The 288358-nt window shown below is 44.2% G+C and overlaps 2 protein-coding genes across 6 annotated transcripts; one reads left to right on the forward strand and one right to left on the reverse strand.

The window, feature by feature from the left end:
* Positions 1-116725: 116725 nt before the first annotated feature.
* sybu (syntabulin (syntaxin-interacting)) lies at positions 116726-220387 on the forward strand. 5 transcript variants are annotated; one of them, XM_078540211.1, is made up of 8 exons: positions 116726-116812; positions 125183-125230; positions 125886-126078; positions 138802-138999; positions 172591-172693; positions 178237-178434; positions 199070-199222; positions 218193-220387. In XM_078540211.1, exons 2-8 carry the CDS (start codon positions 125204-125206, stop codon positions 219409-219411), a joined length of 2091 nt encoding a protein of 696 aa, XP_078396337.1. In that variant the 5' UTR covers positions 116726-116812; positions 125183-125203; the 3' UTR covers positions 219412-220387. The 5 variants fall into 5 exon arrangements, with proteins under 5 accessions (XP_078396337.1, XP_078396338.1, XP_078396341.1 ...); XM_078540212.1 differs by having other exon boundaries at positions 199070-199219; XM_078540215.1 differs by lacking the exon at positions 199070-199222.
* A 12927-nt stretch (positions 220388-233314) lies between these two features.
* Positions 233315-257681, reverse strand: ebag9 (estrogen receptor binding site associated antigen 9). The gene is made up of 6 exons (XM_078540217.1): positions 257401-257681; positions 249167-249245; positions 239182-239343; positions 238775-238882; positions 237703-237794; positions 233315-235407 (listed from the first exon to the last, which is right to left on the reverse strand). Exons 1-6 carry the CDS (start codon positions 257481-257483, stop codon positions 235287-235289), a joined length of 645 nt encoding a protein of 214 aa, XP_078396343.1. The 5' UTR covers positions 257484-257681; the 3' UTR covers positions 233315-235286.
* Between the last annotated feature and the right edge of the window lie 30677 nt (positions 257682-288358).

Raw genomic sequence — 288358 nt, forward strand, 5'->3', positions numbered from 1 at the left:
CGGTATTCGTACAAAATTTCAGAAGTGGACCTTGTTGTGCTCCCGGAAACATTGTCTTAGAGACTGGCCCATTATCTTGCCAAGTACAGCTGGAAGATAGAATCATTCATAAGCACGTAGATCATATTCATGCTAGACAGACATTCCAACAACCAACTATTCAGCTCATGATTAATGACGAACGATTAATTCCTGAGGTGACCGACTAACCTAGAATAGACATACCTGATGTCTCTGTAGAGTTGCCAAACTCTGAACTGCCACTTTCTGATGATGTGTCTCATGCTACAGTTCCAGATCCTATCAATCCTCTTGAGGAACCTCAAGTGGTAGAGCTACACTACTCTAGCCGAATAAGGAGAGCACCTCACGGACTTGATCTTTAATCACCTGAAGTTGTATATATGTATATGTTGTTGGATATTCAAATGTTTCCCTGTAAATAGAAATTGTAAAAAACTAAAGGGTGAGGAAATGCAGTAACTGAGGGTATAGCCCCTCCTGCTGTCGATAAGTGGTCACATGTTCTGGAGTCTCCAACCATTGAGCCCCCTAAGCATGGGCAACCGGGGAACCAGGGCAGGGGAGGGGGGTTGGGGGGTGTGGAGCTTCCTGACGAGAGTCCTCAATGAGCGTGTAGAACCTGAAAAGCTCTCTGTAATAAAGTTTAGTGGTTTCTTACTGAAACATATCCGCTCTGTCAAGTCATTACAAAAATCTATCCCATTTAGCACGGTGGTAGTGCCACACAACATGATGGAGGGTATCCTCAATGTGAAGACAGGGCTTTGCCTTCACAAGGACTGTGCAGCAGTCACACCTAACAATACTGTCATGGACAAATGCACCTGTGGCAGGCAGGTTGATGAGGATGAAGTCAGGTATATTTATCCCTCTTGTTGTTTTCCTCACCACCTGCCCTAGACTGGTTCTAGTTATATGTCCTTTAGCACCTGGCCAGCTTAGTTGGTAGTGGTGCTACTGTGGTAATCTGAGGTGCAATATATCTTTCACAGAATGTGAGCAGATTGACCACGTGACTGTTATTACCCAATTGCTGTGAAGCACAGGCTCCAATGTTAATCAGTAGTTTAGAATAGGGTCTGGTTGGAGAAGCACACATTGTGTTAATGTTCTGCTACTTGTGTAAATAAACAGCATGAGCTTCATCTTTTATTGGTCTTTATGTCTGCAGTATATTGTTTGTTAACTCACCCACCGGTAGATAGGCATGTGACCGTGTTCACAAGAAAGCAACAAAAGGAACATAACAACGTGAGCCACTTTTGGTGATGGACATTGAAGTACCCCAACCCAGAGTACATTTTGCACCCTTGCCACCCTCAGTGATTCCTCCAAGTAGTATTCAACATGGAGGAGTATCGATGCATCAACAGAGGAGAGCAGGGGTGTTGTGGGCAGTTTGTGGTAATCAGCAGGAGGTTGCCTTGCCCATGTTTAACCTGATGCCGGATTGAACTCAATGTTGTGGACTCCCCAGGCAACTTCCTCCCCACTGTATACCACTGTGCTGCCACCTCTGCTGGGTCTGTTCTGCCGATGGGACAGGACATACACAGGGATGGTGATGGTGGTGTCTGGGGCATTATTTGTAAGGTATGCTGTTGTTTGACTAGTCTGTGAGACAGCTCTTCCTTTTTTGGCATTATCCCCCAGATGTTAGTAAAAAGGACTTTGCATGGTCGACAGGGCTGAGTTTGCAATTGCCATTTCCAGTGCCTAGGTCGATGCCGGGTGGTCCATCTGGTTTCATTCCTTATTGACCTTTTAGCAGTTTGATACAACTGAGTGGCTTGCTAGGCCACTGCAGAGGGCATTTAAGAGTCAACTGCATTGCTGTGGATCTGGAGTCACATGCATGCCAGACCAGGTAAAGATTTCCTTCCCCAAAGGACATTAGTGACCCAGTTGGATCCTTGTTATAAGCAATAGCAGTTTCATGGTCATCATTAGATGATTTTTATTGATTGAATTTAAATTCCACCATCTGCTGTGATGGGATTTGAACCGTGGTCCCCAGAGCATTACCCTGGGTCTCAGGATTACTAGTCCAGTGCAATACCACTACACCACTTCCTCCCATATATTTGATAGTATTGCATTAAAAATAGATTTTTATCTTATTCGACACATTATGGAAATCACCTGGCTATTAAGACAGATAGAAAAGAATGCTAACTTTATGTTCCAGGCCTCCTAAATTTAAGATGTATTTATCAAAATTTTATAGGTAGCTCAATTTTGATTAAGGCCAGATATATGTTTATTTATTTGTAATTGGCCCTATTAAATTGCATGCAGTGTCATATACATTGTAAAGGTCTATGTCTTTCTTTAGACTAATTGTGAGGGTGGAGAAGTAAGTTGGTAGGTTGTCCTTTCACCTAAGTTCTCAGCTTCAAACTATTCCAGGCCGTTGGGTGGAAGTCTCTTTCTGCTGATGGCATAAAATAGATTGGAGCAATCAAATATTTAGAGCACAGAATCCCCAGTTAGTTTACACAGTTTGGCTCTAAAGTGATCATCTCGTTCACCTCGGCCATAAGGATAGTTGGTGTAATAAATGAACAAGTGCTGTAAAAGATGTTCTTTTAAATCACGCAGGGTTAAAAATCCACTGCACCAGACTGGGAGCACTGGGAATGGACACTGCAAGATTGCACAAGCTGCAATTTTGAATTCTAATAAAAGCCTAGAAATTGTTGTTGATGCATTGCTCAGGGATTAACAGTTGGTTATTAATTGTTTCAGGAAGTATTAAAGCTGGATTCAGCAGCAAAAGGAAACTGTTTGCTACAGTTGCCCATGCAGTGAGCAAACCAGTGGAACAGCAACAATAATAGTAAGGCTCAGCAATTATTAATGGCCCTGAATTTGCTGAAAACTTGCACTATAGTAATGTTATATGTCTTTGTATTGGTGCAGTAAATCCAGTTATGAAGGAAGTGATTTATGACATTGTATATGCCATGCCATATTGAGACTTTTCTGTTACCTCACCTTCAGCCCCTGTTGAAAAAATTGAACAGCAAATTATCATAGCTTCAAACCAACAATTAAAATCAACAGCAAGATTGAGTTTGCTGAACTAATGCCACTGTAAAGGTTACAACCATTTAGACCATTGTAGAATGGTGCTGGAGTGTTCACAATTGATCAACTATTTAATTGCTCGGGTGGTTATCTGGGGGTAACACCCTTACTGGTTTGTTTTAGGAACTTCATTAAAAACCTAAACCTGAATTGTGATAAGTTTTTTGACAGCCAGGTAAGTTCCTACTTTCTCTGACTGATATTTTTGTAGTAATATTTATTGAGCTTGTGCACTAAGCAAGGATTGCAATTGGTAATACATATAGCTCAGGGTCGGATGCATTTTGGGAGACAAGAACATCCAGGTCTGTTCTTAATTGTGATTTATATATTTATACAGTTTCAGTACGACCTCATCAGTCAAATTAAGCACAACCTAGACATTCTATCCCGACATACTGATTCAATGCCACATTACCAAAATTGGAACCATTGCTCCCAAATGTAACCCTGTTAAATAACCTATTGTTCCATTCTGTGTTAGGCTCCGTTACCATGGATATGTATAAGACATAGACCACACCATTCTTGATCCACTGTTGTGCTCGCTATGGAATATTCTAGTTTTCCAGCAAATTGAATTTGACACTGGAGCATTGCGGAACACTATGATCTAATTTTTGGCATTCATCATCAATGCAGCAAACTCCAGGCCATTAACTTATGAAAGAGGCTTTTAAACCCTGGATTAGCAGAGCAGAGCAAGGTAAATGTTTATCAACCATTAAATGGGAACATGCATTCAGTTTAGTCTGTCATGTCATGTGTTAGTTTTAGCTACTGATGATGTGTTTTTGCAATAGTACAGAGAAAGGGAAATTGCAGGTTTAAATTTTCTGCACGACAAAGGCATTCAGGTCATAGAAAAGTAAATTTAATGATGAGTGCTGGAAGGACTTATCTCCAAAGTTAGGAATAGAAAAGAATTATTATTATGAGCAGTTGGAAACCCCCCTCAAAATAGGAGCTGCTACACCATGCTTGAAAATAAGTAGCAGAGAGGATAAATAGTGCCAATATCCCAATGGACCTGTAAAGTTGGGAGGAGGAAGATAGCTGATCTCAAGGAAAATTAAGGTGAAAGTACTGCTACAAGTAACTACGCTACAAAGTTCTTCCTCCACCACTTGCAACCACTAGCTCAGGTACTAGCACTGTGCTTTAAAGATGAGTACGGTCGGGATCTTCCTGTGGTGAGTCACAAGACATTAATTGGCTCGGGTCATGACAGGAGGGTTGGTCAGTTTGAGTGTAAATTTCCTGGAGGGGAGGTCACACAACAGTTCTGCTGCAGGGTTTTTCAGATGAGGACCTCGTTGAGGTGGGCTATTGGAGACCAGTGATGAACATGCTCACTGAGATGCTGTGTGCATTTTGGCTAGTATGCCAGACAGCCTCCAGTCACTGACTAGGAGCATGGAGGAGTCTAGCTTCACCATGGCATAGGGCAGAGCTTGGAACCCATCCTTTTCATCGTGGAAGTGGTGGGTATCTCCATGGTAGGACTGCCAGACTGACCCATGGAGGAGCACCAGATAGCTACTGTCTCAGATTCTACCTAGCATAGGCAGTGTCTCAGTGCTGCAGTGGAAGACAGAAGTCATAAGATTCCTGGCTGCTGGCATGGAGGCTGAAACTGCTACTAAACAGTCTGTGACTGCGGCCATTCAGACACAAAAGCTGCTATCGTGGATATAGATATCAGTGTTCAACAGGGCATGCAAACTCTCACAGCAGTTCAAAATGCTGTGCACAGATTATGAGGATTGCTCAGGTGAGTAGCCCATGTGAGTAGCAGTGAACTGTGGAACATGAATCTGCTGCCCCTTCTAAGGATGACAGCATTTATCCTCCAACCATTGCAACCCTTGCTGTTGCCTTTCAGTTAGCCAGCCCAGCTACTACCACCCATGCCAAGTTAGTGCAATCCAAAGCCAGGCCCACAAGACCCAGAGCTGCCCGAGGGTGTCCTGCAAGGCCATCTGCAATTTCCCCACAGTGAAAGTCAGCAGCCTTCTATCAGCCATCCTGCAGCCATTGGAGTAATACTGCGTAGAACCAGGCAAGAACAACCACATAACAGGCACTAGTTAGTTCCTTTTTTGTATTATTTATGTGTTGCTGGATAAAATTGTCAAGTAAAGGTTTATGCTGATGGCCTTTATTGAATGATGTTACCCAAGAGGACTCTGGTGGAGAATCTGAAATAGGGAATGGTAGTTCCATGTGAGGGTGAGAAGTTCATTTCAACAGAAGCAAAGCCTCACAATGGAATCCTTCTCATTCTATCCTGTTGCACGTACTGGATATGACCTCCTCCCTTCATCTTTCTACGCCTTCTCCTTTTCTTCCTCTTCTTTCTCCTTCCAAACTGGTCTCTGAATCCCAGAAGGTAGTGGCTGCGCCCTCAGAATTGGAAAGTTGTGGAGAATGTAGAACATTACCACAAGAATGGAGATCCTCTTCAGCATGTACTGCAGAGACCCACCGTACAATTTGAGCAGTGAAATCTTCGCTTTAGGAGGTCATGGCTCTTGCTTCATGGTGTTGTGGGAAGCTCCCTGTCTTTTATTGAAGACCGTCTGACTTTGCATGGATGGAATGGCGGAAGGTAATCATAAGCCATGTGTGAAAAGTGTAGTAACAACCATCCTGTATTGTATCACAGAGGCCCGAAGATGGACAGTATTGGGGACTGTTGCAGGATTAATGCATTGTGGATACTGCCAGGACAGAGGATATTGAACAAGATGAGCCTTCTGTTGTGGTCTAATACCAGCTGCACATTGAGAGAGTGGTAGCCCTTGCATTTGCAATATCTCTCCCCATTGACATAGGGGACCTACAGATCCATGTGCATGCAGTCAATGGTTCCCCGTACCATTGGAAAGCTTGTTACCCTGGCGACTCCATGTGCCCTTTCATTCTCGTCTTCTCTCCTCAGGGAGAAGAAGATAAAGTTCCCTTTCTTTTTGTACAGTGTCTCTTTCACCTGCTTCAACCTAGAAGGATCCGATCATGTAGAATGTAAGGGTGGCAAGATCTTCCCAGCCACTGGAAGGGCTGCCCTCCCTCTGGTTTGAGACTCCAATTCATTGTGAAGTAGATGGCAAAACTTTGTCACTGTCTCAAAGAACAAAGAACAAAGAACAAAGAAAAGTACAGCACGGGAACAGGCCCTTCGGCCCTCCAAGCCTGTGCCGATCATATTGCCCGTCAACTAAAACATTTTGCACTTCCGGGGTTCGTATCGCTCTATTCCCATCCTATTCACGTATTTGTCAAGCTGCCTCTTAAACACCACTATCGTACCTGCTTCCACCACCTCCTCTGGCAGCGAATTCCAGACACTCACTACCCTCTGCGTAAAAAACTTGCTATAGTTTTCTCCTCTCACCTTAAATCTACGTCCCCTAGTAATTGACTCTTCCACCCTGGGAAAAAGCTTCTGACTATCTACTCTGTCTATGCCACTCATAATTTTGTAAACTTCTATCAAGTCGCCCCTCAATCTCTGTCGCTCTAGGGAGAACAATCCGAGTTTCTCCAACCTCTCCTCATAGTTAATAACCTCCAGACCAGGCAGCATCCTGGTAAACCTCCTCTGCACCCTCTCCAACGCCTCCATATCCTTCTGGTAATGTGGTGACCAGAATTGCACGCAATATTCCAAGTGTGGCCTAACCAAGGTTCTATACAGCTGCAGCATGGCTTCCCAGCTTTTATACTCAATACCTCTGCCAATGAAGGCAAGCATGCCATATGCCTTCCTGACTACCTTATCCACCTGCATTGCCACTTTCAGTGATCTGTGGACCTGTACACCCAGATCCCTTTGCCCGTCAATGCACTTAAGTGTTTTGCCATTTACTGTATAATTCCTGCCTGTATTAGACCTTCCAAAATGCATTACCTCGCATTTGTCCGGATTAAACTCCATCTGCCATTTCTCCACCCAAGTCTCCAACCAATCTATGTCCCGTTGTATCCTTTGACAATCCTCTTCACTATCTGCAACTCCTCCAACCTTAGTGTCATCTGCAAACTTACTAATTAGCCCAGTTACATTTTCCTCCAAATCATTTATGTATACTACAAACAGCAAAGGTCCCAGCACTGATCCCTGCGGAACACCACTAGTCACAGCTCTCCATTCAGAAAAGCACCCTTCTATTGCTACCCTCTGTCTTCTATGACCAAGCCAATTCTGTATCCATCTTGCCAGCTCACCTCTGATCCCGTGCGACTTTACTTTCTGTACCAGTCTGCCTTTGTGAATTATAGCTCCTGGCTCATTGTCATGCATGAGTGGTTCTCTTGGACCCTTTCTGGTTAGAGCCTTCTGAGAAGAGTCACCCCTCTCGTCCCCCCTCACAGAGGTTGCCCTCTCTGCCTCCTCCTCCTCTGCCTGTCCTTCTCATGGCCTGTCCTACATTATAACGTTGATCATGCTTCAAAAGTAAGTAGTTGTCTTCAAAGTGCTACGAGACATCTGGTGGTTGTGAAAAGTGTTATATAAATGCAAGTCTTTCTTTCTTTCATGTTGCAGGGCAAGTTGTACCGCAACTGCCAGCCCCTTTTCTATATGAGGCAATGTTATTTTCTGCCTTCCTGTGGTCAGCAAAATCTTCCAAATTGCTCCAGCATCTGATCACAGTGCTTCCAGGAACATTACCTCAGCACAAGTTGGTCAAAAGCACTTCAGCTGCAACTTATTGATTGGCCATTTATGTAGCCCCTGACAGGATCCAGCTTGCTTCCTAACACTCCCTTCAAGAATGAATAAGGAAAACGTTGCCTACACAATCGTTGACCAATTTTGGTATCCGTTTGCGTCAATGACATCATGATCTCACTCCATAACCTCTTTGGCACACGCAGTGGATGGCGCTCCAGTTCACTCACGTGGCACAGGCCATGCGGAAAGTGACCAGCAGCACTTCACATGCAAGAATACATTCGGTAAATCTTCGTAGCATCACTAGAAACAGCACTATACAAATAAGTTTTGTGGACCTTGTATTTTACAATGTCAGGACATGTCAATCAAGCTCTTAAAAAGGCACATGTGATCCTTTGCTTTGTAATCAAAGGCATAAAGTATAAAATGAAGTTATGCCACTTCATTATACATCACTAGGTAGGCCACAACTGGAGTATTTTGTCCAGGTCTGGACACCACACTTTTCGAAGTTGCAGGGGAGATTTACTAGAATTATACCAGTGATGATGAACTTCAGCTACATGGAGAGATGAGAGAAGCTGGGTACTTAGAGCAAAGGAGGTCAAGCGAGATTGAATAGAGACATTAAAAATCGTGAAGTGTTTTGATGTCGTAAATAAGGAGAAATTGTTTCCTCTTGCAGAAGGTAACCAAAAGACTGATTTAAGGTAATTGTCTAAACAGCCAGAGATAGATTGAGACAAAATCTTTTTACGCAGTGAGATACCAGTGCACTGCCTGAAATGTTAATGGAAGCCAATTCAACGGTAACTTTCAAACAGGAATTTGATAAATTCTTGAAGAGGGCTGAATTGTAGCGCCATGGGGAAAGAGGAGGCCTAATTGGATAACTCTTCTAAAGACCCAGCATAGAATTCTAAATTCTATGATCTTGGGTCAATACAGCAAATATCTACTGAGCCAGCTATCAGCTGTTAAAGGCACAAACATTGCAACCTTCAGTGACCTAGGCAAAAAGTCAGGAAAACTTAAGATTTTCAATCCTTCCTCTCCCAGCTAGAGCCTGAAGAATGGTGAATTGGTATCCTGAGCACTGCTGCAGCCATTTCAGGAGAAACAGTCCTGTGTGCATGGTTCACAAATGCACAGTACCCTGTGTATCATGACTTACTGCTACACTACATTGTCAGGACCCTGCTGCAAGGTCTTTGCTATAAGCAACTTACTGGTTCCTTATCAGTTATGAAGATAATGGTGACAGGGGGCTGACAAAATTTGCCTGGAAATTCATGAGTCCTGAAGGAGTAATTCAAATTGCTGAAAGGTAGGAGAGAGAGAATTACAAACTGGAGGTAAGGAATGTTCAGGTCAGCCTGTGACATGCTCCTGGGTGGTGAGTCTAATAATGACCATTGTTATTTAAGTGAAGACACCACAGCAACTTCAGGCCAAGGCAGATATGTAATTAAAAGCAGAAATGATAAAGTTGCTGTCCAAGTTGTGTCACTCCACCGTTAGCCTACCAAAACCAGCATCTCGCTGACTGACACCCCATTCAAATGCATTGAGCGGTGTCAAGTTCCTGTACTTGCACAACAGATGGGATCTAAACTCATCACAGAAAGTTAGGGCTTGTCCATTTCAGCCTAAGTATCCTTTAATAGGAAATGCTGGAAATGCTCAGTTGGCCAGGCAGCATTTGTAAAGAGAGAGAAACAGGGTTAACAGCATTTCAAGTCAGTGGCCTGAATTTCACGCTTGGTGTACGCGTCAAGTTAGCGGGACCGGAAGCGGCGTGAAATGCGCTTCCATCCACGATCGGCCCCCGAACGCAATTTCATGCTGGCTGGCCAATTAACAGCCGGCCAGCGTGAAACACGCGCTGAGAAAGCCTCAGTGCTGCCAAGGGGGGCTGGAAGAGGGCAGGTGCCGACAAAAGTGAGGGTGCGGGTGCATGCTTCTAGCTAGCTCCCTAAAGGCAGACACCTGCAGCGGAGCTGCCTCAGGGAGCCGCAGACCTAGACAGGTTAAATGGCAAGAACAAAATGCACCAAACTGTGTCCATGCAGCACACTCAAGCACCTGATAGCAGAACTCAAAAAACATCAGTCACCAGATATTTATTTTATTATATTTCACCCCAGACATTTCATCCCGCCCTTGGATGAGGTTTCATTAAAAAAGGGCTGACCGCTTGCTTGTTTTGCCCATGCACGAGCACGAAATTGCACAGGCAAGGTAAAACCATGGACAATAGGGTTTTTAATGGTCTTATTTGGCCCTTTAATTGTCAGCTCCAAGTCCCGCGTGCACTCGCCGACCTCAATATTGCTTGTGTGGGTGCATGCCCGACGTTATTTTGCGCATTTTCACATGCATTCGGGTCGGGCACACACCCACCCGATCAACGTAAAATTCTGGCCAGTGGCCTATCATCAGAACTGGGGAAAGTTAGAAATGTATCAAGATTTTAGCAAGTGAAAGAGGAATGGATGGAAAAAAGAATGAAAGGGAAGGTCTGTGATAGGGTGAAAGACAGGAGAGATTGAATGACAAAAACGTTGTAGGAGCAGGGCCAAAGGGAGTGGTAATGGGACAAGTAAAGAAACACAAGATATATCTCGCGGTGTGAACGGCAGAATGATGAGCCGCTGCCAAAAGCAAAAACAAGAGAAAAGCAAAAGTAAACAAAAGCCCACAAAGAAAAGGGAAACAAAATGGGGGCAGAGATTATGGTTTGAAATTTTTGAACTCAGTGTTGAGCCTGGAAGGCTGATGGGCAACTGCTGAGACCAAAGGAAGAGGAGAAATCAATAGAGGGAACACCGTCACATCACTCCCCCATGCCTTCCACCAATGCAAACACTCTCATGTCAGTGGGTTTGCATTCGCGATTAAATTCAAGGTCACAAGATGGTGAGCACATCACAGACACACCCAAGCATCTGAGGGAAGCTGTGATGGCCAAAGCCATTGACAGTCAGAGGACTGTGGGAGGCCAGGCTCATGCTGAGCCCTAGGCTGATGATGGGCCTCCGGTGTCAGCAAAATGGAACCTTGCAGTGAGAGGTAAGGGAGCATCTGACAGCGCTGCCGGAGACCATGCGCACCCGTGTACGGTCAATGGAGGGAACAATCCAGACCATGGGTCCTGGTGTGTCCATACGTGGCTTCCTCCATGGAGAGATTGGCAATTCTCACGGAAATCGAGATGCACAGACCAGTCAGTGGATGCTGGAGATGCACATAGACCTGCACACCATCGCCTTGTCCACAGGCTCAATGCAGCACTGGCAATGTTGAGAAGGGGATGAGGGCCTGGAGTCTTCACCATTTCCTCATCCAAATCAGGTCATCAGGGACATGCAAGTGTCCCTTGCAAGGCAGGAGGGGCAGATGCCTTCCACATCTGTGGCTTCTCTCAGGGCACTCTGAGTGTGCACAGCGGCTCCTCAGCCCCTCTGCCAGTAATCCCAGTGCCTCCAGTAGCCACAGCAACAGTTAGGGGGGCACAGTGGGGGCAGGTGTCGTGTACATGAATAGAATGTCTTTAGCCTGCCAGGGCTCTCCAGACCTCAGGCAGCCAGAGGACAGCCACCAAGTCACCGCAGACTATGGGACAGACCAATCAGCAGCCCATCACCACTCTGCCTGCAAGTGCAGAGGTTGCACCTCATTGAAGCACTCAAAAGTACATCTAGAAGAGCACATGCGCACATTAGGGGCTCACCAGTGTTCAAAGTAGGTACATATTAAGATCTGATAGGGTTGTTCCAATAAACGTATTTCACAGTTTCTGATGCTTACTGCTCATGCATTTATTTTTGCCTTGTCAGGTGTTACCCACACCCTTGTTCCCTCACAGGGTTCCCAGTGTAGGGACAGGCTGAGTTTGGCCAGCTCCTCAGCTGTGTCAATGTGCGTGGAGACAATGGAATATGGGATGTGAAGGAGGTGATATTTGGTGAATGTGAGGATGAGCCTTTATGTCACAGACATTGAAAGGGCATCATGGTTGCAGGATGCACATGTGAATAAGATTGTCTGAGCCACCCTTGTGTGTCACTCAATGCCCCTTGCCTCTTGCACAAGGAGCTCATCCTCCTGTCCCTCCTGCTCTGCCCCCTCATCCACATCCCCCTCGTCGGATGAGAAGTGGTGATCATCAAAGCCCTTATTATGCCAGGCCTCCCTCCGTTGCAGTGCTAGATTGTGCAGAGCACACCAGACCAGAAAGATACAAGACCCTCACTAGGATATACTGCAGGGCTTTACCAGGTTGGTCCAGATTGGAATCTAATCTTCAGCAGGCCAATGGTCTGCTTGATGGTCACTCAGATTGAAGAGTGGCAGGTGCTGCACCTCTCCTCTGCTGTGCTTCCTCACAGGCATGAGCAGCCATGTCTTCAATGGCTAACCCTTGTCCTGCGGATCCATCCCTGAAAGTATGAGGGGTGCCAGAACAGCTGTGGCACCTGGTACTTGCTTAGTATGTAGGCATTGTGACTGTTTCCTGCGAAGCAAACATTCACCTTCAGGATGCGCTCTCCTTGGTTGCAGATTAGTTGAACAATGATGGAACAGAAGCCATTGTTTATGAAGCTCACTGGCTAGTCTGTAGGAGGCTTGATGGCCACATGCATGCATTGATGATACCTGCATCTGGGGGAATCCAGTAATGGCCCGAAGCCAATTGACCTCTCTGTCTGCCCATTAGGATAGGTTTGGCAGTGCTGCCCAAAGCAAGGTAGGTAAACAAGAAAAAATGCTGGTGCAATTTATGTTATTTAATTGAATTTCCCAAGCCCAATTTCAAAGTATGTCAAGTTTTCAACCTGCATGTAACAAGCCCAACGAGAGGGGGCATAATTCTAGATTTAGGGCAGAATTTTCCATGCCCATTGGCTCAGGTGTCATGGTAGGCGTGAGTGGACAATATGGCGGGAAGGCCAAAAATCTGTTTCACGACATTGTGAAACTAGTTTGCAATAGTCCGCTCCGCTCAATGGGCCTGATTGCACCCCAACATGTTTCAGAACTCAACAGAAGAAACGTACACCTGGTGAGCTACACTTCACTCAGGACTTCAAGGCTTGCTTGCCTACCTTGCTTCAGGCAGCACTCACGATCATCAGCGCCAGGCTTCGCAGGCAGCACCACTTCACTTTTAGGGGGGTTCACAGGCAGGACTCTACCTACCAGACCAACCGTAAGGCAGGGGTGGCTTTTCATTGGCTGCAGGGCTATGGCTTGCTTGGAGAAGGGGAGAACTGGCCTCAGGCAAGGGAAGAGGCTGCAGGGCTAGGGCATTACTGGGATGGAGGGGTATCCCATGGTGTGTGTGGGGGCACATATTGATCTGTGCAAGAGGGTGAGGGCTGAGGAGGCAGTCTCCAAGCGAGATGATGCTAGATGGAGGTGTGAGGGTGCGTGTGAGTGAGCTGACAGTGAGTGAGATGCTAGTGAATGTGTGATGGGCTTGTGAGTGTGTAAGTTTAGAGTGATAAGATGGTTGCCTTACCCTAGTGACATGGATGAGATCACTCATCCCCTTTCTGCACTGGATAGCCAACCTCTTCTGCGCAGCGTTGGCATTGACCACCACTGCCACCACTTTCCAAGCCGGCGTGCTAACACTGATGGGCCTCCTGCGGTCAGAGCGGGGGCAGAGGACATTGTGGCGGGCTCCAGCGGTGTTCAAAAGATGCCCCAAAGATCCATTACTGGGTCCATCAGGGGGCTGCAGTCTTCTGTGCAGCAGTCTTGGGCTGGAAGCACTGAGAGGCGTGCATGTGGCTACGCTTTAAATATGGCGCCCAGCATGAGGACATGGCGAGGTGCCAGTGTGGCGGGCGAATTGGAGGCTGCCTGACAGCGAAGCAGTGTGTTTCCCGGGAATGCATGATTAATGAAGTGAGATTGGGCGATATGGCAGGAAAACACATCATTGCAGCCGGTGGGAAAAAGTCCTTGTCCCGCCTGCTACCTCACTTAGTGCAAATCTGGGATGATTATGCCCTTAGTCTGAGGAAATGAAGCTGGGCAAATGGATGAAGTAGCAGTGGGGGACCATTTTGGAGACAGTGACCATAATACAGTTAATTTTGCATCATGATGGAAAAGGACAAAATTAGAACAGGAGTAAAAGTTCTAAGTTGGGGAAATTTTACAAATTTTACAAAGCGGAAAGGTGAACTGGCGAGAGTGGATTGGATACATCTTCTAGGAGGGAAAACAGTGTCAAATCAGTGGGAGGTATTCAAAAGTGAGATTCTACGGGCACAGTGTAGATGTGTCCCCACAAAAAAAAGGGTGATATTGCCGAATCTGAGCCCCCTCGTTATCCAGAAACATACGAGGTAAGATAAAGCTGAAAAAGAAGCTTATGACAGTCACCAAAAGCTTAATACTGTAGAAAACCTAGAGAAGTATAGAAAATACAGGGGTGAAATAAAAAAGGAAATTAGGAAAGCAAAGAGAGGTTACGAAAAAATATTGACAGGTAAAATTAAAGAAAACTCAAAGATATTTTACCAGTACATTAAGAACTAGAGGATAACTAAGGAAAGGGTTGGGACTATGAAAGATGCACATGGTAACTTGTGCGTTGATGCCGAAGATGTGGGCAGTGTTCTCAATTAGTATTTTCTCTCTGTCTTCACTAAAAAGAGGAATGATGCAGACATTCTAGTTAAAGAAGAGGAGTATGAAATATTAGATGCAATAAGCATAATGAGAGAGGAAATATTGGAGGGACTGGCATCTTTGAGGATGGATAGATCACCAGCGCCAGATGCATTGTATACCAGGCTGTTAAAGGAAACCAGAGAGGAAATAGTGAATGCTCTGAGAATCATTTTCCAATCCTCACTAGCTACAGGCAAGGTACCAGAGGATTGGAGGTCTGCGAACGTTGTACCAATATTTAAAAAAGGTGTGAGGGATAGGCCAGGAAATTATAGGCTAGTCAGCCTACTTCAGTGGTGGGCAAATTATTGGAATCAATTCTGAGAGACAGGATAAACACTTAGAAAGGCGCAGATTGTTCAGGGATAATCAGCATGGTTTTCTTAGGGGAAGATGGCGTCTTACTAACTTAATTGAATTTTTTGGGGAAGTAACAAGGAGGATTGATGAGGGTAGTGCAGTGGATGTTGTTTACATGGATATTAGTAAGGCATTTGACAAGGTCCCACATGGCAGACTGGTTAGGAAAGTGAGAACTAAGGGATACAGGGGAAGGTGGCAAGTTGGATCCAAAATTGGTTCAGTGACAGGAAACAAAGGGTAATGGTTGGTGGATGTTTTTGCAAGTGGAAACTAGTTTCCAGTGGTATTCCACAGGGCTCAGTGTTGGGGTCCTTGCTGTTTGTTGTATATATTAATGATTTGGACTTAAATGTGGGAGGCATTATTGGGAAATTTGCAGATGGCACAAAAATTGGCTACATAGTTGATAGTGAAGAGGATAGCTGTTGTCTCCAGAATTATATCAATGGCTTGGTTAAGTGGACAGAAAAGTTGCAAATGGAATTCAATCCAGAGGAGTGAGAGGTAGTGCTTTGGGGTGGGCAACCAAAGCAAGGGAATACTTAATAAATGGAAGGATATTGAGAGGGGCTGGGAAAGTGAGAGACCTTGGAGTGCATGTCCACAGGTCCCTGAAGGTGGCAAGACAGGTGGATAAGGTGGGAAAGAAAGCTTATGGAATGTTTTCCTTTATTGGATGAGGTATTGAATACAAAAGCAGAGATGTAATGTTGGGACTGTATAAAATGCTAGTTAGGCCACAGCTGGAATTTTGTGTACAGTTCTGGTCACCGCATTACAGGAAGGACATAATTGCTCTGGAGAGATTATAGAGGAGATTTACAAGAATGTTGCCAGGGCTTGAAAATTGCAGCTATGAAGAAAGATTGGATAGGCTAGGTTGATTTCCTTCAAACAGAGGAGGCTGAGAAGTGACCTAATTGAGGTATACAAAATTACGAGGGGCCTAGATAGGGTAGACAGGAAAGACTTGTTTCCCCTAGCTGAGGAGTCAACTACCAGGGGGCATAAGTTTAAGGTGATTTGTAGAAGGATTAGAGGGGACATGAGGAGAAACTTTTTCACCCAGAGGGTGGTGGGCATCTGGAATTCACTGCCTAAGTTGGTTGTTGAGGCTGAAATGCTCAACTCATTTAAAAGGTACCTGGATATGCACTTGAAGCGCTGTAGCCTGCAAGGCTACGGACCAGGTACTGGAAAGCGGGATTAAAAATGAGCAGCTAGCTTCTATTTTCTCTTTTTATGGCCAGCACAGCTACGATGGGTTGAATGGCCTCTTTTTGCATCATGACTTTTCTATGGTTCTATGGTTTTACATGTTTGATATTCAACATTATTTCATTTATAATTATATTTGTTTAATCTCCAAACAATTTATTTTTATGTTGTGTGAAATACTTGACTGACCTCAATGTATGTTCAGTGGTTTCAATGAGAACTTAAGAAATAGGAACAGGAGTAGACCATTCGGCCTCTCGAGCCTGCTCCGCCATTCAATAAGATCATGGCTGATCTGCTCAAGTTTCAATTTCCAAATTCCCATCTAACCCCAATAACCTTTAATTCCCTTGCCTAGCAAGAATCTATCTACCTCTGTCTTAAAAATATTCAATGACCCCACCTCCACCGCCTTCTGAGGCCGAGAGTTCCAAAGTCGCACAACCCTCTGAGAGAAAAAAATTTCTCCTCATCTCTGTCGTAAAAGGGCGACCCCTAATTTAAAACAGTGCCCCCTAGTTCTGGACTCACCCACAAGAGGCAACATCCTTTCAACGTCCACCTTGTCAAGGCCGTTCAGGATCTTGTATACTTCAGTCAAATCAAATCTAAACTCCAGTGGAAACAAACCCAGTCTGTCCAACCTTTCCTCGTAAAACAACTCATTTCAGTTATCAATCTTGTAAACCTCCTTTGAACAGCCTCCAATGCAAGATTACAATACATAATTATACAAGTAATTAAGCTTAATTAGGGTGATATATAACGGGTCGGAATATGCTGTAAAAATACCAGCAAGGCTAATGCTGCTAAAGGTGTTGTGTATGCTGGACTTTACAAGACAGTTACTTTTTAAATGCCGCCTCTAATGCAAGGTGAAAGTGACAGACAAAATCCCACTGCCAGGGCACCCCATTTTAAGACTCCCCCAACCTGCCAGCCCACTCACATGGGGCTGTAAAATTCAACTCCTTGTCATGACAACCTTTTATTGTTGTGAGAAATGTTAATGACTGCCTGCTCTCTCTGTAAATTAAATGTTACAAGTGTAGATCTCCTTCCTTCAGATTGTAAATTTTTTGAAGAGAGTTAACAAATTTTAAAATTAATTTTATTTGCCCCTCTTCCTTCCTGCTTCTTTTTCATTGCAGATGTACACCTTTCTGTTGTTAATTATCCTTTTCCAGTCAATTCAATAGAACACACTATAGCTGACCAACTAAAACTCAGAACAAATATACATAGCTTTAAAATCAAATCAAAATTACTTAGGGTTTTAGTCTATTTAACGAAAAAATTCTGGTTTTGTAGAATGAAATACTAAAACTCCCACATACAGTGATGTTAGATTTGTATGTCCCGAGAGGGACACTAGAGAGCGCTGCTGTATTATTAAGATGACACGCAACTTTTGCAATCCTCTACTGCCCGCTACAGATCTGACAAGGTAAATAACAAATTGTGAGCATTTAATTTCATTTGAAACTTAAAACCATTAGGACCCAAGTGAAGGTTGAAAAGGTAAGACCTGAAGTTGATCAAAATCGAAACCTACTTTTTATTTTGCTGCTCTTTAATAAATACTCAAATCTGCCATTTTAATTTTTGGATGCATTTGCACAAAAGGAGTATTTGCATATTTCTGAGAGCGAAGTGCCCTCGCTAGCGGAAGCCCAATGCAATCAACAGACCGATTCCAGTTCATTCTGTTGATTTATTCAGATGGGCCAGGGGGAGTGGCGGGAGTGGGCGCGGGTCGGCGCAGACTCGATCGCCACCCGCGATCGGGTCCACTCCGCCATTTTACGCGGGCAGGCCAATTAAGTCCCTACCAGCGTATTTGCTGACTCCCGTGGATAGCGGGAGTGAGCAGGCGGCGGCGGGCGTGCACAGACCGCCAGGCCCAATGGCGACTCGGCAGTCTGTTTAAAAGAAGGCCTGGCAGCCTCCTGTAGGCTGCTCACAATGGCCAGTTCCAGACCGCACCAGAGGGGTTCAGGTGTGCAGGCCAGGCTGGAGGGAAGGCCAGAGGAGCAGGTCAGGCTGCAGGGTAGGCCAGAGGAGCGGGGTAGGCTGCAGGGTAGGCCAGAGGAGCGGGGCAGGCTGCAGGGTAGGCCAGAGGAGCGGGGCAGGCCGCAGGGTAGGCCAGAGGAGCGGGGCAGGCCGCAGGGTAGGCCAGAGGAGCGGGGCAGGCCGCAGGGTAGGCCAGAGGAGCGGGGCAGGCTGCAAGGTAGGCCAGAGGAGCGGGGCAGGCTGCAGGGTAGGCCAGAGGAGCGAGGCAGGCCGCAAGGTAGGCCAGAGGAGCGGGGGCAGGCCGCAAGGTAGGCCAGAGGAGCAGGGCAGGCTGCAGGGTAGGCCAGAGGAGCGGGGCAGGCCGCAGGGTAGGCCAGAGGAGCGGGGCAGGCCGCAAGGTAGGCCAGAGGAGCGGGGCAGGCTGCAGGGTAGGCCAGAGGAGCGAGGCAGGCCGCAAGGTAGGCCAGAGGAGCGGGGCAGGCCGCAAGGTAGGCCAGAGGAGCAGGGCAGGCTGCAGGGTAGGCCAGAGGAGCGGGGCAGGCCGCAGAGTAGGCCAGAGGAGCAGATCAGGCTGTAGGGTTGGGCAGCGGGGGGCCAAAGCACCCGTTTTTCTGATGAGTGCCTTTGCTGCCCTCCTCAAGGAGGTGGCAGCACGGCGGGAGGTGTTGATCCCCCAGGATGGGGTGAGGAGGCCCCCCCACATGACCAAACATGCATGGGAGGAAGTGGCAAGTTCCCGCGACTTGGTGTGGTACACCTGGATCTAGTGCCGCAAGCGCTTCAATGATTTGTTGTGCTCTGGAAGGGTGAGTACCATGTTGGCGTTGGGCATTTAACCCAGCTGGTAGCCTTACCCCCTGAGGCACCCCACCCCACCCCCCAAGTCTTACTGTCATGACTGCATTGAATCATTCAGGACATTATTCCTTTGCTGGGTGGCCAAGCAGATAGTGCCCATGCTGAGGTCAACCTGAGTGGGTCATGAAGAGATGAGATCTCCCCCACACCATGTGTTGTTCTTAGTCGCACATGACTAGTTTGGGGGCAACTGGAGGAGCTGCAGCTAGGTGCAGACTCAGAACTCCAGGACATGTCCTAGTCAGGGTGATGAGATGGTGGAAGGGGACCCTCAAGGTGTCGCGGCAAAGAACCATCTGCTGCCCTCTTACCTGCACGTGCTTGTGCCTCCTTGCTATGGGAGGAAATACCGTGTGGTTCCTAATGTGACGTAGGCAGCATGTTGGGGGGTTGGGGGAGCAGGCCTAGCATCTTGGTCTGAGTGATCAGCAGCAGCGGGGAGAGGAGGCACTGGAGGCCTGATATGCTCCACTCTGGTTGGGGTGGGCCGTGTGCGAGCAGAGTCCATGTGCAATTTGCCCTAATCAATGCTCTTCTCTCTTTTTCAGGAGAAGAATAACACGGCCAAGCTTGTGAGGATTGGAGGCCGCCAGGCACAGTTCTCCATATTAAGCTGCTTCGAGCAGGAGGCCCTTGAGCTGGAGAGGCGCCATGCACCCAGGTCTGCTGGTGTCGGTGAGGCTGGGGTGGCACGGTCAGGTATTTATGCCCGACAGTGAGGTCTGGATTGTCCTCCCAACAGCCATAGCACTGAAGATTGTTACATTAGTTATTGTTGCAACATTGCTGGGCCATTGGTTATGGAAGGTTGAGCACATAATGAGCCAGGGGGACAGGGATGAAGTTTGTCAGTGTCTGCACGCTAACTGATCCACTGTCCTTGTTCTTCCTTTCAGCATCAGCGGAGCAGGGCCGGGAGGAGGAGCAGCAGAGGCCCGGTCTCGCACCTGAGGGCCCTGAAGTCTCACCAGCGTCACACCATCTCTGCCAGGCAGGCACCAGCGCAGATACTAGCACCTCGGTGGGGATTTGAACATCGGCTAGTGTCCCAGGGCACAGCGGTGAGGGCACTTCACAGTCGCTGGAGGAGCTGGCAGAGACAGAGAGTGCCCATGGCACACACAGTCAGAGGACAGCAGGGGACCAGGCACATGCTCAGTCGGTGCCTGATGATGTGCCTCTGGAGTTCTCTGCGACACAGCAGGAGCATGAAATGCAGCCGGGTGTGTGGGACCATCTGGCGGAGACTCATGAGGCTATGCTTTGCTTGGTCTCCATGGTGGAGGAGTCCACGCGGATGATCGCTGAAGCAATGAGCCACATGTCCAAGCGCCAAGCGTCCTTCATGGAGAGTGGTGACTCTCATGGAGAGGCTCCTCTGGGAGATGCACCAGAGGATGCTCTCTGACCAGCAAGCCCTCACATCGGCATTGGCCTCAGCTGGTAATTGCCAGTGTGGGAGATGGTGTGGGCATCAAGTTTCCCAGCTTGGTGCCCATCCATCCACAGTGAGAAGGGATGTCCGAGGCAACCTCATGTTGGCGCAGCAGCTGCCTGTCGTCTCTGCGGGCACCTCTCAGGGCGCTCCAGATGAGGGCACCAGCTCCTCCGCCCCTCTCCCAGTGACCATAGCATCCAGTGAGGCTGCGGTGACTGGGGAGATGCCAGCTCTGGAACTGGCAGCTCCCTCCCAGGCGGGGCCAGCACAGGCTCCATGGGCCAGAGCACGACTGCCAAGGTCATCACGGCCAACAGGACAGCAGAGTCAGCAGGCTGTCTCAGATTCCACTCCCAGCGATGGGGCAGCACCAAGACGTAGCACCCGGAAACGAAAACATAAGGCACATTAGGCAACACCACGGGTTTTTCACTGGTGCTTTTCTGTTGGCCCAAGATTAGGTCCTTATGATTTGTTTTGGATTGTTTACACTATTGTTTAAAAATTGTGAGAACAATGCCACACATTAAATGCCAGATGTGTGACCATGGCTGAGGGTGCCTCATTTCTTCTGCACGTGTATGTTTAAGAAAAATGTCATGAGTGTTTATTTGGATATTCATCCTTATATATAAGGCCCTTAGTTAGTGCTGATGACCTGGCAGATTTTGCACTTAGGTGCTGAGTATCGAGGCAGCAGCCCGGGCTTGTCCTGGTGATCCATCTGTGGTGTGCTAGCTGAAGGTTCGTTGAATTAAAGCATCCCGGGTGTCCCTGCTTCTTTGGAGTAGTCCCGAGTCAGCGTCTACCCCCTTAACGTTTCCCTGTGCGTGCTCATCCTCAGAATTACTGCTGGACTCATCGTGTGCAGCCGCAGTCACTGTGTCGAAGTCTTCATCGTCCACTGAATCCCCCCCTTTCCAGTGCAAGATTGTGCAGAGCGCAGCATGCAACCACCATCACCAACACACGATCTGGGGGGTATTGGAATGCACCCCTGAACGGTCCAGGCATCGGGAGCGCATCTTGAGAAGACCGATGGCTCTCTCCGCTACAGCCCTTGTGGTGCCCTGGCTCCTATTGTACTGCTGCTCAGCTTCTGTTCTTGGATGGTGGAGAAGCGTCTTGAGCCACCTTCTGAGGGGATAGCCCTCGCCACCCAGCAGCCATCCATCAAGCCTGGCTGGAGCACTGAAGACTCCCGGCACCTGGGAGTGTCTGAGGATATAGGCATCGTGGGAGCTGCCTGGGTACCTTGCACAGACTTGTAGGATCAGCATCCTGTGGTCACACCCTATCTGCACGTTCATGGAGTGGAAGCCCTTCCTGTTGACGAAGGCACCGGGCTCACCTGCTGGCGCCTTGATGGCCACATGTGTGCAGTCTATTGCACCCTGGACGCGGGGGAAGCCAGCAATGGCCGCGAAGCCTCTGGCTCGCTGTGTCTGGCTTGCCTGGTCCCAACAGAAGTAGATGAAGGTCAATGCACACCTGGACAGAGCATCTGTGACCTGCTTGACACAAGTGTGGACAGCTGTTTGGGAGACACTGCAAAGATCACCCACCGAGCCCTGGAAGGAACCAGAGGCATAGAAGTTGAGGGCAGCTGTGACCTTCAGAGCCGCTGGCATAGGGTGTCCTCCCACACAGTAAGGGGAGATCTCAGGCCCTATCATCTGACAGATATAGTTCACTGTCTCCCTTGACAGACGGAGCCTCCTTCAGCCCTGCACCTCAGTCATATTGAGGTAGCTGCTTTGCCGCCTGTATACCCTGGCAGCAGGATAGTGGTGTCTTCTGCAGCTCCTTCCTCCTTGGACTACCTCTTGGCCCTGTGCCACATGTGTCTGTGCCTGGCCTTCCAAAGGCAGCTCCCCTGGAGGCTGAATGTGCACTCCTGGTCTCCTCCCCCTTCTAGCCCCCCCTTCCTCCTCAGAGGAGTTGCCTCCAGTGGACATGTCAGATCCCATACCCAGGCTAAGGGAAGGCTTCCTGAAACCTGCAGGCCTGGAAAAGATTCCTCACTGACCTGAAGGTTAAGAGTCCAGAAAAAGCTGCTGGGATGTGTCCTGAAGTATTGCAAATCACACAGGTAAGTTTGAAAAACTTTTACCAATAAATACTTTACAGAGCAGATTCATGACCCCACTGACCCCTCTTATCCCGTCCATGGATGAGGTTAATACAAATGTCCCCTACCTGCCTGCCCGTTGCGCCCATGAGCCAAATCAAAGATTGCTCGGGCGCCGAAAAATCGGCGTCAGTTGAAGACTAAAGGGCCTTAACTAGCCCGTTAATTAATGGCGGGTGTGCATCAGACTTCATCGCATGCCCGCCCAGCGAAATATCGCGATGGCGCACGGTGACATCAGGACACTCGCCCGACACCACCGTGTGTCATTTAACGCACGGACGTGTGGGGCCTGCCCTCCACACATCAAACGGAAAATTCTGCCCATGGTTAACATATACACAATATTCAGTCGGTGCTGAGGATTACAGGGACACAAGTTAAACCTGATTTTCTATCATGGGAAATAGTTGAAATGAAATGATTAACATAGAAAGCTTTCTAACGGCAGTCTATTACATCATTTTGAAACTTTTAAATTGGGCTGTGTTGGAGTGGAATTGATGATCAAGAATTTGATAAATGAGCATTAAGTGTGCTGAGCTGAGAGGAACCGTTCATTTACTTTTCATTCTAGCTGTTATTTTTCATCAATAATAATATTACTAATACCTGGAATTTACATGTGCACCCATCTAATCTGACACCATTTAAGCCATATCGCTGGAAATTCAGCAGGATATTCAGAATACTCCCTAGAACTTCTGGGCGGAATTTTATGCTGGCGGGATTTTACAGGCTTCCCGAGGTCGATGGACTTTTGAACGACTCGTCGCGTTTTACGGTCCCACCCCGCTGTGACTGAGCTGTAAAACCTCACCCTCTATCTAGGAAAATAGAAAATGTATTCAACATGGCACCCCAGAGGAGTCACTTTCACCTGATGATTCTCCCCAGCACTGACCCGTGATATAGCATAGGGTATTTTTTCATTTGCGCAATCTTTGACATCGGCTCAGTGCATCTCTAGTGTAACACAGGAGTCCCAGGGGAATAAAAAATCCTGATATGGAGCTGCTGCTGGATGTGCCCCTAAATGGAGCTCTGTGCAGCCTGGTCTTGCCTTCCATGTTCCATGAATGTAGTGATATGAGGGTGAAGGCTAGAGCCATGGCAAGTGGTGTTTCCTTCAGAGCTGGGAGCATCAAACTCTTGAAATGAAACCACAACCCTTTCACTTACCCTGCAGCGATGGCCCCAGACACGGGTTGGATAGTTGGTGTAATGGCAGCCACCAAATTCTGGAAAACCTGAGCCATTGCATTAATCAGCAATGGAAAGTATAATTCAAGGTGTCCTCCAATCTGTCCTTGCTGCAGTCTGACATTCCACATGGAGTGGTCCATGTCTGCCTCCTATTTGAGGATCTACTGCATGCCCCATTGCAGTTGCTGCTTGCTGTATCAATTAATGCAGAGAAGATACCACCTCCTTAATGTTACCATTTATCAGAGTTGTGGACTCTGTGGAAATGGAGACACTGCTAAGACATTGGAATTGAGTGAAGGTCTGAATAAAGCAGTTTATCAAAAAAAAGACAGAAGCAGTTTGCATACATGTCCAACTTCCAAACCTCATGCTAAGGAATGGTATATGCATGGCACTTTTATAATCTGCTCATATTTCCTTGGCCCCATATTGATTATGTTGAATTTCCACGTGTTTTATACTAGGTTTTACAAACCAGCGTAGTCAAGTAAGATGCACAAGAAACTTGCACATAAAATTCCCATCAGTGTAGCAAATTTATATAAATATGATCAAAGAAATTTCAAGCTCTATTGTTCTGCCCACTTGTTGTTGAGACTATTTTCAGTATAGGCTGATTGGAAACTTGCTGTTCTGTATTCCTTTTCTTTATATCAACTGATACCAAAGTTTCATCAGGCTATTTGTCATAATGGTACACTATCAGAAGAATGCACCATCTGTGGCTAACTAAGGGAATTAAGGGTGGTATCAAATTGACAGAAAAGGCAACCAGTGTTTTAAAGATTAGTGGGAGGCCAGAAGATTGGGAAAGTTTCAGAAACCAGCAAAGAATGACTCAAAAATAATAAATGAGGAATTGGACTATGAGAGAAAACAAGCAAGACATATAAAACCAGACAGTATAAGTTTCTGCAAGTATAAAAAAAGGATAAGTGTAGCTAAAGTAAGCATTGGGCCCTTAGAGGCTGACACTGGGGCATTCCTAATGGGAAGTGAGGAAATGGCAGAGGCTTCGAACAAGTATTGTGCATCTCTCTTCACAGTAGAAGACACAAAAGGAATCCCAAGAGTAGCAGAAAATCAAGAGGTAAAAGGGAGGGAGGAACTTAAAACAATCACTACCCCCAGAGAAAAAGCAATGGGAAAGCTAATACAACTTTAGGCTGACAAGTCCCCTGGACCTGATGGCCTGCATCCTAGGTCTCAAAGAAGTGGCAGTAGCAATAGTGGACACATTGGCTGTAATCTTCCAAAACTCCCCAGATTCTGGAAAGGTTCCAGCAGATTTGAAAACCGCAAATGTAATACACCTTCTTAAGAAAGGAGGGAGGCAGAAAGCAGGAAACTATAGGCCAGTTAGCGTATATAGCCTAATGTCTGTCATTGGAAAAATGTTAGAATCCATTATTAAAGATGTAGTAGTACGATATTTTGAAAATCATAATACTAACAGAATCATTATGGTTTTATGAAAGAGAAATCGTGCCTGACAAAAGTATTAGAGTTCTTTGAGGATGTAACTAGCAAGAGGAATAAAGGGGAATCGGTAAATGTAGAGCTTTTGGATTTCCAAAAGGCGCTTGATAAGGTACCACATAAAACGTTACTGCAAAAGATAAGAGCTCATAATATTGGGGGTGATATATTAGCATTGGTAGAGGACTGGCTAACTAACAGGAAACAAAGGGCCGGGATAAGTGGTTCATTTTCAGGATGGCAAACTGTAACTAGTGGAGTACCACAGGAATCAACGCCGGGGTCTCAACTATTTACAATCCATATTATTGACTTCGATGAAGGGACCAACTTATGTTGTAGCCAAACTTGCTGGTGATACAAGGATGGGTAGGAATGCAAATTGTGGGGAGAATACAAAGGGCAGGATTTTTCGCTGAGCGGGCAGGTACGTGGCTGACCAGTTCGAGCATAAAATGACACGTGATGATGGCGGGCGAGCATCCCGACGTCATCGCACGCTTGTGCGATATTTCTGTTGGCGGGTGCACACGGGGCCAGGATATTTCGCTCATCGGGCAGGCTCAGGGGAGGCGGGTGGGAGCGGCCAGGAAGCCGACTGCCACCCACGATCGGGGCCAGACGGCGATTTCACGCTGGCGGCCCAATTAAGGCCCGCCCAGTGTGAAATGCGCGTGGCAGCGCTCAGTGCTGCCTGTGTTGGGGAGGAGGGCAAGTGCGCAGCTTCATGCATGCACACGTGTGTGCACTGGAAAAGCTCCCTGAGGCACAGAGCTGCCTCAGGGAGATGAAGAGCTTAAGAATTAAAAATAAGCAATTTTAAATTGTTAAAAAACATGTCCTCTCATGTGACTCTGTCACATGAGCATGGACATATTCTTAAAGAAATGTTAAAATTTGTATTTTATTTTTAATTGCTGTTGGAAACCTTATCTCAGCCCTGGATGAAATTTCTTAAAATGAGCAAAGACCACTTGGCCTTTTCGCCTGCCCGCCAACCGTAAGGTTGGACGGGCAGCAAAAAATGTCATTTAATTACACTCTTAATGGCCTTAATAGGCTTTTTCATTGTCGGCAGGCAGGCTGCCAGCTCCTGCATGCGCCCACCGACCAAAATATCGTGCGAATGCATGATGACTTTGGGACACTCGCCTGACACCATCACGCATCAGTTTGCGCTCAAGAGGGTCGGGCGCGCGCACGCCCACTCAGAGAAAAACCCTGCCCCAGGAGTCGGCAGCCTTATGTGAGGGGACATGTTTATTTAACAATTTAAAATTGTTTATTTTTAATTCTTAAACTCTTCATCTTCCTGAGGCAGCTCTGCAGCTCAGGGAGCTTTTCCAGCACGTACCCACGCGCATGCACAAAGTTGCGCACTCGCCCTCCTCCCCTGCAACACAGGCAGCGCTGAGCGCCTCAGAATGCGTTTCATGCTGAGCGCGCCTTAATTGGCTGTGAAATCACAGTCCAGCCCCGATCGTGGGCGGCGGTCGGCTTCCCGACTGCTCCCGCCCGCCCCCGCCAAGCCCGCTGGACAAGGGAAAAATCCTGGCCAAAGAGTCTGTAAAGACATATAGCGAGTGGGCAAAAATTTGGCAGATGGAGTATAATGTGGGAAAATGTGAACTTGTTCACTTTGGCAGGAAGGATAGAAAATCAGCATATTATTTAAATTGCAAGAGACTACAGAATGCTGCAGTACAGAGGGATCTGGGTGTCATTGTACATGAATCGCAAAAAAGTCAGCATGGAGGTAAGCAAAGTAATTAGGAAGGCAAGCAGAATGTTGGCCTTTACTGCAAGGGGAATGAAGTATGAAAGTAGGGAAGTCTTGCTACAACTTTACAGGGCATTATTGAGACCGTACCTGAAATACTGTGTACAATTTTTACCAACTTACTTAAGGGAGGGACATACTTGCATTGGAAAGCAGTTCATAAAGGATTCATGAGGCTGATTTTTGGGATTAGGGGTTTGTCTAATGAGGAAATGTTGAGCAGCTTGGGCCGATACTCATTGGAATTTAGAAGAATGTGAGGTGATCTTATTGAAAAATATAAGATTCTGAGTCGGCTTGAGTGGTAGATGTTGAGAGGATGTTCCCACTCATGGAGGAATCTAGAACTAGGGGACAGAGTTTCAAAAAAAGGGATCCCATTTAAGACGGAGATGAGGAGGAATTTCTGTCCTCAGAGGGTTATTAGTGTTTGGAAGTCTCTACCCCAAAGAGCAGTGGAGGCTGGGTCATTGAATATATTCAAGATTGATTTAGACAGATTTTTGATTGACAAGGGAGTCAAGGGTTATGGGGCCAGGCAGGAAAGTAGAGTTAAGACCACAATCAGATCAGCCATGGTCTTATTGAATGATGGAGCAGGCTTGAGGGGCTGAATGGCCTATTCCTGCTCCTATTTCTTATATTCTTATGTTCTGAGCCAAAGGTTCAGAGGCTGATCCACTCTTGGACTGACCCCAATATAAACTACAGGGTCTATTCATTTTCTTACCCTCTAACATTGGGGAGCAGGGTCATTTGAGACCTCAGGGGTTGGTTGTTCCTGACTTTTTGCAAACTGCCCCAGCTAAGGCTCCCTTGCTCAGGGTCGTAGCCAACAGCAGAACCAGCAAATTTTCGATGATGATGACGAAAAAACAAGAGCCTTGAGAGACAACAGTTTCTTACAGCTGATCATCCATCAGCAAGAGGACTTGTGTTTCCTTAAAGCACATATGAGGAAGGCAATGGGAAACTATATCACAAATTCTCTTCCTTAACCATATTGCATTTTTCTCATTTAAGCAACTGAAGAGGGAAGTGCAGGACTGCAAGGCGTGGAGAAATGAACAGAGGATCTGTCCTTGGATAGATCACTACTACTATAAATATTAACTGAATGCAATTCCCATGTAACATGGAGTGCTCAAAGTTGTTGATGAAGGTTGGGGGTGGGTAGATGGTGGGTGCAGAGTGAGGTAACAGAAATTCCCCATTTCTCTCTTGGGCACCATGGACGTCAACACACTGTTCAGCCTCTAAAATGACAAGCTACACAAGTTGCTGCCAACAATTACAATGCCATTAAGGAGGCCACTAATTCTATACATTACAGCACGTGCTGCCATCTCCTATAATAATTTTTAAAATTATTTTTCTGGGATGTGGGCATCGCTGGCAAGGCCAGCATTTATTGCCCGTCCCTAGTTGCCCTTGAGAAGGTGGCGGTGAGCTGCCTTCTTGAACCGTTGCAGTCCATGTGGTGTAGGTACACCCACAGTGCTATTAGGGAGGGAGTTCCAGGATTATGACCCAGCAACAGTGAAGGAACGGCGATACATTTCCAAGTCAGGATGGTGAGTGGCTTGGAAGGGAACTTCCAGGTGGCGGTGTTCCCAAGCATCTGCTACCCTTGTCCTTCTAAATGGTAGCAGCCGTGTGTTTGGAAGGTGCTGCCAAAGGAGCCTTGGTGAATTCAAGCTGAGCATCTTGTAGCTGGTACACACTGCTGCTACTGTGCGACAGTGGTGGAGGAAGCGAATGTTTGTAGACGGAGTGCCAATCAAGCGAGCTGCTTTTACTGTATGGTGTCAAGCTTCTTGAGTGTTGCTGGAGTCTTACTGATCCAGGTAAGAGGGGAGTTTCCATCACATTCCTGACTTGTGCCTTGTAGATGGAGGACAGGCTTTGGGAGTCAGGAGGTAAGTTAATCGCTACAGGAACATCCCCACTTCTGACCTTATGATGGAAGGAAGGTCATTGATGAAGCAGCTGAAAATGGCTGGGCCTAGGACACTACCCTGAGGAACTCCTGCAGTGATGTCCTGGAGCTGAGATGATTGATCTCCAACAACCACGACCATCTTCCTTTGTGCTAGGTATGACTCCAACCAGCGGAGAGTTTTTCCCCTGATTCTCATTGACTGCAGTTTTGCTAGGGCTCCTTGATGCCACACTTGGTCAAATGCTATCTTGATGTCAAGGGCAGTCACTCTTACCTCACCTCAAGAGTTCAGCTCTTTTACCCATGTCTGAACCAAGACTGTAATGAGGTCAGGAGCTGAGTGCTCATGGTGGAACCCAAACTGAGCATCAGTGAGCAGGCTATTTCTAAGCAAGTACCACTTGATAGCACTGTGATGGCCTCTTCTATCACTTTACTGATGATCGAGAGTAGACTGATGGGGTGGCAATTGGCCAAGTTGGATTTGTCCTGCTTTTTATGTAGGGGACATACCTGGGCAAATTTCCATATTGCCGGGTAGATGCCAGTGTTGTAGCTGTAATGCTGAGGTACTGATATGCTGAGGTCCCCCATCATTGGGTACGGGGGTATTTGTGGAAATTCCTCTTCCAGTGAGTTATTTATTTGTCCACCACCATTCATGACTGGATGTGGCAGTACTGCAGAGCTTAGATCTGATCCGATGATTGTGGGATCGCTTAGCTCTGCCTATCGCATGCTCCTTGTGCTGTTTTGCATGCAAGTAGTCCTGAGTTGTAGCTTCAGCAAGTTGACACCTCATTTTTAGGTGTGCCTAATGCTGCTTTCGCATACCCTCCTTCACTCCTTATCGAATCAGGGTTGACCCCCTGCCTTGGTGGTAATGGTAGATGTGGGGAAATGCCAGGCCATGAGGTTGCAGATTATGGTTGAGTACAATTTTGCTGCTGCTGATGGCCAACAGCGCCTCATGTATGCCCGGTCTTGAGTTGCTAAATATGTACGAAATCTATCCCATTTAGCACGGTGGTAGTGCCACACAACAAGATGGAGAGCATCCTCAAAGTGAAGGTGGGACTTTGTCTCCAAAACAACGGTGCGATGATCACTCCTCCTGATACTGTCATGGACAGGTGCATCTGCGGCGGGCAGATTGGTGAGGATGAGGTCAAGTATGTTTTTTCCTTCTATTGGTTCCCTCACCACCTGCCACAGGCCCAATCTAGCAGCTATGTCCTTTATGACTTAACCAGCTCGGTCAGTAGTGGTACTACAGAGCCACTCTTGGTGATAGGCATTGAAGTCCCACACCCAGAGTACATTCTGCGCCCTTGCCACCTTCAGTGCTTCCTCCAAGTGGTGCTCAACATGGAGGAATACTCACTGATCAGCTGAGGGAGGACAGTATGTGGTAATCAGCAGGAGGTTTCCTTGACCTGGTGCCATGAGACTTCTTAGGGTCTGGAGTATATGTTGAGGACACACTACGCAACACCCTCCTAACTGTATACCACTGTGCTGCCATCTCAGGACATACCCAGGGAAGGTGATGGTGGTGCCTGGGACATGATCTGTAAGGTATGATTCCGTGAGTATGATAATGTCAGGCTGTTGCTTGACTAGTTTGTGATACAGCTCTCCCAATTTTGGCACTAGCCCCCTGATGTTAATTAGGAGGACTTTGCAGGGTTGACAGGGTTTGCCATTCTCATTTCCGGTGCCTAGGTCAATGCCAAGTTGTCCGTCCAGTTTCATTCCTTATTGGCTTTTTAGCAGTTTTATACAGCTGAGTGGCTTGCTACGCCATTTGAGAGGGCATTTAAGAGTCAACCACATTGCTGTGGGTCTGGAGTCACATGTAGGCCAGACCAGGTAGGGACGACAGATTTCCTTCCCTAATGGACATTAGTGAACCAGATGGGTTTTCACAACAGTCATTTAGCAATGGTTTCATGGTCATCATTAGACTTTTAATTCCAGATTTTTATTGGAATTCGAATTTCACCATCTGGGTCTCAGGATTAGTAGCCCATTGACAATACCACTGCACCACCACCTCCCATGAGAATAATGCTGCTGAGAATCTGTCATCATGAGACATGCAGCTTCAAATGAATAGAAGCAGCTGCCATTAGCAATAGAGGCCAGTAGAGCCTCTTTTGTCCTTGCAAGAGAAACGGGCTCATAATGTCCACAAAAGGGCCCAGATATGAGCAAGGGTTACCATCCTACATGTTATCACTGCCATGGAGGAGGGAGGAGGGAGCTATGGACAATGCCAGGGTCACAGACCATGAGGAAGTCAGGCAATGCAAATTGGGCATTCATGATGGAGATGGTGATTAGAGGCAGCATGCGTACATCATTTGAGTACTCTTCACCCTGTCCTCCATCATTCCAAATACTGAGATAAAAACAAAAAAACTGCGGATGCTGGAAATCCAAAACAAAAACTAAAAAATACCTGGAAAAACTCAGCAGGTCTGGCAGTATCGGCGGAGAAGAGTACAGTTGACGTTTCGAGTTCTCATGACCCTTCAACAGAACCTGTTGAAGGGTCATGAGGACTCGAAACGTCAACTGTATTCTTCTCCGCCGATGCTGCCAGACCTGCTGAGTTTTTCCAGGTATTTTTTATTTTTTATTCCAAATACTGAGTTGCATTGGAAAGTCTCAGCACTGCAAAGGCTTCTTCTCTCCGAGGCCAGTTCTCATGTGTGTGTGTGTGTGTGTGTGTGTGTGTGTGACTGGGTGCTGTTGTGTATACATTTCGGGTGTTGAGTAATAAATTTTTATCCTTTTTTAAAACTTATGAGAAAACCTGTTAGCTGTCTGTCCTTCAGAGTTACAGCACTCAGAGAGTTTCAACACTTTTCTTTTAAAACACATCAGCCTTCAGTCAAGAGGGAACCATCCTATCATCTCTCCCTTGTCTGTAACAGTGGTTCCTCGTGCATAGTTAGATAAGGTAGCACTGGGTGATGAACATGGTATTAATGTGCAGGAGGAGGTGCCAGAGGCAGAGACAGCCATTGGCAGTACCCGTTGAATGGTGGAGGACAGACACAGCCCTATTCAGCTGCGCAGAGATGCAGGGCCTCAGGAGTCACTGGACCTACCCAGATCAGCAACAACAGACGTATTTTCAAATGGTAGAGTTCCCTGAGGCAGTGCGGGGTCATGGGCTGAGAATGAGGAGTCCATCCAGCTCATGTGCTCCACCATAGCCCAGGGCTTTGAGAGCATGAGCTCCTTCATTGACAGAGTGGCCAACCATATGGAGAGCTATATGCAGGAACTGCTCAATGATGTGCACAGGATGCATTCCACACAACGTAGCCTGGACCATCAGTGGCGTTTTTGGTGCAGGGTAAACTAGAGTGGAATCCAGTTGTGCCCCAGCTGGTGCTCCCTTCCAGCCATTCAGAGCATCATCCAAGGGCTGAAGGTAAACCAAGAGTATGAGGGTACCTCGCCCAGAGGCGTCATCATCATTATCATCGACATTCTTGTTCCCTATGACAGACAGAGCATCTATGCAGCAAGGCCCTGTGACAGAGGCTGCCCCTGGATTGGTGCAAGCCTCTGGAGATGCCCCTTTGGGCACTCCACGATGAGGACAACAGCCACGTGCATCTCAGGTGCAGGCAAAAACAAGTCGACAGGCTGTATCCGTCATCTCCAAGGCCACAAGGGGAGATCATGTAACAGCATCCTAGCGTGGAGGCCAACACGTCAGGCACAGCACTAAGTGGACCACTGGGGTTTCTTCTACCTGTAATTGTGCACTGCTTTCCTTTATGAGCACCATGTAAATATGGATAAATGAAGCCAGACATGTGAACCTCCTTTTACAAATGGCAGGACAAGAAAAGAGGTATGAAGTGGTGAAGGTGAGCAAGGACCCATCTATGTTGACGGTGAAACTTCTGGGCAGATATGCCTCCTTCATTGACGGTAAGGGTTTACATGTTACAGGCTGCATCTTCAATGGAAGTGTTAGTGCATGCACCTTAGAGTGAGTTCCATGATATGCTGTTCATTCTGGGTCAGAAAGGTTCAGTTGTAGAAAGCCTGGATCAGATGATCTTTGGCATTGAGGTCTTCCTAAAGTTAATGTAATCCTGGTAAGACCCATGAGTCCTGCACTGAGACCATCCAGCTGCATGTGCAGCCAGGGTACCTTGGTATTCTGCAACATCCCCCTCTATCTCCTCTTCTGTATCCTGCTCCAATTCCAATGTGCTTTGTCCTTCCAGGGTCGCATGCTCTTCAAGCTCTATATTTCCCTGGAGGGCCATGTTATGGAGAGAACAGCAGACAGCCAAAGTGATTGAGACCCTCGCAGGAGTGTATTGCGCCACCCGACCAGCTCAGGCACTGGAACTGCATCTTCAGAAGACCGATGGTCTGCTCAATGGCTGGCTGAGAGAGCAGATGGCTTTATTTGTTGCACTTCTGCCTCATGTTGCCAGAGAGGAGTAAGTAACCATCTCTTCAATGGATATCCCTTGTCCCCTAAAATCCATCCATAGGGTTTGGGGGGATGGAGTGAAGATCTGCAGTGGCCTGGTGGAATATGAAGAAGTTAAGGCAGCTGCTGGGTGCACAAACATACGGGAAGTTCTTGTTATGATCATCGACCAGCTGAACATTGAGGGAATGGAAACCTTTTCTTTTGATGAATCTGTTGGCCAGTCACTGGGTGCTTTGATGGCCACATGGGTGCAATTGATGATATCTGATACTGTGGAAACCCAGTGATGGCGGCAAATCCTCATGCCCTCTGTGCCTGCGAGATCACATCTGTAGTGAAATGAGTGGACTGTTCTGCTCTTGCAAATAGGGCATCAGTGACCTGCAAAATTCAGTGCTGTCCAGCCATATGCAAAATGTCACCAAGGTCCGCAGCTGATTCTTGAAAGGAGTCAGAAGCAAAGGAATTCAAGGCCACAGTGACCTTGAGGATTGGCGGAGCGTTCTGACCTATAATTGGTCTGCTGCAATGTTCCAGTGAAGCCCAACTCAAGCTGGAGAAACAGTGCCTCATCTTCCAATTAGGCACTTTACAACCTTCTGGATTTAACATTGAGTTCAACAACTTTGACCATGAACTGTCTCCTCCACCTTTACCCCTTTTTTTTAATCCAATTTTTTTTTGTTTTTTTTAATTTTGCTTTTTGTTTTCATTTTTTATTTTGTTTATCCTTTTTCTCCAAACCCCCATCCCCACAGAGCCATCTGTCACTGGTTTCTATGTTGTGCTTTCACAGAGCAGTGACTCTTGTTCTGCTATTAATACATTATGCTCTTACCTTTATGCCACTAACAGCACCTTCTTTTGTCTTTACCACTACCGTTAACACTCCCTTTGTTTTCTGTCCATGACATCTTTGTCAATTTCTCCTTAGCTCCCACCTATCCATGACCTTCTATCTTGCTCCATCTGCTCCACCCCTTCTTAAACAGTATAAAATCCGTCACATTTCTACTTTGCATTAGCTCTGAAGGAGAGTCATATGGACTTGAAACATTAGCTCTGTTTCTCTCTCCGCAGATGCTGCCAGGCTTGCTGAATTTTTCTAGCATTTTTTGTTTTTACTGCAAGATGTGAGGTCTTTGCTGATGAGGCAACAAATCTAAGTGATCATCTGCCTAGATAGTTGCTGTATGTTGCAGCACTGGTTTTCCATCATCTCAAGATAGTTCCTTCTTCAACAGTAGATCCTATGGAGAGGGTATGACCTCCATTGTCTTCCTGGTCCTGATCCCTCTTCTTTACCCCCACATGCCCGAGGCTCTGCCCTGTCTGTGGAGGGTATTGTCCCTCATCGCCACTAGGCCCAAAATCTGAGAGTCAGGCCCCATTTCTAATTGCTGCCTTCCTTGTGTTCAGGTGACCCCCCCCCCCACCCTCCCCCTTCTGTATTTGGCAGCCTTTCGCCATAGTTTTATGCCCCTGAGATCCGAAAGGGTGATGACACCCTGTATCGCCCGAGCTCTTACTGTCTACTTTCCCTGCCACCTGCGCTGAGCCAATGGCATCTGTTTCCCAATTGCCAAGTCTTTTCTGCACCATTCATCCTTTCGTGGGCCCACATAATTCCCTGGGGAAGACATGACTAGCTTCCCGCTGCCTGTCTGCCTACATTCACCATGTCTTCCGCTGACAGTGCGTGCAGCCAGTGTCCCCCATCAAAATCAGAATATGCCCCTTAACTATCTCTCAATAAGCACTGTAACAAGTTTTATTGGCACTGTTAATGGGCTGGGCTGCCCTTCTCCCACCCTGGTGAAACTTACCGGTTTCAGGAGGGGCATCAGGAAACCAACCAATTTTTTCATCCCCCACCCACTTCTGTTCCAACCTCCAGTGGGAGTTTTAAGTTGAGCCCTTGAACTCATGTTTCCGCATCAATCATCCAGGCCTTTGGATTACTATTCCTGTAACATAACCATTTATGCCACCACTCCTTACAATTTTAGCCCATGGTTGGTGGCAATCCTTCCAGCTGCCTAGACCCTCAGTTCTGGAATTCTCTCCCTAAACCTCTGCACCTTTCCAACTCTCTTTTCTCTTTAAGGGGCTCCTTTAAACTTGTCCTTTTGAGCAAATTTTTGTCATCTGTAATAATATCTCCTTTTGTGGCTCAGTGTCAGTTTTTGATTGATAATCTTCGGAACACTATAAAGAACTTTGGATGTTTTACTATGATAAATGGTTCTGTATGAATGCAAGTCGTCATGGAAGGTGGTGTGATCAAGGTTACATCATCAATGTCAAGCCCCTCAGAAAAAAATTCCTTCCAACTCCTCATTAAAATGTTCCTTTTAACCATTGTCTGCCCATTATTCTTTTTGCAATGGACCTGCAGAAAAGATGGGCATAAGTGAAGAATATGTGAGCATTACCATTGTGATTAAGGCAAGAGAGAAGGTTGGTCTTGGCTTTGGGGTCAAGGGATTCAGATCTCATGGGTTTACATGAAAATAAATCACATGTACATGCAGTCAAGAAGGCCAATGTTTAAGGATGTGCAGCAGCTGTGACTCTAGATCCCAGAGTCCTCGGTGTGGTAGCTGAAGAATCCTGCTTCTGATAACATGAAGTAGGCTTTGTAGCTTTGAGTATATTAACAGTTCGTCTCTATCCATCTCTAGACTGACCCTGGCTCTAGGTCATGTGCCTTCTTACATCATTGTGTGGGCAGTATTGTACTCAGTCTACACATTCACCATGTATGTATCAGACCTTGCTACTACAGTAGCCTGAGGCAAGTGTTTTCCTCATTGCTGACATCAATGGAGTGGGTGGCACCTTCCTTGGAGTCTGCAACATTTGTGATGGAATAAAAATATAAAGAAAAGCACAGCGCAGAAAAGGATGGAGCAGGCAGGAGTCAAGATACAAAGAGCTACAGGAAAAATTGAACATTTTTTGCAAGCTTGATTTCCATAAGTTTCTCAATGATTCTTTCATCACAAATACCAATAGGGGAGATACACTAGCGCTATATAAAAACCTTATATCAAATGTCAGGTCTTATGAAAAACAAAAACTTGGGCATGGTAATCAATTGGCTTCATAGAATATTTTGTCCATTAAGCTTCACACTGGGAAAACATTCATAAATCTACCGTATTGTACATTACATATTTTAATTCTGTAATTTTAAAACAGTGTATCCCATGGCTCATCATGAGCAATGCAATTGATTTCTTAGAACTTTGAGGCCTTGCAATGCCACCAAACATTAATGAGCTCCCTTTTCTCAACATGCTAGTTGAGAAATAAAAACAGAAAATGCTGGAAAAACTCAGCAGGCCTGACAGCATCTGTGGAGGGAGAAACAGAGTTAACAGTTCAAGTCTGTATGACCTTTCTTCAGAGCTGTCAAGGCGAGAAGAGTCTGAAGAAGGATCATACAGCTTCGAAACGCTAACTCTGTGTCTCCCTCCACAGATGCTGTCAGACCTGCTAAGATTTTCCTACATTTTCTGTTTTGTTTCAGATTTCCAGCATCTGCAGTATTTTGATTTTATGCTAGTTGAGAAATCCACTAATAGGTTCTCTACTATTGTCTACCACAAGCCTACCTTCACTGGTTAATATACACATTTAGATTCTTACAGCTCCATGTGCTATGAGATTGGCCTTATCAGGAATCTTATGAATAGGGCCCAAGCCATTTGTTCACCATGCAAGCGTGAGGTTGAAATAGGCCACATCAAAGCTATCCTGCAGGGTAATGGTGACCTTGACCAGATCATTGCTCATTGTGAATTGTGCATACTCATAAATGGGCCTAAGGCTGACACTTTCAGACCTGAAAAGTACCTAGTCTACCTCAAATTACCGTGAAAGGGTAAAGTATCTCAAAAAAAATTTGAGCAACAGGTGAAGCTAGCTGTTTCATGTTGCTACTATGCAGTGACAGCATGAATAGTGTTTTCTACTAACAGGATGCTGCCGCCTAGCCAGAAAGAAGTTCTGCCTACCACACAAATGAGTAATGTGGTATATGAATGTCAGCGCTGGTGCAATGATATACGTCCCAATGACTGACAGGTCACATTAAACAGCACATCCCTTCAGCTGTTCACAATAGACAGAGCACTGACTGTACTCAACTGACCCTGCTTGCAAAACTCAGAACATAATGTCTAACATTAGATGTGATTAAGGACTTGCTGAACAATCCCAAGTGTGCTAAGAATTACACTAACAACCAATCTAAAATTATCAGTCGGGCTCACAATGTAGCTCACTTAAGCTTCCTAGAAGCTACATGCATTCAGATGGAGGTAGCTGTGCACTGCAGGCAAAAGGGATATGTCCAGACAATGCATTTTTTTTGAATAAATCAAAGTATGGGAGACAATTGCTCCCTGATGCATTTGCCATAGCAACATCTTGACCAATTAGAACCAACAGCACCCCTTGCTCATGCAGTATTAATTGTTGTTCCCTTTGATGTTTGGCATTCTTGCACCTGTCCTGATGAGTGCAAGACAAAAAGCTTTGACAGCCTGTCTTTTTTCATCAAATCCAAGTATATGACATTTATTGCTTCCCCTTTACCTACCCTACTCATTATATCCTCAAGAAACTCTAATGAATTTGTCAAACACAATTTCCCATTCGTAAAATCATGTTGACTTTGTTTAATCATGCTATGATTTTCTAAGCACATTGCTTCCTTAACAATAGATTCCAAAATTCTTCTAACAAATGATGTCAGGCTAACTGGTCTGTAGTTCCCTGTTTTCTTTCCCCTTCCTTTCTTGCATTGCAGTGTTACATTTCCTAGCTTTCAATCTGCTGGGATGTTCCAGAATCCAGAAAATTAGGGAAATCATAACAGTGCATCCACTATTCCTGCAGCAGCCTCTTTTAGAATCAGAGGATTAAATCATCAGGTCCTATGGATTTGTCAGCCTTTAGTCCTTTAAGTTTCTCTGATGCTTCTTACCTACTGATGTTAATCATCCTAATTTCCTCTCTCTTATAAGCCTCTTGGTCTCCCTCCATTTCTGGTATGTAATTTGTGTCTTCTGCTGTGAAGGCAGACACAAAATATTTATTCATTGTCTCTGCCATTTCCTCGCTCCCCATGAAAATTTCTCCTACCTCTGCAGGACCAATGTTTACTTTCATTAATCTCCTTTTTAGTCTCCCTGTAAAAGCTCTTATAGTCTGTTTTTATATTCATGGCTAGTTTGCTCTCATACTCCATTTTTTCACTTTTCATCAGCTTTTTGGTCAACCTCCGCTGGTTTCTACAACATTCACAATTCTCAGGCTTACTACTATCCTTTGCGACGTTATAAACTTCTTTTAATCTGATACTATCCTTAATTTATCTAGTAAGCTAGGGATGGATATTTCTTGCTGAGTTTTTGATTTTTGAAGTTTTGTTTATTTAGTGGTCTCTTGTATAAACCCCCCAACATAACAATTTCTCTTCTGCTTCTTAACTTTACCTAAATAAATCCTGTCTTTGAATCCTCAATCACATCGTTTACAGTCACTGAATAAGTCAAATTCCATTTTAAGAAATTTCTTACCCGTGATTTGGATTCAGGATGGCGCTATCAATTCTGCATTTATTTCATGGGATTACAGGATTTGCAGTGGTTCAGGGATTGTATGTCACAATTCTGTTTGCTTTTCTGTGAAAACCACATAACAGTAGCCTTGACCTTGAGCCATATGTGATCAAGCCGTATTAATATTTTAAAAACTACAGCTCGCATTAATATAAAAAGCTCACATACAGACTTGATTTAGGCAGCAGAACAAGGCTTATAGGAAGTCTATCAAGAGGCTTAGACATGAATGTAAAGGAAATTATTTGCTGAAAATGAACCTTTATCATTACAGTATCTTTTGTATTTTCGAGTCCTTTGTTACATAATTAAGTAGACACGTATTTATTGACCATGTTTCATTGCAGCATGCTTCACGCCTCTGCCCTAAGGAAATGCATTCAGGCAGGTGAACTGAATCTGATGTTGTGAAAGATGTTACTGCTAAATTGGAATTTTTTTGTCGAGAAAACAGTAAGAATATATTAATGCTTACTGACACACTTATTCCTGCATCTGAATGTAGTGACCTTCTGTTAATCTCTCTTATATCAGCTAGACTGTAAGGGGAAAAGAAAACAACAAATAAAGGCAACCCAAAATGTAAACCCAAAATGCTACAATATGAGTGGCAAATCAATCAGCATCTGATAGAGAAAAATCAATTTCCGTTTCGGGTGTAACTCTTGAACAGAACCAGCGCAGTCCGGATAGAGAGGACCATGTTATGGACCTGTCAAGGCAAGAACAATAGAAGGGAGAGTAAGTCTATTGCACTGATAAATCTAACTCATGATTGCTTTCACTTTTGAACATTTTGTGAAGATGTATGTTTCCATTTCTCCAGCCAACTTCCCAGTACAGGTGACATAAAATTTAAATTTATATGAAAAATTCCTTCATGTGAAGGAAAAAATATATTCATTCAACTGTGCCGTATGTTTCAATATAGTGGTGCTGAATTTCTGCGGCCCTTCCTGCAGTCATCAGCCATTACTCTGTTTTTCCAGGATTTCTGCAGATCTTCTACCAAAGCTAAAATTAGGAAAGTTCCCCAGAAATTCAACTCCACTGTACTTGGATATTAAACAACTTTTTCAATAGCTGGTTTGCCAACAGTAACTGTGTCAATAACAGGTTGAAAAAAACTCCCCTACTCATAAATTTCCTCTAATGCTGAGTTTTGGTCACACTTATTTGTCCCTGAAGCACAACATGATCTGAACTTGCAATCAACTTTCCCCTACCTCTGATTGGAAGTCAAGTGCAGGCAGTTCCATAAAAATTGAGCACTGAGATGATATTGGCTTTTGAAAGAAGATGTACACATAGTAAAAAAGCTGATTTGTACAATTTTGCTGCTCTTCGAAAATTGCAGAATAAATTTGCCTTATTAGCAGTTAATTGTGTAGAACTTATTTTGGGAGAAACTGAGGTGCAACTGTAGGCTGTTATCCCATCAAGATGGAGGTCTTGATTGGAATCTTGTACTCCCGCTAGTGGCGAGTTTGAAAATGGAAAGGGCATGTCATTTGTACTCGCTGCCTTTCCACCTCACCCAGAATTAAGTTCTGGGTGGGAAGGCCCATGGTCAACCATCCCGCCCCACCGTCAATTAAGGCCCTTAAGTGGCCAATTAATGACCATTTAAGAGGGCCTCATCCCGCTGCCACTGGCATTAACCCAGCTGCAGGCAGGTCTGTCACCATGCAGCATGCATGATAGGTAAACCTGTGCCGGCTGCTTGTCACTTGGTGGGGGTGGGGTGGGAGAGGTAGCAGGGGGAGTTGTCCTTCGATCGCAGGAACTCAGCGCCTGATCGAGGAACTGGACATCAGGAACCCCCTGTCCTTGCTGCCAACACCCCATACATCCCTCTCCCCATCACCCCCTTCCTACGAACCACTCACTCCACTTACCCCCAACCACACCCCCACCCCCACATATTATTTACCTGTGGGCTGGGTCACTCTATTATCCAGGGTCTCTGGTGCCTGACCTTCCAGGAGCAGCTAAGCCTCCCCAGTGGTGCTGCTGCGCACAAGAGCTGCTTGGCTCTCGATAGGTGAGACTTCCATCTCCAGGGTCTTGATTGCAGGGGGAGGCCCGCTGCTGGCCTTGCCACAGCCTGATTGGCTTGTTTGCTGCCCTTTGGAAAAGAGGGAGCGCAGGTCTCTTGCCGGCTCTCCAGCAAGTAGGCGAGACCCCCATCGCTCTTTTGGGGTACCACTGTACCTGATTTAATTGGAAGAAGAAGAGATAGATGTACATGATGCACTTCTGGATTCCAGTGAGGGAAGGGCACCTACCTGCCAGTGGCTTTTCAGAAAAGCATAGCAGTGGCTTTGATTGTTCCTGGATCTTAAAAAGGAGCAGCACTTTTGAATGTTTTGATTTGTGAGGGAGCTAGATGAAAGAGCTGGGTAACCTGCTGCAGGAGGTCCTGCAGGCGGTGTCCAAGACACTTTTTAGAGTGGCTGGGGATTTGGCAAAGTTTTCACTATCCTAATCTTTTTCATCTTGTAATTTTTCCAGGGGCTATCTTGTGCTCGCTGACCTACATTGGCTCCCAGTTAATCAACACCTCAATTTTAAAATTCTCATCCTTATTTCCAAATCCCTTCATGGCCTCTCCCCCCTCTATTTCTATAATCTTCTTGAGCCTGACAACTCTCAAAGATAAAATCGAAATACTGCGGATGCTGGAAATCTGAAATAAAAATATAAAATACTGGATAAACTCAGCAGGTCTGGCAGCATCTGTGGTAAGAGAAACAGAATTAATGGGCTGAATTTTCTCTTCAGCTTGCGGGGGCGGGTGCCGCTCACTGATGCGTAAAATGACACACGGTGACATCGGGCGTGCGTCCCAACGTCACTGTGCGTCATTCCGATCTTCAGTTCGGCGGGCGCACACCGGAGTCGGCTGCCCGCCCGCCGAACAGTCAAAGGCCTGTTATGGCCATTAATAATCCAATTAAGCAAATTGGCAGGGCTGCCCGTCCAACCTTAGAGTTGGCAGGCAGGCGAAGAGCCCAGGCAGCCTTTGCATTTTTCATGGAATCTCATACAGAGGCAGAATGAGGTCTCATGAAGGATTTGTTAATAAAATAAAATTTGTAATCAAAATTCATAGACTTTTCCCAGCTCATGTGACACTGTCACATGAGGGGACATGTCTGAATAATTTTAATTCTTTTTTTCAATTTTTCATAATCAAATTAATCTCCCTGAGGCAGCTCCGTGCCTCAGGGAGATTTCTGCATGAAAGAGCGTAGGCCCTGACTCTCCCTCCTCCCCCCATCCGCACATGTAGTGCTCAGCGCTTCCGGGTTCGCGTCACGCTGGGTGGGCCTTAATTGGCCCACCGACGTAAAATGGCGGCACTCAGCCGATCGTGGGTGGTGATCAGCTCTGCGCCCGCCCATGCCCACTCCTGACCGGCCCGCCTGACAGGGAAAAAATTCTCCCCAATGTTTCGAGTCCATATGACTTCTTCAAAGATATCTGGGCTCATCTATTTCTGGCCTCTTAAGCATCCCAAATTTTAATCAGTCCACCATTGATGGCCCTGCCTTCAGCTGCCTGGACCCTAAACTCAGCAATCCCTTCCCTAAACCTCTGTGATTCTTTACCTCACTTCCTTCCTTTATGACGCTCTCAAAACCTACCTTTTTGTCCAAGCTTTTAGTCACCTGTCCTATGCAGCTCAGTGTTATATCTTGTTTTATAATGTGCCTGTGATGTGCCTTGGGACAATTTATCACATGGAAGGTGCTATATAAATACAGGTTGTAGTTGTGGTGGTGGTGACATCAGTCACATCTGCTGGACTGCAGTCCATTGCCAAATTAAAAAGATGACCAAGGCCTTGTTACAAGAACAAACAAGTATATTAAGTTGTTTAATCAGACTGCCCTGGTTAACTCATCGTTTCAACCTGTTCCTGCTCCACTGAACTGATAGTTTCCTATCTTGCCTCCATTTTTTCTCCCCTGTCCAGTCTCTTCATACCTACATCTGAGACTAATCCAATGCCCTACGTTACTTCAACATTTTCCAGTTTCCTGGCCCAAACAACCTCCCCTTCACCATGAACACCCAATCTGTCTACACCTCCATCCCGCTCCAGCACAGCCTGAGAGCTATCTGCTTCTACCTTGAATGGAGGCCCAACACATCCCCATCCACTACCCGCTCCTCTACTTGGTTGAACTTGTTCTCATGTTGAGCAACTTCTCCTTTAACTCCACTCACTTACTCCAAGTGAAAGGTGTTGCTATGGCTGCCAGCATGTGTCTTAGCTATGTCTGCCTTTTTGAGTGATATGTGGAACATTCCTTGTTCCAGATCTAATCAAGTTCCCTCTGTCATCTTTGTTTTCAGCACATTGATGACTCTATTTAATTTAATTGAGCTGGAATTCAGGCTCCCCCACCGTTGGGTTTGAAGGTGGGGGGAGGCTCATAAAATCCAGTGCATGGCCTTCCCACCATCTACCTGCCCACACCGACCTGTCTCATGGGGGACGGTGGAGGCGTCAGGTGGCCCGCTCACCCTTGGGCCCATTGAGGAAATCAACGGCCACTTAAAAGCCTAATCTTGCCCCCAACAAAATTTTTCCCATGGCAGGGGAGGGCCACGCCATGTGGAAAGCCTGGCAGCTTTAGCTGAGTGGCCTGGTGCCAGGCAAGAGGGCAGGACCTCCTTTGCAGGCCCCCTGTGCCCATTAAAATTACTCCTGGCCTTTCAATGTCCCGACCCAACCCTTTGCTACCAGCCTGGCCCCAGCAATACCCCAGGCTCATCTCCATCGGGACTGCCGGTAATCCTAGCTGTGGCCACTGCTCCTGCCTGGCACCCCTGGGACTACAGAGCTGCCCTTGATCCGATTGGCCAGTCTCTAAGGAGGGACTTCCTCCCAAGATAGGAATGGACGTCTCACCTTTAAAGCACTTAACTTTGCTCCCAGCGTTAAATTGCTGAGGTGCAGCTGTCACTATGGTGTTTTAGCCAGGCAGGGCATCATGGTGCCCTGTAATACCTAACCTATTGACTTTGTTTCCAATTTCCACCCTTATCTCACCTTTACCTGGTCCATTTCTGACTCTTCCCTTCCCCTACTTCTCTCTGTCTCCCTTTCTGGGGATAGACTATCAACAAGTATTCGCTACATGCCCAAGCACTCCCACAGCTACCTTGACTACACTTCCTCACACCCCTCTTTCTGTAATGACTCTATTCCATACTCCCAGTTTCTCCATCTCCGTTGCATCTGTTCAGATGATGCAACATTCCATACTAGAGCTTCTGATATGTCTTCCTTTCTCCTCAACCAAGGACTCCCCCCAACAGGTTGACAGGGCCCATCACCATGTCCAATCTATTTCACACACTTCTGCTCTCACCCCTTCTCCTTTCCCCCAGAGCCATGGTGGGGTTTGCCTTATTCTCACCTTCCACCCTACCAGCCTCTGTATTCAACAGATCATCCTCCACCATTTCCACCATCTCCATCGTGATGCCACCACCAAACACATCTTCCCTTCCCCACCCGATTCGGTATTCCTAAGGGACCAGTCCCTCTGCAAAACCCTGATCCACTCCCCAATCATCCCCAGCACCCTGCCCCCTTTCCACCGCACCTTTCCATGCAAGCGCAGGAGATGTGATACCTGTTCTTTTTCTCCTCCCTACTTACCATCCAAGGCCCCAAATACTCTTTCCAATTGATAGAGCAATTTACTTGCACTTCTTCCAATTTAACACACTATATTCACTGCTCACAATGTGATCTCCTCTACATTGTGGAGACGAAACACAGACTGGGCGACTGCTTTGTGAAAGTCCTCCACTCAGTCCGTAAGCATGACCCCGATCTTCCTGTCACCTGTCATTTCAATTCTCCACCTTGCTCCCACTCTGACTCCTCTGTCCTTGACTCTCTACAATGTTTCAATGAAGCTCAACGCAAGCTCGAGGAACGGTTCCTCACCATTCAGTTCAACACTACAGCCTTCTCGAAACAACGTTGAGTTCAACAATTTTAGATCGTAAACTCTGCCTCTAATTTGTTTCAGTGTCTTTTTTTTTTGCTGGTTTATTTTTTTCTGGTTTTTTTATTCCTATATTTTGCATTTGGACAGCTGCTATTCACATGTTCAAAACCCATCATATTTCTATTCTAAATTTCTATTTTTTCTCAGTGCTGATGTATGGTCATCAACCTGAGACGTTAACTCTGTTTGTCTCCACAAAGGCTGCATGACCTGTTGAATATTTCCTGCATTTTCTGTTATTGTTTCATATTTCCAGCATGTGCAATATATTCTACTAGGTTTCTCTTGGGCCCCAGTGAGAAGCAGGCCCAAGCCTTCAGTTTCTCCAGAACGGCAGGAATGCGCAAGACCCAGGGTGTGATAGATGGCACGCATATTACTTATTACACACGACCTGCAATGTGCGCCCCAACCACTGGACCTTCTACTCCATCAATGTGCAATTCATATCTGACCATTTGAACATGTAAATCGCTGCAAGATTTCCAGGTTACAAGAAAATTCACATACAGCAGACTTCAGCACCTTTAATCTGCCGCAAGCCTTTAAGACACTTATAGTTCTTCACTTTCTTTGCATTAAACTGGGTGTAATGGTGAGATGTACGGGGAGTGCAGCGAAATAGGAGAGTAGAGAAATCTTTCTAGTCACAGATTTCTAGCTGTTGATCAACTATATTATCATTCCGAGATATTTTTCATTAAATGAATCATATATTTATGTATCAGAGCATTTTTTGAAACTAAGGTGATGTATTGAATAAAAGAAGTCTCCCAAAAGCTCTTGCAGAATAAACGAGGTTCTGAAATTACCTACTTGGCACTAAAAACTAATAAAAAACACAACTGGAAACTTTAATTCTCCTGTGGAACTTTACAAATACAAATACAATTGCAACATGAACATGAACATGACTTGCATGTGAATTGGATTATAGTGAGAGAAGTTGCATATCAGCAGTCTCACTCTCTTGTCCTGACCTATAATCATCTAGTGGCAAGATGAATCTAGACAACTGGAGATAGATCTGCATGCAATGGGTGACCAGCACATCTTCTCTGTATTGTTGTGCTCCATGTATTCCACAACATGGTGCTGGCTCACCTTCAAGGCCATTGGACCTTAGACTGGTCTCATTTACCTAAACCGCTGGAATCAATCTCTCCATGCCAGGGTAGTCAAACCCCTAAGTCACTGAGGGTAGGAGACCTCATGTCTACCCTCACCTGGTTTGGCCTGCCCTTCAAAGCAGTTTACAAGGGTGTTGCCATTGTCAAATGCTAACAACTACTTGGAGCCACAGGTGAGAGCTGGTGAAGGTGAGGACCAATACAGGATGAGCCACTCCAAAGTGTGGCAAGGACACCAATGACAGGTTCTACTCCTTCCTTACACTCCTTACACCCCATAAAAACAGATGGTTGAAGCAAGGATGAATTTGAAAAATTAGCTTTTGAATTGAAATTTATCTAAACTGGGTCATGTTCATGAACTGAGTTGAATTTTATTTTAGTGTTCAAAATTTACAGTGTAAATCAATTTGCATTTTACTTGCAATTTGATTATGCTTTCCCTACACTACCCCATTCTCTGACCAAAAGGTCCACTATTGGCTTACAATGCCACTAAGGAGTCCAGCTTAGACTTTTAAATTCACTTTTTCAATTTTTACAGAACCATTGAGATGATACATAATTATTCTGGAAGCTGTGGATGAAGCATCAGTGATCAGGACCTATTGGTTGCAAATGGAAATCAGCAACCAGGAGCTCCCAATTAAGGTTTGAATTTTGGGAAGGCATGTGGGAGGACTTCTAAGAATAAAATTATTGATTTATCTTCTATTCTTCAGTGCACCTCAGGGCCCATGGAAACCCTACAGGGGTTGGGGAAAGCCACAGCAGCATCCTTTCTGGATTCCCCTCCACTGAATCACTCAGAGAGCATTCTCAATTGAAAATGAGATGGAGGCCAGGGATGCCTCCTCCTGCCTTAATTAGTTTGCCCACATAAAATGGCGGTGCGCCCCCAACTGGGGGCGCTGATTGGAGGCGCGCCTCTGCGCGCCCGCTCTTCAACTTCTCCTCCAATGGGGGGAAAATCCTGGCCCAAGTCTTTCTTCCTTTCTGGTGCTGGGTTATGCTCACATTTGTATGCCAGTAGCAGCTGTCAATGCTGACACAAACTATTACTGTGCTTCTTGCTGTTCAAGCATGACAAGCATGTTCAAATTGGAGGATAACTGGGTGCAATGAAATCACTGCAGCTTTATGAAAATAACTTTTCTTAGCTAATTGCCAGGGAATGTTGTGCCCTGGTGTATTTTGTGTAAATTATTTACGCATTAATCATCTGAACCTATCAGTAGCTATTCATCATCAGTTTTAAAAAAATAAAGAGGGTGAATTTTCACTGGGCTCCAGCTTATAAACTACAAGTTCAGCGGAACAGCTGTGGAAACCATGAAATATGACATAAACACAATTTACATTATTTTTTTCAGGGTTTCTGCTGCTCTTCAACTAAACCCTTTCAGAAATTCATCCCAAAGTATTTAGGGATGGGTTTTGTTCTTTATTGTTTCAGCGTTAAGCATCACCTGGGCAGAGTGCAGATGGGAAAATCCAATGAGGAGATTCATAATCCTATTACAAAACCTGTCCTCCTTTCCACCCATTGACAACTGGATGGAAATACAAGCATGGCCATGCCACTGGTGAGAGAAGATCTTTGCCAAGTTATCCTCTCTGTTTTCCACTCAGGCAATGCTCAATATCCAAATAGTATAGATCAAAATCTGCTCCTTAATTACAAAATACTATCAGCCCAAAAGGCCACAGTTTTCTTGGGACAAGGGGTAATTGTTCCAGAATAGGGAATAAGCTTGATACACTAGTTTTGCACTCATTCTAAAATTTACACTAAATTCCAGTGGGAGAAGCTGCTGGTTTAAGATGCATCCATCCCAAGGTGGTGCACATATGCAAATGGTACAATTATGAAGGGAAAGACTTTGTTCAAGAAATGTCAGTATTTACACCAGATGTGCGCCTGATTTAACGTAAGCCTGTTTGAAACATTAGGGAATATTTAGTATCTCCCCAATGCCCCCGCATGCAAGGATGGTGCAGGCTGATATTTAAGATGTTGGGATGGGTATACATCACTGTCCCTTCCTGCCTCCACTATTTTAATATACCTGAAATCAGGCACAAATACCTCGGGCTATCCCTGCCCCATTCCCCTCCCTCCCCCAATTATGAATTTTGTCAATAGCCTCATTCATCATTTCCTTTGTCAGAAACCATTTCCATGAGGCCCAGCAATACCCTAAACCCCACAAATTTCCACTAACACAATCTGACGTTGACATTATTACTGCCAGGCTCAGACCGGACATTCATAACATCACAAAGAATATACAGCACAGAAACAGGCCATTTGGCCCAACCAGTCCATTCCGGCGTTCATATTCCACTCGAGCCTCCTCTCAACTTTTCTGATCTAAATCTATCATTGCACATATCTATTCCCTATTCCCCTATATGCTTGTCTGGTTTCCCCTCACATGCACCCTTATTGGGCCAGATAAATGCTGAGGCATCCACCACTGTTGTGCTTTAGGACTCATTGGAAATCCTGACACATGCACAAGAACTGTATTTGCCCAGGAAGTTTAAATTTCAGATGGGCTGATTTATATTGCTCTGGACACTCCGTGAATGTCTTTTACACTGATATCAGTGTCCAGAGATTTGGGCTACACATATACTACTCACCTGGATTCTTACCCTGTTACACTGTCTGATCTGTGGTGTAGCTCAATGATTAACAGTGTAACTCAACCCGCTCCCTGAGGTAGTAAGTTTCACCTTCTTACCAATCTTTGGGTACAGAAGTGTCTTCTGAATGCCTCTTGGATTTCTTGGGGACTATCTTATACTGATGGTCTTTAGTTATACTCTTCCCCACAAGAGGAAACATTCTGTCTGTAACCACTCTACAAAAGCCTTTCAAAACTTTAAAGACATATTAGGTCACTCCTCAGTCTTCCTTTCTTTAAGAGAGAAGAAACCCAGCCTTTCAATCCTTTCCTGATAGGTATACCCATGCATTTCTGGTATCATCCTTGCAAATTTTCTCTGCACCCTCTCCAGTACAACTATATCCTTTTTATAATATGGTGACCAGAACTGCGTACAGTATTTTAAGTAAGGTCTGACCAATGTTCGATACAGGTTTAGCATAACTTCCCTACTTTCAATTCTACCCCTCTGGAAACAAAACCTAGAGTATGGTTTGATTTTCTTAGGCCCTTGATAACCTATGGTGCAACTTTTAGTGATTGATCTATTTGTACCCTGAGATCCCTTTGTTCTCTATCCGACCTAGAGTTGCATCTTCCAAGTAACAAGTGAGCTTCCTATTCTTCCTACCAAAATGTACTACCTCACATTTATCTGTGTTGAACTTCATTTACCAATTATTTGCCCATTCAGCAAGTTTATTAGTGTCCTCCTGTAACTTGTTACAATCTTCCTCAGTCGACTAATCACCTCAATTTGATGTCATCTGCAAATTTAGAAATTGTGTTTTGGATTCCAAAGTCCAAATGGTTAGTTTAAATTGAGAACAGCAGTATTCCCAGCACCCATCCTTGTGGGAACGCCATTTCCCACCTTCCACCACTCTGAATAACTACCCTTTACTCCCACTCTTTGCTTTCTGTCTTGAGGCCAACTAGCAATCTACCACTTGTCCCCTGACTCCACATCTTTGACATTTACTAGTCTATTATGGGACAATTTATTGAAGGCCTTTTGAAAATCCAGATAAATTACATCTACTGAATTACCATTATCTATTCTCTCTTTTACCACCTCAAAAAATTCAGTAAGCTTTGTCAAGCAAAATTTTCCCTTTTGAAATCCATGCTGACTATTCTGTCCTTTTGTAAAGATTCCATTAGTTTTCCTACGAATAAGGTTAAGCTGACTGGTTTATAATTCCCTGGACATGTTCTATCCGCTTTCTTAAATGTAGGAATATATTAGCTATCCACCAATCCCCCGTCACTACATCTTTTTCTAACAAATTATTAATTAGGAATAGTAATTCCTCTGCTATCTCTTTGCTAGATTATTTTAAAATAGTTGGATGGAATCCAACTAGACCGGGGGTTTTACCAAGTTTGAGTTTGTTTAGTTTATCCATTACATCCTTTTTTAAAATTTTATCTCATTTCTCATCTCATCATTCAGTGTCAGGTCCATCTGTTCTATCTCCCTGGGAAATATAGAAAAGAAATAACTATTTAATATTTCTGTCAGCCCTCTATCATTACCCGTGGTATAATTCTGTCTATCCTTTAATGATTCTATTCTCAATGCAACCTTCCTTTACTTTTACTTTGTGCATATTCATGTTCCTTTATAACTTAATTTCATAGTTTCTCTTTGCATCCCTAATTGTTTTTTTTGACTTCTCTCCTAATCTCTTTGTATTCTCTCAGCATGCAGTCCTCTGCTTTCTCTGTACTTAATATATGCCACTTTCCTAACTCTCAGTTGTTCCCTTATGTCTTTATTCATCCATGGAGTCCCACTAGTGTTTAGTTTGTTCTTTCCTTTTAGGGGAATGTATATTTCCTGCACTCTTGAGCATCATTTTTTGCTAATATTGTTGCCCATTTTATTTTCCAAAGTTCTATTCTCAGCCACTCAAAATCAGCTGCTCTCCAATCTACTAACTTGGTTTTCATCATATTTGTGTCATTCTCTATCGTTATCTTAAAGCATATTATATTTTAGTCACTATTGCCTAGATGTCCCCCTATTTTTACTTCTCTTATCTGCCCTGGCTCATTCCTCATCACCAAATTCAATAGCGAATCTTCCCTTGTTGGGCTCTTAACACATTGGGTTAGAAATGAGTCCTGTACACATTGTACGGACTCCATTCCTTTAACCCCTTTACTTGCCTCTTCTACCAATTAACATTAGGGTAGTTGAAATCCCCCATGATTATTATTCTATACTATTCAAATGAGGCCTAGAAATTAAAATCTGTGTAGGTTGGGTAATTGGCCTCTGCAGCCTTGTCACTTTCCAATTTCTGCGCCAAGTTTAAATTCCAGTTATCAACTTTGATTGGAACAATTAGAAAAATCTTTTCTTGATTTAGGTGTTAAGAAGAGATCCTGAAAACTGGCTTTCAGCAATTTCAGGCAGGAATTTTCAGCATGGAATTCATTATGACCATTACCATGTATGTCCTTATGATGGAGGCAGAAGGAGCTAAAGGAAGAGAAAATGAGAGAGTTCAAAGGATAAGGCTTTTTTAATAAAACTTGCTTAAGGAGTCAATGGTTCAGTAAGGAGACATAAAAATAACTATGGCCTGGTTCTTCTGAGAAGCAGCAATCATCATTGTTTTACCGCTCTGCTCGAACATTGCCCTGACTCAATGCTGCTCTGCATTTCTTCCAGGACCTTCCAAGCCCGGCTTTCCCAGAAAAGTGGAGTGTAATGGAGTAGAGTCAGGGGGGAAGACAGGACACACTTCCATATGGTAAGTTTAAATGCCCAGTTTGAATGTTAGTAAATGAATTAGTGAATGAGTGAGTGGACGAATGAGTGAACGGGTACAGTGGTAGAGCGGGTTGACTGGGTGTGGTGAGAGGGTAGGTGGGTAGCGTCGGTGAGGTGGGTAAGTGGATAAGGTGGGTAAGTGGATAAGGGAGGTGGGTAGGATGGCAGGTGGGTGAGGCGCTAGGTGGGAGAGGTGGGTATGGTCAGTGAGCTGGATAAGATGGCAGGTGGGTGAGGTAGTAGGTGGGTAAGAAGGCAGATGGGTGAGGTGTCAGGTGGGTGAGGGGTTAGGTGGGTAAGGTAGGTAGGGTGGCAGGTGGGTGAAGTGGTAAGTGGGTGAGGTGATATGTGAGTGAAATAGGTAGGTAAGGTGGCAGGTAGGTGAGGTGGCAGGTGGTGAGGTGGTAGTGGGTTGGTGTGGTAGTTGGGGGTCAGGGGTGTAGTCGGGTGGTTGGGGTGGGTAGCTGGGAGGTCGAGGCGTGGTAGTCAGGTGGTTGGTGTGCGTGATTGGGGGGTCAGCTCTGTAGTTATCAAGGAGGTAGACTAGGTTTTAATCTGTCTAACATTTCCTGGATAGTGATCCAGGTTACTACGTCAAAACTGTCTGAAATCTCCACCTCTAACTCAGAGAGGGAGTCATTTGTAAAGGGTCCCGGAGAGCAGGGGAATTGCCAATTGCAAGTTTAAATTTCCTGGGCAATTCCTACGTAGGTCAGCACGTCCGGACTTCAACAAGATCCCAACATGTATCTCAGTCATATGTCTGGTCTCCCAGCAATCTGGAGACCGAAAGAGTTGGGCCCATGTATCCAATTGAAAACTGATCTTCAAAAGTACTCTCAAATACAAAAAAAACAAATAAAGGGCTGACATATCTTGGAAAACTGGACTCCATGTCACAAAGTGATTTCGCTGTGCACATGTAAATTTACAGCAAATGCATCTTTTTTTACCACATTGGAGCCCGATTGTCATGTTGTGAAACCTTTTCTGGTGCGGCACCAAGGTGATACTTGAGACCATGGTGGTGATTAATATCACAGAACCTCTTGGGACCAAGATTGTTGTTATTTCATGGCTTCTGAGGTCCTGAAGCACTCCTCACCAGGTTGTATCCCCATTGTTAGGCCAATTCTGTATCCTGACATTTACATGAGCAGGCACCCAAGGAAGCTGGCTAGAACTGATTTAGCATCAGCAAGGAGGTCCCTAGCCATGCCACTTCTGTTGGGCCCTGGAACAAAGTGCCCACCAATTAGTAAAAGAACAGTCCTGAGGGTATCATTTAGACCATATAGATCCTGAAGATGGCATAAAAAAGCTCTTGGAAGCCATTTGGCATTACTTCTACAAAATGTCCCCCAATACTTGAAAACTATTGGTAAAAGCATTTACATTGAATGCACTGGAGGTGTCTGAGACAGAAATGCAAATGCTGATGTTCCTCGTGCCATTTCCATTCCAACCTCTGCCACATAGCATCAAATCTATCTAGGATAATTTTCTTCTCATTCCTGGGGTATGGATATCGCTGACACGGCTAGCATTTATTGTCAAACTTAGTTGCCCTTGAACCACTGTAGTCCATGTGGTAAAGGTTCTTCCACTAACCTATTAGGTAGAAACTTTAAGGATTTTGACTCAGCGATACAGAATGAATGGCCTTAAATATCCAAATCAAGAGGATGTGTGATTTGGAGAGAAGCTGATGATGTTTGTCCAATCCCCCAGCTAGCCTTGTCCTTCTAGATGGTGGAAGCTGTGGCTTTCTGAGATGCTGCAGAAGAACTCTTAGTGAGCTTCTGCAGTGTATCTTATAGACACTGTACATTGCAGACATGGTACAGTCACGGTAGAGGAAGTGGATATTTATGCTAATGGATGAAATGCTTATCAAGTCAAGCTTCTCAGGTGTTTTTGCAGCTGCAAACATACAGGCATGAGACAAGTGTTCTATCTCATTCCTGGCTTATGCTCTGTAGGTGATGGAGAGACTTTGAGATTGAGAAAGTGAACCACACACTGCAGAATACCCTGTTTCTGACCTGCTGTAATAGTGCAGACACTAAGTGGTCAGTCCAGTTGAGTTTCTGGTCAATGGTGAATAGCAGGATGTTGATGGTTGGGGTACAAGGTGATGCTATTGACATTGAAAATCAAGGCAAGGAAATTAGGTTCTCTCTGGTGAGAGATGGTCATTGTCTGGCATTACATGTTCCAATTTACTTGTCATTAGGATTGAATTAATCGGCCTCCAAAAGCCACAACCATCTTCCTTTGTGCAAGATTGTGACACCAGGCAGAGAGTTTTCTCCCTGACCTTCCTTGACTTCAGTTTTACTAGGGTTGCTTGGTCGTCAGTGTAGAGGCAGGACTTGCTTTCCACAAAGAATGTGTAGCGGTAGCAATGCTATCCTGGACAAATGCATCTGCAACAGGTAAATTGGTGAGGACCACATCAAGTAGGTTATTGTTGGGTCCCTCACCTCCTGCCGTAAACACAGTCTGGCAGCTATATCTTCTGAAATGAGCCGGCTTCATCAGTGATGCTATTACTAAGCCAGTCTCGGTGATGGATTTTGGATTTCACCTTCTAGAGTCCTTGTTATCCTCGTGCTTCCTTAAAATTATGTTCAATATGATTAATTACTGATTCATCAGATGAATGAGGCAATAGGTGATAATCTGCAGGAAGTTTCCCTGTCAAGGTTTGACCTAAGTCCTTGAAACTTCATGAGGCGTTAATGTTGATAACTCCCAGGGCAACTTCACCCCCAGCCAAATTGTATTTTTCTGTGCCCATATCTCTGAAGGTTGTGTCCAACTGGTGGCACAGGACAGGCCCAGGAGGAGTCTAGGGCATTGGTTGATAGATATGATTCTGTGAATATGATTACTTCATTCAGACCTCCCAGAAAATTTAGAGCCAATGTTTCATTAAAAATGAATGCCTTTTGAAAATTCTGTTAAAATATTTAAGCATGTATTATCAATAACAAAACTGTTTTCTATATTCTACCAATCAAATATACCCACATAACATCATAAAAGAGCAAATTAAACAAATAATTTCAGAACTTAAGATACTTATCAGACAGCGGTATAGTTAAAAGGCATCAAACCATAAGTGCAATATCTAGGTCAGTGCATCTCAAGTATAAATTTTAACTTTAAAGCATGGCCATTAAAATAATTATATCATCCGCTGACATGACAGGATTCAGTTGATAGGTTTTAATTCTTCAGTATTTCATATTTCATTTAGCATATCTCCTTCACCTTTTGAAGATGATCGCTCATGCTGAGATATGGCTCCATAGATCTCATATGACTCCATAGGAACCACCTGCACTTTGCAACAATTCCCCTTCCCTCTCAAACTGATTATCCTCATGAGATTCACTTCCTGCTCTGGTGATGCCCACCCAACACCTCACCATTCATAAGTTTTCGGGCCCTGATACATGTTGGATCAAAAACTGTTCCTTTTCCTTTTAAAATCATTTCCATCAGCAACACCTTTAGGCCGGGATTTTCCATGCCTGCCGGCGTCAGTGTATTCAGTGGCATAAGTGGCCAATATGGCGCAATTGGTTTCACAACGGCGCTAAGCCAGTTTGCGATTGTCCTCTCAGCCCCCTGATGGCAGGCCACATTTCTCGCCATCGGACGTCAGGAACCTCATTGTAATACATCAGCATTTCATTATAAGGCCAGCCCAGACTCATCTTCCACCCCCCCACCCTTACTAGATTGTCCGCCTACGTCGGTGGGAAAACACGCCAACGTGTTTCACAACAGCACATAAGCGACATGCCCCTGGCAGGCTGCACTTCACTTTGCAATTCAAGGTTTGTTTGCCTACCTTGCTTCTGTCAGCACTCGCAGACATCAGCACCAGGCTTCACAGACAGCACCACATCACTTTTAGCGGGGCTCATGGGTAGGTCTCTACCTACCAGATCAGCAATATGTGGGTGGCTTTTCAATGGCTGCAGAGTGAGGTCTTGCTTGGAGAAATGGCCTCAGGCAAGGGAAGAGGCTGCAGGATGAGAGCTGTACAGGGGAAGGAGGATATCCTGGGTTTTTGTGGGGGCTCATGTTGACCTGTGCAAGTGGCCTCAAGATGAGAGGGCTGAGGAGGCAGTTTCCAGAGGAGATGAGGCCAGATGGATTTGTGAGTGTACGTGTGTAAGAATGGGTGGTGATGCCCCATGAGCTGGCAGTGAGTGAGATGCCAGTGACTGTGTGATGGGCTTGAGTGTGTGAGTTTAGAGTGATGAGATGGTTGCCATATGCTGGCTGCACAGATGAGAGCATTCATCCTCCATCTGCATTGGATGGCCAACCTCTTCTGTGCAGCATTGGCACTGACCACCGCTGCCATTGCCTACCAAGCCGGAGTGGTAATGTAACTGCCCCTCCTGCGGCCAAAGCGAGGGTAGAGGACATCACAGCGGGCCTGCACGGTGTCCAAAAGGCATTCGAGGGCTGCAGCCTTCTTGCCTCTAGGGGCCATGCCTTCTTTGCTGCAGTCCTGGGCTGGAAGTACTGAGCACATCTGTACTTTAAATGCAGTGCCTGGCATGATGAAGTGGCGAGGTGATGGCAAGGTGGGTGAATGAGTGCCCGCCCGCCATGGAAACTGCGTGTTTCCCGGGAATGCATAAGTAATGTGGCGGGTTTGGGACGATATGGTGTGAAAACCCGCAATTGCAGCCATCGGGTAAAACGGCGTTTTACTCGCCCGCTACTGCACTTAGTGCAAATCTGGGACGAGTCCATCCTTAATTTGCTTTTCTTTTCCAACTACTATTTCACCTCTAACCTCCCTTTGTTTCCCATGATCCTTGAAGCTGATGACACCTCTTCATTCCACACTATCTCTACCAAAACTCCCTGCTTGAAGCCCTTCAGTTTGACTTACATTCTATTCAGCACTGAGCCTACCTCAGTAGTCACAATTCAAATTGTCTTTGTCTGAAATCCTGCCCTTTGCAGCATTAAACACAGACAAGCACATCACTTTCTTTCATTACCTCTTCCCAGTTGTCCAACTTGGTGAGACAGTGTTTTATCACTTAACTCCTACAGTCACAATTTTAACTCCGGGTGCAAGTGCATCATGTAGGGTGAAAGATGGACTACAAGCCATGTATTCACTTGTGATTGAAATCAGACTCGTGCACCAAGGCAGGAGTTGCTACCTGGCCAGTGGGTGAGAGAAGGATCTTGGACAACAAGACACAGCCTGCATGATCTGAATAGAACAAACCCCAGCAAAAGTAAGTGTGCAGAGGGGAGGTCCAAAGGCAATTCTGATTGAGAGAAGGGGTTGGATTGCCAATGGCTCCTCCTAGTCCATAGCCTACAAAATATTTAAACTTACCTGACCCTCCTGGCCACAGTGCTACCTGCTGCACAGATTTCACCAGTGGGCCAGCTACTGAGTGGCACTGAGTAGTTAGTATCAGTAGTTAAGATCATATTAGGGAAGAGATGCTGGGAATAATCAGCAGGTTGAGCAGCATTTGTGGAGAGAGAAACATAATTAATGTTCCAGGTTGGTGACATTTTGTCAGAACTGAGATAGTTTATAGATGTAATATTGTTTAAGAAAGTACAAAGGCAGAGTAAACCAAAGAATGGAGGAAAGAGCAAAAGGGAATGTTTGTGAAAAGGTAGAACGCAGGAGTGATTAAATGACAAAACGGAACAAGAAAAGATGTTAATAGGTAAAGTGAAAAAACAAAGGATGGGCCTGGAGGGCCTGTAAGTGGCAACAGCAAAACCATTACCAGCACCTGCTATCCATAAATATGGGATTGGTGTTTATCATCTAAAATTGTTGAACTCAATGATGAGGATGCAAAGTTGTAAATCCCGAAGCTTCTGTTGGTTTTCATTGGAACACTGCATGAGACTGAGATAGGGGTCAAAGTTGGAGTGGGACAGGGAATTAAAATGACAAGGGACTGGAAACTCAGAGTCACACTTACAGACTAAACAGAGCTCCACAAAGTGATCACCTGATGTTTAAATATTTATCAAGCCCCTGCCTGTAGAGGGTAGAGGGTAGGGTGTATGAGTTGACATGGAGGTTGTGATCAGCCATGAGTTGGCATGGGGAGTGAGTGGATTGAGTGGAGGGGTGGGGGGGTGGGGGGGGCGGGGTCATGGGGTGTGAGGGGTGATGGTTAGAATGCCTAAAATATAAGCAAACAACTAGGGTGAAGTCTCAGAGAACTAAGGCAGGCTTTTTTAAATAGCCCATCTTGGCAAGCGAACGCCCTGCTTCTGTTGGCTGCGGGCCTAACTCCATCTGCGCCACCTCCTGGAATGAAAATTGGGCCTGACAGGGCACTTTCTAACAAGGCAGGTCTGCCAAGTCAGGAAATCTCCCAACTCAAGCTACCTCCCTTAATGATGTAAATCCAGTCCACAGAGTGCAAGGACGTTGTGGTATTCCTTAAAAAATGCTGGGTAGGCCTCAGCTACAATATTGTGTCCAATCCTGTGCACTACACTTTAGAAAGGATGTCAAGGCCTTGGCAGGGTGAAGAGGAGATTTACCAGCATAGTACCAGGAATGAGGGAAACAGAGACCAGAGAAGTTCTTAGAGAAAAGAAAGTTAAGGGGGGATTGAATAAAGGCATTCATAAATCATGAGGGGTTTTGACAGACTAAATAGAGAGAAGTTGTTTCCACTAGCAAGAGACAAATGACACAGGTTTAAGATAAATGGCAAAAATACCAGGAAGATCTTTTTACTCAGTGAGATGATCTGGAGCTCATTGCCCGAAAGGATGGAGGAAGCAGATTCAATAGTAGCTTTCAAAAGGAAAGTGAATATATACTGTTATGACTACAGTCGATGTTAATTGCTGCCCAAACCAAATCCTAGAGGGAAACTTGGCTTTTGGGCCTTTTTATTGTATTCTGAAAACATGATAGGGATATACTGATCTCAGCAGTAAGAAGTCTAGTGACACTTTGGGGATTTTAAAAATTGAAAGTAAAGGTTTTATTAACAAGAATAAAACAAAACTTAAGCACACAAGATTTCAGATACACAGTTGAACTTAGTCTTACAAAACATTCCCTCAAAAATACTCTCTACTTGATCAGGCCCACAAGTAAACACCTTCCAGGCAACACTCTCTTACAGGTGTTAAAAAATCCAGTAACATTACCCAAGGCAAACTGCTGTAGCTTCAATAAAGGCATACCACAAGAGATGTAACTCTCTTCCACTCTGCTGTGAAAATCCAAATTCAGGATAAACCTGCTTTTTGCAGCCCAAGACTTTGCTGGCTTGACTGAATGGCTGATACAAATTGCACTCTCTCTTAGCCACAGCTCCAGCTACACTGAGTTCTCCACAGTAACTCTAAAATACATTTTTCCCTTTCATCTCAGGTTCCATTGTTTTCACACCTCTTTGAAACTCAAAACCGTCCAAAAATAAGATATTTCGTGTTTTCATCTTTGCTTTCAGAAATCAATAAAATATAATACCCCCTCCCTATTTACCTATGGAACTCTTGCAAGATGCAAACATGTTTCTTCACCCCTGACTCCCCTTTGTTATTCAAACAAACTCTCAACTTATCTAAAAATGCAAATGTTAGATGTAACCTATTCACTGGTACCTCAAGTCTAATGCCTCTATCCTTTTCATGTTTCAAACCCCCCAGACAATCTGTCTCCTATTAATATTTGCCCAGCTTAATTAAATCATGCACACACACACACACAACACACAAACACACACACACACATAGACACACATAGCCGTTTCATAGAATAACACAACATTCCCCAAAAACATTTTAAAAATACATTTCTCACAATATTTGAAAATAAAAACATTGCAGGCTTCAGGGAAAAGAGCAGGGAAGTGGGACTAACTGGATCGCTCTTTCAAAGAACTGGCACAGACACAATGGGTAAATGGACTCCTCCTGTGCTGTTGTTTAGTAACAAACATTGCTAAGTAAGGCCACAGATTCTGAAGACCAAAAAGATAGAAGGACTGATTTCTTCCCAGTTTCACCTGGAATGTGTCCTGTTTGCAAAGGCTCTCTAACAACAGCAATAGCTGGAATTTATATTGTACCTTTAACACAATCAACCATCTCATAGCACTTGATAGGAACATTATCAAAGAAAGCTTATCATCAGGTCGCATAACGGGAAATTAGGGCAGATTATGGCAAACGCTTGGTCAAAATGTAGATTTAAAGAATAGCCCTAAAGGAGGAAAGAGATGTGAAAAGGCAAAGAGATTTAGAAAGGAAATTCCAGAGCTTAGAGTCTTGATGGCTGAAGGCATGGCTGCCAATGATGGTGCAATTAAAATCGGACATGTGGCAGAGGCAAGAATTTGAGGAGCGCAGAGATCTCGAAGGATTGTACGGCTGGAAGAGGTGACAAAGTTCCATCACCTGCTGGCTGCCATCAAAGGAACATGTCTGGGGAGATCCCAGATACCCTGTGAATTATGCCCTTTATGCGATCTGTAGAATTCAGAGAAACTCACCCCAGCCGAGAACTGGCATGATCCTTGCTGGGGACATTAAAAGGTCCCAACCGTTTTCTGGAGAAACATGATTGATCATAGAGTGTATGGCTTCCCTTCCCCATGAAGTCTGCTTACCACTTTTGGCTTAACAAAAGATGCGAACAGGAAGATTTGCTTCAGGGCCTCACTCGTCTTACGCTCCACTCTTGTAAAGGCACAATGAGGCATATTCAGGCCGCAATTTAGGATGGATGCCACTGCCATTCTTACAGGTACAATACATTCACACTGCTCTTGCAAATGAATCCATCACTGTCATTTGGGATAGTGTCTTCAAGACTGCTGAAAACTTTTCAAGGCGCCAATGATCATTCGACGACTATAAGATAAATACAGAGCTACAGCAGCTGAAGAGTCCCAGTTTGGTGGAATAGCCCTTGCCTGGCTCCATACCCAATGATCCAGGAGTAGCCAGAAAATCTTCTATATTTACTTCTCTTCTCACTCCTGCGCCCTTATATCTGAAGGACATGAAACAGTTAACCTCAATCTGCAGAAAGAATGAGTTAACTGAAACCCTGGCTCATGATGGGTTTGGAGAATGTTAACAACTGGACAATGCCACACATTAACTGCAATTAGGCTTTTGGTGGTACAAAACTTGAGCATTGCTGAAAAAAGATTATTTTTCTGTCGAAGCTTTTTGCCTTGCACTCATCAGGACAATTCGCAAGAAAATATCAATGTCAGGGGAAACAACAAATTTACACTGTATGGGAAGAGAGTGCTGATTGGTTGACAAGTAGACTCTGATTGGTAGAGGCATTGCCATGGAGAATGCAGCATTTATCTATGACCGGTTCTGCACAGCATGAATTGGCCAAATGGTTGGGCGAGTTGCTACAACCAGTTTTGAGCAAGTTTTCCACATACACAGTGAAGGATTCCTTCACATGCGTGAAGACCATACAGGGCTTGCATATCGATAGCAATGCTGTGTTCATGTGTTCATTTGACATTGCTAACCTATCCACCAATGTTCCGCTTAAGGAAGCCATAAATATTTGTGCACTCAAATTCACCTTTGAAATGGAGCAGTCAAATGAACTCCCTTTCCTTGGCGTACTAGTTGAGAAATCTGCCACGAGGTTTCTACCATGGTCTACTGCAAGCCTCCCTTCACTGGTCAATATATGCGTTGGAATTCTTGCAGTTCAATGCACCATAAGATTGACCTTATCAGCAATTTCTTAAATAGGCCCTGAGCCATTTGTTCACCACGCAAGCTTGATGCTGAAGTAGGGCGCACCAAAGATAGGGATAATGGCTACTCTGATCAGATCATTTCATGCTGTATATCATGCAAACTTATGAACAGGCCCAAGGCTGTTACTTTCGGCCCTGAAAAGTGCCCAGTCTACCTCATGTTACCCTGAAAGGGCAAGGTAGCTCAAAAATTTGAGCAACAGGTGAAGCTAACTGTTTCGCACTGCTACAATGCAATAGCAAGACAAATGGTATTCGCCACTAACAGGATGCTTCCATCAAGCCAAAAATACATTCTGCCTATCACACAAATGAGTGATGTTGTATATGAATTTCAGTGCCAGTGTGATGCCAGGTATTTGGGGTGCATGTCCCAAAAACTGGGGGATCATATCAAACAGCATGTCGCTTCCGCTGTTCGCAACGGGCAAGGTACAGACCGTACCCAACCAGCCTGTGCCTACAAATCTCAAAACACAGGGCTGAATTTTCCATAAATGAGACTACGTGCAATGGCGGCCCGTTTCGGCAGCACCACCCCGCTGTCTGGAATTGTGAGTACCCGCACCCGATTCTGTGCTTGGAGCCTCATTAATTATGCAAAGGCGCGTATCGGTCTGAATCACCTGGCGGGTTGGGAGTTAATACGTGCGGCCGCCGTCAGCTGGTGGGTTCGCAAGTCTGGGCACCTTTTTAAAGTCCAGTCCAACACACAATCTCACTCTCTCCGACCCACCAAAGATGTCTGGCAGCCGGAAGAGGAAGGCCAAGAGCCTGAAGAACAAGGCAGCACCCCACTTCACACACCAGGCCCTCCAGGCCATAATCAGAGGAGTGCATGCTCACAGGGATGCACTCTATCCCAGGGATGGCTGCACGAAGCACAGCAGCCTCACCTCTCTGGCCTGGGAGGCCGTCGCGGAGCAGGTCAGCGCAGCTGGCACCCACAACTGAAATGCCACCCATGTGCAGGAAGAGGATAAATGATCTCATCCACTCCATCAGGGTAAGTCATCCTTTAAGACCCTCCAATATGAAACTCTTATCATGGCATCATGCACTCAAATGGCTACTCCCTTCAGGGATCTCATGCAACCATTAGCAGGGGACACATACCAACACTCATTCTCTCACTGAGCCTTTCACATTACCATCATCCCATCTATCATCTGCGGAGAGGAACACAGTTAACATTTCGAGTCCATATGACTCTTCATCAGAACTAAGGAAAAATAGAAATGAGATGAAATATAAGCTGGTTGAGGGGGGTGGGACAGGTAGAGCTGGATAGAGGGCCAGTGATAGATGGAGACAAAGAAGAGATTTCCAAAGATGTCGTACACAAAAGGACAAAGGTGTGTTGACGGTGATAGTGCTAATGGTGACATTGAGGGTAGAAAGCAGGACAAGCAAGTGACAGATAGCCCTAGTGAGGGAGGGGTAGGGGGAAGGGATCGAAATGGGCTAAAAGGTGGAGATAAAACAATGAATGGAAATGCATTTAAAAATAATAGAAATAGGTGGGAAAAGAAAAAGATATATAAAAATATATATATATATTAAAAATATATAAATTATTGGAAAAAGGGGGATCGGAAAGGGGGTGGGGATGGAGGAGAGAGTTCATGATCTAAAATTGTTGAACTCAATATTCAGTCCGGAAGGCTGTAAAGTGCCTAGTCGGAAGATGAGGTGCTGTTCCTCCAGTTTGCGTTGAGCTTCACTGGAACAATGCAGCAGGCCAAGGGCGGACATGTGGGCATGAGAGCAGGGTGGTGTGTTGAAATGGCAAGCGACAGGGAAGTCCGGGTTATGCTTGCAGACAGACCAAAGGTGTTCTGCAAAGTGGTCACCCAATCTGCGTTTGGTCTCTCCAATGTAGAGGAGACCGCATTGGGAGCAGCGAATGCAGTAGACTAAATTGAGGGAAGTGCTGTGGGAGGGGGTTGAGGTGCAGGGGGTGATGGAGGAGTGGACCAGGGTGTCCCGGAGGGAACGATCCCTACGGAATGCTGACAGGGGGGGTGAAGGAAAGATGTGTTTGGTGGTGGCATCATGCTGGAGTTGGCGGAAATGGCGGAGGATTTGAATGCGGAGGCTGGTGGGGTGATAAGTGAGGACAAGGAGGACCCAATCATGGTTCTGGGAGGGAGAAGAAGGTGTGAGGGCGGATGCGCGGGAGATGGGCTGGACACGGTTGAGGGTCCTGTCAACCACCGTGGGTGGAAAACCTCGGTTAAGGAAGAAGGAGGACATGTCAGAGGAACTGTTTTGGCAAGTGGCATCATCGGAACAGATGTGACGGATGCAAAGGAACTGAGAGAATGGGATGGAGTCCTTACAGGAAGCAGGGTGTAAGGAGCTGTAGTCGAGGTAGCTGTGGGAGTTGGTAGGCTTGTAATGGATATTGGTGGAGAGTCTATCACCAGAAATTGAAACAGAGAGGTCAAGGAAGGGAAGGGAAGTGTCAGAGATGGACCATGTGAAAATGATGGAGGAGTGGAAATTGGAAGCAAAATTAATAAATTGTTCCAGGTTCAGACGAGAGCATGAAGCAGCACCGAAGCAGTCATCGATATACCGGAGAAAGAGTTGTGGGAGGGGGCCTGAGTAGGACTGGAACAAGGAATTTTCCACATACCCCATAAAGAGACCGGCATAACTTGGGCCCATGCGGATACCCATGGCCATACCTTTTATTTGAAGGAAGTGAGATGAGTTTAAGGAGAAATTGTTCAGTGAGAGAACAAGTTCAGCCAGACAGAGGAGAGTGGTGGTGGATGGGGATTGTTCGGGCCTCTGTTCGAGGAAGAATTGGAGAGCCCTCAGACCATCCTGGCGGCGGATGGAGGTGGAGAGGGATTGGATGTCCATGGTGAAGAGGAGGCGGTTGGGGACAGGGAACTGGAAATTGTTGATATGATGTAGGGCGTCAGAGGAATCGCGAATGTAGGTGGGAAGAGACTGGACAAGGGGAGAGAGAATGGAGTCAAGATAGCTTGTCCGTCCTTGGCCTGCTGCAATGTTCTAGTGAAGCTCAATGCAAACTGGAGGAACAGCACCTCAACTTCCAATTAGGCACTTTGCAGCCTTCCGGACTTAACATTGAGTTCAACAATTTCAGATCATGAACTCTCTCCTCCATCCCCACCCCCTTTCCGATCCCTCTTTTTCCAATAATTTATATATTTTTAATATATATTTTTTTAATATATATTTTTCTTTTCGCACCTATTTCTATTATTTTTAAATGCAATTTCATTCATTGTTTTATCTCCACCTTTTAGCCCATTTCAATCCCTTCCCCATACCTCACCCCCACTAGGGCTATCTGTCACTTGCTTGTCTTGCTTTCTGCCCTTAATGTCACCTTTAGCACATTCTATAGATAACATCACCACCGTCAACACCCCTTTGTCCTTTTGTCTATTACATCTTTGGCAATCTCTTCTTTGCCTCCATCTATCACTGGCCCTCTATCCAGCTCTATCTGTCCCACCCCGCTTAAACAGCTTATATTTCACCTCATTTCTATTTTTCCTTAGTTCTGATGAAGAGTCATACGGACTCGAAATGTTAACTGTATTCCTCTCCGCAGATGCTGTCAGGGCTGCTGAATTTTTCCAGCTATTTTTGTTTTTGTTTCAGATTTCCAGCATCCGCAGTATTTTGCTTTTATCCCATCTATCATGTTGCTCACACTCGTCCTCTGGCCCATCGAGTAGGGCTCACCACACACAGGGGACATGCATCTCACCCAACTCTGCTCCATCCCTTCTCATCACATGCCTTTCTTTCATCATCATACAGGCCAAGCTGGCGCACAACAGGCGCGAGGGAGCGCAGACCGGGGGAGGGATGGCCGACATCATTGCCCTTAGTGAGTTAGAGGAGGCTGCAGCTGAGTTGCCTGGGGAGGATAGGGATCGCTTCTGTGGGGAAGGGGAGCTCGGCCTCTCCCACCAACCCAATATGGATCGCAGCTCCAACACTTCATCAAATCTTGACATTCACTGTGAGTCTTACCTCGCTTATGCTCATTAGTTGAAACTTTATTTTCTATTTTCTAGGCACCAGCAGATCAAGGCCCCCAAGTCAGTCCAGCACCACTAGTGTGAGCCCCCAGACTTCATCTGAGGAAGTAGTTTCAGAAGAACCATCACGGCACTCACAGACACCTCCACAGCTCACACACAAATTGGTAAGGCACAGGTGTAGACTAGGCTTGGCCTCACTTTCTAGGAACACCTTACTGACACATTCCTGCAGCAGTTGGAGGCAGGGACAGCCCAGGACTCTGGCACTCTGGAGACCAGCCACCCACTCGTTCTGAGTCAGATGATAAGTCTCTGGAAGCAGCCGCCGAATCTATGCTGGAGATGCAATGACAGATGGTGGAACGTCAGGCAGAGATTCGGCAGTCACTCAGCAGACCAGAGCAAATGATTTAGGAATCCATCCGCTCAGGTGACTCACTCCAATACACTCCCAACAGGGTTTCCCACATCATCACAGTGTGTTGCGCCCTTCACAATCTGGCTATGCAAAGAGGTGACCCACTGCCAGAGGATGACCTGGAGGAGGATAGGAGCTCATCAGAGGATGAAGATCCAGAGGCCCAAGAACCTCAGGAGGCCGCTGAGGGTCAGTATGAGCGCGTATGGAGGAAAGAAGACATGGGAGACGTGCCTGTAATACATTAATTGATAACAGGTTCCAGGAAGAGTAAAGTTAAGTGAGGGAATATGGCCACATCTCTGCTAGCCCTCAATGCCATCTTCTTTCAACTCAGGACATGTCCACCCAGCGAGAATGAGTCACGCATTCACACTTGCGTCATGAATTGTCAGGCCATGATCTTTGCTTTGGTGCGTGGGGCCCTGTGAGTGAGCTCACTCTGGGAACTAGAGAGTCCACATAGGAACAAGAGCGATGCGAGAGAAGACTTGAAGTCTTCACCGCCATCTAATGGTGCCAACACTGCTGCAACTGAGATGTGGAGATACCTAGGGATCTCCTCCTGTGCATGTCTTTTCTTCTGTCACTACTACTGAGGAGACACAAATGCTGCCAGATTATCAATGCTGATGAACTGCCTTCATTGTGTTCTTAAAGGAAGAAGGGTTAGAAATGCTTAAATCACAGACTTCCAACAAAGATTTAAACACATCTCCCTGACATCACCCAAGGGGTGTGGAGACTGGTTCAACTGAGGTTGACATCACAGGAATGTGAACCTCACAATGGGATACTATCACTGGGTAGGAGGAAGGCTAAACCTCAAAATAAGAGGATGTCAAAGTACAAAATCACAATGCCTTCAGTTGACATGAACATTCACATAACCATCAAATGTATTCACAAAAGTGCAATTTAGTTACATGTCCAGCAACCCAAAAGTGACATTATTATTTCTTAATTTTCCTAAATCTAGCATTACGCCTGGGTGCAGCCCCAACATCCACAGCAGAGGTGGAGACAGCCTGCTGACTGCTACGTCCGGATGTCTGTGATGACCTTGGTGGATGTCCCCTGGTGGCATGTGGCCTGGAGGGCCCCAGCCTGATAAGGGTCACCTGAGCCCTGGATCCATATCTGCTTTTGCCTTCTCTCTGAAAGTAAACATTGAAGACATTAATTATTCAAGGGGAAAGAAAGCAAAGCTCAGAAGATGGCACATTTGGAAACCATAAGGGTGCATAGTTCTTCCTGCCCTACTTGCATGATGACTGATGCCGCCTTGTCCCTGAGACACTAGTACACACATCGAGGTGGCCAAGATGGCATCGCAGATGTAACATCTTGAGTCCTGCGTGGGATGCTAAAGTTTAAGTGAGTGACCCAACCTAGCTCTGTGCTCCAATCTCTGATGTGGGATATTAATGTCCAACCAGTTGCTCATGATTAATGAGTGGATTCCCTTTGTCCCATATGGAGCGTCACATCTGGTAGACACATGACAGTCCTTCATTGATGGAATGCCATACATGATACAGCTGTGCCTCCCTCACTATTGCCTGCATTCCCAAATTCTACATTCCTATGTGTTACTCTTGAGACTGGGATGTGTAGCCAGTGAATTCTAAATAACCCTTTAACAATGCTAATGAAGCCATTTGCTTTAAGTGGCTTTCATCGCAAGGAGGTCTTCCTCCTTTCTTTCTAAGCAGACTCCTGCTCACTCCTGCGGCAACAAGAGGTTAGAGGGCAACCCCAGAAAGGCCCCAGTCGTGTTCGTCCTTCCTTCTCACTGCCATTCCGCCGCCTTTCCTCCCTGTTGTCTCCATTCTTTTCGTCAACCCAACCCTCACCTCACAGTCCAACCCCAGTTGAAATGCCAGTCTGTGAAAGTGGAGGCCTGTGTGAGTACCACAGTACAGTGGTGTTCCTCGGGACAATGAAAGTAAAGAAAATGAACAGTCCAACCCTACAGCCCCAACAAAGTGGTGTTCATCACAAGACCAGCACAGTGCTATGGCAGGAATGTTCCATTCACCTCGAAGTTACCAGCGAACTGAGACCTGACTTGTACACGCCACCCTTTTTCAAACAGATTTGAGGCTGATGTAATTTCCCACTGGCATGACGGAAGATTGGAAGGCATGGCAAGATTCCAGTGAGCAGCTGTTTTCATGAGCATTTATGACATGCTAATGAATGTAAATGGCGCTCGCACCACTCGTTGGCAGGACAACTGACCTGCCATGAACACGCAGTCGGGAGAATTGCGACTTGTTTTTATAATGACGGATTTGTGACTTTTTGTCTGCTGCTGGATTCTCCACTCCCACCCGCCATGAAACGATGGGAGAATTCCGGCATCAGTGTCCAATATTAGATGTGATTCCATGATTGGACAACATTCGCTCAAAAAATTCCTCAGTGTGCTAAGAATTATGCTGACAACCAATTTAAGATTGTCAGTCAGGCTCGCGATGTGGTGCATTTGCGTGTACTGGAAGCTACATATATTAATAACAGGGCCCTGTTCTTTGCAAAGAGAAAGACCATATGCAAACATTGCACCTGTTTCAGCTAAACAAAATAAGTGACAGCCATTTGCTGGTTCATTCCCCAGGGTAATGTCTCGGCCAACCAGAGATAACCTGCCTGGCTTAAATTTCAAACAATGATTGGCAGTTAACTGTCAGTCACCATCTACTGGTGCATTCTCCATGGCAATGCCTCTACCAATCAGAGTCCACTTGCCAACCAATCAGCACTCTCTTCTCATACAATATAAATCTTTTGTTTCCTCTGACATTGGCAATTTCTTGCGGATTGTCCTGATGTGTCCAAGACGAAAAGCTACGAGAAAAAATCACTTTTTCCAGCAATGCTTAACAGCAATTATGAATCACCATCAGTTCCTGGCAACAATGAAAGAAGCATTAACATCGTAATAATGCAATGAGCTAAAAACCAATCACTGTGAGGGAAATCATCTTATCTTTTGTTTTGTAAACAGTAGGGGAGGAAATAAGAAATTGTCTTTGGCCTTGCAATTTTGCATAGCTCAGGAGACTGAAAGACCAAAATAAAGAGGTATGAAAGACCAGGGGCTGGGTCTACACCTGAGGCCCAGGGGCTGAATTTTGCCCTTGATGGGCGAGCGGGCCCGACCAACTCGGCGGCAGGTGGGCAGCCAATCGCCGCCACCTAAACGGGCCCCGCCGCCATTTTAAGTGGGCGGGCCAATTAAGGCCCCCCAGTGTGATGCCTGACAGGAAGCGCTATGTGCTATGTGCTTCTTGTGTGGGCAGGGGGGGATTCCCCAAATGCGAGAGTGTGCTCTATCGCACATGCGCACGAAAGAGCACACATCTCCCTGGGCTAAGTGGTGCCTCAGGGAGATCGCTGAAAGGTTTTCAAAGTTTAAAAATAGAAAATTTAATGTTAATAAAGTGCACAAAAATTTTATTAAACTTTTTTACAACCGACATGAAACCTCATCCCGCCAGTGGATGAGATTTCATGTTTTTTCAGAAGCCCGCCAGGGCTCCTGGCCTGCCCGCCAACCTTAAGGTTGGATGGGCAGGTCCTTTAATTGTTTGAATTATCCTGTTAATGGCCTCAATTGGCGCTGCCCCCGCCTTCCTGAAGATTTAAATGACGTGGGATGACATCGGGAGTTCCCCCCGACTTCATCCCACATCATTTTGCTGTCAGCGAGCGGGCCCCGCCCCCTTCTTGCCGACAGAAAAATTCAGCCCCAGGTGTGTGATAGAGTGACTGGGACACTATATAAAAAAGGGCAACACTGAAGTGTGGGCACTGCAGTCAGATGAAGAAGGATGGAGACCGGTCATCTCCAGCTCCAGGCCTACAATCAACACTGGTAATGAGCAAAAACAAAAATTGTTGGAAAAACTCAGCAGGTCTGACAGCATCTGTGGAGAGGAAGACAGAGTTAATGTTTCAAGTCCGTATGACCCTTCATCAGAACGGACTGGTAATGAACAACCATGTGGATGATTGTAAGTTTCAATCAAATCATGAAGGGTTTTTTTACTGGGGTTTTGTTCATTTAATAAAGTAATAAGTTTAAGGTTGAGCTAAAACCTGTTTGTTGTCTATATTTTGTTCTTGCAATTCTGCAGTCCAAGGATCACTGTAGGGAGGAATGGAATGAAACCTCTTACAGGTGTAGAGTCCCCCAGGGATCTATCTTCCCCAACTGCCCCCCACCCCCTCCCCACAACCCACCCACCCCCAGCCACCCATCTATTTCTCACCTTCATGCTACCTTTTCACAACATCATTCAAAAACACAATGGGCAGAATTTTACCCTTGATGGGCGGGCCCCACTGCCATTTTGAGTGGGTGGGCTAATTAAGGCCCGCCCAGCGGGCTGCCTGACCAGAAGCGCTATGTACTTCCTGTGCGGGGTGGGGGGGGGATTCCCCAAAATGTCAAAGTGCGCTCTTTCGTGCGCATCTCCCTGAGACTATGTGCTGTCTCACGAGATGGGACATGTTAATAAATATCACATAAACTTTATTAAACTTTTTAAAAACAGACATGAAACCTCATCCCGCTGGTGGATGAGGTTTCATGTTTTTTCAGAAGCCCGTTGGGGCTCCTGGCCTGCCCGCCAACCTTAAGGTTGGACGGGCAGGACCTTTAATCGGGTTAACTACCCTGTCAGTGGCTTCAATTGGCCATTGACAGGTCGGCGGACAGACAGCTGATTTCACTATCCGCCCGCCTTCCTGAATATTTAAATGTGGCGGGATGATGTCGGGGTTTCCCCCCGATATCATCCCGCGTCATTTTCGCGTCGGCGAGCAGGCCCCGTCCCCAACTCACCAACGGAAAAATTCTGGCCGACGGGTGGAACTTTATCAGAGTGGGGAAAGCCTGTTGTCGGGTCCATATGTGGATGCTGAGCCCACATGGGAAGTCAGCAGGACCACAGTGGCAATTTTCCCAGAGTTAGCCCCCTAATGGCTCCCACCACGCCTACTATCCAATTAGGGATGAGAACTATCTCACCATGCTATTCTCCAGCATTTTACCAGTCCACCCACCTGCCAGCACATTGCCCCAGGCCGATAAAATCCTGTTCAATGTCAGATTCACATGTACACATATAACACCCAGGTCTACCTCACCACCCCTCTCGACTCCAACACAGCCTTTGATTTTTCACACCGCTTGCCTGACATCCAGTATTGAATGAGCAAATATTTCCTTTAATTGGATATTGGGGAAAACAAAGCCCAATGGCCTTGATTTTAAAATTCTCATCCTTATTTTCAAATCTCTCATGGCCTCACCCCTGTCTATTTCTGTAACCTTCTCCAACCCTACAACCCTTTGAGATCTCGTCGCTCCATCAATTGTGGCCTCTTGCACATTCCTGATTTTCTTCACAGGCCATTGTTGGCTGTACCTTCCGCTGCCTGGGCCCTAAGCTCTGGAATCACTTCCCTAAAACTCTCTACATAACTCTTTAATGAATCTTTGGATCACCTGTCTTAATATCTCCATATGTGTTTTGGTGTCAATGTCTTGTTTGAAGTGCATTCCTGTGAAGTGCATTGTGACATTTTACTATGTTAGAAGTGCTCTATACATAACGGATTTGGTTCGTGTTATGGACTAGAGGGGGGTTAATTTAAACAGGCCTGATTTCTCCTCTCCATAAACAGAAAAGCGTTTTTTTTTATTTTTGGATTTCCCCCTTTCTAAGTGGTGGCATATTTTTCCCAACCCCTCAGTTCTGGTATGATCCAATTTCTATTAATAACCCCACAGCAAACTCAAGCTAGGGTGAACTCAGAGGATTAGTCTATTCACACACGATTAAAGTTACGTAGCCTCCGATGCATTCATGCATTAAAAGAGGGATAGAGAAAAGAAAGAGGTACAGGGCAAAGATCATAGACAAAATCAGAATTAGTGTTTCACATGAGTCCAGAGTCCAGAATCAAAGTCCAATGGTGTATTCTTTCAGAGTCGGCAGGCTGAAGACTGATCTAGATAATTCACTTTTCCAGTAGAGATGACTTCCACAATGAGATGGGCATGTTGGGATGAATTTGTGCTGTAGGCGCTGGTACAAAAGTTCAGAAGTTCCAGCAGAAACAGTGCTGACGGGGGTCAAGCAATATTAAACCTGGACAGAGCTCTGGTTCTGCTACTGCTTGGTTGGTGGAAGATGGCAGACTGAGCTTTTCAGCATCACAAGGCAATATTACAGATTCTAGCAGCTTGGCGGGGGAGGGAGGTGTCATGTGAACTGATACCCACTTCTCCACCTTGGCTTGGACAAAGGATGTATAATTCTTTATCTGGATTCTTAAGATGGCTAATGTTTCAATCATTAATAAGCTCAACAGAGGTTTCAGGGTCATTTGTCCTCGCAGACTGATCATCTCCGTTGGCCGGGGCCAGACCTAAGAAATGTAAATTGCCTTTGTACAATTCCTTGGGATTTGACCTCTGCAGTCTGGTGCCCCTTCAGAGATAATGAGGCAGCAGCTGTTCAGAATGTTCCTTTTGTTTGAGTCATAGCCAGCCATGGCTTCAGTTATTTCAAAGTCTTTGTCCAGTCTTTTTTTAAAATTATAAATTAGCCAGGAAGATAAAGTGAGGCCTTAGCCCCCTGACACTGGTTTTGTTAATCCTAGATCATCTCATACATATGACCACGCAACCTCTAATGTTAACCAAAATGCAGCTAAAACAAGGAAGAAAATAATTCACAACCTTGTTACATCATCATCAAAGTTGTTGGTTCCAATTGAGGATGAACCACTCTAAGTAAGAAGACAGTGCTAATACTGTGTGTATGGACTTCAGTATAATTCCTGAACACAATGAACTTGAGACACAATGAACTTGAGGCACAAATTGCTCAAATCACTTCATGAATGCTTTCAATCCACCTAAAATTTGTGCAATGTTCATCCGCATCATAGAATCATAGGGCAGAACGTAATGCTGGCTGATTGATCGGGGTTCAAGGTGCATGGGGGTTGGTGTTGAATCATGTGGGAGCTACTAGGTCAGTTCTCTGAAATCAGGATAAAAGTCCTGAATTATTCCAGCAGCTGATAGGAAGCAGGACAGCAATGCTGATGCCACACGGTGGGAAAGTAATTTCAATGGCTTTGTATATCATTATAGCTCATTAACATGGAACTTTTTGCAATTAAATGGTACCTTTGGAATTAAGCGTGAGCCACACAGGGATCATAGGCCTTCAGTTTCCTAGCTGGTAAAGCTGGTGGTAAGCAGGCTAGTCAATCTATGAGGGGAAGATGAGTCACTTGGAGCTGTCTGCCACCACTCAGAAATTTTCTTCGAAGGGAGAAGAGGAGGCTGTGATTTATCACAGGGGAAAACAGGGTGATCTTGGGGAGGACAAGAGTCACTGCAAAGAGTGCAAGGGTGCCCTTGAGGGGGTCAGGGTGATCTCGAAGAAGACAATGGTCATTGCAGGGAATTCAAGGGTCATTGTGGGGAGGTTGAGGGTCACTGCAGGGAGGACAGGGTGGTTCCGGGAAGGGCAGGATGGTCGCAGTGAGATTGAGGGCTGTCTCAGTGAGATTGAGGGTCACATTAGGGAGGACAAGGGCAGATTTAACTGGCTGCAGGAGCGGGGCAACTGTGGAAGAGGCCCTTCAAACACAGACGCCAGGTGTTTCCTGAAGGCAAGGGATCCAGTGGAGGACATACCCTTGCCAGAGTCTTGACATCTGTAGAGCATTTAGAGCCAGCATGGTTCTCATGCACCCAGTGTTTCTCAAGCCCTGGGCAGAGGAGGAGAGATGCAGGCAGAGGCTAAAACTGGGTCCAGACACACAAATGGTGGGAGGCTATTAAGAGGCTCAGGGTGTCTTTGCTGCATCCAGGGTATACAAGTCTCCCCTCAACTAGCATGAAATGTCAGAGAGGATGTCTCCGGAGGCCGTCACTAACCTGTGCGCTCTGTTGCAGGACGACCTGCAGCCCCGTGACTCAGAGGCAGTCCAATAACTGTGGCTTTGAAAGTGACACCGGCATTAAACTCTACATCAGCAGCTCCTTCCAGGATCCACTGGCGACATGTATGGCATCTCGCAGGCAGCCACTCATCACAACACGAAGAAATGACAAATGCTTTGTTTAAAGTGGCCTGGGAGTTTGTGTTTTACAGGACACACCCTGAGAGCCGGGCCGAAAGATCTATGGGTTTTTAAGCACTTGCAGGTTTCCCACAAGTGCAGGGGCTTATTGATTGGACACATGTGGCAATCAGGCTCCATGGGACCAGGTTGTAGCAACTGTTAACAGAAAAGCGTTCCACTCTATTGATGTTCAATTGTTGTATCAACAGGAGACATATTCTCCAGGTGTGTGCTCGGTTCCCAGGGAGCTCTCATGATGATTACATTCTACACAGTTCTTTGAGGCACCTGCAAACCTGCAGGGATGGATTCTGGATGACAGGTGTTATTCGCTGAATACCTGGCTGAAGATACCATCTTTGAACTCCAGCTGAGGAGCATTATAATGAATGCCATGAATCAACAAGGATTGACTGGAATTGTTGAAAGTGAGGTTCCACTGCCTGCTGCACTCTGCTGAAGCTCTACAATATGTGCCTCAGAAAGTCTCCTGGGTAATCATCGTCTGCTGAGGATTACACAACCTCTTTATCAAAAGCCTTTTGAAAGTCCATAGACACAACACCAACCATACTAACTTCATCAAACCTCTCCCTTACTTCATCAAAGGATTCAGGAAAGTTATCAAACACAATTTGCCTTTAATAAATCCATGCAGGCTTTCATTTATTATCCCATACTTTCCAAGTGCAAACTAATCTTGTCCTGGATTATCGCAGCTAAAAGTTTCCCCACAACTGATATTAGGCCCACTGGCCTGTAATTGCCGGGTTTATCCCTCTCTCTGTTTGAACAGGAGTGTACTATTTGCAATCCTTTGGTCCTCTCATATATTCCTCATATCTAAGGAGGAATGGAGGTTTTGACCAGAGTTTCCTCAATTTTCACCCTCTCTTCCCTCAGTAACCTATAATGCACACATCCAGACTGGATCATTTTTCTATATATAATGCTATCAGCCTTTTAAGTACATCCTCTATATCTATTTTTAATCAATCTAATATCACTACTGCCTCCTACATTATTGCTACATTGACAGCATTCGCTTCTCTAGTAAAGGCAGGTGCAAAGTATTTATTTATCACCTCAGTCATACCCTCTACCTCCACAAGAAGATCTCTGTTTGGTCCCTAATCACCCCGCCACCCTTCCTTTGTCTATCTTTTTTTCATTTGGGTTTTTATAAAAAATTACTTTTGAGTTCCCTTTTGTTACCAACTAATCTATTCTTATACTCTCTCTTTGCTCCTCTAATTCCCTTCTATTTGCCTTGGTTCTCTGCTGCATTATGAAACTTAGATTATCAAATATTTTTCTGTTTCATGTTAATCTCTTTCCTTCCAGGGATCTCAAGCTTTGGATGCCATTTCTTTCCCCCCTCATAGGATTGTGTCTGGTCTGCGGCTGAACCATCTTCTTTTTGAAGATCTCCTATTGTTCATTTACTGTTTTACCCAATAGTGTTTCATTCCAATTCACCTGGACAAAATCCCTTTTCATCTCATTGGAATTAACCCTGCCCCAGTTAAGCATTATTATGCTTGATTGTTCATTGTCTTTTTTCTTAACTATTCTAAACCTGATGATATAATGATCACTGTTCACCAAATCCTTCTCCATTGCAACATGCTCCACTTGCCCCATTTTATTCCCCAAAACTAGATCCAACAATACTTCCTTCCACATTGGGCTGGAAACGCACTGCTTAAAATATTAAGTTCCCCTTGTTATTGTCATTATATATAGAATTTGTATCTTGTGCATAGACTTGTGCCTTTAGCTCACTAGCCTTATTTACCATGATACATGCATTTCACATATGCACTTCAAACCTGTCTTGGATTGCCTTGCATTTACCTCCTAGCTGACCATTCCTAATTCTGAACAATTCTTTAATCTTGTGTCATTAGTCTCCCCCAGTCCTGTGTTTACCTTGTCTCTCCTCTCCAATTTTTCATCATGACCCATCCCCTTGTCAACTTGGGTTAAACTCGTTCCTACAGCATCATTCAACCTTCCAACAAAGATTGGTCCTAGCTCTGTTGAGGCACAATCCATCCAACTCAAACAGATCCCTCCTGCCCAGATCTGGTCTCAATGCCACAAGAAACTGGAGTCCTCCCTCCTGCATCATTTCTCATGGAACGTGTTATCTTCTCCTGCAATTCCTATATTGACTTTCACATGACACTGAGAGATATCTAGTGATTCCTGCCTTTGAGATTCTCATCTTTAAAGTCCTCCCTGTTCTGAGATGGTCCTTCTTATTTGTGGACTCTAAGTGTAGCATTTGATTATTAGACGGACTGTAGTCATACTCCCATATCTGCTTAATACTTGTTTCTTAGCATTACATCTAAACAGGTTACAGAGTAAGCATGTTGCTCCTGGGCATGGGGTTCCAATCTCTCTCTCAAGAGTCTAACACATGACTAACTGATATTAGTAATACATCATTATCTATGTCATGCATTAGAATATCCCATCTGTTAACCCTATATACAATACTCCCTTACTCTTGAAAACCTGACTGCAGGATCTCAACCCTTTTGCTTCCTGTATCATTGGTTCACAAATGGATCACAACTTCTGTTGCCTCCCCTCCTTAAAATGTTCTGCACCTTCTCAATGACGTTTTCTACTCTTGCACTCGTTGCGATGTGACTTCTTCAGTTTTCCCTCTGGTTGTTTTGTGATGATCTCTTGTTCTTGCCCTGCCTGTTCAATATTTAAGATCCCCAGGTCTCCCGCAATGCTCTCATATATCATGTTTGGGGGAACATCAGGAGTGTCCTCACAGTTTTGTAAACAGTATCCACTTCTCCCCACCTGGCATTACCCAAATCATAATTTCTAGTTTATTGTGATCAATGTTGTACCTATGGTTATGAACATTAATCATTTCAAGGATTTTATGGACAGTAGTGAACCACCGAGGATCAGCATTAGCTTAAAAAAAGAGCATCCATAGAGTTGGAGTTGCAAGATTAAGGTTTTTGGTCCATCCTGGACTAATGTTGAGTAATAACTAGCTTCAGAACACTGAAAACTGTCGGGGTATCCTAATAGCCTCTTCCACCACTTCAAGACTGCTACTAATGAACCACAGGAAAAATTAGATGCAATTTGAGAGGTTAGCTGCCTAAATTGCAAGCCCAAAATTCTTGTGTGATCTTGGTCTGCTCTATGATGTATCACCGGAGCTTCCCAACTCATCACAGGAGCCTTAAAACCATTCCATGATGTTACCTCATGCAGAACATTTGACTAAAATTCCTTTAACGATAAACCAAGAACAAATCTGAGGAGGCTAAGAAAACCAAGTACTTGGGGAAATTCAGTTCTCTTTCTGTCAGGATAAATTGTAAACTAAGGAACTTTTATGAAGGGCAGTTCCTACAAAGTCTCAAAAATGATACAAAGCTGCAGCTGTCTTCCTCCAGCAATGCCCACACTGAGGTTTCTAGCAGACATGAAGATGGAGGTGCCCAGGAAATGGATTTTTGTCCCATGTATCTGATATGGTAACAAAGTGTCCCATATTCGTCACTGTTCTTGCTTAGCTGCTCAAAGCCATCAGTTGTACCTGGAACTATATGCAGAACATAAAAGTGAGCCCAGTGATTTAGAACCTCTCCTAGCACTGTCAATAACCTGGGCCAGAATTTTTCCTGCATCAGAAAGGCCCGGTGGGAGTCGGCAGGGACGATTGGGAACCTGGCTGCCACCCGCGATCGGGTGCGCACTACCATTTTACGCGGGCGGGCCAATTAAGGCCTGTCCAGCATAATGCGCGTCTCCCGAGATCAGCAGGAAGGGGCGGGCGGGGGCGGAAGGCCATTGTCCGCTGGGTCCAATGGTGACCCGGCAGCCTATTCAAAAATGGCGTAGGCAGCCGTGCTAAGGCTGCCATTGACTTCACAGGTCAGCAAGGATGCAGAACGTCATCGGGGAACAAGGCAGGCGGGAGTGCAGGTCGGTGGGGCACTCGGCCCCGGGGTTTTCAGACGACTGCCTTGCTGTCCTCCTGGAGGAGGTGGCAGCACGCCAGGATATCCTTGTCCCAAGGGATGGGAGAGGAGGTCACCCCCACATAACCAAACATGCCTGGGAGGAGGTGGCATCATGGGTCAGCTCCCATGATGTGGTGAGGCGCACATGGATGCAGTGCCGCAAGAGGTTTAATGACTGCAATCGAGATGGGTGAGTACTGTGTTGGCATGGGTCGCTTAGCTCAGCAGTTAGGTGCGCCCCCTCCCCCTGCACCCCTCTCCCCCCACCATCCCCAAGACCTCAGAGTTCTTAGACTGTGAGTGGCAAATGTCATGGAGGCAGCATCTGGGCAAGGGGGTGAGCCCTGGCTGCTTGGAATGAGTGTTTTTTGGCTCCAGAGTCACAAATCGGCTGAGCCCTGCAAGGTTTTCCTCAGGTGGGGGTGGCAGGGCTGCAATGGCAATGCAGGTATGGGGTGGACTAATCAATGCTCCTCTCTCCTTTCAGGAGAAGACAGCCCACAATAGCGCAGAGAGGCTGCGGACTGGCGGAGGGCCGCCCCACCTTCTGATCCTCACCAGATACGAGCTGGAGGCACTGGAGCTGGAGAGGCGCCAAATGCCCAGGTCAACCAGCCGCGGTGAGGTTGGGGTGTCACAGGGAGGTAAGAGTGCAATGCACTGAGGTCAGAATGTCTGTCAGTGCAACAAGTCCACTGTTGACTAAAGATTGGTTTCAGTCTCCAACATGGAATCCCCATTGATATTGGAAAGACTAGGGCACCCTGATCCAGGTGCCAGGCATGCACATTAACAGTGTAACTACTTCAACTAATCAAATGTCCTTGTTCTTCCTTTCAGGCTAACCGGAACACCCTCAGTCTCAGGCGCTTGAAGGACCGCCACTCATCCCTGAGGACACGGATGATCTGAATGCACCGGCATCACACCCTGTCAGCCAGGCAGGCACCAGCGCTGATCCCAGCACACCGGTGGGAATAAGATTGTCGGCTAGTATCTCAGTGCACAGCGGTGAGGGCACTTCACACTCACTTGAAGTGCAGGCGGAGAGTGCCCATGGCGCTGGCAGTCAGAGGACTGCTGGGGACCAGGAACATGCTCAGTCAGTGGCTGATGATGTGCCTCTGGAGTAGTCCCTGAGGTAGTAGGTGCTGGAAGCCCAGCAGGGTGTGCGGGAGGATCTGGTGGAGATACATGAGGGAATACGTGCCATGGTATCCATGATGGAGGAGTCCATGTGGAGCATGAGCAATGCAATGACCCTCATGGCTGAGTGCACTGCCTCCTCCATGGAGACAGTAGCGACTCTCATGGAGAGGCTTCTCCAGGAAATAAATCAGGGTTTCCTGGGGATGCACTCAGACCTGCAAGCCCTCACAGTGACAATGGCCTCAGGTGGTCACTGCTAGTATCCCAACTAGGTGACCATCCTTCAATGGGGAGCAGAGAGGTCCAAAGCGACCTGCCATTGGCGCACAAGCTGCTTATCATCTCTGCGGGCTCCTCTCTGGGCGCTCCGGATGATGACAGCAGCTCCTCCGCCACTCTGTCAGTGACTGTGGCATCCGATGAGGCCGACCACTCCCTCCCAGATGGGGCCAGCAAAGGCTCCATGGGCCAGAGGATGTCCATCAAGGTCATCAAGGCCAACAGGATAGCAGGATGAGCAGGCTGTCTCCACTGCCGGGGCCAGCGAGGTGGGAGCACCTAGACATAGCACCCACAAATGCAAACGTAAATCAGCTTAGGCACAACATGGGCTTATCATTGGTGTTTTTCTTTTGCCCCAATTTTAAGTTATTTTTGAGTTGGTGTGATGTTGAACACCTTTCCATTTACTTTGATTTATGTATGCCAGGCTCCAAAGCAGTAAATGTGTTTGTTCTCAACAAGACTCTGGGTGCTTCATTAGTTCTGCAGGTGAAGGGGAACCCATGATGCTATGAGTGACTTGTTTGTCATTGAGCTTTACTGAAATGGCACACAGCGCATGTTGTTGACCAAGCAAATGTTCCTGTCAGGTATCGAGTATGGAGCCTGCAGCCCTGGCATGTGGTAGTGGTTTATCTTTGGCAGACTAGCTGAAGGAGCATTGAAGTAAAGCCTCCCGGGTGTCCCTGCCTCCCTGGAGGTTGCTCAAATCTGCGTCTATCCCCTCAGCATTCTCCTGTGCAAGCTCATCCTCGGACTCACTACTGGACTCATCATCTGCTGCCAGAGCAGCTGCGTCTACATCTTCTTCCTTCACTGTGTCCCCCCTTTCCAGTGCCAGATTGTGGAGAGCACAGTATGCAACCACTATCAGTGGCACACGATCTGGGAGGTATTGCAGTGCGCCCCCTGAACGGTCCAGGCATTGGAAGCGCATCTTGAGAAGGCCAATGGTTCTCTCTACCACTGTCCTTGTAGAGGTGTGTGGCTCCTTTGTACCACTGTTCGGCCTCTTTTCTTGGATGGTGGAGAGGCGCCATGAGCCACCTTTTCAGGGGATAGCCATTGTCACCCAGCAGCCATCCATCCAGTCGGGCTGGAGCACTGAAGAGCCTCGGCACCTGGGCGTGTCTGAGTATGTAAGCATCATGGGAGCTGCCTGGGTACCTTGCACAGACTTGCAGAATCTGCATCCTATGGTCACATACTACCTGCACGTTCATGGAGTGGAAGCCCTTCCTGTTAACTAAGACTCCTGGCTCACCCGCTGATGCCTTGATGATCACATGTGTGCAGTTGATTGCATCCTGGATGTGGGGGAACCCAGCAATCGCAGCAAAGCCTCTGGCTCACTCTTCCTGGCTAGCCTCATCCATGTGGTAGTGAATGAAAATCAATGCACGCCTGAACAGAGCGTCTGTCACCAGCTTAACACAACTGTGGACAGCTGACTGGGAGACTCACAAATATCACCTACCGACCCCTGGAAAGAGCCGGAGGCATAGAAGTTGAGGACCGCCATGACCTTCAGCGCCACTGGCATGGGGTGTCCACCCACACAGTTGGAGCTGATCTCTGGGCCAATCAACTGACAGATGAAGGTTACTGTCTCCCTTAAGAGGCGGAGCTTCCTTCAGCATTGCACCTCAGACATATTGAAGTAGCTGCTTCGCCGCCTGTAAACCCTGGCCGCAGGATAGTGACGTCTTCTGCGTCCCCTTCCGTCTTGTACTTCCTGTTGGCCCTGCGCCCCTTGTGCCTGCGCCTGTCCTCCCAAAGTTGGCTCCCCCTGGAGGCTGAAAAGGGACACCTGGCCTCCTCCCCCTTCTGGCCCTCCCTTCATCCTCAGAGGAGGTGCCTCCAGCGAAGACCACAATCCCCATTCCCAGGGTAAGGGAAAGCTGTCTGATACCTGGAAAGCCCCAAGTGTTATGACTCCTCCGGAGTCCTGAACTGAAGCCTGTTATTTCTGTCAAAGCAACTCTGAAGTGAAATGAAGTTGTCCTGTTCACGCAAGCAAGTAGCAGCAAGTAATAATCTAAAGTTCTAACAAATCGCATTAGTGAGCCCACTCACCCCTCTTATCCTGCCCGTGGATGAGGTTTTTGAAAATGTGGCTGACCCGCCTGCCTGTTATGCTGGAGCGATGCCCTGAAAATCACACGCACCGCGCAAAATGGAAATCAATTGCAGCCTCAAGGGCCTTAACTGGCCCATTAATTACTAGCGAACTCATAGCGCGTCCGCCTTCCAAAATACCGCGATGGCGCGTGGTGACATCGAGACGCACACTCGACATCATCGCGTGTCATTTTATGCGCATGCATGTCGGGCCCACCCCTGCATGCCAACTGTAAAATCCTGGCCCTGGTGTGCAGCATAGCTGAACTTGAAAGAGGTTTGGGTCAAATGAGCAATATATTGACAAACCTCAGGACACTACTGTTAATTTCAAACATAGCAAGTCTTATTTTGTAAACTTGAATGCCCACCTCTTTCCGTTTGACACCCAATGAAAGACATGAAATTCTTGTCCCAAAAATACAGGTCAAAAATGGTAAAAGGCTAAGATGATGTGGTCAACTATCTTATGATGAAGACTAAGATCTTGTGACAGCTGCTATAAATAAACAGTGCACATGTTGTTTCTTGCCTGAGTTGACTTGGGAGATAGTTTTTAAAGAAAAATCAAGGTGAATTTGTTTAAATACCTAATTTATTTAACATAATAGATGAGGGACAATTATTCATTGATTTATTAGCAGCATCTTGCAATTGTATAGCATTCTGAAACACCCAAAGAAGAGTTTGATGTAGTCTGCTTGTTTTTTTAGGAGCCCTTATGACAGGGTTCCACATAGCATACTGATCAGTAAATTAAAATCTTATGGGATTCAAGGGAAAATGGCAAGTTGGATCAAAAATTGGCTCAGTGGCATGAAGCTAAAGTTTGACAGTGCTTTTATAAGTGGAAGACTGTCTCCATTAGGCCTCCACATGGCTCAGTACTGGGCCCCTTGCTGTTTGTGGTGTATATCAATGCTTGAGATTTAAATATAGGGGTATGATTAGGATGTTTGCAGATGACAAAAAAAAAAATTGGCCATGTGGTTGACAATGAGGAAGAAAACCATAGACTGGGAAATTATCAATAGACTGGCCAGGTGGGCAGAAAACTGGCAAAGGAATTCAGTCTGGAGAAGTTGAGGTAATGCATTTGGGATGACAAAACAAGGCAAGGGAATACATAATACATGGTAGGATACTGAAAAGTGTAGAGGAACAGGAACTTTGGAGTATGCTCACATATCACTGAAGGTAACAGAACAGGTACAAAAGGTACTCAAGAAGGCATAAAAAATACTTTCCTTTATTGGTCAAGCCTAGTGTACAAGAGCAGGGAGTTTATGTTAGAACTGTATAAAATACAAGCGAGACAGCAACCAAAGTACAGCATACTGTTCTGGTCATAGCATTACAGGAAGAATGTGATCACATTAGAGAGGGTAGGGAAGATTTACAAGGTTATTGCCTGGAACAGCAAATTTTAGCTATTACAGAAATTTGGATAGGCTATGTTTGTTTTCTTTGGTACAAAGGAAGCTAAGGGTAGATTTCACTGAGTTTTATAAAATTATGAGGGGTCTAGAGAGGGTGGATAGGAAGGACCTATTTCTGTTAACAGAGAGGTCAATAATCAGGAGGCATTGGTGGAAGGATTAGGGGAGTTGAAGAGGAGTTTTTTGCACCCAGAGCATGGGCTGGTGAGCAGGTTTCGAGGGGTGTTCTCATTTCATGCTATTCAATTTGAGATTTTTGATCAATCTGGAGTGAAGAGTTCAGTTGAAATTCTGGGTTTTGGCAAATTTATTAATTAATGGACTTGATTAACAGTGAGCTGAATTTCTGGTATAACCAAGCTGAGGAGACAGAGTGTTTTAGATGTAAAACTCCATCTTTAAAGAATATTAGAACCAGGAGAGTTCTGATCCAAGGGTAGCTATGCTTAAGATGCCAGAGCTGCCTATGTTGAAAAGGGAGTTTGCAACTTTAAGATGGTTGGAGGAGATTTGAAGGGATAACCTTGCTGGAAGTTATTGGACAGCCCAAGAAATCTCAGCCTGTATACAAATCGTTGATGAAATACCTAGGTCAAGTGGTTAATCTTCCAATTTTTTATAAGTATCTGACATGAGGGTTTTGTAGTGAAAGTCTAATGGGTGTAGAAGGAAAGTGGAGTTAAGACATTTCATTTGGAGTATAAGTGATTGTATTCATTGTATCTTTATTATCTTTACCATAACTGACTGTTTAAGATACAATGTAATTATTATAGTGCATGTTCTTTGAGTTTGGTGTAGTAAAATTACTTCTATTATTTAAAAGATGAATCTTGTGCCTTCATTCTTTCAGTAAACATCCAGGTTTTCGGATTCTAAATAAAGGAAACACATTATTGGCCTCTGCTGAGATCACAACAATATGCCTAGAGGATTATAAGCACAGATGAATTGTTCACCATTTAAATGAATGCAGATGTGATTTTGTAAATCAAACAAAAATTTGTCAAATATTATTATGTGAAGGTGATGATCTTTTAAATAAAAAAAGTACCAACTTTGAGTGACAAATGAATATGTAACAGATCTCTTTTGTGACCAGCATTGGCCCAAAGCCTTGCTTCTCCATTCCAGCAAAAGTTTATCCATATGCTTGGTACCTTTCCTTTCCTCTCTGTGCCAAAGAGGGAGCTTCAGTGCTACCCAGGCATTAAAACTAAATAGAAGGAAGAGATTCATTAGTGACAACATTTAATAAGTAAAATAAATAAAAATCAGAAAAGTTTTTAAATTACCTCGAATTTTCTGGCAAAAAGGTGAGTTAAAGATGTATGCTATTATTAATGCAGAAAAATCCAGCAATTTGTGGTAATAAAGAGATACCGAATTAAATGTGAATTGCCACAAATTGCTGGTGATTTATTAGCCTCACAAAAATGGCATCTTCGCATTAATGTCCCCATGAATTTTAAGAAATTGCTGCATTTGCACTGTAATTAAATTTACCACAGAAATTTATGGGTAGTATTTCCATTTAATAATGAGAGCTAATGTCTGACAATGCCACCAAACCTCTGTGGCCCGGAAAGGGAACAATTGAAACTGTGGTGCCTCATTCCTATAACCTATAGAGGTTTTTTTTTAAATTTTAAATATTTCCTTTCTGTTTCTTTTTCCCTCCTTTTTAATCCAATCCGTCTTTAACTTTCTTTCTGTATCTGATTGGCGATTGACTTCCTTCCACCTGCGAGAGATGATGGGAATGCAGCCTCTATACTTTGGTGAGGTTAGATGAGATCATCAGCTGCATTTCTTTTAATGGTTGAATATGACGATTCTGGAAAGGCAAAGCCTGCCACAAGTGCCACACATTAAGTTGTCCCTTGCCGATGGTGTGGGATAATGTCTACTCATGCATTGTTCGCAGCGCTGACATCTGCTTTGCAGCTTCTAAAACCACATGTCATCATAGTGACAAATTCCTGCCCACAGCTGGTATCACTGTTTGTACTGGTCATCAGATAGAGTTCAAACTTGTCATGATTGCTGTTGAGGGTTTTCATGTCCCTTTTGACAGCATCCTTGAATTGTAGCTTTCGGCGCCCTGCTGGTCACTTGGGACGTGCTAGCATTCCATATGACATATCCTTGGGAATGCAGCCATCTTCCATCCTGTGCACATGCCCAAGCCAGCGAAGCCTTCTTTGCTTAATTAGCGCTATCATGCTTGGCATGTTTGCCATAGAAAGGATTGCCTCACTAGTGACTTTGTCTTTCCATGTAATGCAGAGGATGCATTGTAGATACCAGAGATGGAATGTATTGAGCCTTTTTTCAAGGGAGGTATAAGTCATCCAGGCTTCCCTGCCATACAATAATGTACTGAGGACACAGGCCTTGGAGATAAGCATCTTGATCCTATGGGTCAGTTTGTAGATTTTTCCATGCTCGTTTTGTTAACCAGCCGAAGTTGGCTGTCTTTCCAATGCATGTGCTGAGTTCAAAGTCTGGTTATCGATCACCTCAGATCCAAAGTAGCAGAATTTGCTGACTGCTTCCAGTCGTGTGTTGTTGAATCTGATCACAGACAGAAACACAATGCCCTGTTCCATAACTGCAGTTCTCTTGACACAGATGCTGAGGAAGAACATGGCAAAGGTGTGGAACAGGCAACCCATGACCCTTTGGAGCTGGTCTTCTGTCTGGGCAGCATCAATGGCATACAGAGATACCCTAATCAGGACATGCCACACTTTTGTCTTGGCTTTCAGTCTTGATAGATGAGGAATTTCCCATCTGATCATATGTGGAGGTACAGTCCTTCCATGTCAGCAGGGAAAGCATAAGTCAAGAGGAAAGAGAAAAAATATACCAAACAGAATAGGATCTAAGACACAGCCCTGTTTCATTCCATTCTAGATCTAAGAACTATCAGGGGTGGAGCTGTTGAACTGAATATTGCTGAGCATGTTAGCATGGAAGGATCATATGAGACTGAGAAGCTTGAGAGAACAGCTGATTTTCTCAGGTATCTAGAAGAGCCCTGTCCTGCTCATCCTGTCAAACACTATTGTGAGATCCACAAAAACAAGGTAGAGTGGTGATTGCTGCTCTCTGCACTTGTCTTGAAGCTGATATATGGAGGAATCATATCTACCATGTATCTGCCTGCATTGAAACCACATTGTACCTCTGGGAATATTTTATTGGCTAGTCAATGAAGCCTCATCAGAATGACTTTGGCAAAGGTCTTCCCAGTGATTCTGAGGAGTGAGATGTCCTAATAGTTGTTGCAATCCCCTTGATCACCTTTGTTCTTGTTTAACGTGATGATGCTTTTATCACACATATCTTGTGGGACAGAGCCTTCTCTCCAGCAGAGGAGGTGGTGGTCATGGAGGTGTGACAGCAGGTAGGACCTTCCATTCTTGAGTAGCATCTGGCATTCCAACCTTTCCAGGTGCTTTCCTTGCTACTGGGAGTCAATGGCCTTCTCAAGCTCAAGTAATGAGGGTACAGACTCAAGCTGGTACATGACAGGAAGCTGCAGAAGATCATCAAGCGCAGCCAGAGAGATTTTTTTTGGTGTGAGCAAAATGAGACTTTTTCTGTCTATAATTTGACTCTAATTCACCCAATTCCTTCTATGTCCTTTGAGCTGTTTTTTTCTCTCCATCCTTAAATGCCATAAGTAGGACTGTATGTCTCATCCTTCGGCAGGTTTCCAAATGCAACAGGGCACTGTAATTTCTCCAACGTCCAGTTGCACTATTTTAAGTTGCACTCCCATCATTTTGTGGTGTGCAAAATCAATTGGACCTGAAGGAATAAGGAAAACTTTTCAACTCACAGCACGCAAATATTCCAGCATGTTCTGGCCCTAACCTAGAGGGGCACGTTATGTTGTTTTATTTTCGCCATAGAGACCGCCTGATCTGCTGAGCAGTTGCCGTCGTTTCTGGTTTTTGCTTCAGATTTCCAAAATCTGCAGAAATTAGCTTCCCCCCACCCCCAGCCATATAGATTAATGTGGGCGGGGAGGGGAGGGGAGGAGGTGGTTAGTCATTTCCATCTCCCTGGTAGTTTTAATACCAGGTTTGAGCAGAGATTTGGAAAGATTGAACAAATGTGCAGTTGGCTCGAGGACTGATCCAAATGTGCCAGACCTACTTTATATATATATATAGATATCTCTGAGGAGGGAAATATATCCACACAGATGTTCAGTTGGTAATGTTTTAGAATGTAATAGAGGAGACAGAGTGCTGAGCTTGCTGTGGGTAGCGGCTCTCCCGGAGGCTGGGTGCTGATGCTGGTGCTTTTCTGAGGTAAATCAAACTGACAGCCGCATCTCAGCATCGCCCTCCCTCCCTCCCTCCCCGCCGGCCGCTGACGTCCCCGCGGTTACCACATTTGTCTAGCAGAAGGTCGCGGTTCGCCGTGAGGAAGGAGCAGCCTTGACTTCCCCCTCGGGATGGTGAGCTGGGTTTATTTCGGGGAGGGGGTGCTGCTGTCAGGTCGGATCCCGGTCGGATCCCCGGAGCCGCGCGCATTTCGCTTCCTTTCCTGAGTCTGCGCCTCGCGCTTCCCGCCCCCGCTCCAGTTCCAGTGGCCGTCTTGCAGCCTGTTCGCTCACTTCACCTCTTCTCGCCTCAAAACAGACTTTTGTTTTTACCTTTAATGTTGTCAAACTTTTGGCTTGCGATCTGCTCCTGGTTTTTTTTTTGTTGTTTGTTTGTTTGTTTGTATCCCGCGATCCGCGGGGGCGGCGAGGGGGGCGGGGGGCGGGGGTGGTGTTTAATTGCTTTGGAGGCAGAAGGACGGATTTCTTCTTCAACTGGTGCCAAAGGCAAGTCTTTTTGATCATTCCTCTTGTGTCGTGTAAATCGGGTTCCTCGGTGAAATCTGGATAAAAATTAAAGAGGCAAAAAAAACCCTTTTGCAGCACCTTTTTTTATTGAGAGGGTAACGATCTGAAAGGTATAACTGAGCCGGCTGTTTGCATTTATGTGTTAGAAGGGTTTATTTTCAGTGAGTGGGCTCTGCACAAGTTGTGATGCTCTCCTGTGAAACGAATCTCTGTAATTTTTTTGTTTATTGATAATATGACTTTGGGAGCCCCCTGCCCATCAACCTCTGGCACCCCCATCCAAAGAGAAAGTAGGGAATTACTGAGTTATAACACGAAGCGAGTCTCCATTGGGATTTTAAACTGAGTTTCGGTCTCGCAGTTTATGATACGGCTACTGATTCATCACAGCACGATAATCCTGGACATTTCTGCATTTAGCAGATTTAGCACGATCTGCTGCCCAGATATCATAAACTTACACCAAATGTGCTGGAGGCAGTGCAAATGCCAGTTCTAATAACAAATCGCTTGTTCTGCTAATGCTGCCTCAATCCGTCAGTGAGTTTACTGCATTGTGTTAGCTGTATTGTTTTTGCAACTATAAATGTACAGAATAGAATAAAGTGTTACTTCGGTGCGCTATTTGTACAACATATTCATTGCTGGGACCAATACTTCCAATCAATGGCGTATTCTGCCGTAGAGACAGAACTTTTTCTTCGCTTTTAAACTAATTGTCAGCATCAGATGTACTCCAATGTTAAGCCTAGCATAGCCAACATGCAGAGAAAAGCTTCCCCGACAATCTTTTAACAATACTCCTAATTCCCGTCGGAAGGCACCGCCAGATTTTGTGACATGTCTGTTTCCTAAACTGCAGTATGTGCTGTGGACTAGTATTGTCTTGGAATTAAATTGAACCTGTTCTCCCCAAGCAGCTTTCCCAGTTGATCTCAGTCGCCATCTGAAGTGACTTTTATCCAATCAGTCTAAAAAGAGTTCGATCTTGATTCTTGCCACTGGTACAATTAATGGATTTCAAATAATACCCTGAATACCCTAATCCTGGTGCAATGTGACACCAGATATCCATTGTAATTTCAATGCCAAAAAAAACTGTATTTCAGTTCTTTTTTTCCATTAATTGCTACAATTCAATCTGCAGAATACATTGGTGAGGGGCAGTTTTTTAAAAAAGTGTACATTTTAGCATTGTAGACTTGCTGGTAATTGGGATTTGTTTATTAGTTCTTCAAGTAGCAGATCATGGAAGTTACAAAATTAAAGCAGACATATTTCTCCAATTAAATGCTTACAAGTTAGATTACACTTTAACTATTTATCACTTTTCAGTAGGCATGTAAGGAATAATTCACAAAGCTAGAAATTCAAACTTGTCCTATGGAAAGTAAAGAGCATGCGTGATGAGAACCGTTAGTTTATTAGTGAAATTTCATAAATTACCTGGCTTGACAGTCTCAGCTTTCTGGATCACTGATTAAAGTTAGTGCAGTGAGGTCATTAGAGTTATATTTATTGAAATATTGAAGACGATTTTTTTCCACTTTTCTGAAAATCACGCTCCAGGATGTTAGTGTTACTGTTCATTTCAAGTGCCCAGAATTAACATCAGACATATCTAGGTCATGTATTGATGGGGTTAGTTACAAAGTAAAGCTGCCTCTAAACTCCCCTGGCAATGTGCCTCAACCTCAACCTCAGAAAATCTCAACCTAATGCTGTGTTAGTATCATATTTTCCATTTCTCATTCCTTCCATTCTGTGGCATGTTTGAATAAGATTTCCAGTTTAGTGTCAAATTTGTGCTGTGGGTCCATGCACACTGGTAACTAGATTCAAACTGCCCAAAATAATATTATAGAAGATACTTAAGTACAACGGAAAGATGAAACTTTAATATCATCATTCTTGGCTGTGTTTGAACTCCGATCCCAGAGGTGAAGTGTTGGTATTTCACTCACATTATTTTCCACTTGTTAAAACATATTCATTTTAAAAAGAAAATATATTGACATGTGGATTTTGGACTTGTTCTAGTCGCAGTATTTTGTTCCTTGGAATGTACTGTTATATTCAAATATGGGGCAATTTCCATGAAATGCAAAAAAAACCATTAAAAGAGAGATATAAAAAACACCTTTATGCTAGATGTCTGTAGATGCCTGTTTTTAGTACAGCTACCAATCTTTCCTCTGAATTTTATCACTCTGACTCTGCTGATTTTCCCCCCTTCCCTCACAATTCTAAATACAGACAATAGATCAGCATCATCAGAGCATGGATGATGAAATTGCCCTACTCCCTGATAACAGTTCCTAACTCCCTTGCTCAAATAGAGAGCAGGACATTTAGTATTTTCAGGCCAGAAAATTGGCAAGAATTGTCTAACATATTGGGTGGGAGGGGGGTGCAGGGGTGGGGGTGGGGGGTTGGCAGTGGAGGAACAAGATCGGGAAGAAGATTGGTGAGAGAGAGAGAGGGTGGATCAGTTATATGCAAGCAGCGAGTCTTTTTTGGAGGATGTTACCATTCAGTTAGGGTACAATGTTCTTTCCCCTTTGTTTTACTCCCTTTATAGGTCTTTTCTGAACTTTGCTACTGTCATATCTTTTCAGACCACTGCAAATGCTGCTCTTAATTGAATATTATATTGCAATATTATAATGCAAGGGTTGTTTGATGAAAGTGCCATTGATATTCCCTGATCTCTATAAGGCCACATCTAGCCTCCCCATAGCAATAGAGCCTATAAGGTGAACTGAACAGAGATGCTCTTCTATTTTATAGCGTTACACCTTAATGCTCCATGGCATTATTTTTCATTTTAAGGGCAGAGTTTTACACTGATCAGGTGGGCATGTGTCCGACCCGATCGGACATGAAATTGTGTGAGATGACATCGGGCAAGTGTCCCGACGTCATCCCACACTCACGCAATATTTCAGTCGGCAGGCGCACACAAAATTTGGAAGCGCACCCACCGACAATTAAGAGGGCAATTAAACCCATTAACAGGGCAATTGACTCAAATTTTTTGTGGCCCATCCAACCTTATGTTGGGCGGATGGGCAAATCGGCCAGACAGTCTTTATATTTTTCATGAAACCTCTTCCAAGGGCAGCATGCGGTTTCCATAAATAAAAATAAAAATTTGTGAGCAGCATTTTTATCATCTGTATTTTCAGATGCCTGATTCTGATGCTTGGACATTTTGTTCCGGCTTTTTGAAACTTTATTTGATGGTTTTCAGGTCTGTAGCTCCCTGAGGCAGCTCTCTGCCTTCAGGGAGCTTTCTGCCAGCGATGGCCCGCGCCTGCGTTGGCGTCATCGCCTGCCCTCTTCCCGCCCCCACCCCGGCAGTGCTGAACTTTTCAGTGTGTGTTTCACACTGGCTGGTCGGTAATTGGCCAGATAGCATGAAATTGTGGTCGGGGGCCGATTGTGGTCGGGGGTCCGTTTCTCGGCTGATCCTGCCCACCCGCCGAGCTAAAAATTCAAGCCTAAGAATATCTCTTGGAAACAAGAATCGACATTATAGTTAAACCATGACCGTTAAAATTCTGAACATTCACTACATTTTATCAGATTTTGCAACAGTAATAACAGCAGTAACTGCGTTTGTATACTATCTTTAAAAATCATGTTTCATGTAGTAAACTGCTCCATGGCACGTCACAGCAGTGTAATATTTCAAACATTCACAATGAGCTAAAAAATTTGTTAGGAAAGGTAAGTAAAAGCTTAAGGGATAGGATTTAAGGAACATCTTAAAAGAAGAAAGAGACATGGAGAGGAGGGAGTTTAGGGTCTAGACGTTGAAGGTGGGATGAGACGCAGGAAGTGGGGGAATGCCCAAGAGCCCAGAGTGGCATAAAACGATGGGTCAAATCTTCTGATATAGGAAGTGGCAATGCACTGCACATATACTGCTGGTGCATTTAGGGTTGCTGAGGAGGTCCTGAAGTGTAAACATGCACTGTAATTGTCCAGGAAGTTTAAACTGCCAATGAGCTGATTTGCATTACCTGGGACCCTTTGCAAATGTCTCTTACATTGATCTCAGTATTGGAGAATTAGGCTAGATGTGTGGTACTTAACCAGGTATTGACCCAAAAATTATTATTGTTATCAACCCCATTGAGACTGATAACTTTAAACAAGAGATTTAATTCCCAGTCACCAACTAAAAGGGTCACAACAAGATTTCAAGTTTTAAGACTTTTACTATCAAAAATGAGCTAAAAGCAACATTGACTAAACTCTATTTAGTTGACAACTAGAATTCCAAACTACAGCAAAGCTATCTTCCCCTTAACCTTTTAACACAACCCGCGATAGTCAAACTTCACTGCCCATTCTCCGCAGAATTGAAGTTTTTACAGGAATCAGTCCAACATCACTCAACAACCTATGGGTTCACTTCTCCCCATTTTGCTGAGTTGTAACGTCAAGTGACAGTCAAAAGGTGCTTCTCTCAGTTTCAGAGAAGACCTGAACTGAACACCCGCAGTAAGGCCTACTTCAGCGATTCATTCCCCTCCTGGCCAGGACAAATCTTCCGGATTCCTTAGATTGCCACAAAATGTGTCTCTGACCAGGTACCTTCTTTCCTTCTGTGTTTCTGCTCAGAGAGGGGACACATTCTGCTTTCTTCTGGCCACACTAGCTGCAGTCTTTTGTCTCTCTGAGACCTCCATCTTTCATTTGTGCCCAAAACTTGGAACTGAAAGTCTATCCACAGCCAGCACAGCTGATGTTGCTTTTGTTTTCAGTTGTGAGCATTTTACACTTTGCTCCCAGTTAGTCTCACGCTGGGCCTAACTGTCCCCAGTGTAACCAATCCACCCAGGCTTGATGAATTCAAAGCAGATCTCATGACCCTCCTCAATGCTCCATTTTACCTGGCATTGAAGAGACAGTGCCAAAACGTAATAATTTTATCAAACCTAACATTTGTAACATTGCTCTCTTTAATCTCTGGTGTAACTCTGTGATTAACAGTGCAACTCAACCCACCACTCCCTGCACACACACATCCACGCTCCCAACCGTCCCCCTGACCCAACCTGACCTGACTACCCATCCCCTGACTGAACTACTCATTCCCCCACCTGACTACCCACCCCTCCCAACCCAACCACCCACCCTTCAACTATCTGCTCCCTGACCCTCCAACCCAACTACCCACACTCCAACCTATCTACTCCTGACCATCCATCCTGACTATCCACTTCCACCTATCCATTCACCCAGCCATTCACCCACTAACCCCACTGAATAACTTGAGACCTTTGAAAACTTAACCTGAATATGGTAGCTCGTGTCATAAAAAGGAGGTGTATCCTCTGTGCTGCTCCTCTTCACCAGTCTTCTCCTGGATGGCTGTGCTGAGGCTTCATTGTTCAGCCAGGATTAGAAATTCTGGCTGAAAGGGCACAAAAAGATAGGCATGCAATGATCCCTCTGAGCTGCATCACTGCTGATCGGAAGATCTGGTCCAGAGTTCTTGCAAAGTTGTAGTCTGGTAAAGATTGCAGAGATAGGAAGGGACGAGGCCATGAAGGGATTTGAGCACCAGGATGGAAATTTTAAAATTGAAGCAGTGGGTAGACTGGGGATCAATGCAGGTCAATAAGCACAGTGATAATGGGTGACTGGACTTGATACGCATTAAGATCTGGGCAGCAGAAGTTTTAATTAGCTTAAGTTAAGATGAGGATGGAAGTTGGGTGGCTGATCAGGAGAGCATTGGAATAGTCAAACAGAATTGATGAGGGTTGCAGAAACAGATGGGCTGAGACAGGGATGGAGATGGGTGATATTACACATGTGGAAGTAAGAGAGCTTGATGATGAAGAGGAGAGGGGATTGAAATCTGAGCTCAGATCGAATATGATGTAAATTTTGTGAATACTTTTGTGCAGCCTGAATTTGTGGCCAGGGAGCGAATGAAATTGATGGTAAGTGAAGTGACTGTAGGGCTTTCTTTTCCAGACATGAAAGACTAAGAATCAAGCGAGACTTTATAATTTCAATAATTTAATTGACACTCAAAACAGGCAGTTTTATTGGATAAAGTATTATTGTAACCTTTCTCTTGGAGCACGACTCATAATGAAGGGTAATCAAGTTCTTGTTCTTGGGAGATCTGAAAAGGCTCCTTTCCAAATCTTCTTTTGAGCGCCACTAGCATTTTTCCTCTTGATAATTTTAAGTCCGGGTATTTTATATCTTTATCTTTTTCATCATGCCCTTGTGTTTGTTGCTGGGAAGAAGAACCAAATATAAACTTAGTATTTCTCTGCTTCTAACTACCAGCATCCAGGCTTCTCTCTTCATTTGTCTCCTTTTGCAACACGAATAAGTATGAACAATTTTCACTCTTGAATAATAAAGCCTTGTCAGTGAGTATTGCCACATTTCCATTCCTCATTGCAGCTTGAACAGTAAAGCAAGTCCAGCATTATGTCCAATTTTGATCAAGCTGTCAATTATGGTCCAGAAGCCCTTGCTCAACTGGTATTTCACTGTAGTCAACACATGTGCCAGAAGGCTGTTGATCTGTGTTAGTCTGTCTGTAATTTTGTTCCAGGTTATGTTTGCTGCACATGTGCTAGTCCTGCTTATTTGCCTGTGCTTTGAACAAGAGGGCACCCTTTTATCTCAAAATGTCGTACTCCATTGTTGTTCTCAAGGCTGTTCTCAGGTGAGTTTTGATCTGCCCACAAGCTTTATTTAATTCTTTTTAAGAGTAGTCATCAAAGTCCACACTAAAAACTCAGAATGCTTTAGTCTTGACAATGCTTAATTAAAGGAAATTTTGGTTGAGCCAAGACTGGAAGCCAGACAACGAGTCTGCCATCAAAGTAGCAGTGGGCATGTCGAGCAAAATTGTGGTGAGGTAGAGCTGGGTTATGTCAGCATACATATGGAATCTAACATGTTTTTGGATGATATCTCTGACGGGCAACATGTAAATGAGAAATAGGGAGACAGTAGATGAAATACAGATGCCAACAATATTAATATTAACTGTGAAGCCATCAGCACTTACCATTATTACAGGACATCAGCTTCTGGCATCCGTACATGTGCAATTAAATGTAAAAATCCAGGAGTTGTTGTCAGAGATATCTTTCACCTCCGCAGAGTGTGCTGTTGCAGGCCTCATCGATGATTTAACATTGAAATAACTGCAATAGCGTTAACCTGCTAGGTCAGCACTGAAGATAGCTGAAAAAGTTAGGGCTGGTGCACTCAGGAGTCAGGGAGTTTTTAATAGTTTGATAAGTGATAATTACTATTGAACAACCTCTCTGGCCCTGAAAAATTACTTTTACAAGTGTGAAGTCTCATTTGTTCAGAAAAAAAGTGTTGGATGCCTAAGTTAAACTGACCATTGTCGAATGCATAAACTACAGTTTGTGGATGACTGCAGTGTTGTTGTCCACTCTACACCAGATTTGCAAGTCATTTTTGATCCCATCAATTCTGCATACGATAAACCCTGCCTGCCCTTAAATATTGCCAAAACAAAACTCATGTAACAACCCTCACCTGGTAAGCCAAATGTTCCACCTGTCATATATGTTGAAGGAGAGATTCTAGGATATGTTGAGCATTCCCCATACCTTGGCAGACACCTCCCTCAAAAAGCCACCTTAGACAAGGAGATCCAACACCAGATCAGCTGTCCCAGTTCAGCATTCTACAAATTACAGCAGTGAGTTTTTGACAACAAAAGCGTCACCAAGTCAACAGAAGTCCTAGTGTACTGAGCAGTTGTCATCACCACATCCCTGTACTGCAGTGAAATATGTACCAGCGATCCATAAGAGTGCTAGAGAAGTTCCATCATCAATACCTCTACCTCATCTTCCAGATTCAGTGGGAGGGCTGCCGAACAAATGCTAGTGTCCTTCTTGAAGCTAGTCCCATATGCATTCAGGCATAACTTTTGAAAAATCAATTTTGATGGGCTGGACACTCTGTCTGGATGGCAAAAAAGTGTCTGCCCCGCGAGGTCCTGTTCACTCAACTCTCAAATAGCTAATGTTCCGGGGAAGGGCAAAGGAAACACTTCAAAGACAGTCTTTTGAAGCATGACAGGATTGACATTAATGACTGGGGGGAGCTTGCTACCAGTCATTCAAAATGCCGACAACTTGTTCATCAGGCTGCATCATACTTTGAGCCACAATGTTTTAATGATGAGGCAGAGTGGGGACAGAGAAGGAAATGAAAGAAAGCAAATCCTAATCTCCAGATCCCACTACCTCGTGAGACATTCTTCCCCATATGCCCAAAGGTCTGTAGTTTGAGAATTGGCCTGTTCAGTCACATGAGGACCCATGGCAGAAACTCGCAATGCTGAGTAGATTTCATCCTTGAATTGAGGCTCAGTCGACATTGACAATATCTTTTGCTTTATATTTCCTGGTTCAGACTATGTGAGGATATTTTTCTATCTAATTAGTTGAAGAGCCTTTCTATTCCTTGCCCTACTCACAGACAACACAGATACCCTGTGTGGCCCCCATGCTTGAATGCATGCCTAAAACCAAGAACTCTCTGCTTTAAAGCTGGTCAGCGAGGTGAACGATAAACACCATTCTTTCACGGCTGACTTCAAAATTCAGGCCATTGTTATTTAGCACCTTGTTTTTAACACTCAATATTAAAGCATTTACAAATCTTCATATATCTAAAATTTGCAGTAAAATAATGCACATGCATGGGAAGTTAATGAATAATTCTAAAATGTATAATGATGTCTTATAAATAGTAGCATAGCAGTGAGGGGATATAAATCCTTAATCATGTTTGATTTGATTATTTTCTAGGATTTTTTATGGACACTGTGTTATATTTGGGCAAAAGGGGTGGAGGAAATAAATACAATAACTATCGCGAGAGAAAAAGTACTAGGGAAACTAATGGGGCTAAAGGCAATAAGTCCCCTGAACCTGATGGGTTGCATCCTAGGACATTAAAAGGCATAGCTACAGATATAGTGGATGCACTGGTAGTAATCTTCCAAGAATCCTTAGATTCTGGAAAAATCCCAGAGAATTGGAGAACAGCCAATGTAACACCCTTATTCAAAAAGGGAGGGAGACAAAAAAAAGGTAACTATAGGCCAGTTAGCTTAACATCTGTCATTGAGAAAATGTTAGAGTCTATTATAAATGACGTAATAACAGAGCAATTAGAAATGCAGAATATAATCCAGCAGAGTCAGCATGGCTTCATGAAGGGGAAATCATGCCTGACAAATTTATTAGAATTCTTTGAGGGGGTAACAAGCAGGATAGATAAAGGAGAACCAGTAGATGCAACATATTTGGATTTCCAAAAGGCGTTCGATAAGGTACTTAATAAGATAAGAGCACATTGGCCAGGATGTTTCCTATGGCGGGTGGGCTGGGCGGGAGCAGGCGGGGTGGGGTGCAGAGCTGATCGCCGCCCGCAATCAGCCCCGTGCTGCCATTTTATGCCGGCAGGCCAATTAAGACCCGCCCAGCATAACGTGTGGCCGGTAGCACTCAGCGCTACCTATGTGGGGGGGGGGGCAGGAGGGAGAGTCAGGGCCTTTGCTCTTTCGCGTATGTGCCCGAAAGAACGCAGCAATCTCCCTGACGCATGGAGCTGCTTCAGGGAGATTGAAAAGATAATAAAGCAGTTTAATAAATGATGTAAAAATTTATTTAAACACGTTCCCTCATGTGACAGTGTCACATGAGTTGGGACATGTTTGTAAAGGTGGGAAAATTTATTTAATTTATAAAAGCTTCAGGAAACCTCACCCCACCCATGGATGAGGTTTCCTGAAAAATGTGAAGGCCGCATGAGCTTTTTGCTTGCCCGCCAGCCTTAAGATTGGACTGGCAGCGTTCTTAACAGCTTTAATTAATCTCTTAATGGCCTTAATAGGCCGTTGACATTTTGGTGGGCGCGCAGCCAACTCTGGCATCATCGCGAGTCATTTTACACGTCGGCATGTCGGGCCCACCCCCTCACGCCGACCGGAAGATTCTGCTCCTGGTGTTGTGGGTAGCATATTAATATGGATAGATTGGGTAACTAATAGAGTACAGAGAGTTGGGGTACAGAGAGTTGGGATAAGGGGGCATTTTCAGGATGGCAATCTGTAACTAGTGGAGTGCCACAGGGATCAGTGCTGAGGCCACAATTATTTACAAGATATCTTAGTGACTTAGATGAGGGAAGTGAATATACTATCGCCAAGTTTGCGGATGACACAAAAATAAGTGGGAAGGCAAGTGGTGAGAATGACACAAAGAGTCTACAGAGGGATATAGACAGGTGAGATGAGTGGGCAAAAACTTGGCAGATGGAATATAATGTGGGAATATGTGAGATTACTCATTTTAGCAGGAAGAATAGGGGAGCTGAATATTATTTAAATGGAGAAAGACTGCAGAAAGCTACAGCACAGAGGGATTTGGGAGCCCTCGTGCATGAATCACAAAAAGCTAACATACAAGTTCAGCAGGTAATAGGGAAGGCAAATGGAATGTTGGTCTTTATTTCAAAGGGAATGGAGTACAAAAATAGGGAAGACTTCCCAAAACTATACAAGGCACTAGTTAGACCAAACCTAGAATACTGTGAACAGTTTTGGTCCCCTTATCTAAGGAAAGATATACTGGCATTGGAGGTAGTCCAGAGAAAGTTCACTAGGTTGATCCCGGATATGGAGGGATTTTCTTATGAGGAGAGGTTGAGTAGGTTGGGTGTGTACTCATTGGGGTTTAGAAGAATGAGAGGCGACCTTATTGGAACAAAAAGTTTCTTAGGGGGCTTGACAGGTTAGATGCTGAGAGGTTGTTTCCCCTTATGGGAGAATCTAGGACCAGAGGGTATAATCTCAGAGTAAGGGGTCGCCCATTTAAGATAGAGATGAAGAGGAATTTCTTCTCTCAGAGGGTAGTGAATCTGTGGAATTCTTTACCGCAGAGGGCTGTAGAGGCTGGGTCGTTAATTGCATTCAAGGCTGAGATAGACAGATTTTTAATCAGTAAGGGAATCAAGGGGTATGGAGAAAAGGCAGGAAAGTGGAGTTGAGGATTATCAGATCAGCCATGATCTCATTGAATGGCGGAGCAGACTCGATGGGCCGAATGGCCTACTTCTGCTCCTATGTCTTATGGTTATGGTCTTGTGGTATACAAAAATAAATTGGGTTTTTTTCATTGAAAATAAAAAAGATGGCTTTCTACCTAAAAATATTTTTTTAATAGCTTAGCGCCATTTGTTTCTGATTATCAGTCCACATTGTGTTGAACCTTTGCCATAGCAGCAGTATAAATATCAATATTTAAATTATGCTAAAGCTTATCACTAAATAACATTTAAAGTTGAAAATCTAGAATAGTGAGTATATTTATACACAAAATTCAATTCAAGGCCTTTAAAATATTTACATAATATAAATATATTATGACATCAAAAAGTATCATTGAATTCTGGCTGGTTTAGAAACATTACAATTTTACAGCTTCAGCAGACAGGACATGCATATGGAAAATGCCAGTGGTCTAAAGATTAAAGTGCTCACAGCGCTTTTAGAACTATATTTTAATGCCAAGTGGAAACAAAATCATGCAGATGTTTTCTGTTGAATATGTTATTTTCACATATGAAGGAGCCATTGTACAACTCAGCTGCAGAATACATTCCATATTCAGCAGCTAAATATCTTGATGCAGCAATCTAAAATTTGATCTCAAACTAAATATGTACTGAGGTGAGAGTGCTTGTGAATTATATGTAAAAAATTAGACCATTCCATTTTGTAAAGTATAACTTTACAATTTTATTTCATTTTGCACAGTGGAAATCTTTTCCCACTAAATATTTTGTAGATTAGTGTATTTTAAAAGTTTGTAGCCTAATTAGGGTATTTAGGTATTACAAATGTCTAACCCTGAGATAAGCATATTCTTTGAATCTATTATTTTGGATAACGTTACAACATTGGGATCAATACAAGCCTTTAATGGAAGAGTCCAACTGCACTGAAAGATTTTATGAGAAATTTTTATGTTTGTTATCACAGTTGAGTTATTTCCAACGTGTAACAACTCCTTTGAACCAATTATACTGGCAGAAGTGTGGCAGGGTGGAACTTCTTTCTGCTGCTTTGCTTTCTCTCGCTAACTCCATGACGAATCTCACAGCATTCCGCCATTTCAGTGCTGCTCCAAGAGGGAAATCCAAGGTTCTTACTGCAATTAAGATTAAATGGTTTAAAAAATCATACGAGGGAACCAAGGAGCAGCCTTGAAAAGATGAATTCTTCTGAAAACTGCTGGGCAAACAGGGATGAGCTGGGCAAAATTCCGAGGATAGTCTGGATATGCCCCTGACTCGCCCACAAACTATTGCCAGGACATAGAGTGGTGTGGATACTTTAAGTGCCCAACACCTGCTTTGAAATTTCCATATTAATAAACAGGACAGGAACTAAACAGGTCTGGGTTCTTCTCCAAATGTCAACCCTCTTCACCTGTCACAAATATTTTGTTTCCCTTCCTACTTCCAAGTTTGAAATCTATTTTGTCTGCATTTGTGTCACACTGTTCAAAAATTTCAATTACCCTATCAACAAGTTAATAAAATATACAAGGGGCTGCATCTTCCAGTCGGTGAGCAGGGGGCGGGGCCCAATCACTGACACGTAAAATGATGCGGGCTGACGTTGGGCGGGTGTCCCGATGTCACCCCGCGTCATTTAGATTTTCAGTTCTGCGGGCGCGCAGCCGAGTCGGCTGCACACCGGCCGAACTGTCAACGGCCACTTAAGGCCTTCAAAAAGTAATTAAGCTAATTAAAGGACCTGCCCGTCCAACCTTAAGGTTGGCGGGCAGGCAAGGAGGTCAGGCGGCCTTTAGAAAAAACATGAAACCTCATCCACGGGCGGGATGAGGTTTCATGAGGGTTTTAAAATGTTTATGAAATGTTGAAATAAAAGAAATTGGCATGTCCCAGCTCATGTGACAGTGTCACGAGGGGACATATCAGGAATTTTTTTTCCACACTTCCACAAATTTTTAAAACTTCCAGTGATCTCCCTGAGGTGGCATTTTGCCTCAGGCAGATCTGTGCACAGCGTTTCCGAACGGACGTCACGCTGGGTGGGCCTTAATTGGCCCACCCACATAAAATGGCGGTGCACCCCCAAGAGGGGGCACGATTGGGATATCGCCCACCCGCGCCCGCTCCCGCACATCCCCCCTGATGGGGGGAAATGTTGCCCAAGGGGAGGGATTTTCTCCCTGTCGGGGGGGCTGGGCAGGAGCAGGCGTGGGGGGGCGCGCAGCCGACTCCAGTGCCTGAACTGAAGATCTGAATGACGCACAGTGAAGTCAGGACGCACACGTCATTTCACGCATCGGTGAGCGGGGGCCCCCCACCACCAGCACCCCCACCCCCCCACACACTGAACCGAAGATTCTGACCAAGGAGATTTTAAATTGCACTTTTATATAGTTGGAAAATAAATTAATGGTCAGGATTTTACCATTTGCGCTGAGGTCCGGACGTTGGGTGTAAATGCATCTCGCCGGTATGCACAGGTGGGTGGCGGGACCTGACCCTGCATTTTATAGCCAATTAGGTGGCTGCCTCTGGGGCTGCCATTAGGACAACAGCCTGCCCCCAATGGTTGCCAATCCAGTCAGAGGACCAGCAGCTCACCAACGCCATCAGGACCGGTGGTCGCTGCTAAGACAAGCTGGAGACCCTGGTCCTACAGCAGGTAGGAGGGAAGATTTAATATTATGACAGGATTAACCCCTCCTGGAAAATTGTTGGGGCCACAGGGGCTGCCTTCCCTGCCCCTGGCTTTCTATTTGCCTCAAAAATCCTTGCTTCCTGGATTGCTGCTCGAGGGCTGCCTCCATTTAGCTCACGTGACAGGGTGTCAATCCACCATAAGCGAAAAGGCAACAACGCCATAAAATGGCTCCTAATTGACTCTTTAATTATGAAGATAGGTGGCCTGCCTCCAGTCAAGCCATTGGTAAAATGTCCCAATATTGGGAACCCCAGGAGCCGACCTGATTTACTGAATCCTAACCTTGCACTTTGCCTACCAGGGGCCAGTAAAATTCACGCTACTAATTAAAATAAAAATAATGTTGTTAAATAATTATCAGGCTACTTTCTGGAAGAAACAGATTGTATTTATGTAATGCCGAAGGTCGTAAGTCCCAACGATTGGCTGATTGAATCAAACCGCGTGTTCTGCAAAAGGCAGAGTACAGACCCTACTCAACCAGCCCATGCTTGCAAAACCCAAAACAAAATGTCTACTGTTGGATGTGATTCTGTGATTGGGCAGCACTTGCTGAACAATCTTGAGTGTATTAGTAACTACACTAACAACCAATTTAAGATAATCAGTCGTGGCTCATTTACGCTTGCCAGAAGTGACATACATTCATACACAGGGACCCATTCTCTTCAAATGAAAGGAACTTGTTTAAGCTTTGTGCCTTTTTTAAATTACCTGGGAACTTGGAGAGCCTATAGTTCTCCTTGGCATTCTCCATGGCAACACCTCTCCTGCAGTATAAATTGTTGTGATCGTTTGAAATTTGGCATTTTTGTGCTTGTCCTGTTGACTGCAAGATGAAAGGTTTCGGCAACATGTCCCTCTTTTCAGCAATAATGCTTTTTATATTGTAAACATTCCAAGGTGTTTCATAGGGGATAAATTAAACAAAGGGAGAAGAGTTAGGAGAGATGAAGAGATAATTTTGAAGGTGACTTTTAAGAACACAGTAAGTAGTAACAAAATATCTAGGATTTCCAGAAGGAGTTTCAAGGATTAAACCCTTCCACAGATGAGCGCACAGAGAGAGGAGGGAATATACAAGAGACAAGAGCTGGAAGACCAAAGGGCACAGGATAGGAAATATGGGTGGAGGATGTTACAGATATAAGGCAATGTTAGTAAAGGAATTTGCAATTTCCTTTGTAAACAGAGACAAAGATTTGACATTTAATGCATTAAAGACAGCAAGCTAATGGAAATTAGTGAGGAAAGGGCAAGTGCACCAGGTGTAAGAGACTTTTAGGTGACATTGGAGCATGATGCTCTAGATGTTGAGTCTGAAGGTAATGAAAGCATGTATTAAGTTTTCAACAGACATGGTAGTGAGATAAAGGCGGAGGCAAACAATATTGCAGGAAAAACACCTTTCCATGTAGCTATTGTCCTAGCAGACTTTCTGTCTCTGGGATAGAAAATGGGATAGAAGGAGCAATAAAAAAGGGATAAAATAATGATTAAAGGAATAAAAATAAAAATAAATGGGTAAAAAATAAAAATTAATGTAGAAAAAAGGGGATTAAAGAAAGGGGTGAGGATAGAGGAGAGAGTTCATGGTCTGAAGTTGTTAAACTCAATGTTAAGTCTGGAAGGCTGTAAAGTGCCTAATTGGAAGATGAGGTGCTGTTCCTCCAATTTGCGTTGGGCTTTGCTGGAACATTTCAGCAGGCCAAGGACGGACATGTGAGCATGAGAGCAGGGTCTGGGTCATGCTTGCACACAGACCGAAGGTGTTCCGCAAAGCGGTCACTCAGTCTGCGTTTGGTCTCCCCAATGGGTGCAGCAAATGCTGTGGACCAAATTGAAGGAGGTGCACCTGAAAGGAGTGTTTGGGCCTTTGGATGATGAGGAGGGAGGAGGTAAAGGACCAGGTGTTGCACCTTCTTCAATTGCTTAGGAAGGTGTCGTGGGAAGGGAATGAGGCATTCGGGGTGATGGAGGAGTGTACCATGGTGTCCCAGAGGGAATGGTCCCTACGGAATGCTGACAGGGAAGGTGAGGGGAAGATGTGTTTGGTGTCTGGGTCATGCTTGCGGTAACTGGGTCATGCTAGATGTAGTTCTTGATATAAGCAGATGTGAAATTCCATGAGGATTTTGTGGTATGTCTGAATTGTAGTTCACATTGGAACTTCCCAGAAATTGATCAACTTGCAATACCAGAGGTTACTTGTGACAGCCATCTCAAGTCAGTGTCTTTTCTTGCTTTTAATAAGCCCTTTTAAACAGTTCAATATATGTTTGATCAGCCATTGAAATTACAGATTGATATCTTTCATGTACAAGTCACATCATCATGACATGGGCCGAGATTTTCTAGCCCTGTTGTGGCAGGACCCATTGTGGGAGATTTGGCGGCCCAGCCAAAGTCTATTGACTGTCAGTGGGACCGGACAATCCTGGCGGCAGGCAGGGCCAGGAAATCCTGCCCATAATGTTTACTTGACATTTGAGCTAGGTTAGAACCATCATCAGCCAGAATTTCAATGGGAAACAATATTGTTAAACAGTTATCTTTGCAGTTAATTGTTCTACGGCATAAAACAGAACTAGCTTGGTATGAAAAAGTTACGTGGTGACCCTAGAAAGTTGGTAGATTATCTTCCTGGACATTGCAAACCCACTGTATTTTGAAGCAATGCAAATTATTTTAGGTAATAAAACTAATAACATTCATATATTTGGGTAAGTAAAGCTTTTTATATTCAAAGCACTGGGAATGTCAGCAATGGGATAAATGTATTGCCACTTGGTTAACTATCTATTTGCAGTCGTGGAGGAATGAATAAATGGATCATATCCCTGGAACAATATAATGATCAGATCTGAATGCAGATGGACCCAGGTCCCTGGTAAATGCCATACAAGCATCTCTTGATTTAATGCATGAGCCAGCTGATGTTTGGTTTGTGGTTCTGAAAAGTGCCCAACCTTGTTGGGAGCCATGTTGCACATTAGGTACATCTAGAGTGTGATTAATTTTTCCGTAATCTTTGGTTTGGGTGTGAAGCTTTTAACACGGTGTTGTGTTTAGCAACCCAAGAACTGACATTCTGAAGCTGATGGTCCTCCAGGAGCAAAGATTTCTCCAAGCCATGGGGAAGGTAGAAACTTCAAAGCAGAAACTTCCCTTTTTGATTGTTACCATAATTAGAATCCTGTTTCAGGACCATAAATAAAACACTGTTATATACAAAACGTCAATTTCTATATTTTATTAAGTGATCCATTAAAGTTTTCTTAACAGTTTTTTTCCAAGGAATTCTTAATTCAATTTTACTCCATTGTCTAATTGTATTAGCAGATAATAACAGGCAGTCCCTTTCATTTATTTCCATGGGATGCAAAATATGATTTTCTTTAATGATGCATGTATTGCTCAGAGCAACTAACGTTGTTATGCTTCTCAAACAATTTGTATCATTATGCGATGCTGGGCAAACATTCAGCTGTGTATAGGTAGTCGTTAAAGGGCAAATACATTCTTCATGCCAAACATACCTTAGTTCTTGAGTTTATTTTAATTGTTCATTTTTGAATTTTATCTAGGCCCTCCATTCTATTGGATTAATGGAAGTAGAACACTAAACAATGATGCTATAATAACCTATTCACTCCTGTGTCACAGCTTTGTCTTTTTTTCTACTTTCTGGTCCTGATTGTTGGAATTTTTGTTGTGTGTCTCTTGGTGTCTGTGCTTTCTTTAATACTGTTCCCAGTGATGGATATTCCTGTTGCATCGAGGAATGAGTGTTCAGCAAGGAAACCAGTTGCTCACCATTTGGATTGGTGACGTCTCAAATGTGATGTTAAGCCAAATCCTGATTTGTAGAGCTGATTGCAGATATCCTAAGCAAAGTCATTGTTGGAGGGGTGGGTGAAGGCCCTGGCTTTGCAGCGTGTTTGATTGTCCTGACTCTGTTTTCCTCAAATGTTGAGATTGGTTGATGACAGTGGGCAGAATTTTGCCATCGGCGAGCAGGGGGCGGGGCCCGCTCACCGACGCGTAAAATGACGCGGGATGATGTAGGGCATAACCCCCAACGTCATCCCGCCTCATTTAAATTTTCAGGAAGGCGGGCCCACAGCAAAATCAGCTGTGCGCCCGCCGACCTGTCTATGGCTAATTGAGGCCATTGACAGGATCATTTAACCAATTAAAGGACCTGCCCGTCCAACCTTAAGGTTGGCGGGCAGGCCAGGAGCCCCGGCGGAAAATAGAGAAAACATGAAACCTCATCCACCGGCGGGATGAGGTTTCATGCAGGGTGTTAAAAATTTTAATAAAGTTATTCTGTAAATTATGAACATGTCCCATCTCATGTGACATTTGAGGGGGATGCGTTAGGGATTTTTTTTTTCTATTTTTAATATTGTTCAAAGTGGAAGCGATCTCCCTGAGGCTGCACTTAGCCTCAGGGAGATGTACGCTCTTCAGTGCGCATGCGCGAAACAGCGCACTCTCATTTTTAGGGAATCCCCCCTGCGTGCACAGGAAACGCATAGTGCTTCCCGCTGGACGTCACGTTGGGCGGGCCTTAATTGGCCCACCCACGTAAAATGGCGGTGCGGCCCACTTCGCTGGCGGGGATCGGCTCCGCGCCCGCTGGAGATTGGGTTGGGCCTGCCCGCCCGACTGGCAGAAAATTCTGCCCAGTATCTTCTCTATTTGGATCTGCCCAGGGTTGTTTTTTCCATGTGGTGGGGTTCAACTTACAGGCTCTGAGGTTGGCTTTCAGAATGTCCTTGCATCTGAGTTTGAGATGCCATATGGTACAGGTTCCTATGCTCAGCTGCCTGTAATCCTCCATGCAAACCACATGGCCAACACAGCAAAGCTGAACTCTGATGAGCATGCTGTTGATATCAGATATGCAGCACCTTGCAAGAACTTCAGTGTTAGGGATTTTTTCATACCGCTTGATGTTGCAAATAGATCTTAAGCACTGAAGCTGGAATGCATCTTTTTGCTTTGTGTCCATAGGGGAATTTTCTCCCCGTCGGACGGGCGGGCCGGGAGCGGGCGCGGGCAGGCGTGGAGCCGATCGCCACTCGCAATCGGCTGCATGCCACCATTTTATGTGGGCGGGCCAATTAAGGCCCGCCCAGCTTGACACGTACCCGGAAGCGCTCAGTGCTACCTGTGCAGGTGGGGGGAGGAGGAAGAGCCGGGGCCTGCGCTCCTTTGCGCATGCACGCGAAAGAGCGCAGAAATCTCCCTGAGGCAGCTCTGTGCCTCAGGGAGATTAATTTCAGCCACAAAGATGTGAAAAATAAAGAAATAAAATTATTCAGACATGTCCCCTCATGTGACATTGTCATGAGCTGGGACATGTTTATGAATTTTCACAAAACATTTTATTAAATTAATAAACCCTTCATAAAACCTTATTCTGCCCGTGGATGAGGTGCCATGAAAAATGCGAAGGCCGCCTGGGCTCTTTGCCTGCCCGCCAACCTTAAGGTTGGATGGACAGCCCTGACAAGTACTTTAATTAGTTGATTAATGGCCTCAACAGGTCGTTGACAGTTTGGCGGGTGCGCAGCCGACTCCAGTGCGTGCCCCCCGAACCGCAGATCGGAATGACGCGCGGTGACGTCAAGATGCATGCCCGAAATCACCACGCGTCATTTTATGAGTCGGCATGCGAGACTGTCTCACAGCCATGAAGTAATGTGAGAACCGCTGCCTGGCAGACTTTGATTTTTGTTTTGAGAGAAACTCCATGCTCTCTCCAAAGCCTGTGGGTGAGTCTGCTGAATACTGAGCCTGCTTTTGCCAGGCGATGGGCAATTTCATCATCCAACATGGTGTTGTTGGAGACGATACTTCCAAGATAGCAGAACCTCTGAACTGAGTTAAGGGCTGGATTATTGATTGTGACAATGGTATTTCGGAATTTGTGGCCAGGAGCAGGTTGGAACAAAATCTTTGTCTTTTCCAGACTTAGGCCAGAATTTTCCAGCCCCACCCACCGCTGGGGACTTTTGGCTGCCCTGCCACATCCCCCACTGCAGGTCCCGCCAAGGCGGGGCCAGAAAATCCCAGCCTTATTGTAAGGCAGAAGTGTTCGGAGGTTTGGACAAAGGGGTCAGTAAGTAGCTGGATGTCCTTCGGAGTGTGTGCTATGAGAGCACAGTCATCAACAAACAAGAGTTCCGAGTAGTTGTGCGGTTTTTATTAAATGTTGCTCTCGGCATTTGTTTTTTTTTAAGTATAGCTGTGCTGTTTATTTTTAACTCCCACTTTCACAGTTTCTTTTTTTGGTAATTACAGCCCTGCTATTCATTTCTGTGGACCTCCTGTCAACTTTTGCCATGATAAATTCCTTTGTCCACATTTATAATGGAAACACCCCATGTAAACTTGTCATGCTATAATTACACCCTCTCACCATGGAGCTGTTACAGTCATCATTGCCTAGAGGGTGTAATTACAGGATGATAAGTTCATATAGTGAGGTTCCAGCATCAATGTAGACATATGAATTTATAATGTAAATATAAAAATAGGATAGAATGCATGATTTAAAAATACAGGGATGGAATTAAGTTTTTGCAAGCTGGTCCAAATGTCCTTAACTACTAACCCCACTTCACATGAAGATAGCACTTGGGCTGAAAAATTTGGGTATGTAGTGCCTGTACTTCCGACACTTTGGCACTATTTTGGGCACAAAATGCAGTATGTGGTGCACGCACATTGGATGCCATTATGGTTAACATGGCCATAGGGAGTATGCACTGGAAGTATAGCGAATAGGCAGATTGTAATGGCTGTAAACCTGTAATGCTGATTTGATTCTAGTGGTACCATTTTTGACCTGAATGCTGCAGCTATTTTCCCCTTTAACCTTACGTAGCTGCATTAAGCAGCAGCAAGGACCCCTCACCAGAGCTATTAAAGGGTTCTTTATTTGTTTTCAGGTTAGTTGTTAATTGATTATTGGCTGCTACTGAGTTAGTAAAAGTGTTTGATGGTTTGTACAGTTATCTAAAGTTTCTGAAGTCTACAGGAAATGGTGTGGCACATAGTTAAGGCCTTGGTTCTGACTTCAATGGTTCTGCTCAGACCATTTACACTCAGGCATACATTACAACTGTTTCTATCCCCCTTGGCCGCTAGGATGACAGGGAAATGAAGCAGAGGCAAGACAGAGGTAGACAAGCTGCTCAAAGAGAAAGCCAGAGGAGAGGGAGGAGGGCAACCAGCAGGAGGCCATTTCAATCCAGTCTTTAGGAAGCAATTCTCCTACTTCCAATTCAGCAAGGAGCAGTATGTTAGATGCCTCTGCTTCACCAAGGAGGTGCTCACTGAAATCTGCCACCTATTGCGGGCTGAACTGCTTCTGTAGAGCAAGGCGAGGATAGCATTGCCAGTGGCAATGTAGGTGACCGTAATCAAAAACTTCCAGAATAGAGCGGATGATACTTCCAATCTATCCCAGTTTGCTATCTATTATGGTTCTGCAAAGAGAATGCCTTTCATCTCTCTTTCCAGAGAGAAGCAGGTGAAGTGAGTACACAGCTTCTTCGGGATAGCAGGTTTCTCCATACATTACGATCCCCATAGAGACTGAGAACTTTTAAAAAGATACTTGAGTTCCAGTGACCAACTGAAAAGATTGTGCAAAAAGATTTCAATTTTTAAAACTTTTACTCAGATAGTGGAGAAAATGGCATCGATGGTAGGTGATCAGCCATGATCTGTTTGAATGGAGAAGCAGGCTCAGTGGGGCTGAATGTCCTATCCTGCTTCTATTCATATTGATTACATGTGATGTAATAAACAAACTAAAAGCAACATTATTCAGCAGGTAACTTATACTCTAAAATACAGAAAAGATCCCCCATTTATTTACCAAAAATCCCCCCCACAGTTATATTTTGCTCTGTCCCTTAAGGGACATTGCATTCTCTGGGAACCACTCCAAAATAATTCTTAGCTCCTGATGGCTTGCTTCCTGTTTTGTTTTCCAGCCAGATAACCACTCATCCCTGAACTGACTTTTACAGTGAGGGTTACCCTGGAGATTCCTCACTCTAGCCAAAGCTAAGTGACTCTTCTAGCTTTGTTTAAATTCTCATGAATTTAGTCTCTTCAATCTGAGCCCGAGCCCCCACCCACATTCTCTGTGGTGAACAGTGGATTCTGACTGCTTCTATCTCTCCACTCTCTCTCTCTCTCTCTCTCAGATTTGTGCAGACTAACCTGACTGTGAAGTTCAGAGATATCTTAAGAAAAACCCTGTAACCTGATCCTACAATGGCTTGCTGTGGACTTTTCTGTTTCAGAACCCATCTCCATGACAACATGAATTGTGTGGGCCTTTTTCCAGGTAGAATTAGCTATCCTCTAGACTCCATTCTATCTTGAAATCAAATAGACTGTTTAAAGTATAATTGTTTACAAAACCTGACATTCCTAACACTGGGATTTTCCAGTGCTGCCACCAGCGGACATTGTCACGGGTGGGACAGGAAAATTTGGAGAGCCATTGACTTTTAACGTTTTCCCCAAATTTTCCCTTCCCACTCACAATGATGCCCACTGGTGTCAGGATTGGAAAACCTACACCAGCACAGCTGCCCTGGGCATTGTTTTCTGGTGTGAATATCTTGCATCCTCTTCTCAGTAAGTCAACCTGGGCTGCACCCCCTGCGTCATCGTCCCCCCCCTAGCATTCCCACCACCACCACCATCCCTTTAACATCCAAACCACTCAAACTTGTCTTGTTGCTGGGCAGAATTCAGAACAGGACAGGTCACATGAGCCCCTTCCCTCCTCCATTTTATCCTACATTAGAGAAACTGTCCAAAAACTTAACAATTTTGCAAACTTCATATTTGTAAGACATAGTGCAGGGTGACATTGACTGCTTACATATTGTTTTGCAGGAAATACATCTAAATTCTCAGATGTACCGCAACTGGAAGGGTTTCCACTTCCTCAATGTCTAGCTGATATGTGATCGTACTCAGCGCATCATGAAAGTATCCTGGCAACAGTCATGATGTCTTTATTCTGATCAGTTTGCTATATGATTTGCATTCCTGCCATGACAAGAAACCAGAGGGTGATTACTGGGCAACAACTGACCACCTGGCTCACGACTCCTATGTGCAACCCACACACATGTGTGCAGCATGCATATAACAAGGGCCATGCTGCCATACAAAATGTAATCAAGCAGACCATTGGGTTGTTTAGGCAAAGCTTCTATTGCCTGGGTTCCTCTGGAGGAGCCTTGCAGTATTGCCAGAGTGCATGTAACAATTCATAGAATTATGGAATGGTTACAACACAGAAGGAGGCCATTCTACCCATCATGTCTGTGCTGGCTATCTGCAAGAGCAATTAGTGCCGCCCTCCCACCTTTTCCCTGTAGTCCTGCAAATTTATCCTCTTCAGATAATGACCTAATTTTCTTTTCACAGCCATGATTGAATCTGCCTGAACTACATTCTCAGGAAGTTCATTCCAGGCCCTAACCACTCACTTTATAAAAAGCTTTTCCTCATGCTGCCATTGATTCTTTTGCCAATCACCCTAAATCAATGTCCTCCGGTTCTCGATCCTTCCACCAATGAGAACAGTATCTCCCTATTACTCTGTTCAGACCCTTCCTGATTTTGCATACCTTTATCAAATCTCCTCTCAACCTGCTATTCTCCAAGGAGGACAGCCCCAACTTCTCCAATCTATCTATGTAACTGAAATTCTTCATTCCTGGAATCATTCAGGTGAATCTTTTCTTCACCCTCTCTAATGTCTTCACTCAAGAAAGTTAGTAAAGCACAATTTTCCCTTAATAAATCTGTGCTGGATTTCCTTAATTAACCTGCATTTGCTCAAACAGCTGTTAATTTTATCCTGAATCATTATTTCTAAAAGTTTCCTCACCGCCAAAGTTAAAATAACCAGCCATTGGTTGCTGGGATTATCCTTACATCCTTTTTTGAGCAAGGCACCTCTGTATCTAAAGGGGATTGGAAAAATATGGCCAGCACCTCTGAATTTCCACCCTACTTCCCTTAGTATCTGGTCCTGGGGCCTTATCAACTTTAAATGCAGATAGCCTATCCAATGCCACCTCTTTATCAATTTTAAATCCATCAAGTCTCTCAAGTACCTCCTCTTTCACCATGACCTGGGTAGCACTTTCTTTCTTGTTAAAGAAAGATGCAAGGTTTTCATTTAGCACCTCAGCCATGCTCCCTGCCTCCATGCATAAATCCCCTTTTTGATCTATAATTGGCTCTATCCCTTTCACCATCCTTTCATTATTTATATACCCATAGAAGACTTTTGGACTCCATTTTATGTTAGCTGTCAGTCTCTTCTCATACCCTTTCTTTGCTTCTCTGATTTTCTTTTCAAATCCGCTCTGAACCTTCTATATTGAGCCTGATTCTCAGTTGTATTTTCAACCTGATATCTGTCATGTGCACCCTTTTTTTGCTTCATCGTACTCTCTATCTCTTTCGGCATCCAGGGACCTCTGGATTTGTCTGCCCTACCTTTCCACCCTCACCCCCATCCCCACCCCCAACCTGTGGGAATGCACCTTGACTGTACCCTAACTATCTTTTCTGTAAAGGCACATAATGTTCACTTACAGTTTTGCCTGCCAATCGTAGATTCCAATCCTTGTGGGCCAGATCCATTCTCACCACATTGAAGTTTGCACTCCCCCAATTAATTATTCTTACTCTGGTTTCCTCCTTGTCCTTTTCCATACCCAACCTAAACCTTAAGTTACAATGATCATTGTCCCCTAAATGTTCCATTTATGACATTTGATCCACTTGGCCCACCTCATTTCCAAGAACCTGATTCATCATTGCCTCCTTTCTCATTGGACTGAAAATATCCTGATGTAGAAAGTTCTCCTGAACACGCTTTAGGAATTCTTGCCCCTCTCTGCCCTTTATACCTTATCCCAGTCGACATTAGGATAATTGAAGTCTCACTTCTCTGCAATTTCTTTGCAAATTTGTTTCTCTACATGTTTCCTACTAACTGGTGGTCTATAGAATACACTGAGCAATGTAATGGTACCTTTATTGTTTCTTAGCTCTAGTCAATTTGATTCTGTCCTTGTCCTCTCTGGGTTACCCTCTCTCCAGCACTTCAATATTCTCCTTAATCAATACTGTCACCCTTCCTCCTTTCATTCCTTCCCTATCTTTCCTGAAGACCTCGTATCCAGGAATATTTAGTACCAAGTATTGCCTTTCTTTGAGCCAGGTCTCTGTTATCGTCACAACATGATATTTCCACATGGCTATCTGAGCCTGCCGTTCGCCAACCTTGTTTATCAAACTCTGCGCATTCACATATCTTCACAGTAACCATAATTTAGACTTTATTATACTCCCTTTTACTCTGATTGGTTGTGATCTGCTTCATCCTGCACAATCTTGCCATCATGAGGGCATGGCCCATGCCAGCAGATTTAGAATGAGCAGTTGAAGAGAAGGAAAGGAGCAGGCAACAAACACATCCCATTTCTTGCTGGGCTATCTATGATTAGTGAATACATTGCCAATTCCCATTCAAAAGCTGTTCTACACCTTGCCTTCCCTCTGTTACTGACCACCACAGTGTCCTCTTAGCCCCAATTGTAACATAAAAGCCAACACAAAATAAACAAACTTCTTAAATCAATCATCCAATATTCCATGCAAAGGTTATCCTTGTGCAGTCCCTTCGTGCCTGTCTTCCATGTGCCTTTTCCAGTGCTGGTGCTTCTCCACTGTACTAACCCACTGAATGCAGCATTGCTGGCAGAAGGCTGCTGACTTTTAATGGGGGAGATTGCAGTTGGCTTTGCAGGGTGACCTTGAGCAGCTTTGGTCCTAACAGGCTTGGTTTCAAACTGAATTACCTCGGTATGGCCCAGCCTGTCTGGGCTGGCTGTCTGAGAAGCAGTGGTGGAATGGCAGAGATGGGAGGATAAATGCTGTCATCCTGAAAGGGTATAGCAGGTTTGTGCTCTACAGAGCCACTGTCACTCCCCTGGGGCATCGCCTCAGGAATCCTAGCCAGGTTTTGCAGGGCAGATTGCTGGCGTGCTACAAGAGCCTACAGGCCGCTTTCCACACTGGCATCTGCAGCTATAATGGCAGCAATCTGAGTTTGTGTGGCAGCCAGCTTCACTTGAATGACTTTAGTCTGAGCGTCCACTGTAGCAGATTTACATTGAGTGGCTTCTGATTGTGCTGCCATGGAAGCTGATGCATCGGCCTTCACACACTGCATCATGGTTGGATCCACAATTGTTCTAAATGAAGTTGGCCATCACTTTTGCATTGGAAAGGATGGGTTTCAAGTTCTATGCAAAGCTCTGTGCCAAGCTGCTGCCAGAGTACTCCATGCTTCTTGGCAGTGACCACAGACTTTATTATGAGCCGTATAATGCACTATGCATTTCAATGTGCCTGCCCATCAGCCTTTTTCTCTAGGCTACCTCATTGATGTCCTCGACAGAGTTCTCAGGACAATTTGTGTGTGACCTTGCCTCCAGGCACCTGATACCTGGGCTATGCTAGCTTTGTCACCTTCCCTTGCTGCAGCCCACTCGTGCCCATTGTCTCACCATGTGCAGATCCCACTTCTAAGCTATTCTTTAAAGTATGCAAAGTATACTGAGCTGAGGGCGGCTAGTGTGAGAGTGAGTGATGTCCTATCTTGCTTATCATTGTCTACCTGCTCTTCCACTTTCTCTTCCACCACTGGCGAGGTTATCGTTCTTTGAAATCCAAAAGAAGAAAAGCACAAGGTTAGGGCTGTGGTAAAGGAAGGGGGTGGGAATATGGCTTTAAGTAATAGTGCTAGCCTCTCCTGATTATGCACCCGCTGCTCAGGTGTGCAACCACTTAGCGGTCCAGTTAAAACTAACTTCTGAGGGAGGTCATTTAAATCAATATCCAGCACAAAACTTGCATGCTGCCTGCATCGGAAAGCACGTGCAGGGGTTAATAGTTGATCATAATCCCTGTGCTTTTTTTCAGAGTTTATCGTATTTCATGGCCTAGTTATTGACTCTCCTTGTTTAATGCTGTGGGAGATAAACTAGCAATATTTTAATATAATATTTGAATAAAATATGGTAATATGAAATCTTACATCTGACTACACTCCCAGTCAGCTCCTTCAATTATAATTTTTATGTCTAGCTGATCACTTCTATTGTCTGTCATTGCAAAACTGAAGTCAGTGGAAATCGGGGGAAACCTCTCCACTGGATGGAGTCATACCTAGCACAAAGGAAGATGGTTGTTGTAGTTGGAGGTCAATCATCTCAGTCCCAGGACATCACTGCAGGAGTTCCTCTGGGTAGTGTCCTAGGCCCAAGCATCTTCAGCTGCTTCATCAATGACCTTCCTTCCATCATAAGGTCAGAAGTGTGAATGTTCACTGATGACTGCACAGTGTTCAGCACTACTCGTGACTCCTAAGATACTGAAGCAGTCCATGTCCAAATGCAGCAAGACCTGCACAATATTCAGGCTTGGGCTGATAAGTGACGAGTAACATTTGCGCCAGATAAGTGCCAGGCAATGACCATCTCCAACAAAAGAGAATCTAACCATCTCCCCATGACATTCAGTGGCATTACCACCGTTGAATCCCGCAGTATCAACATCCTGGGGGTTACCATTGAGCAGAAACTGAGCTGGAAAAGTCATATAAATGCTGTGGCTACAAGAGCAAGTCAGAAACCAGGAATTCTATGGAGAGTAATTCACCTCCTGACTCCCCAGAGTCTGTTCATCATCTACAAGGCACAAATCAGGAGTGTGATAGAATATTCTGCACTTGCCTGGATGAGTGCAGCTCCAACAACACTCAGAATCTTGACAGCATCAAAAACAAAGCAGCCCGCTTGACTGACATCTCACCCGCCACAAAGCAGCCCGCTTGATTGACATCTCACCTGCCACAATAAACATTCACTGCCTCCACCATTGACACACAGTAGCAGCAGTGTGCACCATCTACAAGATGCACTGCAGCAACTCACCAAGGCTCCTTCAACAATACCTTCCAAACCCGTGACCTCTACCACCTAGAGGGACAAGGGCAGCAGATGCATGGGGAATGCCACCACCTGCAAGTTCCCCTCCAAGTCACTCACCATCCTGACTTGGGAATATTTCGCCACTCCTTCACTCTCGCTGAGTCAAAATCCTGGAACCCCCTTCCTAACAGCACTGTGGGTATATCTACACCACATGGACTGCAGTAGTTCAAGAAGGCAGCTCACCTACTAACTTCTCAAGGGCAAGTAGATATGGGCAATAAATGCTGGCCTAGCCAATGACACCCACATCCCATGAACAAATAAAAACAATTACAGCATGTTCTTTGTTTGCTGAAAAAAGACAATATTTATCATGTGCTAATTGATCTCCCATGGCGTTGCACAGAGAGGTATTATCTAATGCAGTCTTATGTAAAATAAGGGTGTAGGGTTAAGAGTTGGCTACTGTGCCTAGATATATTTCAGTCCCCATTTTAAAGTCAAATATTCTGCACTTATTTTTATATATTTTGATTATAACTTATTATGTCTAAATTTTTAATGGAAATACCCAATGTAACTTATCAAATTGTAATTATGCTATTGCCCTCCCCTCTGCTCCTCCAACCACGGCCCCAGTGGAGGCGCAACTGCATCAGTACAAATGACAGAGCCAATGCTTGTGTGTGTGTGAGACGGAGAAAAAGCACTGTGTTCTATTGTAGCCTTTGCTTTATGTTCTATAAAATGTTAGATATTTTAAAAAGAGGCAAAAGTAAAGAGAGAGGGAAATGGAGAGAAAGAATAAGTATTTTTCATGTAATTCCTTCAATTTTCAAGGAAAAATACAGGAGAATTTTTAAGTCAACTAATTATCAATTTCTGTTTTATTGACAGTTTAAAACAGTTACATCTTCCTGCCTGGAACGGCTACCTACCTATTGAAATTTGATTGATCTTTGGTCATCTGCCAGCACGCAAGTAAGCATGGGTTTCCAGGGGCTCTTTTGTTATGTGTGGTAGGATATCTGGGGCAGGAGAGGTCTAAACTTTCCTTGTGTGGCCTGGAGAAATCCTTCTGCTTCTCTTGGACCCACAAGGAAAAGTTTTTTAAAATTACCTTGAAAAGCCTCTTTGTTTCTGATCCCCTTCTGACTATAGTTTACCTAGAAGGAAAGCTGCAGCAATTTCCCCGAAATTAAAATGACTATCGGGACCCAGTAACATCATAAGTTAAAGAAGGACCCAGCTGACTTCAATGGGTGCCTTTCTGCTTATTCAAAAGAGTAGGTTAAGTTCGAAGACATTGGATTTCAGTTGGCACATCAACAAAAAAGTTAGTTGGTTCAGTAGGGTTAAAATTGTCCCTGTTTTACAAACAAGGCCTCTTCGGGAGTAACAGATAAAACAGAAAGAGGAAAACTGGCTGATGAACGCGTGCATTAGATGTCAGTCGCACTTGCATTGTTATTCAATCTTGCCAACTTTTGAGTGTAAAAAAAAATACAGTTAAAGAAGAATAGCTTTACAGCCAATAGATTACACAATGTCTTGTCTTGTATTGTCTTAATTAAATGGTTCCCTATAGTAATTGAGTTGTTAGGATTATATTTTTGATTTGTGGTGGACGCACACACAAACTTCAGTGATTATTGTCAAAATTATTGGTTCGGTTTAGGAAGAGTACTTTAATGAAAACATTACACTGATGGTAATATTTTAATTCAATAATCCCTGCTGTTAAAAATGTAAAGTAGTATTAAGTTTTCTGCCTGGACTCTCATGGCTAAAAAGTGACAACCTTGTATGTTTTCCAACCCATGATGTGTCAGATGCAGAGTTAACAGGGTAAAACATTGACAGAGATTGTGCACAGCTGGTTGTGACACTAATCTTTTAGTGCTGCCCTTTGTCTCTTTCTGTGAGCTTGAATTCAGCTCAGTGATTTCATTCAACTAACTGATGTTAACGATTATGTCCAATACTCCCAGTAGCCTTATAAATAGGAACAGAAAATCCTAAAATGCTTAAGTTGGCATTCTTATTTATTGTATGAGAGACCCTGAATTGAGAATAATGGAAATGGAGTCTTGTTGATAGAGTAAGGAAATTTATTTTATAATTTGAAATATTTTATTTTGTATATTACAATATTTTTCAATAAGGTTAAACAATCTTTTGAAACTTTCTGTTAGAAACTGACTGATACTTATGTCTGTTGAATTTGTGATTTCTAAATCTTTCATATGTCATAATTCATTCTTGCAATTCGTCTGGTCCCTCCACAACTTGCCTCAAAAACAATGTCAAAGCTTTAATTATGTTATACAATACATTTGATCTATAATGTTCATTGAGCTGTGTTCCTCAACAATCTGAAAAGGAGCTCATTTGTGGTGAGCATGACTCAAGCAACACATACTCTAGAATTACTTGGCACTGCCCCTAGATACAAAATAAAGAGAGAAATCAGGCCATCATCACAGTCATTGCTAACAATGAAAATACTGATCATGCACATGTAGTTGTAACCATTACATAATAATCGTGAATATATATCAGGTTTAATGGATAATATGCTAGCTCATATTATTTATTGCATAACTAATGGATCACACAGGCCAGAATCTTCGGGTCAGCATGCTGGGGGGGGGGGGGGGGCCCGCTCGCCAATGCGTAATATGACGCGTGGTGACGTTGGGCGTGTGTCCTGACGTCACCACACATCATTCAGATCTTCAGTTTGGCGGGCACGCACCAGAGTTGGCTGCGCACCCGCCGAACTGTCAAAGGCCTATTAAGGCCATTTATAAACTAATTAAAGTATTTAACTGAGCGCCCGTCCAACCTTAAGGTTGGCGGGCAGGCGAAGAGCCCAGGCGGCCTTCGCATTTATCATGGAAACTCATCCACGGGCGGGACAAGACTTCATGAAGGATTTATAATTCAAATAAATTTTTTAATTAAAGTTCATTGACATGTCACATGAGGGGACATGTCTTAAAATTTTTTTTTCTTTATTTAAATTATTAATCATGAAACTAATCTTCCTGAGGCAGCTCTGTGCCACACAGGAACCGCTCAGCGCTTCCGGGTGCACATCACGCTGGGTGGGCCTTAATTGTCCTGCGCATGTAAAATGGTGGCGCGCAGCCGATCACGGGCGGCGATCAGCTGCGCGCCTGCCCACTCCCACTCAACCCCCACTGACGGGGAGAAAATTCTCCTCATATATTCCAAGATCCAGGCTCATAATTTCCTTTAACATCTGCAACCCCTCTACTCCATCAATACATGTTCTAATAATACAGTATGATAGCAAATGTACGAACATAGCATGGGCGTTTATTTATTGTCTTATTACAGCTGTATGTCACAATTCCCATAAAGACTATCCTATGACATTAATTGGAGTTCTGTGTGGATTGCTATTTTATGGCTGAGGTAGAGCAAGAGTTGTGTCAGCCTTTACCATTTGATTTGCATAATTTTAATAGTGATATTAAAAACATTGTATATTTTGACTGAGAGTTCATGCTGAGAATATAAAATTGTTTACAAACGACACTACTTTGTTTTATTGATTCTTGGGATGTAGGTATTGCTGGCAAGGCCAGCATTTGTTGCCCATCCCTAATTGCCCTTGAGAAGATTGTGGTGAGCTCCCTTCATGAACCGCTGCAATCCGCGTAATGCAGCTACCCCCACATTCCTGTTAAGAAGGGAGTTCAAGGATTTTGACCCAGTGACTGTGAACGAACAGCAACATTTTTCCAAGTCAGGATGGTGTGTAACTTGGTGGGGAACGGTGTTCCCATGCATTTCCTACCCTTGCCCTTCTGGGTGGTAGAGGTGCAGGTTTTGAAGTTGCTGTCGAAGGAACCTTGGTCAATTTTGCATTACATCTTGTTGATGGTACACACTCCTGCCACTGTGTGTCAGTGGTGAAGGGAGTGAATGCTGAAGGCGGTGGATGGGATGCTGATCAAGCTGGATGCTTTGTCCTGGATGGTGTCCAGCTTCTTAAGTGTTGTTGGAGCTGAACTCATCCAGTCATGTGGAGAACATTCCAGCACACACCTGATTGTGCCTTGTTGATGGCGGACAGGCTTTGGAGAGTCAGGAGATGAGTTACTCACTGCAGAATTCCCAGCCTCTGAACTGCTCTTGTAGGCATAGTATTTATATGGCTAGTCCGTTTAAGTTTCCAATCAATGGCAAACCCCAGGATATTGATGGTGGGGGATTCTGCGATGGTAATGCCATTGAATGTCAAGGGGTGATGGTTGGATTCTCTCTTGTTGGAAATGGTCATTGTCTGGCATTTGTATGGTATGAATGTTACTTGCCACTTATCAGGCCAAGCCTGAATGTTGTCCAGCTCTTGCTGCATCTGGGCATGGACTGCTTCAGTATCTGAGGAGTTGCAAATAGCACTGAACACAGCAATCATCAACAAACATTCCCACTTCTGACCTTATGTTGGAGGGAAGTTATTGATAGAACAACTGAAATGCTTAGCCTAAGACACTGCCTTGAGGAATTCCTGCAATGATATTATGGGACTGTGATGATTGGCCTCCAACAACCGCAACCATCTTCCTTTGTATTAGGTATGACTCCAACCAGTGGAGATTTTCCCCCATGATTTCCACTGACTTCTTTGTAATGATTTCCATCGTAAGAACATTTTAATAAGCAAAGTGGTTTTGATAAATTTAATGACAAAGAATACCCCAATGCTGCAATTTTATGGGGTGCAGAGTGAGGTGGCCACCCATCTTTGCCTCAGTTGAGGCCTTATTATGGCCCACTTAAGGGCCGTTTCCTGCCCAGCCTCAATTTTGAGGTCAGTGGGACGAGTTTAGGAATGGGGTGGGGAAGTCCAGCAGGTAAGCCTGCTCAGGCGCCGTGCAGGAGAGGTGATGGGGGGGAGCCTCCTCCATCCTCTATCACTGACACCCTTTCCAGGCTGGTCCCCCCCACAAGGTTTGCCCCTGTCCTCCCACCCGGGTGCTCCCTCCCACATGGCCTTGCCATCACACCGCCCAAACCCCTTAACTCCCTGCACTCCAGGCCTCCCCTTCCATTCCCGCTGCCAGAGAGGTCAGGGGGAAAATATTTAAAGTAAGACTTACATGGTCCTGTGCATTCCGGCACTTAGAATGGTGGGAGTGTGGGACGGTCAGTAGTCCCAGCAGTGGTCACTACCTCATGGTGGTGCTGCTGGAACTACAGAGCTGCTGGCCAATTAGAATGGCAGGCAACTCTCTGAGTTGGGACTTCCTCTTGCATAAGGGACGGAAGTCCTGCCTCCAGCCAATTAACGCCCCACAGAAAGCTAAATGGCTGCAGGGCTGCCATGATCGGTGGACTGCACGCTTGGCTGACTTTTTTGCGGGCAGTGGGGAAACCCCGCCATCCAAAAAGTCCTGCCCCATAGAATCATACCACACTAAAGGACACTGTTTAGCCCAATGTGCTTGGGGCGGTTCTTTGAAAATTCTATCCAATTCGTCCACTCCTTTGTTGTTTTGCCGTAGCGTCACAATTTTTACAAACAAACATACAGAATAGGAGCAGAAGTAGGCCACTCGGCCTCTCAAGCCTGCTCCACCCTTCAATAAGATCATGGCTGATCTGTCTGCATTTCAAATTCCACATTCCCATCTACCCCCGATAACCTTTGATTCCCTTGCCTAACAAGAATCTATCTACCTCCACCTTAAAAACATTCAATGACCCCGCCTCTACTGCCTTCTCAAGTAGAGAATTCCAAAGCCGCACAACCCTCTGAGAGAAAAGATATCGCCTCATCTCTGTCCACTTCGTTTTTAGGTACATGTCCAATATCCTTTTAATAGTTACTCTTGAATCTGCTTCCATCACCCTTTCAGGTAATGTATCCCAGTAGAACTCGCTGTCTTGAAATTATGCTCCTCATTACCTTCCTGGATATTTTTGCCAATTATCTTTACTATGTGCTATCTGTTTGCCAAATCTCCTGCCATTGAAATGGTTTCTCCCTATGTGTTGTTTTAAGACCCTTTAAATTTTGAACATCTCTGTTAAATCTCCCTCTAACCTTCTGTAGTATAATCATAGAAATTTATTGAACAAGAAGAGGCCATTTGGCCCATTGTGTCTGTGTTAGCCAAAAAAGAGCTATCCAGTCTAATTCCACTTCGCAGCTCTTGGTCCATTCTCTTGTTGCTTATGAAACTTCCAGCGCATATCCAAGTATTTTTAAAAAGTGATGGAGGTTTCTGCCTCTACCACCCTTTCATGCAGTGAGTTCCAGATCCTCTGGGTTAAAATAATTCTCCTCAAGCCCCCTCTACCAATTACTTGAAACCTTTGCCCCCTGATCTCTCTGATTAGGGAAATAGATCTTTCCTTATATAGCCTATCTGGGCTGTTCCCTCAGCCACCCTAAAGAAAACAATTCCAGCCTATCCAGTTTTTCCTTATAGATTAAAATTTCCACGAGCGGCAACATCATCATAAATTTCCTCTATACCAGTCGTTCCCAAATTGAGAGTTTGCAGGAAAAATCCCATTATGGCAAAAACAGAAGTGTTTGCACGCCAAAATGACGGGAAAATGACAGCTGTTGGTTTGGCCCCTCCACATGACCGGGTCCTGGGGTCTCGGCGGAGCCCAATGCTCATTGGCCAAGCCTGTCATTCAGGATGGTCAATGTCCAAAGGAGCCAATCAGATATATAAAATATATAAACCATCCCAATTGACAGGCTCCTTGGGCAATGATTGTTGTTATTCTCTGCCTTCCTTGAGATTGGTTCTGAAAAGAGGATCTGCTTTGGAAGTCAGTTATTTGGCAAGGGGTTGCAGTGTCCAGACAAGCAGCTCATGGTTGATGCTGGAGGAATTGGCTTCTGTGAGGATGCTGGAGTTGGAAAACCCGGTTGCGGGTTGGAAGGCTGCATTGGCACTTCAGATTCTGTGCTGGATCTCCTCTTCGATGGTGACCTTTTAAGAAAAGTAACTGCTGAGATATAAGAAGTATTCAATGACTTCTAAAGTCTCCCCATAAATAACAATATCTGGAGATGTAGGTACTTGTCTTGGGGGAGGACTAGTGGAGGACTTTTGTCTTGCTGATATTGAGTGAGAGACCAACCCTTTTGTACGTGGAGTTGATGAGGTTGAGGGTAGCCTGAGTGTCACTTGCAGTATGGGTCACCACCACAAAGTTGCCAGCATTTTGTAAGTTGTGGATATGAATGCCCTGAAATGAGAACCACCTTAGTTTCACCAGAACTTGTGAGATGTAACATTGACGTTACTGCTCTCAATGAAACCTGACTCCCTACAGAAGGCCAGATACACTTCTGGAAGGGGAAACCAAAAGGAAATCATCATATTCACAGAGTTGAGTTTGCCATCAAAAACAGAATCACAGATATATTTATAGAACTTCCAGTTGACATTAATAAATGGCTCCTGACCCTACACCTTCAACTTAGAATCAGCCAATAGGCCACAATCATCAATCCTTATGCTGCCACACTCGATTCTACTGATGAAACCCAAGAGTTATTTCCTGCAGATCTGGATCCTGTATACACAGCCATCCCAAAACAAGACAAATTCATTCTGCTGGGAGATTTTAATGCCAGCATTGGATGCAAATACAATGCCTGGAAGAGCACCATCAGGAAAGAATGTCAATTGTCTCCTTCTCCTCACCAAGTCCACTGAAGATGAGCTCACCATTGCAAATACACTCTTTTGTAAGAAAGATAAATACAAGACAAAATGGAAATATCCCCGATCTAAGCATTGACACCTCCTGGAATATGTCATTGTCCAAGCCTGGGATAGGAAGGATGTGCACTTGAGCCATAGACTAATTGCTGCTAGCTCTCTGTAGACCAATTCTCATTTCCCCGCTCCATCCCTGTAACCCTGCAGGTTTATTCCCCTCACGTACTCATCCAATTTCCATCTAAAATCATTGATTGTCTCTGCTTCCACCACCCTTATAGGCAGTGAGTTCCAGCTCATTAACACTCACTGCATAAAAAAAGTTCTTCCTCACATTCCCCATGGATCTCTTGCCCCAAACCTTAAATCTGTATTCCCTAGTCCTTGTACAATCAGCAAATGGGAAGAACTTTATTATGCCTACATTGTCTAAACCTGTCATAGTCTTGTGTTTTCTTTTACATATCACATATAATGTACAGTAATTTACTATCACAGAAACTTGCATTTATATAGTGCCGTTCGATGCTTTACAGCCAATTAAATAGTTTTTTGAGTGTATTCACTGTTGTAAAATGTCAGAAAATGTACAGACAATTTGCACACAAGATCCCACAAACAGTAATAAGCTAAATGACCATTCTGTTTTTGCAGTATTGTTTTAAAATAAATATTGGTCAGGAGACCGCTGATGGTCTTCTTCAAACAGTGCCACAGGGTCTTTTACCTAAGAGATTGGGTGGGTCTCAGGTTAGCATCTCATCTGAAAGACTGTCTTTGACAATGCAGTCCTCCTGTCTTGGTGTTGCACTGAAGTGCCAGCCTAGATTATGTGTGCAAATTCTGGTGTGCAGCTTGAACCCATGCCTTCTAAGGCAAGGTGCTTCATCTGAGCAAATGGGGAAGGGGGGAGGGGGCAGCAGTAAGATTTCCCTGCGAGGCTAATTATTTCGCAGATTTGAATGCTTCCTGGGGGGTCTGTTTTTCAAATGCTAACAATGTCGATGCTCAAAATGTTGTCATGGCATGCTATTCAAATGGGATAAAATGAGTAACAGGCTGCTGGATGGAGACATTTTGTGTCTTTCTTCCGCTTATATTTTGTTGCTGTGAGAAATTGAAAACATCTAAATGTTGTTTTTTTTCAAAATGAAACCATTTTAATTTATTTTGCAAAAAAAAACAAAGCTTTCTGCTTGGATTAAATAGAAAAGTGGCTGAATCTGAGGGCAATACACCTGAATGTGGGTGAGTTTGACATGAATCTGAGGGATTTACGAGCGTAACTTAATGTGGGCAAAGATAAAAACAAAAAGCTAAAAGCTGTTCTGCCGAAGGGCCATGAAGGCTCGAAACGTTAACTGATTTCTTCTCCGCCGATGCTGCCAGACCTGCTGAGTTTTTCCAGGTAATTCTGTTTTTGTTTTAATGTGGGCAATGTTGACAAGAAGGTGGGCGAATGTGTTCCGAGGGTAAGTGAGTTTTGCCTGATTTGAGTGAGTTGAGCCAGTCCAGCCTTGCCCACACTCACTGCCCCACTCCAGCCGCGGTGCCACGTGTGCTGTCACCGCTGCAGCAGCACGCATGCGCCTAATGTATCTCTTTTCATCCCAAATGACAGGTTCCAGGAGGAAGAGGCGGGATGGGACCGTTTAATGAATATCATAAGGTAAATGCCGCTTCATGATTCCCCCTAATTTTAGGAGGGGCTGATGATGCCTGAATTGACTAAGTGCAACCTGTGGTTAAACTCTGTCTAAGAGGTGATTGGACAATGCTGATTTTTTTTTGCTATCCGATGGCGCCGGGCGATTATCTCATTTTTTTTTTGGCTAACTCATGATATTAGTGTCAATGCGCTGACAAGAAGGTTACTGTAAGTGTTATTTTGTGGAGCAGAGGATGGGTTTTGGCAGCAATCGGATTGCGTATTGGGTTGCGCAACGAGTGAGGTCATGAAAGAGCGGCTTCTTCTATGGACATGGTTTGCGATGGGGGGAGAGAGAGAGATTTATATTCAGGGCGGCAGTGAGGGGAACTCGTGGTGTCGCTCTTCGAGCTGTGCGCAGGATTGAACCTTTCTCTGATCACAATGTCTGACATTAAAGCTGACAGCAACAGACACTGCTGCAAACAGACAGACCGAGCTGACCTTTAGCTGTAAGCTCTGTCGGCATGGAACAGGTATGTTTATTTTATATTCTCTTGCAAAGACTGCTTTTGTTCGGGGGAGGCGGGGGAGGAGGGTGGGGGGGGGGGGGGGGGTTGCGATTTGCTTAGATACAGGGTTCAAATCAATAATCGACACGCTTTCTGTTGGGTAGGACCAGAAGGTGCGAGAGAAGCGAAGTCCACGCAGTCGCATCCCGAGACTGGTTCTCCGCCCTTATCCCCACATCCAGAAAGGATCGCCTTCTTCTGAATCCCCCTTATCCGAGGAAGAGAGTCGCGATTACGACCTGAGCTCTGGGCAGTCACGGAGATCCACCACCGTCAGCAGCATCAGCTTCTGTTCAGGTACCTCTGATGACGAAGGATTATTAATTTCCTATGGTAGATTTATATTCCCAATAGACATGCTCTTTTTTCCACTCGAGTCCATTACAAACGACACAGTCATTTGTTTGCGTGGAACCTATTTTAACCTATCATTTGTTTATAGTTTGATAAAAAGGCTTTCCTAGTTATTGTTTTTGTGATTGTACTGCAGCCTCTGCAATCCATAGGACCGCTGCCAAGGTCAAGATAAAGTGATATCAGATAAAATGTTGGAACGGTTCCGAAAGAGGGAGGGATACAGATGCAAAACGTTATTGGTTGCGGCTCCAGTTTCAACAGCTTCAGACAATGGAGTGTTTTGCTCCCCTGGCCGTACGGTGTCATTTAGCTGGTATCCACGATACATTTAATTGGACGCTGTTATGAAATTATTTGGCAAACTTTCTTTTTGTTTGCTTCTTACAGCCATCATTCCAGCTGGTCTGGTTTTCTGAATGACAAATAACAAACCACCCTTTCAATACAAAGACAATCACTTTTATTGGCTAAGTGGACAAGAACATGCAGATGGAATATAATGTGAAAAAATGTGAAGTTAGCCACTTTGGTAGGAAAAACAAAAATGCAGAGTTTTTTTTTAAATGGTGAGACAGATGTCCAAAGGGACCTGGGTGTTCTTGTTCATGAGTCACTGAAAGCTAGCATGCAGGTGCAGCAAGCAATTAAGAAGGCAAATAGTATATTGAGGATTTGAATACAGGAGTAACGATGTCTTGCTACAATTGTATAGAGCCTTGGTGAGACCACACATGGAGTATTGTGTACAGTTTTAGACTCCTTATCTAAGAAAGGATATACTTGTCATAGAAGGAATGCAATGAAGGTTCACCAGACTGATTCCTGGGATGGCAGGATTGACCTATGAGGAGAGAGTGAGGAGACTGGGTTAGGGTTAGGAATAAGAGGTGATCTTGCTGAAACTTGCAAAATTCTTACAGGGCTCAACAGGGTAGATGCGGGAAGGATGTTTCCCCTGGCTTGGGGAGGGGGGTGGGGGTCTAGAACCATAGAACACAGTCTCAGAATGAGTAGGCCAATTAGGACTGAGGTGAGGAGGAATTTCTTTGCTCTGAGGGTGGTAAATCTTTGGAATTCTCTACCTTAGAGTAGAGTGAGTCATTGCGTATGTTCAAGACAGTGATCAATAGATTTCTAGTTAGTAAAGACATCAAGGGATATGGGGATAGTGTAGGAAGATGGCTTGAGGTAGAAGATCAGCCATGATCTAATTGAGTAGCAGAGCAGGCTCGAGGGGCTGAATGGCTTACTCCTCCTATTTCTATGTTCCTGTACTATTATAAAATACAAATAATGTACAGTATGCTGTTGGGAAATGAGTTTATCTCAGGTGTGAAGATAGGTTCGGAGCACCATTTTTCTTAGTGAATTTAAATTTTCATATTTTTTCAGATGTGGGAACTGACTCTCTTACTCAAATGAATCTACTTGGTCAAAGGCTACAACCACAGTGGGGGAAATTTAGACTTAAAAAAGGGTGAATTTGAGCTGGGTTGTGAGGGGAATGTTAAAATCTGTTTCCCAACTGAAACTGACTCCAACTCACCCATTTCAGCTTTAACAAAGACTGGAAGGTGGACGGTGAAAAATCTGATCCAAAGAGGCTCCAATATGATAATGAGACTGTGAGCCTCATTGTCATTCCAATTTTAAACTTTATCTCTGGTTGGCTGGGTTTCCCAGGCAGGAAACCCAGCAGCTTCATCAAAGTGAAAACTTAAAAGTGGACTCAGGAGGTAAGTGTCTTTACATATACGTTCTGTATCTAGGTGCCTACCTGAGGAGCCTCTGCGATCGAGCACCCCCATAATGACCTACACCCTCCCACCTCCAAGACCAGCATGGAGCTCTCTATTCCCCCACCACCAGGCCCCCAATCTGTCTGATCAACCACCAGACAATCTATTCCGCCCCCACCCCAATCCACCACCAGGCTTTTGAACCATCCCTTACCAATAGGCATTGGATTCATTACCAACAACATCAGGCCCCAATTCCCCTGCGCCACCAAATGCCCAATGCCACCTGCCCCCCCCAACCACCCCACCTCCAACCTGCCCCCACCACTCCCACCAATAACCGCTTGACTCCTAATCCAACCCCACTAATATCAGGCCTCCGATACTCCCTACTACCAGGCCACCACCAATCCTCCCCAACGCCAGGCTCTGAAATTCTTCCCCCACTCTCCCCAGCCCCTGACTTCCTCTGTCACTCAGTATCATAAAAAAATATATTTATATTGAAATCAGCAACTTAGGAAAATTATTCTCACAATACCAAAAAATGAAGTACTTGTACCGCCAATATTTTAAATGCAACTGATCATTTTTCTCTTAGGGAAAATATGCATTATATCTAGATGCATTTTTGAACCAGATTTTATGAATTGATTCAGTTTTATTAAGGGCTTTAAGTCCGGGACTAACAATACATAGCTGTGAACAGATAAATATTACCTATGTTGAGCAATAAACTTAGGTGGTTCTGCCACAATTATACACAATGCATTGTGTAATATGTTAAATAAGTAATGAGTAAAAGCTGTAGCCATTACAATAGGGACAATCAATAGTGTGTTATCCTAAATAAAAAGTCAATGGAATCTGAATGTAAAATATTAAGGTATGTGTGACCAACGTTATTTTGATGACTTGACTGTCAGTTGATAAATCTCATGTAGCAGGACCTTCTATGAAACTTAGATGGATGAGAATGTAATTTGCTCAACATCTAAGGCAATGCACCCAAGGACCGAATTTTCGTTCCCACAACTTGGGAGAAACATCCCTGAAATGCCAGATTTTCGCTCGGGGGACAGGGGCTAACTAAAGTTCGGCCTACTGCCCCCAGAAATAGTTATAATAAAAGCAGGAAGACCCTTTAGCCCTCACCATCCCCTTACAGCCCATGCCCACACACTCCCCATGCCCCGTCCATGCCACCCCATGTCCCCATCTACCCCTCCGTGGCCCCGATACCCTCCATGCCAACTTAGTGTCAAATCACACCAGCCAATCACCCCCACTCATCCCCAGAGTCCTCTATAGTCCCTATGCCAACTTAATGCCAAGTCATGCCAACCAATACAATATAAAGACAAAATACTGCAGATGCTGGAAATCTGAAACAAAAACAAAAAATGCTAGAAAAACTCAGCAGGTCTGGCAGCATCTGTGGAGAGAAAGACAGAGTTAATGTTTCGAGTCCGTATGACTCTTCTTCAGAGCTAAAGGGAAGTAAAAATGTGATTAAATTTAAACTGTTTAAGGGAGGTGGAACAGGTGAAGCTGGATAGAAGGCCAGCAATAGGTAGGGGCAAAAGAGAGATTACGAAAGATGTCATAAACAAAAGGTCAAAGGGTTGTTAATAGTGGTGGTACTGGCTAAAGGAGGTGCCAATGGTGACATTAAGAGTGGAAAGGAGAATGTGATAATGGCAGGACCAGGGTAAGCCCTCTGGAAAGTGACAGATGGCCCTAGTGGGGGTGGGGTGGGGGGAGGAGACGGTGGTGGGAAAAAAGATCGAAAAGAACTCCTTTCTTCCTATCCCTATCTTGACTCCGTTCTCTCTCCCCTTGCCCAGTCTCTTCCCACCTACATCCATGATTCCTCTCATGCCCTTCATCATATCAACAATTTCCAGTTCCCTGGCCCTAATCGCCTCCTCTTCACCATGAACGTTCCCCCACCAGGTTAGTCTGAGGGCTCTCCACTTCTTTCTTGAACAGAGGCCCGAACAATCCCCATCCACCACTACTCTCCTCCATCTGGCTGAACTTGTTCTCTCACTGAACAATTTCTCCTTCAACTCGTCTCACTTCCTTCAAATAAAAGATGTGGCTATGGGTACCCGCATGCGCCCCAGTTATGCCTGTCTCTTTATGGGGTATGTGGAACATTTCTTGTTCCAGTCCTACTCAGGACCCCTCTCACAACTCTTTTCCCAGTACATCGATGATTACTTCAGTGCTGCTTCATGCTCTCGCCTGGACCTGGAAAAATGTATCAATTTTGCTTCCAATTTCCACGCCTCTATCACTTTCACATGGTCCATCTCTGACACTTCCCTTCCCTTCCTTGACCTCTCTGTCTCAATTCCTAGTGTTAGACTATCCACCAATATTCTTCACAAGCCCACCGACTCCCACAGCTATCTTGACTACAGCTCTTCACACACTGCTTCCTGTAAGGACTCCATCCCATTCTCTCAGCTCCTTCGCCTCCGTTGCATCTGTTCTGATGATGCCACTTCCAAAACAGTTCCTCTGACATGTCTTCCTTCTTCCTTAACCGAGGTTTTCCACCCACGGTGGTTGACAGGGCCCTCAAATGTGTCCGACCCATCTCCCGTGCCTCTGCCCTCACACCTTCCCCTCCCTCCCAGAACCATGATAGGGTCCCCCTTGTCCTCACTTTTCACCCCACCAGCCTTCGCATTCAAAGGATCATCCTCCGCCATTTCCGCCAACTCCAGCATGATGCCACCACCAAACACGCCTTCCCTTCAACCCCCCCCCACCGTCAGCACTCCATAGGGACTGTTCCCTCCGGGACACCCTGGTCCACTCCTCCATCACCCCCAACACCTCATCCCCCTCCCACGGCATCTTCCCATGCAATCGCAGAAGGTGCAACACCTGCCCTTTTACTTCCCCCCTCCTCACCATCCAAGGGCCAAAACGCTCCTTTCTAGTGAAGTAGCGCTTCACTTGCATTTCCCTCAATTTAGTCTACTGCATTCGCTGCTCCCAATGCAGTCTTCTTGACATTGAAGAGACCAAACACAGTCTGGGTGACCGCTTTGCGGAACACTTTCGGTCTGTCTGCAAGCATGACCCAGACCTTCCTGTCGCTTGCCATTTCAATGCTCCATCCTGCTCTCATGCCCACATGTCCGTCCTTGGCCTGTTGCAATGCTCCAGTGAAGCTCAACGCAAACTGGAGGAACAGCACCTCATCTTCCGATTAGGCACTTTACAGCTTTCAGGACTTAACGTTGAGTTCAACAACTTCAGACCATGAATTCTCTCCTCCATCCCCACCCCCCTTTTGATTCCCCTCTTTTTTCCATATTCATTTTTATTTTTATTTACTTATTTTTTCCCACTTATTTTCATTATTATTTAAAATTTATTTCCATTTTTATTCATTGTTTTATCCCCAGCTTTTAGCCTTTTTGATCTTTTTTTCTCACCACCGTCCCCTCCCCCCACCCCACCCCCACTAGGGCCATCTGTCACTTTCCAGAGGGCTTACCCTGGTCCTGCCATTATCACATTCTCCTTTCCACTCTTAATGTCACCATTAGCACCTCCTTTAGCTAGTATCACCACTACTAACAACCCTTTGACCTTTTTTGTTTGACATCTTTCGTAATCTCTCCTTTGCCTCCACCTATCGCTGGCCTTCTATCCAGCTTCACCTGTTCCACCCCCCTTAAACAGTATATATTTCACCACACTTCTACTTCCCTTTAGCTCTGAAGAAGAGTCATGCGAACTCGAAATGTTAACTCCATCTTTCCACAGATGCTGTCAGACCTGCTGTGTTTTACCAGTATTTTTTGTTTTTGTTTCATGCCAACCAATGCCTCTCCATCCATCACTCTTCGCCTTTACACCCTCCATGGTAACTCACCCAGTATCCACCATGGGCAGACCTCAGTAGCCATGCTGAGATTTAATAAAATAAAGTTCGAAGTATCTATTACAGATTTCAATATATTAAAAAAAACTTTCATTGATAAAAGCCCATTCAATACATTAAATCCCCTTCAAGTATATAAATGACTTGGATGTCGGGACCGAAGGAATGGTGGTGAAATTTGCTGATGACACATAGAAACAGAAAATAGGAGCAGGAGTAGGCCATTTGGCCCTTCGAGCCTGCTCCGCCATTCATTATGATCATGGCTGATCATCCAACTCAATAGCTTGCTCCCGCTTTCTCCCCATATCCTTTGATCCCTTTCGACCCAAGAGCTATCTAACTCCTTCTTGAAAACATACAATGTTTTGGCCTCAACTACTTTCTGTGGTAGTGAATTCCACAGGCTCACCACTCTCTGGGTGAAGAAATTTCTCTTCATCTCAATCCTAAATGGTCTACCCCGTATCCTCAGTTTGTGACCCCTGGTTCTGGACTCCCCCACTATTGGGAACATCCTTCCTGCATCTACCCTGTCTAGCCTTGTTAGAATTTTATAGGTTTCTATGAGATCCCCCTTCATTCTTCTGAACTCCAGCGTATATAATCCTAACTAACTCAATCTCTCCTCGTATGTCAGTCCCGCCATCCCAGGAATCAGTCTGGTAAACCTTCGCTGCACCCCCTCTTTGGCAAGAACATCCTTCCTCAGATAAGGAGACCAAAACTGCACATAATATTCCAAGTGTGGTCTCACCAAGGCCCTGTATAATTGCAGCAAGACATCCCTGCTCCTGTACTCGAATCCTCTGGCTATGAAGGCCAACATAGCATTTGCCTTCTTTACCGTCTATGCACCTGCATGCTTACCTTCAACGGCTGGTGTACGAAGATACCCACGTCTCGTTGCACATTCACCTCTCTCAATTTATAGCCATTCAAATAATAACCTGCCTTCCTGTTTTTGCTACCAAAGTGGATAACCTCACATTTATCCACATTATATTGCATCTGCCATGCATTTGCCCACTCAGCTTGTCCAAATCACACTGAAGCATCTCTGCATCCTCCTCACAGCTCACCCTCCCATCCAGCTTTGTGTCATCTGCAAATTTAGAGATATTACATTTAGCTCCCTCATCTAAATCATTAATATATATTGTGAATTCCTGCGGTACCCCACTGGTTACTGCCTGCCATTCGGAAAAAGACCTGTTTATTCCTACTCTTTGTTTCCTGTCTGCCAACCAGTTTTTGTATCCATCTCAATGCACTACCCCCAATCCCATGTGCTTTAATTTTAAGCGATAATCTCTTATGTGGGACTTTGTTGAAAGCCTTCTGAAAGTCCAAATAAACCAGATCTACTGGCTCCCCCTCATCAATTCTACTAGTTGCATTCTCGAAAAATTCCAGTAGATACGTCAAGCATGATTTCCCTTTCATAAGTCCAAGCTGACTCTGGCTGATTCTGCCATTATTTTCCAGTGCTCATCTATTAAATCTTTCATAATGGACCCTAGATAGGTAGAATAGACACAAAGATAGGTAGGAAAGTAAATTGTGAAGAAGATGTAAGGAGGCTACAAAGTGATATAGATAGGTAAGGTGAGTGGGCAAAGATCTGGCAAATGGAGTATAATCTGGGCAAATGTGAAATCGTTCATTTTGTTAGGAAGAATAAAAAGGAAGCTTACTATCTAAATGGTGAGATATTGCAGAGCTCTGAGATTCAGAGGAATCTGGGTGTCCTAGTGCATGAATCACGAAAGATTAGTATGCAGGTACAGCAGGTGATTAGGAAAGCTAACATAATGTTATCATTTATTGTGAGGGGAATTGATTACAAAAGTAGGGAGGTTATGCTTCAGCTGTACAGGGCATTAGTGAGAGTATAATGTACAGTTCTGGTGTCCTTATTTAAAGAAAGATGTAAAGGCGTTAGAAGCAATTCAGAGAAGATTTAGTGGACTAATACCAGGAACGGACTGGTTGTCTTATGAGGAAAGGCTGGACAGGTTAGGCTTGTATCCACTGGAATTTAGAAGAGTAAGAGGTGACTTAATTGAAACCTTTAAGATCCAGAGGGGTCTTGACAGGGTTAATGTGGAGAGGATGTTTCCTCTTGTGGGAGAATCTAGAACTGGAGGTCATTGTTTAAAAATAAGTGGTTGCTCATTTATGACAGAGATGGGGAGAAAATTTTTCCCTCAGAGGGTAGTGAGTCTTTGGAACTCTCTTCCTCAAAAGTTGATGGAAGCAGAGTCTTTGAATATTCTTAAGGCAGAGCTAGATAGATTCTTGATTAACACGGGGGTGAAAGGTTATGGGGGGTAGGAAGGAATGTGGGGTTGAGGTTACATTCAGATCAGCCATGATCTTATTGAATGGCGGAGTAGGCTCCAGGGGCCGAGTGTCCTACTCCTGCTGCTAATCCTTATGTATGTTCCTGTGTAAGTACCTAATTCCTTATCAAAACAAACATTTGTATTCATAGCCCCACATCAAAAACAGCTAACCCCTTTATAACAACTTGGAGCTGTCAATCAAACTGAATTTACAGACACCCCTCTGTGAAAATGATACATTGTGGAAGCAGTCAAGTAGTCCTAAACCTATAATTGGAGCCTTCAGGCTTATGTCAACAAACATCTATTGAAATTGCAAGCACCGGTTTTTTCAACTGAGAGTCAAAGCAGTCTGTATTTTTTCAAAATTTAAAGGGCAGGGGATTTAAATGACTTGACAGCTTGACAGTTCCACATACCTTATCCATCTTCTATGCACATGTTAAAAATCCCAAAGGGGTACCAGAACCTCTCCAAATGGGCATCTGACCTCTCCTAGGAGCGCTGGTCAGTTCAGACCTTCACCTTGAATTCATAAAGCCCTCAAGTCAGAAACCTGGGTGATGAAAATTGCTTCTGATTAAAGGAAACTACACTTTTAAATGTGCCACTGCCTCTGTAACCACAGATGTATGATAAGTGTTCTACCGCGTTCTCCACCTTCACACCCCCCCTAAAAATGCTGGGTGCCCAGTTTGGGGGTGGAGTTTCCGGAATTGGGGCTGCAGCGTCATCTGAGCTAAGGAGCAAAGCCCTTCCGTCTCCTCGAAAATTTGGGCCTGAGGACCATCAGTCACTTGTATGACATCAGAGGCCAAAAAGCAGTGGGAAATAGATTTAAACTTATTACTATGTTCGGTGTGCTACTTCAAAAAAACTCATCATTTTGCAACTCATAGCCTTGGAATCAACAGTTAATTTTATTTTGGTCTTTTATTAAAATATCATCCAGTTCCGAACTAGTCCTTTAAAAATGCATGTATTCTAATCTACTTAGCAGGTACATAGAATGGATGCCTCCTTATGTTGACCTGATTTGTAAATTTGCAACCTCAAAAATGTGAAGCTGAAGCTATTACTGTATACTAAATATTTTAATAAAGCTGCCAAATACTATGAGTAGCTTCATTACTCTGGCAATAACCTCAAAAATCTAAACTGAATGTTAAAACATAATTAAAAAAGTTATCTCATCATTCTTATTTATCTCTAATTCACCTGCTTACTTCTTTTAGACTTCTGTTTTCTTTCACTGTAACTTTATGCCATTTTTCTAAAAATACTACTTTTCCCCTGGTTCTCATTTTCCATTTAAAGGTAGGAGCAACTTCTAGAATGTTGGGTCTTTGTTGGTTGAAAACCTAATCTATAGACATGAACAAACAAATCTGTGACATGAAGACATTCAAATGTGCTAGCTTGGCCAAATAAACGTATCGGGCACAGTAGGTAAAATTAAGGGGCATCATATCTTAGTGTCTTTATAAGTAATTCTCTACAAGCTAAAATTACGGTATTTCAAAAAAACGTCAATTTTGTGAGTGTATATTTCAATGTGACCAATTACAATTATTTAATTATTAATTAAATGATCTGCAGGCAAAACAAGCACTTTATTTTTCTTGTTTAACATTTTAAACATGCATATATATTTGTTGGGTAATTAAAAAATAACATTTCTGCTCAATTTCAATACACTTATGCAATCTCTTTTTCCCACACAATATACCATTTCCCATTTAAGAGCGCATGTGAGTGTCCTAATCCTAAATGTAAAATGATGAGCGGTGACGTCGGGCGTGTGTCCCGATGGCACCGCACGTCATACCGACCTTCAGTTCGGCAGGCACGCACCGGAGTCGGCTGCACACCCGCCAAACTGTCAAAGGCCTGTTAAGGCCATTATTACCTAATTAAACTGATTGTGTGGCATGCCCGTCCAACCTTAAGTTTGGCGAGTAGGCAAAGAGCCCAGGTGCCCTTTGCATCTCTCATGAAACCTCATCCACAGGCGGGATGAGGTTTCATGAAGGGTTTATAAATTAAATAAAAATTTTTATTAAAATACATAAACATGTCCCAGCTCATGTGACACTGTCACATGAGGGGACATGTCTGAGTAATTTTTTTGTCATTTTTGCAATGTTTTATTCTTAAATTAATCTCCCTGAGGCAGCTCCGTGCCTCAGGGAGATTTCTGCACAAAAGAGCACAGGTCCCAACTCTCCCTCCTCCCCCCACCCGCACATGTAGCGCTTCCGGGTGCATGTCATGCTGGGCAGGCCTCAATTGGCCCGCCCACACAAAATGGCAGCGTGCAGCAGATCGCGGGCGGCGATCAGCTCCGCGCTCGCCCATGCCCGCTCCCGAACCACCCGCCCAACGGGGAGAAAATTCTCCCCTATGTGAACCAAATCAAGATTACTTGAAAAATTTCCAATTTATTAATCAAAAGATTCAGATGCCTGGAAACTGTTTCTGGAATGTTTCTAAATTTGATGTTATCCAAAACTCTGCTGCCCATTTCTTAACTCACAGAAAGTCCCGTTTCCCTTTTATTCGTTCCCATCAATGTCTTGATTTTAAATCATATGCCTTGAAGGGTGTGAGGGAGCAGCAAGGCTGGAGATATGGAGGTCCTGCCAAATTTAAAGGTTGGAACTCAATTAAGTAAAACTCTGCAGAGTCCTGTAAGTGGCCGGTGAGCAGGAAGGGGAATTTATGGCAAGAGGCTAGAGCTGGGGACCCATAGGAATGGTCTCTTGCAGTCAATAGGTGGGTTGGTGGTGGAGGCTCTAAAAAATGTTCAAAAGCACTCCTGCTGCACAACGTAGCCTGAAGTAGGACTTTTCCACTTACCTTCTGGGCCTCTTCTGTCCTACGATCCAGCTCCTGGCACATTTGCCTGGTGTGGCCCACACTCACCTTCCCCTCAAAGCCTCCTGCTAAATCTCAGGCTGAACTTGCAGAACTGGTCTTGATGACATCATCAGACCCTGATCTGTATAGTTAAAGTGGGACTCCTCATCCTTCCTGTGGCTGTCCTGCTTAACTGCTCAAAGACACACGGCAACATCAGGATACGGTCAGAAAGCAGTACGATTGGAGGAGGTAAGTGACTCAACTAACTTGCTTCCCACCACCATCACGCTGCCCATTTCCCATTGGAGGTAGTTAATAATTGTGTTTCTTAAGTTAATTTTCTTGTCCTCTGTTATCTATCGTTTAATAAATGATTACTATGGGCAGGATCTTCCCCCCGTTGTGGGGGGTGGTGGGGGGGGGGTTGTGTGGGAGCAGTCGCGAAGGGACAGGTTCCCAATCAGTGCCCCCGATTGGGGGCGCACCACCATTTTACGTGGGCGGGCCAATTAAGGCCTGCCCAGCATGACGTCTGCCAGGAAACGCCATGCACTCCCTGTGAGCACGTGGGTGGATTCCCTGAGCCAGGAGTGCACTCTTTCACGCATGCGCACGAAAGAGCGCACAGATCTCCCTGAGGCATTATGCTGCATCAGGGAGATCGGTTCAGGTTTGAAAGGTTCAATAAAGAAGGGGAAAAAAATTACTGAGCTGGGACATGTCAATTTCTTTTATTTAAACATTTTATAAAAATTTTAATACCCTCATGAAACTTCATCCCGCCCGTGGATGAGGTTTCATGTTTTTTCAGAAGCCCGCCTGGGCTCCTGGCCTGCCCGCCAACCTTAAGGTTGGACGCGCAGGTCCATTAATCATGTTAGTTACTTTTTTAATGGCCTTAATAGGCCTTTGACAGTTCGGTGGGCAAGCAGCCGATTTGGTTACGCGCCCACCAAACTGAAAATCTAAATAACGTGGGGTGACGTCGGGACGCATGCCCGACGTCACCCCACATCATTTTAAGCATCAGCGAGGGGGTCCCTCTCTTTATCTCCTCTCCCTCGCTCGCCGAACCGAAGATTCTGCCATATATTCTCTTACAGTTTAATTGTAGGGGCGAGACTTTCAAATGCCCATGGGGGCAAAGTCAGGTGCAGGCGTGCTTTGAAAATAGCGCTCAAGGATGACGTGTCAGACTCCGATGCCTCCAGAATGTGCTGCAATTTTCAAAGTGAAGACGGGGAAATGTGGAGCCGGTAACCTTCATGCCTCCGATTAACTGAGGAGCAAGCAGTCTGGGGTACCTTACTCCCAACTGTGAGGAGAGCAGCAGTAAGGACTGTTGCTGCTGATTTAAAGATTTGGAATGAAAGGGAAATTCTAACTGTGGTACTCAAGCATTGGCACAAAGTTGCCATTGCTTGTGCAGAGCAGATTAAGAACATTATGACTGACTGTTTGGACACTGGCCCTCTGCTGTCCTGCCTGCTCCAAACTGCAAGGCAATGGCAAGCCCATATGCCTTTGAGATTCACTTCCCAGAGCCAGTTTCTGCCTCCAGGCACCGCTGGGTGTCGAGTGCACCTCCAGCCTTTAGGGACTTTGCATGTAAAAATAGTATTGCATCACTGACACAGACATAGCACATGGAAACAGGACAGCACAGGACCTAGAAACGATCTGGATGTCGGTTTCCTGACCACGGATTGAAAATCCAGCCCAGAGCTTTGGAAAGTCTAAAAATTGTACACCCAGAATACTAGAAAAAACATGTCATCATTTTTTTTTTGTCCTTGTTGAACAGATGACACAGGTTGTCCCAGCAGCCAGTCGGTGTCGCCAGTTAAATCGCCTTCAAAGTCAGCCAATAGTTTGTTAACATTTCCTACGGTGAATGAAGAAGAAGAAAGTGGAAGGAAACTGAACTCTGGAACTGCAACTGAGTGGAACATTCAGCACATCAAACACAAGAGAGAGCAAAAGTTATGTCTGGTGCAGCCAGGTGAGAAGCCATTATTTAAATCGGTTGATAAAATTCAGACAGTAATAGGATATGTCTAAACAGTTGCGATGTCCCCAACTTGAGAGTCACATATAAAAGTATTAAGTGCAATTCTCTAATTTTAGAACTGCCATGGTGGCTTTGCAAACTTGGTTGCTTGATATAATAAATCTAACCTTTATTGTATGTTGACTACTTGTAAAAGGGTGCAGTAACATCATGGAATATTGTGGTGGGCAATATCAAATATAACTTTCCCTGATTATGATAATTATAAACCATAATGATCGCGGTGATGACATGTACTGAAATTGGAAACATTTGGTTTGACTGACTGAAGAATTATTTCCTTTTTAGAAATCTTGTGCAATGACTTAAACCTGATCACGTTAGTTGAGAACATAGCACAAAATAGAGTTTCAGGCCAGAGACAGGATGGGAGGAATTGTTTTTAGACTTGAGGCCATTTGAGAACAGTACCTGGAAGCGAAGCATCGGAGTTGTAACTTTCAGCTTGCAGACTGCTAGCTACAATGATGATGTCGGTGATTTAAGACTAGTGGGAAGGATTTAACATACACTAGGGCCGGGATTTTCCAGTCCCGTCGCGGGCGTGCACAAGCCCATTGACTTGCGGCGGGACCGGACGATCCTGGCGGCGGGTGTGTGCGGAAAATCCCGCCCTAGGTGTGGAACCACTGTGCATTCAATACTGTGTTGCAAACATTATTTAACATTGGTGTTCTTTTGGCAAAATATTAAGCATTTGGGACATGGATGTACCACATCAAAGAAAGAAATATTAATGATAACTGAGCCTCGGTTTTCTACTTTTCCTTATGAACTTTATTAATAATACAGGGCTTAAATACATCATTAAAATACCCTGGACTTAATGCTAGCCAGGGAAGAAGATTGCCATTGATTGTTGGGATGGAAGCAGGAGCATGAATGCTTGACATTTGCAAGGGCAAGAGAAAATGTGAGGTGTAATGATGCCACATTTTGCTGATATGTTCCTTCTAATATCAATAGTCTATTTGCTTTCTACTTTTAATCACCCATTAGTGGTATATCCATCGTAATGTTGTAAATGATTTAGCATAAATAGCACCCAGAAATCCGATAGTGCTTTAATGCGTTGCCCTAGTCCAAGCTTTGAAAAAATAAAAATCAAAAAATGAACTTGTCTGCCATATCTGTTCAAGTCTGTGTCCCTTGGACTTAAAGGAGCAGAGATGAAGGCCGTACCAGCAGAACGACCAGGTTGAGAGAGAGTAATGGTTTTAGCGTCATCAAAGGTGGAGCTAAGGGTTTCCCTGAGCAGATTACTAGCTGAAGAAATGCTGTGGTGAATGGAGGGCCAAAGACTAGACAGTTGGGATTTTGAGAGTGCAGTTGTAAGTGAAACGGGAGAGAGTTTTTTCCAAGGACATATACAGAAGGAAGTAGGGCGTGGAGAGGGAAGCAGGATGCGGATAAAGAGCTATATAGCAAAATGATTAGAGATGGTCTTATCTGATTGATGCTATGGCAGTCGCGTGAGATGGCAAAATGAAGCAGATGGTCATGAATATGAGTTGGGGAGCTTATATGAATGGTGAGATTAAGGGAGGAATAAGGCAGATAGAAGGGCAGTAAACTCATAAGAGAGAGAATATGATGAATTGAGATGAAGGTTGAAGTCACCTAGAATGAGCAAGGAAAGCAGCGAAGAAATCTCAATGAGAAAATTGGCATGGTACTTCGGTGGGTGGTCGAGAACCAGGATTTTAAATGAGAAGTGGAAGAGATAGAACAAAGTGAGGTACTCCAAGGAAGGGCAGAATCATCCCAGATTTGCACCAAGTGTGGCAGCAGGCAGGAAAAAAAAGTTTTACCTGCCAGCCACAATGACGCTTCTCAAGCCGTATCATCCCAGTCCCGCCATATTAATTATGCATGTCCAGGAAACATGCCGTTTCGATGGTGAGCGGGCTCTCATTCACCCGCCATGCTATCACCTTGCCGCTTCCTCACGCCAGGTGCCATATTTAAAGTGCATCCATGTGCACACTTCTCAATGCTTCCAGCCCAGGACTGCTGCATGGAAGACCTGGCCCCAGAAGACTGCAAACCCCCAGTTTAATGACGCATCCCTCGAGCACCTTTTGGATGCAATGGAGGCCCACTGTGATGTTCTCTACCCCCGTTCTATCCGCAGGAGTGACAGCAACATCATTCATCCAGCATGGGAGCCGGTGGCCTGCAAATGCCCTGCAAAAGAGGACAGCCAGAAAGTGCTGCAACAGGATGAATGGTCTCATCCATTCCACCAGAGTAAGTCACTCTTCTCATCACTCTCAACTCACACACTCACAAACCCATCACACATCCACAGGGATCTCACACCTCAAGGGACAACACCACTAACTCTCACACACACCCTCACATCTCCATCAGGCTCACAACCTCTGGAGCTCGCTTGCTCATCCCGTCCTTGTCTCCGCTCACCACACAAACATTCTATGCAGTGTCATGTGTCCTGCTCACACTCTCTCCGTTTGTTTTTATGCAGGAGAAGCCTGCTTATAACAGCAGGGAGAGGTTCCAGCCTCAGAGTGGAGTGGCCCACATTAGGCCCCTCACTCACTTTGAGGAGAGTGCCAGCGCACTGACTGGTGAGGATATGGACCGTGATGGTGAGGTTGGCAGTGAACACCCTCGTGAGGATCCTGCATCATCCCTCTCTCATTACAAATATGAGTGCTCTCTCTCTCCTGCTTTAGACTTTGCTGCCATGCACTACTTACCTCTACATTGTTTCATAGGGAGCTCTGCCAAGAGACCAACACCCTCAGCCAGCTAGTCCATCAGTTGCATTCATGTCCTCACCTCCAACAAAGAGTACTCCTCCTCCGTTGAAGAGCTGGAAATAAGCAGTCTGGAAGACCCGTCACAGCGCTTACCCACACCCTCCACCAGCACAGAGGCATACACCTCGGTGGGCCCTAGATCTAGAGCAGACTCGGGTTCACAATCTGATGGTCACCGAACAGACACATGTCCGCAGCAGGAGGAGACAGGTTCAGCTGAGCTCCCCGGCACTTGGAGAACTGCTGGAGAAGAGGCATCTGCGAGGTCCGAGTCAGATGTCAAACCTCTGGATTTAGCCTTACAACTCATCCTGGAGAGTCAGCAAAAGGTGGGGGAACACCATGCAGAGCTGTTGGCAGCCCTCAACAGAATGGCTTGTGAGCTGGAGGAGTGCGTCCGCCTGATCTCTGATGAAATACTGCCCATATGTGCATGTATGGAGGTCTCCATGGGGAGGATGTTGGATGCCATGGAGACCCTCGCCCAGCAAAACACGGAGATGTGTGCGGACCTCCATTCCATCGTGGGAGCCATGGGTGAGTTCCTGCAGTGGCGATGTGAGAGGGAAGCGAGACACCTCACATTCCCTCCAGGTGGTTCCTCCCTTCAATGAGTAAAGCCTGGGCCCTTGGGCACCCAAAGGGAGGAGGAGCGGCAGCTGAACACCCTGGGTTATCCACTCAGTAATCTCAGAGGCTGTCCGCTCCCTCTGAGTCCCTTTTGCCTGTGTCAGCCTTGTCCTCCGTCATCGCAGAGGGAGCAGCTGGCCCACAGGAGGACAGCTGTCCAGAGAACCCACACCAAAGATATCAGAGGCAACAGGGCCAAACATTACACAGGCTGTCTCCACCCCTGCTGCAGATGTCAGAGATTAGGAGTCCAAGGCGTTCAAAAGTTAAGAAATTCTGATCACTGTTCATTACACGGGTGAACACATTTTGTCACTTTAAAATCTGGAAATATATTCGCTTACACTGACTAATTGGAATGGTGTCTTTCAGCTTCATTGACAGGCTTCGCCAGTCAACCAGCGCATCTCCCCCGCCCCACCATTGAGCTGCACACAAGTGATTCTGGAGGGAGAATTGTGTATGGCAGGGCCTTTCGGAGTCTCATACAAGCACTCTCCCAAGCTCACGGATTCTTCCCGCATCGCACTTATCTCAATGTCCTTCCAGGATCCTATTGCTGTCGGGCTCCAGCATCTTCTGCTCCTTGGATGTCCACGATGTGAGCAAGACCCTGGCGGTAAATCCCGACTTCTGCACATCCACTTGTCAAGATGTGTTCAGCACCGGCGTGTTTTCCGGCTGACGTGGGCGGATGATCCATGTGGTGGGATGATTCCGGCGGGCTGGCCTTATAATGATATGCAGATGTATTACAATAAGGTTCCCGACATCTGACGGCGGGAAACGCAGCTCGCCATTGATAGGCAGAGCGGACGATTGCAAGCTGGCTTCACAACATTGTGAAACCGATTTTTGGCCTTCTCGCCGTATTGTCTGCTCACACCTGCAAACACACCCGATACCAACGGGCATGGAAAATTCACCCGAAGAGAAGGTGCCAGAGGAGTAAGGGAACAGACCAAGTTGTGACTTGATGATAAGTGCCACGATGGTTTTGGCAGGACAAGTGGTGGAATGTATAGTCTGGTGGGGAAGCACGAAAGAGCGCACATCTCCTTGAGGCAAAGTGCAGCCTCAGGGAGATCGCTAACACTTTTAAAAAGATTAAAAATAGAAAAAAAAAAATTCCCTAACATGTCCCCCTCATGTGACAATGTCACATGAAATGGGACATGTTCATAATTTACACTATAACTTTATTAAACTTTTTAAAACCCTGCATGAAACCTCATCCTGCCGGTGGATGAGGTTTCATGTTTTTTATATTAGTCGCTGGAGCTCCTGGCCTGCCCGCCAACCTTCAGGTTGGACAGGCAGGTCCTTTAATTGTTTAAATGATCCTGTCAATGGCCTCGATTGGCCATTGACAGGTTGGCAAGCTCACAGCTGATTTTGCTGCGCCCCCACCTTCCTGAAAATTTTAATGGGGCGGGATGACGTCGGGGGTTCCACCCGACATCATCCCGCGTAATTTTACGCATCGGTGAACGGGCCCCGCCCCCTGCACGCCGATTGCAAAATTCTGCCCATGATGTCGATACAATCATCCACAATAAGCTCATGGATGGCAAGGGTTTTGTTCATAAGTGAAAGGACATTCTGTAGGGAGGTGTGGAGAGGAGCAGTGATAGCTGGACTAATGGTAATGTCCACAGGATCAGCACTCCAAAGAGTGTAGTCGGGGTGTCCCAGGCTTTGAAAAATAGGGCAGCCCTGAACTTTCAGTGAAATGGGAGGGCGTGTGATAATTGTCGAGGACTCTGCTGGAGTTTGGGAGGAATGGGATGACTGTTAAACGTCACAATCTTGAAAGAAGGGTCAATAGGTTGGAACACTGGGATGATTATAGTGGTTATAGTGGCATATGGGAAGCTTCACTATCTGTGCATAGTGTGTGTCAATGATGGAATAAAGGTTCCTGCTTATGGTAATGCAGAGAACATGATACTGGGTGTGATATTTGGATTTTGGAGTACATCTCTGTCCTTGTGTTGGTGCTGGAAATGTTGGAGTGGGGAGCATTGAGAGTTTGGGTCATGGAATGTACCAATGGGCTGGCTGGAATAATCACAGAAAAATAGAGTTTGGAGATTTGGAGCATTTGGACACAATTCTCGAGATGTGTATTACAGAAACCATTTAAACATCAAATATTGTTGTTTAAGTCTGACAGTTTTTTTTCCCATAAGGAAAGCCCAGTGAAGAACTCATATGGGATTCAGCCTCTGCAGTATTCAAAACAGTTTCCACTACAAACAAATCATCATTAAAGTGACATTAATTGTTTTTAAAGCTGCTTTTATTTGGTGACGATCGGTTCAGTTCATGTAGGGGTTCTATCACTGCTCATAGTTCTGATTTGAATGCAAAATTTGGGGCAAAGTGCAAGCAATTTGCATATGCAAAGTAAAATTTAAAGGAAATACAAACTGACATGCTGTCTTATAATATAATAATGTTCTACCGTTGGTGCGGTTATGTTCTTGGAAAACTTTGCAAACTGCGAATTTGCAAACTGCGAACATATTTTATGGGAGTCAATTAGCTAGGTTCCAACCATCCTAAAATTTGATACATCTAGAGAATAAAAGACAATAAAAACAATGTTTTAATAAATATAAAGATGTCCTCCTGTTTAACAAAATAAATATATGTTAGTCAGACTTGCCCTTATTATAAGGCTTTCCAGCAGAATATGTTGAACTTGGAGGTGAAGTCGGCAGAGGTTTATTTGAAGGTGCCTAATGTACCTAGTTACAGATTGATTAACACTGTATTCTCTGGCCAACATGGTGACACTAGCACCATTTTTCAGCCTATCTAATATTGTCACTTTTTCAGCAAATATCATCGCTTTTCTAGGACATTTACTGCTTGGTTCAGATTCACTCATTTTTTTTTCAAAAATGGTGACTTAAAGATTGCCCAGACACTGTACTGCACTGCAGACACAAATGAAATCATAACAACTGTGAACACCCACATGCAAACACTCCAGTAAGCAATGTGACACATGACACATGTGAAGTGTACACCTTCTAGTCCAGGAAATATGTCATGGATGCTGCTAATTGATGCTCTCGATTACTGTTTGATTATTAGTATAACAATATAGTTAATTTAATTTCTTCCCTTTTCTAAAGCTGAGGATACAGACATATGATGGGAAGTGCTTGCACATTGTAAGTGAGTAGTGGTCAATTGCAAAAATTGCATGCCGCAGTATTTTGGGTTTGTCATGTAAGGAAGATGGCCCCTCCCACTCTTAGGAATCTATTTTCAGTGCCTACGCCTGGCATTAACCAGGAGGTAATGGCTTCAAAATGGGGTTGTAAGCCTTACCATCCAGTTAATACTGGTAATGCAGTCAGCTCCATTTTACAGGAGGCCAGTCGCCTGGTAATCATCTTCCTGTTTCAGGGAAAAAACCCTTTTAATGTGAAATTGGAGACCTATGATGCAAATGAAACCACAACTGACCTTTGGAGTTTTGATCTCAAAGCATCCATGGTAATCATAGGAACATTCAGGAGAGGTGTTGTTATTTTCCCTGCATGACTGCAGTCCGTTCAGTGGTAGACAATAGTGCTTGCAACTGGTGTGACATGACATGGTTCTACATTTGAGTAATGGATATGCACACAGTACCAATCCTCACTATAGTAGATATTAAGTCAAGTGACTCCACAGTAGTATTGTTGCTGCAACAGTCTCTACTTGAAAGCAGGTTTGAAAAAGTCTGTATCTCGATACAACTCTTATACTGGCTCTTGCTATTTTCTATTGCAGACAACTCACATGGATTAGTTTTAAGTATCCCCGCCTGGCAGAAACAAGGTGGGGAAGCGGGTGGCAGTTAAAATGGAGTGAGGACATACCAACCCCTTTTCCATCCTGATCTGACCTACTGCAATTTTAAATCGCAGACGACAAGGGAAACCGTTCCAAGCTGGCAGAGTTGTCTTTAAAAGTGCAGATTTGGCGCTAATAATGATTTAACCTGAGGCCTGAGCGGGGTAACAGCAGCTTCTCTGTCAGGCAAAACCTGCTGGGAACAGCATCTATGTTTTTTCATGGAAGACTATGTTCTATTGTTATATTATTTGTAAAGAGCTAGGAACTATTGTTATGTGAATATATAGCCTGGGATTCCACATTTTACAGCTGCACTGCAGCCAGGTGCCGAGCAAAAATGTATCAGTCTACCAGCCACGTGGAGAGCAGCAAAAAGTACACTCGGCGAAGCTCCAGCATTTTGAGTGATTTTTTTCTAACTTATGGGAACCAGAAGGCATTACATGGTGACAGTGATGGGATCTGTGAGTAAAAATCCAAACATTTTAAACAGATTTAATGCTGAATTAGATTGAAAAATCAACCTGACTTAGTGCCGGAGAAAAGGCGAATTGTGTCAAAACAAAATGGCCACCACCATGGCAATGAACGCACAGTTCCAGCCCATGACAAATTGGGAGACAGAGGCATTTTTAAATTTTTTTTTTGATAATTTTAAACAAAAGTGCAGACTAACATTCAGTAGCTTTCTAAAAGGCATTAGCGAAGAGAAAAGGGTCAGCTGCATCTTTTTGTGGGCAGTAGAGAAAGGGTTAAATTTGTTCAAGAGCTGAGGGGAGACGACAGCAAAACCCCACACAAAAGTTATGAAAAGTTCAGGACAGATTCCCAACCAAAGTCACATCTTCGGATCTACTGATATGAGTTTCAAGGCCTGAGACAGGAATCAGTTGAGCCTGTTGCCAATTTCACAACAAGAAAGTGTAAATTTAGGGCACAGATGAAAGGCTGCTAGATGAGCTAATTCGGGGCTCTGCACACTCTGAAGTACAAAAAGAATTTATTGGAAAGGACAAGCTCACAATATCACAGGCTGTAAACAATGCCAGAGTTCATGGAAGAATTGAGAAGCTTCCTTGACTTGATTCTTCTTTTATATATCACACGTTAGAACACGCAGCAAACCTACAAGAGCTGATGAGGGAAGATGTTGAGAACCAATGGTCACAGTCACATGAGAGGAGTTTCAACAAACTCAAAAAGCTTGTATGCAAGGAGACAAGTCTGTCATATCACAACAGAAATAAACCTGTCACTCTGCAAGTAGATGCTTCTACAAAAGGACTGAGAACAGCCCTGGTACAAGCGGGAAATCCGATGGCATTCACATCAAAAACTCTTAACATCGGCTGAGACCAGATATAGAACATAGAAAGAGAGCTTTTGGCAGTCATATATGGATGTGAGAAATTCCATACATATCTATGTGGAAAAAGTTCATAGTGGAGAGTGTTCATCGTCCACTGGAGCAGATCTACAAGAAAAATCTGTGTAGAGCTCCAGCAAGGCTACAGAGGTTACTCTTGAGGTTTCAGAGTTACAATTTCATTCTGAAATACATGCCAGGAAGAGAAATGGTGCTAGCAGATACCCTTATCTTGGTTGTCGCCACATTAGAAACACAAGATAAAAAGGTCTATGTATAAGGATCCATCACCTAGTGAATGTAACACCACAGAAACTGAGTCAAATTAGAGATGAAACCAGCAAAGGCAAAGAGTTACAGCAAGTGATCCAGGGATGTCCTGATAAGATACAGCAAGAACAGCCAGCAATACAACAGCACTAGTCTATCAGAGATAACATCTCACTAGAAGATGGTGCTCTGCTAGCTAGATCCAGAATAACCATACCCAAAACGATGCAGGAAGAACTTCTCCAGGAAATATTTGAAGTAACATGGGAATGGAGAAGTATAAGCTCAGAGCCAGAGCAGCTGTCTACTGGATAAGCATCTCCAAAGACATCGAAATAATGATGTCCACATGCAATGTACGTCAGAAGTACAGAAATACACAGCAGAAAGAGGAAAGATAGCTCCCAAAGTACCACTCAGACCAGGGCATACTGTGGGAACTGAGTTATTCATACATAATCAAGAATGGTGGGCAGAATCTTCTGCTCTGGGACTAAGTCCCGTGGCGGGGCCGGAAAGTTGGAGGAACACCCGCTGCAGAGCATAGCAGGTAAACCCGCTGAACCACAGTATTCAGCTCATTAATTATGCAGCTGTGAGGTTCACCTCGAATCTCGTAGCGGGTCGGGCCAGAAGTCGGCCACCACACCGTCATGTCTGGGTGTCGTATTTAAAAGGCACCCGGACAACCCCCCTCTTGCAGAGCTGCCCTTCCCCGGACACGCCCCTCTTGGAGAGTTGCTCTCCCCTGGACACCCCCCTTGTGCAGAGTTCCCCTACCCTAGATATGCCCCTCCTCCTGCAGAGTTGCTCTTCCCCGCACACACCCCTCCCTTTGCAGAGTTACCCTTACCCAGACATCCCTTTGCGTCCTGACCGTGCCCACCCCCCACCCCGGTTCCTTCATGTCTTCCAACCACCCCTGCTTCATATGCATGCCATCTGCTGTCCAATACACTGCCAGCGCCCGGGAGGAGAACAGTGGCGGTGTGAATGGCGAAGACAGCATCTAGTGGCAGGTATGTGAAATACTCCCACGCTGGGTGCATGCCACATTTGCAGATCGGGAAACAGAATGTTCTGATTTCTGGGGGCGGAAGATTTCATGGGGGAGCACGATTCCACTCTGTCACCCCATCAATGAGAAGCCATGAAATGCAAATTATGATCCCATCATTCACCAGTGGGAAAGGCAGCCCGCCATGAAAGTGCTGAGGGGAAAATTGCGACTTGTTTTCCTGCCAGCAGAATTCCAGCTTTTGACCTCATTCCAAATTTTGTTGCCTCTCCTGCCGCTGGCGGTACCAGAAAATTCTGCCTCATCTCATCTCATCCTGCAGACTGCTACTCAAAGTTTGTTTTTATTCGAAAGGTGAAAGATTTGAGAGTTACAGCAATCATCTCAGCAGTACTATTTGCTGAGCAAGGGATTCCTGAAAGAATAATATGTGACAATGGAACCCAATTCACCTCCAAAGAATTTAAGGAATTTGTTGAACAGAGTCATCATTACCTCATCACCACATTACCGAAGGGGATATGGGTTTATAGAAAGACACGTCAACAGTCAAGGTAACACTCATGAAATGCCGAGAGCCAAAGGAAGACCCAAAATATGTCACTCTGATCTACACATCTTAAGGCTGATATGAAATCTCCTGCAGAGCTGTTGAATGGAAGAAAGTGACAACTTTGCCAAGCAAGATCCTTCCTCCAAATAACCAGGAGGAAGTAAGTCACCGATGCACAGGTAGAAGGTCAACACTTCAACAAACATGCTAAAAGCCTACCTGAGCTGTTGAAAGGACAAACTGTACATGTACAGGATCCAATCATGAAAACCTGGAACCCAGCAAAAGTTGTTGGGGAAGCAGAGACTCCAAGGTCATACATCATCAAGACTGAAACCAGTAAGCAAATGAGAAGGAAGAGAGTCCATATTCGACCTACACCGGAAAAGCAGAAAAGATCATCAACAACACCAGGAACATCACTAGCGAGTCAACAAAAACGTCACCGAAAAGCAGTGCAATATCAACACTATCAGCAGCAAGTGACACAACATTAGCAACATCAAGCACGACTCCTACAACACCAGGAGCCACACACGTAACATTGCCTGTGCAGCATGCCAGCTCACCACTGAGAGCGTTGAATGCCAAAGTCCACAAGATAAAGGCATAACATCCTAACACCGTGAATAATGTTTTTCTGGGAAAAGGAAACAAGCTATAAAGATTCTTCAGGGGTTTAGTTTATTTATAAAAGTTGATTGTTAATTTTCTTTAGTTTAGAAAAAATAGTTAATGTTTGGAACTGTTACATTGATATAGAGGCAGTTTTTTATAAAGGAAGAGGGATGCTATAATGTTATATTTTTCATAAACAGCTAGGAACTAATTGTTATGTGAATATATAACCTGGGGTGCCACATTTTACAGCTGCACCGGAGTCATGTGTTCAGCAACAATGTATCAGTCTGCCATCCACGTGGAGAGTAGCAAAAAATACACTCGATGATGCTCCAGCATATTGAGTCTAAAGTGTGATTATTTCTAACTTATTGGAGCTAGAAGACATAACAAACTAGGGGTAGAAGTGGCCTAGTTAGGTGAGCTTTTACATATCTCTTGTAGGTTTTCTTATGGGCCAGGAGGTGCACCTGCATAAGTAAACCTTGGACCTTCCCTGTATCCTGGGCAGCCCCTACATCCCTTCCTTCATGATCAGGAATCACCTGCCAGAGTACTTATCTTCAGCTGGGGACCCATTCCCTTAGGTCTCTGACTGCAGCCTCTTGCTGCCCGTTTTTAGGCTGCGGTGCATGGTAATGGTGTTTATTAAACATGCCTGGTGATCAATTGGATTCCCTCCTGCTCTCGGAAGAGATGAAGCATTAAAAAATAAGGAGCATAAATCCACTTTGGTACATTATTGCTATTAGATCTATCATCATGTGCTTGTAAACAGCCTGTTTACAACAGCCGGTGGCTGCATTGGCCCATAGCCTCACTGGGCCTCCCCAGCTACCCCCACTACCCTCCAAACTCCCCCGACTGCCAGACTACCCTCCCTGCCCCTGACTACCCCGCAACCCAAGACTACCCTCCCCACCACTGGCCACCCCCACCTAGCCCCACCACTGAGAACCCAACCCCCCCACCACTGTCCCCGCCACCTGACCGTCGACCCCCCCCCTGCACTTACCATCCGTCCACAACCCAACTGACCACCCCCAACCCTGACCTCCCAACCCTCCCACACCCTCATGGACCTCCCCCACCCCACTGACCTCCCAACCTCCTACACTGACCACCTAAATATCCCAACTGACCACATGACCACCCACCCCTAACCCACCTGCCCACTTACCTTGCACACTTACCTCCTTCTGTGCTTCTCAAAGTGGTGGACTTTTAAACCTATAGCTGGTGCTGTACAAATGGGGGCATGTCTTACATACTAACATTCAAAAAAGGAGCAAAAGTAGACCATTCGTCCCCTAAAGCTTGTTCTGCAGTTCAATAAGATCATGGCAGACCTGTTTGTGTTTCAAGTCCTACATTCCCATCTGTCCCCAATAACCTTTGATTCTCTTGTCTAACAAACATCTATTGACCTCGTAAAAATATTCAGTGACTCCACTTCCACTGCCTTCTGAGGCAGAGTGTTCCAAAGTTGCTCAACCCTCTGCGAGAAAAAAAATTCTCCTCATCTCTGTCCTGTAAGGGCAACCCCTCATTTTAAAACTGTGCCCCCTAGTTCTGGACTCATCCAAAAGAGGAAACATCCTTTGCACCTTGTCAAGCCATTTAGGATCTTGTATACTTCAATCAAGTCACCCCTCACTCTTCTAAACTCCAGTGGAAACAAGCCCAGCCTGTTCAACCTATTCTCATAAGACAAAGCATTCGTTACAGCTATCAATCTAGTAAACCTCCTCTGAACAGCTTCCAATACATTTACATCCTTCCTTAAATAAGGAGACCAAAACTTCACAGAGTATTCAAGATGCAGTCTTACCAATGCCCTGTGTACCTGAAGCATAACATCCTTACTTTTATGTTCAATTCCTTTTGTAATAAAGGATAACATGACAATAGCCTTCTTAATTACTTGCTGTACCTGCATACTAACCTTTTGTGGCACATGCACGAGAACACCCAGATCCCTCTGGCTACTTAATAAGATAAGAGCCCATGGTGTTGGGAGTAGTATATTAGCATGGATAGAGGATTGGTGAACTAATAGAAGACAGAGAGTTGGGATAAGTGGGGCATTTTCATTTGCCAAGCAGACAAAGATCCATTTATGCATACTCTCTGTTTTCTGCCAGCCAGCCAATCCTCTATCCAGGCTAATATGCTACTCCCTTTTATTTTCTTTTTATTTTCCACAATAACCTTTCATGTGGCGCCTTATCAAATGCCTTTTGGAAATACAAGTACAGCGTATCTACAGGCTCCCCTTTATCCACAGTGCATGTTACTCCCTCAAAGAACACCAATAAATTGGTTAAACATGATTTCCCTTTAACAAAACCATGCTGACTCTTTCCAATTACCTTGTGTTTTTCTAAGTGCCCAGCTATAACCTCTTCAATGATCAACTCTTTAACACCTTTCCCATGACACACGTCAAGCTAAGTGGACTATGGTTTCCTGTTTTCTGCCTCCCTCCCTTATTGAATAGATGTGTTATATTTGCTAATTCCCAGTCCGATGGAACCTTTCCAGAATCTAGGGAATTTTGGAAAATTAAAACCAATGCATCAACCACCTCATTAATCACCTCTTTTAAGACCCTAGGATGAAGCCTATTTGGACCCAGAGACTTGTCAGCCCGCTGCTCCATCAGTTTGTTCAGTATCGCTTCCCTAGTGATTCCTACAGTTTGAGAAAGTTAGGAAAAGGAAACAAACACCTGCTTCTCCCCACTTCACTGAACTCTCCCCCCCCCCCCCCCAATCAAACACCAAGTCTGCACTCAGTTTCCTCAGCTGCACTCGACACAAGGCACTGGGAACCCACTGCACTGCACCTTTCTCACCCGGCCTGAGTTGGAAGATCGGGCAAGAAGAATACAGCTGCAATTCAGGGTAAGTAACTAGGAGCAGAGTGGCAATCCAACTGTGATTGCCACTCCATGGGAGTTAGGGCCCATTAATGTAAGATTCGTAGGTTATATGACTGTATGATTAGTGTGTTAAATACTAGAAATTATTTCACCCTTCTTAAAAAGGTTTATGATGTTCCACAGTGGAAGTTTACCTCCACTAAGGTTTAAATAAAATATGTTGCAGATAAATTGTTGAGTACACTGTGTACCTGGATTGGTTACAAAGCAGTAATGCCAAGGGGTTTAGGTAACGTCAAGGAACTCAGAGCAATGCCTAAGATAGGATAAGATTAGAGCCCTGCAATTTCTGTTACTTAATAAATATAACATTTAGAATTCAAAAAGAATGCAAGCAAAAGCCTCTACATTATAATTAATACAACATAAGCAATGATCTTCAAAATTTTAACTGAATATTCAATATCCAGTCAAAATTGGTTCACGGCAGGGTTGGTATAATCTGTTACCGTGCATGAAGAGAGTTGTTTACCAGGTAGAATGCTGCATTCCCTCAAGAACAGGCTTCTTCTAATAGGCCCATTTTTTTCTTCTTTTTCTGTTGTCATGGCAAACCGTATGGTTGATTTAATTGAACTGCTAAAACATTAAAGAGCTTTTCTCTCTGAGCAGCAGCAAATGTATAATGTATCAACAGCAAGGCAGAGAGAAAAAAAGAATGGATAGGACCTTTGCACAGATTTGGCTTGTAACTTTGAAAGGAGACACAATAGGAAGAAACATACAGAGGTAAAAATATATTTATGGTATTTAGCTTTGAAAGTAAACCAAAATAAAATAAAGTTAACGTAAGGGAAGTAAATTGAAGACATGACAGGACAGCTCAGCCAAGTGGAATGCGTATCCTGTAATGTGTGGGAAGTCGTGAATACTACCAGTATTCTAGACGACCACATGTGCAGGAAGTGTCACCAGCTGCAGAAACTTGAGCTCTGGGTTTTGGAGCTCAAGCGGCGGCTGGAGTTATTGTAACGCATCCGCGAGGCTGAGAGCTAGATGGATAGCACCTAGAGGCGGTCACACCATAGCTTAGGAGCCTGGAGGTAGAAAGAGAATGGGTGACCTCCAGGCAGTCCAAGATAACTAGGCAGGTAGTCCCCTGGGGTCCCACTCGCTAATCAGTTTTCCATTTTGGATACTGGTGAGGGCATTGGTTCCTCGGAGGAGTGCAGCCAGAGCCAAGTTGTGGCACTACAGGCGGCTCTACTGTACAGGAGGGGAGGAAGAAGAAAGAAAGAGCAGTAGTGATAGGGAATTCGTTAGTTTGGGGTACAGACAGGCGTTTCTGTGGCCATAGATGTGACTCCAGGATGCCTCCCTGCTGCCAGGGCTAAGGAAGTCACAGAACGGCTATAGGACATTATTCTAGATGAGGGTGATCAGCTAGAGGTCGTGGTCCATGTCACTACTGATGAGTTAGGTAGAAAAGGGGATGAGATCCTGAAAGCAGATTTTTGGGAGCTAGAAAGGAGATTGAAAAGCAGGACCCCTAAAGCTTACTCCCAGTCCCACATGCAAGTGAGTATAAAAATAGAAAAATTGAGTGATTAAACACGTACCTAGAAAGCTGGTTTAGGAGGGAGGGTATCAGATTTCTGAGGCATTGGAACCAGTCCTGGGTAAGGTGGATGGTCTACACCTGAACAGGACTGGGATGAATACCCTTGCAGCGAGTTTTGCTAGTGCTGTTGGGGGAGTTGGGGGTTTTAAACTAGATTGGCAGGGTGATGGGAAGCTGGGGGCAAATTCAGGAGATAGAAAATTAGTGAGTGACTCTGAAAGACAGAAGAAGCACAGGTTGAAAAATGTACAGCACATGAATTTGGCAGTGTTAAAAGGTATATATGTAAATGCAAGGAGTATAGCAGATAAAGCCAATTAGCTGAGGGCACAAATGAACACATGTCACCACGATATCATTGTTATAAGGGAAACTTGACTTAAAGAGGGGCAAAAACGGCAGTTCAACATCCCTGGATATAGAGTTTTTAGGTGGGATAGAGAGGAGGATAAAAAAGATGGCGATGTAGCAGTATTGGTCAAAGAATCAATTACAGCTGCGAGGAGGGATGATATCTTATATGAAGCATCAAATAAGGCCACGTGTGTTGAGCTGAGAAACAAAAAGGGGCAGCCACACTGCTGGGAGTGTACTATAGATCCCTAAATAGTGGATGGGAGTTAGAAAAGCAAATATGTAGGCAAATTTCTGAGTGCAAAACAATAAGGCAGTATTAGTTGGAGACTTCAACTACCCTGATATCAATTGGGATATGAACAGTGTAAACAGAGGGCACAAAATTCTTGAACTATATTCAAGAGAACTTTTTTAGCCGGTACGTAAGAAGCCCAATGAGACGGGGCACAATTCTTGATTTAGTCTAAGGAAATGAAGCTGGGCAGGTGGATGAAGTAGCAGTGTGGGACCATTTTGGAGACAGTTACCATAATACAGTTAGATTTAGCATCATTGTGGAAAAGGACAAAGATAGACCTTGAGTAGAAGTTCTAAATTGGGGGGAGACAAACTTTACAAAGCTGAAAGGTGAACTGGTGAATGTAGGTTGGATACAGCTTCTATAAGGGAAAACAGTGTCAGATCAGGTGGGAGGAATTCAAAAGCGAGATTCTACAGGCACAGTGTAGACATGTCCCCACAAAGAAAAAGGACGGTACTGCCAAATCTAGAGCCTCCTGGTTATCCAGAAGCATATAGGGTAAGATAAAGCAGAAAAAGAAGCTTATGACAGCCATCAAAAACTTAATACTGTAGAAAGCCTAGAGGAGTATAGAAAGAACAGGGTGAAGCGAAAAAGGAAATTAGGAAAGAAACGAGAGGATAGAAAACAATATTGGCAAGTAAAATCAAAGAAAACCCAAAGATGTTTTACAAGCACATTAAGAGCAAGGGAGTAACTAAGGAAAGGGTAGGGCCTATCAGAGATGCATGTGGTAACTTTTTCTTAATTCATTTATGGGATGTGGGCATCACTGGCTGGGCCAGCATTTATTGCCCATCCCTGATTGCCTTTGAGAAGGTGGGGAGAGCTGCCTTCTTGAACCACTGCAGTTTCTGTGGTGTGGTACACCCAGAGTGTTGTTAGGGAGGGAGTTCCAGGATTTTGACTTGAATAAAACCTGCAGGGTTCTCAATGAGTACTTTGTCTTTGTCTTCATTAAGGAGAGGGATGGTGCAGGCATTCTAGTTAAAGAGGAGGAGTGTGAAATAGGAGATACAATAAGCATAATGAGAGAAGAAGTACTGGAGGGACTGACATCCTTGAAGGTGGATAAATCACCAAGGCCAGATGGATTGTATCCCAGGCTGTTAAAGGAAACCAGGGAGGAAATAGCAGATGCTCTGAGGATCATTTTCCAATCCTCACTAGATACAGGCGAGGTACCAGAGAATTGGAGGTCTGCGAACTTTGTGCCATTATTTAAAAAGAGTGCGAGTGATAGCCAGAAAATTATAGGTTGGTCATTCTGACTTCGGTGGTGGGCAAATTATTAAAATCAATTCTGAGCGACAGGATAAACTGTCACTTAGAAAGGCATAGATTGATCAGAGATAGTCAGCATGGTTTTGTTAGGGGAAGATTGTGTTTTACTAACTTAATAGAATTTTTTGAGGAAATAACAAGGAAGATTGATGAGGGTAGTTCAGTGGATGTTGTCTACATTTTAGTAAGGCATTTGACAAGGTCCCACATCACAGACTGGTCAGAAAAATGAGATCCCATGGGATACAGGGAAAGGTGGCAAGTTGGATCCAAAATTGGCTCAGCGACAGGAAACAAAGGGTAATGGTCGTTGGATGTTTTTGCGAATGGAAAACGGTTTCCAGTGGTGTTCCACAGGGCTCAGTGCTGGGGCTCGCTGTTTGCCGTATGCATTAATGATTTGGACTTAAATGTGGGAGGCATGATTGGGAAATTTGCAGATGACACAAAAATTGGCTGTGTCATTGATAGTGAAGAGGATAGCTGTTGTCTCCAGAATGATATCAATGGCTTGGTTGAGTGGGCGGAAAAGTGACAAATGGAACCAGAGAAGTGTGGGGTATTGCATTGGGGAGGGCAAACAAAGCAAGGGAATACTCAATAAACAGTGCATATGGAATGCTTTTCTTTGTTGGACGAGATATTGAATATAAAAGCAGGGAGGTAATGCTAGAACTAGGTTGGTTAGAATTTTGTGTACAGCTCTGGTCACATTCCTGGAAGGACATAATTGTTATGGAGAGAATACAGAGGAGATTTACAAGAATGTTGCCAGGGCTTGAAAATTGCAGCTATGAGGAAATATTGGATTAGAACAGAGGAGGCTGACCTAATCGAGGTGTACAAAATTGAGGGACCTAAACGGGGTAGACAGGAAAGACTTATTTCCCCTAGCTGAGGAGTCAATTACCAGTGGGGATAGATATAAGGTGATTGATAGAAGAATTAGAGGGGACATAAGGAAAAGCTTCTCACCCAGAGGGTGGTGGACATCTGAAATTCACTGCCTGAACTGGTGGTTCAGGCTGAAATGCTCAACTCATTTAAAAGGTACCTGGATCTGCATCTGAAGTGCTGTAACCTGCAAAGCTATGGACCAGGTGTTGGAAAGTGGGATTAAAATAAGCAGCTAGTTTCTTTTTATTCTCTTTTTTGGCCGGCGTAGACACGATGGACTGAATAGCCTCTTTCTATGCTATATTTTTTCTATGGTTCTATTCAATTTGAATTTGAACCTGTAAATATTGACCCATTTGGGTTTTATCTTTATTCAACTTGTTTATTTCTCGTTGAAATAGCTAACAAAAATAGTGGCCAGAATTTTCCTGTCGGCCGACGGGAAAATGACGCGGGATGACGTCGGGAGGAATCCCTGACGTCATCCAGGTCCCTTTAAATTTTCAGGAAGGTGGGCGGACAGCGAAATCAGCTGCCGACCTGTCAATGGCCAATTGAGGCCATTGACAGGGTAATTAAAGTAATTAAAGGTCCTGCCCGTCCAAGCTTAAGGCTGGCAGGCAGGCCAGGAGCCCCAGCGGGCTTCTGATAATACATGAAACCTCATCCACTGGCGGGATGAGGTTTCATGTTCCTTTTTAAAAACTTTAATAAATGTAATGTTATATTTATTAACATGTCCCATCTCGTGTGACATTGTCACATGAGGGGGACATGTTAATAACATTTTTATTTTTCTATTTTTAAAGTTTTTTAGACTGTCACTAATCTCACTTCAGTGTCGGGGGTTGGCTGTCCGCCTGCCGCTGAGCCGGTGGGGTTCACACGCCCACCAAGGGAATAATTCTGCCCATTAAGTGTAAAAGTGACAGAGGAATAACAAACTGAACATGAATTCCAGCAGATTGCTGATCTGGTTAGGAAATTGGCAGAGTGCCAGGAGACAAAGAGCAGGGGTAATGGCAGAATGTGACTGATGCCTCACAAGGATCTGTGTTGGGGCTCAACCATTCATCATGTTTGTTAGTAACTTAGATGATGGGTTAAAAAGCAACATGTCTAAGTTTGCCAATAACATGTAGATAGGCAGTGTAAAGGGAAGCGTAACCTGACAGATATTATTAGATTAAGTAAATGGGTAAAACTGTGGCACCTGGATTTCAATGTAGGCAAATGTGCAATTGTTCGCTTTGGACCTGAAAAGGACAGAACGGAATATGTTCTAGATGATGAAAAGCTAGAAGCTTAGAGGACCAAAGAGAAATGAACTTTAGAAAGTTGCTACAATTATTTTTCCAGTATGTGTTAATATTTATGTGTTTTTTTTGCTGCATTAGTTTTTGTTCCTGTGGAGAGTGCCAATTTTGAACAGTCAGGTGTTTTTGAAAATACTTTTTCTTAACAGCGGTGACACCTGAGGCAATGCCTTCATAATTATCATTATTTGAAAGCCCACATTTACAGATCTAGATAGTCCTGGACATGTCTTCCCATCTCTGCTTCACAGAGATATCTGTGGGTGAGCTATGCCATCCTTTCTTGGCCGACCTGCATCACTTCCCATAGCAGTGAATATTACCAAAGCATTAAGCTTTTATACTACCAGAAACTTCTAAACCACCGCAGTGCACGTCTGCCAGATCAACCAGACTGTTGGTCTCAAATGTACCAAGAAAGTGATAAATGTATTGTTTACCAGGGGGCAACACCTTCACTTTCATGATGGAAAGGACGGCATATAACTCTCACTGGATGGTACAGCAGAGGTCATAATAGATGTTATCTGAGAGACTCTGAGGCTTTTTCAATTGCCTACCTGACCAGATAAGGCTTCCATTTAATTAGTGCTCAGGTGTCTGACCTCAATACAGAATAAGATAAGCAAATGGCCATTATCTTGAAGGCATCCTTGATACCTTTATTATGTGGCAGTCCACGATGCCTGCATTTTGTGAAACTCTCAATAGGCTGGGGATGTACTTTGCCCTTTTCTAACTCTGTCATGTCCTCTTGACCTACAATTCCTTTGTACTTTGTGTCACTCTGACTCTGGCTTCTGATACATCCTCCCGCCCTTGACTCCACCATTGGCAATTATACCCTCACCTGACTCGGTCCCAATCTATGGAATTCCCGCCTTAAATTTCTCCACCTTATTTCCTAAGAATCTCCTTAAAACCCACTTATTTAAGCAAACCTTTGGTCACCCTTCTAAGCTTTCATTTTTTGAATCTCTGGTTGTTTTCCTTAAATCTCTGTGAAGCATCTTCTGCATTAAAGGTGCTGGATGAGTAATGGTGCATGGCAAAAAATACAGCAAGTGAAATTGCACTGAGTTTTGCATACTAACCACTCTCTGGGTGAAGAAGTTTCTTCTGAATTCCTTATTGGTTTTATTAGTGACTATCTTATATTTATGACCCCTCATTTTCAACTCCCCTACAAGTGGGAACATCTTCTCTACATCAGCCCTATCGAAAGCCTTTATAATTTTTAAAACTTCTATGAGGCCACCTGTCAGTCTTTTTTTCTAGAAAAATAAGCCCCAGACTGTTCAACATTTCAAGTCATGCAAAAGAGTTTTTATTTTGTTCATTCCCAGAACATGAATGTTTCTGGTGAGGCCTGCATTTATTGTACACCCCTGAGATGGTGGTTGGCCTTCTTTTTGAACCAGTGGAGTCAGTGCTCCCACAACACACATTCATATCAAGTTCCAGGATCATGTAATGGATCCAATATAGTCAAGGAAGAGAAATTTTGCAACATGTGATGGGATTATATATTGTCACAGGTTACGATAAAATTTATAGTAAGATGGGATGAGTGGTAAATTTGGTTGGCAGAAGATTTGTGACTGAGAATTAATGGGAAAAATAATCATAAAAATACTTGTAGAGTGCTACATTGCATTTTGATGCATTACAAGATGCTTCTCACCATGAATTACTTCTGAAAAAAATAGAAAATGCCAGAAACACAAAGCAGCTTTGTCAGCATCTGTGGAGAGAATAATGACGCTATGCAGACTGTGTAGATTCCCCGGAGGCAAGCTATCTGATATCAATGAAGGACGTTGCACAGGTCGTGCGGGTGAAGACCCACAGCACTGCCTGCCTTTGGGCAATTGTCACAGTCTGCATAGTGCCACTAGAAACGATGCTACCCAAACTACACAAGCAAATTACTCCCCCTTGGAATTCAGTAATTTATTATGTCGGCAAATGTACCACCAATGACAGGATTAGCCCCCTGGTGATCACTGAGCTGCCTCTGAAGGCGTGGCAGGCTCTGGCAGCTCACTGCAATTATTAAAATAAGGCCCACAACCCAATTACAGTGAGCCTCAGTCTTCCATCTCTTGGTACGACTTGGTGTGTGCTGCATATTTCAGGCCCGTAAATGGGTGGATACATTTTGCTAGCCCTTAGGGTCTTGTACTAACCACAGAGGAAAGTGCTAGACAGGAGCTGAAAGGTGTTAGGTAGAAACCCTGCAGAAATGACAGCTTTCAACCTCGCAGACACTGATATGGAGGTAAACAAGACAGACAAGCCATTTTGACATATGAGCCAGAATATTGACGTCAGTCGTGTGTCCTGCCATCATCGCGCGTCATTTTGATATTGCATTCGGCGGTTGCATGCCTGCCGAACTGTTAAAGGCCTATTAAGGCCATTAAAAAAGTAATTGACGTTAACAGCGCTGCCCGTCCAACCTTAAGGCTGGCGAAGAGCCCAAGCGGCCTTTGCGTTTTTCAGGAAACCTCATTCATGGGCGGGATGAGGTTTCCTGAAGGTTTAATAAAATAATTAAATAAATTTTGCTAAATGACAAACATGTCCCAGCTCATGTGACACTGTCCCCGACTCTCTCTCCTACCGCCGCCTGCACAGGTAACACTGAGCGCTACCAGCTGTGCATTACGCTGGGTGGGCCTTAATTGGCTCACCCACGTAAAATGGCGGCAACGATTGGCTCCGCACCCACCCCTGTCCGGCCCGCCCGACATAGGTAAGATTCAGCCCATGGGATCATCTCAAACCACATTGCAGGCACAGCAGAAGGAGGTGGTTGAAGTGTTGAGTACCAACATCACAGCCTCATCACATTAGTGCTGGAAAAAATGTAATGACCAGAATGAACAAGATAAGTGTGACATCCACCCCATTGAATTACTTTCTAATACCACCTTGTCCATTTTTCTCTTAGCACAATCAATGTTTGTGTGGCTTTTGCTGTCAATATAGTCATTGTGAAACCCCAATGCTCACTCACGCAGTTGCCAGTTCACTGATGTGAATGCTTCCTACTGAAACTTTCAGTGCCAACTGTCTCAGTCTCTTTCCAAATCGCCACAGTAACAGATGATACTGAACTTTAGCATCTCTGCTCCTGCAAAAGCAGTGCATAATGTCAAGGAGCAAAAGTCCACAGGGAGAGGATTCGCAAATATTCAAATATTGACATCTCCTGGGAAGGAGGCATTCCCAATTGCAGAACAAGTTTGAGATGAAAACATCAATGGGCAGGTAGCAGCAACAGGTATACATCTAAATGATATAATTCTGGCATTTGCATGTGTGCAGGCAGTGCAGACTATCTCCCACAACCAACAGACTGGATTGCATCAGATCAAAGCTCTGTACTCCTGCCACATCTAACTATAAAACTATTGAATTGTCTTAAAAACCTATCTGGTTCATTAATGTTCTTTTGGGAAGGAAATTAGGGATGGGCAATAAATGCTGGTCTTGCTCACAACATTCAAATCATGTGAACATTTTTAAAAAAATCTAGTTAAGATTGCATTGGGTAATTAAACAACAAATTGGAGGAGGCAGCTCCATAAATATCCCCATCCTCAATTATGGCAGAGCACAACAGGTGAGAGCAAAAGGCAAGGTTCACAACAATCTTCAGCTAAAAATGCTTAATTGGATGATATATCTCAGCCTCCACCTGAGGTTCCCACCATCTGAGATGCCAGACTTTGGCCAATTTGATTTGCTCCACAAGTTATCAAGAAATGGCTAAGCACACTGGATGCAGCAAGCGCTATTGGTCTGGACAACATCCTGACCCTAGTGCAGAAGACTTGCACTCCACAACAAGCCATGCCTCTAGCCAAGCTGTTCCAGTACAGCTACAACACTGCATCTACCTGACAAAGTGGTAAACTGCCACGCTATGTCCACAAATAGCAAGGCAAGTACAATCAGGCCAATTACTGCCCAATTATCATTACAGAGATGGAAGATATCATAGACAGTGGTATCAAGCAGCACTTATTCAGCAATAACCAGCTCAACAATGTTCAGTTTGAGTTCCACCAGGAGCACTCAGTTTGAACCTCATTAGAGAAGACCTCATTACAGCCTGACAGCAAACATGAACAAAATAACTGAATTCCAGAGGTGAAAAGAGTCACTGCTCTTGACATCTAGGCAGCAACGAACATCTCACTCAAGACAAAGTTTAACCACTTAATATTTAGCTGCAGAATCCCCTGGCATCAATAACCTGAGGATCATCATTGACCAAACACTTAACTGCAGCATCCACATTAATCTTGTGGCTACAAGTTCAGGTCAGAAATTTGGTATTCTGCGATGAACAATTCATCCCCTGACTCCCCAAAGCTTTTTCACCACCAATAAGTCAGGAGCGTAATAGGATACTCTCCACTTGCCTGAATTTGTGCAGCTCCAGCAACATTGAAGAAGTTCAACAACATCCAGGACAAAGCAGGTCACTTGATTGGCAGCTCTTCCACCACCTTAAACATTTCACAGATCCCTCCACTGTTGCACTGTGGCTGCAGTTACCATTTACAAGATGCACTGCAGCAACTTGCCCAGATTTACAAACCCCTACCTCTACCACCTAGAAGGACAAGGGCAATAAGTGCAAGGGAGCACCACCACCTGCAAGCTCTCCTCCATGTTCCACCCGGATTTGGAAATAAATTGCCATTCCTTCACTGTCACCAGGTCAAAATCCTGCAATTCTCTATCTAATAGAATTGTAGGCGTACCTACACTGTATGGACTGCAGCGGTTCCAGAAGAAGGCTCACCACCAAGGATAACCAGGGATGGGCAATAAATGTTGGCCTCACCAGAATGGCCGTGTCCCTTGAATTAATGACAGTGTTGCATCTGTCTCCTGGAGGTGTCCGTTACCAATATACACAGCACTTTTGGGAGTATTTTATCTGATTGCAGCATTCCCAGGAGAGGCTAGCAACTTCAGGATGATCTTCAGAGGATACATCTATGAATGAGATCAGTAGAGCACTGTGAATTTGCTGAGAGGCAACTGAGACTGCTGCCATAGATGTCTTGATCACCAGCAGGGTGTTTTACAGCTCTGATTGCTATCATTGGGTCTGCCTTAACAATGATCACCAGCCCAGTGGAGAATATATCCAGCACCAGTGGCCTACCTGGCAGACCTTCACAGGATCTAGGACTCTTTCAGGAATCCAGGTCAAATGAGCCTTTCTACTAGGTCCACAGATGCCTGAACATATTGGTTTTTGGCAGCAGGATCAGATTGTCAGTGTCTGATCTGGAGATGCAGCCTGCAATTAGTTTTTTTGAAGACCATGACTACCTTAGTCCCGTGGGCTTAGTAGAAACAACTTCTACACTCAAGCATGTTCAGGATATGAGGATAATTATTGGGAAGATGCACAAAATTGTAGAGTGTGATTCCAATGTTGTGGGTTGGTGCTGGTGATCAGAAGTTGCTTCTCACTGCCCATTATAATCATGGTGGTGAGTAATTTATTTTCTGGAGAGTCTACTATAATGGAACAATTCTAAAGTGCTTGGACCAGGTGCAGGATGACCTTTCAGATTTTCCTTATTCTCCTATTCCTAATTACCCCTTTCTGGATCCTTCTTCTTTTATCAAGATGGCTCATCCCCTTCCTCTAGCTGGACTCATTTCTCCAATGCATGATTATTTAGGATGCTGCAGGAGATGACAATTCTGAATACTCCTGCTGGAGAAAACTTTTAGGATGCACAACGTTGCGAACAAACTTGTTCGTACAGCCACGTTGTGTTTTCACCATTCCAAAATTGTATCTCACGACTGGTGACTGAATGGACGTCATTGAATCTCTCCGTGAGCAATACTGACTGGGTTTGTAAGCCATCCAGTGATCTGCCTTTTATTGACAAAAAGGGCTGGTGCAAATGATTGCTCCATTATAAGCACACCATGGCAACTGCCCAGGTATCTTAGGCTAACGTGTAGAATCTTATATCTGTGGTCACTAACCAGCTGAACATTTAGGTATTGGTATTCTTTATGCTTTCTACTAACTCATCTAATAGCCACATAAGTGTAGCCCACAGCCCTTGTATACTTGGGTAGCCTGCTATCTGGAAACAACTCAATGCTGTCTTGAGAACCTGCACCCACAGGAAATGAGATATGACTTGACCAGCTGTAATCAGGCTGGTGTGGCAATGGATTGCTGACTGAAATGTTGCAGAGATCCCAGGCTGGCAACTGGAAGGATCAAGCTGCATATAATGTTAGTTTTGTGAATGTCCTCACATCCAAGGACAGCATAGCATAATTCCACGAAGATGCCTGGTTCCAATATTCTGCCCAACTCATGAAGTACTATAGTTAGAAACTTGAAGTGTTGTTCCTCAGACTGTTGAAGGTAAGAGTTACATGTGTTGTATAGTTTGATGGCTGAACATCTACTGAGCAACCTCAGTCTTCACCAATGCAGTTAGGCCTTTATCTGGTCCCTTTGCTCCTCTTCCATTTCCTCCTCATCAGAAAACGCCTGACATAGAGGAATTCCTAGAGGCAGAGACATCCTCAGTGGCTCCTCAAGGGGAATCTACCCTTAAGGAGGTAGCTAACAGCCCATTAAATGCCTCCCACCCTAGAATCACAGCTTGATTACCTTAATTATCCCCACTCCAAGGGTGGTATTTAATGCAGGTGGTGGGGTCTCACAGTAAGAATTGGAAAGTGCTTTTAACTACAGACTTGAAATGTCCTGAAATACCACGAGTTAGATTTTCCATTTGTAAGGATGGACTCTGAAATGATGGGTGCTGTTTGTTCCTATAATTGCGTTCCATGGCTAAATGTTGCACTGATTGAATAACCTTGGAATCAAGGGGCAGGGTTTTCCAGTCATCAGGTGGGCGCGGCAGGCAAGCCCGGGAGCGGCCGCGAAACGGCCCACTGCCCGCGATTGGGCACCGACCACAATTTCACGCTGGTTAGCCAATTAACGGCTAGCCAGCGTGAAAGGTGCACTGAGGAGCTCGGGAGGAGAGCGAGCGGAAAAGTCTACACATGTGCAGGGGAGTACGCATTGAAAGCTCCCTGAAGGCACAGAGCTGCCTCAAGGAGCTGAAAAATTGTGGATTCCAAAATAAAGATTTTTAAAATGATAGAAACATGTCCCCACATGTGACTCAGTCACATGAACAAGGACATACTAAAAATTATGTTTAAAATGTTTTATTTTTTTTTAAAATAATGTTGGAAACCTCATCCCGCCCGTGGATGAGGTTTCCTAAAAAATCCAAAGGCCGCCTGACCGATTCGCCCATGCGCCAACTGTAAGGTTGGATGGGCAGCGAAAAATTGCTTTTAGTTAATTGATTAAGGGCTTTAATAGGCCTTTTAATTATCGGCGGGCATGCTGCCGACTCTTGCGTGCGCCTGCCAGCCGAACTATCGCACGAGTGTGCGATGACGTCGGGACACTTGGCCGATGTCATCACGCACTGTTTTATGCCCAATCGGGTCAGGCGCACACCCACCCGCGGGACGTAAAATTCTGCCCAAGGTTTACTAGTAAAATTACATCTTAAAAGAGGGAATTGGAGTGGAGGTTGTAGTGGATCTTCTCCTAATTGTTCACGTGGCTGATGACAGTAATGTTGTTCAACCACACATATACTGGCTTTGCCTGTACTATATTTTGGAAGCATTTTAAGGTAAACTTACTGATATTTATTCTTATCAATTTATTTATCAAGTGGAATGTTTTATTTATTGTTTGCCCTGATAAACAGTTCCATACTCCTAGGGATGCGTTTGTCACTATTGAAAACTCTAGGGAGAATGGTAATAGGAATTGCTTAAATTGTTCCTGATGGTTGGGAAAGAATGGAGGTGGTTGGGTGGAAACCATCAATTGTGAAATGGTCGCATAAGAAATTTCAATTAGAAGTTACTGATAACATTAGACTTTCTGCATTGATTTAATTCTTTGCCTGAAAGGTAAGAGGAGCAAGTCAGTAAGGTAAAAAAAACCCTTGCATTTAACCTTGCTCACTCAATTCTATACTGTATTGGTGCTACACTCTCCCCAGTTACTTATGGGTGCTTGGTTTGATGGTTATGTCTATCTTAATTTGGTGAAAATAAATGTGAAATACTGTGAGGAAATATGATAATGAATAGCAATCCTTAAGGAAACTTACAACAGTCTTCAACTTGAATGCTTAACAAAGTCAGTGGGACTTAAATTGGGCCCCAGTGCCCATTTTTTTGGTCCTTTTGCCAACTCTTAAGACACCAAAATGGTGGACAGGAAGCATGTGCACACTGCCATTTGTAAAGGTCTACCATATTGGGCAAAGACAAAGGAGATATCCTTTCCCGCACCTGTAGCAGGCATTAGATCATTTACTTGTGCAAGTCATTTGTTCTGGTCTTTGTTGCAACTTTGGTTTTCCCTGAAGCAACAAATACCAGCCCTGCCTTCATCGGGGAAAATCAAGTTTCAGCATCGTCTAAATAAAACAAAAAAGGTACCAAAGTCATTTCTGGTCACGAACTGTTCATGGACCTACACCAATCAGGTTTCCAGATCATTCTCACGCATCCTGACCCTCACAATAGATCCCTCCGAATCGCAATACCTTCTGCTCAACCAATCACTCCTCCAAAAACCTTAATCCTGAGCCTGGAATTCTGATGCTGAGCTGTAGTACTTAACATGGCCCAAACATTAAGCACTTACCACCTCTCGCAGCAAGGCTTCATGATGGTGAAATCCGAGGCTCAGTATCGGAGTTCCTCACTATTTGTCTCCAGGGTACTAACACTGCACCAGGTGGTTGGAAGGGGTGGAGGGAGGGTTTATGGGGTGGGGCGGGAGTTAGTGGTAGAGGGAGTGGAGTGTACTCAAACATGCGTGTGCTCCCAAACTTGGCATGCTCTCGCCAACCCTGTATCTACCTAGCAATAAATTATTCCCGCATTTAGCAGCATGAAGAAGAGTTACTTTTATATTCTGGACTCAGCAAAATCTAAAGTCATGCAAGCCAACTATTGATGAAGGTGTCATATTCAATGTGTGACCCTTCGAAAATCTCTATCTTGCTACTTACCTACAAGCCAGCAGACAGCCTAGGACTGCCCTTTCATTCCCTGTACCCTCTTATTACCCATTCTGGGCAGGAAATAGACTGGCATTATTTAAATGAGACCTGAGAATTAAAAGACCCTGAACCTGGAACTTAAATCAGTAAGTGATTCTGCACTTGCCTACTTCCCCACCCCAACTTACCCAGAACCCACTTGGGGTTAAAATCAATGCTCATTACTTAAGAATTGGCTAGGAAGGAAATTGAAGGAAAAATTGATATCAGAATAAGTCAGACCCATGGAATCGAGATCCTCATCACATGGAGGATGCACACCAACATGGTCTGCGATGCAATGTGTAATTCTTCCAAATTCTAAGGTCTTTGCAATTCAGTTATAGATATACTGTATAAATGCCCAGAGCTATCAGAAGAGCTTTAAATTATTAATGCTAAAACCAGAACTGTATGGCCAGGAATTTTCACCGTCGGGCTGGCACGGCAGGAGCGGGCGGGAGCGGTCGGGAAGCCGACTGTCGCCCGCAATCGAGGCCGGACCGTGATTTCATGCTGGCGGCCCAATTAAGGCCTGCCCAGTATGAAACACGTGCTACAGCGCTCAGCGCTGCCTGTGTCAGTGGGGAGAAGGGTGAGCGTGCAGGTGCGCAAGTGTGTGTGCTAGAAAAGCACAGAGCTGCCTCGGGGAGATGAGTTTAAGAATCAAAATAAACAATTTTAAATTGTTAAAAACCATGTCCCCTCATGTGACTCTGTCACATGAACATGGACATGTTTTCAATGAAATCTTAAAATTTATATTTTATTTTCATTTGCTGTTGGAAACTTCATGCTGCCTGTGGATGAGGTTTCCTAAGAAGTGCAAAGGCCTCTTGGCCTTTCAGCCTGCCCACCAATCATAAGGTTGGACGAGCAGCAAAAAAATAACATTTAATTAAATCTTTAATGGCCTTAAAAGGCCTTTTAATGGTTGGCGGGCGCGCTGGCGACTCCAGTGTGCACCCGCCAGTCGAAATATCGTGCGACTGCATGATGACATCGGGACACTCGCCCGACGTCATTGCACATCATTATACGCTCGAGACGGGCAGGCACGCGTCCACCTGCTCAGCAAGAAATCCTGCCCAAGGAGTTTTAAAAATAGTCTTAAGAAGCAACAGCAGCAATGCTTTCCACAGTACTTTGCAAGTGGAATTCTCAGAAAGTTAGAATTTATGCCATTAAATGCAGGAATTTAGAGTTGAACTGGTATTTTTCTGTGCAGGCAACCACTGCAGTCAACTCGTGAGATATGTGTTTTAAGAGATACCTCCACCTGTATCCTATTGTGATGCCATGTAATATACAATTAGTAAAAACATTTCAACAGAATATTCTGCTTTGGGAGTCTCCTTTTCATACTTGTTTTTAATAATCACTCAACTTGATAAGTCCACCAGATGCTGTCAATTACCATCTCCCCCAGTCAGGGGAAGCTAGGATGTTGTGGCTCAGTAATTCATGCATAGTCATTGTCAAAGCTGTTGTATAATCTTCAGATGTGAGTCATAATTCAAACAAAAGGTACTGTGTTGAATCTTTTCATTTCAAAACTCGGCCACTAATTTTTCCTAGAAAGTATTTTGATCAACCGTTGCAACAACCTATGTAGCGTGAAGTTTAATATATTAATTCTATGCTTCATGTACTGAGCAGAATTATACTGATGCAAACAGAACAAGGGTACACATTGTAACATCTGTCCTATGATGCACTAACAAGGAAAATCATTATCATTGGTGCTGTTTGTACCAGGATGTAACGTTCATCCCAAACTGAGCTCAGTGAAGTAGTACGGCTTGCAGATTAGTTTTAATCTGTTTGAGTTGGTTGTGGCTTTCACTGGAAGAAGCCAGTTTTTACTGTTCATCAGACATGAATGTAAATGACAGTCGAGTATTAAGTTGAAGTTAAGTCAAGTTTTCACCAATTGCCTTGTTTAAATTTAGGAGGTGCTATTACATTATTACATATAAGTTAATTTTGTCCTTGATCAGATTTTTCATTCCATCTTTTGCAGAAAATTTCACAGCTGTTTCTTATTTGGTTGTTGGAATGAGACTTGAAAATAAGCTGCCTTTAGTCTTGCCATTTGCAATTACTTTTCATTTGTAAAATTGTTTTGGGCCTATTTTTTTTTGGCAGCAATAGTGAGAGCCAGTGTTCTTCTGATGTTATGTAATGTGCTCTTATATTGGTGCTTTCTACATTTGGATTCTAGGAGACCAATTGTCCATAAGCTAACATCTGACATTTACATTATTATCTCAAAAGCAAAATACTGCAGAATACTGGAAATCTGAAATCAAAACAAAAAATGCTGGAAACGCACAGCAGGTTTGGCAGCATCTGTGGAGAGAGAAACCAAGATAACGTTTTGGAGCTGTGACCTTTCATCAACTGCTTGTATTGGGAAAAGAGGCCGACACGGACTTTAGCAAAGAATGCTCCACATATACCAATAAAAGACAGGCATAGTTAGGACCCATGCAGTTCTGATGAAAGGTCACAGACGTGAAATGTTAACTCTGTTTCTCTCCGCACAAATGCTGACTGACCTGAGTATTTCCAGCATTTTTCAGTTTTTATTTGCATTATTATTTACTTTATTGAGTCTGGCTCCTTTATCTCAGGGGAAGATTTATAGACACATGGCTGGATTTTACATTTCTTGGAGGGGTGAAGAAGATGGAACAGAAACTGAGGCACCCGCTCGATCCGAACCCCGCTGCCTCTGCACATCCAATAAAGCGTCAGATAGCCAATTAGTGGCCGTCCAGCAGGAAGGAGGCCAGTTGTAGATGCATAGGAAGCTTGTTCCCACAAACCCTTACCCTTGCTTCTTTCCAATCTTGCAGTTATTATCAGGGCCAGTTTCTCATGCATGTTTTTAGACTCTGCGACACAGTCAGCTCTTGTGATTTTGAGTTAATATAAAAAATAATATAGTGATTAATTTTTGTTGCAGCTACATTCACAGTGGGATATGAATCAAACCTTGGTGTGAATACATAACTTGTGGGTTCTGAGAATTGACACTGGAGGCTGGGATGTCATGTGGCGGGGGTGGAGGGGGGTGGTAATGCCACAGTCACGGCTAGTATTGTAAAGTCCCTTCTCTTTGAATCAATCTTTATTATTCATTGAAGGCGCAATACAGATGAAAATGTCATCTAAAATCATACAGACGCTGCCACCTTCCCCGGCAGAATCTGCTGGTACATTCAACGACAGTCCTGGTGGCAGGCCTTTTCTACCACTCTTGTGCTACCTCACTGTAGTTATGGACAATTGAGTTGTTAACAAACTTAATCGCTTGTTAATTAATGATTTCAAAAAGGCAGGCGGACTGCCCATTTTGGCACCTGCCTACCATTCTTATTGTTGGAGACTGGACCCGACGTCATGACGACGGATTTTTTGTCGGGGCGGGGCAGTGCGTGTAATTTGGAACGTAAAATCCAGCACATAGCTTTTGTAGGTTCATGAGTCGGCCTCTTGGATAAGAGGGATAGATTTTGTAGTGTAAATGCCAATAAATGGTTCACAATAAGTTTGCTAAGTGCAAATTAAAACACTGCTAGTAAGAAAGCGGCTCCGGTTATAATGCTGCCCGGACATCAAGAGATGGGAAATGCTGAAGAAATGATTCTTCTCTTCAAATCCACCTCCACTCCCAGCCCCTCACCTAGAAAAGTTATAGCCTGGAGTTTCACATTTTATTCTACATTAAAGCATAAACCCTAGAGGCTGCTTTTCATGTCTGGACATGTTCTGTAAACAGAATTCGTCAGGATGACTCTTGTAGATGTTGAGTTTGCTGCAGTATCCATGTTAGTTTTTAAATGCAGCTTTCTGTTTTACGGGCTTGGTCCAAACAAAATCTATGATATAAGTCGAAGAAAGCTCCCTTGTGCTGGATTTGGTGCAGTTTTCTTGACCTCTGCTACACATGACAGTAAGTAGCTGGTTAAAAACGTTGTAAGGAGAATAATCTCATCAAACCCGATGTTCAGCAAGCGTGGATATAGAATGGCTGACAGCAATGTTAGTGTCGGAACAGAGGATATGCTACACCAGTGTATGCAAATACACACTGTAAAGGGTACACTTGAATGTGATCCATTTATGTAATTAGAGCTGATCTCTAGTAAGCAGGATTTTTTGTGTCTCACTGCTATTGGCAGATTAAGTCAAAGCAGCTTTTGCTGAATGATTTAAAAAGTAATAGCCAGTTTTGTTTAGTCACAGAGAATATCTGTAACCTGATACTATAGCTGTGTGCATAATTTAATTAATTTTAGTTTGATTATTGTCTAAAAGATATATGATTTGTTTTCATTGCTAACTTATTTTGCAAATGTCAATTTAGCTTTGTTTTACTTCAGAATGCAATAGGAATTGCACTGAAGCACTGTGCATACATGTGTGTATGTAAATTCTCCCAGATTGGGGCTCATTTGCACTGTAGGTTTGCTGACACCTGAAATTTCCCCAAATACAGGAAATTTAACTGCATGATTTGTGGTAATAGGAAACTGCACTTTTGCTTGACCTATGAAATTTTAAAATGCATTTTGTTCTTATGTACAGGCAGTGAAGCTGACTTTAGTTCCTCCAGTAGCACAGGCAGCATCTCAGCACCTGAAGGTCTTATGTCAAGTACAGGGAGCAAGCGGAGCTCGGCTTCCCGCAGGTAAGCCTTGTTTTCTTTTTAATAACTAGGGCGATGATCAGTGCATCACAGGCCTTTTGACATAGAAGAAAAAAATCAATTCTTGCAACAGTCAGTTAGAAATTCAATCATATATTAAATATCCATTTTCCCAAGGATTTTTACATAGATGATTGCCTCCAATTTGATTCAAAATAAAATTAATATAAAAAATGTGGTTATTTATCGCTCTCCCCCTTAGGTTGCCCTGCACATAGTGCACACTTGTCAACTCTCTCAAAGTCAATGTCCTTCAAGTCTAGCTATTCAGAGTTGTGCCAGAGTTTTGCTTGGCCTCTCATTGTGGAGCAGTGCCCAGCTTCTGCTGTTGCCAAATACCAGCAAGGCATTTAGGAGGCTTGGTGCACAGATAGTTATGGGTGAAAACTTCAATCAAGCTTAGCTATCAAATTGATTGCATTGGTGCTTAGTAAGTAACTAAGTAACGTATAAAACTTTAAAGTTTCTGCAAACAGATATTCCCCAAATGGTTGTTTCTAAAGTTTGTCTTTTTGTCATATCTTGAAATTCTAGGGTTAATTTTCAACTTGCCAGTGGAATTTACAATTAGGATTGCGAGTTGAGAATCAAAGAAAAATTAAGTAGTTTCTATAATGAGCAGCTGATTCATAATGCCAATTTGCCACCTGGGTGACAAGTTGAAAATTTCCCCCACTGTTGAATTTGACACAAATTTACTAATTTACCAAAAACATTAAGATGTTCACATCTCTGATCGGAGGTTTTGTTGTGGAGTTTTAGTTTCCTTTACCAGTTTTGAATATATTTTCAGCACTGATGCATCTTACTGTGAGAAATTTCAATAGAACCAAAATTAAAGTTATATATTATATCTATATATATATAAAACTAAATCAGAAAGTGAATTGATTATCTGTTAACATAACAAGTGCTATCAATATAAAGGGCGGAGGATTTTAGCTGCCGCTGTAACATGACTAACTTAGGCTATGAGTATTCTAATAGGTGAAACCAAAGTGTTTAATGTTTGGACAGGGCAATATGTTACAGGAATATACTATTACACGATGGATCGAATATTTTAAGCCATTTAAAAGCAAGCACATACTTTTGAATTGCTTCTTAATTCCTCAACTTTCCATGGAGAACTACTAGAATTTTATCAGTGTGCACTGGTCATCAATTGTTACCATTTTATATGTTTTAGGACTCCCATCATAGGACTTTTCATGCCTGGAACTAGATATTATATCAAATATTTACCCAGATGTGGCATTATGAACATTTATTTCAGCCAACAACATAAATGTGAACGTAGGCTATGAGCAACGCTTCCTATTCAATGTCACTCAAGCTCTACTCTCAGGGATCATCATCATTGATTAAATGGGAAATGCTGGGGACATACAACAGATCCATCAGCGTCTATAAGGAAAAAAGATTAGTGATTTGGGTGTTAGCTTTGGCCAGAACACAACAAAGGGATGGGGGAAGCCTAGAAATGTGTTAAACGTGTTTGTCACTGGCTTTTTGACTCTGCCGCTTCATTATCAATTTTCTTCTGGGTTTCCCATCCAATCAACGTCAGGCTTGATGTGGACCAGCATGATGCGGTCTCAATTCCAGTATTTGTAGGGGCAATCCAAATCTACAGATTAAAGAATCTGGAATTGGCTGTCAGAGAACTGGAAGAGTCCGCTTCACAGCTGGATGCCACCCTGGATATGCTACTATGGATTGTGAGGAGACAGGGGGAAGAAGCTCTTGTCTAGCCACGGGAGGTAGAAGCCTGTTGTTAAAACAAAGGAAGTGTGGTGGGAGATGGCAGAGGAGAGCACCATCAGGAGCATGGTGTCATGCTCCTGGATCAGAAAGTGGTTTAATAACCTGAACAAAGGAAAGATGAGTACCACAATGCCACATTCATCTCCATCCTGCTGTGTACATCACCCCACCCCCTCTCTTTGCCTTCTCAAGCATACTGAATCACATCCTCCCTCACGCTCTTACCTTTCGCAGGTACACCCATCCTCTTTATATTCACTTCTGCACATACCCATTTATCCATTCATCACACCCATCCTCAGTTGCCTAGGCACTAAGATCTGGAATTGCCTCCCTAAACCTCCCTGCCTATCTACCTCTCTTTCCTACTTTAAGATACTCTTTAAAGCCTACCCTTTGGACCAGGTTTTGGCTGTCAGCTCGAGTTATCACTTTCTGTGGCTTGGTGTCAAATCTTGCTTTATAATGTTCCTGTTAAGTGCCTTGGGATGTTTTATTACACTAAGGTGTTATATAAATGGAGGTTGTTATCAGAGATGGGGAACTCCCAGCTAATGGGTGGTACAGTTAATTAGGCATTCAGTCAAGTTGACTTGATTTCAACAGTGAGTGAAATATAATCACCTTCACCATGATAACTTGCAACATTCTTACCTTGCCATGTTGAATTCATGTCTTCTGTCTCCAAAGAGCCTTCGCTTGTGCAGCAAGAGTCAGTGGATGTGGCAAGCAACAGGTCCTCAGAGGAGCTGATTTCTTCCGAGTGTGCACTGCCACAGGGCACTCATGGGCATTGCGTCGTGCTTAGTTCAGATATTCAAACTTCAGTGGGGCCAGTTAGACAGATAGCTGAGTTTTCATCAAGTCATTGGTTCCCAAGTGAACAAGAGCAGATGGTGGAGACAGGAACAGCAGTGGAGTATCCACGCGGGAGGACCTAGCTGTCTCCAAGTTCTGCTCAATTAGACACAAGTGCTGTACCTCAGGAGCCTTCGATGAAAAGGAGAATCATTGAGCAGCAGCAGAAAATATAAGCTGTAACTACAGCCCTTCAAAGCATACCAAAATTTTAACAAGATTGGAGCATGGGGTGTGGGGTGGTGGTGATGTCATAGTCCACTGAGACAATGTCTCCTTCCATGGATATTATGACCAGTGCCATAGACCTTGTAATGAAGCTTATATTATTAAGGAATGTCCCAAGCATCAATGTGAACAGCTGGGGATACTTGACTGCATCACCCTCATCCTCCTCTTGCTCCTTCCCCTCTGAATTGTTAGAGGAGGATCTGAGCTCTTTGTCTTGTTCCTCCTGCAGGACAAGACCTTGCTGTTGTGTGACGTTGTGCAGAGCATAACCATTCTGTAGACCATGCCTGGTGTGTACTAAAGGGCTGCCTCCAGATCTGCCCAAGCACCTGCAGCACATCTTCAGCATACTGATAACTTGTTTGATTACCCATCTAGTGGTGATATAGGATTCATTGTAGCGCTGTTGGACCTCAATGGTCAAGTTTCTGACAGGTATCAGGATCTAAATTTGTCATGTATATCCCTTATTGTCCAGCAGCCACCTGGGTGACGAGTTGAAAATTTCCCCCTCTGTTAAAATTGACACAAATTTACTAATTTACCAAAAACATTAAGATGCTCATATACATCTCTAAACAGAGGTTTTGTTATGGAGTTATATTACTACTTCCAAGTCCAAGAGGGAGCTTGGACTGCCATGGGGTAGCATCTTGACAGTAGCCTTTCAGGACCCTGGTGCACATGCAGGTAATCATGTTCCACTGGTAGCACACCAGCAGCAAACTAATAAAGTGGAAGCTCTTGCAGCTGGCAAATACTCCTGATTGATCTAGGGGTTGTCCAGAGAGCCATATGTGTGCTGTTTGTGGTGCGCTGAACCTGTAGGAAGTCAGCCAGACTGCAGTGTTGAGTTCCTGCTTATTCTAACTGGCATCCTCAGTGGTAAAGTTGACATAATTGCCAGCCCTAGCAATTAAGCCATCTGCCTTATATGTTTGTGGGCTTGGAGTTCCTGGATATGTCTGTGGCAGAACCCTGGAAAGAACAGCTAGAGGCAAACGAAGTTGAGGGTGGTGGTGACTTTGGGAGTCACTAATGATTTGTGACACAAGGTCCAGAAGGCACAATGAGTCCGCTTCTACGAGGCTGCAGATGCCTGCATCCACCTAAGGTGTCACCCTGAGCCTCCTGAGACATTGGCAGTCAGACATTTCAAGGAAACACAGTCTAGGCCCGTAGACCTTATTCCATGGTATTGTCCCCGATAGCTGTAACTATCTGCTGCTGCTCCCCTCTCTCCTGCTCCGCTCTCTACTGCACCCCCTCTCCCTCTGCTGCTCTCCTCTCTGCTGCCCTCCTCTATGCTGCTGCTCCTCCCCTGTCTGCTGCTCCGCTCTCTATTCCCCCCGACAATCTGCTGCTCTCCTCTCTGCTCTCCTCTCTGCTACTGCCCTCTCCACTGCTGCCCTCTTCCACAGAGCTACTGGTCTGTGAGCAGCATCCTGCTTGGTGCAGTTACTGGAGATGTTGCTAGCCACCTTCCTCCTCATCTGAGGTCCAATCCAAGGCTGCATAAGTAAGCACCTATCCTCCCAAGTGTAGAAAGTTACCTCTCAGCGAAATGCAGTGAGCAATCCCATTTACAGAAGCAAGTTAGAAAGCTGCTGTGAGTACTGAGTATTTATTATTATATTCTCCTGAGATTGCTTCAGCTGCCTAATTTTTGCGATGTGTTCATCTCGCCTTCACTGAACCCAGGAAACATATAGACCCAACATTAAAGTCAAAAGTGTTTTTAATAATGCCCTAATTTGGGATGAACATATGACAATTGTCAACCCATCATTTCCAAGGTGATTGCATGCATACAACATCATGTATTCGAATTAAACGTGTAAGTTGGTGGGTTGGAGCCAGCTTCCTGGTGAGCTGACATTTTTCCTGGTTTTAACCTCTCACTCCCACCCAAACCCACATGCTCTCCCAGGTTAAAATTCAGCCTAAATATTATGCTGAAGTATTACACTGTCCTTTTCACTTCATAGATGCTGATGGATTTGCTATGTCTTTTTAGCTTTTTGTGTTTATTTCTGCTTGTTAATTAAATGGCTCCTCAGGGTAACCAATATTTGATGAAAGTGGATGTGATTTAAAAATATCCAGGAGGGTTTTTTTTATAACAGAGCATACCTTCTAAATGCTGATTATTTGTCTCTACATGTAGAATTTTCCCATTTAAAACAATCCTAGCATACACCCTTGGGAACTGCTGTTTTACAAATCTGTCCTTGTTACCTTGTAAAATACATCAATCCAGTAATGCAATGGAGGCAAATTGCATAAGGATCCATTTGTCTTTTGCCAACAGAGCATGGTCACCTTGTTTTAACTTTCATGAAATATTTGCTCTTTGGGCTACACAGAGATGTTATTGAACTAACCATGATGCCGATGGAAAGAGTGTTGTGTTATGTAGCATTGTATTGTGTTGTGTCTTTAGGTTTGTTTTGTTGTAAACCTTGCCCTTAATTACTCTTATAGATTTTCTTGCTTATGTGTATTCTTGATCAGTAAAGCAATATAAATTTTCTCTTACGGTAATATACATATTTCCAGAGTTGGAAAGATTACTGACTGAGAGTGTACGTTTTGTGTTATGTGGCATGCACGTAATCTACACTGTTGTAAGTTATTTATGCAAAAATAATTTCTTCTCAAATTGTCAGCCGCGGTATTCATGGGAGAGGTAATTCTTCTAGTGGCCACAAGCAGTCGGGGAGCCCAACTGTTCCTCGAGAGAAAGATCCGGTGTCAGCAGTGTATAGAAATACAGCCAACATTCGTGATACCTATGGAGCTTCATCTCGCAGCAGCAGCAGTAACTCTGGTTCATACAAAGGCAGTGACAGCAGTCCGACTATCAGGTATACCAACGAAAACTGGTAGGATTGACAGAAGTACTGTCTTTCATTCTGCTGGTCAGAACTTCATGCTCTATACTCTATACTTGACATACTTTTTACACAAATTCTGATCTAAGTATTCAAACATGAATATTTGGCTTAGACAAAGACCTTGACTAACCACTTTACATTTTAAATACACACATTTCTTAAGTGATGGGTAGTGTAATCATTCTAAAAAATGAATCATAGTTCTAATAACTATTGTTAATTATGTTGCCTAACTTTACAAATAAACTGTAAGGAGCTATTCCTTTGCTTCCCTGATCATGCTTGCCAACTTCAGACCATGATTCTCTAAGGCGATTGTTCCCCTATTTGTGTACCCCTTTCAGATTTGCCAACTTTCTGCGTACACCTACAAGCAGTTTCTTTCTTAACTATTCCTCCAGTGACCACACATTTTCTAAATCATTTATAATTTCACAGCATAGATAAACATGTTTCTATAATATAATTCTTTTACTTAACATTAATGTGATGGATGAGCTTGTTTGTTGGAGCATAAGCACCTGAAGCCCCTTTTCCCAATCCCCTTTCCAGTCCACTCACTCACTCAGCAGCCCCTCTTCCCAATGTCCTCCCACTCCACTCACTCACTCAGCAGCCCTTCTTCCCAATGTGCTCCCACTCCACTCACTCACTCACTCAGCAGTCCCTCTTCCCAATGTCCTCCCACTCCACTCACTCACTCAGCAGCTCCTCTTCTTAATTCCCCCACTCACTCACTCAGCAGCCCCTCTTCCTAACCCGTCCTCCCACCCTCCATTCACTCACTCAGCAGCCCCTCTTCGCACCCTCTTTCCCCGCTCCACTCACTGAGCAGCCCCTCTTCCCAACCCCTCCTGCCACCCCCGCATTCACTCAGCAGCCCCTCTTCTGAACCCCTCGTCCCACACCCCCACTCACTCACTGAGCAGCCCCTCTTCCTAACCCCCTTCCCCCACTCTCGCTCAGCAGCCCCTCTTCCCAACCCACTCCCGCAGTCACTCACTTAGTAGTCCCTCTTCACAACCCCCTCCATCTACTTTACTCACTCAGTAGCCCCTCTTCCCGACATCCCTTTCAACTCACTTGCTCAGCAACCCCTCTTCCCAAAGCCCCTACCCCCACTCAATCATTTGTACCTTTGTGAGACAGCTCCACCAGGCTGATGGCCTTGGTCAGGGAGGCTGTGTCCACCCAATCATTTTCTGACTTGCGTGTCAAGCATCCACTTCTCCTGCTCAGACAGTGTATCAGCTAGCAGCTGCTGCTTCTGCACCATCGCTGCTCCAGTGCTCATGCTCCCACACTCTCAGCTAAGACGCAAAACTGCACATTTCCCCAGTGTCACTAGAAACACAAGTTTGGAAACCCCTGGACTATGGTTGGAAAAAAATTCTTATGACTGAGAACCTGCAATTACACAATTAAGAGAAAAGTGCCCCTCAGAGACATCTGCCATACCCCCAGGGTACACGTACCATATTTTGGGAACCACTGCTCTAAGGTGTTTCAACTATATATTGTGATCCCTTAGCATTTTTCCTCACTCATTTGGTCTTTGGGATCTTAAACATTCCTGGCTACAAGACATTGAAGGTGGCAGTATTGTTCATAGCTACTATTATAACAATGGAAAAGTCTGATGTACTTGAGTGTTCAAAGACAGAATCTATTTGGATGGAAATAAGGAACAATAAAAGGGTACATAATATATGCCACCAAATAGTGTGAATGGGATAATGGAGAAAATTTTCAGACAAATTACAGAAAAATGCAAGAACTATAGAGTAGCGATAATGGAGGACTTCAGTTGTCCTAATGTAGGGCCGGATTTTCCCCTTGGAGGCAGGAATCGGGATTCAGGCCATTTTCCGACTTCAAGATCCTGCCTCCTGAATGGCCATGCCTGTCCTGTGTATTTTCACCCCAGGGAGTCGGGTGGGCTGGAGTCAGGGACACCACTTCACGAAGCAGGATGGAGGCAGGCAGATGCAGAGGCAGGCAGGTTAGAAGGCCTGCCTCCATTTGTTAGGACATCAGCCCAGTTCAGCAAATGAATGTGAGACCCCCTAATCCTGACACCCCTCACCCACCCTTCACCCCCTATGCCCCCTCAACTCCCGTGCTCCCGCTCACTACCCCATGCCCCTGTCACCCCTTCACACCTCCTCACCTCCTGCATGCCCACTCATCCAGTATTCACTACGTACAGAACTCTTGAGCCCTATAATAAGACTGAGAAATCTTTGAGGTGCTCATAAAGCTGTAAAGATAAAAAAAGTCATTCAAAATCCACTTCAAAAAAGCATAATCCTATGAAGTGGTTATAAAACTATCAAGATAAACAAGCTCACAGTTTCCTTGACAGCTTTATCAACAATCCCTGCTGATCTGAATCCAGCCCAGCCAAGCATACATATTGGGCGGAATCGTCCCAGATTTGCACTGAAGTGCAGTATAGGGAGAGTAAAATGACATTTACGATGGCGGGTTTTCACACTGTATTGTCCCAAACTCGCCACATTATTGATGCATTCCCGGGAAACACACTGTTTCCATGGTGGATAGGGTCTCATTTGCCGAGCCACCATCACCTCATCGCTTCATCAGGCTGGGTGCCATATTTAACGTCCAGCTGCGCACACCACATCTCAGTGCTTCCAGCCCACGACTACTGCAGGGAAGATGTCCATGAAAGACAAAAAGACTGCAGCCTCCAGGTTTAGCAACACGTCACTGGAACGCCTTTTGGATGCCGTGGAGTCCTGCCTGGATGTCCTGTACCCCCACTCTGGCCGCAGGATGGGCAGCAGCATGACCAACCAGGCTTGGGAAGCGGTGGTCAGCACTAACGCCCTTCAAAAGATGACAGCCACCCAGTGACGAAAGATGAATGACCTCCGTTTCGCCAGGGTAAGTCACTCTTCTCATCATTCTCAATTCATACTCAAAAACCCATCACACATCCACAGGGATCTCACTCACTGCCAGTTTAAGGGATATTACCATTCACTCTCTCAAATACACCTTCATTGTCTTATCCCGTCTATGGGACCACTCACCACCCACATATGCCAGGCATACTTATCATCTGGCCTGACAGGCGTTCTGCTTGCACTCTCTCCATCTCTATTCATGCAGGACAAGCTGGCACACAACAACAGGGAGAGGTCGCAGACTGGTGGAGGAATGCCTGACATCAAGATCCTCACGGACGTTGAAAATAGAGCCATCAGCTGGCCATCAAGGACCAGGACCGGTCCTGTGCTGATGGTCGGCGGTGCTTTACCAAGTGAGGGTCCAATGGTGCAACATCCATCAGACAACCATGCTGTGAGTGATGTGTCCTGTTTTACAGGCCCCTGCCATGCACTAATTATCTCCCCTTGCTTCCACAGGCACATCTGGGAAACAACCGACAGAGTCCATGATCCAGGGCCTCCAATCAAGCCCCAGACAAACCTCTGAAGAGGAATCTGGAAGCGCCTCCTTGACGTCCCGTCACAGCGCTCACCCACGCCACCAGCACAGAGAGACAAATCTCGGTGGGACCTAGCTTTAGAGTAGCCTTAGGATCACAATCTGGTGAGCACATCGCACTGTCTGATCCACAACACTCGGAGGATTGCTATAGGCGAGAAATTTGCTGATTCTGAGTCAGATGAGGAGCCTCTGGACTATGTCATGTCACAGTTGCTGGTGCTGCAAAGGCAAGCTTGGGAAGATCAGCAAGGGATGTCTGCTGAACTCCTCAGATTGCAAGGCACGATGGAGGAGTCCATCCGCCTTCACTCTAAGGTGATAGCGCCGGCATGCCAACACATCAAGGTCTACACTGGCAGGATGGTGGCACCATGGAGACCTTGGTCCAGGACGTCACTTCTGCACTGCTGCATGGGCTCAACTCCATCGCTAATGACATAGTTGACCTTCAACAGTGTGTGCGCAAGAGGGGTGCCAGGCAGCTCAATCTCATTCTAGCTACCCCTTCTTCTCAAGGAGCCAGTTTGGGGCCCTCGAGCACCCTTAGGGAGGAGGCTTAGCAGGTACACACCCCGAGGCTATCCTCCCAGGTGACTCCAGGAGTGTCCGACCCATCTGAATCCTCTCTTCCTGTGACCTCAGCAGCTCCAGCTCCACAAGCTGAGGAGGGTGCCACTGCCACACAGCAGCACCCCAAAAGCAGGCCAGGGCCCTCCAAGTCTCAGCCCTCCAGAGCACCCCCGCCAAGGTCATCACAGACCTTGTAGCAGTCAACGGCCTGCCTCCACCTCCTCTGTGGATGTCCAGGGAGCACCAAGACGCAGTGACAGGGCTAAGAAGAATTAACTGCACAGAATGAGCATGGGTGTTAATCACTTGTACATAGTGTTCACTATTGTCAATAAACTCCCAAGAATGTCTCCCAGTCGATGGCTCCTTGTTCTGATGAGCAGTGTTTGTGTCACTCAGATGTGAAACCTTTCTGCACAAGATGAAGGCAGGTGTCTCAGTCCAGGGCCTGACGGTGATGGTCTGGCTTCACACTCCCTGGACACAATGCTGATGCCTGCATTTTGATGGTTCTTGTCATTGCTGCCAGAATGTACGGGCAGGCATCACAGAGTTCCGTCATTCTCTCTGTGCTCTCAGTACCTTTAAGTTGGGGCTGACCCCCATCTCTTCAGCATCTGTGACCAGTGATGCTGTGCTTCTGAAGGGCTCAGGTGTTGAAGGCTGACAAAGAAACAGGTGCTTCTAAAGTTTCATGGCTGCATCTCTATGATATGACCCTGATCACAGAGCGCAAGTGAGCTGCCCTCAGCCAGTTAGGAGTCAGACATCCTCAGAGGTGTTGTGAATATCTATGGAGTGTCCTTACTGCATGTCGTCATCATCCACCTGAAATTGAGCGTCTATTAGGACATCCACTGCATTTCCATGACAGGAGCATTCTCACAGAGGGTATTGGCACTGCCATAAGCCAGACTGGAGTCAAATATTCACGAATGCGATGTGTGGAACTGTGGGGTCCCCTCACTTCAAGTCATCATCATCCTCCACAAATCTAGCACCTATGAGGGCCTCCTGAGTGCGCCTGCCTCATCTAGCCAGTGCGAGGGCCTCATTCCCATCATCGTCGCCTTCGAGGATCTCCTCACCCTCATCCCAGTCGATGTCCTCCTCATTGGAGGAGATGTGCAGCTCCTCCATCTCCTCCTCAGCCAGCTCGTCTCCCCATTGCAGTGCCAGGTTGTAAAGGGCACATCAGATGATGACATTGCAAGACACCCTCTGCAGACTGTATTGCAGGGCTCCACCAGATCTGCCCAGGCACCAGAACCTCATCTTCAGTATCCCGATGGTCTGCTCCACCAAGTTGCGAGTCGCAGCATGTGCCTCATTATACCATCGCTCTGCTGCAGCTGAGGCCTCCACACGGGTGTCATTAGCCCCCGAAGAGCTATCCTTGTAGCTTCTGTGGACCCTGGAAGACTTCAGGGATCTGTGTCAAACTGAGGATGTAGGAGTCGTGCGCACTCCCCGGAAACTGTGCGCACTCCCCGGAAACTGTGCGCACTCCCCGGAAACTGTGCACACCCCTGCAGGATGCGTTTCTGGTGGTCACACACCAGCTGCACAGTCAGAGAATGGAAACCCTTGTGGTTGATCTAGTTCACCGTGTGTTGCGATGGAGATCTGAACGCCACGTGAATGCAGTCGATCGGACCCTACACCTGTGGGAAACCCGAGATTTGGGCAAATCCAATTGCTCTTGCATCTTGGCTGTCCTGGACCCAGGCGAAATGCACAAAGTTGTGTGCCCTCGCAAAGGTGGCCATCCATGACCTCGTGGATGTGTTTGTGGGTGGAGGCTTGTGAGATCGCACATAGGTCACCTGTGGAGCCCTGAAAGGAGCTACTGGCGTAGAAATTGAGCGCCGCGGTCACTTACATGACCACGGGCAGTGGATGCCCTCCATGTCCCCGTGGCTTCAGATCCTGTAGTAGCTGGCAGATATGACCACCAGTTCCCTAGACATACGTAGTCTTTGGTGACACTGGTTTTCGGTCATCTGCAGGAATGAAAGGCAGCGTCTATAGACCCTGGATGTCGCTAGGTACTGGCCTGCGACGGCTCACTGTGGCTCTTCAGCAGCGCGTGTGGGAGTCCCAGCTGCCCCTTCTTCCTGAGGTTGCTGCTCCTGCCTCTGCATAGTCAGGATCCGCAGTCTCTCTCTCCTCCGTCGTCTTTGCTCTCCATGCGCCACAAGGCATACAGCTAGTTCACCAGCATCCATGATCCTCCTGCAGGATGAAAGAGAGAGACCCATGGATTAGCATGGGTGTACTAAGAACCTGTCCTAGTTAAGTGAAAAGTCCCCTTAACGCTTCCCAGAGAGTGCTGGCCACCACTTGGCTAGTCAGAGATTAGTGTGCTGCATGGCTGCCTGAAACTACACCCACCTCCTCCCCACTCCACCCAACCAAATTGTGGCAGCTTTGCTCACTGGACTGCATGCTGTGCTCTCAGCTCAGCCACAGGCAGCACTGTTAGCTTGAACCATCGGGGAGACTTGTCCAAACCAGAATGATGACATTGCAAGGGGCCGTGAGCGCCTCCAGCAGTGACTGCTCCATGGCCAGCTTTAGCAAGGAGATTGTACAAAGTGTGCAGTCGTCCAACTGTTCTGCAGTCCACTAAAATGTTCATGACTTTGCAGGCTGTGCCGGGGGCTGAAAAGCTCTGGAGCACTTGGTTGCACTTTGATGCCTCTGCGTTGCCTGAGTGGGCACTAAGTTAGAAGCCCGACTCAAATAATATCAGTGTGGCTGCGCTTGAACTGTCTCAGCTGCAGCGGAATGGTCACTTTATACAAGGTGTCCCTAATGCACGGCCGCTGCCCTCGCCCACTCTACCCTGCCTAAAACCTAAAATGCCCGCCGTTCCCACAATGGAGCAGGCAAGGTCAGGAGTGCTCTGTGCGGGCTCCCGACCTGCCCCTCACCCCCTTCCATTGCCAGCGACAGGAATTGGTGAATGCCTTCTGCATGTGGGACCCGCCCACCTCTTTTTCTGCCCGTCCGGCATGGGTTTGTCCCACGTCGGGAGAGGAAAATCCAGCCCATTGACTGGGAAAATAACAGTATTAAAGGCAAAGAGGGAGAGGAAATGTCTATGGGAGAGTTTTCTCGATCAACATATTTTCAGCCCAACAGGAAAAGCAGCAGTGCCGGAACTCATTCTGAAAAATGATGTGGGACAGGTGGATTATGAGGGAGTATTTGGGAACCATTAAGTTTAGAGTAGTCATGGAAAAAGACAAGGATCAACCAAATGTGAAAATACTCAACTGGAGGAGCATTGATTTCAGTAAGTTGAAAAGGGACTTGGCCCAGGTGGTTTGGAATCAAAGATTGACAGGTAAAGCAATATATGAGCGACGGGAGGCCTTCAAAGAGGAGATAGTTGGGTACCGACATTGACCTAAGGGGGAAAGGAAGGACATCCAATGCTAGAGAATCCTGGATGACTAAAGATACAGAGGATTAAATGAAGCCGAGAAAGGAGACTTATGATAAATGCTAAATCCATAATGCAATGGAAAACCAAACTGAATACAGAAAGATCAGAGGATTTGAAAAAGGATATAAGAGTATATATGAATAGATTAGCAGATAACATGAAAGTGAACCCAAAAGTTATTTATAACAATTATATATAGTAAAAGGGTAGTTAAAGAAAGGATGGAGCTGATTAGTGACATAAAGGAGATCTTGTAGATGCAGAGCACATGCCTGAGGTACAAAATGAGTAAATGCAGAAAAGGCTGTAAAAACTCAGCAGGTGTGGCAGCATCTGTGGAGAGAGAATTGAAGTTAACATTTCACGCCGATGACGTTTCATCGGAACCAGTTCTAAAGAACTAAAGAAAAGGATGTTGCCAATTATACAGTAAAGGAGAACATAGTAACAAAATTGGATAGGATAAAAATGGAGGAGGTGCTTAAAAGGCTGGCAGTGTTTGAAGTAGCAAAGTCACTCAGTCTGGATAGGATGCATGGTAGGTTGCTGAAGGAAGTAAGGGTGGAGATGGTGGAGGCTTAGGCCATAACTTTTCAATTCTCCTTAGAAATGGGAATGATTCCACAGAACAGGGGAATTGCAAATGTTACACACCTGTTCAAAAAAAGAGAAGAATAAACCCAGCAACTAGAGGCCAGCCAGCCTGATATCACTAGAGATAATTGTCCAAGACAGAAGTAATTGTCACTTCAAGAAGTATGGATTAATTAATTAATGACAACAGGAATATGTTAAAGACAAATCCTGTTTGAGTAACTTTATCAAGTTTTTTGATGAAGTTAATGAAGAGGGTGATGAAGATAGTGCACCTGTTCTTATGGTTATAGACTTTCATAAGGTTTTTGATAAAGGTTTTTGAATCATAAAATCATAGAATTGTTATAGTGCAGATGGATGCCATTCAGCCCTTCATGTACATGCTGGCTCTCTGCAAGAGCAACTCATTTTTTTTAATTCATTCACGGGATGTGGGCTTCACTGGCAGGCCAGCATTTATTGCCCACTCCTAGTTGCCCTTGAGAAGGTGGTGGTGAGCTGCATTCTTGAACCGCTGCAGTCCATGTGGTGTAGGTACACCCTCAGTGCTGTTAGAAAGGGAGTTCCAGGATTTTGACCCATTGACAGTGAAGGAACGGCGATATATTTCCAAGTCAGGATGGTGAGTGACTTGAAGGGGAACTTCCAGGTGGTGGTGTTCCTATGTATCTGCTGCCCTTGTCCTTCTAGGTGGTAGTGGTCATGGGTTTGGAAGGTGCCGTCTAAGGAGCCTTGGTGAATTCCTGCAGTGCATGTTGTAGATGGTACACATTGCTGCTATTGTACGACGGTGGTGGAGGGGGTTAATGTTTGTGGATGTGGTGCCAATCAAGGGGACTGCTTTGTCCTGGACAGTGTCCAGCTTCTTCAGTGTTGTAGGAGCTGCACTCATCTGGCAAGTGGGGAGTATTACAGCACATTCCTGACTTGTGCCTTGTAGATGGTGGACAGGCTTTGGGGAGTCAGGAGGTGAGATACTCGTTGCAGGATTCCTAGCTTCTCACCTGCTCTTGTAGCCACAGTATTTATATGGCTAGTCTAGTTCAGTTTCTGGTCAATGGTGACCCCCCAGGATGTTGATAGTGGGGGATTCAGTGATGGTAATGCCACTGAACATCAAGGTGTGATGGTTGGATTTTCTCTTGTTGGAGATGCTCATTGCCTGACACTTGTGTGGCATGAATGTTACTTGCTACTTGTCAGCCCAAGCCTGTATATTGTCCAGGTCTTTCTGCATTTGGACATGGACTGCTTCAGCATCTGAGGAGTCGCAGATGGTGCTGAACATTGTGCAATCATCATCCCCACTTCTGACCTTATGATGGAAGGAAGGTCATTGATGAAGCAGCTGAAGATGGTTGGGCCTAGGACACCACCCTGAGTAACTCCTGCAGTGACGTCCTGGAGCTGAGGTGACTGAGCTCCAACAACCACAACCATCTTCCTTTGTGCTAGGTATGACTGCAACCAGCAGAAAGCTTTCCCACTGATTCCCATTGACTCCAGTTTTGCTAGGTCTCCCTGATGCCACGCTTGATGTCAAGGGCAGTCACTCTCACCTCACCTTGGGAGTTCAGCTCTTTTGCCCATGTTTGAACCAAGGCTGTAATGAGGTCAGGAGCTGAGTGGTCCTGGCGGAACCCAAACTGGGCATCAGTGAGCAAGTTATTGCTAAGCAAGTGCCGCTTGATAGCACTGTTGATGACCCCTTCCATTACTTTACTGATGATGGAGAGTAGACTGATGGGCGGTAATTGGCTGGGTTAGATTTGTCCTGCTTTTTGTGTACAGGACATATCTGGGCAATTTTCCACATAGCCGGGTCGATGCCAGTGTTGTAGCTGTACTGGAACAGCTTGGCTAGGGACGCGGTAAGTTCTGGAGCACAAGTCTTCAGTACTATTGCCGGAATATCGTCAGGGCCCATAGTCTTTGTAGTATCCAGTGACTTCAACCGTTTCTTGATATAATTTGGAATGAATTGAATTGGCTGAAGATTGGCACCTGTGATGCTGGGGACCTCCGGAGGAGGCCGAGATGGATCATCCACTCGGCACTTCTGGCTGAAGATTGTTGCAAATGTTTTAGCCTTATCTTTTACACTGATATGCTGGGCTCCTTCATCATTGAGGATGGGGATATTTGTGGAGCCACCTTTATTATTCCCTCCTCAATGATGGAGGAGCCCAGCACAGCAGTGCAAAAGATAAGGCTGAAGATGAGACTTGTCCCATTACCTAATCCATCCCCATAAGCCTGCAATTTTTTTCTCTTCAGAGTTTGTTTTTTATTCATTCATGGGATGTGGGCTTCGCTGGCTGGGCCATCATTTATTGCCCATCCCTAATTGCCCTTGAGAAGGCGGTGGTGAACTTTTTTTTGAACCGCTGCAGTCCATGTGGTGTAGATACATTCACAGTGCTGTTAGGGAGGGAGTTCTAGGATTTTGACTCAGCGAGAGTGAAGGAACGGCGATATATTTCCAACTCAGGATAATGAGTGGCTTGGAGGGGAACCTCCAGGTGATGGTGTTCCCATGTGTCTGCTGCCCTTGGCCTTCTAGATGGTAGTGGTTGTGGGTTTGGAAGGTGCTGTCTGAGGAGGCTTGATGAGTTCCAGCAGTGCATCATGTAGATGGTACACACTGCTGCTGTGCATTGGTGGTGGAGGGAGTGAATGTTTGTGGATGGGGTGCCAATCAAGCGGGCTGCTTTGTCCTGGATGGTGTCAAGTTCCTGAGTGTTGTTGGAGCTGCACTCATCCAGGCAAGTGGAGAGTATTCCATCACACTCTTGACTTGTGCCTTGTAGATGGTGGACAGGCTTTGGGGAGTCAGGCGGTGAGTTACTCGCTGCAGGATTCCTAGCTTCTATCGCCACAGTATTTATATGCCAGTCCAGTTCAGTTTCTGGTCAATAGTAACCCCCGGGATGTTGATAGTGGGGGATTCAGCAATGGTAATGCCATTGAATGTCAAGCACGATGGTTGATTTCTATCTTCTTGGAAATGGTCATTGCCTGGCACTTGTGTGGCGCAAATGTTACTTGCCACTAGTCAGCTCAAGCTGGATATTGTCCAGGTCTTTCTGCATTTGGACATGGACTGCTTCAATATTTGAGGAGTCATGAATGGTGCTGAACGTTGTGCAATCATCAGCGAACAAGCCCACATCTGACCGTATGATGGAAGATCATTGATGAAGCAGTTGAAGATGGTTGGGCCTAGGACACTACCCTGAGGAATTCCTGCAGTGATGTCCTTGAACTGAGATGATTGACCTCCAACAACCACAACCATCTTCCTTTGTATTAGGTATGACTCCAACCAGTGGAGAGATTTCCCTTAATTCCCATTGACTCCAGTTTTGCCAGGGTTCCTTGATGCCACACTTGGTTAAGTGCTGCCTTGATGTCAAGGGCAGCCACTCTCACCTCGTCTCTGGAGTTCAAGTCTTTTGTCCGTGTCTGGGCCAAGGCTGTAATGAGGTCAGGAGCTGAGTGACTCTAGCGGAACCCAAACTGAGCATCAGTGAGCAGGTTATTGCTAAGCAAGTACCGCTTGATAGCACTCTTGATCACCCCTTCCATCATTTTACTGATGATTGAGAATAGACTGATGGGACAGCAATTGGCCAGGTTAGATTTGTCCTGTTTTTTGTGTACAGGACATACTGGGCAATTTTCCACACAGTCTGCTAGATGCCAGTGTTGTAGCTGTAATGGAACAGCTTGGCTAGGGGCGCAACAAGTTCTGGAGCACAAATCTTAAGTACTATTGCCGGAAAATTGTCAGGGCCCATAGCCTTTGCACTATCCAGTGCCCTCAGCCATCTCTTGATATCACTTGGAATGAATTGAATTGGCTGAAGACTGCCATTTGTGATGCTGGGAACCTCTGAAGGATCTAATTATCCAGAAAATTATTCAAATCCCTTTTCAAAGCTACGATTGAATCTGACTCCATCACACCCTCAGGCAGTGCATTCTAGATCCTAACCATTTGCTGTGTAAAAATGATTTTCCTCATACCACCTTTGGTTCTTTTGCCATTCATCTTAATTCGATGTCATCTGGTTCTCAACCCTTCCACCAATGAGAACAGTTTCTTATCTTTTTCTTCCAGACCATTAATGATTTGACTTCTATCAAATCTCTGCTCAAACTTCTTTTCTCGTAAGAACAGCCCCAGCTTCTCCAAGCTATCCACATAACTGAAGTCCCTCATGCTTGGAACCATTCTTGTAAATCTTTTCTGCACCTTCTCCAGTGCCTTCACATCTTTCCTTACGTGTAGTGCCCAGAATTGGACACAATACTCCAGTTGAGGCCGAACCAGTGTTTTATAGCGGTTCACCATAACTTTGTTGCATTTGCCTCTTATTTATAAAGCCCTGGGTCCCAAATGTCTTATTAACCACTTTCTCAACCAGCGGTGCAGCCTTCACTGATAAGTGCACATACACCCTATACCATGTAAAGTACCACATCATATCATTGTTATCAAAACTGTAGCCAATAAGATTAATGGGGAAGTGACAGCGTGGAGGTGGAATTGGCTAAGAGATAGAAGATAGAGAGGAGTGGTAAATGGTTGATTTTCAGACTGGATGGAAGTATACAGTGGGTCCCACAGGGCCAGTGTTATAAATGCCACTTTTACATATATATTAATGTCCTGGATTTGGGTATTTGGGTATACAGGGTTTCCAAGTTTGCAGAAGACACAAAACTTGTAAAAGTAGTGAACAGTGAGGAAGATAACAGTCTTAAGGAAGACATCGACTGACTGGTGAAATGGGCAGACATATGGCAGACAATTTAATGCAGAGAAATGTGAAGTGATACATATTTTAGTAGGAATGAGAAAAAAAAACTGAATATTTTTAAAAGGGTTGCTGAACAAAGCAACCTTGGGGTGTAAGTACACAAATCTCTGAAGGTGGTAGGATAAGTTGAGAAGGCTGGTTTAAAAAAACATGCAGAATCCATTGGCAAATTTGGGTTTGTTGAGATGTCAAAGTATTAAAAATCTGAATCCTGGACCAAACCTGTCCACTTCCAGTTTTGACAGAGCTGGAATAGAGGGTGGGCAACCAACCCACTCCCAGATGGCGTTATGGCAATTTAAATAACATAATGAGGCTGCATGTCTCATATTTAACCACCATCTTAAATTTAATCCTCTACAGCCTCTGGAAGTCCAATGGCTAAATGAAGATGAGGAGATAAGTGACTTTCCACCTCCCTTCTGGATTCAGTTTATCTGCTTCACCCACTGCCTGTAGCTGGTACAGCCCCCCACCCCATCACCACCACCCCCACCCCACCTCCCCCACCCACCCCCAACCACCAACCATTTCAGTTTGTCCTGACCTCTCATCTCCCCCTGATCTTCCCCTGACTTGTCCAGCCACCCCCTGACTCTTCTGATATCCCTGACAACTATAATGAAACTTTCAATTGGCAAAAGAAACAGAAGCATGACGAGGACTGAGTTAAAATGGTCTGGAATTTTGGAAGCAGATTCAACGAAAACTTACAAAAGGGAATTGGTTAAGCAAGAGACTAGGTTAATGGGACTAATTGGATAACTCTTGAAAAGAGCTTGTACTGTAATGATGGTCTGAATGGCCAGCTTCTGTGCTACATCATTTACTTCTATGTGACACCTGCAATCACAGGTCTTTCTGCCATTGTAGTTGATCAACAATCACTTCAAATGCTAAGGCACCAAACATTTGAGCGGTGCATACTCAAGGAAATGATCTTCAAATTCTTTTTATTGTTAAATCCTAAATCAGATGAGCTAATTGTCTAAATTTTAGGTTGTAAATGAATTACAAGGAATTTGTACATAAATAACAAAGATTAATCCTTAAACATTGGAGTGATAAAATTCTTGAAAATCTTGGAGATCACTTTTTTCCCTTCATTTTACACATCCTCTAAATACAGTAGGAGTGACATCTAACTTGATTGCTTAGGAAAACCACATGCTTTGCAAATATATTAAAGTGTTGTGATGTTGAAGAATGATGGTCTTGCATGTTTTCTCTCATTTACATGTGTATAAATCCCTAGGTTTATGGCTGTCCATCTATCCACAGTTAAAATTGTGTTCTCTACACCTTGCTTTAGACTTCTCATTGAAGAACTTGAAACATTTTTTCCTTGGATGTAGTTTAGGTCAGATGATGTTTAAACCAACACAGGTGTCTTCTATTTCCATCCTTCTGGTGTGGGATTTTTTTCTCTCTTTTCCCTAGGAATCCTAGCGTGAGGCCAACCATGAATGCTACAAATGACACAACTGAATAAAGTCAGAAATGAAACCATATATTGTTTGCCCAGAGGATTGTCTAGAAAATATAAACCAATAAGATGCTTACTTCTAAATCGATAGATAAGCGCATCATTGAAAGTTTCTCAGGTTCAGTTTTTACATTCAAAACTATCAGAATGAGACAGTACCCTTTGACCTTTGCTCATGGTTTAGGACTTCTACCAAGTGTTTGTCCCATAGTTCCAGAATATTTCATGATGTAGGACCTCAATATTTTCCTGTATCTTGACAATTGGCTTGTCCAAACCCACTCTCTTGAGGCAGTCCAGGGGAGGACCAATCATGGAGGGGGTGGCAAGCCTGAGATGGCAGTGGCCTACAGTATTTGCCTGGAAAACAGTAGGAGCCTGGAAAAACATCTATTTTGCTTGTATCTTTAAGATCAGAATGGATTGGCATAGTGGTGTAGGTACTATGATTTATATGGTACAGATGTAGGATATCATGTATTGCATGCTTATCTGCAGTGTGGTGACAACATTTATATAGGCACGCTAGGCATATCGTTGCTCCAGAAATAATCAAACTACGCTTTACTGCTTTGACTTGTGCAGGATAAAGGTCATTTGAAGATTGAAGAAAACCCTGCAACCTAAACAGTCTAGTCTGCATTTAGATTGCTATGAATTTTATTCTGATGTTTTTATAATTGTGATTTAAAACTAAAATGACAGTCACATCAGCAGAATGAACAAGATCTATCAATAGAGAGCAGTAGTAACAGCAAGGAAACCTCAGAATTAGAATGGTGGTGCTGTGAGAGCTGGCATATTAGAATTAAATCACTTCTTAAATGGTGGCTATTGCATAAAAAGTAATAGGAAAGCACTGGATCATACAGGAGGCCATTTATCCATAGTACCAATTAGTCCCATTCACCTGTTCTTTCCCCGTTGCCTTGAAATGAGCTTGATTTTTTAAATTCTTATGAAGTCAAACAGAAGTCTATCCAAGTTCTTATCATATCCAGAGAAATAAAATCTAAAACAGCATTAAATAATGTGTGGAAGGAAGGAGTGGGATGTGTGCTGGGCTAAATGCTGATCTTTCATGTTTGGAATCTAAGTTCCAATCTAGCCTAGACTAATGGGATGACACTCGAGACTTTCTGGTTGCTGGAAGAGCTTTATTTGAAATGAGTTTACGTAGTCTGAATCCAGTTTTCTATGGACGAGGGCCCAGGGAACAAAACTGCCCAAAATTGACGCTATTTGACAAAATCTCAATTATGTAGCAAGCGTGGGCATTAGAATAATCATGGTGAAGGTGCTTTTCCTAGAATGGTGCTGAGGTACACTGTGAAGCATCTAACTATGCCATGCCATAGATAGACTGGAAGAACTTGACTGGGTGCTCAAAATGTTAATTGTTCCATTCCCAGCATTGATATCTCACATTTATACACAGAAAAAGGTCACACAGAAATGTTTAAGCATGTGTTAACTCTTGGCTATCATTACTGTTATGAATCTAATAATGAATTCAGGAATCAGTTAATGGTGTATGATGGCGGGTGTAAGGAGAAAGAGAAAATTTAAGGAAATTAAACAAGTAGAAAATTATGAACACAATTAGAGTTCAGAAAAACAATAATTACAGCTGTTGCAGTAAAAATCAATTACTAAAAGACTTATGAATCATCTGTGCAAGTCTCTAGCGTAGAATTTTGCTTTTATAAAAGTCTGATTTAACGCTCTTGACTCAAAGGTGTATCATAAATCATAAATTGTTCAAAACTAATGGCTTCAAGGCCTTTTGAGTGTGTGGACAAATAATGGAAGAAGCTATGAAAACAGTCAAATTAATGCCTGGAAGGAATTGCTTAATTGATTTATAATGAGTCTTTTTGGGCAGGCCTTGGTGGTTGTCAAACACCAATTACTGATTCAGTTACAGCTGATTTTAATTAAATCTGTAAACAAAAGGAACCATTCTTCCTCCCATACACACTTGCTGAAATGTCAGCCAATTCCTGATTTTTGTATTGAACTGGCAACTGCTAGCCTCTTCTCTGATGTCTGGTATTTCCGATTTCCAGGGTGTATGCGGTGTTATATATATAGAAACAACTGCTGACATCATATGGTTTGCTGTGAACAGTTCTATGGCAACTACCTGTTGATTTTAGGATTGTCCTAGATTTGATTTTCATTGCAGCAACTATACAACTGATGATTTACATGTATTTTGTTTCTGAATTACTCTGTGTCTATTTCCTCCCATGACTGTCATTGGTCTTCTTTCAGCCAAGAAGTAAGAGCATATTACTCTATGACAAGGAAGCAAAAATACCAATATTTTTAACATTTCCTATACCTCTGAAGAGCTTGTGTGGGTTTGTACTGAAGTGTGGAACTGACTGAATTGCTGATACCAGGAGATGAAGCCATACTTCTGTTATTCATTTTGTGCTGCAGAATTCTTAAAAGTACATTGTTGCTCTTTAGTCCTATCATTCAAATATTAAAACATATGGTGAAGTATGTGATGTACGCTTGTGTTTAATAACATAACTGCTTTCATTTTTGGGGTGATAACTGCAGTATTGGAAACAGCATAAAGGTATGATAGAATGAAACATGTAAACAGGATGCCTGGAATTACTTCCAAATGTGGGATTATCCATGGGCAATTACCTTATAGTTTATGTTAGTTCTGCATTAATATTCTGATAGAAGGTCTATAGTTATAGTGAATGATTAAGGAAGTTGAAATTCTGAAGGTCACATCAATAACTTTGTTTGTGATAACCAAGAATGAAAACTTTTTCTGATGTTTAAGGGCTTCTGCTGCAAGATATTTAAAGTGTTATTTCTAAAAATCTTACTTGAAGTAGCATAATGTGTTGATGAATAATTGTTCTGTTGTATCTAACTTTTCTCTTGAAAAAAAACCCAAAAAGACTGCTTTTATTGTAACCATGGTAGCTGCACTCGAGCAGACAAATGACTCAAATCTCTGGTGTTTTTTTTTCCTCTTTCCTATTTATAAATGCTGAGTTCAACACAACATGCTATTCTTTATCCAGAAGAACTGCAGACTTCTGTATGCTGCATTCAGGTCAGCAGGAAACACGAAACCAAAGGCTGTTGAGTACATGGCTATTACTGAATCATTGAACTAAAACAAAACAGAATTGCTACCTGAGGCAAGCAAGTTTGACAGATTACTAACTCTGGGACTTAACCGTGTGTTCCAGTTGTAAATAAGCTTCCTTATTATGATTGGTGTAAGTCTGCATTGTGTTTTCTTCCTATTTCGATTGTTAAAAATGAATACAGTCCTTTCCAATTCAGTGGAAAGGAAAATCGGGCAAGATGTCAGACTGGCGGCTCATCCGCAACTGCCCATTTTCCATCCTGCTGAAAATTAGCCACAGTGACAAGCTGTCATCTGTTTAAAATTGTTATCAAGAGAGCAAACAGAGAAGTTAGAATAAATTTCTTTCTGCAGAATGTTGTGTAGCATGGAATGTTTTGCCTTAGGGAGCAACTGAGGATTATTTTAAGGCAAGGTGGATAAAGAATCGAAGCAGAGGAAGATAAAAGGGCCTGAGGGCACTGCAGGGCAGTGATTTAATTTTGGATTGCATTTACAAAGATTTGGCACAGACATGATGAGCGAAGAGTCACATCCTGCACTGTAAACTTTGATTGTTCTTTAGTTTGAAATGATCAGTATTATGGTGTTCTTGAAATTTAAAAAAAAAAAGTCCTAATAACATTCTAATGAATACTAGGGAATTGTGTCTTAGAATTCATTTGATAGAAACAGCCTTCCTATGTTAATATATGAACCATTCCATGCTGCAACACCATGAACAAAAAAGATATAGGAAATCAGTGGTACTTTGAAAACCATTAATGCAGAGATAGCATGTTGCTTCATAGGATTGAAAGACAACACTGAGGAATGCTTGGATATAAATTTGTATTCACAAAACCTTCACTTTCCTTCCCCACCATTGAACAAGTCCTTGCGTTCTGCTATGCAGCAGTGAGATACTGAGCAAAGCTATGCACTTACCTGCTGAGCAAAAACAACTTGCATATATATGGAGCCCCAAGAGCATAATAAAGACAAAATTTGACACCAAGCTAAAGAGGAAACTATTCGCAGATGAATAAAAAGTTGGTCAAACAGCTGAATTTTAAGGAGGGTAAAAGCAGAGAGAAGTAGCAAAATGAAGAGATTTAGGGAGGGAATTTCTAAGCTCACAGCCTAGACAGCTGAAGGCATGAACACCACTGTTGGGGTGGAGGGAGTAGGGAGTGCAGAAGGGGCCAGAATTGGAGGAACGCACCAATCTCTGAGGATTGTAGAGCTGTTTAAGGAAAAGGAATAGACCATGGTGGAGCAGGCCATAGTGAAATTTGCACTTAAAATTGACCCATTGGTGGGCTGGGAGCCAATGTAGACAGCAAGCACCAAGGTGGTGGGTAAGTGAGAGTTAGAATACAGTTAGCCAATTTTGGATGAGCTGAAGTTTGTGGAGGGTGGAGAAAAGAAAATGGATAAAGTATTCTGTTGCCGCTCTCACAACAACATTGGTTCCAGAGTGGTATTGATGATGACCGAAGAGCATATTACTTGCCCATTCTCTCCATTCCAGAAAGAGTATTGAATCATCAAATATAAAGGAGAAAATACACTCAATGAATGACTATTGTCCTCACAAAAATAAGCTTGAATGAGAACTTAGTGTTGTTACCATTGAACTTCACCAACATAAAATTATTTTATTCAGCATGGCAGTCTTTCAATATATAAGTAAAAACAAAATGCTCTTGTTGCAGTGATTGATTATAGTGCAGAAATTATAGAATAAATGTTATTGTGCTTATACAATATTGATTGGCACAGAAAGATGGAATTTATCTTAAAAGCTATGGGCTGGATTTTACCAGATGGGTTTGAGCTAAGCTGAGGTTAAAATTTTAAAAATCCCCATACCCTACCCCAACCTGACTCTAACCTGCCCATTTCAAGGTTTAACAAAGGCCCCCAGGTGGCAGGCTGGCAATTTAAATATTATACTGGGAATGGCAGCCTCTGACTTAACCTGCTTTGCAGGTTTAATCCTAGCCAGCTGGGTTTCCAGGCCTTGGGAAACTCAACAGCTGAAGGAAGGCGAGGACAACTTTGGAAAGGAGTTAAGCACATTTATAACACTGCTTGAGGGCTAGGAGGAGCAGGAGTGCTTTCCCATGTCCCGGAAGCTCCCTGCCCTATCAGAACCCTACCTCCATAAGAAGATCCTTGGTTCTACAATCAGACCCTGGGATCAGCTCCCCCCCCCCTCCCCCCCCCCCCCGATGCACAATGAGATTGTGAATCGGACCTGCTTGGCCCTATGGCCTGTTGTGGTTTTCTCATCCAAAAGTTATCCCCTGCTCTTGTATGTAACCACCCCTGTTTATATCCAGGCCAAAGAATAGCAAATATGGGATCCAAATGAGGGATCTACATATATAGACATAAATATATTCATGAAATGTCACTTTAGAGCAATCTTTGAACATTGCTTAAGTAGAATAGCTTATGTATTTGTTATTTTTATTGTTTATGTAGTTGTAACAGAAACTTGTGGTTTGTGAATAGAAGTATATATTTTTTTAAATGCTGTACACACAGACTTCTACATTTTATTCTCTTTTTCCTCTTTCCTCTTTCCACTGCCAATTTCAGAGAGGATTATTGAAAATAAATAGTGAAGTAACGTAAATAGATTCAACTTCTGGGTGAATAAAACACTGAATGGGAATGGTTGCCTACAATACTTTTTTTTAGACTACTCAGGACATTCAGCTCAGACTGAACTCAAACATATGAGCAAGCTGAATTAACATATGTGGCCCAAATAACAGGATTGGGGAACTAATACAAAAGCAAAATACTGCCATCTTACATGAAGGTTCAAATTATACCTATAAAGTCTGTTTCGATATCATTGGCAACCACTTAAAGCATTCAACTCCATTTATAGAAAAGGATGTGAAAAAGTGATCTATTGATTAGAACTCTTTGTACCCAGTTATTATTTTAATCTAGTTCATTAACAATGAGATTTCCTTTTTTAAATCCCTCAATTGTTTTGTTCACCTGGGCTTCAATAACTCATTCTCTTCTTTCCTTTTACTTTCATTATCTGCATTTTCCAGGCGATCTGGTAAATACACTTCTTGCAGTGATAATCATGGCATTAAGCCCCCAAACCCGGAGCAGTACTTGACTCCACTGCAGCAAAAGGAGGTTACCATTAGACATCTGAGGACAAAACTAAAGGATTCTGAGAGCAGCCTTCAAGAGAGGTGGTAATTATTTTAATTCTAACAACTAATAAGTTGTTTACATTCAACTTAGATTTTGGTGTCAAACTTGCCTATCCTTCCCTGAATAAAGTCCTGTGGTGAGCAGATAAGGCATCAAGTGTGAGAGAAGTTGGAAAACATGGTAGTAGATCCCATGGAATTCATATCGTCATTTTTTTCTGTTGTTATCAAGATCGGCATATTGTAGACAAAGGATGAGAAAACTGAAATTAATGTTAAAATTCCAGACCAATTTTGACTTTCTTTTAAATAGATGAGGTGGACATTCAGAGTTGCCAAAGCTAACCATACAACACAGAAGGTTATGTGCAGCTGCTTAAAGTGATTACAAAAATAAAACAACAAAAAATTCATCTTTCAGATTGAAGACTTAATAAAACTTAAAACACTTGGGAGTTTTGGGTTACTTTTGTTGTATAATTGCCACCTTGTGCTTTATCTGTTTCTAGATGAGTTTACTCATCAGCATTCCCTTCTGTAAACATATCTCGCTCAACCTTCAGACCAAGTGACATGAGCATAATCATAAAATGGGGAGCAAATTATTTCTATATGTACGCCATTGCAATTATTGTCACAAGTCTGGAGGTTCAAAGAGGTACGAAAGCAACAGGCATTTGTGTTCCCTTTTTTTCCAGACTCCTTCCCGTTCCCATCCCTGTCTCCCAGTTGGAAGAATTATTTACCTTAACTTTGCTTTCTAGTGCCAGAATATATGTTTTCTTCCTTGTTCTTTGTCTCAGCACACAACAAAGAATATGACTAGAAAGTGTGGTATGATCCATTTTATGAGGGCAAAGAAGTTAGAATAACACAATGCACCATACACAACCCTTGCAAGAGCAGGAAAGAAGGAGTGATACTTAATAGAGAACTGATTAAATGGTTGGTTCAGGGACTTTACTCAGTAAGTGCAAAAGTGAATTTAAGGGCTGAATTTCCCCCCCATCGGGGGGCGAAGTTGATGGGCGGGCATGCTCCCAATCAGCTCCCCCGATCGGAGGTGCGCCATTTTACGTGGGTGGGCCGATTAAGGCCCGCCCAGCGTGACGTCGCACAGAGGCGCTATGCACTCCCTGTGCAGGGGGGGTGGGGGGGAATCCCAAAATTGAGAGTGTGCTCTTTCGTGCATGCGCACGAAAGAGCTCACTCATCTCCTTGAGGCTAAGTACAGCTTCAGGGAGATGGGCTCTAAATGTAAAAAAGATAAAAATAGAAAAATAAAATTTCCCTTACATGTCCTCTCATGTGACAATGTCACATGAGTTGGGACATGTCCATAATTTTTACAAAATCTTCATTAATTTTTTAAAGCCTACATGAAACCTCATCCCGCCCGTGGATGAGGTTTCATGTTTTTTCTAGTTCCCGCCGGGGCTCCTGGCCTGCCCGTCAACCTTAAGGTTGGACGGGCAGGTCCTTTAATTACTTAATTGACCCTGTCAATGGCCTCAATTGGCCATTGACTGGTCGGCAGGCACACAGCTGATTTCGCTGCGCTCCCGCCTTCCTGAAAATTTAAATCGGGCGCGGTGACGTTGGGAGGTCACCATGTGTCATTTTACCCGTCGGCAAGCGGGCTCTGCCCCCACTCGCCAACTTGTAAAATTCTACCCTAAGAGTCAGAAATGCATCTAGCAGGAGAAGACTCAAAATGATGCTCCATCATTTTCAGAGACGGAAATGTAAATTCTTGCAATCACAGGAACTTGAGGAAAACAATTGGCTGCGGAATTGTAAGAAGATGTCAGCTTTACTACCCATTTTCTTACAGTCCAACGTAAATAAGGGAAGTTAATAGGTACTCCACATATTCACTGACATTTTTATTTGCTCTAACAAACGCAGTAAAGGTTTTCTTTTCTTTGTTAATTCTTGCTTAATTAACACTTCCCTTCTTACGGCCTTCCACTTTTCTGGTTTTTTGGTCTTAAATAGGCAAGAGTCCTTACTTCCATTGCTCCCTCTCATTCTACATTCTTAATTCCAGCTTTCACCTGCTTCCTCTCTTTTTGTCTCCAGTCATAACCCAAGCTCCCACTGCTTATTCTATCTCACTGAATCTAAGTTCCTGCTGCTTTCTCCCTCTTGGAATCCAAGCTCCCGCTGTTTCCCCTCCCTTAATCTAAGCTCTGGTTGTTTTCTCGCTTTCTGAAACTGATCTCCCACTATTTCACCCCCTCCCCTGAATCCGAGCTTCTGCTTTCTCTGATCCGAGTTACCCCATTTTCACTTTCTGAATCCAAGCCCCCGCTTTTTCCTGTATCTGTATGAGTTTCCACTATTTCTTCTCTGCCTCATACCTGAATTCTAGCTCCTGCTGCTTTCCCTATCTTATGAGGCCCTGCTGATTTTTCTCTCAACCTGGGTTCCTGCCGCTTTACTCTCTTGTGAATCTGAACTTTCGCTGTTTCCTCTTTCTCTGAATCCAAGCTCCCATTGCTTCCTTTTTCTGGATCTTATATCTTGCTGCTTCGTCTCTGTCTCCTGTCCGAATCCTAACACCTGCTCCTCTCACTCTTGGTTTGAACTCCCACTGTTTACTCTCCCTGTCTTCGGCTTGTGTGCCAGTTTCAGTTGGTTTCTTTCTACCCCATTCAGTCTATTCTTATCATAGTTCAGCATTATCATTTAAATTTACAAGTCTTCCCAAGATTTGAAAATTTCATTTATTCAAAATAATGCCAACTGAAATGTTTTGCTAGCTCATCCAGTGAGTTTACCTTTACCACCATTTGTTCTTTTTTCTCTCACCAGCTTCTTTCCCTGACTCTTTCTTATCTGTATCTTGTTTTCTGTTAAAGTCATAAGTTTCTATGGGGAGAATTTTCTCCCCATCGGGCAGGTGGTTCGGGAGTGGGCGCGTAGCTGATTGTCGCCCGCGATCGGCTGCGCACCGCCATTTTACATGGGCAGGCCAATTAAGGCCCGCCCAGCGTGACGCGGACCAGGAAGTGCTGAGCGCTCCATGTGGGGGAGGAGGGAGAGTCGGGGCCTGCGCTCTTTTGCTCATGCGCACGAGAGAGCGCAGAAATCTCCGAGGCACGGAGCTGCCTCAGGGAGATTACTTTGATCATGAAAATTTGAAATTTAAAAAAAAATATTCAGACATGTCCTCTCATGTGACAACGTCACATGAGCTGGGACATGTCAATGAATTTTGAGATAAATTTTTTATTAAACTTGTATACCGCTCATGAAACCTCATCACGCCCGTGGATGAGGTTCCATGAAAAATGCAAAGGCCGCCTGGGCTCTTCGCCTGCCCGCCAACCTTAAGGTTGGACAAGCAGCCCTATTAATTGTTACAATTGGTTTTTAAATGGCCTAAACAGGCCTCTGACAGTTCAGTAGGCACTCAGCCAACTCTGGTGTGCGCCTACCAAACTGAAGATCAGAATGACGCACGGTGACGTCGGGATGCATGCCGGACGTCACTGCGTCATTTTACACATCAGCGAGCAGGACCCACCCCTGCACGCTGACCAGAAAATCAGGCCTATCTGCGTTTTGCTCATTGTAAAAGACCATGGTTTTGTTTGACAAGAAAATGTGAAACTATATTAGTTGAGACAAATTTCATACAAGTACTTTTAAATCTTCAATTTGTCTAGTTTACACTCACCCAGGAAGCAATTTTAATTTTGTATGAATAATACATAATGGCCTGGATTTTATGGTCAGAGGCAAAAGGACCACTAACCTTGAAAAAAAGCTGCCCACAAAGATTTAGTTGGCTCCAGAAGTGGATTTCTTCTATTCTAATGTGACTTTGAATTTTCTGCCATATATGATGTTTAGCAACAAACTGATCTTCCAATCAGATTGATGAGTTCACATAGACAGCAAAACAGGAAGTAAGAATCAGGCATTTTAACTCACATTTTGTTCATTGTACCAAAAGCAAAATAGAGATTGGGACATGCATGTGGCATTAAGGTAGAAGCTGAAAATTATCAACCATCTTTAAAAAAATTATTTTAACTATTTTGAAAATTATGCAATTTTCAAGTCTTTTTCTGAGGGAATGAGTCCCCACACTTCTAAAATTAGATTTTCATGGCCAGAGAAGTTGTTTAGCAGTAATTATGATATAGTACGCTGCTAAGAGCTCAGCTATCAAGGCTTACTTAACCTGTTCATTGAAGTTGATGTCAAATCACTCATTTTGTACTGATTTCATCTACCAAGACTGCAACAACACACCCTACGAAGGTACAGGGTATCACTGACAATTTCTAGACTTTTGCTTTTAACTGTGCATGTGCATACACTGTCAGTTTTACACAGTACCCAATTCATCTTCACTACAACCCCAAATTCTGTGTGCGGCATTCTGGTACCTGCTATCCAGAGCTCCATTTAGCTTTCAGAATAAATTAATTACTAAGTATTTTTAAATAATGTAAAAGTAATGTTCCTTAATGCTAAATAGAGATTTAAACTTTATGGACATTAAAGGCTATGGACATTAAAGGCTAAGACTATGGGTGGAATTTTTCTCACCTTAATTAGTCCCTAACAAAACAGCTGGAACATTAGCAAATTGACAACCCATCAAACTCTTCAGCGGGCTTTGCTAAAGTGCTTTTAATGAGCCATGACATTAGCATCCTGGCTCTGAGATCCCCGGCCAATGAGGGAGGGTGGGCAGAATGACTCATCAGTTTTTGTAAAAGAACGTATTTCTAATTAAAAGGGCCCTGACATGGGTTAGAATTCCTCAACTGGACATGGATTTTTGAGGCAGCAGCAACTTAGGAACAGAAGGCTACTCCCTGGTTCTCTGATTCTTACCTGGAGGTTCTGCTGTGGGACTGCAGTGAGGTGAGCTCTCCCAAAGATAGAAGGAAGAAGACAACCTCATCAACCCAGCAGGCATGCATTGAAGTGGCTGAAGAAGTCATCAGCAGAAGTATGATCCCTCCAACCTGGAGATCGTGTACCAAGAGGATTCAGGACCTCAGGGAGGTAGAAGAGTTAAGTGGCATAATACTGCTAAGTGCCAAGCCCCGCACTCTTGACTTCCTCAGCATTCTCCTGCACAGCACTATTCAGAGCTACACACCTTGTAGCTGCATTCATTCATTCCTCTCCATGGATCTTACATCCTGATCTAAACAGCCAGCACTCATCCTCACTTTTATGCTTCATAGTCCCTGTTTCCATCCCCTCTGTCATATGGAGCTGCATGTGACTGAGGAGAAGACACCTCATGCTGGTCCTGTTGTGTGTTGGTCCTGCTGCCGCTGGTATTGGTGTGGCTGCTCCTCTTGTTCTTTGTCAGAGGTGCAAGGTAGAGTTGCATAAGCTGGTCTCATGCCATGGTGAAGGCTAGCAGCAGGAAGTGCAGCTAAAAGTGTGTGAAATGCAAGACGGTTGAAGTGACTTCAGAGGTTGGAACCTCTTATCAAGGAATTAAGGTAATCTCAGAGAGGAAGTGCTTGAGCAACAGCCTCTCAACTGGCCATGACTGGATCTTTTCAGTTTCACTGATCAGAAGCTTGCAAGCCTGTCAGTTTCATGGCAAAAGGACTCCTCTGTTCTGTCAGAAATATGTTCTGATGGAGGGTTTATGCTCAAAGTGCCAAACTGCCTCCCTTACCTTCAGATGCCAACACCCAGTGCTGCAAATATTATGGAAAAGGATAATATCTGAAGTTACCAATGACAAGTGTTCGGACCAGAGGATACAAAGTTTCCTCAAAAAAGACAAGACAGCAGAAACAATTTTACAAGGCTTCACTGGCAAAGCAGAACTCAGTGATGACAGACATAGGTTGTGAAATCAGACACACAGCCAGTTTGGAGTGCACCAAATATTCTGCTGGGTGATTCTGTACCTCAGACAAGCATAAGCCTCCTTCAAATGGAATATTTATTGAAATCGGGTTCTTTGCAGAATTTAATTACTTCGCATGAGGTTCTACTCTCCCTAACCATCCTCACCAATGCTAAACCCCTATCCATACAGCTCATTTATATAAAATGGACACCTGAGATCTGGTCAACTTAAGTCAACTTCATAGGCTGAATTTTATGATGGGGCGGAGTTCCCATCCCCGATGTAAGATGCGGAGGTGAGCCCACTTCCACTTGGCCGACTTGCCCCACAACCCGCTTGAGACAGGCCATCTGCCCCCATGGGGAAGAAGTCTCATCTCACAGCTATCAGCTGATCAAATGGTCGGCAGCTCTCTTGTCCAAGTAACGCTATCGGGAGTGGTGGCCACTGCTGAGACTACAGGCAGTCCCTGAAAGGTACATGCAGCGATATAGTCAGACTTAAAGGTAAGTCTGGGCTCAGACTAGCATTCCCTGGCAAAGGGACTGGGGACAGAGGAAACCTGGGGGTAAAATTACCTTGGGGAGGTCTCCGGTGGGTGGACGGGGCCTGAAAAACAGGCACACCACCCCCCTTGCCCAGCCACCAGTCCTCCAGATTTCACCTAATCGTTTAGACAACTGACGCCAGCCTCCCCACCACAGGTAAAATCCCAGTGGAGGTGGAACAAGGTCCTTAAGTGGTAACTAGTGACAAGTGGACTGCCCAACACCTCCATCATTATTGTAAAAATCTCAGCCGAGGTGGGTAAACAGCAGGCACAACACCACTGTTATGATGCCTGCCATCCCACTCCAGGGGAGCCATAAAATTTCAGCCCATAAAGGGGGATTATTGCCACATATTTGTGGTTACCCATTTTTACAGAACTTTTATTTTGCATTTGCAGTTAACTTTGGTGGATTTTGCTCCATGCACTGGCTTTGCAATTATGTATTCTTTTGTTTCTCCTGCCAAAACTTTTCTTCATTTTTCTTGATTCTGGCTTCCATTTAAATCATACCATACCATCGGTGAGGATAGGAATTCTGTTGAGCTTCTAATTTAAGATTTAAAATGAGGAATGAAAATACTTCAGAAGCTTTGATGCAGTACCATGGTCATTCAAGACAGAATGGGACCTCTGCCAGACCCACTAGAATGTAGCATACATTGAACAAGCAAGGGAAAATTGTTGAGTTTGTAAGGGGCAACAGCTTCATCATTTTCCCTGTTTAACAAACAATTTTCCTGCTTAAACAATAGGCATAGAGTGTACAGCACGCAGAGCTTTCAGCGAGTGATAGGGTTCCCTTCGGTGCAGGGCATTATAGATGGCATTCATGAGATAACCAGTGTTCTTGGTACAATCTATGAGTTACTTAAATAGAAGATTGTATTCAATTAATGGTTAAGTATTTGATCAAAGAAAAAATATACATACAAATTACCATTATCCAGGAAGCAGCCACAATGTTTTCTTTATGTACCAGGCCGCATTGCCTGTATTATTTGAAGTAAACATTCAATGGATGGCATTTAGAAAACTTAGGCAATATTCTGCAGCCATTCTGCTGGCTACAGTAAGAAATCTCTTAAGAGCAGAGAAGCCTCTTGAACTGGAATTCTGGGCAGCTGTTTGCTGTTCCATAACAGCCACTTCCATCTGTCAGAAATGTATGCCATTCTGCTTTGGCAGAACAAAAGTGTGTGTTCAAAATAGAGTGCTTGTGCAGTGCATTAAATGGTACCTCCAAGTGGGTGTGGGAGTTCCCAATTTAGGCTTATGTCATGATTGGTGCTTATTACCAGCAAGTCTTCTCATTTGCAGCTAGGTGTGAGGGATCCTGGTGATTCATTGATTTCAGTTGGAAATCTGCATCCATGCATGAAATATGGTCCACTCTTCCTTGATCCACATCCTGCAGTAGAATGCCCATCTCTTCCATATCAAATGGAGCAATTTCGCACACAGTTCTCCCTGTGTCATTCTGAACAATTGCTCAGCTTTTCTTCCAGCTGCTTTCTAATGTCAATCTGCAACTGTAAGAGCTGCTGCCTTACTAGATCTTCAATCTACCCCTTGCACTTGATTAGAACATTGTAGGCAGCCATAGACAAAGAGGTCAAAATAGCAATAGTAGAGGAGTTGGTGGCTTATCGCAGGGTGGTTGCTTTCATGGACAGAGTAAAGCAACTTGGCAAAGCGATCAACTAACCTGTGTTTGGTTTTCCTATTTTTATTTGCAGTTTCTTTTTGTTATGTAAACAGCATCACTGATTAAAATTGCTGAGATCTGCTGACAATACTATCGCAGTACTGATTTATCAGCTAGAGCACGAATCTCCAACTGCAGCTTCGGAGCCACATGCAGCTCTTTGCACCTCATTCGTGTCTCTCAACCTTTTCCAGTTGGATCATATCACCATGATAAAAATATTAAGTCAAGAAAAGTAAGAGCCTTGTTTTTGTTGTGGGGATGGAAAGCTAATTGTTACGCTGCACTATACAGATTCAAATGATTATTTTAACAAAAAAAATCATCATGCTCTAAATAAACCTGTTGAAGTGGCATAGCTACATCATGGTTGTAGTTAATGGCCAGGATTTTCCGGTCCTGCCAGCGGTGAGCATCGTCGTGGACGGGAACATTTTGGCCGCCCGTGATGATGCCGACCATTCGCAGGGCCGGAAAATCCCACCAATGCCTTTGGTTCGAGGAACAGGTTTTTTTGGTTGAGACCATTATTGTTTCTAATATAGCTGAGATGATAAATTATCCTGGATATGTTATTAGAAGCTTTTTTTATCAAGAAGATTAATAGCTGAAAAAATTCTATGCATCTTAAGCTAAGTTTGTTTTAAAATTGGCTTCACTGACAGAATTATTGTAAAAAATTATAATTCAGTTAGGTCTTTTTTATTGATTCATAAACTGTAAACATGTATTTTATTTACTTTAAATGCAAATTATGCATTCTACCATTTATGCTTTTTTTTAAAAAGAGCGCGGAGAATGAGGACACTTCATTTAAAAAGAGTGCGGTGAGACTTCATTTTCAAAAAGAGCGCTGAGAGCGCGGAGACTTCATTTTAAAAAGTACAGAGTTCATCTTAAAGAGAGCGGGGAGAGTTAATTTAAAAAAGAGCGCGGAGACCTCATTTTAAAAAGAGACTGGGGAGAATTTGTTTTAAAAAGAGGGCGGAGAGCAGTGAGACCTCATTTTAAAAAGAGGGCGGAGAGCAGTGAGACCTCATTTTAAAAAGAGGGCGGAGAGCAGTGAGACCTCATTTTAAAAAGGGGGCGGAGAGCAGTGAGACCTCATTTTAAAAAGAGGGCGGAGAGCAGTGAGACCTCATTTTAAAAAGAGGGCGGAGAGCAGTGAGACCTCATTTTAAAAAGAGTGTGGAGAGCGGTGAGACCTCATTTTAAAAAGAGCGGGGAGACTTCATTTTAAAAAGAGGGCGGGGAGCAGTGAGACCTCATTTTAAAAAGAGCGTGGAGAGCGGTGAGACTTCATTTTAAAAAGAGCGGGGAGACTTCATTTTAAAAAGAGAGCGGGGAGCAGTGAGACCTCATTTTTAAAAAGCGTGGAGGGCGGGGAGACCTCATTTTTAAAAAGCGTGGAGGGCGGGGAGACCTCATTTTTAAAAAGCGTGGAGGGCGGGGAGACCTCATTTTTAAAAAGCGTGGAGGGCGGGGAGACCTCATTTTTAAAAAGCGTGGAGGGCGGGGAGACCTCATTTTTAAAAAGCGTGGAGGGCGGGGAGACCTCATTTTTAAAAAGCGTGGAGGGCGGGGAGACCTCATTTTTAAAAAGCGTGGAGGGCGGGGAGACCTCATTTTTAAAAAGCGTGGAGGGCGGGGAGACCTCATTTTTAAAAAGCGTGGAGGGCGGGGAGACCTCATTTTTAAAAAGCGTGGAGGGCGGGGAGACCTCATTTTTTAAAAGCGTGGAGGGCGGGGAGACCTCATTTTTTAAAAAGCGTGGAGACCTCATTTTTAAAAAGCGTGGAGGGCGGGGAGACCTCATTTTTAAAAGGCATGGAGGGCGGGGAGACCTCATTTAAAAAAAACAGAGCCGGGAGACCTCATTTTAAAAACAGATTTAATTTTAAAATGAGCGGGGAGACTTCATTTTTTAAAAAAACGCTGAGAGCGGGGAGACTTAATTTTTAAAAAGAGTGGGCAGAGTTCATTTGAAAAAAGAGCGAGGAGACTTCATTTAAAAAGAAGCAAGGAGACTTCATTTTTAAAAAAGCGGGGAGTTTCATGGGCGACCAGCGGCGGAGTGACATCACAAACCACAATGTGACTTGAGTGCAGGGAATGCAGCTGATTGGTGAGTAGGATTGGTGAGTATTTCTAGTCTTTAAAGTAAAAGTAAGGTATAACATCAATACTGGCGTAAAAAATAATTACAATAAAGTGTAAAGAGCAGGGATACTAGAGTAATTAATTAATAAATTAAATAAAATACAATAGTGATGGCAGGATGGGTGATGTGTTGCTGCTGCAGCATGTGGGAGCTGCTGGACACCAAGGTGATCCAGAGTGAATAGATCCGTAATAAGTATTTGCAGCTCGAGGAACTTCGGATCTGAGTTGAGGAGCTGGAGTCCGAGCTGCAGACATTGCACCACATCAGGGAGGGGGAAAGTTACCTGGACACTTTGCTCCAGGAGGTGGTCACACCCCTCAGGTTAGGTAATTCAAACTTGGTCTGTGATCAGGGACATGAAGGTGTGACTGCAGGTGAGGCAAGTATGGGAACCCATGGGGTATTATTAGAGGAGCCTCGGCCCCTGCAATTGTCCAACAGTTACTAGGTTCTTGCAAGCTGTGCGGACAAGAGCAGGGTCTGCAGGGAGAATGAGGGAACTGACCACAGCACCGTGGTTCAGGGAGCCATTCAAGTGGGGGGAGGAAATAGGAACATAGCAGTGGTAGGGGACGGCATAATTAGAGGTATGGATACTGTTCTTTGCAGCCATGAGCATGAGTCCTGAAGGCTGTGTTGCGTGCCCAATGCCAGGTTAAGGACATCTCAGGGCTGGAGAGGAACTTGGAGAGGGAGGGGAGGGATCCAGTTGTCATCACCCACGTTGATAGCAACAACATTGATAGGACTAGAAAGGAGGTTCTGCTGAAAGAATTTGAACAGTTTGGAGCTAAATTAAAAAACAGAACCTTCAAGGTAATAATCTCGGGATTACTACTTGAGCCACGGGCAAACTGGCATAAGGTAAATAAAGTCAAGGAGCTAAAATTCTCAGATTGATGTGGGAGGAATGGGTTTCAATTCATGGGGCACTGGCACCAGTACTGGGGTAGAAAGGAACTGTTCCGGTGGGATGGGTGTCACTTGAACCGTACTGGGACCAATGTCCTTGCAAATCGAATAACTAGGGCTGTAGAAAGGGCTTTAAACTAAATGGGGGGAGGGGCGGTTCTGGAGCAGGGATACGTAGGCTAACAAAGCTAAAGGATATAGCAGCATTGCAGGGCAGCTGTTTAGGTATTGATTCCCAGAGTGTAACAGGAAGGGAGAGAATATACAAACATTAAAAAAAGCAGAAAATAGTGTCAAAGGGGGGACAAATGGTAAAAAGGCAAAATTAATGGCTCTTTACATAAATTCACGTAGTATTCGGAACAAGATAAATGAATTAACGGCACAAATAGAGGCTAATGGGTATGATCTTATACCATTACAAAGACATGATTACAAGGAGATCAAAGCTGGGAGCTAAATATTCAGCGGCATGTGACTTTTCGAAAGGACAGCCAGGAAGGAAAGGGTGGTGGGGTAGCTTTGTTAGTACCGGATGGAATAAGTACGATAGCAAGAAATTATCTTGGATCGGAAGATGTAGAATCCATATGGGTGGAGGTAAGAAATAACAAGGGGAAGACGACACAGGTGGGAGTAGTCTATAGACCCCCCCAACAGTAGCTATACCGTAGGACAGAGAATAAATTAGGAGATAATGAGGGCATGTAAAAAAGGCAGTATATTAATCATGGGTGACTTTAATCTTCATGTAGATTGGGAAAATCAAATTGGCAGAGAAAGCCACAAGCAAGATATAGAGTGTATTTTGGGACAGTTTCCTAGAACAATAAGTTGTGGACTGAACCAGGGATCAGGTTATTTTGAATTTGGTAATGTGTAATGAGGCAGGTTTAATAAATGATCTTAGAGTAAAAGATCCCCTAGGAAACAGTGACCATAACTGGTAGAATTTGGCATTCAGTTTGAGAGTTAGAAACACGGTTCGGAAAAAAACTTAAATAAGGGTACTTACAAAGAATGAGGGCAGAGTTGGCTGGCGTGGACTGGGAGAGGAATTTAGCAGAAAAGACGGTTGATGAACAACGGCAGACGTTGGAGAAAATAATTCATGACTCATAACAAAGATATATCCTAGCGAGGAAGAAGGATTCTAGGAAGGGGATAAACCAAGCATGGTTAATCAAGGAAGTTGAGGATAGTATCAAATTGAAAGAAAAAACATACAATGTGGCAATGATTAGTGGTAAGTCAGAGGATTGGGAAAGTTTTTAAAAAACAACAAAAGATGACCATAAAAATAAAGAGGGAGAAAGTAAACTTTGAGGGTAAACTAGCAAGTAATATAAAAACGGACAGTAAGATCTTTAAAGAAAAAAAGGAAGAGAGAGGCCAAAGTGAACATAGGCCCCTGAGAGAATGAGGCTGCGGAAATAATAATGGGGAACCAGGAAATGGCAGAGGAGTTGAATAAATACTTTGCATCGGTCTTCACAGTAGAAGACACTAATAGCATTCCAAAAATAATAAATAATCAAGGGACAAAAGAGGGGGAGGAAATAAATAAAATAACTATCATTAGAGAAAAAGTACTAGGGAAACTCATGGGGCTAAAAGCCGATAAGTCCCCAGGACCTAATGGATTGCATCCTAGGATATTAAAAGAAGTAGTTACAGAGATAGTGGATGCACTGGTAGCAATCTTCCAAGAATCCTTAGATTCTGGAAAAGTCCCAGAGGATTGGAAAACTGCCAATGTAACACCCTTATTCAAAAAGGGAGAGAGGCAAAAAACAGGTAACTGTAGGCCAGTTAGCTTAACATCCATCATTGGGAAAATGTTAGAGTCTATTATAAAGGATGTAATAGCAGAGCATTTAGAAATGCATAATATCATCAAGCAGAGTCAGCATGGCTTCATGAGGGGGAAATCATGCCTGACAAATTTATTAGAATTCTTTGAGGAGGTAACACGCAGGATAGATAAGGGGAACCAGTAGATGTAATATATTTGGATTTGCAAAAGGCGTTCAGTAAAGTACCGCACATGAGGCTACTCAATAAGGTAAAATGGTGTTGGGGATAGGATATTAGCATGGATAGAGGATTGGCTAACTAATAGAAGACAGAGAGTTGGGATAAGGGGGGCATTTTCAGGATGGCAACCTGTAACTAGTGGAGTGCCACAGGGATCAGTGCTGGGGCCTCAATTATTTACAATATATATTAATGACTTAGATGAAGGAAGTGAATGTACTACTGCCAAGTTTGCGGATGACACAAAAATAGGCGGGAAGGCAAGTGACGAGGATGACACATAGGCCAGAATCTTAGGGTCGGCATGCGGGGGCGGGGCCCCACTCGCCAATGCATAAAATGACGCGCGGTGACAATGGGCATGCGTCCCAACATCACCACATCATTCCGATTTTCAGTTCGGCGGGTGCACACCGGAGTCGGCTGCACACCCGCCAAACTGTCAAAGGCCTATTAAGGCCATTTTAAAACTAAATAAAGTAATTAACGGAGCTGCCCCTCTAACCTTAAGGTTGGTGGGCGGGCAAAGAGCCCAGACGGCCTTTGCATTTATCATGAAACCTCATCCACGGGCGGGATGAGCTTTCATGAAGTGTTCATAAATTGATTAAAAAATTTTATTAAAGTTCACATGAGGGGACATGTCTTAAATTTTTTTTTTCTTTATTTAATTTTTTGATGATTAAACTGATCTCCCTGAGGCAGCTCTGTGCCTCAGGGAGATTTTTGTGCACATGCACGAAAGAGTGCAGGCCCCGACTCAGCCACCTCCCCCCGCCCGCACATGAACGCTCAGCATTTCCTGGTGCGCATCAAACCGCCCACATAAAATGGCGGCGCGTAGCTGATCACGGACAGTCATCAGCTGCGTGCCGCTCCTGCTCAGCCCCTCCGACAAGGAGAAAATTCTCCCCGAAGAGTCTACAGAGGGATATAGACAGGTTAAATGAGTGGGCAAAACTTGGCAGGTGGCATATAATGTGGGAAAATGTGAGGTTATGCATTTTGGCAGGAAGAATAGAGGAGCTGAATATTATTTAAATGGCAAAAGACTGCAGAAAGCTGCAGCACAGAGGGATTTGGGGGTCCTCGTGCATGAATCACAAAAAGCTAGCATACACGTTCAGCAGGCATTTGGGAAGGTAAATCGAACGTTGGCCTTTATTTCAAAGGGAATGGAGTATAAAAATAGGGAAGTCTTGCTAAAACTATACAAGGCACTAGTTAGACCACACCTAGAATACTGTGAACAGATTTGGTCCCCTTATCTAAGGAAGTATATACTGGCATTGGAGGCAGTTCAGAGAAGGTTCACTGGGTTGATCCCAGGTATGAAGGTATTTTCTTATGAGGAGAAGTTGAGTAGGTTGGGCCCATACTCATTGGAATTTAGAAGAATGAGAGGTGACCTTATTGAAACACATCAAATTCTTAGGGGGCTGGACAGGATAGATGCTGACAGGTTGTTTCCCCTTGTGGGAGAGTCTAGGACCAGAGGGCATAATCTCAGAGTAAGTGGCCGCCCATTTAAGACAGAGATGAGAAGGAATTTCTTCTCTGAGGGTAGTAATTTGTGGAATACTTTACTGTAGAGGCTGTGTCGTTAAGTATATTCAAGGCTGAGATAGCCATTTTTAATCAGTAAGGGAATCAAAGGTTATGGGGAAAAGGCAGTAAAGTGGAGTTAAGGATTATCAGATTAGCCATGATCTCATTGAATGCTGGAGCAGAATCGATGGGCCAAATGACCTACTTCTGCTCCTATGTCTTATGGTCTATGGTCTACCAGAGACACTAGGCAATTTGCCACATATTTGATTTAGAAGTGCCAAATTTTCATCTTGCCGTTTCTGTTTTTTTTATTTTAAGCATTTTTTTAAGAAAGGCTTTTCAGGTAAAAATGTTTGCTGATCCCTGAGCTAATGTTACTTATCCATTTTGTTATGCCGTGTGAAACCTTTGAACATTGTCCTCTGCTTCCATTGAATCATTTTCTTTTTTTCCCCTTAACAAATTATTGAAAACTTACTTCCAGTAATATTTCAAAAAGTTCTATTATATTGTTTTTGTCGCATGCACCAAATGACTTTATGTCCTTCATTTTTTTAACTGTTGCCTGTTCTTTGACTATATTTGCCCTAGTTGCGCGCTGCTGCCTCCATTGATAAAATAATGGGAAACTGTGAAGAAATTTAGAAGACTTGTCATTAATTTCACCAAAGTTGAAACAATTACACAATTTGGGATTAGTGGGGGGAGGTGTGATACATTACAGGTTATATAGTGCCTGCAAGTACATACAATGAAGTCTATGTACCTTTTGAAGCCAAATTTTTACTCATTAGAGAGAACTTTGGGTCAGGTAATGAAATTGGGTAAGAGAAGCTGGCAGGTGGTTGTGGTGAGGATTTGGGCACTGTGCAATGTTTTAGGATGCTGATGAGGGAGGGTGGAGTCTCCTTAGTCAATTTTTGGACCATGACTAACCTCAGGTGTGTTAGGGGGGCTGTGAATGTTAATGGGCCTTTGGAAATTTGGCCCACATCCCACCACGTTTATCCATTCTATACACAGCCCATGCATCACTTGTTCATACTGGCAAATGTTCCACAGTTGCTTTGTCCATATGTTTTATTGTGAAATATGAGTAAGGCCACAAACCATGGAAGAATCTTGTTGCAAGCAGGTCAAGTGGTCATGGGGTGAAATCTAGGAACATGGAGACCCATCCTGGTCACCTCCCAGATCTTCATCCAGACTGGATGTGTGAACATGACCAGAGTGTACATGGTTTGGTGCTTGTTTGATTCCAATTTCACCCAGAATTTTTCAGTTAAGGCAAAGTGGAGTGTGTGTGTGTGGCTTGTTCAGTGCTAGATTTTGAACTTGGCCTTTTACTGTAAAGAGTATGAAGCTGGGAGAAGATGATTGCTACAGAGAAACTCGTGTGCTTTCTGTCATCTTTATTGTTGCCTGGGTCCAGCGCATCCATGCCTGAGCCCTCTGCTTTGATTGTGCTCACCGCTGATTGTTTCCCGTACCATTGACTTGGCACCCGCATGAAAACTGAGTGCTTCCCCTCTTCCATCATGATGTATGCAGCGGCTTCACTCCTACAACATTTAGCTTTGCAGGTCATGTAGAGTTTACTGTAATATAGACCTGGCATGGTAGGGTGGTTGAATTCTGTACTAGATTGCTAATACTTCAAGATTCTTTCTTCAGTTGTGCTGACTGCTGTAGACAGCTCGCACTCTATTAATAGGAGGTATCAAAGTTCCCAATTATGCCACACACTCCTCATGTCATAAAAGTTTTCCTCTTTTTAGGAAGAGGGGAACAGTTAAAAGGTTTGTTTGATTTTATTCCACCAGCATTTCTGGTAAACAGGAGCATTGAAAGTACATAAAACAAACTGCAATAACATTGTGTAACACCATTAAAGTCTAGGTATTATTATTGGTGACTTCAGTAGTTGAAAATGTGATCACATGCCATTCCTTGGACCACATTATCATCTTGGAGGCGGGAATCAGGAGTTGTGTCTAATCCCTTTTTTGCGATCCTGCTTCCGTCGCAAGACTGCTGGGAAGCAAGATTTTCCAGCAACATGGCCTTAATTGGCCTCAGTGACAGGCCCGAGGTGGGGATGGAATCAGGGTGATTCTAGGCTGGTTAAAAAGCCCACCTCCATTCTCAAAAAACATCAGCCTGTTGCTTTCAAAGGAATCAGGAGCTGTACAGGGAAGGCCTCACAAATTGTAGAAATGTAAACCCTCTGATCAATTTAACCCCCCCCCCAACCCAACCTGCTCTTTAAATCTACCCTCACCCATTATTCACTATATGAACAGAACTCACGAGCCCTATTATCAGTTGGAAACCAATAAATAGCCTATAACTCTCCCCCGGTAAACAAACCGACTCTTCAAACGAGCTATATAAATAGAGTCAAGCATTTGTAAAACCATGAGGCAGTTGGATTGCTGCCAAAAGCCCATGGATGGAATTTTACGCTGGTGGGATTTTACAGTCCCACTGCAGTCAATGGATGTTTGAATAGCTTGCCACATTTTACGGCCCCACCCCATCGAAATGGGGCTGTCAAATTCCGCCCCATAATTCTCCCCAAGCAAACAAACTGACTTTAGAACTGTTATCTCAATAGATATCTAAACTGAATACATAAAAGCAATGGGAAAAGTTTAAACAATTAGACATTTTTATCATACTGTGCTACACTTTCAATACTGTGAAATGTACTCGACATTTTATCCATTTCATAAACTTTTTAATTCATCTGCAGACTTTTCCACATTTACAGTATTGATCTTTTACTTGACAGCTTGCCAGTTGGCAGAAGTAACAATCTGACAAACACATTGTTTAATAGATAGTTACATCTTCCAATCACAGCCCTGTCATATCTCACCATAATGAATATAGATACAACCCATGCTACAGCATTTCATGATTAACTGCAAAGGAGGCAAAACTATTTTACTTTTTAATCCCTTGATGCTTCCAATCCCTGGTTCACACCTGCATGCAGCTGGTGTAAAGCAGCTGCTTAAGTCCAGCCGCTTCCTTGAAAATTAAAAAACTTACTGGAGACAGGCTCTCAATCAGCCCACAATGCTGTTAATTGCGTCCTTAATAGTAGCAGGCCTGTTCTGGGACCCACTCCCTCCCCTGCCCTTGTGAAAACAGCTGAGGGCAGAAAGCAAGAAAGAACTTCAGGGCATGCTTCTCTGCGGCCAATTTTCCCCGGTCCTGTGTCCCTGAAAATCCAGCCCCTCGTGTCTGTTGTTTTAGTGGAGGCATTAATTATTAAAAATAAATGAGTTGATGCTTGTTTTGAAGTAACAGACCAAGGAACATCAAATAAATGTATTAAGTGCTGTAGGCTAATATTGACAACAGTAATCTCTCGGCTGAAATGATGGAAATGTTTGACCACAAGTAAAATGCTTCATGCACCAATGTAATCTGTATCCAAATAATTGGGCGCCAGAAAACTATTCAAATAAGCTGACCTTGTATTAGTGGAACAGGTACACACAATGTCCGAACAGTACTGGCACTTTAGCATCCATAATATTGGCTGTACTGTGGAGTTGGACACAGATCAGCAGGCCCGCAGGATCTTTTGTCCATCAAAATTATGGGATATATACATTTTTATGTAGATAAAAGTCAAAAAATAAATCTAGAGTGCACTTTGCATTTTCGTTCCCTGTACAAAATTTTTATATATGATGTTAGCCAGTGGAATTTCAATTCGTGAAGAATTTTAAATTTAAATAAATAATACTTAATTTAATGTTATCGCTTGAGTCTTGCATTGAGTATGATTGACCAGTGAGGAAGATGCACGAAACCTGTTTTGTAGGAACAGTTTTAGCTAATTCGTACATATTTTATAAAAGCCTATTACTAAGGCTCCAACAAAGGTTTTCCAATTTGTCAAATACAAATCTAGTACCACTACAGTATACTGATAATACCCAGTATTGTCTTCTCCAAAAAAAAGTACAAAACTTCATTAGGGTGCATTCATAAGACTCATTATTTGTTTTACTCCTACAAACATGTCCTAAATTCATATGTTTAATATGTGGTATTTTAGTGCAAGTTGCCAAAATTCTATGCATCCTCTGTTTTATTGGCAGATGATTTTGCACAGTTTCTAAACACTTTAGATTTCCAATACATTTTTGGATCTACCCATATCTTTTTGTAAATTTTACAGTCTCCAAGCTACATTTATGTATACCATACCTTCTCTTTTAATAGGGAATCCGAAGTTGTAGATCTCAAGTCCCAGCTCGCTCGCATGCGGGAAGACTGGATTGAAGAAGAATGTCATCGAGTTGAAGCCCAGCTAGCGCTAAAGGAAGCTCGAAAGGAAATCAAACAACTACGTGAGGTGATTGACACTATGAAGAACAGTTTGGTGGAGAAGGACAAAGGTGTTCAAAAATACTTTGTTGACATTAATATCCAAAACAAGAAACTGGAGTCTTTGCTGCAGAGCATGGAGTTGGCTCAGAATGGTGCTTTAAGAGATGATTCCTCTCTGGATTGCATGTGTCCATCACCAGTGAAGTCATTGGCACGTAGCACAACCTATACAAAAATGGCTGAAGCTATGGGCCTAGAAGACCAAGCTGTTGAAGAATTGGCTGATAGTGGTCTGCTTGCCAATGACGATATGGCAAGCAGAACAGATCTCTTTGACCAAATTCTTAGGTCAAAACCCACGGAAGGTAGCTCTGGAGATGGCTGTTGGTCCCAGGCTAATGAAATGCAGGTATCACTTGTTAACAGTGCAGCACTTGAGATTTCTGCTCAAAGTGGCATGATCTTTATGAACAATGATAATAGGCTGGTGAGGGAGCAAGCTATCCAGACTGACGTAGTACCATATAGCCCCGATGTACAGAGCCTCATTCTACACATGCTGAAGTCACAGCATAGCAGCCCAACCAGCCCCATATCTTCAACCTGGGCACCAGATGCCAGTCAAGCAGCATGTGCACCACAGTTTGAAACAGTAGTCACCGATGCTTTGCTGGATTTGACTCCAAACAATCCGAACACTGCAATTTTGGTGTCTAAATTAGAATCTGTTAACCATTTCATGAGCCCTCAGGCAAATACTTACAATAAACAAGCACAACACCTGCCTAGAGTAAACCATATGAGAGAACTTACTTCCACGTCCATGTTTGATGAAACAGACAGTAATGAACATGATTTATCAAAGGAGCAGCCATCTGCACTATGTCAGAAAAACTATTGGAGCAGCCATTTTATTATTGATTTGTTGGCAGTGGCTGCACCTGTGGTGCCTACTTTGGCATGGGTATTTTCCACACATAGAGGAGGAACAGAGCCCCTGTACAATATTGGTGCTCTGTTGCGTGGGTGCTGTTTGGTGGCCTTGCACTCTTTGCGCCATGCACCTCGCACACTGTTCTGTCACCCAGCTGAAAATAAAAACACCCACTAATTGCACTTAGATTTTAGCTTAGGATACTTGAAGAGTACTGGAATTAGCTTAATGCGTCGTCTTTGTATGTGGCTAGATGTGATTCATCACATCAGTGAGGTTTAATTTGCACTGTTAATAAGTATAGATATATTACTTGACTTATGGTGGTATGAGTTTACAGTGTTGCAAGCTGCTTTTGAAGAATGGGTAATTTATAAATGTGAATGCTTTCCTTGTATGAGGAAAGAAATGGAATTTACGTGGCCAAAGTTGACCCACTACTGAGCAATATATCAGTATACTTTGTAGTGGTGACATTTTTAAAAGGCATGGAACAGTGATGTATTTTTGTTTAAGTGTACGGGCCTGGATCTCGATTTGAACACCATTTTAATTACTAAAGGACTGTTCTAAACAGAGATTAATCCCCGATAGTGAAAACTGCCTTCAAGGTTTTGCATAGAAGATACTGAATATTCAGCCTTCTAAAGGTAGCTGGTTCCAGCATCTGCTTGAACATATTTTTCAATGTTTTATTATGGTTCAGCTGTGTATATTGTTGCTGTTTTAAGAAGCTACAGCTTAATGGTCATGCTGTATTTTTATGTTTATGATAAAACGGAGTGCAACCAAAGGTTCTTGGCCTTTTGCTGTCTGTATGTTTTCAGTGGTATGGGATGGTGTACTGGAAACCTGAAACGTCTTGTTACTGTTGTGTTGCATCAGTACAAGCATCGACTAGTTGGATCAAGTAATATAACAGTGACCTGTATAAGTAGTTGCTACGCACAGTACATTGACATGTTTTAAAGTAATCAACAAGATGCTTCTATGTAGTTGCTTCTTACAAAATATTGCATTTTCTTGATTTGTGTTGTGTTCGAGCCATGTGCAATATTGCTGAATTGTTTACTTTCACTTTTCTTTACTGTACTTCAGATGTTTCTAAATTAAAGGTTATAAATTTATTAAATTAAAGCATGCCAAAAAGTTACCAGCACTTCTGTCTCTTGCTTTGTGCCTTAATACATTTTTTAAACCAGTTTTGTGTGAATTTTATCGAAAAGTCATGAAGCGCAAGTACATCCAGGTTAAGTATACAAACTTAAATTCCCTGCACTCTGCTGCATTATGTACCTCAGTCTGAAACTCAGAAGGAGTCCCCTAACTTCCACCAATGTCAATTTTTTTCTATTTCCTATAATAAGTCAGTCATTCAATAATCTCTAGCTAAGCCAAAAGTTCATAACTTAACTAGGACTGCTAGTATGATTTTTTTTGGAATTTGGAAGGATTGTACTGTATCTTTTTTACTATAATGTCAATATTGGAGGGGTCTAGCAAATAATTTTTTTGATTATTTGATTATAGATTCTGATTTTCGATTTACACTAAAACCATCCAAATATTTTCTCAAAACTCAAGTATCAAAAATACAGTAAATGTAATAGTCACATAGTAACATGTTTGATAATCAATGTAAGTGTAACAATTTGAACTTAATAAGTGGTATCATTCCAAAGTGTACTTAATCAAAAGATGATCTATAAATAACAGAGGTTTAGTTTAATCAAAGAGTTTGGTTGTCCTTATGATCCATATTTTTGTGATCTAGTTGCAAACCTTTCTAAAAGAAAACCTGCCAAGGCATTGGTTTTTTTTTGGCTGCACTGATAACTGCAGAATAATAATATTAAAATAATAAAATGTCATATAAAAACACTTGCATTTATATAGCAGCTTTCACAACCTAAGAATGCCCCAAAGCACAAGAACTTCTGAAGTGTTGTCTCTTGTAGGAAATACAACAGCTGATTTGCATCTAGCAAGATCTCATAAATGGCAATATGATAGCGACCAGATTATCAGTTTTACTAATATTTGTTTGAAGATAAATATTGGTCAGGAAAACAGGGAGAAATCCCCAGATCTTATTCAAAGTTGTGCCATTGGATCTTTTACACTCACTTTAGAGAGCAGTTTAATGTCTCAGCTGAAAGATAACACCTCTGACGGTGCAGCACTCCCTCAGTAATGCACTGATGCGTAGCTTGGATTTTATGCTATAATGTCTAGAGTTGCACTTGAGTCCACAAGTTTCTGAAGCGAAAAAGCTATCATGAGTCAAGGCTGAGATATGTCTTGAGATAAATATTTTAGAAAAGTTATGTCAACAAGAATCGACCAAAATTAAAGGCATGGCTTTACAATGGTGAATTCTTTAATCGTAATTAGCCATTAAAAGGTACAATATTCTATCACTGATAGTGAGCTTTGGGGTGGGGGGGGGGCATATAATTTGATGGGATGGTGGGTTACCGCAACCCCATCCCTATCCCACCTCTGCCAGAATTAAGTTCCGGACAGGAAGGGCCATAGGTAGACCTTTCCACCCCGCTGCCCATTGACCACTTAAGGGCCTCACCCATGCATTCAGCTTGTCACCTCGGGGTGAGGGAGGGGGTCCCTTGAACAAAGGCACTCAGTGTCTGATTAAGGGACTCAACATTGGGTGGGGCACCAAGAGCCCTTGCTACCAGCCTCCCTACACCCCTCCGCCCGTAAATCCCACTCCATGAAACCCCGCCCCCACATTACTTACCTGCGGCACTTTGCGATCCTGGGACCTCCAGTAGGTGTTTTTCCTACAGCAACCACCTCCTCCCCTGTGGCGCTGCTGAGCACAAGAGCTGACAGTCTCTGATTGGCCGGCAGCTCTCGGCAGGTGAGACTTTCACCCCCGGGGTGATTCCAGGGGAAGGCCCAGCAGTGGCTTCGTCGTTGCCCAATTGGCTTGAGGTTCAATGGGCCTTCCTGACAAGAGGCAGCGTGGGTCTTGCTGGCTCTCCTGGTGGCAGGCAAGACCCTCGCTGCCTCAACAAGATTCCGCCCAATCTTTTATAAATTAAAATTTGCTATGAATTTCTATAAACTCAAAGGAAACATCCTTAATGTTCCATGTCCTTAAAATCAAAAAATATTTTATTTGGCAAATAATATAAATACCTTGAAAGAAGAAAAAGTCATAGAATGAAATGTACTATGGCTTTTTTTTAAATGAGATTAATTCAAAGATAACAGTAATGATCATGTTTCACTCTGAACATAGCTTGCATGATCAGGGGTTTGAGTTTAGAGCAAAGGCTAGAAAAGAAAGTCTTAGAACAAAATGTACCATGGCTGTTTTTAAAAGATAACAACAAAGACTGAACATGGTTTGCATGATGTACAATCTAGAGACAAATTAAAATCTGAGAAGAACAGTTAATACCAGTTGAACCAGGTGAATTTATCTCCTACCAAAGCTTGAGGCCAATTATCAGCAGCACTTTGAGGTGCTAAAGATGCTCCATGATGGCCAACATTGGGTCTTGAGCAGAAACACCAGTTTCTTCTTGGATTTTCATTTGTCTCTAGATTCTACATCATGTAAGCCATGTTCAGTCTTTGTTGTTATCTTTTAAAAGCAGCCATGGTACATATTGTTCTAAGACTTTTTCTTTTCTAGACTTTGCTCTAAACTCAAACTCCTGATCATGCAAGCTATGTTCAGAGTGAAATATTATCATTACTGTTATCTCCGAATTAATCTCATTAAAAAAAAAAGCCATAGTACATTTCATTCTATGACTTTTTCTTTTTTCATGGTATTTATATCATTTGTCAATAAAATAAGATATTTTTTGATTTGAAGGACATGGAACGTAAAGGAAACATCCCTAGAGTTTATAGAAATTCATACATTAAACATCAGTTTAGCCTGCATTCAGCACAAGGTGCCATCTTGGGAAAGGAGTTGAAGCCTGCGCTAGGGTTGGCTACCTAGAACTGTTAACGGTTTTTCAAAAACTCTATGTGAAATAATATTCTAGATTATCTTTTTTTCTGTATGTGCAACAACTTTATATACCTCTATAAGGTAAACTTTCTGTGGCCTCCTCAGGCTGAAAATTCAAAGGCTGGGAAGTTTTCGGAGCTGCTCCCTGTTTACCAGTGTTATTTTGCATTGGTTGGAGAATGAGGTGGCACAGTACTGTCACCACCTCCTTGGCCTCAGGCATTAAGGTGGAGGTTTGCAGAAGTGCTCCCTGAAGGCCTGTGGTGGGTAGGGCGTTCTGTGGAGATCCCTCCTCATTCTCCCTCTGCAGCTTCTGCTCCATTTGCCTATTGTATTACAGACTCAGAGAAGTTGCAAATACTGTCAAATAACTATAACTGTTACAGCCTTGTAAAGTTAGGTCACAAAACTCCTCTGCGCTCCCAGAATGGATGCAGCAACACTCTCTGCCAAATCCAGCAACTTACCACAACATCTCCAAAAACACTCCACAGAGCTAGCATAACTTTGCCAAACATCACAAGGTGTTTCACAGAGGCATTATAAAACAAAATAAGACACCAAAAACAAAATAAGACACCAAAAACAAAATAAGACACCAAGCCACATTAGAAGATATTAGGTCAGGTAACTAAAAGCTTGGTCAAAAATGCTTTAACAAGTGGCTTCAAGGAGGAAAGTGAGAGACAGAGTATCTGGACTTACAGACAATGCTGGAGGCGATATTGTTAGCAAACTCTACCCTTCATTGAACATTATGCTAACTATTTGCAAGGTAGACTCTGCACGAGGCTCTACAAAAAACTTTCTCCATGCTATTATCATGTGATCTGACATCACTGATGATGTAAACTATATAGTTACATATTCAGCATTAATCCTTTGTACTACATCTCCCCCCACATCTGGCTCAATAATTTACATTATCCTATATCAGCCCCTGAAGTCTTTGCCTTCATACATACGAACATAAGAACATACAAATTATTTGCTGGAGCAGGGAATTCAGCCCCTTGAACCTGCTTTGCCATTCAATAAGATCATGGCGGCTGTGATCATGGCCCCAAGTCCACATTCTCACCTACCCCTGATAACCTTTGACTCCCTTGTTAGTCAAGAATCTTTTTACCTCTGCCTTAAAAATATTCAATGACCCTCCCTCCACCGCTCTCTGGGGAAGAGTTAAAAGACTCACATCCCTCTGCGAAAAAACATGTCCTCATCTCGGTCTTAAATGGGAGACCTCTTGTTTTCAAACTATGCTCCTTAGATATAGGCTCTCCCACAAGGGGATATATCCTTTCAGCATCCACCCTGTCAAGTCCCCTCAGGATCCTATATATTTGAACAAGATCACCTCGCATTCGTCAAAACTCCAACTCCAGCCTGTCCAACCTTTCCTAAGATAACATCCTCCCCACCCCCCGCAACAACCAATCCCAGGTATCAGTCGGCTGAGCCTTCTTTAAATTTATATTTATATCCTCTCTTAAATAAAGAGACCAAAGCTGTGCACAGTACTTCAGATGTGGTCTCACTAACAGTGTACAACTGTAGCAATGCTTTCCTACTTTTATATTCCATCCCCCTTGCAATAAACAACAACATTCCATTTGCCTTTCTGCTCACCTGCATCCTAACTTTTTTGTGATTAATGTACCAGGACACCCAGGTCTCTCTGCACCTGAGTTATGCAATCTCTCTCCATTTAAATAATATGCTACTTTTCTATTCTTCCTGCCAAAGGAGACAAGTTCATAGTTACTCCATTTGCCACATTTTTGCCCACTTTAACCCTTGGCAAACTCATGTCCTCTTCACAACTTACTTTCTTACCTATCTTTGTATCATCAGCAAATTTAGCAACCGTACATTTGATTCCTTCATCCAAGTAATTGATGTAAATTGTAATAGTGAGGCCCCAACACTGATCCCTGAGGTACTCCACTTGTCACATCTTCCCAACCCGAAAATGACCCATTCATCACTAATCTATTTCCTATTAGTTAACCAATCCTCTAAACATGCTAATATGTTACCCCCTACACCATAAGCTCTTATTTAAAGGTAGTAAACTTTGATGTGACACTTCCTGGAAATCTAAGTACAGCACATCCACCAATTCCACTTCATTCATGTTGCTTGTTACTGCCTCAAAGAACTCCAATAAATTATTCAATTGTGATTTCCCTTTCACAAATACATATTGACTGTTACTGATCATACAAACGTGCAGGATGTCCAGAGTCTGCGAGACCCATCACACATATTGGTCACTTCACTACTGATCTTGTTACATTATCTGACCCCGACATGATCTGACAAAACAGACCATCAAGTGGAAGTGGACAAAATCACCCAAACAGGCTATCTACAGGATCAAACAACTGTTGTCAGCAAGTTGTACAAATGCTTATTTCAACCCTGAAAAAAACTACCCAGCTTGTTGTGAGTGCAAACCAGGCTCAAGTACAGTTCTTGTGCAGAAACACAAGACAGATAATGCGTCAATCGTTGCAATGACAAACGAATCACTAATGCCTGTAGAGCAACCTTATTTGCAGAAAGAGAAACGCTCTCAATCACATGGTGCATCCTTACTCCAGAATGATATCTATGGTTTTGTTGAGTGGGAGGAAAAATCACAAATAGAATTCAATCCACAGAAGTGTGAGGTAATGAAATTTGGGGAGGGCAAACAAAGCAAGGAAATACACAATAAACAGGGGGATATTGAGAGGGGTAGAGAAATTGAGATGCCTTGGAGTGCATGTCCACAGGTGCCTGAAGGTGGCAGGACAATTGGATAAGATGGTAAAGAAAGCATTTGGAATGCTTTCCTTTATTGTATGAGGTATAGAATACAAAATCAGGAATGTAATGCTGGAGCTATATAAAACGCTGGTTAGGCCACAGCAGGAGTTTTGCGTGCAGTCCTGGTCATCATATTTCAGGAAGGACATTATTGCTCTAGAGAGAGTAGAGGAAATTTACAAGAATGTTGCCAGGGCTTGAAAATTGCAGCTATGAGGAAAGATTGGATAGGCTGTGGTCGTTTTCTTTTGAGCAGAGGAGGCCGAGGGGTGACTTAATAGACGGGCCTAGAGTAGACAGGAAAGACCGGTTTCCCTTAGCGGAGAGGTCAATTACCAGGGGGCACAGATTTAAGGTGATCGGTAGAAGGATGAGAGAGGACAATGAAAAACATCTTCACCCAGAGGGTGGTGGGTGTCTGGAATTCGCTGCCCGGTTTGGTGGTGGAGGCAGACACCCTCGACTCATTTAAAAAAAGTACCTGGATCTGCACCTGAAGTGTTGTAATCTGCAAGCCTATGGACCAGTTGCTGGAAGGTGCCATTAGAATGGATAGCTAGTTTTTAGTTTTTATTTTGGCTGATGCAGATATGATGGGCTGAATGGCCTCTTTCTGTGCCATAACTTTTCTATGGTTCTACTTTCATTTCTACTTGTACAGAAACGAGTTTGAATTCATAACCAATCATAGACGACTAGTAAGCTTGTTCAACAACCGACATAGCAAACCATCCACTCAAAAAGAGTATTGGATAGTCAAACTATGGGAATACGAGTTCCATGTTAAGTATCAGCCAGGCAAGCTCAACCCAGGGGTCTATCTTGTGCAACATCTGTTGCCAACAGTTAGTACAAATATTCATGAAGAAAAGGTTGCCAAACAACATCTTAACTAAGTAAGCTTAAATCCGGTGCCAAAGTCGCTATGTCAAAACAGCAACAAAGCTGAGGCATTGCAACTGTGTGTGATGGGTAAGGAATCACGGAACTGGAAAGACATAATTAAGAGTGTATACAAATGAAATTGCTGTCATAATACAGCCTTCACAATGTTCAAAATGAGCTCACTGTTACAGCCACATCTGATCTTGTGTCTTGTGATAACAGCATTGTCATATCACAATCATTAAGGGAATGTGTTGTAGATATAGCATAAAGATCACCAGGGGATTGTCAAAAACCAAACAACTCCTTTGGCAAAAGGTATGGTTCCCAGGAATTGACAGCATGGTAGAGCACAAAATCAGTGTTTGCCATGTCAAGTGACCACAGTGTTAAATCTTCGTGACCCTGTCGAGGTGTCAGAACTACCTCCAGGACCATGGATTGAAGTTAATATTGATTTTGCAGAATTGCACATTGGTGAACATCTACTTGTTGTCATTGATGACTACAGCAGATTCGTAGTTGTGGAAATAGTTAAGTCTATTTCAAGGAAAGTTGTTATCCCAAAGCTTGACCAGATTTTCACTTTGGAGTCCCTCAAATGGTGAGAAGTGACAATAGGCTCCCATTCAGCAGCCACGAGTTCAGTCAATTCGTAAACTGCCTCAACTTCACTCATTAAAAAAATCACACCCTGTTGGCCAAGAGCTAATGGAGAAGTCAAAAGATCCATTCAGTTTGAAAACTTTGGGAAAAAAATGATACATATAGCTACAGCTGAGAGCGATCATGGAAGCAAGAGTTGTATTGCTTTCCTCGCAATTACACAATGGCTCATTTGACTACTGGGAAGCTTCCAGCTACACATCTTTGCACATCCCATACACAGGTTTTCCTGAGCTACCCCACGGAACGAATAATCAACATGCAAGCGAACACGATCAAGAGGATCGAATGAGAGTGAATGCAGAGCTGTTATGATCTTGATAGAGACTGATAACTTCAAGATTCAAAATCCAGCTGATATAATGACAATATTTTACATCTTAAAACTTCTGCTGTAATAAATGACTGAAACACTTTTGACAAAACTTTTTGTTTTTCTTAGTCAATTTATACTTTAAACTACAGAAAGTGATGTTCCTCTTTTATACCTATGACCCATTGCAGCCTCCATGGAATTACAGTCCTTTTAATAAACAGCCCACAGTTGTTCCCACCTTCCAATGGGTTTCTGTATCTATATGGGTTGGCAGTGATAAGGTGGTAATGTCACTGGGCTAGTAATTCAGAGGCCTAGACTAATGCTCCAGGGAACAGGTACAAATTCCATCATGGAAGCTGGTGAAATTTAAATTCAAGTAATAAATCTGGAATTCAAAAGCTCATCTCAGTAATGGTGCCATGAAACTACAATGATTGTCATAAAAAGCAATCTGGTTCATTATGCCTTTTAGGGAAGGAAATCTGTCATGCTTACCTGGTCTGGCCTATATGTGACTCCAGACCGACAGCAATGTGGTTAGCTCTTAAATGCTCTCTGAAATGGCCTAGCAAGCCACTCAGTTATACCAAAACAAAAACAAAAATACCTGGAAAAACTCAGCAGGTCTGACAGCATCTGCGGAGGAATAGTTAATATTTCGAGACCGTATGACTCACCAGAACAAGAGTCATACGGACGCGAAACGTTAACTGTATTCCTCTCCGCAGATGCTGTCAGACCTGCTGAGTTTTTCCAGGTATTTTCGTTTTTGTTTTGGATTTCCAGCATCTGCAGTTTTTTGCTTTTAACAGTTATACCAAATTGCTACAGATATGTCAACAAAGGAATAAAACCAGGCCGATGTAGGCACCTTAAACAAGAGCACATCCAGCCCTGTCAACTCTGCAAAGTCCTCTTTACAAACATCTGGGGGCTTATGTCAAAATTGAGAGCTGTCCCTCAACAAGCAGCAGCCTGACAGTCATAATCACAGAATCATGCCTTACTAACAATGTCCTAGACACCACATCACCATCCATGGGTAATTCCTATCCCACCAGCAGGACAATCCACCAAAGGCGGTGGCATCAACATCTCATATGATGAACATGAGTTAAATGAGGCCACACCTGAAGTTAGGTGATATCCTACTAATGGGAGAAAATGTCCACCATAGTTTTGTAACATAGTCACCTAAGTATTTGAGTTGGTGAACAAATCTTTCATCTCCAACTGTTTTCCAGCAAAGATCAGTCACTGTTGATCAGGGGGAATACCTTCCTTGTGCTGAATCTTAGCCTTTACATTTTCAATAGTATCTGAGGGTTCAACCTCAAGGGTAATCGTTTTCACCGTGAGAGTTTTCACAAAGGTCTGCATTTTCAAATTCAACCCACCAACTCCTTCCCTCAGAAAGGTGTACTTACTGAGTGCATTGTTAAATTTATAGAAAAAAGTGAGAATGCATAATAGTATTGCTGGTGAAGTTGAAAGTTCACATTAAGTTAATTGTCTACACTCTTAAAGACAAATCATTGAAACATGATATGCATCTTACTAAAAGGGGAGGGATATAGTGTGTTGAAAATTGCATTCGTCCATTTAAAGCTACCAAACACATATACCAAACACATATACCTACAGAGAGATTCAAGAAGAATGAAGGAATTTGTGCTTTAACAGCACGTGTTCTGTTTCTCACCGAATCCTGGGGGCTGTAACTTCCAAACTTTGCGCAGTGTATCTGGGGGGTACCCCAAAACCCCAAAGATGTGTTGGGGAACCACGCCGCCTGCACCACCCTCCCCCAAAATTCCCAGGTAAGGATTGCAAGGTAATTGACCAGGAAGTTCAAACTTCCTTTAGTCAATTACCCTGCCAGGGAACCATCCAAAAATGCAACTTAAATCGCAAACTTTGGATAGTTCCGACTGTCATACAGCAAGTTACCCAGAAAAAGTTAGAAGAATTAAAACCACTTCTAGCTTCTGGATAACTATGGCCGGGATGTTCCGGCCCCATTGCAGGCGAGGCGGCGCCAGCTAGAAGTCCATTAACTTGCAGCAGGACCGGAAGATCGTGGTGAAACAGGCGGGTGCGGAAAATCCCGCCGTATTGCACTGATCTCCCCTGATCTCTCCCCGCCACCCCCATCGCATAAACTAGACTGCCTCCTAGCCGACAGGACGCCCCCCCACCCAAGGCCTAATCTGGCAACCCCACAAGGCCTGACCCAGCACCAAACATGTCGCCCCACCCAGGGCCCAGCACAACACCCCCCAACCCCCCACTTGCCTTATATAGTTACCTTCTCCCTGGCTTGACAAAGTGGCTGGACTTTTAAACCTACCTGCTTTATGGCAGCTAGTGCAGTATAAAAAGGGGGCATGGCTTACTTACCATCAATTGTGCTGCCCTCAGCTGTAGGCCTTGGGAATCCGCTGCATTACACAGGTCTCACCCAGCCCGAGTCGGAAGGTTGGGCAAGATAGGAGCAGCTGGATTTCAAGGTAAGTAATAACGAGCGGAGTGGCAATCCAACTCAATCGCCACTCCACCAGAAGTTATGGCCCTTAGCGTTTCTCTCCAAGAACTTGACCCCTCCCATTTGGAATGGGTGACTTGTTAACATTGAGTGGTTCTAAGCTATTTAGTGCCTCCTTCCTATTTTTAAACTTCTCCAATAGCTCTGTTGCATCATTAACTTTATACCCCCTCCCCCTCTCTCTGCCTTTGTACTTGCCTGTTGCTTCTTTAACTTGTTCCAGTTCTGATGAAAGGTGACCAACATGAAGCATTAATGTATTTCCCTCTCCACAGATGCTACCTGACCTGTAGAGTAACTCCAGAATTTTATGTTCTTATTAACTTCATCCTCTCCCTGGCAACTGTGAGGCTGAAACACCATTCACAACCTTGGTGTCATATTTGACCATGAGATCAGCTTCCAATCACATGTCTGGGCAATCTCGGAGGCTGCCAATTTCCACCTCCATAACATAATACAAATCCACCTCTGCTCATCTGCTGCTGGAACTCTCATTCATGTCTTTTTTACCTGTACACTATCCCAATGCACTCCTGGCCAGACTCCCACATTCTACCCTCTGTAAACTTGAGATCATCCAAAACTCTGCTGCCATCTTCTAACTCATACCAAGTTCTGTTCACCCATCACTCTTGTGCTCACTGACCTACATTGATTTCCAGTTAAGCAACACTATTTTGTTTTCAAATCCCCTCCATGGCCTTACTTTATCTCCATATCAATATTCAGCCCTACAACGCACTAAGATATCTGTTATTCTCTAATTTTGGTCTCAAGCCTCCCCAATTTTAATTGCTCCATCATTGGTGGCCGTGCCTTCAGCTGCCAAGGTGGTAAGCACTGGAATTTCCTCCCCAATCCTTTTTACCTTCCTTTCCACCTTCAAAACACTCCTTAAAACCTCTGACCAAGTATTTGTTATCTGCCATATCTCTTTATGCTCCCATGAATTGCCTTAGGCCATTTTATGTTAAAAATGCCACAAAAATGTGAATAGTTTTGCAAAGACAGATGCAAGATTCATTGTCTTAGTCATGGCTCTGCCTTCACAAAATTTTCTTTCCCTAAACATCCTCATCATTCCTTTAAACATCCTTTTACTTTAAGTGCAACACCACCAAGCTACAATATTATAATAGCATTTTACATACATGCTAATCATGATTTCTTCGGAACCATTAATATTAAGCTTTACTCCTATAATTTACAGTGGATTCACATTATTCAAAGAATGATGCTCTTACTTCAGGTGAGTCAATGATACTTCACAATTTTCTGATACTCCCTGTAACCTCTTTGTAGCCTAACCTATTTGTACCTGCTTTTGAAGGGCAATAGTTTGCTCTAGAGCAGTGGAAAAGATCAGATCATTGTTATTCTGATCTGCAGTGCTCCAAGCACTGTGCTTAGAATTTTGAAACTCGGGCTTACTTTAAAACATGAATTCAAAACTATCTGGAGCAAGGTATGAGATCTGTTATCCATCTTTTCCTTCCCCAGGGAGATGTTTTGGTTATGTTTCTAATGGTTCAAAAGGAAACAAGAGGCTAGAAATTAGCTATTGATGATAGTGGACAATACTCAATGCATTTGTACGATATGCTTGTGATTGCTTCTGTAATGGAAATATTAAACCAGTTTATTTTAAACACATTGACACTTTCAGTAAAATAGCTAATAGTAGAACATTACATGAATGCCGTGGCATTTTCCGTCCAATATTCTCAAATCTGCTTACGATAAAGTGAAATGGAAGAGTGCTGAGGGGAATGGTAACATAGTGGATATGTCACTGGACTAGTAATCCAGAGGATTGGTCTACGATCCAGAAAAACAATTTCAAATCTCATCATGGCAGTTGGGGAATTTAAATTCAGTTAATGAAATAAATCTGTAAGAGAGTTACTATCAGACATGGTGATCAGGAAACTATCACATTATCGTAAAAAAACCCATCTGGTTCATTAATGTCTTGTAGAAAAGGAAATTTGCCTCTTTTACAGTCGAGTTTGTATGTGACTCCAGACCCACAGCAATGTGGTTGACTCTTGACTGCCTTCTGAAATGGTCTAGCATGCCACTCAGTTACCAAACTGCTACAGCAAAGTACAATATGCGCCTGACCAAATACAGCGATTGAAGGACACAGGTTGCCACCACCTTCTCAAGGGCCATTAGCAATTGGGAATAAATACTGGCCTTGTCAATGACACCCATATTCCACGAATGAATTAAGTCATTACAAACACATTAAGTGCTTCTGTTGGTATCATCAATAGTAATTTTCAGTCTTATGAGTGATGTTAATAAGTGACCCAATTCAGAAGTACCAGGACCAATGTTTTGTAGCTTAAGACAAAACTGTAGGAATAGTACTATCTAGAAGCAGCCACTAATCTAACACTAAGGTGTCAACTACCAGAGAGAGCCAAAACTAAATGTCTGTGACTAGGAACTAATCTTTGGGGAAGCTTTTTCACTAAATGCATCACTAAAGTTTTAGGTGGTATCCCGGTATGAATTACATCTTAAAAACACATCATCCATTCAAATGCTCTCATTAGTCACTTTAGGTTATGTACCACTGCAATGTGGAAAGTGCAAACAGCTTCTTTGCTTCCTGTTTTCAAGACATAAAACAAAACATTTACTTTTCAACAAAAATTGACGTTAAAAAGCAAACAAAACATGGTAATAATTTCAAACTGTTTCAACACAGGTTTGATTTGTCACCACTTGCAGGAGAAAGCAACGGTAAATAGATTTCACAGGAAGATCAGATAACACTAGCTATAGTGCTCCAAGTTTCATTAAGTGTCCCGCCTGTATTGAACTGAACAAAAAGCCCACGAATTTTCAATTACCCTTTTAATACTGTACAATGTGCTGTGCAATAGATTTAAACATAGGTATTATACAGGCAGAAAAATTTATACAATTTACATTACTTAGTATAAAGGTTGATGAAAGAAGTAAAGCTGTATTGCGAAATAAGCTGTTATATGTGTTAAAGGAAACAATTATATTTCTAAGAGTCAATGATTACCAGTTTGACAAGTAATTTGTATTCCTTACAATTTTACCTGGAAAGGCATCCGATGTGGCCACATAATACTTCAGTTTATGGTTCAACGCCATCACCAAAGCTGTTGTATTAGTTTTGGATGTAAGGGATCATTGATTTTGGTAATATTTCCATCAAATTTGTTTGAAGTAATAACAGATTTGAAGTAACACTGAACAAAGAAAATGTTACTAAAAAATTTTCAACTGCAAGGTGAATAGTACATAGATTGAAACATGTGCTAAAGGAGTAAAGCTGTCACAAGAGATCTTGAATACATCGTTTACAAGTTGTCTTGTCAGCTTTTGGTCAAGATGATGCACGATAAATTACTTTTAGTGTACTAACGTACATTTTGTATGCAACTTATCATTTTATTTGAAAAAGTTCCCTAAAAACCCAAGTACATGCAGGATGAGAAAGGTTCGGGTTGGACGGGTCTTGAAGTGAAAAGGGCCCAAAGTAGAATGCACCTTAATTAGGGAAAATTATATGCTCATTGCGAGTTAATTAATTTTAGCTGTACAAGAAGTGCCTTTTAATTAAAACATTTCAAAACAGGTGGACATAAATAGCAATAGAGCATGTAGTAAACAAAGTAAAGCAAGTTGGTTTCCTTTCCGGCTGTAAAATTAGGCAGCAGGTCAGCCTCATTTCAGGCAATATTAAAAATGTTCTGCTCTTAATAATGAAAATCATAAGACTACAAATAGGTATCAGCTTACAGCAGAATAACAACCATCTTCATTTAGGATTCACAATTTCACTCAAGGCATCATTCGTATCATTTTATAGTTAAAAGAAACATGAAAAACAGTTTAAGAAAAAATAAATTCAAACTGATTCAGCTGGTTTCCAAAAGACAAAATATAGCAAAAACTGCAGAACTATAAATTACATAAAATTTCGAATTTTGCAGTGCTCTGACAAAGGCAATATGTACTACGAATATAGACACACATACCAAGCTTATCATGTTCTTCATTGTTTCCTGCAGAGCTTGTATTCAAATTTGTACAGTAATCTCAGCTGAAATGCTAACTTCCAGAATGCCAAAAGTCAAAAAACAAAAACAAATTTCAGTAACAGTCCTCTTTTTGGCTGTTGCCAATTACCCCAGAGCAACCAGTTTACCAGATATATACAAATGCATTTAGCTTTTTTTAAATATACTTACTATTCTCTCAGTAACCTGTTAAAATGAATATATACAGCACCAACCCTCATGTTCTGATAATCCATTGATTTTGTTGGTAATATTTCAGTGTCTGGCATAACAGAACAGATGGATAACTGTCAAATCCAGACAGGCAAAGGAACAGGCCAACACATATTTATGATTAAATATAATTTCAAATAAAAGATATTTTACACACAGCAGATAAATTATGTCCATCAAGCCACAAATATTCCTATATTCAACCCAGAGAATCAGAAAAGAACTCCAGCAAATAATCTATTAGGATGTTCAGGAACTGGGGCAGTGAAGTACTGCACTCAACAATGCACTGATTGGATAGCTGAGAATAAAATGTATATATAATCGTAAAATCTTGTATCTATCCCAATGATTTCCAGTAATCCATGAAGATTTCAGAGCATCAGATGGTGACTTGAGCTAAAATGCATGCTCATTGGTCAAATGCACATCAGTAGAAATTACTTATAAAAGCATTCTTCATCAAAGTATACTGGTCATAGTTGCCATGGGAGGGTAACGTCTTCTGCTGACAGTGACAGGTCCACATATCACTCACAGTTATGAAAGTTTTACAGCAATTTTGTTCTGTTCCTTTCTCAATAATCTCTGTGCATCCTTCTCCATCTTCTTCCTCTGTTGTTCAGCTGACCTCTTCTCCCTCTCTGCAAGCTTCTGCTGCCTGAAGTGTGTAGGGGGGGGTGGGGATAGGAAATGTTAGAGGAGGAAAGGGAGCAATAAATTGTACATTTACACAGAACATTGTTCAACATATTATTTAGCACAAAGAGCAAAACTAATACATGGTTCCATTGACAAGGAACCTTGCAAAAAAGAGTTGATGAAGGAAACAAAGGATAAACTTGCACAGCAACACAAAATGATATAGTACTGTATGGGTTACTTCAGAGCAGCCCTTAAAATTGGAGCTTAAACTGAACATTTCAAACCGCAGAATTAAAATATCACACACAAATCAACATTAATATTTCAGATACTTTGTGACAAAAATGAGACTTTTTAAAAAGGTCTGTTTTTATTTTTGAAAAGGTCATCTTCAATCAGCACATACATACTTTAAAAGTATAATAGATTTATATTAAATTATCCACACACACTCCTTCTACTGCACTAACAAGATTTTTAAAAATCACTTTGGTTAGCTTTTGTAAGCTGAATGATAGGGCAGGGGGGAAACCTTTATGGCAGAGTTGGAGGTACATTCTCTCAAGACCAGCAGCCTCAGGGCTGGGCTGGAATTTGGATTTTTTCCAGATTTTGGTTTAGGCTTTTGGGCAGTGGGTGGTTCAGGCTAACCCAGGTCAGGTGGGGTCAAGGGTCGCTTGAAGCAAGGGAATAGACAGGCACACAAGCAGCAAAGCATATAAGTACAGCACTGTGCAGCCTCTTGCTGAATTGCCCCCAGGCAAGTTGATTTTAATTGAGTAAAATTTAAAAAATGATGCATGGCACATTCTGAAATTGTTTTCGGACAGCCGGTTTTGAGATCTGTATTAGTTTGTATCTGTACTAGGAAGCCACTTTTCAAATAGTATTATTCTAATTATTCAAATAGTTTCATCTGTGTACAATTACTAGCTTAATATTTCTTCTGCAGTATTAAAGAATGCTAACAATTCAGCTTTTTAAGCCTATGAGGAGACACTAGGCATCCTTCTCATTTCAGAGTAAAGACAGATTGTTTTAAGCATGAATAAATTGTAAATATAGGCAGCTGACTTGCTTATTAACTTAAAATACATATTTAACTAGATCATCCCTATTAATTTGCAGTAGACTTTTTTTAAAAACAAGCTGCCAGGGCAACTCTTTTGTCAATCACCTAATTGGGTGAAAGAGTAATTGTGGAGCAGATCATGTCAGAAGGCAAAAAACATAGGGTGAGAGGAGGTTGTAGGGGTAGTATAAACTGAGGTTATGCAGGTCTTTAAAACGAAGTAGAAGGATTTTAAAATAACAAAATGCTGGAAATACTCAACAGGACAGAGTATTACTGGAGAAAAACAAATGGGCTAAATGGGCTACTCCTGCTCCTATTTCTTATGGTCTTAACTTTTCAGGTCAATGATGACCCTTGATCAGAACCAGCACCTTTGCTTTGCTTTTGTAGAAGGGTTTTAAAAACTTAGAGGTACAGTCAGGAACTAAGGCAACAGAAATATGGGAGTTTAAGCATATAAGGGTGTAACAGTCTAAATAAATTGCAAATTATGGAGTGGGATGGGGAGAGTTGAGTCGGGTACCAGCATATCCATCAAAAAAGCCCTCAAATTATTGAAATAACCATGAAAATATAATAAAAACTAAATCACAGGATATCAAAAAAAACTTCGGCATCTAATGAAAATTTGAAATAGTTTGCAGAAGAATTGAAAAACAGATCTTTCCTTTGAGTGACTATATGACACATTAAGCCACATTTGAATAATAGAGAAAAAACAAATTCCAGTCAGATGGAGGCGTATGAGTATGTGAGAAAATTATAAGAGGCTGCCTTGCCTCCCTGATCCTCCGCAGAAAAGGAGGGACTCCTAATGGATGGAAATATTGAGTAAATATTGAGCCCAAGAACTCTGTTCCTCCAACTCTGGCATGTAATGCATCCCCCAATCCTTTTGCCCCAGAATTGGTAGCTGTCACTCATCCAATATCTCCTTCTTGAGCTCAGTGTCAGTTTTTGTCAGACTCAACTCCTGTGAAGCTCCTTGGACTATGCCAAAAGCATTATGTAACTGCACATTGTTAATAATTAATTATTTTATTTATATATTTTTATTATTAATTATTATTATAATATATTATATATTATTATTATATTATTATATTATTATTATTATATATTATATATTATATAAAAAATAATTAAAAATAATAATAATAATTAATAATAATAAAACATAAATAACAATTTAATATGCTTTATTCTGATGCCAATAACAAACCTAAAATTAAGTACCTCAGCACTTCTTCTGCCTCCCAGGTGGCATCTCCCTCCTCTTCCCAGGCATTAGTGTTTTCCTGCCAAGTTTCAAAATCTCCTAGTTCGGGCTGCAAAAGGACAAGTGACATGAGAATTTTTTTCCTATATTTAAAATCTATAACACAATGCTACCTTAGAAAATTAGGCCTTCAAAATAAAGTTTTCCTTACTGCTTTAAATTTAGACATTTCTGAATTTTGGATAAATAAAAAACTAGGAAGAACTATATCACTGTTCCTTCACTGTCGTTGGGTCAAGCTCCTGGAACTCCCTCCCTACACCACATGGATCACAGCGGCCCAAGAAGGTGGCTCACTACCACTTTCTCAAGGGCAATTAAATATCGGCAATGAATGTTGGCCTTGCCGGTGACATTCACATCCTAAGGACGGATAAAAAAACCTCATATAATGTCTTTCGTGTTCACAGAGAACCTCAAAACAGCCAACTGATTAACTTTCAAGTGTAATCAGTGCCTTTTGTAGGCAATAAGACCAGGGAAACAAAGCTGAGATATTGATAAAATCAGTATCAATACCCATACTGACAATACTGGATAATATACACTATATTACCCCTTCTATTCTTAAGAGGGTGAGAGAATGTGAAAATGTGAAACAATTTTAATCAGCAAATTGTGAAAGGATTGAATTACAATAGCTATTAGGCATTTAGAACTTTATAATTTGAAGCGTGGAATCAAATTCCTTTAATGTTCTAACTCATTTAATCCAAAATTTGGATCATTTAATACCCTGAATTTCACTGGCAGCTTCAAGTCCAATTCCAATAATTTTCCTTCCTCAAAATTAGGAAACAGTAGTGAGCAGGCAAACAATATAGAGCTTTAAGGGATACTCTAGAATATTATAACCAATGGCCAATTAGAATGACCTTGTTCTGAATAATCATGGATTTTAATTCTGCAATAAAGCCTCTACTGTCCTACACCATGAAGCATCTAGTCCTGATCAGTCAGTTTCTCCAATGTTATTTTTACTGGGAGTCATCAGAAACAAAGCTAAATGCAAGTCATTAAAATACTTACTGATGGTTGATTGAATGGGATGTCCTGTGTAGCTGCTAGTCTACTGGAAAATCCCACGCTGCCATCTTGAGTTCCAAAATTTAATGGTTCTTTTTTCTTAATAACAATCTATGAAATAAAAAAAAGTTAAGACTTTCAAACAGACTTATTGAATTTATAGTAGAATTTCACAATCAAAATCAGTAGTACATATTCAAATTAAAATTTGTAATCAATCCTCGGGTGCAAGAAGTTTAAAATATTAAACTATTTTGGATAATTTAATATTGACAGTAAAAAGGAAAAATATTAAATGATGAACTCGTATTACAATATTTTCTTAGCAAAAATTGTATTTCATAGAGTTTAACCTGCAAGGAACAGTTTTCATTATGTCGTATTAACTGGAGATTATTAAGGCGACATACTTTTTGAGGTTTTCGTATGGTTGGTGTCATGTCTTTAAAGTAATCAGGTTCTTCAGTCTCTCCAGTACCATTCTGTTGTGCTGTCAGATTACCATTGCCTCCTTCAATCTTAATACTGGTTGGACCATCTTCATCCCAGGAACTCCAATCTTCTACCTCAGGCTTGGAAGATATAAAAAACTTTTTTTAAAAAAAAGACTTCCAGTGAGAACCTGCATATCGTCAAACATGCAAATTTTTATGGCTTTTTTTGTGCTGTGTCAGCTTACATGCACAAACACCCCCTGGAATCTCTGTTCCTGCGCTCCCTTTTAAATGGTTTCATTCTTTCTACCAAAATGTATCATAGGAACATACAAAATAGGATCAGGAGTGTGCCATTCGGCCCCTCAAGCCTGCCCTGCCATTCAACTAGATCATGGCTGATCTTCTACCTCAATGCCATTTTCCTGCACTATCCCCATATTCCTTGATAATCCAGCAAATCTAGATCTCGTGCTATAACACAGCAGTTGCTAAAGGCTGAGTTGTTTAAATCCCAGAGGGAAACTTGAACAACTGTCATAGACTATATTTTCAATTGGTATGTTTGAAATGCAGCTCTGAATTCAGGAATAAGACCACCAAGCCTCGAGGGTTTTTATATAAAATTAAATTAAACATTTATTAATTTAACAACAAATGAAACACATACATATGTCCATAATTTACTACCATAATAGCTTTTAAACAAATCCCCAAATCACTGCCAGGTAAATCTTCACCAAGGCAAAGGTAACCCATAGACTTTAAACAGACACCAGGCAAAGCACATTTGACCTTACAAGAGAGACACACACACATACTTGTGTTTATACCTAGCTTTTCCTTTGAATGTAAATTTTCCATTGTATCCTACGCTTTTAACATCAAATCATCTAACAATAGCATTTTCATCCCACTAATTTTATTAGTAATATAAACACATTGCTTGGCGTCTTGCAGCTTGGTGCAAGATTGTACCCATTCTTTTGAATGGTTTATTTAAAAATGCAAATTGCCCCCTTGACACCTATGTTTTTAAACTTCTCCAAGTTTATCTAATTACCATTTCAAACCTACTTCTTTCTATACATCAAAGCACCCAGACTAGCTGGCTTTAATCCAATTGAGACACACACAGACACACACTACAATTCCATTTTAAAAAATAATTTAAGTAACACTGTAGACATTAATATCTCTGCATGACACTAGATACCTTTAATCTAGAAATCTATCAATCTCTTGCCTTGAACATACTCAATGACTGAGCCTCCACAATGCTCTGGGGCAGAGAATTCCAAAGGTTCACCACCCTCTGAATGAACTCCTCACCTCAGCCCTAAGTTACATACTTCTTATTCTAATCACTTCAGATTTCTCTGTTAAATTTCAGCTGCCAGGTGTCTGCCCATTCTTTCTGAAGTTGGTAATTCTTTTCTGTATCGCCTACATTTCCAGATTTGGTGTCATCTGCAAACTTTGAAATCATTCCCTGAATAGCCAAGTTCAGGTCAATAACACATATCAGAAAGCAATACTTCCCATTGATCCCCCTAGAGACCGGTTTTGTTATTGATTGAAAAGTGGGGTTTCCCTGCACAAGAGCGGAATGGTCTCATCAGGTGTTAACAGGTCACTGGATGCTGCAGCTGTGCCTGCAATGTTGGCCACTGTATTAATATTTGAATGTTAAACATGCACTAAGTACAGCACTCTGCTCCCCATTTGATGCAACATGCAGTTGTTGAAAGTCTTTGCACCCCTGTTGAAGGGCATGTCTTCTACAAGGATATACACCATGAAAGATCTGATTTCATCAACTACAGACCTCTAGCACATTACTCACAACAAGATACATAGATAGTATAGGGATGTTCAGGATCATTATCACTTTCAACCTCCAGTATTTCTGGAGAAAAAGGAACCGCAAAGTTGTAGAAATGCACTTATAGCTGGCATTATTTTGATATTTCTGTAGATGGCAGAATGCTTCCTACAAATCCTTCAGGTGGTTCAGTATTGTGGATAAAAGTTATTACATATTGTAGCCAATATTGTAGTGATGAATGACAGCAGCGGATGGCAGCAAGCTTCGAGTGTTGCAGCTGCATTCATCCAAGAAAGTAGTAAGTATTCTAATACACTCCAGCATTTTAGATGGGAAAAGGCATTGGCCCAAATTTTGCTGTAATACCAACAGTGAGACTCATTATAATGGGGTAATTCTGACAGCAACTTCTAACACCACAGATGCACAGTTAAAGGTGGAAATCCAAAGGTTGTTGTCAGAGATACCCCACACCTCCACATGGTGTGCTGTTGCAGTCTGCGCAGATAAACTTTGCACTGTAATGGCTGCATTGGCATGAACTAGAGGTGCATGCCCACCAGTTCTGCAATAGAGATGGCTGAAAAAGTTAGGGCTGGTGCATTCATGAGTTTTTCATGATGTGATTAGTAATAATCATTTACAAACACCTCTCTTGCCCTGAAAAAGTAATTTTACCAGCAGAGTCTCATTCCCATTCCCTCAGAAGGAAAGTGTTAGAGATTTTTTTTTAAGTTTTTAAAAACTTTTTCTGTCTTGTCCTTTATTGCTCTCTCTTCATCCCATCTGCATTTCCAATCTTTACTTCATCTTCTGTACATCATTCAAGTTGAATTTATACTGCTTTATACTTTTTGGTTTGGACTCTGCATGGCTCAATCAATATTCTTCAATCTGATTGGCTGAAGAGCCTCGCCGTTTACAGCACCGTTCAGACGTTACAGATCAATGTAAAGGGTGCCATGCTGAATCAGATACATGACGACAGGAAGTCTCCACTCTAAAGCTCGTCAAGTGTTTGTAAGTAGCTGTCAGCAAGGTGAACGGCAAGTGCCGTTCCTTCACTGCTGAACGCCAAGATCTGGGCCATTAAGTTTCAACAGGCAAGTCACCATTGCAGAGCACCTAGCTTCTTGCACTCGAGTGTTCACTGGTCTTTTTAAGCTTCTGGTCAATGGTGATCCACAGGATGTTGACGGTGGAGGAATCAGCAATGGTGACAACCTTGAAGGTGAGGCGAAGGATGTGACATGCTCTTGATGGAAATGGTCATTGCTTGGTGGTTATTTGAGTGGTAGAGCACTTTCTCTTGATGGAATTCAATTTCAGATTACTACACAACACAAAAACCTGCAGTAAGTTCTTCCACCAGATCTGCCTGACAGCCAATGTTAAATGTTGAGCTGCTCAAATCCCAAAGGGAAACTTGAAAAGCCACAACTGTTTTGCAATTTGTATATATTTCGAGATGCGTGCCTTGAATTCATAAGACCACCTTGTCTTCTATGTTTCCTCCAAAACTAAATGAAACCTTTACTAAACAAAAAAAAATGATTTTAAGCACATGCATAGGTTTACAAATTACTACTATGATAACTCCTAGCTCCCCTAGTTAATCTAACTCCCAGTTACACCTCTGTTAAGGCAACAGTAAAACAAAAGATTTAAACAGACCCAGGCAAAGCACACACCCTGGACAGTCAAATTCAAAGTGAGTTTTTCTCAGTTTCATTTCCTTGTAGACAGCAGCTAGAGGCTTAGATGCCGGAGGCTTTTCACAGTTGTGCTAGATCTTAAAATGCCTTTTCTTACACACAACCTTCACTCCTTTATACATGTTTTCCCCTTATGAATACAAATTCCCAATGTTTCACTATGTCTTTGCACTTTACCACTCTAATAATAAAAATCTATCATAGTACCAATTTTACCAGTAATCTTTGGGAAAAATAAACACATTTTAAATTTCTGCTGGTAAGGTGAAACATTTCACTCCCTCTTTTGAATTCAAGCTAATCTGGTTTATTTAAAAATGCAAATGTTCCTTTTACACCCCACATTCTAAAACTTCACCCATGTTTACCTACTTAACATTTCAAACTTATCTTCTGATACATCAAAGCCTTCAGACCAGCTGTACGCACACGTATGCACACACCCACCCACCACTATTACTCTACTTTACAATATTAGTTATTGGAATTTATTATATCTTCCTGACACTGATTGTAGCAACGATGTAGGTATCTTCTAGAGTTTGGCTTTCATGTAATTTAGAGAACTGAGAAAGATAATCAAATACATTATTCGGAAATCTTGTGCTGTACATAAAACTAGAACTAGAAATCTAACTGAGACATCGATATCGGTAATAATTCACTTCATTCAAAGCCCAACCAACAGTTTAAATCAACATCAAGCAATACCCGAAAAACTGCATGATGAGAATCTGACGATCTGACTATCAGCAGGTCAGCTGCTGAGTGAAGGAATACAATTCTGCCACATGAGGAAGGTATTGTGTACTCTCGTTCTGAACAGAATAGACAAAGTATGAATTGAAAGGTACATCTGAAGTTCTATTTCTATTTCTATTGCCAGAAATTATATGAACCACATAGCTAACAGAATTCTGTAACCTTTCAAAAACATCAGCCAACGGGCTAATATAAAAGCAAAATACTGCAGTTGCTGGAGGTCTGAAATAAAGAGGAGTCATACTGGGCTCAAAACATCAACTCTTTCTCTCTCCAAAGATGCTGCCAGACCTGCTGAGTTTTTCCAGCACTTTGTTTTTCATTTTAGCAAACAAGCTACTAGTCTAGCATGACAAAACATACAAGTTAAAATCTTTTAACCTATGTAAAGTTTCAAAACAAAACCATCAGGCTCCACCAACCTGGTGTCTTACAAATGGTTGTTTATCAAGCCTGTGATTCTATTGGAGTAAAGCAGATGAATGAATGAAGTATCTGTTGATCCCTGCAAGGCCCACCTGCAGGTCATTTCAATGAAGGCCAAATTTATTTGTGCCACAAAACAAGATGGAGAATTTCCTGCACATGCGCAGATATAGTGTCAGGTTGTTTAATGAGAGAGATGCTTTTAATGCAGCTCTCCTTTCTGTTCCTATATTATGCATTTTTTTGCAAGTTGGTGTCTTATAAATTGTTGTTTATCAAGCCTGTGATTCCACTGGAGTAGGGCAAATGAATTTTGCTGGACCTCTTCCTTCATCCAGAGGGGATTGTTCCTTGTTGGGATTCTTTAAACTTTTCCAAATTGCAGAATATTTTCTGCTGGACAAGCAATAGCTAAAAGGGCTGCCAAGAAAGAAGTTGGATGGAGAAATTTTACATGTTATGAGCTCCAACATAGCAGGTGTCTGACCAGTAAACAGCAATTACAAACACACTTCTTAGAGATAACAGAGCCAATGGAAATTAAACACCATACAATGTTACCATATTCTCCTGGGACAAACCAAACAGGGAGTGAACTGAGCAATCAAGACTGAAATTAGGTTATGGAGGGCAAATTAGCATCATTGATGTTGGCAATCAGAATTCCCCATCACATTAGCACAATTAATACACTATATTTATCATCAGACAACCATTTAATAACCCTGTAATCTCTCTCAGCCGGAAGTATCTGCTTATCCCTGCGAAGCCCACCTGCAGATGATTTTGGAGAAGGCTGCACTTGTTTGTGCTGCAACACGGTGGGGGGCACTTTCTGCACATGCACAGATGCAATGTCAGTTTTTAATGTGAGAGATGCCTTCGAGTGCAGTTCTGCTTTCTGCCGCCATATTATGCATTTTTTCGCAACTGTCTATTGCAACTACTCAGACAGCAATCATTTTATCAATCAATCTTGCGTAATGCCAAAAAATAGATTTTTCTTCCACCAGCAACCAATTAGTTTAGGCAAGACCCAGTCTTGGAAACCAAAACTATATGCTCTTAACTGTGAAGTTTTGCCATTGGTAAAAATCAATAAAAAATAATATTTTGAATAAAATATAAAAGAACATCACCCAACATGGGCCTCAAAACCATAACCCTTGGGTTATGAATCCCATTACCTACCAACTGAACTAACCAGGCTGTGTAGGAACTCAGTGCACAAAGCCTTTCCAGCTTGTTCAATAAAGCAAAAGAAAAATATAATTTAGTGGTTAAAGTTGCAGTATTAAGCTGGCATTTTCACTATATAACTGCATTTTCAGTTACTTTCTTGCCTTTTAATTTACTCCAGTAGCTAATCACAATGTATTTTATTTGGCAGTCTTCTGGTACAATATTGCATCTTTGAGTACTTATACTTGTATAAAATGACAGCATCTCATTCTTATGATTTAAAAAAGCTTTGAGGTTGCCCCAACATAACCAATAGTTTGTGAAACATACTTCAATTTTGAGGAGCACAGTGGCAACTCTGAGAATCTGCGTATGCACCGGTGGCTGCAGTGCAGGCCGAGTGTGTATGGCACAATTGTTCCTGACGCCTTTCCGGTCGGCAGGAGTTATAGCATTTGGAGAATATGTACCTACTAGGAAAATATTTGGCCTGACAAAGAAATGTTACTACAAATGAAGAAGTCCAAATTTCAGTTCAAGTAAGGATCCATTCTAGATCAATGTCAGTGTCAGGTAACATGCCAAGCTAACCCATATGAGGGTCCACAGCGTACAGAGGGTATGGGAAAATGCTCATGGAGAACTAGACAAAGAGGTATCAGGAAATTATGAGGTTTCTCCAGAGGGGAAACAGTTCTCATTTTTGTCCTCATCAATATTATCTTCTGCGTCACTTTCAAATGCTCAGTTAACAGATACTACCAACGGGTGAAGGGAAGAAAAAAATTCTCAATAGACGTGCCTGAAAGAAAATTACACTGTTTATACTAAGCCCCTGATGGGCAGTTGCAGTTTGGGTTATCTAACTTCAAATCAGAGAAGTCTGATAAACTCATGTGGCTGCAGGGGAACTGCAATAATCGAGATGTTTGGTCCTTACATTGCTCTGTTCCTGAGGAAAAGGAGAACGTACTGTTTACCCTTGTAGCTCAGTTCTCCATACACAACTGTCTTTGTGGGCTGGAATTAAGTTGAAGACCAACTAATATGTTGTTTATATGGGTTCAAATACACACACAAGGCAGAATTTTAAGCCGGCAGGATTTTACGGTCCCGTCGAAGTCAATGGATTTTTGAATGGCACGCCATATTTTACGGCCCTGACCCCACCACGATGGGAGTCGTAAAATTCGCCCATACAATTATTTCCCACTGGCTTGCTTCAGCTTCACATTAAAGTGTCTGTGATACAAAAGATCCTAATTAGTGTCACTGAGCAATACCATAAAGTGTAATGTTTCACAACACTTTCAATGTCACATTATAGTGAACTATAGTAAATAACTCGCCACATAATTGCTGCATGATTATTTGCACCCAACTCATTTGAGATAAGGAGAAGACTTGTGTGCTGTAAACACACAAGCACAGACTTGTTGGCCAAATGGTCTGTTTCTGTATGTACATTCCATGTAATTCCATGCAACTACTATACTGCAAATAATGATAAATTTGTTTTGTATATTATTAGTCATCCAATATATTGGTATCAAACAAATGTCAGTTTGTATGACCAGATGTAGCCTTCTCTTTTCTGATCTAACAATGTACTTTTTCCTCTAATCTTGAAAAAGAACCACTATTGGCCCCATTATGAATTCTTCCACTTTCCACACTGACCATTCTTATGTTAATAGTGACAATTATCCTGAATTATGGTGCATTTTTTGTTTGGACCAACAACATTATGAAACTGAGTTGAGAAACACCAGTGGGGCCAACCTTACACACACTGACATCCACTTGTGCGCTATTTTAAGAGCATCTGGATAAAGAAACCCATCAAACCCATCTGGTTCACTAGTGTCCTTTAGGGAAGGAGGTCTGTTGCCCTTATCTGGTCTGGCCCACATGTGACTCCAGACCCACAGCCATGTGGTTGACTCTTAAATGCCCTCTGAACTGGGCAATTAAGGATGGGCAATAAATGCTGGCCTAGCCAGCAACGCCTACATCCCATGAACAAAAAGGGGTGGAAGCCCATAACATTAGCCCTCAATGTCCTAGACCCAAACATCTGCAGCCACATCAGTGACTTGCCCCCCGTCATCAAAGTCAGAAGCGGGGATGTTTAATGATTGCACAGTGTACAGTTCCATTTGCAATTCCTCAGATAATAAAGCAGTCAGTCCTCACATGCATTAACACCTGTGCAACATTCAAGCTTGGGGTGATAAGTGGCAAGTAACATGTACAGCACGCATGCACCAGGCAATGAGCAACTCCACCAGGAGAGTGTAACCATTTCCCCTTGACAATCAAGAGATTTTCAGCACTGAATCTCCCACCATCAACAGCCTGAGAATCACTATTGACAAGAAACTCTACAGGACCCGCCACATAATTTTTATGGCTATAAGAGCAGGTCAGAGACTGGGGTCTTCTGTGCTGAGTAACTCACTTTCTGACTCCCTAAAACCTGTCCCGCATCTACAAGGCGCAATTTTAAAAAAAATATTCATTCACGGGATGTGGGCTTCGCTGGCTGGGTCAGCATTTATTGCCCATCCCTTGTTGCCCTTGAGAGTGGCGGTGAGCTGCCTTCTTGAACCGCAGCAGTCCATGTGGCATAGGTACACCCACAGTGCTGTCAGGAAGGGAGTTTCAGGGTTTTGACCCATTGACAGTGAAGGAACAGTGATATATTTCCAAGTCACGATGGTGGGTGACTTAGATGGGAACACCACCACCTGGAAGTTCCCCTCCATCTGTTGCCCTTGTCCTTCTAGATGGTAGCGGCCGTGGGTTTGGAAGGTGTTGTCAAAGGAGCCTTGGTAAATTCCTGCAGTGCATTTTGTAGATGGTGCACACTACTGCTACTGTGCATCAGTGGTGGAGGGAGTGAATGTTCATGGATGTGGTGCCAATCAAGCGGGCTATTTTGTTCTGGACGGTATCAAGCTTCTTGAGCATTGTGGGAGCTGCACTCATCCAAGCAAGTGAGGAGTGCTCCATCACACTCCTGACTTGTGCCTTGTAGATTGTAGACAGGCTTTGGGGAGTCAGAAGTTAAGTTACTCGTCGCAGGACTCCTGGCCTCTGACCTGCTCTTGTAGCCACAATATTTATATGACTATTCCAGTTCAGCTTCTGGTCAATTGTAACCCCCAGGATGTTGATAGTGGGGTATTCAGTGACGGTAAGGCCATTGGACATCAAGATGCGATAGTTGGATTCTCTCTCATTGGAGATGGTCCTTGCCTGACACTTGTGTGTCAGCAGTGTGTTGAAATAACCTTTACTTGCTTGGATCCATGCAGCTCCAACAATGCTCAAAAAGCTCGATACCATCTAGGACAAAGCAGCCCATGACTGGCACCCTATCAACCACCTTAAGCATTAATTTCCTCCAGCACTGACAAACCATGGCTACAGTGAATACCATCTATAAGATTCACGACAGCAACTCACCAAGGTTTCTTCAACAGTGCCCTTTAAAACCGCAACCTCCACTGTTTAGGATAAGAACAGCAGGCACATGGGAACATCACCACCTACAAGTTCCCCTCTAAGCCACATAAAATCCTGACTTGGAAATATATCATCGTTGCTTCATCATTACGGGGTCCAAATCCTGAAGCTTCCTACGTATCAGCACCATGGGTGCTCCTACACCATACGCACTGCAGCCCAAGAAGGCAGCTCACCATCACCTTCTCAAAGGCAACTGGGTGAGCAATAAGTATTGGCTTACTAGTGATGACTGCATCCCAAGAACAATTAGGAAAAAAAAAGCACCTAGCAAGAAGTACAGGCTTTTTTCCAACCCTGTCAATATGAAATGCTGCTGGACTGTAACAAAGTTTAAAATGCAGTTTAAAAGTAGATTTAATTGCAAACTTTGGAAATTAAACTACGACAGTTAATAACTGCTATGGAAAGACAACCATTATTAATTTATTTCAAACTCCTATTGTCATACACCACTTAACAGCAAAATAAAACATTCAATAAAAATGACTATTTACTTGATGGTAAAAATGGGTACCTGCTTAGGAACAGATGGATAATCAACCGTTGTTGGTAAGGTTATTTGATCTCCACTCAATTTCCTACCCCTTCCAGACCTTGAGAAAAAGGATAATGCAGCATTAGCATACCACAATGAGTAATCTTTTACATTATTTAATGGATAATTTATTAAAATAATTTCAAGTACTGAGAGTTGTCTTGCAAAAGATCTAGAAGATAGTTAGGCACTTGGGATTCAACAACATCACAAAGGAGGTGCCCCCAAGGATTTTTGGTTAGTATAACCTAATAGTATAAGACAATTGTTGAAGAAAATATGTGAACTTTAATTTCAAGCATCACAAGTCAGTTTTAAAAAGTTTAATATTTTAGCTGCAATAAAAAACTGAGCAATGGGCCAATATTCAGTCTGACTGCTATCCATTCAAACAAGCTGCTTGCTCAAAGCAGATTTTTTCCAATTATCAAGCTCGGGCCTCAATTTAAAAATGGTGTCTCAGAATCAGTGACCTAGCTGAAACAGGAAGCCTTTTTCTACAGATTACTTCAAACAAGGGAACTGACAACGTCAGCGACCATGAACAGTGCCTCCAGAAGAAACTGGTGCAGAATTAAAATACTTGTGCCTACAAAATACTCAGAAGTTTTTAACAGGGGCATCTACAAGCATTAATCCCATAAAGCTTCAAAATATTTAGCTGTTAATTTTGCATCCAAAATACAACTAAGTTCAACTGTTTCATCAGTTTTAATTTGGAGAATCACAGAATCACACAGTGCAGAAGAGGCCCTTCGGTCCATCGAGTCTGCACCAACACGTGAGAAACACCTGACCTACCTATCTAATCCCATTTACCAGCACTTGGCCCATAGCCTTGAATGTTATGGCGTGCCAAGTGCTCATCCAGGTACTTTTTAAAGGATGTGAGGCAACCCGCCTCCTCCACCACCCTCTCAGGCAGCGCAATCCAGACTGTCACCACCCTCTGGGTAAAAAAGTTTTTCCTTACACCCCCCTCTAAACCTCCTGCCCCTCACCTTGAACTTATGTCCTCTTGTGACTGACCTTTCAACTAAGGGGAACAGGTGCTCCCTATCCACCCTGTCCATGCCCCTCAATCTTATACACCTTGATCAGGTCGCCCCTCAGTCTTCTCTGCTCCAACGAAAACAACCCAAGTCTATCCAACCTCTCTTCATAACTTAAATGTTTCATCCCAGGCAACATCCTGGTGAATCTCCTCTGCACTCCCTCCAGTGCAATCACATCCTTCCTATAATGTGGCGACCAAAACTGCACACAGTACTCCAGCTGTGGCCTCACCAAGGTTCTATACAACTCCAACATGACCTCCCCACTTTTGTAATCTATGCCTCGATTGATAAAGGCAAGTGTCCCATATGCCTTTTTCATCACCCCACTAACATGCCCTTCCGCTTTCAGAGATCTATGGACACATACGCCAAGGTCCCATTGTCCCTCAGACCTTCCTAATGTCATGCCGTTCATTGAATACTCCCTTGTCAAATTACTCATTCCAAAGTATATCACCTCACATTTTTCAGGGTTAAATTCCATCTGCCACTTATCTGTCCATTTGACTATCCTGTCTAAATCTTCCTGTAGCCCAAGACACTCAACTTCACTGTTAACCACCCAGCCAATCTTTGTGTCATCCGCAAACTTACTAATCTCGCCCTCACATAGTCATCTATGTTGTTTATATAAATGACAAATAATAGGGGACCCAGCACAGATCCCTGTGGTATGACACTGGCTTCCAGTCACTAAAAGAGTATTCTGTCATCACCCTCTGTCTCCTACAACTAAGCCAATTTTGAATCCACCATATCAAATTACCCTGTATCCCATGTGTATTTGCCTTCTTTATAAGCCTCCCATGTGGGACCTTGTCAAAGGCTTCGCTGAAATCCATATAAAGTACAGCAACCACACTACCCTCATCTACACACCTGGTCACCTCCTGAAAAAATTCAATCAAATTTGTTAGGCATGACCTCCCTCTGACAAAGCCATGCTGACTATCCCTGATCAAACCTTGCCTCTCCAAGTGGAGATAGATTCTCTCCTTCAGAATTTTCTCCAATAGTTTCCCTACCACTGACGCGAGTCTCACTGGCCTGTAGTTCCCTGGCTTCTCTCTACAACTCTTCTTAAATAAAGGAATCACATTAGCTGTTCTCCAGTCCTCTGGCACATCCCCGTGGCCAGGGAGGAATTAAAAATTTGGGTCAGAGCCCCTGCGATCTCCTCCCTCACCTCCCTCAGCAGTCTGGGACACAAATCATCTGGACCTGGAGGTTTGTCCACTTATAAGCCTGCCAACACCTCCAATACCTTGTCACTCCCTATATCAATTTGCTTAAGAACCTTGCAATCTCTCTCCCCGAGTTCGATACCTTCATCCTCATTCTCTTGGGTGAAGACGGATATGAAGTATTCATTCATCTTGTATCTTGATCAGATAAAAGGATATGAACACGGATCTTGTTTTTCAATAACTAGGCATGCAACGAGTGGTTTAAAACTCACTTCTCAACAATCTGTAAATTACACATCTTTCCCCTTTGTCAATTTTCTTCTCACCCCACATCTCAACATTCACACCACTCAAGTGCCAAGCACTGACCAACTCCAAGAGGAGAGAATGACATTATCATTGCCAAATCCTCCAGCATCAACATCCTTGGGTAAATATTGATCAGAAACTGACAAATGTCATTGCTGATGGAGCAGGTTAGTGGGTAGATATTCCGCAGCAAGTGGCTCACCTCCTCACTCTCCAAAGCCTCTCCACCATCTACAAGGTGTAAGTCAGCATTGAGATAGAATATTGTCCATTTGCTTGGATTAGTGCATCTAACCAAGACAAAGCAGTCCACTTGATTGGTATCCCATCCATCAGCTTAAACAAACATCCACCATCATTTTATCAGGGGCGCAGTCCAAACTATATTATCTACACAGCTGCTTTAGCAGCACTTCCCAAGCCCATGGCCTCCACTATCGAGAAGGGCAAGGGCAGCAGGTACATGAGAACCATCAACTCCAAATTCCCCTTCAAGTTTCTATACCATCATATCTTCTTGATTGCTGGGTCAAAATCTTGGAATTGCCTACCTAAGAACACGACAAAGATTGCAGCAGTTCAAAGTCCAGCATCACCTTCTCAAGGACAATAAGGAATAATAGATATATACAGAATTTTTTAAAAAAAGACTCTCTGTTGGTGTACTATTTCACAGATACCAACTACCCACTAAAATTTGATTCAAGTGAACATTATTCATATGTAAACCTGCATGGGCCACTTGTGGAAACTTCACTACCATGTTTGATATTGCTCTCACCTAAATGCATTTTTCCAACAATCATTTAGAGCAGAAACTCTAACAGCATTTCTCTTCCTACCTGAGGGGTGTTATGAATTCAGGAATAAGACCACCGAGCCTTCAGAGATTTTTTTTATGTAAAACTTATATAAATTTAACATTTATTAATTTACCAAATTCAACACGTACACATGTCTACAAATTACTACCATAATAACTGTTAAACCAATCCCCAAATGAGTCACTCCCGGGTAAATCCTCACCAAGGCAACAATAACCCATTGACTTTAAACAGACACCAGGCAAAGCACATTTGACCGTATGAGGTCAAAATGAGGTTCTTTGCAGACACAGTTGCAGGCATACAGGCTGGTTAGATCTTAAATGCCTGACTTACACACACACACCTTTCTGTTTATATCTAGCTTCCCCTTTGAATGTAAATTTTCCATTGTATTACTAGTTTTTTTTTAATTTTACCTCTCCTAACAATAATCTTTTCATTCCACCAATTTTATTAGTAATACAAACATTGTTTGGTGTCTCCCAGCTAGGTGCAAGATTTTACCCATTCTGTTGAATGGTTTATTCAACAAGTGCAAATTTACACTTTACCTCCTCCTCCTTACGTTAATCTAATTAACATCTCAAAACTACTATACATCAAAGCACCAGATTAGCTGGCTTTAATCCAATTAAGCCACACACACAATCACAGACCCTACTACAATTCCAATTTAAAAATAATTTCCAATAACAATACAGTTATTAACATCTCTTCATGATGGGGATGTGCGACTAAATGCAATATTCCTCATGCTACCCCAGTGGAGATGATTAAACTCAGAAACAACCAGTGAGTTTATGGAATACTGTAATTACTTACTAGATTGGCTAGTTAATCCAGCAGAGAATATTAATTAACTAATTTTGCCACTACTAATTTACAATTACCTCGCTGGAGGAGTAAGGTGTTAAACATATACACATTTGCTGACAATGGTTCAAAGGTTGCAGGGACAAGAGGGTTTTAGTCACACGGTTAGGCTGGAAAGGCTGGGGTTGTTCTCTTTGTAATGAAGACAACTGAGGGGAGATTTGACAGAGGTATACAAGATTATGACAGGCTTAGAAATGGTAGGCAGAGAGAAACTACCCATTAGCTGACAGTAGAAGGACTAGTGGACATAGGTTTAAGATTTTGGGCAAGAGATGCAGGAGAATGAGAGGAAGCGCTTCTACACACCGAGTGACAATGACCTGGAACTTGCTGTCCATGAAGGTCGTGGAAACAATTGGTGTTTTTAAAAGGAAATTGGATGGGCACTTGAAGAAAATAAACTTGCAAGGCTACACGGATTGAGTGGGGAAGTGGGGCTGACTGGCTTGACAAATGGGGAACTGACATGGAGTCAATAGGCTGAATGGCCTCCTTCTGAACTATAAATAATTCTATGACTCCATAACACAAAGGTGAGGAGTTTGGAAAACAATAGAGAACTGTAGGAGAGCTCAGGAAGACACAAGCTGGCAGGTTGACTGGAAAGACAAAAGATAACACTTAATGTGGAGAACTCAAAGGCAATACCATTTTTGGAAGAAAAACCAGAAAGGGGAATAAGGTTAAATGGAAAAACTGAAGGATGTGGAGGAAAAGAAAAGCAAAATATTGCAATGAAGATCTGAAATGAAAACAGAAAATGCTGGAAAAACTCAGCATGTCTGGCAGCATCTGTGGAGAGAGAAACAGAGTTAATGTTTTGAGTCTAAAATAAATTCAGTTCCGAAGAAGAGTCATGTTGAACTTGAAACGTTAACTATAGCCATGCCAGGATCTGCAGTTGTATCATACAATAGTTCTTAATCTTTTCTGGTTGAAGGACCGTCTTTTGAGATGGATTAGTAAGTATGGAGCACCCCCCATGCCCCCAAAATCAAACACATATATAGGATTTGTTTTTCACAAACCTGTAAACAATATTTTCACTTATCTACCATGGTTTAGTCATTCCTTACTTGCATTCAGCATGGTGACTAAGACACATTCTGTGTTCAGCTACATTTATTCAGCTCTTAGATAGGACCAGAAAAACCATATCTGTACTCAGTTAACGATGCACTAATTAGTGTTGAAGTATCGCTAGATGGCTAGCGTATCTTTCAGAATGATACCAGCGTGGGTTCGATTCCAGTCCAGCTGAGACAGACTTGGGACCTGCTTCCTTGCCCTGCCCCTGAGAGTGGAAAGCAATGGCAAACTGCCACTGAAAAAAAAACACTGGCAAGAAAATGGCTCAGGATAAAGCATCATCAGACAATGGGCCAAGGGCTTGCCTTCAGGCAGAACACACATGACAATTAGTCATAAGCTTTAAGTGCTGCTTGCTTTTCCTTTCCCAATTAATAGCAGATGTGATGGAAGGTATGCTGCATGTACTTTCAAGAACACCATTGGAAAGCTGGTTTTGGCGGCATCTCTAAATATAGCAGTGACAAGGGAATACATACTTTGGAGATGCAGGCAGTTAACTATTCTAAACCTCATCTAACCTATATGGATGAGCTGGAAGTAATGTTTCACTTGCTGGCTTGTATTTATCTTCCCAGACACTACAGACGGTCCAGGCAAAATGGCACCTTCAAAACATTTAGAGGTTCGTAGTTCTTTGTTGCTCCAATGAGATGAAATGTGTTCTGCTATATAATCATGATAAATTTCACAACACTGGCGACTCCAGAATACCTACAGAATAACTTGAGTATTAAATGATACAGAGACAGATTAGGCAGAAATTTAAATGATATCTCAAACAAACTGAAGCGATCACAAATTTTGCATGTACTATTTACACTATGATGTTTCCCTCAACAAAATTAAGTGTGAAAATTTGGGAAGTTTATAAAATAAAAATCAGTAAGGTGTTTTACAGAACTTTAACAATTATCAGGATCAAGAATAAAGTTATTCAATTACAAAGTTAAGAACATTGGAATATTTCTCCTGATGCGCAAGATATTACTTGAACTCCCTCTGCAATCAGGAAACTACTGGAAGTTTCAAGAAGTGAGACAAGTGTACAGCAACTTTTGTTGCAGCCAAATTCAGCCTTACAATTGTAAAGAAAACTACTTTAATGTATCTTTGCATACATGTGGCAACGCTTTCACATTAACAGACTGTGTGGAATTATCAATGAGAAAAATTGACCATCAAGTTGACTTCTTGAACAGACCATGTACAATCAACTTGGTCAAGGCTGCTGCTTCAGTTGTATAATTTCTTCAGCAAAAATTTTATCTGGCCCCCAAAAGTATCAGCTAAGCTCCAGGTTATAACTCCAATACTCAACTGTAGTCAATTGTTTTGCTATGTTTAAATCTTAATTTCAAACTCATTTTTAGTATTAGACAAAAATACTCCTATAACAACAAAACATCCAACTGGCTTCCAAACACATGTCCATGCTATCTCTAAGACCACCTATCTTCATTTCCATAACAACACCTGACTTCAGCTCTGCCTCAGCTCATCTGCCTCTGAAACCCTCATCCATTCATTCCCTCCAGATTTGACCACTTCAACATTCTCCTAGCCGGCCTCCCATCTTTCATCCTCTGTAAACTTGCGTTCATACAAAACTCTGCAGCCATTATCCTAACTTGCACCAATCCTGTTTGCCCATCATCAGCTCTCGCTGACCTACATTGGCTCCTGAATCAACAAAGTCTCAATTTAAAAATTCTCATCCTTGTTTTCAAATCCCTGTGTCTGTATAGTCCTACAACCTTTCAAGATCTGTGCCCCTCCAATTCTTGTCCCTTGTGCATCCATTTTAAATTGCTTCACCATTGGCAGTGTGTTTTCAGCTGCTCAGCCATAAACTCTGGAATTCTCCCTTTACCTCGCTCTCTTCTTTAAGATTGATCTTAAAAACTACCTCTTTATCCAGCTTCTGGTCATCTGTCCTAATATGTGGCTCGATTTCAAATTCTGTCTGATATCTTTCCTGTGAAATGCCTTGGGATGTTCAATGACATTAGTGGCAATATATAAATGCAACTTGTTGTTCTTTATAACCTGAAGGCCCCAAATGTGAAAGAACACTGTACTGAATGACTGACTTGAAGCACACTGCTTTGTTATTTTCAGATTAATATCAATTGTTTCACACTCCTAACCCATTGAAGATTAGAAGACATTAACAAACTAACTAGACATTAACAAGCTAACTAATGTATAGAATATGCACTCTCAATCAGGGGCATATGTTGTCCTTAAAACTTGCCTCATTCTTCACAGGATAAAAAAAAAATTAAGCTCCACATTGAGAGTCTCTCTTTCCAGTCAACCCTTCTATGTTAGAATTGCTGAACTCAACATTTTAAATGTTCAGCTCACGAGAGAATCTAAATATAAACTCAATAAGTATTTTCAAACATGACAAGACTGATTTGCATTTGCTTCTGAACTATGACATGAGGATACCCTGAACCCAGATATTATAAGGGAAATAAATGTGGTGCCACTTTATAAAGCAAAATTGTTTCTTCCATCGAAAACCACCAATGGCTTTGCCATTGAAACGTAGAACCAAGAGATTAACATCGCCAAATGGCACCAGCAATGCCAGCAAATTGAGAGGAGGCCGCGCGAAGAATAGTAATTTTAAAAAGTAAACAAGCAGACACCAATATATCAGGTAACAAAATCACTCAAAAATACACAACACTGGTAACAATATGAGGGAATCTGCAAATAGAACGGAGAAAAACCAGTGGAGGCAGGATAGATATTGCTATGTTTTCATTCTTGATTTTAAGCTATGCAGTTATCATAATTCCACACAATGTGTTAATATGCAAACTCTGAGCTGGTAAGTGAGCCTCAGGACTGACCTGCAGATGAGCCTCTTGAAGAAGGAGAGCAGCCAGGCCAAACATGTACAGACTCTGAGTGATCGGAACTGACTGATCGCCATGGTGACCAGGGAGGGGGGATGGGAGGGGGGCAGATCACAACACTGAGCAGCTCCACTCTCTTGAGGCCAGCCACCTCGATCACCACAACACTAATAATAAAAGAAAACAATAAAACGACAGAGATAACAGCTTAGGCCCAGGCATGCGCCGCTCAGGTGGCCTGAATCGGTCGCTAACTACTGCGCATGCGCTAACTCAGGCTGCCGGGCCCGAACCGGAAACGATCTTCCCAGGGCGCGAGAGAAAGGCCAGGGCGACATCGGAGGGCGGGGTTGCACACAGGTCCGGGTGAGAACCCGAGAGGCGGGGTTAGGGGGGGAGGGTAGTGGGGTTAGATAGCACGGGGGGGGGCGGGGTTAGATAGCACGGGGGGGCGGGGTTAGATAGCACGGGGGGGCGGGGTTAGATAGCGAGGGGTGGGGCTAGAAAGTGAGGGGGCAGGCTAGAAAGCGAGGGGCTAGATAGCGGGGGGGTGGGGCTAGATAGCTGGGGGGGGGCTAGATAGCTGGGGGGGTGCTAGATAGCTGGGGGGGGTGCTAGATAGCTGGGGGGGGCTAGATAGCTGGGGGGGCTAGATAGCTGGGGGGGGGCTAGATAGCTGGGGGGGGGCTAGATAGCTGGGGGGGCTAGATAGCTGGGGGGGGGGCTAGATAGCTGGGGGGGGGCCTAGATAGCTGGGGGGGGGGCCTAGATAGCTGGGGGGGGGGCTAGATAGCTGGGGGGGGGGCTAGATAGCTGGGGGGGGGGCTAGATAGCTGGGGGGGGGCTAGATAGCTGGGGGGGGCTAGATAGCTGGGGGGGGGGGCTAGATAGCTGGGGGGGGGCTAGATAGCTGGGGGGGGCTTGGGGGGGGCTAGGGGGGGGCTAGATAGCTGGGGGGGGGCTAGATAGCTGGGGGGGGGCTAGATAGCTGGGGGGGGGGGCTAGATAGCTGGGGGGGGGGCTAGATAGCTGGGGGGGGGGCTAGATAGCTGGGGGGGGGGCTAGATAGCTGGGGGGGTGGCTAGATAGCTGGGGGGGGGCTAGATAGCTGGGGGGGGGCTAGATAGCTGGGGGGGTGGCTAGATAGCTGGGGGGGGCTAGATAGCTGAGGGGGGGGGCTAGATAGCTGGGGGGGGCTAGATAGCTGGGGGGGCTAGATAGCTGGGGGGGGCTAGATAGCTGGGGGAGGGGTTAGATAGCGTGGAGGGGTTAGATAGCGTGGGGGTGGGGGGGTTAGATAGCGTGGGGAGTGGTGGGGCAGTTAGATAGCTTGGGGGGGTTAGATAGGGTGGGGGGGTTAGATAGCGTGGGGGGTTAGATAGCGTGGGGGGGGTGAGGGGTTAGATAGCGTGGGGTGGGTGGGGGGGTTAAATAGCATGGGGGGTGGGGGATTTAGATTGCGTGGGGGGGCTGGGGGGGTTAGACAGCGTGGAGGGGGTGGGGGTGTTAGACAGCGTGGGGGGGTGGGGGTGTTAGACAGCGTGGGGGGGTGGGGGTGTTAGATAGCGGGGGGTGGGGGTGTTAGATAGCGTGGGGGGTGGTGGGGGGGTTCGACAGCATTGGGGGGTGGGGGGTGAGATAGCGTGGGGGGGGTGGGGGGTGAGATAGCGTGGGGGGGGTGGGGGGTTCGACAGCGTGGGGGGGTGGGGAGGTGAGATAGCGTGGGGGGGGTGGGGGAGTTCGACGGGGTGGGGGTGTGAGATAGCGTGGGGGGGTGGGGGGGTTTAGGTAGCGTGGGGGGGTGGGGGAGTTAGATAGCGTGGGGGGGTGGGGGGTTAGATAGCGTGGGGTGGGTGGGGGAGTTAGATAGCGTGGGGCGGTGGGGGGTTAGATAGCATGGGGTGGGGGGGTTAGATAGCATGGGGTGGGGGGGTTAGATAGCGTGGGGGGGTTAGATAGCGTGGGGTTTAGATAGCGTGGGGGGTTTAGATAGTGTGGGGGGGTGGGGGGTTTAGATAGTGTGGTGGGGGTGGGGGGTTAGCGAGCGCGCGAGGGTAGGGTGGGGAGTTAGAGAGCGCGCAGGGATGGGGTGGGGGGGTTAGAGAGCGCGCAGGGGTGATGTGGGGGGTTGGAGAGTGTGCAGGGGTGAGGTGGGAGGTTGGAGAGCGCGCAGCGGTGAGGTGGGTGGGTTGGAGAGCGTGCAGGGGTGGGGTAGGGGGTTAGAGAGCGCGGGGGGGTGGGGTGGGGGGTTAGAGTACGCGGGGGGGTGGGGTGGGGGGTTAGAGTACGCGTGGGGGTGGGGTGGCGTGGAGGGGTTAGAGAGCGCGTGGGGTGGGTTGGGGGGGTTAGAGAGCGCGCGTGGGTGGTGTGGGGGGGTTAGAGAGTGCACGTGGGTGGTGTGGGGGGGTTAGAGAGCGCGCGGGGGTGAGGTGGGGGGGTTGGAGAGCGCGCGGGGTTTGGGTGGGGGGTTAGATAGCGTGGGGGGTGCGGGGTTAGAGAGCGCGTGGGGGTGGGGCGGGGGGGTTGGAGAGCGCGCAGGGGTGAGGTGTGGGGTTGGAGAGCGCGCAGGGGTGAGGTGGGTAGGTTGGAGAGCGTGCAGGGGTGGGGTAGGGGGTTAGAGAGCGCAGGGGGGTGGGGTGGGGTGTTAGAGTGCACGTGGGGGTGGGGTGGCGTGGGGGTGTTGGAGAGCGCGCGGGGTGGGGTGGGGGGTTAGAGAGCGCGCGGGGGTGGGGTGGGGGGTTGGAGAGCGCGCAGGGGTGAGGTGGGAGGTTGGAGAGCGCGCAGGGGTGAGATGGGTGGGTTGGAGAGCGTGCAGGGGTGGGGTAGGGGGTTAGAGAGCGCGGGGGATGGGGTGGGGTGGGGGGTTAGAGTGCGCATGGGGAGGTTAGAGAGCGCGCGGGGTGGGGTGGGGGGGGTTAGAGAGCGCGCGGGGGTAGGGTGGGGGGTTAGAGAGCACGCGTGGGTGGTGTGGGGGGGTTAGAGAGCGCGTGGGGGTGAGGTGGGGTTGGAGAGCGTGCGGGGTTTGGGTGGGGTGGGGTTACACACTGGATGGGTTTAGACCGGGACCGGGGCAGGTTAGACCATGGGCGGGTTAGATTGGGGGCAGGGTTAGAGCGGTGTTGGGGTTACACACTGTTTGGGGTTAGAGCATGGGCGGGTTAGATTGGGGGCAGAGTTAGACTGGGAGTTGGATTAGACCAGAGGGCAGGGTTAGACCAGGATGTGACCACACATGGCAGGGACGCAGATGGGTACAACAGAGGGGGTGGAGCAACACATGGGGTGGGGCCATACAGTGATGGGGTGATGGGTGGGGGCACACAGGTTGGGACAACACAAGGGGTTACACAGGGGGTGGGGTTATATATAGAGACGGGCTACACGGGGGGTAGGGTTATATATGTGGTTTACACTGGAGGCAGAGTCGGTAGCCCAGTCAGCGGGTGGGGTTACACATCTCTTGGCAGCCTTCTGAGTCATCAGATGCTTTTCCCTACTCTGGCATGGCAGTATCTGCTGCAGCTGCTGCAAAGGAAGATAGTGGGCTATGAAGGTGCAGGATTTGCTAGCCTCTGCTTTCTCTGGGCCCTCTTCTCGGCCGGCTGAGCTTTCTTGTTTCTGCTCGCCTTTTCCAATGCCCTTCCAAACAGTCAGCCTGTGGAAGTCACAGCTGTAGACAACTGTCTCCCTGTTATCAGTGTCAATGTCCGCCATCTTCATATATCTCTTTCATGTGTCCTTTTAGTGAAGGTATAGATGCCCAGTAGGTCGTGATGTAGTAGAAAGTTCACTGCACAGAAGGTCTTTGGGCTACAGTCATCATCTATCTGATGAACATGATCAAAACAGTAGAGAGGTTGTTGATGTTGTCTCAGCAATGAGCATAAGCTGATGGAATCAGAATGCTCCAGGACTTCTGAAGTGGTGACATGGCCCTGCCAAGAGATGCCAAAAATACGTCTGAGCTAGTGAAGCCTTTTCTCCTGCCTAGCATATGTTGTTCAGTTCTGTTGAAGAGTCATATGGACTCGAAACATTAACTGTGTTCCTCTCCGCAGATGCTGTCAGACTTGCTGAGTTTTTCCAGGTATTTTTATTTTTGTTTTTGTTTTGGATTTCCAGCATCTGCAGTTTTTTGCTTTTATCTTATATGTTGTTCAGGTTTCACTATTGTAGAAGAAGACTGTACTGAGGACACAGGCTTGATAGATTCGCGGTTTGGTATTCTCAGTCAAATTGCTGTTGTTCCACAATTTCTTACGCAGCTTAGGTATATCAGCTGCAGCTTTTGCGATACTTGTGTTGTTTTCAGCATCAAGTGAGGATAGATATGTGAAGCTATCAATGACCTTCAGCATCACATTGTTAGTGCTGATAGATGGCGGTATGGCATTGAACCATGCCATTTGTCTTCCAGATGCTGATGGGCAAACTAAACTTTTTACAGTGTTTGTCCATTTGCTGCTGTAGATGTTCCTTGGTATCGAATGCTTTGCAGCATTGTCAGCATAGAGCAACTCTCTACTTAGTCTTGGCACACTTTTGCTTTGGATCCCAAGTCGACAAGGCTGAACAGCTTTCCATCAGTTCTGGTATGTAGACTTCGGTAGATGAACTGACGGCACAGGGCAGGAGAGAGGGGATATGCCAAAGAGTGTCGGTCGTAGAACACTATCCTTTTTGACCCCCATTATGGATCTCAAAGGGTTCTGACATTGTTCCTTCATAGCTGAGCTTACCCATCATGTTGTCACGGAAAGAAGAGATCCCATTAAGCAGCTTTGTCGGGCAGCCAATTTTCTCCATCAGTTTAAATAGATTTCCTCTGCTCGGTCGCCATGGTAAGATCGATGAAGGCAATATATAGTGGTCTACTTTGTTTGCAGCATTTCTCTTGCAGCTGCTGGACTGAGAAGATCATGGGCAGAATTTTTCATCCCATGGGCCCAACCCAATTGGGAGTAAAAAAGTGCGCGATGACATCGGGTGAGCGTCCCGACGTCATCATGCACTCAGCGATATTTCGCTCAGTGGGTGCGTGCGAGTGCCAGGGTGGCGCCTGCTATTCATTAAGCAGCCAATTATGGCCCTTAACAGCCTAGTTGACTGTGATTTTTCCTTGCCCATGCGATTTTCTGCTCGTCCAACGGGCAAAATGGGCAGGTAGCCAGCCGACATTTTCACAAACTTCATCCAAGTGCGGGATAAAAAGGGTCAGCAGCATTGCCAGTGTGAGTAGTGAGGAGTTTTGGAGATAATTTGCAGCTGGTTGCTTATTGGTGCTTGGCAGCTTCATCTCTGTTCGGGGCTTCATTCTTAGCATTTCCAGGCTTCATTTCAGGACTCGTTGCTGTCTGCCAACCCCCGGAGGATTCAGATGGTGTGGACCCTTCCATGTATCAGACAACCATCCCTTACCCTGGTAATGGGGACTGTGGTCCCTGCTGGAGGCACCTCTTCTGAGGTGGAAGAGGGGGATAGAAGGGAGAGGAGACCACGTGTCCCAATGCAACTTCCAGAGGAGGGACCTGTGGGAGGAGAGGCACAGGCACAAGGGGTGCATGGCCAGCCGTGCCAGTGGCTCTGACGGTCACAGTGGCCCTCAACTTCTATGCCTCCGGCTCGTTCCAGGGGTCAGTGGGGGACCTGTGTGGAGTCTCCCAATCAGCTGTCCACAGTTGTGTCAAGCTGGTGACAGGTGGGTACTGATCTTTATTCTTTACCGTACGGAGGAAGCCAGCCAGGCTGAGTGAGCCAGAGGCTTTGCAGCAATTGCTGGGTTCCCCCGTGTCCAGGATCAAATTGACAACACGCATGTGGCCATCAAGGCGCCAGCAGGTGAGCTGGGAACCTTCGTCAATAGGAAGGGCTTCCACTCCATGAAGGTGTAGATAGTGTGTGACCACAGGATGCAGATTCTGCAAGTCTGTGCAAGGTACCCTAGCAGCTCCCATGACTCATACATCCCAAGACACTTCCAGGTGCCGAAGCTCTTCAGTGCTCAGCCCAACTGGATGAATGGCAGCTGGGTGACAAGGGCTATCCACTGAAGAGGTGGCTCATGACGCCTCTCTGCCACCTAAGAACAGAGGCAGAGAAGCGTTACAATACGAGTCATGCCTCCACAAGGGCGTTAGTAGAGAGGACCATAGGTCTTCTTAAGATGCACTACCGATGCCTGGACCATTCAGGGGGAGGACTAATATACCCCCCCAGAATGGGTGTCACTGATCGTGGTTGCATGCTGCGCCCTCCACAATCTGGCATTGGAAAGGGGGGACCCACTGGAGGAAGAGGATCTTGACGCAACTCCACAGGTCACAGGGGATGAGTCCAGTAGTGAGTCTGAAGAGGAGAACGCTGAGGGCGCAGAGCCAGACCTCAGTAACCTGCAGGGAGGCAGGGGCGCCTTGATCCAACGCTCCTTCAGCTAGGCTACCAAAGATCAGCTTCAAACGCATTCCAGGGCTGCCACCTCCATCCCAGATGTCTGAATGGACCCTTTCATTTGAACCCAAGAAATACTCAGTGCCTGTGCAATAAAGTTCAGAGCTATCTACGTCCAGCATTACATAATGGCGTTCCCCACACCAGTGAAATAAAAAGGTGAAGCATACTCAGGCCATGATGACAAAAACATAATTTATGTCATTCTGACAGTTCAATAATCTTAACAGAAACATTTCTGACATTCAACATCAGACCAGTATGCATAAAGTAAACAAAAATGAACATAAAATCACCCATGATCTGTCCCTTTTGTGCTCATGGTGCCTTTAACTTAAGTTTGCAAGTGCTACGTCTAGGTTCTCCCCCTTCACAGGCTCTGGCATTGAGGACAGCTTGCTGATTCTGCTGTCTTGTTGGCCTTGATAACCTTGGCAGTCGTCCTCTGGCCAGTGGGGTCTGTGCTCACCCCACCTGGAAGGGAGTGGCAGTGCCACTGCTGGCATCTCCCCAGTCGCCACAGCCTCAGCAGATGCCAAAGTCACTGGCAGAGGGGCGAAGGAGCTGCTGCCGTCATCCAGAGCACCCTGAGAGGAGCCCGCAGAGACAAGAAGCAACTCATGCATCAATGTGAGGTTGCTCTGGACCTCGCTACACATCATTGATGAACGAGCACCTAGCTGGGATACTGGGTGCCTCATCCTTCTCCCACACTGACACTGACCACCTGAGGGCAATCCTTCATTTTGTCCCTGGAGCTGCCTCTCCATGAAAGTCGCCATTCTCTCAATGGAGGAGGCAGGGCACTCGGTCATGACGCAGTGCTCATGCTCCACATGAACTCCTCCATCACGGAAACCATGGCACACACACCCTCATGGATCTCCGCCAGATCCTCCTGCACATCTCGCTGGACATCCAGCATTTGCCGCCTAATGGACAACTCCAAAGACTCATCATCAGCCTTCAACTGAGCATCATCCTGGTCTCCAGCAGTCTTCCGACCGCCATTGCCCTGGACACTCTCTACCTCTGCCTGCACCTCAAGCGATTGTTAAGTGCCCTCACCAATGTGCACTGAGATACTAGCCGCCGCTCTAATGCCCACCGAGGTACTGGTATCTGCACTAGTGCCTGCTTCAGAGAGCGGATGTGACGCAGGTACAAATGACACCCGGTCTTCCTCCAGTGTCAGGGGTGGCTCACGTCAATGAAAAAAACTACACTAGAATGGTTGCACAAGCCAAAATTCTCATCTCTGTGGACTGCATTCTTACCTTCGTCTGGCACCCCCGCTTCTCCATGCCCGGTTGCACGTGGGGCGTGCCGGCTCTCAAGCTCTAGCGCATCTTGCTCATACCTCGAGAGGATCAGGAGGCTAGCGGGGCCTCCGCCAGTCCATGACCTTTCTATATTGTTGTGGGCCGTCTTCTCCTGAAACAACGGAGGAGAATTGATTAGTGCACTCTGTACCTGCAGCACCATTGCAGCCTGGCCAACCTCAGCTGAGAAGCACCTTGCAGGGCACATCCGAGTCGTGGCCTTCGAGCCGCAAGGCACTCAGTCCAAACAGCCAGGGTTCACCCCCTTGGCCAGCTTGGGCATAATTGACAGTTGGCTCTCAGACTCTAGCACCCTGAGGTCCGTGGGGGGACGGCCAGACCTTAACACATCTGCACACAGACACATGCCAACATGGTACTCACCCTTCCTGAGCACAGCAGGTCATTGAAGCACTTCTGGCACTGCACCCAGGAGTGCCGCACCACGTCACGGCTGCTGACCAGCGTTGCCACCTCCTCCCATGCCCTCTTGGCGAGGGTGTGGTGGCCTCCTCCTTCCACCTCTGGGGACAAGGGTGTCCCACCTGACAGCCACCTCTTCCAGGAGGATGGCAAGTCACTCATCTGAGAAGAGGGGGGCCGAGTGCTCACCCAACCTTCCTTCCTGCCTGCCATGTCCAGCTGCACTCGGGTTCATAGTGTCGGCTCAAGAAATGTCTTCTGTGGCAGCCTTCCAGGGGCTGCCTAGGCCACTTTTAAACCGGCCACCGGGTCGCCATTGGACCTGGCAGCCGACAGGCCCCTGCCCTCGCTCGACCCTTCCCGGCCAATGCGGAGCTGTGTTTCATCCTGGGTGGGCCTTAATTGGCCTGCCAACATTAGATTGCAGTAGGGACCTGATCACCGGCAGCAGTCCGTTTCGCGGTTACTCCCGGGACCCACCTGCCGTGACCTCCCGACGAAGCAAAAATCCTGCCTTATATCTTACAGTTCTGATTACGTACTGGCCGGATCTGTTCAGCCAGGATCTGCACTCTACAAGGTCAACGCAGGCAAATATTTTTCCCATGAAGCTCAGCAGTGAAATGCCTCCATAGTTGATGTAATCATGAGATCGCCCTTATTCTTGCACAGGGTCCCTATCTTTGCATCAAAGCATATACTGCCCCTCCCTCCAGCAGACACAGAGAAGTTTCTGCAGATACTGCAGGGAACAGTTGGAGAGATGGGTAGAGCACTACCTTGAGTTGTACTCTAGGGAGAACACAGTCAATCAAGAAACTGTAGACACCAAAGGAAGCCTTCCTGCCATGAGAGAGCTGTATATCAAATCACAATAGAGAAGCTTAGCGAAGCTATTGACTCACTTGCCTTGGGCAAAGCTCTAGCTGCTGATGCTATACTGCCTGAACTCACCAAGTAATAAGAAACTGGGTTTACGCATGGCAGCGGGGTTACACCAGCTGGTCAGGAGGCAGAGCTACATAGCAGGTGGGTGTTACACAGGGATCAGAGTTCACAGTAGGCATGGTTACAAGGGGGCCTAGTTACACAGGGAACAGTGTCACACAAGCCAGTCAGGGGACAGAGTTACACAGAAGGCAAGGTTACACAAGGTCCATTAGTTGTTGGTCTATAGAATATATACAGTATTGTAATAGTGCCTATATTGTTTCTTAACTATAACCAATTAGATTCAGTCTAAAAGAACTGCTCTGGTTGATGTAGTATCAGGGTGTTTGGCCTAGCAAGGGTTAATGTGGGAATGGAGGATAGTACCGCGCACATTGTGATGTAGAGTCACATGACAGTAGACTGTGAGTAGAGAGAATTAAGCATGAAGATAACACTTAGCTAGGGTTATAACTTTGAGATATGTATATAGTTGTATGTTAACAATAAACGGTTTATGTTCAACCACACAAACCTCCAGACCTCTTAATGAGACACCAAGCAACCTTACAACATGGTGGCAGCTAATGAGCGAACCCAGAACCACAAAGAAGCTGGTGGAGGACCCTGGAATCTGAAAAACAAAAGGAACAGCACCTTGACCTGACTGGAGTGCACCTGAACTGAAGACACAGCTGGAAATCACCTTAAAAGAGCCTCCAATGCAGATATGGAGGCTGGAAGGGCAGAAGAAAAATCCACTGTGCAACTAAAGGACTCCACCAGAGAACATGGAGGTCCATTGTGAGGCCCCATCGATTAGAGCGTCAAAGGACCTAGCCAGATCGCAAAGCTGAGCAAAGTTCAGTACAAAGGCCTTTCAGAGCATTGATCAGGCACAGCAATCAGTTTCTTTAATCACAACGGCCAATCTGGGTCTAGGGTCAGCACCATACCACGTGGTGACTGAGCTCCATTGAAAGAAACAAAAGTAAGTTTTAAAACCTCAGCCAGAGCTGGCAATCATCTTTTAATTTGCTTAGAATACTCCAAAAATGTTCTAAAGGGCCCAAACCTTCAATTTAAAGATTTGCTGCAAATATCGATCCCTTTGAAATTGGACCCGCAATCGCAGCAGGAGCCTAACAAAACCCAATAGGCGCAGAAAGAAGGGAAAAAAACAGTTACTGCTGCACCATCTATAAAACAGACACAATATTTAAAGCTGTACTCACCTGTGCTGAAAAACCATCATGAATCAACCCAACCAGATCAGTCTGAGCTCATACAAGGGCCAGACCAAGTGCAGAATTGGGGGCTTTGGTAAAAAAGATTTTCAAGGTACATGATAGCTCCAGGGTTAGATAAGAAGACAGAGGCTGAACAAACGAATGCACTCCTGTACTTAGAAGGTCCAATAGCTGATGACATCATTACGAGGCAACAAATAAGTGAATCATCAGATAAGTCTGAAGAGGTTCTGAAATCCCTCAATACTTTCTTAAATAAGTAATAAAAGTTTAGAGCTAGCAAAATTCAACAAGCGAGTCTAGGAGTCTGGAGAAACCATTGACTCTTTCATAAATGGGTTATACAGATTGGCTGAAGGCTGTGACTATGCTGAGGAGAGGAAGTGTCTGGGGGCAAGTGCTGGCCAGCCTCGGAGGCAACTGCTTGGGGAGAGTGTGCAGAGGCAAGTGCTGGCCAGCCATTAGGCAACAGTTGTCAGTCGGGGGAGGGGGGAGGAGGGTGGTCAAGTGCTGCCCTGGCACTGCATTCCGCGTGCAGACCGAGGTGGGGGCCAGGGTAAGTGAGGGAAATGGCCACGCATTAGGGACACCTGTATAAACTGACTATGCCACTGCAACTGAGACAGATCAGGCGCAGCCACTGTGGTATGTTTGGGGTCGGCCTCCTAGCCTGCCCACCCATGCAAGCAATGCGGAGGCACCAAAGGGCCACCAAGCACTCTATACCTTACCCAGCACCATCCCCCCTGCACCCTCACCCTCCGGCACAGACTTTGAATCTGCCACCACTTTATTGGACCGTGGAGCAGTTGGACTGCACACGTTGTACAATCTCCTTGCCATCGCTGGCCATGTAGCAGTCACTGCTGGAGGCGCTCAAAGCCCTTTACAATCTCAGCATCCCGGTTGGGACCTGTCTCCCCCATGTCACAGGCTGACAGGGCAGCCATGCAGCACACTCATCTCTAGCCATCCAAGGGGTGACCAGCACTCTCTGGGAAGCGTTAAGGAGTGGTCACACAGGGCCAGGAAAGGTACTAAGTACAGCCATGATAACCATGTCTCTCTCTCTTTCATGCTGCAGGAGGACCTCATCAGGATCATGGATCCTGATGACCTAGCTGTATGCCTGATGGCCTACAGAGACTGTAGAAGACTGAGGAGAGAGCAACTGAGGCTCCTGGCTGTGCTAAGGCAGGAGCAGCAACCTCATGAAGAAGACGCAGCAGGGACTCCCGCACATGCTACCCAGGAGGGACAGGGAGGCGTAGCTGGTCGGTGCCTAGCGACACCCAGGGTCTATAGACACCACCTGCCATTCCTGCAGATGACTGAGAACCAGTGTCGCTGACAACTGCATATATCTAGGGACCTGGTAGCTCACATCTGCCATTTACAGCAGGACTTAGCGCCAAGGGGACAGGGAGGGCATCCACTGCCAGTGACTGTGAAAGTGACCACAGCACTCAATTTCTATGCCAGTGGCTCCTTTCAGGGCTCCACAGGTGACCTCTGTGGGATTTCACAAGCCGCCACCCACAAATGCATGCATGAGGCCATGATGCCATCTTCTCAAGGGCACACAATTTTGAATAGAGGCCTTCTCAGATGAGGAGGACACTGATGGGGATGAAGGTGAGGGGGTCCTCAGTGGTTACGATGACAGAGATGAGGCTCTCACACTGGCTAGATGAGGCAGGTGCACTCAGGAGGCCCTCATAGTTGCCAGATTTGTGGAGGATGATGATGACATGCAGTGAGGTGTCCCCATAGATCCTCACATCGCAGTTGTGAACGTTTGACTCCAGTCTGGCTTATGGCAGCACCATCACCCTCTGTGAGAATGCTCCTGTCATGGAGATGTAGTGGAGGCCCTAATAGTCGCTCAATGGCAGGAGGATGATGAAAACATGCAGTGAGGACACTCCATAGATCTTCACATAGCCCCTGAGAATGTTTGACTCCTGTATAGCTGAGAGCAGCTCACTTGCGCTCCATGATCAGGGCCATCTCAGAGACATAGCCATGAAACTTTAAACAGATCTGATGCTGTGTCCGCCTTCAGCACCTCAGCCCCTCAGGAGCTGGTGCACAGCATCACTGGTCGCAGATGCTGGTTTGATGGGGTCCAGTCCCACCTTAAAGGTGCTGAGAGCACACAGAGAGAATGAGAAAACTCTGTGGCGCCTGTCCACTACATTCTGGAAGCAATGACCAGTACCGCCGAGGTGCAGGCATCAGTAATGTTTCTAGGGAGTGTGAGGCTGGACCATCATTGTGGTCTGAAGCCTGCACAGAGCACAGGGAAGAGGCCCTGGACTGAGACACCTGCCTTTATCTTGTGCAGAAAAATTTCACATCTGAGTGACAAGAACACTGCTCATCAGAACAAGGAGCCACAGGCAGGGAGACATTCTTAGGCATTTATTGACAATAGTGAACAGTATGTACAAGTGATTAACACCCATGCTGTGCTTCCTGATCGGTCTCAGTTGCAGCTTATTATTGCCTGAGCTGTGTGCTGTTGATGTGGTTGAGCTTGGTGCTGGCTGTGGCTGTTGCAGCTGCTGTGGGATTTCCAGTGACTGTTCCTGCTGCTATTTTCCTGTGGCAGTTCCTGCTGCTGCTGCTGTATTCTTGTGGCTGTTCCTGCTGCTGTGGGCATTCCAGTGGCTGTTCCTGCTACTGTTTTCCGCTGGCTGTTCCTGCTGCTGTGGGATTTCCTGTGGCTGTTCCTGCTGCTGTGGTATTTCCTGTGGCTGTTCCTGATGCTGTGGGATTTCCTGTGGCTGTTCCTGCTGCTGTGGGATTTCCTGTGGCTGTTCCTGATGCTGTGGGATTTCCTGTGGCTGTTCCTGATGCTGTGGGATTTCCTGTGGCTGTTCCTGCTGCTGTGGTATTTCCTGTGGCTGTTCCTGATGCTGTGGGATTTCCTGTGGCTGTTCCTGCTGCTGTGGGATTTCCTGTGGCTGTTCCTGATGCTGTGGGATTTCCAGTGGCTGTTCCTGCTGCTGTTTTCCTGTAGCTGTTCCTGCTGTTGCTGGTGTATTTCCTGTGGCTGTTCCTGATGCTGTGGGATTTCCAGTGGCTGTTCCTGCTGCTGTTTTCCTGTGGCTGTTCCAGCTGTTGCTGGTGTATTTCCTGTGGCTGTTCCTGATGCTGTGGGATTTCCAGTGGCTGTTCCTGCTGCTGTTTTCCTGTGGCTGTTCCTGCTGCTGCTGTTTTCCTGTGGCTGTTACTGTTGCTGTGGAATTTCCAGTGACTATTCCTGCTGCTGTTTTCCGGTGGCTGTTCCTGCTGCTGTGGGATTTCCTGTGGTTGTTCCTGCTGCTGTTTTCCAGTGGCTGTTCAGGCTGCTGTGGTATTTCCGGTGGCTGTTCCTGCTGCTGTTTTCCGGTGGCTGTTCCTGCTGCTGCGGTATTCCTGTGGCTGTTCCTGTTGCTGTTTTCCTGTGGCTGTTCCAATTATTTTGTTGCTGCCTTCCCTCAAGCCTTCTTCCATCCTCTGTGTTGTTGGGGATCTGGAGCCTGCAGGGCCTGAGGCCTGGAGGAGAGGTAGAGAGAGAGAGAGAGGAAGTGCTGCTGCTGCAGGACAGGGAGGCCAGGAGGCAAGGACTGTTTGTTTTAACATCCGAGGTGGGTGTCTGGTCTTTTGGTTCAGTGGGGGCTGAAGATAGCTGTGTGTGTTTCAAAGGGGGAGGAGAGAAGACCGCTGCAGAGAGACTTGGGGGAGAAGGGGTGTGCGTGTGTGTGTGTGTTTAAGATCTTACCACTCTCCCCCAACCCCGCCACCTGCCCCCATCGCTGCAACTGTGTCTGAGTCCAGGTAGCTGGTGCTACCTGGTGAAGAGGGACAGGGCTGGCTCCTGTGTGCCAGGCAATACCGGCTGCCTGGTGAAGACATCAGCCTCCCCCTATGGCAAGAACATCAAGGCTCCCATCCACACTCAACTCCACTGAGTGACACCCACCTACCCTTTACTCTTTCCTCCTGTGTCTCCCTGTCCTTTACCTCTCTCCCTCCTCTCCTCTCTGTTTTTTGTCATCCCAGAGGGGGAGGTTACACCATCCTTCCCCCTCTTCCCGGGGTGGGATATTGTGGAATATAGAGCTCGGGGTGGGTGTGGCTCAGCCCCTAAGACTGCGACAGGGTTGCCTGTAGCCGGGCCTTCCCAGATGACTGCGGAGGTGGTGCTATCACCAGTCGAAAGGCCCCCCCCAAGAAAACGTGTGTGGATGCAGCTGCTCCCGCAGCCCCGTCACCTTTCCACCTCCTCACCAAGGGGGTGAAGAGCTAGACCCACCCCAAAATGCCATTCAAGGCATGCACGAGGGGGATGGTTGGGGTTGTCGGCCCCTCAGCCGTAGTTGCCGCCTCGAAAATGTATGGCAAAGCCGTAATTTTCTTGAGGTCAGAGAAGGGGCTCACTGTGGGCCTTGGAGGCTACCGCCCAGAGGATCATACTTTCCAACGTCCCGCCATTTGTCCCCAGTGAGCTCCTCCTTCCCCACCTCCATCAACTGGGGGAGGTTAGGTCAGGGGTTCGCCGATCCCACTCGGCCTCAAAGATGCAGCCCTCCGACACATGTACTCCCTCCGGCGCCAGGTTTTTGTCCACCTGGCCTGGGAGGAGTGCACTGATGGGAGTTTTACTGTGGAGTTCAAGGGGGCCGCCTACAGGATCTTCTGGACTGCGGATGGCGTACGGTGCCATGCCTGCAAGGAGGTGGGGCATGTCCATAAGAACTGCCCCGCCTCCAAGGCTGCCCGCAACATCCAGGCGGCCACGGCTGGCACCGCCGGTCCTCCCCCCGCCACCGGTCCATCTTCCTCCCCGCAAGGGGAGGTGCCACAGGCAGCCACAGCCATCTCAGCTGCTGGCGAGGCGAGAGGAGAGACCCCCAAACCCACCCTGATCTCCAGACTCTTGAAAACACCGGCTCATCGTCCCACCCCGCCGACGTATCTGCGCTTGCTCCCAGGCCCCTGTGCACCTCAGCGCCATATGCTGGGCCTGCCGTCGTCCCCGCGTGGGTTCCCATGTCCGGCAGCGGTGGAGCGCACAACCCCATGCCGGTGGTCCTGTTAAAGAGGGTGGACCTGCCAAAAACCCAGAGGGCAGAGCATCTGGAGGTCTGGATGAGGCGGCCGGGGCCTCGCAGATGGAGGTCTCCAGCCCCCAGCCTACCCCAGAAGAGACGCCACACCTCAGAGGGAGGGGACCTCGCGACTTGCAAGGTCAGATATGTCCCCTCCCCCAGTGAAGTGATGGTGGCATCTCCGCTCCATAAGTCCTCGCTCTGCCCTCTTGGGGGAGCCCAAACCCCCATTCCCTTGCTGCAGTCCCTGAGCAGAGCCCTCGGGTGTCGGTGAGGGTATCACCCTTGCAGAGGTGCCCCATCTCGACCCACCTTGTACTCCCAAAGTGCCATCTGGCCCGCCAGAGGACTTTGGCAGTTCACCCATAGATGGAGAAACTGAAATTGAAATAAAGTCCTTACAAAAACCATGATGCTAGGAAGCATTTATTAGCTAGGTGTGGGAGTCATTGGGCTTATTGTGATTATTGGTTGAAAGCATGTCCCCAGAAATAGAGACAGAGAAGTTGAGAAAGGGAAAAGTCAGACATGGGGTAGGTAGAACATTCCTTGTTTTAGTCCTACTCAGGTGTCCTACCTCAATTTTCCAGGACGTTGATGACTTCTTCGGTGCCGTGTCCTGTTCTGTCCCTGCATTGGAAAATTTTGTCAATCTTACTTCCAATTTCCACCCTCCTCTCACATTCACATTGTCCATCTATGACTTTTCCCTTCCCTTTCTTGACTTCCCTGGTCTCTATTTCTGAGGCTATGCTGCACCACTGAGATTCCCACCACTGGTAATATCCCCTGGTGGTGGGAAGACATTGGGCTTCCCTCCCAGTGCCTTACCCCATCATATTACCAGCCCTCACGCCTCCCAATCCATCTCTAAAGGGCTGGTAAAATCCAGTGTTCATATTTCTAGCAACCACAGTATTTTGCTTTTATATTTTAAATATGTCTGAGAATTGTGGTTTGGTTTGTTATTATAACATTAAAGCAAATAAGGCAATTAAAAAGGGATTAACATAGGTTGAGAATCAGATTTGCAAAACTAGTAATTATCAATGCTGTTGAAAGGTTGATTTTCACAAGCTCAACAGTTCCACCATCAGGTATGTGATGGTGCTGCAAACATCTGAAAAAATATGTATCTATTCAAATGAAAAAACCCTGTTCATCCTAGCTGCAGCAATCTTACATCTGCAACAACGTTCAAAACCTATAGGGCACGAAATTCAGATCCAGAATGCCGCAGGAAACGTGCTATGGAAGCTGATTACCTTCATGTGACATTTGTACTGCATCATTAGCTACTTCCAGTGTGACCCACACAGTGCATCATCTTGAGAAAGGAACCCTTGTGGGTGTCCCCTGCCAGCACCAGAATCAACTGAACTGGTTCTATTCTGATGTTACAGCCATATTGTAAGCAAATGCAGTCAAGGTAGCTGTAGCAGTCCATGAGCTTACAGAGTTTATTGGATGATAGCCTATCCCCAAAAATGGAGACAACGAAGTTGAGGAAAGGGAGGGAAAAGGCAGAGAGAGACCATGTGAAGGCAAGAGAAGGGTGGAAATTGGAAGTAAGGTTGATGAAATTTTTCAGTGAGAGCAGGAAACCACACCAATGCCTTCATCAATATACTGAAAAAAGAGGTTAGGGAGGGGACCTGAGCAGGATTGGAACAAAGAATGTTCCACATATCCCACAAAAAGGCAGACATAGCTAGGACCCATGCAGGCTGCCATAACAACAAATGGGTCTGAATTTTTAGAATGACAGGGAACACATCCCCACTGACACAGTCTGTGCCGCAGCTGATTTCACGCTCCAACAAGCATTAATTGGTGGCATGCGAGACTTCTGCACCTCACTAAGGCAGGGGAAGTCCCACATTAGAGAGCTGCCGGCCAATCTGATTTGCTTGCAGCTCTCCAGTCCCTGCAGTGCTAGAAAAGGAAGTTCAGGAAAACGTTGGAGACTAAATCCGGGAACCAGAGGCCCAGGTAAGCTCTGGGGGTCTCAGAGCGGGACAGGTGGGAAAGGCCTAGGGTGGGTGTGAGGGGGGCGATCAGGGTCTCAAGGGAGACGCCAGAGGAAGGGAGGTCCTGAGGCCACCAGACCTCAAGGTGGGGGGGTGGTGCATGACTTCAGAAGGGAGCTTCTGGTGGACGTGACCCCCCCACCCTGCCCAGGATGTAACTTTGATGTATTTCGGGCTTCCCCCATGGAGGTTCAATTTTCCCGCCAGCATAAAAATTGAGGCTAGGTGGGAAATGGCCCTTAAATGGCTGTTAATTGGTCACTTAAGGGCCTAAATTGGGGAATGGGCAGGCTTCTCATCTGAGAATTTGCCTGCCCCAGTGTAAAATCACTGTGTGGTCGGGGCGGGCGGGAACCCAGAGGGAATCGTGTGCCTTAAATTTCTCACTCCCCACCAGCCTAAAAGCCCACAAACATTCACTCTCTCCACCACCGACGCACAGTGGCAATAATGTCTACCATCAACAAGATGCACTGCAGGAACTCAACAAGGCTCCTTAGATAGCACCTTCTAAACCCACAACTGCTACCATCTAGAAGGACAAGAGCAGCAAACGCAAGGGAACATCACCACCTGGAAATTCCCCTCCAACCCACTCACCATCCTGACTTGGAAATATATCGCCGTTCCTTCACTGTCGCTGGGTCAAAATCGTAGAACTCCCTAAAAGCACTGTGGAAGTACCTACACCACATGGACTGCAGCGGTTCAAGAAGGCAGCTCACCACCACCTTCTCAAGGGCAATTAGAGATGGGCAATAAATTCTAGCCTAGCCAATGTAAAATTCAGGCTCAGGACTAAGTAAGTGCAGGAGAAGTTACCCAGTGTGAGATCAAGTTTAGCCAGATGAAGGAAGATGATAGTGGATGGAGACTGGCTGGTCCTCTGTTCAAGAAAGAAGCAGAAAGCGGTAAGAAAATCTCGGTTGAGGATGGAGGTGTGGAGAGACTAGATGCCTATGCTGAAAGAGGAATGGTTAGTGCCAGGGAACTGGAAACTGTTAAAGCGATGGAGGATATCAAAAGAGTCATGGATGTAGGTAAGCAGAAACTGGAAAAGGGGAGAAAAAATAGAGTCAAAATAGGAAGAAATCTGTCCAGTGGGGCAGGAGCAGGCTGAAACAATGGGTCTGCAGGGGCAATCCTGTTCTTGGGATCTTGGGAAGGGGGATAGAAGTGGGTTGTTCAAATAGTTTAGAAGTTTTCTGATATTTCCAAGCCTTCCTACCAACAGCACTTTAAATCATACTAGTCTCATCCTTTATGACTGATTTAAAAAAAACATAATGGGCAGAATCAGCCAAGATTTGCACGAAGTATGGCAGTGGGCGGGAAAATGAATGTTTTACCCGTTGGCTGCAATGGCAGCTTTTCACGCTGTACCCTCCCAATCCTGCCTCATTAATTATGCATTCCCAGGAAACACTCCCTTTCGATGGCGGGCAGGCTGTCACTTGCTGCTTCCTCATGCCAGACGCCATATTTAAAGTGCAGGCGTGTGCACACCTCTCAATGCTTCCTGCTGCACAGAAGACATGGCCCCAAAAGGCAAGAAGACTGCAGCCTGCCGATTCAGTGATGCATCACTGGAATGCCTTTTTGTCACCATGGAGGCCCACCATGATGTCCTGTACCCCCGCTCTGACTGCAGGGAGGGACAGCAAAATCACTGATCCATCTTGGGAAGCAGTGGCAGTGGTGGTCAGTGCCAACACCCTGCAAAAAAGGACAGCCACCCAGTGCCGAAAGAGGATGAATGATCTCTTCCATTCCACCAGGGTAAAAGCATGCTTCTCATCACTCTCAACTCACACACTGACAAACCCATTACACATCCACAGGGATCTCATTCATTGCCAGTTCAAGGGACATCGCCCATTCACTCTCTCACACACACCTTCATTGTCCTCATTCCGCCCATGGGACCACTCACCACCCACACATGCCAGGCATGTTTACCATCTGGTCTGGCAGGCATCCTGCTTACGCTCCATTTATATTCATGCAGGACAAGCTGGCACACAACAAGAGGGAGAGGTCCCAGACTGGTGGAGGAATGCCCGAAATAAAGGTCCTCACAGACTTTGAAAACAGAGTCATACAGCTGGCCAGCGAAGACCCGGACCGTTTCTATGCTGATGGTGACATCGGCGCTACTCTATCAAGTGAGAATCCAGTGCAATATCCATCAGCCAACCATGCTGTGAGTGATGTTTCCTCTTTCACAGGCCACTGCCATGCATTAATTATCTCTCCTTGCTTTCACAGGCACATCTGGGAAACAGCCAAGGGGGTCCACGATCCAAGTCCTTGACTCAGGCCCCAGAGACACCTTAGAAGAGGGATCTGCTGAAAGCCTAATTGAAGGTCCATCAGAGCACTCACCCACACCCTCCACCAGTGCAGAGACACACACCTCGGTGGGGCCAAGCCTTAGAGTAGCCTTGGGGTTACAACTGGTGGGCACATCGCATTGTCTGATCCACAGCAGGCGGCGGCAGGGACTTCCCAGGTTTCCGGCACTCAGAGTAATGCTGGAGGCCAGAAATCTGCTGAGTCTGTGTCAGATGATGAGCCTCTGGGGTCAGTCATACCTCAGTTGCTGGAGCTGCAAAGGCAAGCTCGGGAACATCAAAAAGGGATGTCTTGCACTCCTCAGATTGCAAGGCATGATGGAGGAGTCCATCCGACTTCACTTTGAGGTTATAGCACCGGCATGTCGACACTCCGCCATGGAGACCTTGGTCCAGGACATTGGTCCTGCACTGCTGCACAGGCTGAACTTCATCGTAGATGCCATAGTTGGCCTCCAACAGTGTCAACACAAGAGGAGTGCAAGGCAGCTCGATCTCATCCCAGCTTCTGCTTCTCATCAAAGAGTCAGCCAGGGGCCCCTGGGCACCCTTAGGGAGGAGGGTCAGCAGGTGCGCACTCTGGGCCCATCCGTCCACGTGACTCTGAGAGTGCCCGGTCCATCCGACTCCCCTCTTCCTGTGACCTCAGCAGCTCAAGCTTCACCAGCCAAAGAGGGTGCCACTGCCACACAGCAGGGCCCCAAAAGCAGTCTGGGGCTCTCCAGGCCTTGGCCCTCCAGAGGACGCCCATCAAGGTCATCACAGACAGGGCTTTGCAGTCAGCAGGCTGCCTCCACCTCCTCTGTGGATGTCGGGGAAGCACCAAGACATAGCAGCAGGGTTAGGAAGGTTAAGAAGATATAGTTACACAGCCTGGGCACAGGTGTTAGTCACGTGTGCATAATGTTCACTTTGTTAATAAACCCCCAAGAATGTCTCCTTACCTATGGCTCCTTGTTCTGATGAGCAGTGCTTGTATCGCTCAAATGTGAAACTTTGCTTCCTGCACAAGATAAAGGCAGGTGTCTCAGTCCACGGCTTCTCCCCTGTGCTTTGTGCAACATTCCCAGCACACTGATGATGTGCCTTCACTGTCACTGGTCCCATCAGTCATGCCAGCTTATTGCAGCCAGAATGTCCTGGGTCGGTGGCACAGAATTCCTCAATTCTCTCTGTGTGCTCCCAGCACCTCTGAGGTGCAGTTGCCCCCATCTTATTAGCATCTGTGTCCGGTGACAGTGTGGTCGTGAAGGGTTCAGCTCACAGAGGATGCCATAGGATCAGGAGAAGTTAAAAGTTTCCCCGCTGTATCTCCATGATATGATCCTGTTCATAGAATGCAAGCGAGGTGCCATCAGCCAGACAGGAGACAGACATTTGCATGAGCTACATGAGGATCTATGGAGTGTCCCCACTGCCTGTCATCATCAACCTCCTGGCCATGGGCATCTGCTGTATCTCCATGACAGAAGATTATCACATAGGGTTTGTGTGCTGTGAGGGCTTGCTAGGCCAGCAAAGGATGGCATATTACTGTCCCTGAAGGACAGTTTAGTGGACTAGATGGGTTTTTCTGATAATTTAGTAGTTTCACGGTCACCTTTAATGATACTGGCATTTCAATGGCCAATCCAACTGTGAAGGTTCCCTGGAAAATTCTTAGACATTTATTTTGTCATTGTTTTATGTAGAATGATGCAAAACCCAGGTAGACCATACTTTATAAATAAGATGAATGAAGCATGGTCATCGGATCAACATAAGATCACAATGTTCAGCTCCTAAATTGACAATCTGAGTTTGAATCTTAGCCTTAATTGACATTATCATAAGACTCCCCAATAAAGTTATGCCAGGCCTTTTGAGAATGGAAAGGGGGCCATTTTAGCTTGTGGTGACAGTACAAAATGGCCAATATTGGATTGGACAGACTGCCTGTTATACATACCTCCAGATTTGCAAATGTCCCCCCACATTAGTTTTCCACTCTGATCAATCTGCAAACTTTGAAATTTTGCTCTATATACCCTAGTCCAGGGTCATTAATATATATCAAAATGAGGATGAATACTGATCCTCAGGGAACACCGCTGCATACCTCCCTCCAGTATGAAGAACAATGAGTGGAATTTTACGGTCCTGTCGTGGCAGGGGTGGGGCCATAAAATACAACGAGCTGTTCAAACGTTCATCTACTTCGGCGGAACCATAAAATCCCACCGGCATAAAATTCCGCTCAATAGCTCACCTCTACTCTTTGCTTTCTGCCCCTTATTCAATTTTGTACCCATCTTCCACTGTCCTTTTAATACCAATGAACTTTAATTTTTCTCATTTCTAATAAGTCTACTCTGCGGCACCAATGATGTTGAGTTTCTGTATCAAATGTAGGGGAGAGGACCCAGTGTTCTATTTGCATGATTTCCTTTAATAAGGCTGAAAGCACAAATCTTCACTTGACACCAATATAATCAGAACGGCATTGACTCTGAAGATCATCAGTGAATTGCAGTAGTGTGAGGATCACAGAGTCATAGAAGTCTACAGCACAGAAAAAGGCCCTTTGGCCCATCAGTACATGCACACCTTAGGGGCAGAATTTTGCCCTTGGTAGGCGTGCGGGCCCCACCGGCTCGGCGGTGGACGAACAGCCAACCCCCGCCACCAAAACGGAGCCCGCTGCCATTTTAAATGGGCGGGCCAATTAAGGCCTGCCCGACAGGAAGCGCTATGCGCTTCCTGTGTGGGGGGGAGGGAAACCCCAGCTGTCAATGTGCGCTCTTTCGTACATGTCCGTTAAAGAGTGCACTGCTCCCTGAGCAGCACAGTGCTGTCTCAGGGAGATTAGTAAAAAATAGAAAAATGAAAATATTATTAACATGTCCCCCTCATGTGAAAATGTCACACGAGATGGGAAATGTTAATAAATATCACATTACGTTTATTAAAGTTTTTAAAAACGGACATGAAACTTCATCCCGGCAGTGGATGAGGTTTCAAGTATTATCAGAAGCCCGCTGGGGCTCCTGGCCTGCCCGCCAGCCTTAAGGTTGGACGGGCAAGGCCTTTAATTACTTTAATTACCCTGTCAATGGCCTCAATTGGCCATTGACAGGTCGGCGGGCGGACAGCTGATTTCGCTGTCTGCCCGTCTTCCTGAATATTTAAAGGGACCGGGATGACGTCAGGGGTTCCTCCCGATGTCATCCCGCGTCATTTTCCCGTCGGCGAGCGGGCCCCGCCCCCAAATCGCCGACGGGAAAATTCTGGCCTAGGTGTGCTTAAGTGCGAAATGTAACACTGTGGGACTGCTCTCTCTCAAAGTGCTAGCATGTAAGAGGATGAACCCTTTATGGGAACCAGCTTCAATATAATCTTGTACTTAGCCCATGATGATCATTTGCTTACTTCTGGTTCTGTCGGTGCCCTCCCCCTATTTTCCATGAACAGTTTGCTTTCCCCAAATGTGTTTACCTGTGGAAATGGAAAACTGAAATCTGCATCTTTAGTTTTCACTGATTTTAGATTAACAGGGCCCAGGCTTAATCTCAGTCACAGTAATTGCTCAATGGAAAACATGCAAGATGTGTATCCAAGATACTGGTAGTTTTCCGGAACAATGTGTTCTACAATCCACAAGAGGCCAGGTTATTCTAGATTTAATAATGAGTAATGAACCAAATTTAGTTAATAATCTAACTCTAAAGGAAGATTTATCTGTGATAATAATGTTGTCAAATTCAGTGTTGGTCTGAAAAGGAGAAAACTAACACAGTTACAAAGATTCCACATTTTGTTAAGGCTAACTTTAATGGGAAGAGATGGGGATTGATGATATCAAACTAAGTCAAAACTATTATTGGGTACAACATTCAGATGAACAGGGGAAGCTTTTCATCAATAGTTTAGCTTAATGTAGAGTCAGTATATACTCTGCAGGGGCAAGAGCTCTACTTACCAAACTAAACAGTCATGGTTGACAAAAGAATTGACCGATAACATAAAACTAGAGGAAAAGCTTACTAAAAAGCATAAAAGTACAAGGAATATTGTAGATCCAGAAGATGGGGAAAGGTGTAAAATATAGCAAAGTAAAACAAAAATAGCAAGTGTTGCAAAAAGGGAATACAAAAAGAAACTTTTGAGAGATAATAAGGTTAACACAAAAATTTTTTACAATTATGTTAGAAGAAAAGGGTTAGTACAGGGGAGTGTAGACCCTTTAAAAACAGTTACAGGTAATATTGCAATTAAAAACAGGGAAATGGCAGACTTGCTGAATAATTACTTTGGATCAGTCTTCACAGTGGAGGAAGAGGAAAATATTCCTGACATTCGATAGAAATTAACAATGAATCAAAGTACAGGATGAGCAGAAATTTAATTGAATATAATATTATATAATGATAAAGCCACAGCCATAGTCATTGCTCCCCATTACAAGCTCTGCTCCCTAGACACTGACTGTATCCCTCTCCCTAGCAACTATCTGAGGCTGAACCATATTGTTTGCAATCTTGTTGTCATATTTGACCCTGAGATGAGCTTCCGCCCACATATCCTTTCCAGCACCAAGTCCACCTATTTCCACTTCCCTAACATTGCCCGACTCCACCCTTGCCTCAGATTATCTGAAACTCTCACCCATGCCTTTGTTACTGTACCTTTAGACTTGACGTGCTAAATTTTATTGCGGGTATTGGGACCCTGACACCAAGACCAAATGGGGGTCCAGAGGCCACACTTTCCAGCAGTGGGACAGGCTCAGCGATTTTACCAGAAGCGGCCTCCCCATTGGCCGCCTCTTGGTCTGCCGTCCCTTTAAAGACAACGGGCAATCTCTTGATGCTACTGGCCCAGTTAGAGGGCTAACAGCTCTGAAGCCTCAGCAGCGCTACTGAGACAGCCCTACTGCTGAGGCAGCTAGAAGATCTTGGAACATCTCCAGCCAAGTAAATTAAAAATTTAAAAATTCAGAGAGTTGAGAGTCAGAGGGGAAACCCTCTGGCTATCCCCTGGGCTACTACAGAGAGGGCACCTCCATGAAGCTGGCTGCCTCCCCATGTGGCTGGGGGAGTGGGGGGCGGGGTGTGCGGCACCACTCTGTCACTCCCAAAATACCTCAGCCTGTGTCCTGCCTGCAGTCCTTTAATTGTGGCCTCTGGAGCATCCCTGATTTTAATCTTTCTACCTTTGGTGGCCATGCCTTCAGCTGTCTGGGCCTGAAGCTCTTAAATTCCCTCCCTAAACTTCTGCTTCTTATCTTGCTCTTCTTCTTTCAGACAGTCCTTAAAACCTACTTCTATGACCAAGATTTTTGGTCATCTGCCCTCATAGCTCTGCAGCTTGATAACATGTTTATAATGCTTCTGTCAAATGCTTTGGGAAATTTTATTATGTTAAAGGCTCCATGTAAAAACAAGTTTTTTATGTTCACCGGAAAATAGAATTAGAAAAACTAATGATATAAAAGACTGGCGTACCTCAGGACCTGATTGCAGACACTTTAGCCATCATCATCCAAAGCTCTCTCGAGTCAGACCGAAAAAATGCCTAATTAACTCCATTATTTAAGAAAGCCAAGAGAATGAAGCCAGGAAATTATAGGCCCATTTGTGTAATATACAGGGCTGAATAATACGGTGATGGTGGGGGTGGGCGCTGTGGACGGCATGTCCCCCACCTCCCCTCTCACCCGGAAACCATTTCAGCGTGGAGCTGACACACTGCATGCTGACCCCTCCTGCAGCTGTGAAGTGCTGCAGGGGTGATTAATGAGGGCCGAATGGGACTTCTGCCCCTCGCTGGGGAGGAAGTCCCACCCTCTGGAGCTGCTGGTAGCTCAATCAGTCCCGGCAGTGCCAGGAAGGCATCAGTGGCTTCCACTGCCGGAGACAAAAGAACCCCAAGCCCATGGATCCCCGGAGAAGGTAAGTATGGGGTCTTGGGCTGGGAGAGTTTAGGTAGGTTAGAGAGAGGGGCAGTGGGGGGGAGGGGGTGCGTTTAAGGGAGTGAGTGGATAAGAAGGAAGGGGAGTTCAACCTAAGGGTGGCTGCCCGCAATCAGCAAAGGGCAACCCCCAAAGAGTGACATTTACCCCCCTTCCTTCCTGCCCTTTAATCACTTGAGGTGAAAATTCGGGCTTCCTGCTCCTGCCGTACTGCTCATGCCAAATATTTTATGGTATGGACAGCGTATTATTGGGGTCAGTTGGCTCGATAACGAGCCTAATTGACGCTTAATTGTTCATTTAAGCATGGGGGGCGGGCTGCCAATTTCAGCACCCGCCTGACCCCCACATTATGGTGGTGAGCTCGGGTGTGGGCAGGCAGGTGGTGGAATGGGTGCCCACTCTATTTTATGTGCCCTATGTCCCCACCCCGCAGGAATCGTGTCCGCTGGGGGCACGTAGAATTCAGGCCCTGTTGTTGAAAAGTTATTGGAATTTATAATTAAGGTCAAGGCAGCTGAGCACTTGAGCTTATTAGAGAGAGCCAGCAGGAATTTGTAAAGGGTTGATCATGACTAGTGTCATGATAATAGTTGATTGTGGTGGTGGACTCCAGTATTAGATATTATATGATACTCTGTACTCGGGAAGGAATCACCTGACCTGGGGATTGAAGATCAGATAACACATGTTGGAGTTTGTCTTGATAGAATTCAGTTACAAAAAACAAGACATGGTGTCAGAAGTAAACTAAACACAACAACAGAGGTTCTGAAACCATCGACAGAGTTCAGTTTGGAGGGAAATCTTGCCGAAAACTGGAGGAGGTCCCGGCAGCGATTCGAGCTATACCTCACAGCAACGGGCTGTGATAAAAAAGACCCTCGGGTACAGTCTTCCATCTTTCTTCACGTAGCAGGGGAAGCAGCCCCAGAAGTCTATAACACATTCATGTTTGAAAGTGATGAGAAATGAAATGACTTGAAAGAAATACTGGAAAAATTCGAAGCCTACAGCAGCCCTAAGAAAAACATCACATATGAAAGATACCGATTTTTTATGTGCATGCAAGGCAGTGGCAACATTTGTCAGTAAGTAACTGAGCTGAGAGAATGAGCTAAGTCATGTGAATTTGGAGCACTTGAAGAATCACTCATCCAAGATACAATAATTTGTGGAATCGTAAACAACACTGAGAGAATGGCTTTTGCGAGAAGTTGATCCTCACGCTGGAGAAAGCAATAAGTATCTGCAAAGAGGCAGAGGCAACGAAATGCCAGATTAAATAGATGACAGAAGATGATAAGCCACACATGGTCAAGCAGTTAGATGCAGTTAGACAGAAACAGCCCCTGGAAAGAACAAATAGACAGTCTGAATGTAAAAAGAACAAAACTGCTATTAAAACATTTAAATGCAGCCGATACAGAACAGAGCATTTACCACGTAGCTGTCCAGCCTGTGGAAAACAGTGCAAGAACTGTGATAAACCAAATCACTTTGCTAAGATGTGCAAATCGAAGAAAGTGCACACGATTACAGATGATGACACAGACACTAAAACTGAACTTTTCGTTGGTGCAGTAACAACAAATTCCAAAGAAAATGAATGGAAGGTTGATTTAAAAATTGCCAACATGATGGTGAAAATCAAGCTTAGCAAAGGTGCACAAGCAAATGTCATTCCCATAAGCCTGTATTGTAAGATAAGCAAAGAAAAACAGGTAAATATAACACAAGTGAAGCTGTCTACTTATACAGGTGAAAAAATTGCAGTAGAAGGCAAGTGCACTCTTAAAGTGAACTACAAAAAACAGTCTCAAGCATTTCCATTCATAGTGGTGAAAACTGATGCAAAACCCATTCCTGGAATCAAAGCTTGTGAAAATCTGAAGCTAATCAAGAGAATACTGACTGTCGCCACTGATGACATCCTGAGCGAGTATAAAGATGTGTCCCAGGGGATTGGCTGCTTAAAAGGAGAACACACCATCAAGATTGGCGAAACTGTGACACCCAAAATACACCTGCCCAGGAAAATACCAGTAATGCTGAGAGACCGACTGAAAGCAGAGTTGGACAGAATGGAGAAACTTCACATCATCTAGAAAATTGAATAACTGACAAAGTGGGTTAATCCAATTGTAATTGTCAGGAAATCAGGTGCAAATCTGCGAGTCTGCCTGGATCCCAGAGACCTAAACCAGGCAATACAAGGAGAGTATTACCAGCTGCCCTCAGTAGAAGAGATCACGTGTAAGCTAGCCGATGCTAAATATTATTCAGTTCTGGATGCGAGTTCAGGCTTCTGGCAGGTCAAGCTGCATGAATGCAGCTCCTATCTCTGTACCTTCAACACACCATATGGGCGACACAGGTTTTTACACTTACCTTTTGGTATTAATTCAGCTCTGGAGGTGTTCCATAGAACAGTGAAACGGCTGTTTGAAGAGCTAGAGGACGTGGAAATCTATATCGACGATTTGCTGGTCTGGGGAGCCTCGCAAGAAGATCACGACCACAGACTGAGGCAGCTGCTGGCCAGACCCAGAGAAAGGAACCTCAAGTTGAAGGAGGAAAAGTGCAAAATAGGTCTTCATGAAATCAAGTACTTGGGACAAATGCTAACAAGTGAGAGACTGAAGCCGGACCCGAGTAAAATTGAAGCAATTGTGAACATGCCACCCTCAGAATGTAAAAAGAATTTGGGGAGATTTTTGGGAATGGTGACCTATCTTGGGAAATTCATTCCGAACATATCAGACCTAACAGCACCTCTCAGAGAACTTCTACAGAATGATGTGGAATGGCATTGGGAACAAAGTCACCATGAAGCTTTGACCAGTCTGAAGAGAACACTGACCCAGGCACCAGTGTTAAATATTACAATATCAGTCAGCCAGTCAAGATCTCAGTGGATGCTTCAAACACTGGCTTGGGAGCTGTCCTCTTGCAAAATGAGGCACCAGCGGTGTATGCTTCAAAGGCAATGATTGAAACACAGCAGCGGTATGCCCAAGTAGAGAAAGAAATGCTAGCAATTTGTGTTTGGCCTAAAGTGCTTCCATCAGTTTGTCTATGGAAAGACGTGGGGGTAGAATCTGATCATAAGCCTTTGGAAGCTATACTTAAAAAAACCCCAGAACTGTGCATCACCAAGAATCCAAAGATTACTAATGTGTCTGCAGATGTACCAGGTCAGAGTTAAATACAAATCGGGCAAGGAAGTGTACATCACAGACACTCTGTCATGTGCATACCTACCCATCACGGAGGAAGAGAACAAAGAAACAGAAGCACAGGTTCACATGCCGACAAAGAACTTACTTGTGGCTGTAACCAAACTGGATGACATCAGGGAAGCGATCAAGAATGACGTCACCCTAAGAAAACTGCAGCAGACTTTGCAAATTGGCTGGCCCACACATCGGAGCGGAGCCCCTTCTGTTGTACTGGAACTTTCATGAGGAACTTCATGTAGCAGAAGGAATACTTTTTAAGGGAGAAAAGATCATAATTCCTGCAACACTGAGGAAAGGAATGCTGCAGCACATGCATGAAAGTCACTTCGGCATAGACATATGCAGGAGAAGAGCTTGAGACGTAATGTATTGGCCTGGAATGGGAGCACAAATCGGGGAAATGGTAAATGCGGGTGCAGTGTGCCAATAGTACAGTAAATCACAACAAAAAGAACCACTTCAACCACACAGTGTTGCAGAGAGGCCCTGGCAGAAAATTGGAGTGGACTTGTTCACATTTGACAACAGTGAGTACCTACTAGCTGTAGATAATTACTCAAAGTTTTTTGAGTCTGTGTTGTTGAGAAATGGTAGTAAGAGCATCGCTGTAATAGATCATTTAAAATCAATTTTTGCTCACCACATATACCTGAAATGCTCATCTCAGATAATAGTCCACAATGTTAAGGCACTGAGCTTCGCAAATTTGCACAGGACTGGGAGTTTTGCTACACTACGTCAAGTCCCAAAAATCCACAATCCAACGGAATGGTGGAACGTATTGTACAGACTTTAAAACACGTGTTGAAGAATTCAAAGGTGGACAGAAGAGACCCCTACCTGGCACTGCTGGATTTCAGGAATACTCCATTAGAGGACATTGGATCATCTCCAACACAGCTCCTGATGGGTAAAAGACTAAGAACTAAGCTTCCAACTGTGCCCCAACTGTTATTTCCACAGCCAGTGAGCTACAGCATGCAGGACCTGCTCAAACTGAGACAGCAGAAGCAGAAACAGTACTTTGATCGAGGCACCCAACCTCTGCCTGACCTGAACATTGGAGAGACAATGAGAATTCACTGGAATCCTGCAGGATCTGGAATTCTGCTGTTGTCACAGGAATCACTGGAGAACCAATGTCTTACATTGTGCAGATCCAAACGGACAACAGTACAGGAGAAACTGGAAATTTTTACGGAAACAAATTAAACGCAACCCTGCTCTGAACCAGTAAGAGTAGCTGAAGATCAAAAACCAAAATGCACCAGTGAAGCAACAGATAACATGAGAGTCCTAAAAACTATCCAAGGGGTGATAGTGACATAGAACTGGAGAAAGCCCTTTATCCATCAAAATCACCTCTCTCACCATTCAGAACATCCAGTGGAAAAATTGTGAAAAAACCACAGAGATGAATAAAAAACAAAACAGACCGATCAAAATAAAGTGAGAAATAATAGGTAAGAGACTTTTTGTACTTGAGTTGTATAAAAGTTTGTTTTTTTTAAAAAAAGGGAAATGTCATGATAATAGTTGATTGTGGTAGTGGACTCCAGTATTAAATACTATACGGCATTCTGTATCAGGAAGGGAGTCACCTGACCTGGGGATTGAAGGTCAGGTAGCACATGTTGGAGCCTGTCTTGATAGAATTCAGTTACTGCAGGTATGTGTTTATGTTAGGAAAATGTATTATCAATAAAGTTAGCTTAGCTACAATGTCAACAGCCTGTGTGCATCATTGAAACAAAAAACAAGACAACTAGCAAAACTAATTGGCTTTTTTGAGGATGTAACTAAAGTAGTAAATAGGGGAATGTCGATGGATATAGGTTATATTGACTTTTAGAAGGCATTTGTTAAAGTTCCAGATGAGAGATTATGAGTTAAGATTAAAGCTCA

This window comes from Cetorhinus maximus, chromosome 4 (genome assembly GCF_964194155.1).
Source record: "Cetorhinus maximus chromosome 4, sCetMax3.hap1.1, whole genome shotgun sequence".
Lineage (NCBI taxonomy): Eukaryota > Metazoa > Chordata > Chondrichthyes > Lamniformes > Cetorhinidae > Cetorhinus > Cetorhinus maximus.

What these genes read in the sequence shown, in the direction of transcription:
- sybu (XM_078540211.1), top strand. Translation starts at nt 125,204, where the DNA reads ATGGGACCGTTTAATGAATATCATAAG. An exon ending in GTTATGTCTGGTGCAGCCAG is followed by an intron (nt 139,000 to 172,590) that starts GTGAGAAGCCAT and finishes TCTTATGTACAG; the next exon opens with GCAGTGAAGCTGACTTTAGT. An exon ending in GACAGCAGTCCGACTATCAG is followed by an intron (nt 178,435 to 199,069) that starts GTATACCAACGA and finishes TGCATTTTCCAG; the next exon opens with GCGATCTGGTAAATACACTT.
- ebag9 (XM_078540217.1), bottom strand. Translation starts at nt 257,483, where the DNA reads ATGGCGATCAGTCAGTTCCGATCACTCAGAGTCTGTACATGTTTGGCC. An exon ending in CCATACGAAAACCTCAAAAA is followed by an intron (nt 238,883 to 239,181) that starts GTATGTCGCCTT and finishes TTTATTTCATAG; the next exon opens with ATTGTTATTAAGAAAAAAGA. An exon ending in GAGGCAGAAGAAGTGCTGAG is followed by an intron (nt 235,408 to 237,702) that starts GTACTTAATTTT and finishes TACACACTTCAG; the next exon opens with GCAGCAGAAGCTTGCAGAGA.